The 257,944-nt window shown below is 45.0% G+C and overlaps 1 protein-coding gene across 3 annotated transcripts; it reads right to left on the bottom strand.

Annotated features, from left to right (window-relative positions):
- Nucleotides 1–25,316: 25,316 nt before the first annotated feature.
- LOC146799200 (uncharacterized) lies at nt 25,317–178,257 on the bottom strand. Of its 3 annotated transcripts, XM_085628058.1 has the most exons (4): nt 177,824–178,257; nt 128,542–128,634; nt 32,518–32,625; nt 25,317–26,966 (listed from the first exon to the last, which is right to left on the bottom strand). In XM_085628058.1, the coding sequence occupies exons 1-4, from the start codon at nt 177,987–177,989 to the stop codon at nt 26,914–26,916; spliced, it is 420 nt and encodes a 139-aa protein (XP_085484184.1). In that variant the 5' UTR covers nt 177,990–178,257; the 3' UTR covers nt 25,317–26,913. The 3 variants fall into 3 exon arrangements, 2 of the variants coding, with proteins under 2 accessions (XP_085484184.1, XP_085484185.1); XM_085628059.1 differs by lacking the exon at nt 32,518–32,625; XR_014969245.1 differs by lacking the exons at nt 32,518–32,625; nt 128,542–128,634.
- Nucleotides 178,258–257,944: the final 79,687 nt, after the last annotated feature.

The raw sequence follows: 257,944 nt of genomic DNA, 5'->3' as shown, positions 1-257,944 counted from the left end.
TATTAGTGTATATGCGCCCCCACGACTGCAGCACTGTACACTGGATAGATTAACAGAGCTCCTACTACACTCTGGCCCTGCCATAAACATATTAGGGGGAGAATTTAACGATATAAATGATCCCACCCTCGATCGCACCCAACTGCGACCTGGGTTCCACGGACCCACAATGTTGGCTCGATTCCAAGAGACTCTGGGACTGACTGATCTGTGGCGAAGGCACCATCCACATCTACGTGCATATTCCTATTTCTCGGGGGCTCACAGGGTATTTTCGAGGCGGGACTACCTCCTCGCCCTCGTAGGAGAGGTCAGACAGGTCGAAAACATAGACTACTTAGCTAGGGGTATCTCCGATCCTTCACCCCTCCTACTAATGGTGGGTGGAAGGGGTGGCCACCAAGTAGCGCAGTGGAGATTGAACCCATGGGCATTGCAAGACAAGAGAGTTGCTAAAGAGCTTATGGTGGACTCTAAACTTTACTTTCGAGAAAACAAAGGTTCGGTACAATCGGCAGTCACCTTGTGGAAGGCATTTAAGACGGTGCTCCGCAATAGAGCACAAAATATAATTGCCCACATAAAGAAATGAGAAACCCAGGAGATGGAGGCATTAGAACGCACATTATTAAGTTTAGAGGAACGTGACCCCACCATTTTGACTGACCATACCCTTCGCCAAATCTAAATAACTAAAAGAGACTATCTGGCGACCAACGAGGTGAGAGCTCAACAATTGGCAAAACAACATTGGCTCTATGAGACAGGGGATAGGGCAGGAAAATTGCTTGCGTGGCTAGGAAGGAAACAACTGGAGATGAGATGGGTAATGTCCATTAAAGACCGCAATACCACTCATACCACACCCGAAGCTATAGCAGGGGCCTTTGCAAGATACTATACTGAACTATACGCAGCTAAACCTCAGACAGAGGAGACACAAATACTCCAGTACTTAGATACAATTGAGCTACCCTCACTTTCACAGGAGGAGAGAGAAGGACTAGAGGGGGATTTCACTTTGGAAGAATTGACCAAGGCCATTGGCCGCCAAAAAGCAGTTAAAACCCCGGGTCCTAACAGTCTTCCGGGTGAATTTTTTAAACTAAACAGCAAACTGTTGGCACCACACTTGCTTAATCTGTTCAAGGCCTCAAAGGACCAAGGGATTCTGTCACAGGATCTGTGAATGGCCACTGTGGTGGTCATCCACAAGACATGGAAGCCCCCGGAAGACTGTGGGTCTTATCGCCCCATATCCCTGCTTAATATTGAGATGAAGATTCTGGCTACGGTACTTGCAATGCGTCTCCTGACAGTTATCACCCCCCCTGATACATAGAGAGCAGTCAGATTTCATGCCGAAGCGTGCCACACATTTTAACCTATGCCGTCTGGCTAACTGGATGGACACGGTACAGAGCTGAGATAATCCCCATCTGCTCCTTTCACTTGAAGCGTTCGATATGATTCATTGGCCCTTTATGAGATGCACCCTGGAAAAGTTGGGCTTTGGCCCAGTATTCCGAGACTGGTTGGCACTGTTATACCACGCCCCGAGGCTAAAGTCCGGGTCAATGGGGTCGTTTCTGTGAATTGGTCGATCCAACGAGGCACTAGACAGGCCTGTCCCCTATCTTCCCTATTGTTTGCCCTTATTTTGGAACCTTTGACCTGTGTGGTTAGAACCTGCCAAGAACTAGGTGGCTTCGTGAACGAGTCCCGATTCTTGGAGGAGGAACGCATATCGTCATATGCGGATGACATTTTGCTCTACGTCACACACCCGGTTGAGACACTCCCCCAAATTCTGCAGATCTTTGAAGAGTATGGCAGTCACGGTAGATATAAGATTAACTGCAGTAAATCCACCCTATATCCACTGAGCGGGATGGCCGAGCCCCAAACCTACCTGAGCTGTTTACGACTTTCTATGGAGGGGTTTACCTACTTGGGAGTTTATATCACCACCGACCCAGTAGCTATAATAGAACATAATATCAGACAAGTTCATTTGAACTTTCAAGAGGATGTCAAGAGGTGGAGGAAACTCCCTCTGACCATTATGGGGAGGGCCGCTATGTATAAGATGATAACTCTCCCCCAGCTCCTCTATATTTTACAAAATACCTATTACAAAATACCAGAAACTGTATTCACCACCATTAACAGTGAACTACGTTTACGCCTGTGGGATGGAGCCTATCCATGAATAGCGCTGCAAACATTACTGCGAAATCCATACAATGGGGGTTTGGCCTTACCGGATATTAGAGCCTACTATAGAGCAGCCCATCTCATAGTAATCAACTAATGGAACCATGCACCGGGAGACCATCCTACTTATAGACTGAAAATATTACAATTCCGGAACTGCACTCAACTGCACTACATATATAGAGGAGCAGGTAGTGCGCATCTCCTACCGGCTACCCAACGAGTGCTGGACGCATGGAAAAGTGCTGAAAAGCAAATGAAATGGGATATGAAGCCTACCCGGGAAACCCCTTTGTGGGCAGGTTCTAGATTGCCCGAGATTAGAAAACTGAGGGGCTTTAAGCAGTGGGATTCAATAGGGATTTCCAAGATAGGAGATGTACTGGAGGCAGGCTCCTTGGCACAGTTTGCCTCGCTTCAGGCTACATACCAGCTTCGGGACTCCCAAGCTAATGCCTTCCTCAGACTCAAACATTCCTGGCATGCGGAGGGGTTTGACACAGGGACACTGCCGGAGTATGCCCTGTTAGAAGGTAGGCTTCTACAAGAGGAGATTCTGACCCAAGTCATATCATTGACATATAAAACGCAAATAAATAATATGCCTGACAAACTCGGTCCGCTTCGAGCCAAATGGGAACTTACGACCGGCACACTGGATGACATTGATTGAGATGCAGCCCTCATGCACCCGCGTGAAGTAGCGATTAGACTGAGGCTATTGCTCATACAGTACAAGATCCTACACAGAACCTATTTTGATAGGGCACGCTTACACTCTATGGGGAGGGCAGATAACCCAGATTGCCTTAGATACCACACAGAACGCGGTACATACATACACACCCTGTGGGAGTGCAGACGGATTCAAATCTATTGGGGCAAGTTAGTGAATGAACTAAACTACGTACTTGGAGACCAACTTGGGTTGGACGCAAAGTTCCTCATATTAGGTATCCCTACGGATGTCGATCTGCCGCGACACAAGCTCTTGCTGGCCAACTTAGGACTAGTGGAAGCTAAGAGAGACATAGCCAAATGTTGGGGGGCTCATCAACTCCCTACGCTCACAGAATGGAGGTCATGTATGGATCTTTATATGGTTGCAGAGAAGGTGACCTACAAGGCAAGAGGGTGCCCCTGGAAATTACGAAACATTTGGGAGCCATGGATAGAGTATTACAGCTTAGACCTAAAGATGGAAGAGGAAGGAATGGACATATCCCAGGGCAGGTCGGGGACCAGACCTTGACGATTGAAATGTATGACCTACTGTTGACAGATGTACCTGTATTAGAAGTGAACCCATATATATGCATGTATATAATGTTTGTCTCTGGTCATGTGTTCTCTTTCAGAGGAACTGTTGCTACACCTACTGCCTTGCATCATATACTACTGCCCACTAATCAGCCCACATTGTGTATTAAGGATCTCTTTGATTGTAAGATTCAATTGTCAAAAATCAATAAAAACTTTTTTTTTTTTTTTAAATGAACGCAGCACCGCACACAGCTGGCGCGTGGAATGCGCGTCCTAAGGTAAGACAAAGGAAAACAATAGGAAGGAGGGGGGAGGTAGTTTTTATTGGTGATAGAGACCAAGTTGTATGGGTGTCTGGTGAGGCAGGAATGCCTCGTTGTAATGGAGGGAAGCGAGGGAGGGGACAATGAGGTAATGATAATGGTGAGGTGTAGGGATCTCCATTTTTTCATATAGTGAAAGCTACTCCTTTTCATTGAAACCCTTCTTCAGCTACTGCCTAACATAAGGATTCAAATGGGCTACACAACTTAAACACCTCCACCAGAGTGCTCCAGTTTGTTCCATTGACCATACACTAAAGTCATATTAGCTGTATCACAAAAGAATGTCTCCTTGGGGCTTGTGGTCTCATTGCAAATCCAATACATAATGACACTGCTCTAGTTTAGAGAGCCAGGGCCCAAAACACTTTTACTATCTGGCTAATAGTCATGAGGTCCATTAGTTGATGTCAACAAATACGAAAGTCAACATATTATTTTTTGAAATATAGATTGCATCCTTAACCAGGGCCATTGTCTACAATCAATTTTGGAAGCTACAAGCAAACTCAAAAGCTGTTTACAAGTAAACATATCTTTGCAGTCACCCCTTAGCCTATACCTGTTGTAGACGTTTCTCTATAAAAGCTAAGAAAAAGAAAGGGCTACACAGAAAATAGAAAAAATTAAAAAGAAGAGGTGAAGAAAAAAGAGAAACAAATGATGGAAAACAAAGAAGGTAACACAAAGAAATGGAAAAAGATAAAAGAAAAGAAAGAAAGCGATGGGTAAAGGAAGAAAAGGGAGCGAGGAAGGTAATGGAAAGGAAGAGAAAGGAAAGAGAAGGAAAGGAAAGAAAGGAAGAGGGAGGAGGGAAGAACTGAAGGGAAAGTAAGTAAGAAAGTAAGGGTGAAAGAAAGGAAGGGGAAAGGACAGTGAATACAGAAAGGAAAAGAAGGAAGAAAGGAACATGAACAAGAGTAAGTAAGTAAAACTTTATTCGATTTTTCACATTAATTTCAAAGTATTTATGGTAAAATATACAGAAGAAAAACTCTAGATCGCATCCACTAGAAATTACAAATTACTAATAGAAATATAAAAGAAGCAAATAGTGGACAGTGAAAATGTAAAAACCATGATAAGATCACAGCATAAAAACAAGCTAAAAGGGACAAAACCCACTTAAAAGACACATACTCAAATGCAGCGCCTCTGCATAACCTCAGATAAAAACAAGCATTTGCAATGCAATAGGTCTTGCATTTGCTAGAGTTTAAGCTACTGGCATTGTAAATGACAATGCCTTTTTATTTATGTTTTAAAAACAAACATATATATAAAAGGCATTGTCATATACAATACCAATAGCTCATACTCTCGCAAATGAGAGACCTATTGCATTGCATATGCGTGTTATATTAGATGTCAACCGAAGCGTCACACACTGAGCAGCAAGCCTGCTACAATCTTTCCCTTGCCTAGCCCATCATGGTAGAGAAAGTGTGAAACTGTCTGTCTACTGACATTTCTTATAGTATTCATAGATTAGCTCGAGCACAGCCACACGACAGGGGGGGGGAGCAGTGGGGGGGGTGGCTGAAGCCCTTTGAGCCCAATGGGCATTGTGTGCCTGGTTCTAATCATAAAGGATTCGTCTCTGTTGGGGGGGGCATAACTCGCTGATTTAGCTCAGGAGTCACTCAGTTGCATGCAACTGACTTACACAACCAGCAAACCCAACGAAGAGCGGCATTTATAAACAAGCCGAGGTTGCGTTAAAGAATGTTTGTTACTCGCAGTAGTACTATTTACAGACCCGTACTGGACCAGTCACAGAGGGTACATATATTTCGAGGCCCCCCGACACGGATGATGAATGGCCCTTTTAGCTACAGGCAGTGCTTTAAATGGGAAAAAATAAGTGCAGGTATTCTTAAAATGAGCTATGAGTGTAGCAAGTGGGCGGAGCTAGGGGCGGGGCTAAGGACAAGACATATAAGACACTTCTACTATGTGGCTGATTACTTATATATTCTTGAGTGCGCACTCACAGAAACAAGCAGAAATGCTCACACAAAGCATTCCAAGAATGTCCTTAAAATACCTCCCTAGTGTCCGGATTCTCTCCCTCTTTCACTCGCTTTTCTCACACACACAAACATGTGCACACAAGCAGGCAAACACCCAGACACAAGCAGGCAGACACTCACACAAAAGACTCAGGTGGGATAATGGCCATTTTACACTCCTTATCTCCCGCGGCTTTCTTAATTGCTGCTATTGCCGCTGTCAGCGGGATGCCTGGATTGGAGTGTGTGCACAAATACGCCATGGTGTGAATGTGATTGACAGCATAGGGCCTGAATGGACCCTGCTCTGTCAAACACAGCTGGTGGTGAACACCAGACATTATGCAAATGAGCCTTGCTGAATTGTTTAGAGGTGGCTCAGCTTGGGCTAGAGGTGCTTTGGCTGTCAGAAAGCCTTGTTCGTGCTCGTGAGCACTAGCAACAATGAACCTACCTTTGATGAGTACCGGTACTCTCCTTGGCAGCAGAGAAGTGCCGGTACTCAGAGCGATAAAAATGAGACGTGTCGGTACTCAGTACCGGTGAGCACCGGCTGAGAAAATTCGATTTTCGATCGTGATCGAATCGACCCGCCATTTTGTGCTCCGCCGTCATTTTGTGTTGCCCTCACTCAGGCAACACGGCGAACAAAGTCTATTCTGCTTTTTCTGCAGCTTCGTGTCAAAACAAGCCTTCTGCCTCTATTTGCAAAGCTGGTGTTAGGACTGGCCGAGTACACTAATCCCTGGCTGGTTTTCCTAATCCTCGTCTCAACTATCTGTTGGTTCACACTATTCTCTTCTGACTTTATCTTATCGTCTGGCCTTCACTGTCCTCTGCTAGCATTCTCTCGTTTCACAACTGTCCTCCAACACACACAAACGTATCTCGCCACCTGCAAGTTAGTTGCAGACCTGTTAATGAATTAGTTCGAGGGAGGGGTGACAAACACAGTTGGAGGAGAGGTTTCTTCGAGTCATCCGATACTTTGTTTTCAAACCTTTCCTATTGGTTCTGTCCTGTTTTCCAACTTTTCTTATTGGCTCTTTCTTATATGTTCTGGGTGTGTATTTGGTTAATGTATATTTCACATATGTGGTATATAAGATTGTGCGCCACGGAGTGAAGTGGCAGTCTCCTGAGAACCTACCTTGTGTACTTCTGGGATAACTGTACTAGCTGCAGCTAATAAATCCGATCTTCTAACGCCTAACAGAGTGTCCCGTGTCTCTGTGTAGCTGAGCAGGAGAACCCCGGAGATTAAAGCGTACCCTGCGCCGCCAGGCCCAAAAGGTACTGGTTCTTCAACTGGCACCCAACGTGGGGCGGCTTCAGTGGTACCGGTTCTGCCTGAAGGTCGTGAGGAACCCCGCAAGAAAATTCCGGAGGATTCGCGAGCCACGTCAAGCGACCCCTGTATGTCGAAAGTGGTCCGAAGGTCTTTTGCAGCGTGGTTACTCCTTCCTGACGGCAACTGACGACTTCTGCCCTGACTGCCGCCCTGCTTGGCCCTTCCTTTGGTGATGTATGGTAAGGCGAGACGATAGATGGGCCTCTGTTGGCGTGAGAAGACGTCCTTAGTTAAGTATTTGGTGGGTCGCTCCCACAATTTTGTTTCTTAGTACCTTTGATCCTTTGGTTCTTAGATTCGACTATTGCAATAGCCGAAGCCGAGGGGTAAGTGCATTTGTGCTGCGTAAACTGAGTTTTACCCCCTTGAAGTTTGTGAACAGTCCGGTGAAATCACGAGATGCCTGGTCTGACTAAGTTTGGAAAACTTTGTTGCTTTGGTTGTAATAGGGATTCCCGGCTTGAGGACTCTTGTCCGATTCCTTCGGTTGGAACTCCCACATATGAGCTCTATTCAAAACATGGTATTGGCCCCATTGCCTTTAACGAGGCATGGACCCGATACACGAAGAAAGATGGTGTTCTAAAATGGCCAGAAAATGGTAGCTTTGAGCCTGATGTGCTAGATAATTTAGAAGCAGTCTTATTCAAAAGAAAAGCCCGGCCGGCAATGTTTGACTCTTTCCGCCTTTGGCGTAAGGAAGCCAAACAGAAAGAAATTAAGCAAACAAAACGAGATAGAAAAGCACAGGGTATGACAATTATACAGGCTGCCCAACGATTTAAAGACGATGAAATTGATAATGCGACGGAAATCTCAGAGAGACAGCATCATATGGAGATAGATAAATGCTATCCGGTGTTGCCTGTTTCCCCTTCCGAAAACAAGAGAGATTTAGAAGAAGATCCCCTAATGTCTCACTTATTGAGATTGCCTCCGCCCTATGCACAAGGTGCCAATGCACCCCAGTTGTTACAGCCTGTCCAGCCGCCAGCAGTACCTCTGCCTGTTCCGGCTCTTCCGCATTTGCCTCCTCCAGTATTACCGCCTCTGCCAGTTTTACCATTAACTTCGACTTCTTTGCCCTCATCTCCTGATCTTCGATCTCCTTTGCCTTCTGCACCTCCTGCAATTATTGGTTCTCCTTCTGTTAGCTCGCCTAATACCTTGTCTCCTATTCTCATGTCCAATTCTCCGTCTATGCGTAAGCGACTCACGGACACTGTCACTGGTATTCTATCTCCTTTCTTTGAAGCTTTAGATGTTTCTACGGCTTTTGCTTGAAGACAATCTCGTAGTCAGTTCCCAGATTCTGAAGAACGAGAAAGGTTGGAATCTCTCGCACGAAAATGGATCAAAAAGGGTCCCCAATACAGTGTGCTCGATATTATGCCTACCTTCTCACAATGGAATGCACCCACGCAAAGATCTGTTTTCGATGTAATGTGTGATACTCTCATTAAAGAATGGGAGGATGTGAATTTGAATTCGATTCCACAGGGCCTGTTAGATCTTCAGGCTGACTTTGATAAAGGACTTATAGTGGGTTCCAAAGTTGAAAATGCTGTAAGGACACTTATTTCCTTTAGAAACTTATTATCCTCTCAGACTTTCCTTGATTCCGACCCGTCGGTTAGACTGACACTGAAAAATTATCCCATGAGAGAGGTTCCTCCAGTATGGAAGGAAAAGGTCGCAGCAGTAGGTGCTAATCCAGCTATTCCCGCTCATTTTCAACGTATATGGGTACATGTCCCCTGGAAGAGATCTGAAGTTTTGGCCCTTAAACAGACTCTACCGGATCCTCGTAAAAACCCTGCGGGTTATTATAAAGAATTATCACAGACAGTTGACGCTTGCATCATGAACCTAGCTGATATCGATATGTTAATGGGAAATGTAGTCCCACAGACAATATGGGCTAGGATTCGTAAAGAGAATCACGCACAAGAATTAGGTGCTGATTGGGATGTTATAACTGCCGCAGATAGAGACCAAGTGGGTGGTGCAAAGCCTGACGCTTTGATTTCAGAACTCCCTGGTAGGATTATTACATTAATGAAAACGATGATGCCTGCATTGAGAGTTAATTGGGATAAATTAGCGGCATGCAAACAAAAGAAAGATGAAAGAGTCTCTGATTTCTTTACTCGTTTCGAGGAGTTATTTATTGATCACAGTGGTCAAGATATGGCTACAGAGGGTGGACAGCGATTATTTGTGGACAAATTTGTATTTAATTTGCTTCCTGAGCTGTCACACAAATTGAAAGATTCAGAAAGTTCATGGGCTGTTTCTTCCTCTGCCCAGATATTGGCTACTGCACAGTATTATGAAAACAGAGATAAAGAAGAAAAAGAAAAGCAAGAGAAAAAGACGAAAGAATTAAAAACGAAGGTTCTCTTGCAACAAGCTTAACCTCCTCGTTATGCTCAGCCTCAGTTTCAACAGCCTCCGCAGTTTCAGAGGTTGTATCAAAAACCTGAGCCATACATTCCGCGACCTTTGTTAGGACCTAATCAATGTGCCTATTGTAGAGAAGAAGGTCATTTTAAGAATAGTTGTCCGGTTTTATTGCAGCGCAGTGGAGCATTATCTGCTCCACGAGGTCGTGCTGGCCTCCAGTCAGCAAACAGAGGTAGAGGTCGAGGTGTGTTGACTCCAGAACAGCGTGCCCTTCCTCCTCCCAATTCCATGAATTACTTTGATCAGCAAAATGTTAGGTCTACACAGTACTACAATGAAGACCATTATATTGAAAGCAGAAATGAAAGTCTTCATGCTAACTAGGACAGCCATGGACAAAGTAAGGGAGTTGTGTCGGTTCCAGTAGATCAGAATGGACCTTATGTTAATGTCACTACAATGGGTGTTTTAGAGCCACTTCTTCTAGATACTGGGGCAATGAGAAGTTCTATCATTCATTCTAAACTCCCTGGGGCACCTTTGTCTGGCTTAACGAATGTATCTGTAGGATTTTCTGGCGCCCCTGTTCGTAACCCGGTTTCTTGCCCTTTGCCTATCTCAATTGGCCCTTATGATTTGGAAGCTCCACTTCTTTTGACGAATGGTTGCGGTGAGAATCTGTTGGGTTTGGACTTATTGAAAAGAATGCATGCTACGATATATTGTTTTCCTTCTGTTGTACATCTTACTTTAGGACAGAAACTGATTTCTCCAATGTATTTGTCCAAAGATCAGTTTCCACCTGAATAGCTTTCTCTTCCGGCAGCGCTTTGGGCCATGGGTCCGAACGATGTGGGCTGTCTTGAGATTCCACCTTATGTTGTCACTCTCAAGCCTAATGTTGAATTGCCGCGTATTCCGCAGTATAGAATTTCCACTGAAGGTGAAAAAGCTCTTTTGGAAATCATTCATGATTTGATTCAGAAGGGTGTGGTTGAGGAAACGAGAGGAAACATATGCAATAGTCCTATTCTTCCTGTTCTTAAACGCACTGATCCTTCTCAGCCACCTGTATATCGTTTCGTAATTGATCTTCGGGAGGTAAACAAAATTGTTGTACCACAATTTCCTGTCGTTCCAGATATCACTGCTCTGTTGACAATGATACCTTCCACAGCGACTTGGTTTTCTGTTATCGATCTAAAGAATGCCTTCTTTAGTATTCCCATTGCAGAAGAGAGTAGGGACATTTTTGGCTTCTCTCTTGGAGGCCGAAGCATCCGGTTTAAGCGCGCACCTCAGGGCTATTTGAAAGTCCCTCCATTTACAGCCAAGCTTTAAAATGTCATCTTGATACTTTTCATTTACCGTCTGGTGCTGCCCTTATACAATACATGGATGACTTGTTAATCGCAGCTGATTCAGAAGATATCTGCAAAAATGTCACTGTTGCATTGTTACGCCATTTGTTTAATCTAAATCACAAGGTTTCACCTTCCAAACTACAATATGTCCGTCGAGAGGTTACCTATTTGGGTCATCTCCTATCAAAGGAGGGACGACGATTAACACCAGAACAAATTCAGGCGATTACGCAAATGTCTGTGCCATCCACACAAAGGGAGGTACGTGCCTGTGTACTGTAGGCAGTGGATCCCTAACTTCTCTCTGTTGGCCAAGTCCTTATTGGCACTCACTTTGAAAGATACGCCTCAGCCTCTTCCTTGGACTGACGAATGCAACATGATTGTTTCTTCCGTACTGAGGAAGAGACAAAAGGTAGAATTGACTTGAAAGATACGCCGCTAGAGAATCCGGATGGAACTCTATGGGTAGATGGTTCTTGTTTTAAGATGCCTAATGGAGATACAGTTTCAGCCTATGCTGTTACTACTTTACATACAGTTGTGGAAACAGCACGCATCCGACACAACTCAGCTCAAGGAGCAGAACTGATAGCATTAACGAGAGCATGTGTGTTGTCAAAAGGGAAAAGAGTGAACGTGTACACCGACAGTCAATACGCCTTCGGTGTAGCATTCAATTTTGGGCGTCTTTGGAAAGAGAGGGGATTCCTTACTTCACATGGCACTAAAATACAACATGGTCAGATGGTGACTGATCTTCTTGAGTCACTTGCCTTGCCCACCCAAATAGCAATTGTGAAGTGTAGTGCGCACAAAAAGATTACAGATGATGTTGGCCGAGGAAATGCATTTGCAGATGAAGTAGCAAAAAAGACAGCGAGAGACGCTACAAGTCGAATGTATGTGGCGGGTCCTGCGAATTGGGTCAGAGAAAGAGGAATGTATGAGAATACAGTAGAAAGTGTAAAATCAATTCAGAAAGAGGCTACAGAGAAGGAATTGAGTAAGTGGAAAGAAAGTACGGGAATGTTAGATGAGATGGGTTGTTGGGTGGAATTATCTGAACACCAACGTTGGCTGTTACCAGATGCCTATGTACTCCCAGTGGTTACTATGGCACATGGTCCAGCCCACTTAAGTACGAAAGGTATATACAAGCTTCTGGCTCCAGTGTGGCAAAATGAAGGAATCCCAAAATGCGCAGACAATGTAGGGAAACACTGTATTGTTTGTTTAATGTACAATCCGAGAAAGGGAACCCCAACTCCAGCGGGTCACTTTGCTCCTCTGACATATCCATTTGAGGTGTTGCAGATCGATTACATTCACATGGAACGATGCAACCATCTCAAATATGTTCTGGTGGTAGTATGCGCCTTCTCTAGGTGGATAGAAGCATACCCTCTAAAAGACAATACAACCTTATCCGCAGCCAAAATTTTACTGAAAGAATTTTTCCCTAGGTTTGGTTTGCCGCGCATTGTCTGGAGTGACAATGGGAGCGAATTTGTTGGCCAAGTCAGGCAAAAAGTTTGTGCAGGTCTTGGTATCAAGCAAAAGTTCCATGCGGCAAACCATCCACAATCAGCAGGTTTAGTGGAATGTTATAACGGAACTTTGAAGCTTAAACTAGCAAAAGTCCAAGCTAGTACAGGCCTTAATTGGCCCGATGCTTTGCCACTGGCTCTCCTGTCTACCAGAACTGCTGTGCACTCTCGTTTGGGACTTAGTCCTTATGAAGTGGTCTTTGGGCGCCCAGCTAATGTATGGGGAGTCCCTCGCCCTAAGAAATACTCAGACTTGCCATATCCAATGTTGATTGACTACTTGCATGAACTTACAACTAAATTGCGTGTTCTCCATCAACAGGTTCAGAGTGCTTTACCGGAGGCTTCCACAGACCCAGGTCATTCCATCCGACCAGGTGACTGGGTCTGTACAAAGAATTTCCGAAGGACGAAAAATTTGGAGCCCAGGTGGAGGGAGCCTCGTTTAGTACTTCTAGTAACGAGAACAGCAGTCAAAGTCGAAGGAAAGAAGAATTGGATTCACGGCGTGCATTGTAAGAAAGTGCCTTTGCCTCTACCCTTCGATCAATGGGTGCGTAGGGGCATTGGTGACTCTGAGAGTGAGAAGGTTCCACGATTCGTACCTTTTAGCGATGCACGCCTGAATGGAACACTGTCTGAGAAAGAGGACGACGACATTCTGCAGGAAGCAATAACACCACATCGTCGTTTGGATACGACAAATCCGCGAACATTGTTCCGAGACCAAACCGTACCTGATAAAGAACATTATAATCTGAGACCTAGACCAAAGAACACTTAAGATTTTTCTCTCTCCTGTGTAGTATTCTCTCCCGGTTGCAGGGTTACGGTAGGAGTCTTGATTGTGACCTGAGTAGTGGCAATAGGCTTGCAGGACTTGCAGTGTCATAGGACGGCAGATAATCATAATTCAGTGATCGAGGAAGATTGCTGTGAGCATCCATTTAGAAAGATGGAAACTACACTAGGCAAAAGAGAGAGAAAGGATGAAAAGAAAAAAGAATCCTGTAGATTAATGTACAGTCGTTTCAGTATAACCTTATGTATTATTATATTATTGTGTATCCTTTTGGCGTTTATAAGTTGGATTATTTATGCTCTGCAGCAAAAAGTTGTCTCTCCTTCTTCCTCTTCGTCTTCTTCTACTGTCTCCCTACATCTATTTCATACCCTTCCTCATCATGAACTCATTAGAAGAACTGAATATTATAACAATTCCTTTGTCCAGTTATTACATCAACACCAATTAGTGATCAATACAACTGACTGTTGGGTGTGTGGACTTATGCCACATACCACAGAAAAAGGAATGCCATATTTAGTTCTCCCATTTTCTGGGTTCTGCTTGGGCTTATTTTGTCATCTTCTCCAATGCCTACCAAAGCAAATTCAAACGATCCGTTAGTTCATATATTGGTGGTCCAGATTTTAGTCATAGCTCATTGATAAAGGGAATGGTAGCTATGGCTAAAATCATGGAAAATAGTAAGATTTCCATTGACGAAAGGAAAGCGTACACAAACTGGAACGTCACCCATTATGTCACTAGCCTTAGTGATAAAGTTAAACAAAGAAAATCTCCTCCAATTTGGACTATTCCTCATCAGGGAAATTTCTCTCTGCAAATAAATGATCTGTCTTCTGACACCATACAAAGAAACAACTGTTCCCACACATACGTCTACTCCTCTCAGAACTCGCCTCCTCTAGTGCCATCTCAAGGCACGTATTTTATCTGCCACAATAGGGCTTACACGTGGTTGCCAACGGGTTTTTCTGGTACCTGCTATATAGCTTTCCTTCTTCCCCCTACATACACCGCTTCTGCAAACTATAATCGAAACAGATATGGCAGAGGTATTAGCGATTCAAAAGACACAGCAGGACAAGAGGGAGGAGATTTCCTCAAAGTATTTCTTCCTTTTTGGGGTCCAATGGCCAACAGCAGAAATATAAGGCAACTGGTTCGTGTCGTAGAAACCACAATATACATCACTGTAGGAGCCTTAAGTAATATCACGGCAGAACTACAGGCGGATCGTCTTATGACCTTACAAAACCGAGTTGCCTTAGATTTTGTTCTTGCGGATCGTGGTGGAGTGTGCAAATTGATCGGGTCAAGTTGCTGTATTTTCATACCTAATGACGCTCCAAAAGTATACCAAGCTATCTCTAAGTTGCATATAATCTCTGAGTCGATTCATCAGGACGAAGGAGATTGGTCATTTTCGGAGTGGTTTTGGGGACTACTGTCCAAATGGGGTTGGAAAGCGTTGACATTCCTTGGAATAGTTTTGACCATTATTTTCTCTTGTTGCCTTTGTATGCACTGTGGTCCCGCCATCTGCGACCTTTGTGCTACTATGTGCATCCCTAAACCCAAAACACAAAGAGCAGAGAACATAAGAATGATGTTACCGCAACAGCTCGATGACCTCATGGCCATCGACATTGACTCAGATTAACATGAGTCTATCTTGCCTGAGTTCTGGCAAAAGGAGGGTCTAAGAAAATTCGATTTTCGATCGTGATCGAATCGACCCGCCCTTTTGTGCCCCGCCGCCATTTTGTGTTGCCCTCACTCAGGCAACACGGCGAACAAAGTCTATTCTGCTTTTTCTGCAGCTTCGTGTCAAAACAAGCCTTCTGCCTCTATTTGCAAAGCTGGTGTTAGGACTGGCCGAGTACACTAATCCCTGTCTGGTTTTCCTAATCCCCGTCTCAACTATCTGTTGGTTCACACTATTCTCTTCTGACTTTATCTTATCGTCTGGCCTTCACTGTCCTCTGCTAGCATTCTCTCGTTTCACAACTGTTCTCCAACACACACAAACGTATCTCGCCACCTGCAAGTTAGTTGCAGACCTGTTAATGAATTAGTTCGAGGGAGGGGTGACAAACACAGTTGGAGGAGAGGTTTCTTCGAGTCATCTGATACTTTGTTTTCAAACCTTTCCTATTGGTTCTGTCCTGTTTTCCAACTTTTCTTATTGGCTCTTTCTTATATGTTCTGGGTGTATATTTGGTTAATGTATATTTCACATATGTGGTATATAAGATTGTGCGCCACGGAGTGAAGTGGCAGTCTCCTGAGAACCTACCTTGTGTACTTCTGGGATAACTGTACTAGCTGCAGCTAATAAATCCGATCTTCTAACGCCTAACAGAGTGTCCCGTGTCTCTGTGTAGCTGAGCAGGAGAACCCCGGAGATGAAGGCGTACCCTGCGCCGCCAGGCCCAAAAGGTTCTGGTTCTTCACGGCCCATTTAAAGCACTGGCTACAGGTCCTTTGAGTGCTGCCACTTTGATCTGATGGAGAGAAGCCTCTCTCCCTGCCATGTCTCCTGACAGCCTCAAATAGGCCCCCCATGCAGAGCACCTCATAAAAGCCCCCATGTCATTTATATTTAATTCTAGCATCTCCACAGAGGTATCCATGGTACCTTTCAGCAAAGCACATTGAATTTCTGCGTGCGTTTGCCGCTGAGGTTCTGATCTGATTGCATAGTAATTAATAAACATATAGTTCCCAGGCATAAAAACACATATTCAAATGCATTACAGAGGTTTGAACACTGCACAAACTTTCCAGGTCGATAAAAAGACGCTGTGTAGAGGAGAACACTGTCAATGTGTGTTATAATTTTCCTCAGTGGTTAATAGCAGCTGTTCCGGGTGACAGGTATTTCCAAGACCACTTGAAAGATTTTTGGCGCAAAGGCAAAATGTGCAAGATACAAATGTTATAACAAAATGCTGCAACCAATCCCACTTGGGTTTTGTGGCCTGAAACCAATTGATCCATTCCATGAATGTGGGTTTGGCAGTCTGCCTTTCATCCATCTAAGGTAGATAAAGTGAGTACCACCGAGTTGGGTCCATCAGTTATTCGGCGCCAAGATACGCAGTGACTGAACATGTGCTTTACAATTGTACATTATACAAGGTACAAATATATACGTGGTCACAAAACGCACAGAAATACGTTGGGGCTAACAGTCTGCTTCTCATCTGTCCTTCTCCAATCATCGTTGTTTGGCGTTAGCAGACTTTCAATAAATCCTTGTTCTGTTGGCCCTGCTGCTGACCTGTGCGGAAGAGAACAAGGCGATCAGATACGCCAATGAGTTAATCACCCGTGAATCACGAGACTGTTGCAAAATGGACCCGGCCTTGTCACATTTCCGGCCCGTGAGACCGTGAAGGAAGTGAAACAAACAACCACTGTGTTCTTGGCTGTGTTTAATAAGTAGCATTTCAAATATAAATGGTGCCAAAAATAAAGGGTGTGCTGAGCATAAAATGTATGTGGCTCAATTTATTCTAGTCAATTCATTTGCTGATTGCAGGCGTTACTAAATGTAACTTCTAAACACTCGCCCGCCCCCTAAGTAAGGCCGCTAATTAAGGCATATCACTGGGCGCCAGGCTGGCTAAGTGACCCGTGTGGTGAGGATGCCAGCTCCTGTGAGCTCACAGGTTCTGTCAGATGCTTTAGAGAGGTGAAACTGACTGCCGTGTACCCCCTCTGGTGCTGCTTCAGCCTGAGTGCCCCTCGCGAACAAACAAACTGAAGGATGTTTCCTCTGTAACACTGCATGCATTTGTTTACGAGTCCGGGGACACTGAGAAAGTGAAGTAGTCCCAGAAAGAAAGAGATACCGACCTACAGCGTAACTATGTTGTAGTTGGTCGGTGCTGCTTCCTTCAAAAACGGAAGTGACATATAGGATTGCCAGCCAACAATAAGCGAGATAAGAAGAGCAATGCCAGAGTTAACCAATGGCAAGCGGCAGGAGAAATTACCCTCAATATTGTATTTACTATAGGTCTTGCGACAGCGCATGTGCTGTCTAGGCTTGACCTAACAAGTCAGGAAAAAACAGATGGTGGGCGATTTTAACAGTTGGGAGAAGAGAAAAGCAGGCCTTGCCTGACGGAAATTCATAGGCAGAAGGAGCAGACGGATAAACTTGTAAGGAAGGTTGTTAAATCTTGGTCATGTCATGACAATGTTAAGAGTGTCAGGGAGAGAAACATAATCACAAGAACATGCAGGAAGGTCCCATACTTTTTACCAAGACCTGTTAGGCAGCAAAAGTTGATGAAACATGTTAAATCTGAAATAAGTTAACAACCTACGATAAAACTTAGACTTCTGGAGTGACAAATAGGGCTCCATCCCAGGGACAGTTTTCACCATGATAAAATGGCGCATGATGTGCTTGTGAAGGACCATTGGCTCTCGGTCCGCAGCTGTCTTTGCAAAAATGGCCTGCTTTATCCATGAAATATCCCTCCTTACTATACATTCTGGTTCAATAAAACGCTTAGGACGACCTAGAGTGTTTAGGGTGTGTCCGATGTATGAAAGCCAGGGGATACTTGATATAACGTCCAAGGCAGACAGTCATGTAGGAAGAGATTTATCTATAAGAGCTAAAGAAAGGGGGGCGTGGCCAAGATGGCAGCTCGATAAGACGTGCAGTTTGTTCTCTTCCGCTGGCTGCCCGATCATAGCACCGGCATCTCACCGTAAAACGCAACCGGCGGTTCCTCCGCAGCGCCTCATCAATGGTGCAGCGGTAGGGGCTTGGTGAAACACCAGCATTTTGGCGGCGGGCAGCTGGACGGTGCCTGGCCTGCCGCACCACAACACTGCACGGCTGGTTCCCGCTCCCTGGCGGAGGCTGCATGGAGCTGCGCCTGGAGTCGGGGGATCTCATGGTGGCTGGGGCCAAAACTTGCCCCCCAGACTGGCGGTCGGAGGTCCGTAAGCCCATGGAGGATGCCATCGGAGGGGCCTGGCGGGCTCAGGGGCATGAGAGCACCCCCACACCAGAGCAGGGGGCCGCCATCTTGATTGATCGGCTCCGGCAGCGACGGGGGCCGAGCGGAGAGCTGTGACCTGCCCGCATTCCCCTGCCGTCACTCGGAGCCTGGCGGACGCTCCGCAAAGGACCCTCCTGGTGGCAGCGGTGGCCCAATAGCCTGAGGTCTACTGGGGGGCACCCTTAGTGGCGTGGCAGCTGGCGGTGGCGCAAACGCCCTGCCATTTTGAGTGAAGGCCTGGCAATCCTGACAGAAAGGACAGCAGCACCCAGATGGCTCTAGCACCAGAGGAGGACTCGGCGGATGCCCCATCGCCGAAGAGCTAGCGGACACCCAGGCAAGTGCCAGCACAAAAGTCGCAGTGCTCTGTCGGCACTGGGAGACCGAGTGGTGGGGCTGAGCCGGCGGCAGCGAGGGGAGTGTTGGGCCGTGTCGGGCCTCGATTGGGAGGAGCTGTGCGGGGCCTGAGACCCAGCGGGTTCTCCGGAGGCGGGTGCAGAGTGGCGGTGGGTCCCTACCACAGAGTGCCTACCCTTGGGGACCTGTCTGGCTCCCGCGGTGGGCTATATCACCCAAGACCCCATGAAGAGAGAGTCCATTGGCGGTGACCCCGGGACGGGTCTTGTAGTACTCCCCGGCGGTCACCACAGACGTTTATGCCGGGGCTGGGACCCCCACCAGTGGGAAGCATTCTGCTTAGGCGGACACAGTCGCTGAGTGGACCCTGCTAGGCGAGCCAGACAAACCTGCACCTGCTTGCCTCCCCCACCAACTTTGCTTGCAGCTACCTGGCCAGCAGCGGCTTTTGCCCCGAATCTGCGATGGCCTCCTCCCAGTGGCAGAGGGACAAGACCCTCAAGGACCTTTTCGCGAAGGCCCAGCACAGCCACTAGCCGGGTGAGATCCTAGCAGACACAGAGGAGGCCAGCTCTATGGGCGCTACGGGGGGGGGAGGTGATCACCAATGCATTTCTGGAGTCCCTGTTTGTGGCCCTCCGGGAAGACATTCAAACACTTAAGCGCGACCTCACTGCAGAACCCAAAGAATTTTGCAGAGACGTTGATAGTATTGGCGAACGAGTCGCGGAGCTGGAGGACAAGACTGACAAGTGGGATGTGGAGATGGCCACCTTGCAACAAGAAGTCATCCGCATCCACGATCAACAAGTGGATCTCCAGGCCCAACTCGAAGATTTGGAGAATAGATCGCGACGCCATAACATTCGGATCCCGGGGGTCAAGACTAATAAAGAAGCGGGTGACATCTTTGAATGTACTAAGGAACTCTTCAATCATATCCTGGGCAACCCGACAGGTACGGACATTAAATTGGACCGAGCGCACAGAGTGGGGCCGCCGCGCTCTAACGCAGCTCCGCCTTCCGACATCTTGGTCTGTGTGCAAGATTTCCGCACCAAGGAGGAGATCTTGCGGAAAGCGCGGCAGATGCACCCCTTGTCATTCCGCGGACAATCCCCGGTCTGATACCAGGACCTTGCTGCTCTGACCCTCCACAAATGCAGGATCTTCAGGCCGGTCACCGCCTACCTCCGTCAACGCGACATCCCGTACAGCTGGGGTCATCCGTTTCGACTGATCTTTCACATGGACGGAAAGCAGTATCAACTCCGATCCCTGGCAAAGGCCTGCCGTCTGCTGGGAGTAACTTCTCCGACAGAAGACAGCGGTGATGACAGCCCCGCGCCCAACGCGGATGGGGCTAAGCCACGCTGGAGGCAGCAGGGAAGGTGGCGCCGCGGCAACAGACCGAACCCTTCGGAAATATCCAAAGGCCAGAGAGAAGTGCTGGAGTCCCTCCAGGCAGAAATCGCAAAGACACAGCCAGGTTGATGCCTCCATAGCGCACTGATGTCTTGGAATCTGCCCACGTGCGCTAGGCCTGGCCGGCGGGAGAGGGGAGAATTGGCCCTGGCTATGGACAGTCCCCCATGGATTTTTTTCCACGATCATCGGACGATGACAGACTAAGACTTACTTCACATGATTTTCCCATTTTCCCTCTCCCGGTTTTTACAGGTGTTACCTTGGGCAGTATTTGGGATTTGTTTGGGGGGGTTTTAGGGTTCTGTGTCCACTTCCTCTTGAGAAATAGCATAGGCCCCCGTCATCATGATATTCTAGATTGCCTGGCGGCTCCACGGCTCTGTACTGCCAGAGCTTCTGCCTCATGTATGCTTCCAGGTTCCTTATCACCGTGAATGACTGTTACCACGCTTAAAATACTTACTTTAAATGTGAGAGGCCTTAATAACCCGGTGAAACGCCAGGCGGTTCTGTCCTCTTTAGAAAATTCCCAGGCGGACATATGCCTTCTGCAGGAAACGCACCTCCTCCCTAGGGACTGCCACCGCCTTAAGTCACGAAAGTTCCCAATCCAACTCTTTTCCTCAGGGCCCACTAAATCAGCTGGGGTGGCCATCCTAGTTGCCCAGCAGTTTAAAGGGAAGGTCCTACATAAGGAAGCTGAACTTAAGGGTAGACTCTTGACTTATAGATGTGCCTTAGGTAATTTCACATTCACCATTGGTTCCTTGTACTCTCCGAACGAGGGCCAGGAACAATTCTTACACTCTGCCCTCACTGAAGCCACCACCACAACGGACCACAATATCATCTTGGGGGGAGATTTGAACCTAGTTTTCAATAACACCAAGGACAGATCAGGTCAACGCATGCACCAAACGGGTGTGCTCCCCACAGAGGGGTTGGCCCGTTTGCACGACCTAGGCCTCCAGGACTTATGACGCTGCTTCTACCACCACAGCCGTGAGTATTCTTATTATTCCAAGGCACACAAACCTACGCTAGGTTAGATTACCTATTAGCATCCACACCAGTACAAGCGCTCACGACGGAGGTAGTGATCGGGATTGCCTCCCTGTCGGACCACGCACCGGTCACTGTTACCCTCACCCTCCCACCCATACAACAACCCTCTAGGTTGTGGCGGCTCCAGGACACTCTTCTGCACCGCCCGGCAGTGGTAGAACAGATACGGCACTCCATCACCGATTACCTTTCCCACAACGCTAACGTGGACACCTCTCTTGCAACACAGTGGGCAGCACTAAAAGCAGTGGTACGGGGGGAATTGACCGCCATCTCGGCAGCGGAAAATGCAGAGCACAGGCGTAAACGTGACGAACTCACAACCAAAAACTAAAGAATTGGAGCAAATGCACCAGGGGACGGGTGCCCACCGGGTGTGGCGCTACCTTAAAACCATGCGCCAGCAACTTGCGGCGCTTGACCAAGATAGGGCTGAGTTTGCTGCTTTGCGACTGCGACATGCTTACTACACGGGGGGACAGGTGTGGGCACCTTCTCGCCCGCAAGTTGAGTGAGACTTGGCAAAAACAGGGGTTCCAGGAGATGCGCAGAGGGGATAGGGGACGTATCTCCGAGGATGGAGCAATCGCCGAGGCATTCCGCGACTTTTATGCTGGTCACTATGCCAGCTTCCCACTAGATAGCGCAGACGAAACTGCCTTCCTCGACTCCGTCGACTCACCAGCACTGACTAAGGCTCAAGCCGACCACCTGGATAGAGACATCCGAATCGAGGAGGTCATTGCCGCTATAGATCACCTCAAACTAACGAAAGCCCCCGGGCCAGACGGCTTCTCTGCTATTTTTTATAAGACTTTTTGTGCTTTGCTAGCCCCACTCCTCACTCGACTTTTTAATTCCTTCTCTGACTCCGGTGCAATCCCTGGGGACCTCCTAGAGGCCTCCATAGTGGTGATACCCAAACCAGGGAAAGACAGGACCACATGCGGGGCATATAGCCCCATCTCCCTTCTTAACATAGACCTCAAATTGTACACAGGGCTCCTAGCCGCCCGTCTCGCTCCCCTTATGCCTGGCCTTATAGACCCGGATCAAGCGGGCTTTATTCCGGAGCGCCAAACTGCTGATAACACGAAACGAGCCCTCCATCTCATCGAGAAGGCCACGCGAACACAAGGAGAATACATGATGCTCCCTATCGATGCCGAGAAGGCATTTGATAGGGTCCACTGGCCCTATTTGGAGCAGGTGGTGGCATGAGCGGGGATTGGGGAGAAGTTCCGCACCTATGTTTTGAACTGCTACAAGTTCCCTACAGCCGCAGGCTGGGTGAATGTACACACGTCCTCCCGGTTTCCCATAGATAGAGGCACTAGACAGGGGTGCCCCTTGTCGCCCCTTCTTTTTGCATTTTATATGGAGCCCTTGGCTCAGAAGTTCCGCCATAATCCATTGATCACCGGGATGAAATTCAGCGGCTACACTCATACGATCAGTCTTTACGCCGATGACGTTTTGATCTCGCTGTCCAACCCCTGTCTTGCGCTGCCAGCATGCCTGACCAATTTAGAATTCTTTGCACAGGCGGCGGGGTTTAAGGTGAATATGGCTAGGTCGGTAGCCCTAGATCTCTCTCTGTCGCGCCCCACTCATGAACATCTTCAGGGCCTTCACCCCATTCAATGGGCGGCGGACTCGATCCCGTATCTAGGGATTCAGTTGGCATCCTCTCTACCGAGCACTATCACCACCAACTACGCGCACTTGCGTCAGAAGATTCGCTGAGAACTTGGTCAATGGAAACATTATCCTCTCTCCTGGCTAGGCAAAATAGCTGCGGTCAAAATGACCATCCTGCCCCAGATCCTTTATCTGTTTTGTACTCTCCCTCTTCAACCGCCTCCAGGTTGGATACAGCAAACCCAGTCGGAACTTGCACAATTCATCTGGAACGGCAGGAAGCTGCGCATGAAACAGATGCTGGCGACGCTCCCACCGGAGAAGGGCGGACTCAGCATCCCCGACCTCCGACTCTACTTCCAGGCGGCCCAATTACCATACCTGGTAGAGTGAAGCAAATGGGTGTCGGAAAAACACTGGTTGTTTCAGGTAGCCGCTAGACCTTTGCAAGAAATCCCATTTCTTCGTAAGTGCCATAGGCCCCTTAATGTATATGCCTCACATATCACACGAGTCACCCTAGACGCATGGGATCATACTAATATCAGGCACGATCTCACCACTTTCCCGTCTCCGCTCACCCCGCTCTTAGACAACCCTGATTTTCGCCCGGGTACAGATACGTTTGCCTTCGCTAGATGGAAAACCTCTGGATGCTGCTTCTTATACCACATGTTTGATGCGGACGGGGTTATCTCGTTTCACCAATTTAAGCAGGAATACAGGTTGCCTGAAACCGAAAGGCTCTGCTACCTCCAGGCACAGCATTGGGCACTTCACGCTCAGGTCCAGCCCGAGGCCGACAGACGCCTGTCCGTATACGAGCGCTGGCTAATCACACGCACGTCAGATAAAAAGCTAATTTCAGATTTATACAAAATGTTGCAGGCCAGGAATGCTCACACCTACAACTCCGGCCGGGCGCGCTGGGAAAGGGAACTAGGCAGGACACTTAGTCACAAGGAGTGGGAGGGAGCATATTATAGGGCCCGCCATTCCGCATACCATATGGGGCTAACAGAGACCCTTACAAAAGTGGCGACTTATTGGTACTATACCCCGGAGCGTCTTTATTCAATAGATCCCACTCAAGGAGCGACATGTTGGCGGGGCTGTGATGTAAGAGTTTTTCCCCTTCCTTTTTTATTCTTCTTCACTGAGGGTTTCCTGCTTTGTTACAAGCCTGGCGTTATGTTTTCGCTGACCTTGTTGGGCCAGATGGGCCATATGCTGCGTACAGCCGCTGGCGTAATAGCTAACCCTGCATTGTTATATTTTTGTATGTTGGAACTTCAATAAAGAGATTTAAACCATAAAAGCTAAAGAAAGAAGGACTACACAGAAAGTAGAAAAAGTCAAAAAAACAGGTGAAGAAAAAGAGAAAGGAAGAGAATAAGAGAGGAAAGGGAGGAAAAACAAAGAAGGACAAACAAAGAAATAGAAAAAGAATAATGAATAAAGAAAAGAAAGAAAGCAATGGATAAAGGAAGAAAAGGGAGCGAGGAAGGTAAAGGAAAGGAAGAGAAAGGGAGAGGAAGTAAGAAAGGAAGGGTGAAAGAAAGGAAGGGAGAAAGAACAGTAAAAAGACGGAAGGAGAAGAAGGATGAAAGGAACCTAAAGGAGAGAGAGAAAGAAAGAAAGAAAGAAAGAAAGAAAGAAAGAAAGAAAGAAAGAAAGAAAGAAAGAAAGAAAGAAAGGGAAAAAAGGAACAAGAAAAAAGAAAATGTAAGCAATAGGAAAGATGATTGGAGAAAGGAGAAAAAGTAGTACAAACGAAAGATATATTTGAAAAATTAAGAAATGGGAATGAGAGGAAAATTAGGGCAGAAGCAGAAAAAAGGAGGTACAGAAGAAAGAAAGAATCAGAAAAAAAGAAGGTAGTAGATGTGTGAAAAAAGAAGAATACAAATAAAATGGAACCAATAAAAGGTGAGTAAGAAAAACAGCGAGGGAATGAGCAAGAGAAATGAAAAAAGTAAAAAAGAAAAAAACAAGGAAATAGAAAGAAACCGAAGTGAAAGAATAAAGAAAGCAAAACAAGAGAAGTAGAGGATGAAAGGGGAAGAACAAAGAAAAAGGAGAGAAAGATAAATAGCAAAAAAGAGAATGAAATGAAGAAAGAAAAATGAGGCATGACAAACAAGGAAACAGGTTGACATAGGAAGAAAGAGAAAGAAGGGAAGGCAAAAGAGCAGGAAATGTGAGGATAAAATTAATCAAGATGGAAAAAAGCAAGAGCACAAAAATGCTTGAAAGGAAAAAGAAGGAGAGAAGCAGGCCAATAGAGGAAGAAATAAGAAATATCATTTTCAGCTTAGAGTGCCCAGCACTGTGATCTCCCCAGGCATCACAGAACAAACCAGCTGACAGGCAATTCATTATGTGCGAGCTACTGATAGGCAGGCTGTGAGCTACTGGTAGCTAGTGATTAACCTGATGGAGACCCCTTAACAGCTTTAGAAATAGCCAGCCAGAAAATAACACAATAACAACAAAGCACAATAGAGAGTACAAACCATTACATTGCACTTTACAGGGTTCACAAATCAGAATTGTACATTATTTGCCACAAAGATCCTGGCCAGGTTTTACCTGTCCTAAAGGTGTGGGCAAATAGCACCAGGTATGCAAATTGTGCATGGACAAATATCTTGTGCTAATAGTGCATAGAAAAATAGCGCCGTCATGAAACCCTGTTTCAAGTTCAAACAAGGGCTTGCACGCGAGTTAGTGCCATAGTTGCAATCTGGGCCCAAAGACATAATTAGCCCATGTGTGATATGCACTATCGATAAACTTGATCAGCTACCTTATTCCTGGCTTTCCCCTTCAGCTCTAATTAATGGTTATGACAAAAGGCTATCCAGCACACAACCATAGCAGGCAAGACAAGCTGTAGAAAATACACACAGAATGTGATGTTTAGAGTGTCCACATTCAGAGACATCAGGATATTGAGTTCCATGTTTAAGCCAAGTGTTATGTGCAGTATTCAGTAGGATGCTGAACACTAGCTGGTTAGCTCTTAAAGCTTTCAGTGTTGATTCAAAATATGTAGCCGGTGGGTTGTGAATGCTGTCAAGCTTCTCACAGGCTTCAAGTTTCAAACAAATTCTTTAATTAATTAATATAAGCTTCATCTAGAAGCGACTGAGGGTTCGGGGGCCAGAAACCCAATCAAGTTGAGGCAACAGGGATGAGGTAATAGAGAAAGTAACAGTCCAAAACTGAGCTCCTCTCAATGGCTAATACAGTTTGCTTCAAAGATACCTGAGCTAGAAAAGAATGTATCCAATGCTAGATGTTTAATCTCCTCGGGAACAGAGGATATTACAGTTCCAGTATGGAAAACACAAATAAAGTTCATTCCATGATGACGGTGGAAGGGAAGCCTGCCCTTGATTCCCATTGGTGGGAGCCCTGGTTTATCTGAAGTCTGAAACCCGTCAGAAAATTATAAAGCTCATCTTCTAGAAATGCATAATTCATTTTTTGGCATTAACAAAGGTCTCCCTCCCCCCGCTCAGTGACAGGGCATCATTCCACCATGAACCCATGATTTGAACAGGCTTATTCTTTTTATGCAATCCTACCTGAGCAGTCCAGTCCAGATCTGCCATTTATAAAGTACCCAAACTGGAAAGTATGCAGGTGCTTAACAGAGCTTTCTCGGAGACACATAGAACCCACTAAATTGTAGTGTTTTCAGTTTTACTTTTTGCTTGGAAATTCCAAGTTTGTGAGACTCTAATATTTAGCGAGCGGTGGTTCTAGAAGTAGAAGTGAGCTCCCTGTGTGTGCATTTGAACTCGAGGCATAGACAAGACCTTTAAATAGCTCACCCTATGTTCTCAACTCGGTGACTACTTCGAGCGTTGAGGACAGTCTTGCTCTATCATTCTATAGAACATTGTCAATGCTCAAAATTCAGTTTGTAATGAAATATCCAGAAGAGGTTTTCAAGAACAGGAAAAGCACATGAGTAGCATGGATGTTCCCAAATAAAGCTAATTGCAATCATTTAAATGTGAGCCCATGTCAGACCGTTCAATAGCTGAACTGGGAGGCAGGGAGCATCTCAAAACTAACAGATGCTCACACCTAGTCATCAATGAGGCTTGAATTTTCAGCAAAGATCCACTGAGGTAGCACGCCTGAAAGAGAAAAAGAACAGGATGTCAACATAGGGCTTTTATGACACTCATCAGTTCAAAGTGTGAATTCACATTGCAAACATAATAGTTTAAAATATTTGTTACACTAACATTTCGAATGTATGTAACTTCCCTTATTATTATATTCTCTACTTTGTGTGGGTAGAAGAATGGAGTCGTCTAGACAAGAGGGAAGGGTGCTGTCATCCCTTACTTGGAGGGCTGGTTGACCTGAGAACTTCATCATGCCAGAGTTCTCTTAGATAAATGTACCTGTGAGGTTATAAACTCACATACACTAACAATGTGTCCAATGTATTTCAGTTGTCAGTGCCTCCACCTGCTTCAGACCATGTTGTACTCCGATAAGTGTTGTACTGAGATCATATGGAAGGAATTCTAGATGGATATTTTGGGGAAGCTCAAATATATCAGCCCTGATGCACAATCAAAATGTCAATACTTAAGTCTTATGCTACAGTTACTTCTTTTCTGCTTATTTTTTCAATGATATCCTCACATTAGGAAGCATACGTTTGCTTTCCTGTGCACACAGTGATACCTAAAGGCTAATCAGCATCATTTCGTCTTTATTTGGGTCACAAAAGCCCATAAAAGATACAGTACTGTAAAACATATCACACATATTACTATAGGAATATAAAATATTATATAAAATGAGAATATTTAAAACACTGCGAATAATCCACATCTCTGGATTCTTGACAATTCCTTAACAATTCTATTCCTGGCTGCAAAAATGCAGTCTGATGCAGATTAATATATTACACATCAGACGTAAAATGTATCCAAAGGAGTAGTAAAGTGCCATATAGTATTGTAGTATTAGAACAGCTGACAGAAATTAATAAGAATATTATTTAGCCACCGGGAAGGCCATGGGGCCTAATGGCATCCCGGTGGAACTATATGAAACAATGGCGACCCAGCTCACGCCACACCTTCTAAATATATGCAAGGCCAGTTTAGAGGTGGGAGAACTCCCCAGGGATCAACGCGTAGTGACCATAGTAGCAATTCATACAGCGGGCAAGCCTCCGCAAGACTGTGCGTCATACAGACCAATATCGCTTATTAACGCTGAAGCGAATATTTTGGCCAAGGCACTAGCAACACGACTTCAGCCGTAACTAACTACATTGGTCCATCCGGACCAATCGGGCTTCATGCCCCATCGTAACACGGCCCTGAACCTCTGGAGACTCCACGGAGTAGTAGCGCGGGAACATACCATCTCAGAGGACGCAGTAATACTATCATTGAACGCACGCATGGCGTTTGACATGGTGGAATGATCCTTCCTCTTTGCAGTTCTCCGAAGTTTGGGATTCTGTGCCTGGATACACTTATTATATAACAAGCCCATGGCGCATGTTGTAGCAAATGGCCACACTTCGTAAGACTTCCCTCTTGGCAAGGGAATGAGGCAGGGTTGTCCACTTTCCACACTTTTGTTTGCAATAGTGCTGGAGCCACTTGCGGCCTGGATCCGCCAGGATCCAGTTATCAAGGGGCTAAAGTGGATGATGGGATGGGAGGATCACATATCACTATATGCAGACGACGTGTTACTTTACATGACCTCCCCATCTCGATCCATTAACTGTCTATTAGATATCTGTACGGCTTATGGCAAAGCTTCAAGTTACACCATTAATTGGTCAAAATCGTTGCTGTACGTCCTTCACGGTCCCCCGCCCAGACTACCGAGAAACTGCGAGATTCAAATCGCTGAACGAGGTTTTAAATACCTCGGCATTTATATCACCCCTCAAGTCACTCTCTTTATTGAAGAAAACCTTATGAAGCCCCTGGGTCGGTTTTGCGAGATGTGAAGCACTGGCGCTCACTACCACTTACCCTGTTAGGAAGAGCAGCCCTTTTCAAAATGATGGCGCTACCCAGATTCTTATATGTCTTGCAGAACACCCCCTTCCTGATCCCCCCTCCTTTTTCAAGTTGCATAATACTGAAGTGACTAAACTTCTATGGGATGGGGATCAGCCCGTATCTCTATGAAAAAGCTAGTAAAGGGATGGTATGATAGGGGTATCGCCCTCCCGAACATACATACATATTATTGGGCATCGCAATTTACTGTAATAAACCAGTGGCTCCACACACCGCACGACGATCCGGCGTATTGTATGTACCTGCATCTCCTCTATTCCGAGGGGATAATGGGAGCAGTGTACAATAGAATTAAAAAGCTGCAATATACAGGCCCCACGGCTCACACACTACAAATTTGGCATGCGGCACAACGAGCAATGGGCTGGGAGGGGACTCTCACGCAGGCGACGCCGTTTTGGGATACCCGAAAGTTAGGGAGACTCGGAAACACAAAGGGCTTCCAACAGTGGGATCTAATCGGTATCTCCAAGGTGGGGACATGTGGGTAAAAGGCAATGTAGTACCCTTAATCCAACTCCAAGTCACCTACATGTTGGCACAGACTGAAACCTATAGATACATGCAGGTCCGACCTGCACTTCTAGCAGTGATTACGACACAATTGCCTGAGGCCTCTCCATTGGAGGACAGACTTCTCACAGAACACCTTCAGACGAAAGCCATCTCTCTCACATACCGTAAGATAATAAACAATCAACAGGATCCCACAACCACCCTTAAGGAGAGATGGGAGACAGACTTAGGTGACCTAGATGAGGATGACTGGCAGGCAGCCCTGGCATCCCAGAGGGAGGTGGCAATACCATCTACATTAAAGTTATTACAATTATAAAATGTACATTGCATATATTACACACGAACCCTGCTGCACAAGCTAGGCAAATCAGATACTCCTTTCTGTTTCGGACAATGCGGCGCTGAGGGTACCTTCTGGCATACAATCTGGGACTGCCCAATAATCGCTCGATACTGGGAGGCCGCCTTACGTACGATGTCACAGGTTACCGGAGTAGAAGTCCCACCCGAACCAAAACGCTGCTTTCTTAATATTTGGGAGCCCACAGATCTGAATCATGCAGACCAGGACTGGGTGACATTGGGAACGACATTAGCCAAGTGAAATATAGCACAACATTGGGGTTCAGGGCTGTCCCCGACGCATCAGCAATGGTGCCGTGACATGGACCATACGATGGTGATGGAAAGATCAGTGTAATGCAGATCTGTATGGCGCTATCTTCTTGACAGTCCATATTCTTAACCAGTAGGTCAGGGTTTTTAAGTGAGCAATTTGATCGACCCTCTTTATGCTTAAATCCCATCTCAAGGGTATAAGTGGGGTGCTGGAAGAGACATCCAGAAGTGATCTTTTAAATGTATTTTCTGCTGCAATTAAATGTGAAGTGTTCTCTAACCCAAAAAACTCTGCCCCATACAAAGTGCTTTCCATGGCTGCAGCTCTATATACCTCAAGAGCTTTATATCTCATGATGATAGCAGCTGTTCTGTGTGTTAATATGGCACTACTTTTAGCTAGCTGAAGGCCCCATGAACATTTATCAGTGAGCCTGACTCCCAATTAGTCAAAGCTCCTGACCTGAGCAAATGCAAGAGCCCTCCAGCACCATCTTGTTTCTGAAGGTGCGATGGGGACTGATAGCCATTAATTTAGATTTACTTGTGTTAATCTCAATCTCTGATCCCTGTTAAACCACACAAAGTAGTTCAGCAGTTGCTGCAGCTCCATACAGGTGCAGGATACTAGCAGGTGTCATCTGCAAAAAGCAGAACGGGGATGTGAGGTGTTATGCTGGCATTTGTTCAGGGCTTCCACTACATCATTCATAAATAGGATAAACAGGATTGTGCGGTAGATCACGTCCCTGTCCCTCCCCCCGATTGACAGGGATCCTGGGTCGGAGAACACCCTGTATATTCCACCTGACCTGAGCAAATGTAGTTGTATGTAGTCTAACAAGGAGATTAAGCAGATCTTGTGGAATCCCCATTTGAGCCAATACCTCCCAGAGAATACACCTTGGTACCAAATCAAATACTGCCCTCATATCCATAAATGTTACATACAGGTGGTCCTTCTTAATGGTATTGTGCTTCAAACAGATCGTCATAAACCAGAAAATGTGGTCTATGGACCCTTCCTTATTAGCTTTAATTAACCCCCCTTTAGCCTCTCTGCACTCTTTGTTGAATGAACCCAAGACAACTTGGGGGACAGCAGAACCCTTCTTGCTCTGTTTCGCGAAGTAATCTTTCAGGGTGCTAAATAACTCGTTATGCTTGCTGGTGAACATGACAGCATCCCAGTTTGAAAGTGTGGAAGTCCCAAAATAATCTTCCAACGATTGATACATTTTTGTTTTGACTTGGACGTCCATACTAATGTTAACCCACTTTACATTCCTACGGTTATTTGTGAGGACTAGAGGTATTATAGAGGTATAACTAACATGCTCAACAGGTTTGCACAACAAATCTAACTTGAAAACAGCAACAAGAGCATTGTGGTCACTATCCCCATGAGTGACAACTTCCATGTCTACCATGTGGTACCATAACTTCAGGTCTAGCAGAATGTAATCTGTATAACTTGTGTGTGCGCCTCTCTTAAAGGTGGATCAGGGATGACTATCGGACTTGGTGCACCCGTTGGCAGCTCTCAGTCCATGGTCTAAGCGAAGATAGACCATTTTTCTTGCTTCTTTTGGCCATTTTGTCGTTGGTTTACTTTTAAGCTCAGGCATTACCCACTCCTCATCCTCAGTAGCCATTAGAGCTGACAGTGGAACGAGTGGTTCGAATTTGGTGTTACAGTCACCTGCTATTGACAAAGCCCAGGAGTGAACTATTTTGCCCTCTATTACAGCTTGAAGTGCATGTATAGTGGGTAAATTCAAGCTATCCTGAACTGAGTGTATATATATATGTTGATCACGGCTAGATGGTTTACCTCAGCAGTTCTACAGAATGACAAATGTTTAGCGAAAATATCCCTTGACCCTAAATCTATCGGTTTCACCTTATAGTTACTGGATTTTTTTTGTCACATTATTAAGCCTTCCGAGGGTGTTCCGCAAATAGCTCGGGTAGCATTTACAAAACAAGTAAGATAACTTGGTCTGTAAATTGGCTCGATAGCTCAGGTAGTAGGATAATTTAATGTCTGCCCATAAATTCCCCCATTCTAAGTCACTTTGTTTAGCCTGCTTTCCCGCAACGTTCCATGACACACTTTAAATTCAGTGTCTTTCATGGCTTCTTTTTGTTCAAAATAATGTATTAAATGTTATATTAAACAACTGACAGTACAAAATATGGCACTATGAAAATACCCAATAAGAACATATGGAAATGATCACTAGAAATTAAAAATTCAACAGGTACAATATAATATAATATAGTCTTACTGAAAATTAAAAGGGAACGAGAGGAAACAGGTATACATATGTTATTAATAATCATTAAAATAGAGCTACTAGCAATTAGAAACTAAGCTATAATATCAATAAATAATTAGAGAAAAATACATTTTAAGAAGATAATTAATTATCAGTAGGTTTCCAAAATAAATGATAAGAATTACAATTATGATGAATACCATTCAAAGATAAATGGGCTCCTCTTCTAGTAAAAATAACCCATGACCACCAAACAGGAACAGATAATAACGAAACATCTTTCCAACATGTGGTAATGGATTTTAAAGCTGCAGATAACAGGAAATTAAAATGTTTACCTTCTAAGTCAAGTAATTTTTAAGAAAAAATGACAGATTTATAAATTAACAAATTAAATGATCAATCGTCATGAATATTAAGTATTTTTTTTATAACATCCGAAACTTCAGACCAAAATTTAAAAACAGAGGGACATTCAAAAAGCATATGTTTTAACAAACCAGTATATAAATAATAGTGCCAACAATTTGAAGTCGTAAGAAGTTTAGCTTGAAACAATCTCAATGGAGACCATAAACAATTTTATCAAATATATGAATTTGTTTGATAAAGTGAAACAAGTAACCATCCTGAAATATTATTAAGCCAAATGCAATCATCTTTTTATACAATATTGAAACACCATGAGATAAAGTGGATACAGTTTGATTATAAATTGATAAATCTGATTTAGCATTAGAAGGTATATTATGAGGAAATGAATCTAATATAGAAGTACAAGGAATTTCATAATTGAGGAAATCAGAGGAAGGTAAATTACATTTTTCTGTAAAACATCAAAAGAAATAAAAGCATTATTATAGTAAACATCTTTGAGGTAAAAAATACCAGCTTTAATCCATGAGTACCAAAATCTAACATTTTTAGTACATTTTATGCTTGGATTGTACCATAATGACATATCTTCAGTAATGGACATGGGTGATTGAAAAATTGAATCAAAATCATGTAGTATTAACTTAGTGGATTTTAAATTAACAGAGCTGTTAAAAAATATTGATTTATTGGACAGAGTTAACAAAGTAGGTAAAGGGAACGGTTCTATTAAACTCTTTTCTATAGAAAGCCATGTGGGGGGATTAAACAAATGAGAATGATTAAACCAAAGAGAACTTTGTTTTAATATAAAAGCTTTATGATAACAAAAAAAGTCTGGTACACCAAAACCTCCATTTCATTTAGGTAATTTTAGTTTTTTATAACAATTTAGAAAGGCGTTGATCTCCAATTTTGTAAAACTTCATAGGAAATAGAGTAGGAATCATGGCTAGGGAATACAAATGTTTTGGTGCTATAGTCATTTTTATGGAGTCCATTTTTCCCCACCATGAAAGATGAAGAGAAGACCATTTGGATATTTTATCCTTGATGTAACTTAAAATAGAATCACAATTTAATGATATTGTAGTTTTTCTAGAAGAGGATTATTTAAATGTATCTCTTTGCCAAATGATATCCTTCATGTGTAACATATCTGAAGTGCAGTGAATTTTTATAGGAAAAAAATATGTTTTATTAGTATTTAACTTATAATCAGAAATCTTGGAATAAGATGAAATAATCTCAAATAAAGGAGGGGATGAGGATAAAGAATTGTTAATAAATAAAAGTACATCATCTGCATATGCTAACGTTTTAATAGAAACCTCCTTAATATTAATTCCTGTAATATTATTACATTTCCTGATGGAAACAAGCAAAGGTTCAATAACAAGAAGAAATAGGAGCGGGGAGAGAGGACATCCCTGTCTGGTACCTTTGAAAAGAGAAAATTGGTTTGAGGTTTGGCCATTAATAAATAAACGAGCTGTAGGAGTATAATAAATAGCAGATATCATACGGATAAATAAATCACAAAAATTAAATGCTAGTAAAGTACGAAATAGAAATTGCCAATGAACTTTATCAAAAGCTTTTACAGCATCTAATGTTAGTACTCCTGATGGTAAATCTTAATTGGACCCTTGTTCTATAACATGTAGTAATGTTCTTGTATTATTTGCAGAATATCAATTTCTCATAAACCCAGACTGATCTGAATGAATAATAGAATCTAAAACAGAGGATAACCTAGTTGCAAGTATTTTGGCATAAAGTTTACAATCTTGATTTATTAATGAAATAGGACGATAATTTGATACAAGTGTAGGGTCTTTATTAGGTTTAGGTAGTACAACAACTAAAGCTTCAGTAAAAGAACCTGTAGCAGCCCCTGTTGAACTAAAAAAGGTAAATAGCTTAAATAAATGAGTAATAAGCTGTAGTTGAAATTCTTTATATAAAACTCCGCTGGTATGCCATCTGGTCCTGGGGTTTTATTTTTGTTTAAGAGATTTAATAGCTAATAGAATTTCATCTTCAGTAATGGGCAAATCTAATTAATTTTTTGTTAATTGGGAAATCATGGGTAGACCACATTTAGATAAAAAGGAGTCAATTAAAGAAGAATCATCAAAGTTAGGTTTATTATATAGAGTAGCATAATAATTTAGAAATTCATTAACAATATCATTTTGCGATAGGGCGATTTTCCCATTGGGGCCATGGATTGAATTTATTTGCGTTTTATCTTTTTTAATACATAGATAGTTGGCTAAAAGCCGCCCAGATCTGTTAGCATTAAAACAGAATTTGGCTTTAGAATTGGAGAGTTGAATACCAGCTGTTTTACTAAGGATTGAATTAAATTCATATGTAAGTTTTTGCAATTTCAACTTATATTGGGGGTCATTGGACATAAGAAAAAGTCTTTCAAATTTTGCAATTTGCTCATCCAATTCCTTAATTCTTGCATTAAATGATTTTTTTTCATGTGCCATGAGAGAAATGGAAGCACCCCTAATGTAATCCCATCTATTCACCATGGATGTAGAACCTTCTGGGTTGAGCTGAAAGTATTCTTAAAGAGCATACTAGTATTCATTCGCCATCTGGATTGTGTTTTAATATTTGAGTTAAATTGTAGAACAAAGGATATTAAAGCATGATCTGAAATATCAATATTACCAATAGTAGTAGTAACCACAAAATTAATTAGTTGTCTGGAAATTAATAAATAATCAAGTCTAGAGTGGGAGTTATGTGGATTAGAGAAAAAGGTTAAAAAAAAATCCGTAGGAAAATGTAATCGCCAAATATCTACTAATTTTGTAGTTTTAAGAAAAGATTTAAAAGTAAATAAAGCTTTAGGAGGATGATATTTAGTAAGAGAAGATCTATCTAATAAAGGATCAGATATAAGGTTAAAATCTCCTCCAACTATAAGAGAAACGTTACCTACCTTTAGTACTTCAGTAGTTAGATTAGACCAAAACATAGGATCATCAGCAGTTGGACCATATATATTAAGTAAAAACATCACTGAATCATGTATTTTAATTTTAGCTATGAAATATCTACCTTCTGAATTTGATTTACCTCAAAATTTGACAATGTAGTCCTTTTGCATAAAAGAATAGCAACACCATTGTTTCTACCTTTCACAGGAGAAGAGATAATAGTATCAACCCACATTATTTCCATATAATCTAAGACTTTGTCTTCACTATGCGTTTCCTGTATGAAGCAAATATCAGCTTTAAAACTTCCTAAATAATCCAAAATCTTTGTACGTTTTACAGGATGTCTCAGACCCTTGACTTTTAAAGAGATTATTTTAACATTATGAACATTAGCCATAGTAAAATAGAGAGGAAAAAAGAATTAGGAAGAGGAGAAAAAGACAACAACAAATAAACATTAATAACAGATTTGAAACACACACACGCTTTACAAGCATGACCAAACCGTTGGAGCCCAGTGTGGAGAAAACATTGGATTTAGTCAGAAATACATATTAAAGCAATATTCAAGTAGCAGAATCATGCATATCCAGAGAATGCTGTGAATGTTGATTCAGGAATAATTTTAAATCTTCCGGACGTTGGAAGGACTTTGAAAAATTATCTTTCCAAATTTGCATTGTTGAAGGATCAAATAGACCATATTTAAATCCAAGACTTCTCAATTGAGGACGAATGTCAGTGAATTCTTTACGAATCTTAACAGTATCTTTAGCGAAGTCTTGGTGTATTAAATTTCTATTACCATTGACCATTAAGGAAGGAATTTCCCTTGCTGCTTTCCTTATCAAGACCAAATGATGATGACATAAAACCTTAAAAATAATTTGTCTTGGCTTAGTGTGAGGAGGATTGCGATGAGATGGAATTCTATGAGCTTTATCGATTTAAAATTTCTCTGGAAATTTGATGTTTAAAAGACCAGGTATCAAATTCTCCAAGTATAGTCTGCAATTGGAACCTTCAACATCTTCTGGTAAATTATAAATACGCAAATTGTATTGCCTACTACAATTTTCCATATCCAGAAGGAGAGCAGATATAGGAGAAATTTTTGCCACAAGTGGTGTAAAGGCATCAATTTTAACTTTGTTGTCTTGTATTTTGATTGAATTATCTGAAACTTTAATTGACATACTAGCCATATCTTTACGCAGGCTTTTAATCTCTGTCTGTTAGACCTGTCAGCCCTTTGGGTGGTCCCTCCTCATCATTATTTATTTTGTCCCACTTTTGCCTCAAACCCTGTTAGTATTTTTCCTTTTTGGGAACCACCAGACTTTTTAGTATTGATGCAGATTCAGGGAGCCATTTTATCTACCCCTGGAACTTCTGTCTGAGGGCCTGGAGCACAAAATGGTGGCCACTCATTGTCACCTGTGACATCACTGGAACCTACTAGAACCTTCTGCAACATTCTGGAACCCTGTGACAGTTGGAGGCGGTTGAGAATGTTGGGAAGCTAAGTCAGAGTTGGCAGTTGGAGTTGGCAGTTGGCACCTGACTGGTGAAGAGAGAGCAGCAGAAACCTGAAGGAGGAAGGAGTGAGGCAGCAGGGGTGGAAACTTGTGCCTGGAGTGGGGTCCATAAACCCACCCTTGATACTAGTCCCTACTGACTGAGCCCAGCCTGGAGCCGTGTGTGGGAGAAAGCAGGAAAAACCATCTTAAGGACCTGGACAGCAGGAACAGGCCTTAAAAGTAAAGAACAGCAAGTTCCTGACCTGGTTACTGGTAACTACCTGAAGTCCGACGTCGAGAAGCCTAGAGACCTGGAGCCCGAGGTGGAGAAGCGGCGCTGACTGGAAAGCAGACGTCGTACCCGGAGCCGCCAGAGGTCGAGAGAGGGCGCCGACGGAGGTCGTGGAGAGTACCAGAGGTCGAGGAGGAAGTCACCCGAGGTCGAGTGTGCGGCGTCGACGGGGGAGTGAAGTCCGCCCTCCGGAGTCGCCGGAGACCGAGGTGAAGCGTGCCGGAGGTCGGGAGTGGAGATCGCACTCCGGAGTCGCCGGAACCTGAAGAGAATCGTGCTGGAGGTCGGGAGTGGAGGTCGCACTCCGGAGTCGCCGGAACCCGAGGAGAGGAGCACCGGAGGTCGGGAGTGGAGATCGCACTCCGGAGCCGACGGAAGTCGACATCGAGCCAAGGCCGGCCGACGTCATCGAACCGGAACCGCCCGAAGTCGACATCGAGCCAAGACTGCCCGACGTCATCGGACCGGAGGTCGACATCGAGCCGAGGCCGCCGTCATCGAACCGGAACCGCCTACCGGCGTCGTCAAGAACTGTCATCGAGCCGAGGCCGCCGACATCGATCCGGAACCGCCTCACGGCGTCGACACGACTCCAGCGGCGTCGGAGCTTCATAAAAAGGGCAGTAAGTGGAATAGAGGGCGCCTAAGGCCCTGTGGAGCCCTAAGAGACCATCCTAGGGGATAAAGAGGTGTTAGGACCAGCCTGGGAGTGCCAGGGGTGGACTGAGACTGATACAGTGGCCTGTGTGAGGGGTTGTGTAGTTTGGGAGAGCCAGATTCCTAGATTACCCTTGAACTACCTCAGTTTAGGCCTCAGCCTTACCCAAGCTAGGTGAGACACCCTCAGGCCATCCACATAACCACAAGCTGTGACTGGGCCAAATCAGCCCATAGTATTTTAAATGTGATCTGATTTTACAAATGTCATTGTTGGCTGATATTATTTATTGAGGGTACTGTATTTATTGTATTTATCTAAGTTATTCCTGTAATGTATTTATTGTCCTGAGCTAACTTATTCCTGTACAGTATTTATTCCCTCACAGTATTTATTTGACCTGATCCTATTTATTGCACCTGTAAAGTGTTATTATTTATTTGACCTGCACTTTTTAAGGAGAAGCTTGTGTACTGTGATTGTATTATTATTTATTTAATCAGCAACTAAGAGAAAAGAAGATAAACACAGAGATATTTTCATAAATTTTTAAGGTGTAGTGTCGTTTTTGGAACGGATGCACGCATGGTTATTGTGTGGGTATGTCGTATGCTTAACACGGTGCCTTCCTTACCGCTCGAGCCAAGCTACCACAGCGTGTCTGGGAGAACACCACCACCACCCTTCCGGTGTGGGAGTGGGTTTTTCTAACACTGTCGCTATGGTATCTGTGTTGGCACGAAGTGCTTGAAGTTCGTCGAGAATGAATGCCAAAGAAGGTTCACTAGATTCCATCACTTTAGATTGGGTTGGAGGAGGAGAAATCTGTTGTTTCCTCTTATTATTAGTTTTCGCATTTTTATTCTCCATTTTCTTATTATAAAAATTAATGCTGTATATAGATATTAAGTGCAGGAAAAGGAGATAATTGCAGAAAAAAATGCTTCAAAGAAAGGCTGGTGCAGCAGCTAAATCAGACTGTGGGAGTGGTTAGGCCAAAGCCAGGCCCTTTCCTGAGTATTTACTTCGCCCCCCTGACAGGAAATCAGGGCAGTACCTTACAGCAGAGCTGGAGGATAAAGCAGGAGGTAGAAAACACCACCTCTGATGTCCAGAACACCAGGAGAAACCTTCACAGCAGCAGGTATGACTTCAGAGAGCTGCTATTCAATTTTTAGCAAAATTCTGACAAGAAATAAATAAATATGTCAAAAACGGGCTGTTCTGACATGGAGCTCACCAGGAGGTGGCCATCTTGTTTTCGCACGATCGCGCGTCTCAGTCTTGCATGGCTTCTAACATGACTAGTATCGAAGCTGTACATTGGGCTGAAGGAGCAGGTCGGAGTCGGATGGTAGAAGACTCCAGTGTGATCGCGGGCATGGACATCGTCTCCCCTTCCTGTTTAGGTGGCTTAGTAGTTGCTAGCTTAAGCTTTCCCTCACTGTCAGGTAGCTGGCTATGTGATGTAGTGCTAGACTGAACAGCAGCCCGGGGGAGTCAGTCCACATCGTTTGTGGCCAGAGAACTTACACTGCCCATTCTCATTTCAGTGTGCTCTTTGAATCAAGGTCATACCTCTGCCACCTTCAGGAACCGATGTTAATGGTGGATTTATTTTAACACATATGTTTGAGGCGTTATGGAGTGAAATTCCAGCTCTAGGGCAATCAGACCTTCATCGATCTTACTAGTGATGAACCTTATAGTCAGAGTCTCCCCACTTGCGGCTGTATCGCCTGTCACGATATCTTCCCTGATTATGGACCAACAGTTATGTACTTTGCGTAGCCAATCAGTTGTCTTGTTTACTAGTGCTTCCGTACTTTCATAGGTCCCAGGGATTTATTTGGTTACATTTGTTAGAAAAGGTTCATCCCCCACACGAGCGCTAACACAACTCTCTAACAGCACATCGTGCCTTGAGGTCGATTCTTGCAAGTCAAGGGTGAGGGACCATGCTTCTTCCCAGCAGAATTCATTAGGTCACGTAGGGGAGAACGTGTTATAAATGAATCCATAGCCTCCCCACTTTGTTGAATACCCTTGCCCTTCTGACTAAGCACCCCTTCCGCATAATGAGTAGTTGCTCTGTGGCTAGAATGAATGTGAGAGTCCCTGGGTGCAGTAGAAACCGTAAACTGTGATGGATTTGTAGCATGAATATTCGAGGGGACTAATAGAGGGGCTATCACATGCAATTTGGGATCAACCAATTTAGTGTTTCTAGGCAAATCAAGCCATTTACCCTCCTTCAAGCGCCACATTACAGACAATTTCTCCATTTTCGCTGGAAGAGTCTGTATGAAAGGAGTAACAGATTTTCTTAACTCGCTGATCTCTTCCCTTAGCGGTCTCAACTTGTCGTCAGTAATAACATCTATTATACGGTCACTCAAGCTTGGTTTTGGGCTACCTGGGGTGCTTGAGGTGGGGTGATCCTCATGCTGTGAAAGAGCTGTAAATCTGTTGGCACATGCAACATTGACATGAAAGGGCAGCAGATTGAGCCTCACTTATTATTATATCAGGTGCTATGTCAGGCCGCAGTGCATTCAGTGCTGCACTGGTGATGTTTACACAAGCTGGTAACCTTGCTTATTTGCTTCCTGTGGTTTCCTCGGTTTAGTGCTTGATCGAGCAAGGTAAGATTTTATATCCAAGCGCTTTGATTTCAATGGTCGTGATTGATCCCCTTTATCTTTCTGTATGAGCAAACCCTCGACTGTTTCATTAAAGCCCTCAATGTCTTCCCGGGTGCCATTTTCTGTGGTATGATTCGCATGTTTCTTTGATTTCCCCGGTTCCCCAACATTATCTGCAGCATCATAACATGCAACATGCAAAAAGAGATTTGTCAACCAGAAACTTTTCCAAGATCCCAAATACACTTCTAGGGAATTGAAAGGTCTTAGAACGTATGGTCCCTTCCTCTCTACACACAGTGCCATAATCGTGGTATTTTAGAAAGTTTAGCAATGCCATTCGCTGTATTTATTGATCGTAGCAGCCGATCTTAGAACAATTCCTAAATGCCTAGCAACCTCACAGCATGCCTTCATTGCTCTGTGTGATTGCTGCCCATGCTGGCCTGGCAACGTCATTTTAGCACTTAGCAATGAGAAAGTGTTTGACCAGGGTCAGCTCGTATTGTATGTAAGGCACGGTAGTGAATACCTTCATATCAAAAGTTTTTTCCTCAACTGATTAATATTAGGACTGACAGAATTTCAGGCATAATTTCTCTCAAGTTCTTCAATATCATGTTATATTAGTTGTTACATAAAATTCCTGAAATTACACTATTACCCATGTGGCTTAATTATGCTGCATTTAATGCGAAACATTTGTATGGACGCCTGGGAACAATGTGAATGACCAGAAAGCGAGGAGCTGTTGTTCCTGGCACTTGTGTTTTTGGTGCTATTTTTCTAGCTCGAAACGTGTCCCCTCATTCAAAGAGGACACATTTCATGCTAAAATATGGAGCTAAATGCTGATCTTGCATTTCACAGAATTACATTTCATTTTGTGTATTTTTTGGCTGAATTTTGTATCATTACCCATAATCAAATTCCCATTCCCACTCCTATTTATTATGTACAGAAGTGAAACAAAACATGAGGGGCCCCCCTGCAAAGTACTTGGAGGCCCCCCCACCCTCCTGACCCAGTCAGGAACTCTTAGCCGCCATCCATGCACAGTGCTTGAGGGGGCTCCCTAGTGCTTGGGGCCCCCGTACTGCAGGGACTTTTGTTACATCACTGATTATGTAAAGTATCAACTCTGCCTGCACTCATTAATGGTTTCCTCTCTCCGGGTGCAACCTCTTTTCTAGGATGATGATACAAAGATACTCTTTGGTCTACCTGTTACTAGCAGTGGCCATTAAACCTCTTGCAACTGCAATTATACAGCAAGAAGATATCAAGGCAATGGATGCTAGGAAAAGGAACACCAGACTTAGGGAATGATTTATGAATTGGTGGGCGGCCCGTTTCTCCTTCAGGGAGAAGGAGTACATTTCTCCCAGTGGGTGGTCATTTCCAAATCATTGTCAGGAACCGTCGTCACAGGGGTTCCTGTCAATGCTTTTTGAAGTTTGCTGCATGGCTTCGTTAAAGTGATGGAGCCGTGCACCAAACTTAGTTTTTTCAACCTTAAAGAAAATCCCAAAGCTGGATTTACTTTTTGAAAATAAAAAAGACAATACTAATGTCACTCCCCGTGAGACTCAACAGGCACCCTATGATGTGATTCTCGCTGTGGCACTGGTACAGACTGCAGTGCAGATCGGGAATTATTCCAAATAAATTCTCCTTCGTCATATCTATTGTTTATAACATGATGTTGCAACAGCTTTTCTCTAGAACCTGAGCAAACATTTGGGTGGAAAGTGGCACAGAACCGATCAGCATCTCTTAAATCTAGTGAGCTCATATTCACATGACGCTTGTGCTACAAGACAAAAATCCAGAAAACTCATAGATGGTCTACAAATAACTCTGTCCACATGCATTGGGACCCCATACCAGCCAGCTTTAAAAAAATTGACGTGTGGGAATTAACGCATATCACTGGCTCCTCTCCAGATAATTTAATGCACCTCAGACAGCCTGACCCCAGGACCTGCGGATAGCCATAAAACTCAGCAAGATGTGTAGAGGCTGGTACATAGTTTAATAAAATCTTCTTCGGTATTCAAAAAATAGAGAATTTTAGTTTAAAATCCTACACTAAACATGATTTATTTCACTTGAAACTCTCAAATCCATTCAATCAATTAATCAATCAATCAGGATTTATGAAGCGTGGCTAATCACCTGATAGGGTGTTCAGGAGCATGCAGGTCCCGGAACCTTATTCGAACAGCCAGGTTATGAGCGCCATTCGGAATTCCAGATGTGAGGTGATGGTCCGGAGTTGCATGGGGAGGCTGTTCCAGGTCTTTTCTGCGATGTGGGAGAAGAAGCGTCCTTCGCTGGGAATGGGAGCAGGGGATTGGCCGGTAGTTTTTCAGCTCACTGGGGTTGGACGAGGGTTTTTTGAGTAGTGATCTGACTTTAGCGTGTTTTCAGGCTTCGGGAAATGTTGCTTTGGTTATAGAGGTGTTGAGTAGAATGATGAGTTCCTGGTCGATTCTTTGGTTTCCGAGGTTGAAGATATGGTGCATTCATGGGTCTGTGGGTACTTCCAAGTGGATGGATTACATGGTGGAGGGGGTGTCCTGGGTTGAGAGGAGGTTTTAGTTGGTCAGTCTGTCATTCACGTTGGTTGCAGTGGTGGCATATCTGTTGAGGAATTCCAAAGGTGTGATTTGGGGTTCAAAGTTTCTGTATATGGTTGCGATCATGTTGTGGAAGAAGTCAGCGAGGTGAGGGTGTGACGTTGCTTTCGTGGAAAGCCAGGTTGTAGAATTTCTTAACTTTGTTGAAAAAATCCTTGGTGTTGGCGCTGGTTTTAATGTGTGCGGCTAGGGCTGTCTTCTTCATTGCCCTCAGTAGGCAGTAGTAGAGGTTGGAGGAGGCCTTGAGGGCTCCCCTGTTGTAGGTGTCCTTTCTGGCACGCCATCTCCACTCCAGCTGCTTGATGTCTCGCTTCGCTGTTCGAAGTTCTTGGGTGTACCAGCTGGCCTTTTTGAAGGATTTTTTCTGAATGTTGCTCTTGATTGGGACGATGCAGTCGGTGCAATTGGTGATCCAGGCATTGAAGTTCTTCACTCCCTGTTCGTGGTTCATGGCGGTAGAGGGGTTGAAGGTGTTGTGGGCATCTTTCCAGCTGGTCTCTGAGATTTTATTTCACCTCCGGTAGGTGACACTGGCCGTCTTGGGGTGGTGGTGCAGGGTCTGGAGATGCTGAAGTGGACAATGGAGTGATCGGACTATATGAGTTCTGTGTCTGAATTTGACGTGGTTGCTGGAGGTGAAAATGAGATCCAAAGTGTGTCCTGCAGTGTGTGTAGGGTCGTGGATGATCTGTGTTAATCCAAGGCTGCTCATACTGTCAAGGAGGTGTGCGGTGTTTTTGTCATCGAGGTCGATGTGGAAATTTAGGTCAATGAGGAACATGCAGTCCTTGGAGACTACTGCTAGGGGTGCGATAAAGTTTGTAAATTTGTTGCAGAAGCTGGAGTGCTGGCTTGGGGGTCGGTATAAGAGGGTGCCTCTGATGGTTGTCTTGTCATCCATGTGAAGCTTGAAGTTGAGATCTTCCATAGGGGTGGTGGTGTGGTCGGGGTGGTGCTCCGTGTGGTCTCTTTGTGGCTGAAGGCTGTTGCTCCTCCTGGTTTGTTGGTATGGTCCTAGTGAGGGATTTTATATCCATTGGGGATTGCAGTGACAATGTCTGGGGCTGATGTGGGGTTGAGCCACACATCAGTGAGGAAGACGATGTCATGTGCCAGGGTGGCGATGAGGTCCCTTAATTTGGTGGAATGCTTGCATAGCGAGTGTGTGTTGAGAAGGGTGTATGCTACTTGATGTTTTTGTTCAGGTGATGTCTGTGGTGTGCTTGGGGTGGGGCTGGTCTGTGGTAGGTGAGGTGGGAGTGATTGCAGGTGAAAGGTCCTACCGAGGAGGGTGAGTCGGTGCCATGGCAGTCTTGTTGCGGAGTCCGGGGTCGAAGGTGTAGAGCTGGCCGATGGTGTATCTTCAGTGAGCAGGAGGGCTAGGGGTCGTGGCGCTGAGCATGGTCCAGGCGTGGACAGGTGCAGACGGGTTTGCCTTTGGCCACCAGCGGCGTGCCAGCAGTACACGTCTGCTGCGTGGTCGCATTAAGTAGGTCCTGGGGTGGGAAGGCTTGTGCTGGCAGGAAGAACAGTGATTGGGAAAACCCAGGTGGGAAAACCCGGGCAGTGGCAGTGTCACTGAATCATTCTGGAACAAGTAGAAACTGGAGGCCACAGGCAAGTGGTAGGCTAGGTGCCAAGGTGCTTATTGATGCGGTTGCATTGCACCCTGCATTAACTAGACCTTGGGGTGGGTGGGACTTCTGTTGGTGGGAAGAGTGGTGAGTGAGAAAACCTGGGTGGGTACCCCTTGATTGGAATAGGGGCTGTTGGCATATTGGCACATTTATATAATGAATGAAGTACATTTTTATAAAGCGCACTGTTACCTCCATGAGATTTCCTAGTGACAGCCTCAACCTAACTGAAGTTGAAAAGGAACATGTAGGTCAGAAAGTTCAGAACAGGACAAAAGCCAGGATTTTTACTTTTGTCCTGGGATTTAGATAGATCTGATCTTAACAAGAAGTGTGTTCCATAATTTTGGCACCAGTAAGGAAAAAGCCCTGCCACCTCTTCTGCAGCTTCCACCAAAAGGGAAGATTATCAGAAGTATAAAAAAGCAAAGGCTTACTACATCCTCCAGGTGATGATACAGGTGATATCTTATTCATCTTTCTGGTGACCTAAAGAGGAAGTCCTCTGTCATGGTTCCAGACACACTTGCACTCTGCTGAACACACTGGTGCTGTCTGGCAATGGCTCAATTGTGGCCTTTCATTTTAGACGGTATCCAAATTATGGCACTCAAAATCAACAGAGGAAAGGGAGAGCAAGACATTTTAACGAGGTCCTACACCCAAGCTCATCCCAGGGAACAGATCAGTGAATTACAAAAATAGGGGTAGTTCCTACTTCACCACAGTGGTCACCAAAGGTTGACCCAAGTGGTCAGTAGTCCTGTTGCAGGAAGACCTGAAAGTCAGATCTTGATGCCCTCACACAACTGTTAGGGTGTCATGCTTCATCATTGGGCGATCCTCGTCAGGCCGGTGCTGCAATGCCCGACAGGTTCTCGAAATGTTCCGCAAAATGTAAACAATTACTTATGTATAAAATTTAAATAATTACTCTGATTTAAAATAAAAACAATTACTCTTGTGTAAAATGTAAACCATTATTCTTGAATAAAATGTAAACAATTACTCATATAAAATGTAAACAATTACTCTTATATAAAATGTAATAAAATGTAAATAATCACTTTTTTATAAAATGTAGAAACACTTACTCTTAGCTAAATTGTAAACAATTACTCATATAAAATGTAAACAACTACTCTTATATAAAATGAAAACAATTACTCTTGAATAAAATTTAAACGATTACTCGTATATATAAAAAGTAAACAATTACTGTTATATAACCAGCATTGACATAGCCAATAGGTCTCGCTTTTGGGACCTTATAAGTATTTAGTTAAATAAAAATAATAACACAATACTAAGGTTTTTGAGAAACGAGCACCATACCTAAACTTGATATTAGTGATTCAGATCGCATGGTAAGGCTGGCGCTGCTGCTCCTAGGGCTCGGGCTGCACTGGTTGCTATGCCTGGGCAGTGGTAACGGGGCAGGGTGGGGCATGGTTGGGGTCTCGGCATCGGCTGCCCTGCGTATTTATTCTTAGCCCAAGCAATGCTGCGTGTGTGTGTTTGGAAAAAATAATGCCGTCAGCGCTGCACATTTGTTTTTGAGCAAGGACAATGAAAGCAACCACTTTGTTTCTCTTTAAAAAAACGCGTGGTTGAAAACAATGGCTGCACCCATAGCTGAACTTGTAGTCACAGATCGCTGAAGGTTGCGCTTTTAAGCATTCCACTGCCTGCGGAGGTCACAGGAGGGGCTTAGAAGAAGGTCTGTGCTACAATAAATGTGGGACAAATATCATGAGAAAACCAGGGGAGCCCGAGAGCGGGGGAGGAGAGCGAGCAGGCCAGGAAACAGCAGAGGAAGCGCGGTCGCAGTGAATCCGGCCCGTGCTGTCTGGAGAGCTGTTCATACCTCCCGAGCAGAAAGTGAAACAAGCTCAAATAAAATAATGCGTCAGGGGCTAAGATCGGGCACAGCACACTCTCCGTGTCGGATATAAAGGAAGGCGCCTGCCGCCTTTATAAAAGTTAAAGCGCGGTATAGTGCACTGGGAACATTTTAATTACATGCAATGAGAAATGCATGTATATTTCCTCATATTTTGTAACAGTATGTTGCATGTTCCTTCAAAACAAATAAACACCAATCATTGTAACAAACAAACAAAAACATTTATACGTGTACCTTTTTCCAATTCGTAAGAGCAAAATATCAGACTGAATGCTATGTGTAGAAGCTTCTAATTTATGGAAGGAGTCCTCGAAGGAACAGTAAACAAGCATGAGTGCTTGAAAAGTGCAGATGCGCGCGTGGCCATGCTAATTGGAAACAAATGGCCCCTGCGCACAGCTGCTCGCTCCCGCAAGGTGGATGCCGCCACAAGCACGAGTGCTTGAAAAGGGCAGACCGATTCCTAAAGGTTGTCTCCTAGTGCAGCGCATGTGCGCTGCGCTAGGCTCGACCTAAAAAGTAAACTATGTCTTCAAAACAATCACTCATATAATATGTAAATAATTACTCATATGAAATGTAAACAATTACTCTTATATAAATGAAAACAATTACTCTTATATAAAATGTAAACACATAAAATGTAAAAAAATACTCTTGTATGAAATGTAAACAATTATTCTTATATAACATGTAAACAATCACTCATATAATATGTAAAAATGTACTCATATACAATGTAAAGAATTTCTCTTATAGAAAATGAAAACAATTGCTCATATGAAATGTAAATCACTTTTATAACTGTTATATAAACCATCAACAATTACTGATATAGAGTCTTTTTGGAACGTGATCAAGACGTGGCTTTGTCCTGTGTTGAGTATCCCATTCTCGCTGACCCCACAACTGATGCTGTTTAGGGCAGGCATATTGTGTCTGAAAAGTACTCATACAGAAAGCTGGACAATAGATACTGTCTTCCTCATTCCTAGAAAAACGAGTGAAATGTACTGGAAAGATGCTTGAGTGGTGGACATTTCGGAGATAATATTGACATAATTGAGCTGTCTTAAGAGGAATGAGTTTAGAACTGGGTGTCTAATCAATATGGGCAAGAAGCTGTGACAGCTGCTCAGTGCTTTTGTTGTCAGTGAGGATCCCTTTTTACGGACGCCTTTTGTCCGTAATTATGGCCATTACAGGGAGCAGCACTGCTCCACTGTGAGAAGCCTCAGCCCCGTGATGGGGCCACCTCGCACTCCTCCTAGAGCACAAGAGCAGCCCCACCCCGCCCCATTGTCATTCTATATGCCGGATAATTGCCACATACAGAATGACAATGAGGCAGTCTGGGCTGTTAAAGCATGTGGTGGCCTCCTCCTGCCTCAGTGTACAGCAGGGTATTCTGTTAGATGGATAAAAGGTAAAATGCCCATGCTGCAACCTGAGAAAACAGTTTATATAAAGAAGCCTGTGAAACAAGTTAAAAAGAACAGGTTATAGTTCTTTCACTGCCTCATCATTTTAGAACTGACACATTTTCAATATTATATTCAACAAAGCCATGGTTGCTGCTTTTATATTTTAAGCAACTAACAACCATTGACAAAGTCAATAGTCCTGGCTTGTCGTTGGTGTAATGATACTTGCTGTATTATACATCTGGATGCAATGACAGAAACAACATAATACCAGTAGGGCAAAATACTATGCTAAGCACAGATTTTTAGCCTAGGTGTTTTAAGCCACGCCCTTAATTACATCGAACACCCCCTTTGAAGAAACCCCCAGTTTTTTACCCCACTTAAAGCCCTGGAAACAACACCATGTCACAGTCACCTCATGTCCTGGGACTGTGCATCATGCATGACTCATGACTTCTAAGTTTTAAGATTGCCTATGTGCAGGGCATAGTGAACTCTCCCCCCACCCCTTGCTTTAGGAACTACTGCAATGTGAAGTTCTTGATGGGCCTCTTCTGTCTGCAACTCTGCAGACAAAGGCTCAGTTCCTAATGTGAAAAGGTGGGTGAGTAAATAAGTGAAGGAATGTGTGAATGGTTGGATGAATTAGTGAAAGGATGAATGAAAGGGTGAATGAATAGATAATGGAAGAAAGGATGGATGGATGAGTGAGCGAGTGGAAGGATGAATGAGAGAAAAGGTAAAGAGATGGATGTATGGGTGGAAGGGTAGATGGATGAGTAAAAGGGTGGATGGGTGAGTGAAAGGATGGATGGATTGATGAATTGATAAGTGAAAGGATGACTGGATGGATGGATGAGTGAAAGGGTGGATGTAAGGATTGATGAGTGAGTGAAAGTGGGGTAGATGGACAAAAGGATGGATAGATGAGTGAAGAAGTGAAAGGGTGGATGGATGAGAGAACGGATGGATGGATGAGTGAAAGGATGGATGAGTAATAGGGTCAATGGATGGATTCATGAATGGATGGGTAGGTGGGTGGGTGGAAGAATGGATGGATAAGTGAAAGGGGGATGGAGAGAGAAAGGAAGGATGAATGACTGAAAGGGTGAATGGGTGGAAGGATAAGTGACTGGGTGGATGGATGAGTAAGTGAAAGGGTGGCTGGATGGGTGAAAGAGTAAATGGCTGGATGGATGAGTGAATAGATGGATGGGTGGAAGAGTGGATGAGTGTACGAATGGATGGGGTGAAAGGGTGGATGGATGAATAATGAATGGATGAGTGAAAGGGTGGATGGAGGGATGGATGAGTGAAATGATGGATGGAAGGATACATGATGGATAGGTTTGCAAATGGTTGAATATGTTTGGATATAGATGGGCACACAGATGGAAGGACAGAATGAATGGTGAAAGACTGAATGATTGATAAAAGTATGATTACACCATTTAGCACCCATTATCTTAAGTAACATTTCCTGTACATTGACTTTCATGTTTATATGAGTCATTGTCTCTATATAATGTGTGTGTGATATAACACCCTCCGACACCCTGCCATACATACTTGGGATGAGTAACACTATAAACGAAATTAAATGCACATGAGAGACGGTCTATGTGAAGATGAGGGGCACCATTGAAGGGTGTTAGCAAGGCTGGACTGGCCGGACAGGTCATCGGGTGTTTCCCTGGGAGGCTGGAAATGTGGGGGGCGGTTTTGTTACTGGGGGCTGGCACTGCAAAGTTCCTTGTATATCCAGTGGTTTTCAATCAACAATAAAAGCAGCCTCACTTATATTCGGGTGTGGTTCACCATTGTCTGGTGACTAAAGTACCTGCTGGAGCGAGATGCGAGCTTTGAATTGTCTAAGGTAGCAAGCTGCTGGCATACTGAAAAACTGTGAAGTGCACAATTGTCTCAACCTAATATAAACTTATTTTGACTGGCACTTAAGTGGTTGTCTATTTACTTACTTATATATTTTTGCGTGACCTCCTCTAACGTGTCTGTAAAACTTACCCTTTGTCCCGAAGTTTTGTCCTGAACTTTGACCTCCTATCCTGAATTTGTGTCCTGAAATTTGACCCTTTGTCCTGAATTTTTACACGCAACGTCCTGAATTTGCACCCATGCCAGTTGGTCACCCTAATTAAATCTGGTGATAACAAATAACACCTGTTATGTATATCACCAAGAAAGTAAAGAAGTGTGGTTTGAACCACTATAAAAAATGCCATGGCAGATCTATTGGCTTTGTCAATGGCTGTTTTGTTTTGCCAAACCAAATCCCTGGTGGCACTGAAGGGAACTACTTTGTTTGCGGATGTGCTCCTAGTGAAATGGTAGAATGCTCCCCTCACAGTGAAGTTAGCCACTTGCTGAAGTGAGTTGACATATTGCCCCACAGTGTATGCTGCAGTGGTCAGAAGGAAAATGTGATTGACAACTGCAGACCAAAGGAAGAAGATGCCAATTGAAAGGCCCTAAAAGTGCATCAGGCATTTACATTTTGTAAAATCAGTATTTAATTTGAGCCTGTGCTTCTGGTGGGGCCAGCGTAACTCATTTTTGGGGATCAGCACTTATTTTTCATCATCATACATTTCCTGAGAGCAAGCGAGCGAAAAACACCCAAAGACGAAAGAAGGAGAACGATGGAAACACCGTCACCAAGGGATAAAGCAGGAACCTGCAAGAGAGAGGGAAAGGGGCAGGCAGTGTCTGGAGGTGAATTAAAAAGACATGAAATGGATTCAGGACTGTGCAGCCTTGATAGTAGGGGCACTGACATTTAGTAGTTCCGGCCTGGTGTTTGAGCAGCGCTTTGAGCCCTGGCACTCACTATTTTATGAAAACAAGCACGGAGTAATATCAAAAGGTCTTGTCTAACTCCAGACTAAAAAGTTACTGTATGCTGAAGCAGGGGCATAGCCAACAATGGTGCCGTGGCAGCGGGCCCACAGCCTTGAGGGTCCCACCGCTTCCCAAGTGTGGCTGTGTTTTACTGCTAGGGTGGAGTGGAATTTTCCTCGCTGCACTAGGACTCTTGCCACCTTTGCTACACCACTGTGCTGAAGTCTCAATGAGTTGTCGGGCACTGAGCATGACCATTGACATCCTCTCATTATTGAACACTCTAGTCTGTTATGTGTGCATTGATCACATGGAAAACATTGCTGATTCATTCTTCACAATACCAAATTGTTTAATAAAAGTCGATAATCCAAACACTCAATAGTAAAATGAACGCTGCAAAGGGCATTAGAGAATGTCACTTACTTGATGCTCTTGTCTACATCAATTTCGAACACATTGAAACATGTAGTTTTACTGCTTCTCTTCGAGTTTGTTGGTAGGGCCAGAGACTCCTCCCGCCATCGTCCGTCCTCAGTCTTTACATCCATTCCCTCTTGCGATCATTGGCAGTCAAGACTACCTCAACAAATTCTTCACTGTTAACAGGGGCGTGGCTATCAATAAGGCAGCAGGTGCAGTGGTACCAAGGTGCAGCAGTGGTCTGAGGGGCCAACTGCCCTCCTAGTGTTACTGTATTTTAATGCCCAGAAAGGGGAAGGGTGCATTAACCTAGCTCGCATTAGGGCCCATGGCATCCTTGTTACGTCACTGCCTGAACAAACGAAACAAACAGCCGACTCAAGACTCCTGGCTGTCCACCATCACATCACTGATGGGCAAATGCTTTCAGAAATAAACTGACTACAAAAGAGGTCTACTAATAAATGAGGCCAGTTCTGCTGACAGAACCAGTGATTTCTCTGACGTACGGAGTTTACTAAATACTTGTTACCAGCTCGGGGCCTTGCACCTACTCCCATTAGCAGATCTAAGGGAAAGAGTCGAGGAAAGTGAACACCAGATATTAACTGCATCAAGACATGATCGACTGCCATTCCTTCTATCACAACATGGATCTCTGGTAAACCAGCCGAGGAATGCATCGACCCTGGAGGGAGGGCAGTATTAGTTGTCTGATTCACGACTGGTTTTGGTAAACACTGTAAAGGAATGCTTACTGGTCAAAAGATTGAATTGTTAATAGCCCACAGGATAGGCGTTGATGTCACCGCGGACCGGCAGCTGCCAACTCCGGGGTATCCTCCAGGTCTACCGGCGTTCGTCCTCCATGAAATGACAGTGTATGAGCGACGGGCAGTTATCAGCCTACAGTATTCACAGAGTGCACCCAAGCTTCATGTAGGAGCCATTGGTAAGGTCGGGTCCTTACAGTGGTGCCTTTGAGAGTGACCAGAGAAGGAGATTGGTTGGTTGTGGTGCCTTTACTTGGAGTTGGGATGCTCGGTTCAAACCTTGGCTTGTCCTGTTGCGCCTGGGGGGCGCTCTGGGGGTGTGCGCTGTGAGCAATCTGTTTGTTGCTGCTGGGCCAACAAGGTCCTGGTGCCGCCAGGAGTTATGGAACATGTGTACATCGCTCAAGCGGCTCCAGCCCAGAAATGCGCAAAAAAAAGAAAAGAAAAAGGGCAGCTTTAAACCTCGGTGGTCTTAGAGCTTCGTGTTGGTACAATGGGTGTAATTACTGATATCAATATGTCTCCCCCAGTGTTCCTTGCCCTTGATTGTGCCCGGTTGATTTTGCATTGTGTTTGTATGGATGGCTGGCGGATGTCCATCTGTGGGGCAGGAAGGTGTGACCAGGGCTGCATCGGCTAACAGAGTACCGGAGCCGGGGAACGAGCACGACAACACAGGAGGCTCACGTATGGAATACTCCTACTGTTAGTCCATGTATCCATGTATATTTCAGTGCCCTAGGAGGTCTTTTTGCCACCGGGTGGCACTGTCCCGCGGTTTGTGTTATTTCTCCTTTCACGCTAGTGTCATTTCGGTGCCGTAGGAAGGGGCCGTGGGCCTGCCCCTGTGCCCGCGGGGTGGTGGCATTGGTCAGATTGGTGGTATGCCGTCTATCCGAGCGGATAACGGGCACCGGTGGCATAGAGTTACTGTAGCCTGCAGGGTTCTTGACATGCTATATGCTACTTTTGTTGAGGCATATGCGAGCATTGTTTCATGGGTATCCCCTGGAAGGGTTGTAGGCGATATAGTCACCTTCCCCCTTCGCGTAGGCCTACGTTACCCCTGGTTTACTGCTTTCTCGGATTGAAACTCACGACTGGAGCACCCTACTGGGACCTGCACGCTTGACTAAGTGACAGTTCACCTTTGCTAAATCGGACAGGGTGGTCCCTGGTTTGTGGCACTTTCACTTAATTGTCAACACCGGCGCTGGTGACAGCTTTCCACCAGTCAGCGCTGTTTGTCGATTTAGAGATGACCACAGCAGCAGGCAATAATTTATTGGATATACACGATATTCTGTTGCGCTGCCCAAGCCATTCTTATAACCTTGAGGGCATGGAATAATCTGAATTGCCACTCTTGCCCAAGTGTCGGGGTTAGTGGGTGATGTTACTTGGTTTTGCGGCTTGGCGGGAGCATTGTGCAGTGTAATTATGGATCGGTATGTCTCCCCGCCTCCAGTGTTTGATTTTGCTAGCAATAAAGGTAATTTCATATTCATTTAAATGTCTCCCATAGTTGTACTCGGACGATGGAAATGCACCTGCCTGGAGCAGCTTTAAGTGAGACAGTGCAGTTCTTACATGCAGTTCTTACATGCCCACTGTGAGGAAGGTTACTGACAGTGTAAGTTAATGGCACGAAGACTTGAGACCTCTCTTGCGCAGGGGGTTGGGTCTGGGGTGCCTTTCCTTTGGAGTCAGGATGTTCGGTGTTAACCTCGGTGTCCTGTTTGGCGCCTAGGTGGCGTGCGCCGTGAGAAGTCTGTTTCGATTGCATTGTGCGAAGATTTCGCTGCTTGGACAACCAGGTCCTTTGGCCACCAGGAGTTAAGCACGTGGCCCTTATCAATGTCTTATTGATGCATGTTCTACTGAGGACAAATGGTAAAATGGTTGTCGGCTTTGGCCGGGGCTCGGCAAGTATGGTTTCATCTTTCTCACCTAACACTTGTGCATTATCGGCCTAGAAGCCAAGTATACTTCACTGGGCTCTGCTCACACCAAAGTGGGCCAAGATCACACAAAGCACAGGAGGAGTGATTGGTGTCAGTCAGATATGGCGAATCATGAGATATATGCCAGAGGTAGCGTATATGACATCTCAGACTAGATCAGTGATATTATCATGGTTCATCCTTTGTCTCAATATAGACAAAAGTTACGGACAGGCCCTGTTTTGCAAAGAATAGTTAATTTGTCTCCGCAAGTGCCTCTCTCGCAGTACAACGAGTTCAATTTTGTCTCCTACGTGGGGATTGTGCGCCACTATTCCGTTTACAAAGGGCTCCCGCTTTCCGGTTTCGGCACCTGGCGTACGTGCAGGTGACCTGTCTGGCTGTTGCAGAAGTTTATTTATTTATTTATTTATGGTATTTGTAAAGCGCAACACTCATCCCAGGGGATATCACGGCGCTAGGACCAGATGAAAACAGCCGATAACTAAACAGAGGGGGTTTAGTGATGAGAGGGAAAAAGGTGAGTCTTAAGCTTTTTTCGGAACAGCAGATAATTGGTGGTGTGTCTGAGATCATTAGGAAGCTCGTTCCATCTCTTGGCCGCTAGGTAAGAGAAAGAGCGGACGCCAGTTCTGGCTTTATATATGCGTTTTGTCCTCGCTAATGCTAAATGAGTGGAGCGTAGGTTCCTGGTGGGAACATAGAAATCTATTTTATCCTGAAGCATGGTAGGGCCCGTCCTGTGCAGGGCTCTATGGGCATGACAGAGAAGCTTGAATACGGCCCTCTGGCGCACAGGGAGCCAGTGCAGGGTCCTCAGGCATTCCGATGCCGAGTCTAACTTGCCCTTGTCGCAAATCAATTTGGCAGCTGCATTTTGCAGTACCTGCAGGCGAGAAAAGAGATGTTCGTTCATCCCTACAAATAATGCATTCCCGTAGTCGAGACGACTGACTAATAAGGCTTGGGTAACTGAGCGTCTGCAATTCAGCGGAATCCATGGGAATAACCTCGCTAGGAGTTTCAGGATGGCGAAACCCTTGCCGCAAAGGGATCGCACATGGTCTTTCATGGATAGCTCATCATCCATAATAATTCCCAGATTCCTGGCGTGTTGTTTAGGGGTGGGGGCCAAACCCAACGTTGGGGGCCACCACGTAGCATCCCAGATTCGTTTGGCTCCCCCAAATAAGAGGATCTCCGACTTCCCGGCATTAAGCTTAAGGCAGTGTGAGTGCATCCATTGAGCCATTTCCGCAAGACAGCCTTGTAGTTTAGTTTTAATGATTGCAGGTTTTTCGTTTAGGGCCACCACTAGCTGCGTGTCATCCGCATATGAGCACATGCCGATGCCCCATTTCCTTCCAATGTCAGCCAAAGATGACATATAGACATTGAAAAGGGTGGGGCTCAGCGATGCGCCCTGGGGGACTCCGCAGTCGATGGATGTAGGGCTAGACTGAAATTGGCCCATGTGTACAGTCTGGGTGCGAGTACTCAGGAAGGAGTGCAACCAGTTCAGGGCATTGGATTGTACTCCCTTGTGTTGAAGTATATTCAGCAGACATTGATGGGAGACCGTATCAAATGCCGCTGACAGGTCGAGCAGTATTAGTGCCACCGATCCTCCTTGATCAGTGTAGGACCTAACACTGTCCGAGACTGCCAGCAACGTGGCCTCAGTGCTGTTATTGGCTCTGAAACCTGTCTGGGTGGAGTCCAGAAGGAAGTTAGTTTCTAAGTATTTGGTCAGTTGGACATTGACCAGTTTTTCTAAAACTTTAGAAAGATATGGAAGCTGCGAGATAGGTCTATAATTCTCAGGGTTGCCAATATCAGAGCCCATTTTCTTCAGGAGGGGAGTGACGACTGTGTGTTTCCAGGCATTAGGGAATGTGGCAGTTTTAAGAGATTTGTTAAAAATTTCAGTAACCAAAGGGCAGAGTGTAGGTGCAATCTTGGAGAAAACAAAGTGAGGGCAGGGATCCAGAGGGGAGCCTGATTTGACTGATTGCATTGCTGTTAAAACATCCTCTGCTGAGAGTGGTTCGAAGTCCGTTAGACAGGGGATGGTTCCTATATCTGGGGTGTGTAAATCTGGTGAGGTGTTAGTGAATTTTTCTATATTGGTATCATCAGTTCGGGGAGAGAAGTTTGAGTATATTTTCTTAATTTTTTCTGAGAAAAAGGTACTGATACGATTACAGGCCTCAGCCGAGGGAGTAAGTGTTTGAGAGGTACTAACAGGTTTACTCAATTCTTTCACTATCTTGTATAGTTCTTTCGTGGAGTTACTATTCTCCTCTATACGCTGAGTAAAGTGGTCTTTCTTAGCCTTCTTGATGGCTAGAGTATACTTTTTACGATTGTAGGTATAATTAAGTTTAAGTTTGAGTTTAGCTATCTTGTCCTTGGATTGCCTCCAAAGATGTTCAAGCTTTTGGCATTCTCTTTTAAGACTTTTAAGGTAGGGGGTGTACCATTTTTCTGTCGGGGCCTTTTTCTTAGTTGTCCGTATGGGGGCTATTTTATCTAGGGTTTGTAGAATACCGGCATCGAGGAAAGCAACGTCCTTACATACGGAAGCGTTGGTAGAGAATTCGAAGTCAGCCTCCTGGAAATGTGTGTCGAAATTTGAATCCTCGACTAATCTCCATGCTCGTTTGGAGATTTTTTGAGCATTTTGAGGTTTCTGGGGTTTGCAAGGGACGTCAAGTAAAAAAGATATAAGAAAATGATCTGACCAAGATAGGGGCTGAATTTCGTTTACATGAGTAGATTCGATATTGGTAAACAATAGGTCCAATGTGTGGCCAGCAATATGAGTGGGGCCTACGATCCATTGCTTCAAATTAAGTATCTCCATATCCTGTTTTAGTTGTGAAGTTCCCAATGCCCTCCGCTATTTCATAGTGAGTGTTGAAATCACCAACAATGAGGTAATTCTTAGATTTTAGGCAGAGTGGCAGGAGTTGATTGAGTAATTTAGCTCCAAGATTGGTTTGTTGTCCTGGGGGATTGTATATTACAGCTCCAGCCAGTATGTTAATGCCCTCGTGGATGATTCTGAAAGATAGGGTCTGATGTTCACAGTGGGGGATTATTGGTTCCACTAGACATGTTAGCTGCTCTTTAATTATCACTGCCACTCCTCCTCCTCTCTTCCCGGGTCTGTCTTGTGTTATAATTTTATAATTGACGGGGAGAGCATTGGCTAAGTCTGGTGCATTATGGTCGGACAGCCAGGTTTCAGTAATGAAGAGTAGGTCTGGGGTTTTGGAAATAAGCAGGTCCCAAATATCTAAAGCGTGTTTGGGTAAAGATCTGGCGTTAAGATATAGGCAGCTTAGGGTCATGCTACTAGTGGCGTGGGTTGAGTAGTTACTCAGTTGAGAGATACCCATGCTAGACCAATGGCAAGCGAGGCAAGAGAAGGGCCCGTGGAATAGACCTGGTTCCGCTCTGCAACAAGGCCCTCCAGTATTGCCCACTTTGCCTGCATATGCCAGTAGGTCCTGGCTTGAATAATGAATAAGTGGGGAAAGGATTTGCTTATCTCCGGTAAGAGATATAGCCCTAGCCCCGGCCGGTCGCGGACGGGCGCAGACGGGCTTGCCTTTAGCGCCGCCGGCGCGCCCACTGCACGCGTCCGCTGCGCGTTCGCCCAGACATTGAATTTAACCCCAAGTTGATTAGTGTAATGGTCCCATTTGCGTTTGAGCTTGCTATTCATCGAAGGGAGGCATTTAATGAATGTTCAACACGTTAGGGTGACAGTCCCACCAGTTCAGAATGGAAGCATTTACAATATACTACGCAGGGAAGCCAGAAGGGTGGGTTCAGTTATCTTATACAACTAACAAACAGTGTTAAAGCCAAGGGTACTGGCGTGTAGTAGGTACTGTGGTTTTGTAGTATATATCTGGAGGCAATGTCATAAGCCGCAAAATAACAGTCTGCCTTTGCCACCGGTTAACAGCCCAATGGTGGAAAAGTATAATTTTACACACCATATAGAATCAGGGACCATGTACATTGGGTGGGCATTCCCCTGCAGCCAAGGGCCGGTATCAGGTAGCTTCAGTAAGACATCCTCCCACGCTTTAACCAGGGCAGCTGGCAGGTGGTGGTAGTAGTTGTCAGCTAACAAGTGTGCGGTGGCGCGGAAAAGTGTGGCAAACACTGCGTCAGTGCCAAATGGGGACAGGGTAATTTCGACCTTTTGGCATCCCAAAATTCAGGAAAGGGCAGGTATTTGCAGACACTTTCCCCTCGGGTTACACAGACTTGTCTGCCCCCCCCCCCCCCGGTTATCCAGCTGCGGGCTAGAACCATACAATAGAAGGGGCATCTTTCGGGACCGGGGTCCCTAGCACATTGATAGCCAAGCGCTGGGGTAGATGTACCATGTAAGGCATGGTCACCACTGGGGTTGCCCCCAAGTTCTGGGGTCTAATGGGGAAGAGAGATGTTATCACTTGATCGCTTACAAAATAGCACATTCAAGCGGGCGTTGTTTCATTGCAAGTTGCAATGGGAGATTCCCTTATTACGCCAGCAGCTGCACACATGGCCAGCAGTATGCAGCTGGGAAGTCTGGGGGCGAATACCACAGATTAAACTGTAAAGGCAAAATTACTGTACGACAGGAGGGATAATGGCAAGTACACGAAGGCTCCCTTGCTTATGTCACATATTCCATGGCGGGATAGTCATCAATTGACACTGGGAACCTTAGATTCTATTAGTATCATTGGTAATATACACACGACTCCGTGGTCTCGTGGGGTATGTAGTCCCACCCTGAAGTGTAGAATGCAAAAGAACTGCACATTGCCACTATTTCGAGTATGACAGAGGCAACAATTTGATCCCTGCCAAAGCAAACCAAGGCTCTTATGGTCATGTGCCCAACATACAACCGTTCACCCCTGCCTCACTGAAGGTAGTCTGTTAGCAGAGGTATAGAACGGGACGTCTTGCGCCAGGGTGCGGACAATGCACGGGCAACACAGCAGAAAGTCTGCTGTCAGACAAGGGTGCTTGAGGGCTAGGAGGCCAGGCAATGTAGCAGAACCAATGCTAAGGACCCCTCTCCCCCCACCGGACTGCCTGAGTATGTGAGTGCAGTGGGATTTGCAATGTTGCAGGTATTTTCCCACCCATACAGGGGCAGAAGGGTACATTGCAGGAAACTGCATAAATGTAGTGGGGGCAAGACCTACAGAGCATCAAGGGTCATAGCTGGTTCGCAGGTACGTGGGCATCTGTGATACAGCGTTTAGTTAAGCAAGTCTGGTAGTAGGCGTAACCTCTCTCCAAATTGTTGTTGTGACTACAATAGTGTGCGCTAGCCGAAAAACAGTTTTGTTCGTCAAGGTTTATTAATAGAGAAGGCCGTTCACATGTCTGGTCAACCTCAACAAAGTAGGTGCACTCTGCCCCCAGGTGAGGTTACGGGTCGCTTCAGTGATGCACAAAATGCCCCATCCGCATAGCCAAGTATACAGGCTGGTTGTGGAAGCAGTCCTGTAAACAAGTGTGCTGCTGTTCCATGAATTGGGGAAGCAGGTGTTAAGGTGCACGAAAGGCTAGAAGAACTGCAACTACAGGTTGCAGGAGATGGGAGCCACTTCAGCTTGAAGGAAGATAGCTATGTTTCAGATTAGAGCTCCCTCCTGGGAGGCCATCACACTCTTGCAGGTCATGCGACGTTTTGGTACATTCCCAGAGAAGAGTAAACCGCTCCATGCGCAAGCTCGCAGAGCAAGGGGCTTTGGCTTCATCAGGCAGGGGCTATGCCAGGCGAACACCAAAGGTTATTTTGACAAAGTTCGTGTGCACTTGCCACAGGTGGGCCTGGATCAGTTCCGACATGAATGAGGCCCGGGAAATTACAGCTTGCAGCGAGGAAGGAACTGTTTTGGTGGGGGGGCTCTTTAGGCGACGGTGGCCGCCTCCAGAGCAGTGGCGGAGTTACAGGGTGATCTGGAAGCATATGGGTACAGAACGGTACCTCTGCAAGAGCACAATTGGGGTGCCAGAGCCAAATCCCAGGAACCTCAGCAGAGAGGCCTGGAATAATTACGTCGGCGCCCCGTTAGTCCTTCGGGCGGTTGGGGGCCTGAACAACCGGGGGCTTGCCTTGCTACGCTCCGCGCTGAAAGGGGCGTGAGTAATAAGGGACCAATGTGTCACATGATCCAGTAAGGGGATCACCCCCAAAAGGGTAGCGCTGATTGGATTCTCCACAGTGCTTGGCTCATCAGGCGGGCAGGGCAGCATAGGTTAGTACAGCTGCCTGCCCTTGGATCGCCCGTAAGATAACCCACCATATTGCATACTTTTGTATGGAATAAACCTGCAGCAATATTTTTCCCAAACAAAAGTTGTGTTGTGTATTAATTTATGCATGCATATTCTGTTGTGGTGTGGGTGGGGTGTGTTGCCAATAATGGGACTATGTTACCAGCTCGGGGCCTTGCACCTACTCCCATTAGCAGATCTAAGGGAAAGAGTCGAGGAAAGTGAACACCAGATATTAACTGCATCAAGACATGATCGACTGCCATTCCTTCTATCACAACGTGGATCTCTGGTAAACCAGCCGAGGAATGCATCGACCCTGGAGGGAGGGCAGTATTAGTTGTCTGATTCACGACTGGTTTTGGTAAACACTGTAAGGGAATGCTATTTACTTAATCTTCACAGGCTACGGAAAATGCAAGCCTGCTTATTAACTGTGTTGTACTACAGGTCCAAGCACCTCGAACAAGCAGATTTGTGAAACTCTTAAAGATCTGATTTAGAGGTTTGTGGTCATGTAAATTCCTGTTGTCTGGAAGGTGTGAGAAATCAACCATCAGCTGGATTTTTGCGTGTGGATTCCCCTTCAGTGTTACAATAATGTGCCAGTAATTCCACAAGTGGAAATCCCTCCTCTGCCGGAGTTCAGAGTACATTGCTCTACTGCAATTCCCTAAATGAGTCTACGAGTCCTGTTCAAGATTAGACCTATTATTTAGCACCAACATAGTTCAAAGTGAGTGCCAGCTCAAAGGTATTTGGATAAACTCTTTAATATCGCTTTAGAAAGCATTTCGGGTCTGTTAGAATGTTTTAGACATTCTGTCCAAGGTTTTCTTGATACGCTGTCAGAGCCTCTGAACCTTCGGCACAGGCAACAATATGTACTTTACTCTAGGTCTACACAGAGCTATCACGGTTCAACTACTCTACATGGTATCCTCTCACTAGATCATGTCCACTACATCCTGGGGCAGTATATCAAGGGGCAGTTGTTCAATACCGCAGTGGGAAGGGTCCTTCGACATGTCAAAAAGGAAAAGCTTACCATATCCTCCTTTCTCTGATATGAGTGACGCAGGTAGTACCAGATCAGCTTCAGGGGGAGCTAATAGTAAAGTTCTCTGTGTTGGCTCCATGCACACCTGCACTCTGCAGAACAGGCTGGACCAGCTCAAACCGGACTCTGCCTTTTATTTTAGGGAGCACATGGATGCCAAATATCATTAGAGCCAAAATTTCAAACATAATATCCATAGATTAACCACAAGAGATCTGGGTATCTTGACTGTTAGAATATTGCCCTTTTTACAGGATCACACGTTAGTGTTGATGGCTCTGTACACTTTACCCATGCGAACAAGCGGTATAGCGCTTGTGCTCTTCCTTTCAACATAGCAAAAGTGGTATTCTCCTGAATGGCATACTTAACTTATCTGTAAGTCCCTACTAAATGAGAGCAATGTGTACCCAGGGCCTGTAAGTTAAATGCCACAAGTGGACTGCACCACCAATTGTGCCATCCACTATAGTGACAATGTAAACATGAACACAGGCCTGCCATGGGTATCCTGGCTGTGCAGGTTTTACCAGCAACTTCGACTTGTCAGAAAATAAGCCCTGTTGACAGGCCTAAAACCTTCCTTTTTAATACTACTAAGTCACCCCTTATGGTAGGCTTTAGTGCCGATAAAGGCAGGATGCATGGTATTTAAAGGAAGACATGTAAAGGTTTAAAGTTCCACATGTACTTATAGTGACTAGTCCCTCAATGCTATTTTAATTGTAGCAGGATTGGCTGTCTTATAGGAAAGCACTGATATCAGCAATAATACTAGCTAGAAGAAGAATGAAACAACCATTTATTAGTTATTAAAAATCCAATTTAAGGGTGAAGTCAGATGTTTTTCTAGCTAATACTGAAAAGTAACTTTTATAAAGTTACCTTTGACCTGCCTGAAGTCCCTGGCAGTGCTTAATTTGTAAAATAATAAGTGCCAGGGCTAAAAAAAAAATCTCAAATCTCGTTACCGGCACTGCCGAACGTAGGGTTGACATTTATGTCAGCTTCCAGCAAAAGCTCCCTGCCCCTTAATTTTACTTTTGCAGATTCTGTTTCATACCTGCTTTCTTCACTCATCCCTGTTTTCCAGCCTTTTTCTTCCTCCTTCTTTACACCTTTTCTGCCTTTCTCTGACATTCTGTTCCAGTCCCCAAAGATTAGTGCTGGTGGCCACCACCTGCAACCACCAGCTCAAATTAAGCACTGGAATTGGGAGTCCTGGTGAAAATCAATCAATCAATCAGTCATTTGTAAAGTGCACTACATACCCGCGAGGGTCTCAAGGTGCTGGGAGGGGGGCCTGCTACTGATCAAACAGCCAGGTCTTGAGCATCCTCCTGAAGATCAGCAGGTCTTGGGTCTGTCGTAGGCTCAGTGGGAGAGTGTTCCATGTCTTGGCGGCGAGGTGGGAGAAGGATCTCCCGCCGGTGGTTGTTCTTCGGATGCGCGGGATGGTGGCGAGTGAGAGGTCGGCGGAGCGCAGCTGGCGGTTGGGGATGTAGAAGGAGAGCCGTCTGTTGCGGTAGGCTGGGCCGGTCTTGTGGCGTGCCTTGTGTGCGTGGATGAGGAGATTGAAGGATATCCTCTTGCTGACGGGGAGCCAGTGCAGGTCCCTCAGGTGGGGGGTGATGTGGCCATGGCATGGTACATCGAGGATCAGTCGTGCCGAGGCGTTTTGGATGCGTTGTAGTCGTTTGATGAGCTTGGTCGGGGCTCCCGCATAGAGAGCATTTCCGTAGTCGAGTCTGCTGCTGACGAGGGCCTGGGTGACTGTCTTTCTTGTATCTGTCGGGATCCATCTGTAGATCTTGCGGAGCATGCGGAGGGTGTTGAAGCAGAAGGAGGAGACGGCTTTGACCTGCTTGGTCATTGAGAGCATTGAGTCGAGGATGATTCGCAGGTTGCGTGCGTGGTCGGTGGGTGTAGGGGCTGCTCCCAGTGCCATCGGCCACCAGGAGTCGTCCCAGGCTGAAGGGTTGGAGCCGAGGATGAGGACCTCCATCTTGTCCGAGTTCAGCTTCAGATGGCTGGTCTTCATCCAGTCGGCGACGGCCTTCATTCCTTTGTGGAGGTTGGCTTTGGCGGTGATGGGGTCCTGGGTGAGGGAGAGGATCAGTTGAGTGTCGTCGGCGTAGGAGATTATCTTGAGGTCGTGCTGTCGGGCGACGTGTGCGAGCGGGGCCATGTAAATGTTAAACAGTGTCGGGCTGAGGGAGGATTTCTGGGGTAGACCGCAGATGATCTCGGAGGCTTTGGACCGGAATGGGGGGAGGCGGACGCTCTGGGTTCTGCCGGAGAGGAAGGAGGTGGTCCATTCTAGAGCCTTGTCTCGGATCCCTGCAGCGTGAAGGCGTGTGCATAGTATGCGGTGGCAGACGATGTCGAAGGTGACGTAGAGGTCTAGGAGGATGAGTGCTGCGGTCTCACCGTTGTCCAGCAGGGTCCTGATGTCGTCGGTGGCAGCGATGAGGGCAGTCTCGGTGCTGTGGTTGCTGTGGAACCCTGACTGGGAAGGGTCCAGGATTCTGTTTTCTTCGAGGTACTGGGTTAGCTGTCTGATAACGATTTTCTCAATGACTTTGGCCGGGAAGGGGAGCAGAGAAATGGGCCGGAAGTTCTTGAGGTCTCTTGGGTCTGCCTTGGGTTTTTTCAGTAGGGCGTTGATCTCGGTGTGTTTCCAGCTCGCTGGGAAGTTTGCAGTCTCGAGGGAAAGATTGATGACATTGCGCAGGTGGGGTGCGATGGAGCTGCTTGTTTTGTTGAAGACGTGGTGCGGGAATGGGTCTGACGGAGAGCCGGAGTGGATTGTGCTCATGGTCTTGATGGTGTCATCGATGCTCACACTGGCCCAGGCTAGCAGGGGGTCGTGGTTGATGGTGTGCGGAGGGTCTGTTGTGTTGCTGTCTGTTGGGGCTGTCTGGGTGTTGAAGCTGTCGTGGATGTCTGCTATTTTGTGGTGGAAGAAGGTGGTGAGGGAGTTGCACAGGGCTTGCGACGGCGGGATGTCGTTGGTGTTGGAGCTGGGGTTGGAGAGTTCCTTCATGATGTTGAAGAGCTCCTTGCTATTGTGTGCATTGTTGTCGAGGCGGTCTTTGAACGAGGTTCTCTTGGCAGCCCTGATGAGGTGGTGGTGGTTGTGGATGGCGTCCTTGTGTGCTGCGTGGTTGTCTGGAGTTTGTTCGCTGTGCCATTTCTTCTCTAGTTTCCGGCAGGCTTGCTTGAAGGCTAGGAGTTCTGAGGTGAACTCTTGCTGGTGTCTCTGTGGGGGGGTTTCTTCAGCGGGGCGAGGGTGTTGGCGCAGTCCTCGATACAGTGTCTGAGGCTGTGGGCAGCGTCGTCGGTGTTGGAGGGTTCGGTGGGTGGGCTGAGAGCGAGGTTTGCATGTAGTTGGTGTTCGGTGATTTTGCTCCAGCAGCGGCGGGGCCGGCCGAGTGGGTGGACGTTGTGACGAGTTGCTTCAGTCCGAGGTTGGCGAGGTTATCGATCAGGGTTGTGGAGTTGTTGTCGTTGTTGTTCTCAAGGTGAAAGTTCAGGTCTCCGAGGAGGATGTAGTCGGTGGAGGTCAGGGCGTGCGTGCTGATGAAGTCGGCGATGGAGGGGCAGGGTCCGGGGGGTCGGTAGACGAGGGTGCCTTTGAGGGTGGAGCTGGGGTCTGGGTGGATCTGGAAGTGCATGTGCATGTGTTCGGCGGTGTTGAGCGCATCGTCGGTGCTAGTCGAGACCCTGATGCTGTTCTTGGGGACGATGGCGATTCCTCCTCCGACTCCTTTGGTGCGGTCTCTGCGGGTGATCTTGTAGCCGTCTGGGATGGCTATGGTGATATCGGGCGCAGAGGAGTCGTTCAACCAGGTCTCTGTCAGGAAGGCGATGTCCGGGGATGTTGTGTCGAGCAAGTCCCAGAGCTCGACAGCGTGTTTGCGCGTGGAGCGGGTGTTCAGTAGTATGCATCGCAGGTGGTTGCGGTCTTTCTTGGCGGGTGGTTCGTCGGCTCTGAGGCAGGTGTAGATGCAGTTCTGGCAGGTGATGGGACCGTGTGTGCGTTTTTGGGCCTTTACTTGGGCTCTTCCTGCCTTGCTGCTTTTTCAAAAGCAAACAGCCCTTGGTATAACTACAAGCAGCAATTATGCACTGAAAGCACCCACATATTGTTATTTTGATGCTAGAGGAAAACTGGGGATTACTTAGAGAAAGACAGTGCTGTTTAAATCATGACTGGGTGATGTTTTTGGTTATAGCTGTTAGTGCCACTATTTTCAAATCAGTGCATTTTTTTCCATATTGACCGCATCACTTAAAGAATGTTAGTTGCAAAACTAAGCCACTGCTTCTAGCAGCAAAGAACTGAATTAAACTTGATTGTGGTACCTCCAGGTGAAAAGAGCATAAAATCAGGCAATATGTTAATAGGGCAGATAGAGTGTAGCATTCTTTTATTTTGTCATGATCAGGTGCCTCAGTGAAGTAGAACTTTATCTATTTGTTCCACTTTGTTAACTGAAGTACCGCAAAGTTACATGTGTAGACCACCTCAGACTCTCTCATGGTTGCTGTTGCAGCACAGACTATTACTTAGCTGTAGTCTACCATGTCCTGTCGGGAGGAGGTGCAGATCTCCAGTAACTGGTAAGGAGAAAGAATGGAGGACAGGACACAAGGAAAGCTATGTACTATCTGTATACTGTTAGGGTAACTAAGCGTGTCTCATTTTATCCGACAGGACAAAGCATCATGGGTATTGTAGTTTCACTTTTGCCATTTTACTTATGCGTCTACAAGACACAGTGTAATTAGAGATCAGTGATAAACTATTACTGGCTGAAATCCACCTTCATAATATCATGCTAGTAATGCGACTCTTACAATGAACTGAGGTATGGAATGCATCAAAAGTCAGAAGGAAGTGTATTTTCCAGGAACGTGTATAGCACAACAGCATCATAGAAGGCGTGGAGAACTGTAAAAGCCTGTAAGAAGGGAGAGCCACAGTATTCTAAGGAAATGGGCAAAGCATTTCAAGGACCTAAAACGAGGGAGAAAGTGTTACAAGAGACTGAAATGGTGGAGAAATTACAGGAGGAGCATGGTAGAATGCTGATGCATGTGCCCAGACAGAGGGATCATACAGATATCTGAAAGGAGAAAGTGCTACAAGTGCGCAAAAGATTGGTGCAGGAGTTCGAAGAGAGAGACATTTCTGAAGATCTCTTTATTTAAGTAAATAACAATGAGAGATGTGAATGTGCTTGCATCAGGAGAGTTGAAGGAGTGAGCGCTCTGTATTTCTAAGGAGGGATGGAAGTGATGTTACTAAATAAAAAACATAGTGCTTTAGGTGCCTGTAGACAAGGATAATAACAGATTTAGAGTGACCTGATGGCTTGTTGTCACAGTGATGCTACTTTTCCATTCATGGATTTTGCTTTGACTTTTCAGTGCGTTTTGAGAGTTTAACTGAGCCAATTGGACAAACACACATAAAAAGCAAAGTGTATGAATGGAAAAGTGCTGTCCTGGTAGCATGGGACCTGGTGATCTTACACAGGATCTTAAAGATAGGGGGGAGCTCAACTGGCATGTTTTAGAAGTTTGTATAGCTACACAAGCCTTTAGAAACTTTAAGTCCTGTTGCTGAGCTTGGAAATAGGAAGCCTGCAGGTAAGAAACAGAGTAAGAGAAGCAAGAATTTGGAGACAGTGAATTAGGGTACAGAGCTTGTACAACAAAGCTGTATTTTAGTGTTTTACACGATGGTGAGCTAAGGTGTAGGCCTCAGCCTTGCAGAGGTCAGATTACCAACCCCAATGCATATGCTTCTGATTGAGGATCTCTAATCCATGGACGTCAATTCCCCAAAATGTAAGGGGTTGCGGAAGTGATGTCACATCGCCTATGACCCACCCACAATGATATCACAAGAAATTACATTACAGAACATCAGGCCTGGTGCACTACAGGAATTGATGTCATATATCATTTTACTCTGATGACATCCAGAAAGCAACACCACTGAAGAAAATAAAAAGCTACATAAAGGGCAAACTTAAATGTGATAAGCATAATAAAAGAATTGCTAAACTAAACGTGCGTATTTCAATCACCAAGCATGTACTAATTAGGTTGCTGCCATTGTATGTCAGAGATGCATCAGTCACAGATCCAAGGGGGGAAATCAACCATGTGGCAGTCATGCTAAGCCCAAAAACAGCTTTAAATGCCCAGCTGCATGCCCAAGCCCAAATGCAATTGGAAGAGTCCTCAGGCACATATTAGTAACAATATAGGCGGCATCGTCGTGCACCTTTCAGAGAGTCAAATAGAGCATAGTAATAGCAGCAGCAATGAAAGCTTCCCTCAGCACACAAAACACCTAGGCCTTTGAACAGGACTGTCTTGCTTTACACCTGCAGTATAAAATACTTCATCCTGCAAGTTCCTGCCATCAATCTATAGGTCTGGAAATAATAGCAGTAACATGCCTCAAACGTATACTTTCAGTAATTCTCGGATTACAAAAAGTGTGTAAGCTTTTTGTCCATGTTGCCGTTGTGAATCTGTGTATCTGGAAGATGAAAGCTCACACAGTTGCATCATGAGCAAATATAAGGAATTAGTCTGCTTGCAGGGTCTTTTGAAATGTGCTTGGGTAAGACTGAAAATTAAACGTATCAGTCCACCAGCACAAGCAACGTTGTTCCACAGACACTGTGAAGACAGGCGCTCTGCCTGTGGAATATTCAGTCGGGGTGCATGTGCAATAAAGAAAACCCCGTCAGGATGCCGTTCCTGTGCAGAGAAAAGAGTTGTGGGGAGTCTTTTCAAGCAGAACTCACAGCACCCGTGTGTTTTATCTGCCTATACATATGACCCATGGCTTGCCATTCAGACTATCTTGTGGTGTGCTTTTCCTTAGCAAAATATCCAGCTCTTGCATCCTTTGGTGTGCAGAAAATCTGGAGAATGCTGAAATAATTCTTCCTTCCCTCCCTTATACAGGTTCCAGCACACTCTACCGCAAAAGTCGTATTATTTAGAGCCTGCAGAAAGCTCCCTTTTATTTTTTTTTAATGAAGGGTTTTTAATTTTAACCATGCACTTCGTCTACTGCACGGCCCAGGGCATTTAACTCCAGCTGCCCAGCCTTACTGACGACTCTTGAGTAATATAGGTACATCTCCTACAGTAGCCCTAAAAGTACTTACAGATAGGTGCAGGGTTTCAATGCTGACTCGATGCAAATCTGATTTCCACTTAAAATCGACACGCTCGGGGCTTTAGATGTGAAGCACGTTTCATTTGTAGAATTTGCCTCCGTCTGCATCCGATGACATACAAAAAGATCAAATACAAACATCGTCCCCGTCAGTCCCCTAGGCCTTTAGTAACCAATAGGGAGCGGCTGAGGGCCTACGTGATACGTAACGGACATGAGGTTTGCCACTGCCAGCCTTGTTTCTATTTCTTACTCCCTTAAAGGCCCGAGGGAGGCGGAAGGCGAGTTAACTGTAGAAATGAAGGTAGCTCTTGACGAGCCTGTTTGCATTTTTTTTTTGTGAAAGTTTGAAATCCAGTCACTGGTGTGCCATCTATGGAGCCTGCATTGATGAATGGGTAAGTGTGAGAGAAGCACAGATGACATGGGGAAAGTACAGCTGAGCTGCCTAGGCTTCTGCATGCATTTTTCAAAAATGTAGTTCACCGCCGCTGCTGCGTGAAACAAAATGTATAGCACCGGCCCTGTCAAAAAAGGGCTGGTGCTAAGCACTGGAAAGCACCGGCACAAATTAAGCACTGGTCCCTGGAAGCTAAGCCTCAATTTTGCTCTCCAGCTTCTGCCAGCCAGTAGTTAGCATTTTAATAGGAATGAATAAAGTGTGAACTTACTCCCAGGACAGGGATAAAAGGCCTTGGGTGTGGGGAGATGTTTGTTGTTCCCTTGACAGGATGACCTGTTGGAGGGGACCAAGGACTTGATTAACCTCAAAGAGGTCTACCCTGTCACAAGCAGATGTAGCTAACACCCAGGCACGCACCATTTGTTTGCCTCCAGCCAGACTGGCCTCTATCACAGTGGGCCTCTTGTTGACATCACAGTGTTTAGATCCTGCTGACAGGTCTGCAGGGGTTTTTCGAATGACTTTTGGGATGCACTTCAAAGGAGTGAATCAGAATGGCAAAATAATTTGTGTGTATCACTGTGTGGTTGCTGTAAACTTAGGTTAGCCCTACCAAACTTCAGTCTCTTGGTTTGTTGTGGTACAGAGAGTGTCCAAAATTGGCTTTTAGTGTTAGATGTCAAAGGACACTTAGATTATCATAGTATGCTCCCCACACTCCCCACCCCCCAGCCGTCAGACCTCAAGTTTAGTGTAATCGAAGACTTTGACAATCTTGAAAAGGGCCAAAGTGGGTAGGGTTAGTTCCAGGAACCTTAATCCCATAGTTTAGGCCATTTCCTGGGTTATTTCCCCCTTACTAACTTGTGTCAGGCATAAATATGGCATCTCTAGATACCCACTTCAGAACACTCCTGAAGCTATAGAAGATCAGAAGAGCACCAACACTGCTGTCTGGGACCTGAGAAGAGCCTAGAAGACTGGATCTGCTTTCCCTTTTGTACATAGGACAAAGAAGTGGTCTCCAAGGGTCATAAGACTGACCTCCTGTTAAAGCTACAGGTACACAACAAGCTACAAGAGGCTTTTTTTTGCAACTGCTCAGCTGACCAGTGGCTACTCCTGTGGTTTGAAACTTAAAGGACTAAAGTCAGAAGGTAAAATCTTTGACCAGGACGAACCTGGTTAGAGCATCCTACCCCCACCCGATTGCAGTCAGCGTCAAATTGTGCCTATGTTCTGTTCTACTTGGACCAATGTCTATCATTGGCAGTTTGTACCTCTTGGAGCTATTTCTGCTTAAAACTTTAATAATTCATATCTACGGTTCCCTTATTAGATGTTTGTCATTTTGGAGTCATTTTGCTTGTAAAGCTTTTACTCTATTCTTCTAAAGTTATTTGGGATTTGTATTGTTTTGCATTTCAACTTTAGTACTGCAATAAAGTATGGTCTGGGGCTTACACAGGTGATAGGACACAACTTGTGTGGCTCAGATGCAATGTGTATCCTCACAGAGCCTACACTCAGATAGATTTGGACTTCAGAACTCCTTGGGAACTACACTGTCTATTCAACTGCAATAGCGAGGGTATAATGTATATGATCACTTGCCCTTACCAAGTACACTATATAGTCCGAACAATATTTACAGAACACAGAAGAAATATGCAGGGCACCTCATGACAAAACTGACTGACCATTTTATTTAACAGGGGCACTCAGAAGATTACCTTAGATCAACAGTGATTGACAAACTGTACTTTAATGATCGCCTGAATGATAAATCTAATTTCCATGGTGCTTTATGCCTAGATGCTGCATGACATGGCAAGCATGCAGGGCCACGCTTACCACTTCCTCCTTACAGTCATTGTTTCATTGCCGGCTTCTCCTCTATTGGCTAGACAGCATGAATGGAGGCGATACAGGGACTGAAGGGGTGAGGCAAACTGAGGCTGTATACCATTTCACCTTTATGGTAGGACCAGATTTTGATAACTATTCCCTAACTATAACTTTTTAGTTTAATATAGCACTAACTTTAAAAGTGAGACTTGAATTACGGCATCATGATGAAACCATTACTCTATATGCACTGCAACAACCAATTTAAATACATACAGGGTCCTGTCTAGAATATCTTGATCACAGATTTTACTTGACAATCCATCATCCCTCGAGGTGTTTCTGCTCTCAAATTACATATATAGTAATCACCACCACATATAGTGAATCTGTTCCCAGTCTATTGACAAAGATGAGACGGTAGATCCAACTACAAGGAGTAGAATTATTTTATTGACAAATGTGTGATGAACACATCCTCACTGTCACTGACTGATTATCACAGGAGTGTTCACACCATATGAATTGTACTTTCACACTTATGATTGTCAAATGTTGACCTATAATAAATAATACTGCTCTGTTTCCTACTACATGTCCAAAACCATGTGAATCTACCAACCTGATTCTTGACCACTGGGTGAAAATTAATTTCTTGGTTAACTTCTTTAATGAACTTTGATAGCATAGAGGGCAATATGGTCCTGGGGAGCTCTCATACACCTCATTTGAGGGTGCTCCTATTCCTCGGAAGAAACATGGTAATCTATCTGTATAGGTTGAATTAATCCCTGTGTTCTTTTAAGGTACCATTGGGGATTTCACACAATTTTTTCTTTTCCACCAATAGGTAGTTTTAACCTAGACTCTGCTCTAAGACCCCCTCACAGAAGGATCATTACTACTCTTAATCAAGCCCCTTAATACATCCCTACGAGCTCCCCTGCATAATAGTAGTAGGTAGCACCAGAATGTTTGAGATAGGTGCCAGTAGGGGCCCAATGATGAAGCATATCACCTAAGGGTGGGTGAGGGCTTTTCGTCCTGCTAATAGCAGTACAGGTGCCTGTATCTCAGGATTACAGTAGCATCTTTACCCCTGCTATTGCCCCAAATACATTCACCCCAGTACAGAGATCTGTGCCTAAATCCATCGTTTTTTTGCTCACCATGCCATTCCAGTTTGAACCCAGCCATATGCAAATCAGTATTGACCCTGTGGCTCATGGGTTCAGTTCAGCCTGAACTGCCAAGCCAAGTCCTCCCTGGACTGGAAACAAGCATCCAGGACCGGTTTCGGGGTTCCCCCCCTCTTCAGCCAGGATGGCTTGATTCCAGTGGCATGGAGAGCACGGGATCCTCTGGAAATCACTTTAGTTCAGGGTGCCTCATTTTAGGTCAGGTCAGGTTGTATGCCATATAAATACTTAATTTCCGTATACTGTAATAGCAAATAATATTGCTCCACATACAAAACCAAAACTGGCTGCACATACAGTATAGATGACAATCTCCAGGTCTGCTAACGGAAATGTTGAGATAGTGATTAAGCTATTACTTTCAACAGGTGTTAGTGCAATGATTTAATCTAATGTACTATAATGAAAAATAGGTGTTCAATAAATAACCTATTTTAATCTGAAAGAGGTTTTTTATTGTGTTTTATCATCAAGTGTTTTTTTTTTTTTTACGGAGTTTTATATAGCACAAACTTGACCCGAACTTATTGGGTATAAAAGCGCTTTACACGAGCACCAGTTGCGTTACATGAGGACACATTTATTTTTGTTAGGCATGGGGAGATTAAGTGATTTGCCGAGAATCACAGGATGTTGAGCGTGTTTGCCAAGACTCGAACCTGGTTCCCCAGATTTGAGGTCGACCGCCCTTGCTGTTAGGGCAACTCCTCTCCAATTCCTTTTTATTTTCCCTCCATCCTTGTGAAAAATATACATGATACATACATGTTCACCCAGTTCCAGTTTGTTTTCCCCACTGTTATGTTATGCTATGCTATGTTATACATCCAGTAAGGTAGTTGTTGATACCACCGAGAGTAGAGATAGAACATTTTGGGGAGGTGTATTGACATCCGGGATGGATGCGATGTCCCTTCCTGAGAATGATTGATATAAGAGATGTTACATCACTGGTGGTTCAGTAAAACCAATTAGGTTTTTCAGATGATGCATAGCACACTAAAAATTAATCACATTGAGACATTTAAAGACAAATATTTTTGTCAAACTTTATGATACCAATTTTATCACCCACGAAATGTTAAAAAGCTGAGTTGATCCCTCTGATATTATAAGATGTGAGCCTGCATGTTAAGCAATTCTCTGTAGTAGACATGTAACCAAGAAACTTTCTTACCAGAAAAAAGGCAAGCTTTAACCTGGTAATGAAACACATTGAGCCAATTTCATTTTTAGGAGCGCTCTGACTGACTCCAAACGTCGGTGAAATCAGAGAAGAGTTGCTTTGAGGGAGGACTGTGGACGTGTCGGTCAGAGCACAGCAGAGCATTCTGCAAATCGGGATAGAGGTGCCTGTGTGAGCTTTGTGGATGTCTTAGTAACGGGATGGTGCATGTTGGCAGAAAGGTGGATGATAGCATCCCTATAAATTAATAAGTACCCGCATTTCTGTTCCTGAAATATGTCAGGATTGAGACGAATTATGGGTGCTTACCAGTGGTCGAAGTGGGCGGGATCGGAAGGGCACAGCGTGCTACTACTTCTTCAATTCCAAGGATTCCGTTCCCTACTTTTTTATTTTGAAAATGCGTCCCAGGACGCAAGAAATCACCATCGCCTTTAAATATAGCTCGGTGTTTCCTGGCGTTCTAGGACGGGCGGCAGAGAAGTAACAGGACTCTGTCTTTCCCTTCTTGCTCAGAGAAGAAAAATACAGTGTCCGCTTCTGCTATGCCGCTTCAGCTGCCCCCCCCACTCTTTCCTTCTTCCCTCTCTTTCTGTCAAGTAGTGCTTCTCTTACTGAAAACCGTGACTTCAAGATGGGGTCCTCACTCTCTTTCCTCTCCTTTCTTTTATTTGCTCCCCTGTGAAATGGATCCAAAAAAGAAAATCATTTTTGCTGGAAATGTCCTATTTTAATTCCAAAGTGCAGCATCTGGAATAAAAGGTTAAAAATATGAAAAATAACTAAATGAAGTAAGACAGTGGTAGCAAACTGACCAGATTGATTTTATTCACAGCCAAACACATTAGCGCCACTTTTACAGAGTTTGCCAGTGAAGCGCTATTTTTGTTTTCTTGTCTTTGTTTTCCCTGGGCTTGCAACTAGTGCAACAATCCTGGAGGTACTGCAAAGTGTGGATTGGAAAACAAAATGTGTACTCTGTGTACTCGGCTCTGTGTCCAGGGATGTGGTCTTTTTACCATACTGCTAACGTTTTGTAAGGATATCAGCAATGGGCATTGAAATGGGTCCATTCAAGGCCCTGTAGTCATGTCCTTAACTTTTCAGGCAAAAGCACTCACTGATTTCTGAATAGTTAGTGTAAAAGCGTTAAGGTAACCATGTTGTTCCTGCTTACATTTCACATGGTTTGCTAAATTTTGCATTCCCTATAAGTGTTTGCTTTTTCCAGGATGTTGTTCCTTTTTTTGTAGGCCACATATTGCTCTTGTCTTTTGCATCATTTAAATTGAGCCTCATCCAGGTGTTTATAGCTGGCAGAAATTGGGTTGTAGTTGAAGGCAGTGTGAGTTTTTCTCAGTGGGGGCAGTACAGTGTTCAGTGGGGGGGGAGGATGTGGCACTATGGCTAGAGCTGCTGAATTTGGAACTGGGGAACAAGGTTCAGCCTTAATAACCAGTCCACCAGACAACTCTCCTGAGAGAGCACAATCCCATGCTAGACCTTAGAATGCTTCACAAGACCTTAGAAGCGCTGGTGTCTTAGCACCAGCAGGTGGACCCTAGCACTGGCAAGTCTGGGTTAACCTTCAAGGTTTGTTTACCACAATCCATACTGAATTTCACCTCCAGTCTTGCGGGCAGGCCTATGAAGCAGCTCAGCCAAGAACAACAGTGACTCTGTCACTGAGGTCACAGGACCCTTGAGAAGGACCAGCTCTAGGGCAGTGCAACCGGTGTGACCGGGCGCTGACTTTGGGTGGAGGCATTATATTTGCAAGTATATTAAGGTTTTAAAAGTGCTTGCTGCCTCCCTCCTGGCCTCCAGCAATTTTCGGCAACAATAAAAATGTCATGATGACTCTGATGTTTAATGTTCTTCCTAGAGAGAGATCACAGTTTTGTCTAGTGGAAGTTTTGACTCATAGATAGGTAGCACAGAGGGTTAATGTGCCTGCTGCAAAGAACATGTACCATGCAGATCACAAAGTGCACATAATGTAAATAGGTCAGTGGGCTACTACTTTTGTCAGAGAAATCGTTTTGTTGCTTGCAGTTTATAAGTTAAAATCCTAACATAGAACAGTACGCTATTAACTGTCTTCTAAGAGCTGCATACAAACTGCAAGATATAAATTAGAGCATTGTGTTTTTTCCACCAGTCTTTGGTTATCCTAATGTTGCAAAAAGTGTCCTTTTGGATGGAAATCAATTCTGATTATTAAAGAGAACCCCCAACCACGGTATTACGTTTTAAATTCTGAGTTTGTGTTTCTCCAGACCAATCACAATTAACCTATATGGCCTACTAGTATGGTTGTCATGTGACTCCTACACCTTGTAGTCCTTAGTCTTATGTAACATTGTCTATACAGTGATTTACACACATATTGATTGTCTCTGAGTAATGTGTGCGATTTAAAGTGCTCTGACACCTTACACTAGTATGAGCGGCACTGTAAATCAAATTAAATGCATCAGAGAGAGTGTGGTTATGGAGACTTGAGGGGCACTGTTAGAGGGTGGTAGTGAGGGAATCCATGGCAGAGGTGGTCATTGGGGGACAATAACAAACATTAATGCACAAGGCACCACCAGTGCTAAGGCTGCCCTGCCCTTGAGGCCAGTCTGCCTCACCCATAGGTACCTCCATTGGCCTTGTTTCAGAAGTAGAAGCTGCAACTCACCAGGGATTGGCAATGCAGAATTTGCACGCGCACCAAATTAAGTTTGCAAACTTCAGTCTCTCTGCTTCATTCACAAGCACTTTTACCATGTGCTGCTAGCTGTGGGGCCACTGGAATTAATTATGCAGCAAGCAAAGGAGGACAAAATTATGCAGCAGTGTTGACTAAATTATGCATTATAAAAAAAGGCTGCAGAGCAATGCAGTATATTTTCTGATATTTTATTATTTTTACATGTGTACACATGCTAACAGTCTCTGGAAAGATTTTTCTTTATTAGTACCAGTGTAACATACAAATGCAACAGTGAGAAAGGTGATCAGTCAACCTTTGCAATAAGCCATCTACTCCGCAGCAAAACAAGTCACATTTTTAATTAACTTTTGATACGTTTGAGCTGTAAACAATGTATTAGTTTAAATGGTCAGATCATGCAGCAGATCTTGCAATTTGAGGTAAATATGGCAGAGCCATAATTATATAGAAAACATTTGCAAACTAGGATATTTTGCCATTCATGTTTGAACTGCTGTTGTGGAAAAAGGGAGAAGTGCTGATGATAGAAACTCCATGGCTCGGCGACAAATGGCTTGTGCTTCCACATTTTCTCGTATTTGGGACATTCTGTGATTAGAAGCATATCCCTCTTTGCGAATGTGATTCAATGTCAATAACTTATTATAACCTTAAATAATCATGTGTATCCATTGGTTGATTAAACTGGGCAGTGAAATACCAAACAAATACTAAAAATTGGGATGTTTGCGCATTCTGGCCACACCTCCGGCTCCGCCCACTGATCCAATCCTTGGGTTATTCCCGCCCTCTGATTCTCCGCCCACAGTTCCCCTACTTTTTTCCGCCAACTTCGACCACTGGTGCTCACTACTCAATGATTGTCTCGTCAACGGGAAATCAGTGCATGATGTTTGCCAGAGAGTAGATGCTCTGTGGATGTCTCAGCATTGAGACCGCTGCGCATTTTGCAGGTCAGAAGTGATATGCTCTGGACAAGATGGATATTAGCACATTCATTAGAATATTTGAAAGGACAACCGACCTGATTCTATAGAATGCAGGTGTTAATTAACAATACAGGCTTTCAGCTGTCACCGTCGCATCATGGCGTAGCAGGCTAGCGCTTCAGCGCCCCACAGAGGGGTAATAAGCGCTATAGCAATGGTGCAATACAATACAATCAGTCCATTGACTACTGTGACTTGAGAACAAGCCAGGGTGGAGCCAGGTCTGACACATTCATCTGCTCAAAACATTTGTGGAAAAAACATCACTTATTGACCCTCCGCCTCTTGAAGCTCTCGCAAATGAGTGGAGTGAGGATGGTTAACTAGTGGTATTGACTGTCATAGTAGTCAATAATGTTGCAATTTGACGGAATCCTCTATTCACTTAGTTGTAATGACATGGGGTTAAATCACATCAATAGTATTGTTTACTTTTCATATTACCTCTTGCCTCTTATTTTCACCCGTTACAAATATAATCTTCTATCCCCCAATACTAAACCTCGCTCAATGCAGGGCTGCCCCGGGCCCACGCAGGGGACCCTCCTAAGAGGGCGGCCCCCCTTAGTGCCACAGGATGGCACACGACGAGTCAGCCTCCCAGTGTTTGGGACCCTCAAGGGTCCCCCATGCCCACGTCACTTCCAGGCAGGAGGGGGTGGGGGGAGAGGTACATATACCTCTCCCGGCCACTGATCGCCCTCTTTTTATTCTGCCTGGACGCCGTTTGGTTCGTCCTGCTCTTGCGTCGGATTTTGGTGACCCCGGGTATCCCGGTGAGTGTTTGTTGTTGGCAGATGGGAGCGAGAGTTTTGTGGAGCAGCGGGGTAATGTGCAAAGGGCGCCGGGTGTTGGTGCGAGGCCGGAAGGGCTCTGTGCGGTGCTGGGCATTCATGCCTACGTAGTGGGGAGCACGGTTGTGCATTTGGTCAAAGAGAGGAGACACCCATATCTTGGGTCCCACCACGCAGGCCATGCCCGGGTGGGACCTTCGCCTAGTTATAAGTCTTGGCCCGGCCCACCGCTGGAGGTCCACAGGGGTCGGTGCTGGCAGGTGAAGTGTGGCAAGGGTTTGGAACGGGGGGTCTGAGCAGAGGGTGCAACTTCCGCCGCGTAGGCCGGCACAGTCAGCCGTAGTATGAGGAACGGTCCCGCTCCTCTCCCTAGCACCCAGCACACCCCCCCGTCCCACAGTTGCGCCTGTGGGGCCTCGGGGGAGATGCTGCAGGGGATAGAAGCCTCGCTGGCCAGCACCATTGCCGCCGTTGGGGGCTGGTTCAAGAGGTACAGCGATCAGGGGTTTTCATTTGGCCGGTGAGAGGTCTGGCGGGTGTTGGACAAGGCGATACCATAGGGGATAGATGCCTCACCGGGCCAGCTGAGAGCGAGCACCCCCGCCCTCCGTTCACCCGTCCAGGGTGGGGGCATTGGAGGTGCTCACCCCCCTTGCACGGGGAGGGGGAGGTAGGGCCACCTAGCTGGGTCAGCTGCGGGGGCTTCGGCCCGCTTGGGTATTCGGGGTCTAGGTCCGAGTGGGCAGTCGATGAGGGGGTCCAACTCGGGCGGCTGCTCGGGCCCCCGGGCAGCGTGGGCTGTAACCGGCTTCACAGCGGTGTTTGCGGCACGCTGGGTGGCCGTTGCATTTGTGTGGCTTCGACGTGCCGGGTGGGGGTGCCAGACTGTGCGGGTTGCGGAAGTTTCGACCCCCGGGCCTCCACAGGGGGAAAGACGTTGCTCTGCCGGACCCCAACTTGCGTGTGGAGCAGGGGAGGTGGCAGGTCTGGTTCGGCGAGCATTAGAAAAAATGGAAGCAGGATTATAAACGTTAAAGTAGTATAAACGTTAAAGTAGTATAATTTCCGGTGAATACTTTTATTTCCGGAAGACGAACAGACAACGTATGCCTGTAAGCAGAGGGCGCTTCTAAACTGAGTGGGACATCTCATCGGTTTCTGTTCTCCACATAGAGAAAACGAATTCGGCTGGGCAAAATTTTGTCTGCTTGTCCGCTGATAGGGCTCATGGTGTAAACTCACCGCTATTAGCAGACTATAAAGGGCTGGAGGAAGGTGAACTGCAGGCAGCAATTCTGCAGTGATCGTAGGAATACTGTAATTTTATCTCCGGCTCTCTAGTCACTTGAAGTAAACAAAGTTCACATAGGGAACTTCTGATTGGCTCCCAGTAGAACCTAATAAATGATCTATTCTCATTGGCTGAATTGGTGATGAGTAAACCTTTTGAAAAAACAGGAATTTGATTGATCAGTATTTCAACCAATCCGAATAGGTCCCTGTGTTTTGGCCAATCAGAATTGCTCCAGGCAGCCCACACCTACTTCAACCTTGGTTTGTCTGTGCTGGGGCATGAAGTCCACCCTTTTCCTTAGGAAGACTGCCAAAAGAAGCTTCTCAGGCACACTATCTTGATCTTGCTCTACAGTCGAAATGAAACATTAAGGTGCCGATTCCGATCCGGGAAAAAATTTCCCCGTACGACTCGTATCCGGTCTTTTTACCGTACGAATCGTACAAGTAGCGTACAAACTGCCAAGTACGATTCGCATGGGAAAAAGTCCATACGAATCGCATTGGGAAAATTTCCCCACACGTCCTCGGGTCGGAAAAAGTGTCCGACACATCCCCGGACGATTTTACGTACAAATGTGAAAAGTGAAGTCCGCCCGCGCAAGTACGATCCGTCCCGTGCGTCCGATGTTACAACTGTATGGAAAATGCACCGTACGGACCGAACTCCCATAGCAACCATGGAGACATGTGCCCGCATACGCGCCGAACCCCCCCCAGCCCCCGTGAGTACGCGCCGAACCCCCCCCAGCCCCCGTAAGTACGCGCCGAACCCCCACCCGTGTATGGACACCAGTGTACGTACGCACCGTACCCCCACCCGTGTATGGACACCAGTGTACGTACGCACCGTACCCCCACCCGTGTATGGACACCAGTGTACGTACGCACCGTATTCCCGTTCGTGCCGTACATACACGGGTGGGGGTACGGTGCGTACGTACACTAGTGTACATACACGGGTGGGGGTACGGTGCGTACGTACACTGGTGTACATACATGGGTGGGGGTACGGTGCGTACGTACACTGGTGTCCATACACGGGTGGGGGTACGGTGCGTACGTACACTGGTGTCCATACACGGGTGGGGGTTCGGCGCGTACGTACACTGGTGTACATAAACGGGTGGGGGTTCGGTGCGTATTCACGGGGGCTGGGGGGGTTCGGTGCATACTCACGGGGGCTGGGTGGGAGTTCGGCGCGTACTTACGGGGGCTGGGGGGGGTACGGCGCGTACCGGGCCCCCTAATCTGGTCGTTTCGCGGCGTACTTCGCTTTCCCGGCACTTTTTGGGAAAAATATTGCCGTCCGGACTGCTGTGGGTGCGATTTGTACTTCCTGGTTCGTGAAACGCAGGCTGCATGCGTCCCGACGTCACGTCAGCGCTTTCCCGGATCACATTTGTATGGATATTTTCATCGGTCGGTGTTTTTTACGGTTCGTACGGAAATGGTGTTTCCGTGCGAATCGTACTTGCATGTTTGTAATGTTTTTTTCCCGGGTACGAGTCGGACGGAGAAAACACTCCGACCGACGGTTCGTACCCGGTTTTTCCAGGATCGGAATCGGCACCTAAGTGGTTTGTACTGAAAACTGAGCCAGGCAGACACCAAGGCTGAGATTTACTAGGGGCTGTGCAAGCACTCATGTGGTACTTACTGCACATGGGTGTGCTGCATATGAGGGATTTTACAATGGTGATTAAGTCACGACAGGGTTTTGCGACACACGAGTGAGTGCACAAACATATCAGTTTATTGGTTAACTCCTGCCCCAGGGAAATTTTAAGATCAGCTCACGTTAGAGGAGTTTATTATGTGTGGAGCGGTGGCGACGGGCCCAATGCGGGTTTTGGTGCACGCGGACGCTGTTTGGCCCGGGCGGGCGCAAACTGCTGGAAAAGCGGGGCCTACAATGGGCGGAAACAGGGTACTGCGACGTACTGTCGGTGGTGAGCAGTTGCAGGGTAACTCGGGTACAGCCTCTTCCCACGTTACTGAAGCCCGGCTTCGCACTCGGTAACCAGTTGGCTGCCATTTTGTGCTCCCGTTTAGGTGGCAAAGCCCCCATGGTCTATCTTTCAGGCATTGCACGGGAGTCTTGTAGGCCCGCATGGGAAGACCACTGCTGGGGAGACTAGCTGTTCATTCCTTGCAGGCGGTGGGTATGCTCTCTGGCCATATGCTGCATAGTTTATAACGAAAGAGCGTGGCGGGGTGAACAGTCAGATCACCATCACTGTAGGTCAACAGGTTCTAATTCACGTCGCGTTGGAAGTTTCAGAAGGAGGGAAAGCGGATGACCTAACTTGTGCTTGCACCTTCTATGGTGCCATAGGTGTTTAGGCCACCATATGGCCTGCTCTTAGTTATTCTTTACCCGTTAGAGTTTGAGGAGGGAGCGATTTGGGCCGGTTATTCGTGCCCCTGGCATTTTGACATGCCTGGCTGGGCGCCATGGGAACAAGGAGAGCGTCGCAGCCTCGGAACGGCGCCCAGAGCTAGGTTTTACGCTTCTGAGGCTGTAATTTCGGGTTTTGGAGGCTAGTGGAGCTAATGCAGCAAACAAGATTGTTTAGCCTGCAGCTCTAGCGCTAGTGGAAGATTTACAAATGTTCACGTGTAACATTTAAAATTGCATCCTCATTTTAACACTTGTGGTTGTGATCACAGCCATCTTACTCCTTAAAGAACCAGAACACAGATTATCATATGGATTGCAATGGGAGTGCATTGTCATCATACGCCATTGTTATAACGACTGAACTCTGACTTGTGTGCAACCTTGTTACTTGAGATCTTAGCATGTCAGGAGGGGAAATTTGGGCCCCACTTGATGCCAGTGTATCCGATTCTGCACCTTTTGCATGCAATGAATTGTTGTAAGGACAAGGTCGGTCATCAAGCAATGAAGGGAAATTAACATGGCGGGGGTCTATGCTGGCCCGGCGTGCCGTCTAAGTGTCACGCAGGGAAGGTATGCTGTTTGTGTTATGCCCTAGCCAGTGTTTGAAGAGAAATTAAGTATCACAGGCAGTTTGACATGTACAGAGGTAGAACATTTATGTCACTGCAGTAGCACAAATAAGGATATTAGGAACAATACAAGTATCCCGAAAATTAAATCAGGCTGTTCCGACATATCATCATCAACTTGCATCGCTCAAACCAGTATACATTGAATTTCTTTGCCTGCTGCCCTAGCCATTCTTAAAGCAGGTGGCCTGTTATAGTCCGTATTGTCACACTTGCACTAGCTTAGGGTTAGTAGTTGTGATGTTAGGGTTAGTAGATGTGATGTTACTATGATTAGCAACACGGCAGGAGTTAGGGGGGGGGGCAAACTTAAGTGGCCGCCTGAGGTGAATCCTGGCATATGTTGCACAACTGTCCTGCAGCAGGGTGCAGCGAGTGAGGCAGGCGGCCCTACTGGGGGCTTGGGGGGTTCCCTGGAGGGTCTCTGTCATTGAAGGCCAAGGTGATGCACTAAGGAGGTGATGGGATAGGAGACATACAGGGTTTGGGGCTAAAATCCCAGCACACAATTTGTAATTGTCATTGGCCTACCAATTGGGTTGTGTAGGCAGGGATGCAGCGACTTCACAGAAGAGCCTTATTGGGTGAGAAGGAGCACAATGAGGGAAGGCCAGGGACAGAGATTTACATTGTTTGGGGCCACAATCTCAGCGAACAGCTTCTTATCTATCTAAACTGCCGCTTCACCTGGTCTGGGGCCAATAGGTCAGCGGACAATTTGGCTCATTGTAAGTTTCTGGGGCGGAGGGGTGCTGCCACGTTGAACCACAAGTGGTTGTTCCAGTTCAGGACCAGTGGGAAGCAGGGTTAGGGGTCAACTGGGTTTACCTCCTAGGTGCTGTTTTCAGATCTGCTGGTTCTGTCTAACCTCGATGGCTGTCACACGATCCGAAGTCTGGTGAATTGGCCTGTCTAGCGGCCTCCGCAGGGGCGGGCGTTTTCTTTGGGGGCCTAGCCTTGCAGGCTATCCTGCGCCGTGGTTTTTACAGACTAGGATATGCATGTGCAGGAGGATACAGTGCCAGGAGCAGTGTTTCTTCTGCTCGCGATGGAATATCAGGGTGTGTTGCGTCTCCAAGGAGGCCTGGCCCTCGCGCTCCAAGAGAGGGTGTTTTGTCAGTTGCATGCTGACAGATCGCCTCTTACCTTGGTTCAGGTAGAGCAGATATTGAGGCATCTTTACATTGTCAGGCATTGCGGGTCATGGCAAGCTTTCTGTAGTCAATGACCCTTTAGTAGGGGGCAGATTGATGTTCTTGGGGGCAACCTTTTTCTAAGGTTGGATTAGCCCAGGTCAACCTCAGTTGGCAAGCTTTATTCACAACGCGGTAAGGACAGGGAACATACTCATGGAGAGCCTATGGCTCCTTCGAGAGAGTAGGCATTTCTTAAAGGATGTAGCAGGCATCATACTAGTCTTCAAGGGAACATACACACAGGCTAGCCTCAACAGTGCAAACACACCTACACCTGGAACAAGGAGAAGCAGAGTCTGGGGCTGGCTTACATACTTCTTAATGTAGCTGGGGATTTAATGCATGATTTCTGCTGTGCTGTGTTTTTTCTAATTACGAGGTTACTTGCAGTGGAGGGCTAGCATGTTCGGGGATAACTTAGAGAACCAGGGCTATTGCTGGTTTACGCACCAAGGGCCACAGTTGGTCTGCAGGTAGGTTTACCTGGACCAGGAGGACTACAGTAGTAAGCCTTGGGGTGGTGTACTTGTCACCACTAATAAAGGCTGCTATAGTGGACACTACTCGAACATGCCCTCAAACCTGAGTTGACACCACCTGGTGTGCGCCAGGGCTGAGCATTCAAAAAGGGTTGGTCAAAGGTCTGGTCCACCTCGGTAAAGCTGTTGCTCACTGGACCCGGGGGTAGGTAACAGGTTGCTTCAGGTACAACATTCCTTGCTTTAGCCTTTGAGACAGGCCGGTTGAGGTAGTGACAGCTAACAGGGTTGCGCTGTCCCTCAGTGGGAGGAAACAAGGTAGTTAAGCACTGTAGTGTACAATGGCTTAAGAATGTTTGCATGTCCATTCCTCAAGCGAAGGCAGGTAGCTGTACTTAGGGTGCTCTTTGGCGTACACAAGTGGAAGGGTTTAGTGCCAGGAGCGGCATGAGATACAGGTTGCTGCAGTTAAGCAAAAAACTCCTAGGTAGTGGTCAGCCAACAAGGGGACTAATGTCCCAATTTTGGCTTAGGAAGACGGGCAGGTGTGGTGCTCCTTTCAAGGGGTAGGGACAAGGGCACATTCAGACCAGGTTTGGCTGAAGGGTACTCTGTTACACACAGCTGGGAGATAGAGGTATGACCCAGTGGACCTGGCATGATCTTCATGGAGGTAATGCAGGTCCTGACAGGTACTTTTGCAGTCTTTCCATTTGCTGGGGTAGCAAACGCAGCAAAGGCACCCTGTGAGGCACCAGAGGTGACTGGGTGCAGTGTTATTTTGCAACGAGGTGCAAGCTGGAATATTTGTATAAGCTGGGTGCAGGGTATTTAGAATGCTAGTAACCGAGCATTTATTTATTTTGCCAGGATCCAATTTCTGGGCTCGGGCCGTCCATGCGTCCTGTGTGTGGCGCGACGGGTGGAATCCAATATTGGAGGCATGGGTTTTTTCCCCACGGACGTACTGGGGGGGGGGGGGCGGTGGATGTTCTCCCCTCCCATCATTTTGGTCATACACTGGGGAGGCATGAGTTTTCATTTTCCCTTTGTAGGCAGGCACTGCTGTAAGAATTGAAGGCCTCCATGCGTAAAAGGAGCAGCTAATTGGGGAGGATATGAGTTATAGGGGTCAGGGATAACCCCTCGTTAGGATGGCGAGGAGCACGGCCAGGGGAGGCCAGGAATCCTTGTGTAGGATAGTTAACAGTGCCATGCGTACAATTCACTGAACAGAGGTGGTTTAGCGTTATCAGGCATGGGTTTTAGCATACCAAGTACACAGGGTGTTTTATTGAGAGGGGTTCACCTGCCCAGAGTAAACAGGGACCTTGTACTGGGGAGAGGCCTGGGAATCAGGAGGATATAGATAAAGATGCCGATCTTGGTGGGGGGCCCTGGGGTGACGGTGGCCACACCCAGTGCTGTGGCGGAGTTACAGGGCGATCCAGAGGAAGTAAGGTACAGAAGGGTACCCTCTGCAGGAGCACAGTAAGGGTGCTAAAGCCAAATATCCCCAGGGAGGTCCTCGCGTTGGACCCTGGAGGAGCCACGGTGCCCCGTTAGTCCTACGGGCGGTTGTGGACCTGAGCAGCCAGGGGTTGCCTGCAACGCTCCATCCCCCCTTAGCTGGGGGGGTGTGAGTAAGGGGGTGGACTGGTGGTCCGCCGGTGCGAGGGGCTATCCCCTCCCCCAAATCTAACAAACACCGGTTGGCTAGGGCCAAGGTGTATTTTGGCTCATCAGGTGGGCAGGTGGCGAGGGGCTGCCTGGCATGGGATCGCCCGTAAGATTACCCACCATGTTAGCATATTTGTTCTGCAAATAAACCTGCAGCAATTTTCTCCACTAAGAATGTGTCTTGTCTGATTATTTCTCTAAGTAATTGCTGTGGGAGGGATGGGGAGTGTTGCCGATATTGGCACTATGCTCCATCTTATTAATGTAATGCACTGCTGTGACTGAAGCACTCCCAGACTCAAACGCCCATCTCTCTTCCCATGACACAACGCTGCATGCTTCTATGTGCAAATTCATAGTCTTTTTCTTCTTGCCTTCGATTTATTAGTTTAGCAATGAAAGCTACATCAACATTTTAGTGAAGCTCAGTGGACTATGCACTCACTCACTGCTCAGATCCACGTGTGAGTTGCAGTTCACAGGTTCAAATGTATGCATGGCCTAGACAGCTTTTCACACTTGCAGCAAACTTGATATTGGTATCAGTTCAGAGTAGGTAATAATAATTCCATACACGACGTTCTGCGTAAAGAGCATGAATAAACATGTGATTCAGTATAAAATAATTAGCCTTTCCCTTCACTTGGAAAGAATGATTCCTACTAATATCCATTTAACCAAATCAAAAGCATATCCTCCACTTAATATTTACCATCTAAGTAACTACACACGTCTCAAAAGTGGATCTCTGGAGCTCTTTGGACACTTGCAGAACATGAATGAAGCAATCAAAGGTTTAAATGGACAGACAATTACGAGCAACATTAGTAGGCAGCTAATAATCACACATGTACTGAGCGACTCTATCCTCATATGACCTGCCCTCTCCCAATCTATTTTCCCGGAGGCTGTTTATTAAAAAAAATGTCTTTGAGAAAAGGGGCCCCTAAGGCTACAGAAAGAGGCACGTCAGTTTTTCCCCAGCAGCACAGGATCTCCCATCATCCACCTGCACAGGAAGTGGCATCACTGAATTTCACATCATCCATCTGGGGAAAAGGTGATATTCCTGGTTTTCCTGCAAGCCAAGCAAGAGAACTTAATTTCCCATCACCCATCAGTACAGGAAGTGGCATCACTGGACCTCCCATCATCCACCTGCAGAGGAAATTACATCACTGAATTTCCCATCATCCATCTGGGTTTCACTTATACCCACTACTGGCTCTCCAGCAGCCACCCACCCACACCCCATGCAAATACTAACAAAGTCCTCAACACCCCCTCCCAAAACACACCCCACATAAGCGCTAACAACGCTTACACCCCAACCCTACACCGCATGCCACAGCAAACCTGAATGTCAAAATCTACTTGCATGAATAATCAAAACAAGTTCACCCAGCAAACACACAACCGAAATATAGGACTTCTGAACAGTGAGGCACCCGACATCCACTTCATGACAAAGACCTGTCTCAACCCCTCATTGGCACCCGACATTGCTACAGCAATGTCAGCGGGCTAAAAGGTCCGTCAACAGGACCACCTTCACAAGATAGGAGGAGGACTCGCTAACCTCTACAAGGAATCCAAAAAATGCACAACATCTACAGAGAACACCACCCCATTCATGGAACACCGGCACAGTAAAATGCAAATCTTTGAAAACTTGGAACCTTAGCTTACGGACCAGCCGGACCACCAGCCACCTGCACCAACCTCATCACCATCATCGGCATTCTGCTCACCATCAACTCAAGAGCCTACATTCACCACTATGACCTCCAGCTTTTACCTGGAAGACTGAAATACCCCTGCTCTTCAGCACGCCTCGAAAGCTTTAGCAACATAGGACTCACCTAGCTCATCACAGAACCAACATACACCGCAGGGCACACACTGGACTCCTTCTTCACCAAAAGCAACAGAATCAAATACAACTCCACCACTCAGCGCACATGGACCCACTGCTCCATCATTCACTTCCAAATCAACACACCTCAAGTCAATACCCCTACCAGGTTCAGCATTTCAAGTCACAGCTGAGGCTAAATCACAGATGCAAACTGGCTCAGGGCCCTCAGCACGGATCAACCTACCCCCACTGACAAACTCAACAATGACATCAACAACTTCAACTGGATCAAGAACTGTGCGGACTTCCACGCACCTATCAAATCTAAAAAGCATAGTAGATCAAACAAGCAGGCCAGCTGGTACACAGAAAACCTATGAAACACCAAACAACACTGCAAACAGCCAGAAAGGAAATGGAAAACCAACAGAAGTACCTACAAGGCTGCACTCAGAAGCTATCACCAGCAAAATAGAGACACCAAGAACAAAGCAATAGTGGACAGCATCGAAGGAAGTTCCAACAGTTCCAAGGAGATTCTCTCAATTGTCAAGGATTTCACCATGCCCTCAGCCACTCTCAACATTGCTGCCTCCCAACAACTATGCAACAACCTGTCCAACGTCTTCTACAGCAAAATCGCAAACATCTACAGCAACTCATCACAACCTACCCACCACCAACGAAGATGGCCACCTGACTGAATAGCCAACCCTCACCAGAAATGACATGGTGGCACTCATGTGGACCATCCACTTGGGTGTCCCAGTGGACACATGCCCCAATCACATCTACATCCTGGTAACATCACTAATCAGCACTACCCTGACCCACATCATGAACACCTCCATAACATATGCCACTTTCCCGGATGAATGGAAACTTGCAAAAATCAGTGCTCTTCTGAAGAAGCCTACAGCCAACCTAAATCAACTTCAGACCCATGGCCCTTCTCCCCTATCCAGCTGAAGTGATTGAGAAGAGTTATATGAATGGGATGACCCGTAAGACCACTGGACCCAGGTATTCATATGGTACATCAAAAGAATGGCCTCAGTGGAGTTCAATTACAAACCAACTTAGAAGAAATACATTCTAACATACATAGAAACGATTTAGACATCAACAACGAAAGTCAATAAGTACTTGTGATTTTAATTAGCATCATGCAAAATTATGAATAAATCAAACAATTAGTAGTCGTATGAATCAAAAGATCATAAAATTTGGTGCTCATAAGAAAGGAAGGGGGTGAGTGTTCAGGAGGGTTGCGGGATGGTGTAGAGGAAGGGGAAAGTAATGTGTTTTATATACATTCAGGGATTGTAGAACCTATCCCGCCTATTATTTGGCAACTGCATATAAGGCAAAACATAACACAATAGGTACAGATACACAAATCTCTGCCACCTATGTTTGATACATGATAAAATTTGTCGACGTTTCGACCCCTGTAATCATAAAGGTGATTCCAGCCTTATCGGGGGGTTCTTCATCAGGACCTTTAGGACACAAGATAGATGGGGGGACGAAAGCACCTGTAATTAATTTTTGGTAAGCATTAATGGGTGATGTGGACGAAAAGAACAATATAAACAAAAATAAGAGGGGTAATTACCCATGTAAATCAGCTCTATTAATCCAGCTGTGTATAAGATGATGGGCCAATGGGCTCCTAAAGGGTCAGAGGTGAAAATCATGGAATAAAATCAAAAGAACAGAGGTCCAAATTAAAACCAAAATTACTAAACACTGCAACCACGCAGAACAACTCACTGTAAATATTAGAAGTAACCAACAGTCCGTTATTGGATGTGGTTGGCGCCTGGAGTGCACCTGGGAATCCGTGCAAGGTTGAATTAGTAACCTGCAACAAAGTTTGTGAGGATTAAAGTTACAGAGAGGCCACATGCATACTTGATCATTTGCAATACAGCACAATTACCATCTTGAGCCGCAAAAAGTGGTCTGCGTATGTTAACCCTACTCCACTAAGGGGCTGGTGTGGGCCAGTGGCGGTGAATAAACACTTGAGAATGACACATAACTTAACTATGAGCCTGTCCCCAAAGTGATGTGTACCATGCGTACTTTATGGAAGCAGAGAGGACTCATGGTGCAGTGGCAACCGAGGGAGTCCAGGTAGCACTGAATCCGAACACATATATATATGGTCATGGGCAAAAAGTCAGCATTAAGCAAACGTGAGTAGAGGCTCTGAGGGACTGCTGTGTACCCACGTATGGTCATGGGCAAGCGGTAAACACTATGCAAAAGTGAATAGAAAAACGGCTCCGAAGGTCTGCAGCGTGTCCATATGTTTAATATAGTCAGGGTCAAGCGGTGAGTATTACACACAAATTGATATTCCAAAGGACATATACGGTCCTGTGCAAGTGCAAAAGTGAATATAAAAATGACTCAGAGGAACTATGGCGTATCCCATCGTTTATACAAACTCATGGGCATCTGGTGAGAATTATGCAAGAGTTAATGGCAAAACGGCTAAGTTGGACTATAGTGTGTCCACTCGTATAGGACCGCAAGGATCCTATGGCACTTACCTGATGGTGGCTCTGTGATGAATACCGGAAGCAGCCAACCGTGGTAACGGTGCCCTTAAGTAGCTAATGCAAGGCGTGCATGTAATGTCATAACTGAGCAGACACTAGGTGCTGACTGTGAACGTTGAACTTTAACGAATGTGCTTGTCCCCCTTTGAGTTTGCTCGCGTACAATCCCTAACTGTCCAAGTAAACTGTGCACATTCTGGATTAGTTAAATACAGTGTTAGGTATGGTAATGGACATATAATATTACCCCTAATTGGCACATTCTGTATAAATACACATATTTACTGATAATAAGCCTTGGAGGTACATAACAAAAGTGGTCACAAATACAGTAATGGTACAGCACAAGATATTAGCATTTATGGGGCATGCATTAATCACGGACATAGTAAAAAAAAAATTGGACATTTAGGAGCAAATGAATGAGAGATAGAAATACAACCATCAATAAAAACATACTGTGATTCGAGGCAGCCAAAATGGTGCACTATCCTTATCTAGTAATGGATTGTAGGTATAATGTAATGTAAAATAAAGGTATAGGGAACAGTCAGGTGGGAATAAAAACCTAACCTGGTCATGAGCTATTCAGGAGATGTTTCACATGTGTGTTCTAATCCCTGTATAGGCAAGAAAGTTGTGCATATGTTGCATCCAGTTCATTGAGCCCATTGTGGACAGAGTCCAACAGGTCCATCCACTTGCATTCACGTGTATTCAAAATGCAGTCCAGATCGCCACCCCCGGACCCCAGTGTAATCTTTTCAAGTACGACCCATCGTAATAATTCAGGTTGATGGTCTTTGGCCTGGAAATGTTCCACCAATGGAGCCCCAATGGTGCCGCATCTGATCCTGCTGCAATGTTGCAGTATTCGTGCTTTAACCTTCTGTTTAGTTTGACCAACATAAATGTTCTCGCAGGGACATAAAATGGCATATATTATGTCTGACGTGTTGCAGTTCATGTGAGTCTTAAGGTCAATCTTATGCTGCTTGTAACTGAACAGTTTGGTTTCAAGGGTCAGTTAGCAGGACTTGCATTTGCCACACTTGTAGTGGCCTGTAACCTCCGGAAGTCCCCACAGAGTTTGGATGGTGGGTTTGGGTGGTGTTTCAAGAAGGGATCTAACCACATAATCTCTGATGTTTTTGCCTTTTTTGATTGAGTGCATAGGGGGATTCGTCATTTCCAGGACATCTGCAACAACCTTCCAATGTTTATTCACAATTTTTTTAATATCGTTGCTACTCGTGTTGTAAGTCGTGATGCAGATCATCCTATTCAGTGTGTCTGTGGTGTGATCTTTTGGCGTCAAAAGTGTCTCTCTATGGTTAAACCACGCCCACTTCCTTACTCGCTTGACCAGTCTTCTGGGGTAACCACGTCCTATCAAACAATTTTTAAGGTCTTTAGACTCCTTTAAAAAATCTTCCTTCAAGAAACAGTTCCTCCTGATTCTCAAGAACTGCCTAAAGGGCAAGTTGTCACGTAGTCCCCTTGGATGATGGTTCCCATATCTCAACAGGGTGTTTCTTTCCGCCGGCTTTCTAAACAAAGTGGTGTATAGTTGTTGGTCCTTGGCTTTGATGGATATGTCAAGGAAGTCAATGGACTGTTGATCCCGATGAATTGTAAATTTAATATCATCCGATCTATCATTGATCCAGTTATGGAATTCTTGGAGATCTGCCATGGTGCCAGTCCATATTAGCAGCACATCATCGATGCATCTTTTCCAGTGCGTCACTTCATTGATGAATGGATTATTCTCACTATAGATTAATTCTTCCTCGAAGTTGTCGATGAACAGGATTGCCAGGTCTGGGGCGAAGCTGGCGCCCATTGAGACTCCTTAAGTCTGCAAGTGGTATTCCCCTTGGAAAATGAAACATAGCTATTTATAGCAACTAGAGAATGAACTCAGTTGGGATCATTGATGGCTGTTCTCTTCTGTTCAATGCCTTCCGTTTTACCTCAAGGGCGGGACGTTGAGGAATGCTTCTGTACAGGGACACGATGTCCAAAGTGACTAGGATCTGTGTAGTTGATTCAAAGGACATCCCATCCACCAAGCTGATTACTTGCATAGTGTCGCGGAGGTAAGACCTGATGTTTTCGGTTAAAGGTTTCAGGAAGTAGTCAACGAATTTGCAGATTGGTTCTAATATAGAGCCACATCCAGATACAATCAGTCTCCCCCGCGGCTTCTCCAGATATTTATGTACCTTAGGTAAGGTATAAATGGTGGGGAGACGTGGCTGTCTTTGATTTAGGTAATTAAACTCCAAATCTGATAGAAAACCAGATTCTCTCCCAGATTCCGTGATTCTGGAAACCAACTTACTGATGTTCTTGGTTGGATCAGCATTGAGGTTTGTGTAGCTGACCCCATCCCTGATTTGGGAGTAAATTTCCAACTTGTAGTCTTCAGTGTCTTGCACCACAATACTTCCACCTTTGTAGGCAGGCTTGATGACAATTGACCGGTTGTTCTTCAGAGAGTTGAGTGCTTCCCGTTCACCGGTGGTGATGTTGTGTCTAACATAGTTTCTGGAGGAACATGCCTTAAGAACATCATTGAGTACCATATTCTCGTAAGTCAGAATTCTGTGGGACATCATGTGACTCAGTGGCATAAAAGTTGATGGGACCCTGAGTCCAGTGTGTCCCTGTGCACGAGCATTCCTCAACGCCCCGCCCTTGAGGTAAAACGGAAGGCATTGAACAGATGACAATGCGCCGGGACACTGCTGGGAGTAGCTGTGCGCTATACAAATATAGATTAACATAACATAACATAACAGCCATCAATGATCCGAACTGTGCTCATTCTCCATTTGCAGACTAAAGGAGTCGCGATGGGCGCCAGCTTCCACCCGGACCTGGCAATACATGAATGCAAGTTGCTGCGGTTGGCTGCTTCTGGTATTCATCACAGAGCCACCATCAGGTAAGTGCCATAGAATACTTGCGGTCCTATACGAGTGGACACGCTATTGTCCATCTTAGCCATTTTGCCATTAACTCTTGTGTAATTCTCACCGTATGCCCATGAGTTTGTATAAACGATGGGATACGCTATTGTTCCTCTGAGTCATTTTGATATTCACTTTTGCACTTGCACATGACCGTATATGTCCTTTGGAATATTTATTCTTGAGTAATACTCACCGCTTGACCCTGACTATATTAAACATATGGACATGGTGCAGCCCTTGTTCTATTCACTTTTGCGTAGTGTTTACCGCCTGCCCATGACCATGCGTGGACACACGGCAGTCCCTCAGAGCCTCTACTCACGTTTGCTCAATGCAGACTTTTTGCCTATGACCATATATATGTGTTTGGATTCAGTGCTACCTGGACTCCCTCGGTTGCCCCTGCACCACGAGTCATCTGTGCTTCTATAAAGTACGCATGGTACACATCGCTTTGGGGACAGGCTCACAGTTAAGTTATGTGTCATTCTCGAGTGTTTATTCAACGCCACTGGCCCACATCAGCCCCTTAGTGGAGTAGAGTTAACACACGCAGACCAATTTTTGCGGCTCAAGATGGTAATTGTGCAGTATTTCAAATGATCAAGTATGCACGCGGCCTCTCTGTTACTTTAATCCTCCAAAACTTTGTTGCAGGTTTCTAATTCAACCTTGCACGGATTCCCAGGTGCACTCCAGGTGCCAACCACATCCAATAACGGACTCTTGGTTACTTCCATTATTTACAGTGAGTTTTTCTGCGTGGTGGCAGGGTTTAGTAATTTTGGTTTTAATTTGGATCCTTTGTTCTTTGATTTTATTCCTGATTTTCACCTCTGACCCTTTAGGAGCCCATGGGCCCATCATCTTATACACAGCCGGATTAATTGAGCTGATTTACATTGGTAATTACCCCTCTTATGTTTTTTTATATTGTTCTTTTCGTCCACATCACCCATAAATGCTTACCTAAAATTAATTCCAGGTGCTTTTGTCCCCCCACCCATCTCGTGTCCCAAAGGTCCTGATGAAGACTCCCGATAAGGCTGAAATTCACTTTATGATTACAGGGGTCGAAACGTCGACATATTGTATCATGTATCAAACATAGGTGACAGAGATGTGTGTATCTGCACCTATTGTGTTATGTTTTGCATTATATTCAGTTGCCAAATAATAGGCAGGATAGTTTCTACAATCCCTGAATGTATATAAAACACATTACCTTCCCCTTCCTCTACACCATCACGCAACCCTCCTGAACACTCACCCCCTTCCTTTCTTCTGAGCACCAAATTTTATGATCTTTTGATTCATACGACTACTAATTGTTTGATTTATTCATAAATTCGTGTGATGCTATTTAAAATCACAAGTACTTATTGACTTTAGTTGGTGATGTCTATATCGTTTCTATGTATGTTAGAATTTATTTCTTCTAAGTTGGTCTGTAATTGAAGTGATTGAGAAGGCCATCAACAAGCAACTCACAACCCATTTTGAACTTCACCATCTTCTAGACAAAACTCATTCAGGATTCAGAAAGAACAGCACCGAAACAGCACTCATTGAGGCCACCAATGACATTTGAAACATCCTGGACCGAGGAGAAACAACTGCCCTTATCCTGTTCGACCTCTCTGCGGCTTTCAACACTTTCTCCCACAACATCCTCATCAGAAGACTCCATGAGATTGGCATACAAGGATCCTCTCTCAAATGGATCTGTTCCTTTATCATGGGAAGAAACCAAAGGGTCAGGCTGCCACCCTGTACATCAGGGACCAAGAAAATTATATGCGGTGTCCCGCAGGGATTGTCCCTAGAGTCCCACCGTTTTCAACATATACATGACACCGCTCGCCAACATCATCAAATCACAGGACATCATTGTCATCTCCTATACCGATGACACCCAACTCAACTCATCCTCTTCCTGATGGACAAAACAAACACCACCAGAACCAACTTCACAAACTGCAAGACCATGGTAGCCGACTGCATGCAAACTACCTGCCTGAAACTCAGCTCCGACAAGACTGAAGTACTGGTCTTCTGTAACAAGACCTCCCCAGGGGTTTTCACCTGGTGGCCGTAGGAGCTAGGACCCACACCCACACCCACAGACCATGCAAGAAATCTAGGGATCATCCTAGATGACCAGCTCAACATGGCGACTGTGCTTGCTGTGAAAGATCTTCAAATGGTTGCCTCAGAACACCAGCCGGTCCATCACACAAGCACCCCTCACCAGCTGGCTGGACTACGGCAACACTATCTATGCCCGAATTTCCAAACAACCCCTAAACAGATTCCAGATCAACCAGGACACTGCAGCAAACTCATACTCGACCTCCCAAGCTGCACCCACATCACATCATACCTCAGGAAGCTTCAAAGGCTCCCCATTCAAAAGTGCAGCCAATTTACACTTCTCACACACTCATACAAAGCCCTATATAACACAGGACCAGAACACCTAAAAAGCCTCATATACTTTCACCAACCCACCAGACACCTATGCTCTGCCTCACTCCTACACACTTGCTCAAGGGCCTGAATACCCTCTCAGCTGATTAGAGCACTATACAAATCTACATAAATAACATACCGGTTTATAATCTTTTCAGGGCTTGACCCTGTATGCCCGAGGCCCCATGGCCATCACCCACAACCACTTCTGCTCCTCAGACTACCACCACGACGATCAGCCTGCTTCCTGGCCTCAGCCTTCATAGAGATATAGAAATTGCAAGGTAGATACTGCAGTCTGAGGGCCACCTCACATCGACATGCGATAATCCTATTTCCTGACACATTGCTTTCCATTTACATTTGGCTAAAAGACCTTACACTTGTATAGGGTTAGAAAGCAGCATCCATTAAAATTTTTACCACAATAAATATTACATTAAACAGTATCAATGTCATCAGTAATTTGATATTAATAGACAGGAGGAGCATGGATATCAGTAGCCATGACAGTAGTTGATGCTGAGATATGGTGACAGTATTTGATACTGACATATGGCTTTTCTGAGGCTGTTAACAACTGAAGAATTTGTGGGGTGCAGGTAAGATATATTTTGGGGCCCTCTGTTCAGAGCAACTTTGAATATATAACTCCTCAAACATTTGCAATGCCAAACAATGTTGAATTACATATTAAACCTTCACATATGGCGGCACACAAAAACAGCCAAAATCTTAAGCAGCCTGGTGTCCGCCAGCCCAATGCTACTGAAACAAAGCTTCAACAAGCATTGATAAAGCAGTTTCTTTATGCGTTTAGATTTGTTTTACTTTAATTCAAAGTCTAACTAGCTTGTTATTCCATTTTAGGAAAAATATGCTGTGGGTGATTTGTTAGAAGTTTAGTGGACTGCTGCATAAAATTTAAGTTTAACAGCTGCACATATAGTTTGAAATTGTATTTTTAGTTTCCAAATATTTGTAATCACAAATATACCCCCCTTCAATAGTGGTGTTCTTGCTGTAATAGTAAAAATCAAGCCTCTACTTTGAGGATGTTCACCATTCCATTAGATAAAATCTAATGTTTTCTCTTAATTTCTCTTCACTCTGTATTGTTCCCCTTCTCCTCTTTATATGTGAGCACCTCTCTGGCTAGGTAGTTCTCTATGCCTTTGCTAAGTAAGAGAAAAGGGACAGACAAGAGATGGACAGACACATAAAGAGAACAGTTTAGTGAGAGACATGAAATTGGGGTCTACAGAGGTGAAGAAGTGAGGGAGATGTGAGGTAGAGAAACAAATGAGATAGAGAGTGAAGGGCAGTGTTGGGGGAATGGAAGGGCTGACAAAGCGATAGAGAGAGGTAAGGTTGTAGAGACAATGAGAGAGAGCTGGAAATGTGAGGTAAAGATAGAGATGAGATTGTGTGAGAATGGAAGTAGATGGGGGAAAGTTACAAGGAGACCAGATGGATAAAATACAGTGCACTGAGGTACAAAGATAGGGGTGAGGTACAGAGAGAGATGTAGACACAGAGAGTGATAGAATAAATGGAAAGGTCATGAAAGAGGTAGAGAGGGGTGGAGTTAAGTGAGGTATATTGGGTATATTGAGAGAGAGGTGAGGTAGACAAAGGTGAGGTAGACAAAGTTAAAATAGAGTATAAAGGTCTGTTAGACCTGACAGCCTTAGGGTGGTCTTCCCCCTAACTTTTTGCCCAACTCTTCCATTTTCTGATCTCTATTTTGCTGGCTTTAGGACCTTGAGCACTTTACCACTGCTAACCAGTGCTAAAGTGCATGCGCTCTCTCCCTAACACATGGTAACATTGGTGCATAACCAATTGGCATATTAAATTTAATCATAAGTCCCTAGTAAAGTGCACTACATGTACCCAGGGCCTGTAACTTAAATGCTGCTAGTGGGCCTGCAGCACTGATCGTGCCACCCACATAAGTAGCCCCATTCACCATGTCTCAGGCCTGCCCTGTCAGAGCCTGTGTGTGCAGTGTCACACTGCCATGTCGACCTGCCACATAAACCCTTTTGCTAAGCCTAAACCTTCCCTTTTTATACATATAAGCCACCCCTAGGGTAGGCCCTACATAACCCATTGGGCAGAGTGTGGTGGATTTAAAAGGCAGCAAGTAGAATTGTAAGCTTTACATGTATTGGTAGTGAAAAACTCCCAATTTCAGTTTTCACTACTGCAAGTCCTATCTTTCCCATAGGTTAACATTGGAATTACCTTATTACATTTTATAAGTGTAATTTCCAATTGAGACAGGATGGATATTTTAGGTTTAGTATCCCTGGACTCACAATATAAAATCACAACTTATGGTGAAGTTGGATTTTAATTTTGCAAGTCTAAAAATGCCACTTTTAGAAAGTGGGCCTTTTTCTTAAATCATTCTGTGCCTTCTGCCTGTCTTCAATACACATCTGGGTTGGGTAACTGCTGAGCTTTATGCACTCCCTCTAGAAAGCCACACACAAAGGGAGTTTAGTTATGAGTAATGGGCCAGTCACTTCCTGGTGGCCCATCACAGGTAGAGAGATTTGTAAAGGTTTCAATCAATCAATCAACCAGGCGTTTGTTAAGCGCAACTACTTACCTGTAAGGGTCTGAAGGTGCTTGGGTGGGGGGGGGGGTTAGCAGGCTCCAATCCATCAAGGGTGGGGTCTGTGGAAGAGCCAGGTTTTGAGGTTTCTTGCGAGGATGGGGAGCGATGTTGTCTGTCTGAGGTGGAGCGGCAGGGCGTTTCAAAGGTTCTATTGAAAGATTTGGATAGACGAGGAATCTGATGACGCAGTCGATGCAGTCGTGGTACCGGCTCCCCTGCCAGTCACACACGCTTAGTGATTAATGGACCTCTCCTGCTAACCACCACACATACCAACTCTTCCTGGCTAGGCGCTATGGGGGGGACACTGGGAGGGGGGAGGACCGAGGGAGGGATTGCAAGACCAAACTTAATGGAAGAAGAATGCGAGGTCCATGAGAATCTTGGGGGAGAGGGGGGTTAACTTTAAAAGCGGGCAGCGGATTTCCCCACTAGACGACCGTACTTGTAAGAAATGTAAAGATTTAACATATGGTTAAGTGGCGCCGCCCGGCCTCCGGGATGTGGGCAGTACGGCTGTGTATACCGCACGGATATATGACTAAGGGGGGCGAGAAATCTGCGTTAATGACATTTATCCTGAGTGTTATACAGTATATTTGGACCTGCAATAAAAATGGTTTGACAAAAAAAAAAAATTGAAAGATTTGGATGGCTTGTTTGCCATAGTGGTACCAGCTGATTTGTGGACAGAATGTACAATTACAGTTGATTGGCCAACTGAAGAATATCCCAGAGACGCAAAAACAGGTGTGCCTTCAGTGGATGTGATGAAGAAATATAATCAGGTGATTATTTTTCTGAAAGGGAAAATTCCCCCTAAAGAAACCGATTGGGTTAAAATGGATAGAACAACTCAGAACCAAAAGAGTCAGTGTAGCATACTATGAAAGGTTACTGCAAGTGTTTAAGCAGTATTGTGGATTTGAAAATATTGGTGATAAAGAGATAGGACATTTTGTATATATGTTTGTGTAAGGATTAAGGTCAGAAATTAGTCAGATGATTCAACAGCATATGTATGCTTTGCTGGCAGGTCGCTCCCCACAGCTCCACCAGTTGTGCTCGTGCCTTCCCCCCTGCTGCCTCCTGCCTCGTGAGTTCGCCGCTGCTGTGCTGCGCTGAGCAGCTCTGCTGGTTCGTTGTCTCTGCCATACTCGTGGTTTTTGTGGTATTTGTATTTGTACTGTAACTGTATCATTGCCCTTTGACTGTTCCTTTTGTGCCCCCTGTATTTCCAGTATCCTCCTTGCCTACTGTACCCCTCGCCGTTATCCCCGCTCCCGCCGCTGCTCCCCTTTTTGCCTTCTGTATCCCACTCGCCGCCCCGCTCCTGCCTCCCAGCTGCTCCTCCCTCCCACCTCACCTTAAATGGCGGCCACTGTGCGGCCGTGCCGCTGGCATGTCAGAGGCAAGCCCGTCTGCGCCCGTCCGTGCCTGGGCCGCACCCAGCGCCAGAACCCCTGAACCCCGCAACTGCCACGCCACCAGACTCCGCTACAATGCCAGCACCCTCCACGCTCTCAACGCCGGCCGAGACCACCGCTGCTTCCAGGCTGCCCCGAAACCCACCCACGGACCTTTCTCCTGCCACACCTGCAGCTTCACCTGTGACAGAGCCACCAATCCTCCCAGGACCGGACCCAACCACCTTCACTGCATACTCCTCAACACCCGCTCTGCACACAAACACGCCGTCGAGCTCTGGGACCTGCTCGACACCTCCACCCCAGACATCGCCTTCCTGACCGAGACCTGGTGGAACGACTCCTCAGTGCCCGACATCGCCATAGCCATCCCGGATGGCTACAAGATCACCCGCAGGGATTGCGCCAACGGAATCGGAGGAGGAATAGCCATTGTCCACAAGTCCACCCTCAAGGTCTCCACCCACGCGGACGACACCCTCAACACCACCGAACACCTGCACTTCCGGATCCACACCGACCCCAACACCACCCTCAGAGGAACACTCATCTACAGACCCCCCGGACCCCGGGCACAGTTCAGCGACTCCATCGCTGACCTAGCCAGCACCCATGCACTGGCCTCCACGGACTACATCCTCCTCGGGGACCTGAACTTCCACCTCGAGAACAACAACGACGCCAACTCCGCCACCCTGATCGACAACCTCACCAACCTCGGCCTCAGACAACTCGTCACTGCACCCACCCACACTGCCGGACACACACTGGACCCCATCTTCTCCACTAGCACCCATGTCGCCTACCACCACACCACCGAGCTCCACTGGACCGACCAGCGCTGCATCCATTTCACCTTCAAGAGACCAACCATGCACCACCGCACCCAACTGCTGCCCCGCCGCTGCTGGAGCAAAGTCACCAAAGATCAGCTGACCAAAATCCCTCGCCCAGAACCCACCCACCGACCCCACCGACCCAGATGCCGCCGCCCGCAACCTCAGACAGTGGATCAACGACTGCGCAAACTCCCTCGCACCGCTCAAGAAACCCTGCAACAGTCACACCAGCAAGAAAGCCACCTGGTTCACCGACGAGCTGCAGACCTCCAAACGCGCATGCCGGAACCTGGAGAAGAAATGGCTCCACGAACGCACACCGGACAGCCACGCAGCCCACAAGGACGCCACCCGCAGACATCACCACCTCATCAGATTAGTCAAGAGATCTTCCTTCAAAGACCGCCTGGAGAACAACGTACACAACAGCAAAGAGCTCTACAGCATCGTGAAGGAACTCTCCAACCCCAGCGCCAACACCAATGACATCCCACCCTCACAAGAACTGTGCGACTCACTGGCCACCTTCTTCCACCGCAAGATCGCTGACATCCATGACAGCTTCAACACCACGACCACCCGACTATGCCAGAACCCACCCCCCCTGCGAACACCACCCACACCATCCGCCTGACCTCCTGGGCCAACGTCAACGACGACGAGACATGCAAGGTCATGAACTCCATCCACTCAGGATCACCATCAGACCCATGCCCACACCACGTATTCAACAAAGCAGACGCAGCCATCGCACCCCAACTATGAAAGGTCATCAACACCTCCTTCAAAACAGCGAGATTCCTGGAAATCTGGAAGCATGCTGAAATCAGCGCCCTCCTCAAGAAGCCCAAGGCGGACCCCAAGGACCTCAAGAACTTCCGGCCCATCTCCCTACTCCCGTTCCCGGCGAAGGTCATCGAAAAAATATTCAACATACAACTGGCCCGCCACCTCGAAGACAACAACATCTTAGACCCCTCCCAGTCCGGATTCAGACGAAACCACAGCACCGAGACAGCCCTCATCGCCGCCACAGACGACATCAGGCGTCAAGTAGACAACGGCGAAACATCAGCCCTCATCCTCCTGGACCTGTCAGCTGCCTTTGGCACGCCTCCAAGAAGCCGGAATCCAAGAGAAGGCCCTCGACTGGACCACATCCTTTCTCTCTGGCAGAACCCAGAGCGTCCGCCTCCCACCCTTCCAATCCGAAGCCACCGACACCATCTGCAGCGTCCCACAGGGCTCATCCCTCAGCTGACGCTGTTCAACGTCTACATGGCCCCCCTCGCACAAATGGCCCGCCAACACGACCTCAACATCATCTCCTACGCCGACGACACCCAGCTCATCCTCTCCCTCACCAAGGACCCGCACACCACCAAAACCAACCTCCACGAGGGAATGAAGGCCGTCGCCGACTGGATGAGGAGCAGTAGCGCCCCCCCCCCCCAGCGCCTTGGGACCCTCACGGGTAAGTAGTGCGCTTTACAAGTACTTTGATTGATTGAAAGTAAGTCGATCGATGACATTCTAAAGTATGCAAAGTACTGCAGTGATGACATTGATGCAAAGTATAAGAGGTTAAAAGAGAAAATGATGTGGGCATAAGTGAAAATAGCAGAACGCCAAGAAGCAACTTCTGGTTCTCAAAATGATAATCAGATGAATGGACAGAATCCGAATAGTCAAGCGTTGAATGGAAGCAAAGGAAAAGGACGAATGAGTAGAGAAGAAGCGAAAAAGAAATATCCTTGCCATGGGTGTGGAAAGCTTGGACATTGGAAGAACGAGTGTAGACATATTCAACAGAATAATGGGGTAAATCAAATTTTAAATTCACAGATGCAGAATTAGGTGGTTGTGAATCAACAACAGCAACAGCAGGTAGTTACTCCTCAGTTGCAGGTGCCACAAGTCCCTATACCCAACAATGTGAGCACTGAGGTGCAGATGTATAGTGTGAACACCAGATTTTGTGGAGAAGGTGGTAAGAATACACAGACAGTTCAACAATATTGGATGCAGAGTGATGGAAGTGAGTCGGAAATGTCCCAATGACGGTGCCTGAGGGGGGAGGAAGAGTGCGTGCTCGGCGCATCCTTGGCGGTAGATCAGTCAGGTCCATTTGTTGATGGAAAGGTTGAAGGAAACAACATCACTTTTCTAGTGGATACTGGCGATACCCATTTTACTATGAGAGCAGCAGAAATTCCAAACCTACCCCTCTCAGGAGAAACTATCCAAGTTGTAGGAGTCTCAAATAAACAAATAAGGACTCCAGTCACAAAACCAATAGAAGTAAATATTGGTAATTTCAGAGACATGCATTGATTTGTAGTATGTGATTCAAGCACAGTAAATCTGTTGGGAAGGGACTTGTTATGCAAAATGGATTGCACCTTCTACTGTATGCCTGATGGTGTTGCTTTCCAAACACCTGATGAAGACGTTGCATTTAAGATGATGCTAGCAGAACAGGGAACAGTAGTGGATGAGATGTTTTCACTTCTTACTGAAAATGACTTACCTGATGAATTGAGAACCACAGTGAGGTCAGATGTGTGGGATTTTACATGGAAAGAAATAGGTCTAATAGCAAAGGTAGACCCAATCAAAATTGTGGTGAAAGACAGTGCGGTATATCCAAACACACTCCAATACAGAATGATTCCTGAAGTGAAAGCAGGAGTTGCCCCAGTGATTGATCAAATAATTAAACAAGGTATTCTAAAATAAATATTGAGCAGTCCTTATAATTCGCCAATCATGGGACTTAAAAAGCCTAGTGGAAAATATAGAATAGTGCAAGATTTGAGGGAAATTAATAAAATAGTAGTACCTTGTTGTTCGGCCGTACCGAATCCAGCAGTGATTCTTTATCAGATAACATGGGAGGCCCACTGGTATACTGAGATTGATTTGTGCCAAGCATTCTTTTCAATCCCACTGCATCCTGATAGCCAATATTTATTCGCCTTCCGATTTGGAGATCGTGTTTTGGCATGGTGCCGAGTTCCTCAAGGGTACACAGAGAGTCCCTCGATTTTTTATCAGATTCTGAAAAAATGTTTGGAGATTTTGGTTATGCCAGGAAATTTGGTCCTGGTTCAGTACACTGATGAACTATTGGTGGTATCAAAGACACGCGAAGCTCGTTTCATGGACACAATAGCTTTACTGAACCATTTAGCAGAAGGAGGACACAATATCTGGGCCGAGGAGGACAGCGTGAGGTTGCCCCGTGGGAGTGTGTGAGCATAGAAATACTAGCAGCACATTGATCCCCCCCTCCCGGACCCATGTATTAAAAACGTATACCGTTTCCTAAGTCCAGTGGCCTAGGAAATACCAGGAGGCCACATTAGTAGAACCGTAAGTTTTACCACCAACACGTTTTAACAGGTTAGGGTGCGCCTTAGCGTGCGCATACCGCCGTGGGATCTCTATCGGTCCTGATGAACGCTTAGCGAATCCGCAATGATAAGCTGAAACATGTCGACCATTTCTCTTCACTCATTTTAAATTGGACAACTCTTGTTATCCTAACCAGCCAGTTTACGTTCGTTTCAATCGTTTTTAACGGTCGTTGGTTTGCCTGGAATAAATGGATTTTTTTTTAAAACCAGCCACCTTTTAATACTTGCACCACTTTTCACATTCACTTCCCCCCAAAAGAACCTGCTTAGCTGTAACTCGGGCGTTGTAGCACACCAGAGAGGCACTCGGCCTCTCTGGTGGGAACCCTATGATGAAGCATGTCACCAACCAGGTTGGTGAGTGAGGGTCCTTTTATAAAATAATTTTTGCTTTTCCTGTGCTGTTGTATTGTCTAGGTTTCCCTAGTAATTTCACAGTCACTCTTCCATTGTTTCTATAGGACACAAGGTGTCCCCAGAAACATTACAGTTTTGTCGACAAGAAGTCCAGTATTTAGGGCACAAGATAGAAAGAGGATTCAGAGAAGTAACTTCAGAAAGAATAAAAGTGATTTGACAAATGAGCCTGCCTAAGACAAAGAAAGAAGTGTGAATGTTTTTAGGAGTGGTTGGATATTGTCGTCAATGGATCAGTGGATTTTCGCTGCTGCAAAGCCTTTGATAAGGTTGACACAAAAAGATGTGATGGATCCGATTGAATGGGATGATGAAAGTGAGGAAGCATTTATAAAACTGAAAAGTTGTTTGTGTCAAGCGCCAGCATTGGGAATGCCAGATTATACTAAAGAGTTTGTTTGTTCTGCTGTGAAAGAGAAGGTTGTGCACTTTCAGTGTTAACACAAAGACACAGATTGTCCCGACGTCCAGTTGCATACTTCTCTGCTACTCTGGATCCAGTGGCTGTGGTATTACCTGGCTGCTTAAAAGCAGTAACTGCTACTTGTGTGAGTCTGGAACAGAGTGAATCTATTGTGATGGGACATCCTGTCAAAGTGTATGTGCCACATTCAGTCGAGATCCTTTTAACACGGACTTGCACTCAGCATTTGACTCCTATTCAGCTGATTAAGTTTGAAAGAGTAATATTGGGTGCTGAAAATGTAAGTGTGACAAGATGCGCCATGATGAATCCCGCAACTTTGTTACCTGATTCATACTGTGAAGAAGTGAGAGAGGAAGTTGATCATGATTGTCTGGATGTGACAGAATTGTGTACAAAGCCCAGGCCTGACATCCTTGACGTTCCCCTAGATGAGTCAGACTATATAATGTTTTTTGATGGGTCATGCTTGAGAAAGGAGAATGGAGAATCGAGTTCTGCCTATGCTGTGTGTACTGTGTCAGGTACTCTAAAAGCTTCATGATTAAGAGGAGTCAAGTCTATACAAATAGCTGAATTGTTCGCTCTAACCAAAGCCTGCAAAATTGGGAAGAAATTGAGAGTAACCATATTTACGGATAGTCAATGTGGTTTTGGTTTTGTGCATGATTTGGGCCAATTGTGCCTACAGAGGGGATTTCTGACTTCTTCAGGATCTCCAATCAGACATGGGAATAATGTCAAAGAACTATTGGAAGCATTTCAATTGCCAAAATAAATTGCTGTGGTCAAATGTGCAGCACATAAGTCAGGAGATGATTATGTGACACTGGGTAATCGGTATGCTGACCAAATTGCATAATTTTGTGCTCGACATACAATGTCCTTGAACAGAGGGCTGGAAAAAGAAGTTACCAATTGCCAACTAATGTTTTTCTCTGCTTTTTAAACATGGGATGAAGTAAGGCAGTTACAGGATGAGGCAGACACAAAAGAAAAAGGAACACTGGATCAAAACAGGTTGCACAAGAAGAACAGATGATGAAGTGTGGGTGTGTCCAGATGGTAGACCAATAATACCGGATAGCTTGTTGTCACAAATGGCTAGGGTATATCACGGAACTACACATATTCGGAGGGACGCCATGATTAGACATTTCAGACAGACATGGTATAATCCAAAGTTTAGGGTAGTTGCAGAAAGTCTCTGTCAGAGGTGTTTGGCCTGCCAACAGCAAAACCCAGGAAGGAAGTCATTGTCAGTTGGGAAAAAATTGGGAAAGCAGAGGGACCATTCACCAGATTACAACTTGACTTCATTGAGTTGCCACCATGCAACGGTTTGAAGTATGTCCTTGTCATTGTAGGTCTATTTTCTTGATGGGTAGAAGCTTGTCCCACGAGAAGGAATGACAGTCTTACAGTTGCCAAACTACTGTTGAGAGAGCACATACCAAGATTTGGATTTCCGGTCACTTTGGAATCAGATAGAGGACCTCATTTTAATAATGAGGTAATCAAACTAATTTGCACAGCTTTCAAAATTGAGCAAAAATTACATTGCGCCTATTGACCAGAAGCCTCTGGAGTGGTTGAGCAACTAAATGGCACAAAAATATCCAGGTTAGAGAAAGTGTGTGCATCCACTTCACTGAAATGGCCTGATGCTTTGCTCCTTGTATTGATGAGCCTTAGGAGCATTTCTGACCGAAGAACAGGATTAAGTCCACACGAAATTCTCATGGGAAGAACAATGATACAAGCATTTGCACCTGGAAACAAATTGATGAATTTAACTGATGATCTAGTGTTGGACTATTGTAAGGGACTAGCTGATCTGGTACATTCTGTGTCTCACCAGGTTGGAGAAGATGCAATCCCAGCACAGCCAAACCAAGCTCATGATTTGTGTCCTGGAGATTGGGTCGTGGTGAAAAAGCACACAAGGAAATTGTGTTTGGAGCCCAGGTGGAAAGGACCACATCAAATCATATTGGTTATGACAACAGCAGTAAAGTGTGCTGGCTTGCCAAACTTGATCCATGCCAGTCATACCTAAAGAGTCACAAGTCCACCTGAACGACAAAAGCAGCAACTGGTAGAACAAAGAAAAGAGCCAGAAGCTGAAAGTTGTGAAGTCAAAGAAATCAGAGAAACAGACTCTGAAGAACGCATTGACGATGAACAACCAAGTACAAGTCAAGTAGAGTGGGCACCAGTTACTGGAACTGAAGAGGCTGCTGTAAAGACCAAAGGAGAGCTTGAACTTGAAAGACCATAATGAAGTAAGCAAAATCTAGAAGAATCCGTTGCGGAAAGCCCAGATTCAGCTCAGCCAGAAATAGAAGTAGAACTCATTGCAGAAAACTTAGATCAAATTCAGTTACAAGAAGAAAAGGAAAAGAAATCCACTGCAGAAAATTCAGATCCAGTTCATTTAGGAAAAGGGAAAGAACCAATTGCAGAAAATTTAGATCAAAGCCAGTCAGAAGAATTAAAGAGAAGAGCAGAGAGTCCAGAACAAAAACAAACAACAGAAGTAGAAAAAATAGGGAATTCAGAACAAAACCAACCTAAAGAAAGAGAAAATAAAAGGACACTTGCAATAGGTGAAGAAGGTGAAAAGGCAGTACAGACAAAAAGAGTTAGAAAGGGAGATCACTGGCCGAGTGGAGTAAAAAGACTGAGATACTTTCTAAGAAGAAAAACAGGGAAAGAACTAGAGCAAGTAAATGAGGTGTCAAGTCAGGATGAGCAAGAATAATCAAGAAGAAGATCATTAAGGTTCTCAAAAAGAGTGAGGGTACCAAACAGAAAATATAAGGCCCCAGATTGGACTTACATAATCCTCAAAGATTTTGAAAATCTTGATTTAAATGAAGAACCAAAAAGTGACACTGTTGGAGGGTCTGATGAAAGGGAATTGAGACCACCTTAAAGAAAGACTTTTGCATAAAGATCGGATTTATTGAAAAGATTATCAAGTAGAAGAGGAAAGGACCTGAAGAAAAGACTAACTGAAGCTGAAAGCTTTTGAAGTGTGGGATCACACTAGGATTTTACATGTTCTTTTTTAGAAAGAAAATAAATTTAGAACAATTAAGATACTAAAATGGCAGAAGTAAAAGTGACTGAAAATCCGAAATCTAGTTTAAAACAAAGATGTGTTAAGTGTTGTTTATGTAGCATTACAATACTAATGTTAAAATGGTTGTTATTAACAGTTGTAATACCTGTTCTAATGGGGACTAATAATCGTAATAACACAAATACTACTGAAAGAATGAATGCAGTTACTAAAAAAACTACTACCACAAATGTAGAACAAATGGATAAAAGCATGTATTATCATGACAAATCAGATAGTGATTCATCATTAAATGTATTTACTAAACTCCTTTATCAATACGTAGACACAATGGATGTGAGTGACTATTAGGTCTGCATGAAATTACCTTCTTCTGTCTCAGAAGGCGTGACATATCACCATCTTCCATTAACTTATGGTGTGTCTTGTAGTGTTGTAATTAGTCTGTTCTATGTTACTGGTAAGTTGCAATATTTGTATTCTAATATGGATTTAGTATTTTCAGAAAATCCTATAAGAAGAAATAGGAATCCGGTACTTAGTGGTAAAATTGCGGAATTGATGGGAGAATTTTTCCTAACAACGAATCCCATAGATATAACGCATGCTCATAGAAATGATTTAGCGTGTCTTTTGCGTGATGAAGAAAAAGATTTTCTAAATTTAGTAGAAGAAAGAAGGCAGGATTTCCAAAAGAAAGCTGTTGAGCAAAAGTAACATGTACCGCCATGGGCTACATTGGAAGGAAGCTATAAGAAAGGCGAGACTCATGCTGCAATGTCCTTAGGCTTGTCAAAATTGGGGAAATTCTGTCTACATAGATTAAAAACAGAGTATAATAGCATTTTCATTGGTACTAGCGAATGTGAACATACCTTCCTAATCATGGGGGGATGGGGACTGAAAGGGGGAACTGATCCTGATTTCCCAGGTATATATTATGTGTGCGGTAAAAATGCCTATTATAGATTGCCTGCACGATGGTACGGAAGTTGCTACCTTGGCATTGTCTTCCCGAAGGTATATCTCATAGCTAAGAAAAATGAAATAGATGTAATAAGTAAAGGACTAACAAGAAGCAAGAGAGCAACTTTTCAGAAATAGTAGGTGATATTTTTGGTGCACTGATACCGTCAGTTGGAGTCGTATTGAATTTACATAAGATACGTCAATTATCCACAGTAGTTGATCATTCATCAACAGATACTGCTGGAGGATTCTTAATGATCAATACTGTAATGGTCGCAATCAGATCTATGGTTTTGCAAAATGGACTTGCCCATGATATTTTATTGGCAAAAGAGGGTGGAGTCTGTGGCATGTCGAAAGTTCAACACTGCTGTACATATATCCCAGACAAAAGTAAAGGTATTGAGGGATATATCAAGAATATTACAAAAATTCATAAAGACTTGACCCAACTGGAGGTTGATGGTGTTTGGGAAAGATTTAGTAAAAGTATTTCCACCATAGATAGCTGTTTTTCCACGTTTGGGAGTAGCTTTTTAGGGAAAATATTAATACCTGTAATATCAATAGCATTAGTCCTCTTGATGATAATAATGACATATAAGTGTTGCAAATGAAGATTGAGAATGAAACAAAGAATAAATGGATGGGAACAAAGAGAAAAAGGGAGGAAATTGAATTAGAAGAAATGAAAGAAAGTCTATATGGAAAAATGAAAGAAGTGAATATAAAAGAGAAAAATGAAGGATGTATTGGATCTAATGTAGATATCAAAAATAGATAAAATTGGCATTTGGTAATGATGGGTATTTTATGATGGCTCTAAAATGCCATCAGAGGGGGAATTGATGGAGCAAGGATTCAAGAAAATGAAAATTGCTCGAAGCATTCCCTCATTAACAGTACTAATCGGTAAAATAATAAAGAAAACTAAATTAATATACACTCACAACATTTACATAGGGAAATAAGAGCTTTACACATGCTTAATTAATGAAAATAAAACGCAACGCGACTAACACCCGCTTTAACCGGGAAAACATTCCTGCGCATGTGCGAATTATAATTACGTAGATAGTAACGTGACTAACCGGTTTTGAGAGGGAAAACTTTCACGCATGCGCAGAAATTACTAACTGGGTCTTTAGGTATGACGTGCCTAGAATATGCTTGCCTGAACTTAAAGAAAGCTGTTGCTGCTAATGCTTTTGCTTAACTAAGAAAAAATTAACATGGGATAGAGTAGAAGTGGGTGGTGAACAGTGAAAATCATGCTTTTGAGAAATTAACATTTGTTTATGATTCCTTTTTAATAGTGTACGTTTGGGCCTAATGTGGTAGGTAAATGAAAAAGATGGCGGCAAAGATGGACGTGAGCTAGAACATACGCGATGGGATAATAATGTGACCCACTGACCGTGGTACTGACAGGCTGCCAAGAGCCAAGGACAAGCCACCGTGTGAACCATCCTCTAGACTGTAGAACTGTATTCAAATGCATTTCGAATCAAAACATCACATGGATGTGAAAAGGAAATACAACAAAATAATGAATGAGCTAAAGGGGAAGGGTTTGTTAGGCAATAAGGTTTATTAAAGAAGTAAATATGTCAGCATGAGTTGATGACAACTCCTCTGCTCCTGCCCAATCACAGTCCGTGATCCACTGATATTTGCAATTTTTGAGGGTGGGACATGCAGAAATAAAGAGTATAACTGGAGTGACTTGGATTTAGTTAGAGACGTCGATACTGAGTGAGGTGTGGGCAAGAGCTGCTGCCGAACAAAAGAGAACAGACTGGGAAGATCCATTACCTGAATGACAACCTGGTTAGATTGAAGATTCCAGAAGAACATCGAGGAGGGAGAGAGTGTAATTGAAGGATATACCCTGGTGCGTCGGGTTTATAGAGAAGTTTAGTAAGTATTACCCTGTCCTGATCCTATCCTCCAGTCTTTGTCTCCTGAGTCTTAATCAGGAGACCACCACCAGCCCTTTGGCCAGAGAGTTGGGTTTCCATAATCACCTTTGGGTAATTATTTTTCTGTCTCAAATTTGCATACCTTTTGCAAATGTATTTATAGGCCTTCTGTCTCTTCATCTATCCACTCTTAATGCATTGATTGTTGAATGAGTCTGTGAATTGAATGTACATTGTTAAATGAATTTTCTCTCCAATGAAAAATGTGAGTTTGTACTAATGAGTGTTCATTTATGACTGCGTTTTTAGATAAAATTCTTTGAATCTTACCCAGAGTCTGTGGTTATTTCATTAAGATATGTAAGTTAGTTAATTTGTTCATATCACCATCAGCTACTCAACTAATGGTCCATCGACCAAAGGAAGAGAGTTGATCTGTGAAGATTAGTTAGACAAAAAATAAAGATTAATCAAAAGAATATTACATTTCCAGTGAGTTATCTAATCAAGATCAAAGTGAATTACAAAACTTGTCCCCCAGCAAACAGCCAGGAAATCTGATTGTTGTATATGGGCCCATTGAAATTTTCAGTTGTTATGTGAAGTGTCTTGTCCCTGGCTTTCCGCTGGATCAAGAGCCTTACACATCTACTTGATTGCATAGAAAAACGTTAAATTAATTAGGTAGGGATCTTCCTAGCCCAGACGAAAGCTCAGTCCAGTCTGTGCAGAAGAAACCTTTCGTCCATAAGCAGAACTTTCAAGGAGTTCTCTCCTCTTCTCAGCCCGTTCGTGGACAGGCCCGTGGTCGGGGACTGCAGTCACCAACAAGCTCTGACCCCAGAATCAGGAATCCCAAGGGGCTGGTCAAAAGTGACTATGCAGGGGTAGAAGCCCGACTTCGTTTGCTCCAAGATCAATGGTCCAACTTGATATCTGACTAGTGTGTTCTGTCAGTCATCAGCCAGGGGTATTGGATTTTGTTCCGGGGTCTTTCTCCTTATACTCATTTTTGGGTTACCCCATTGTCAGGAGGCACCATGAAGAGGGCTGCTATGATGTCTGGGGTGGAAACGTTGCTTACAAAGGGTGCTATTTTCAAGGTGACAGTGGCAGACAGGGGTCTGGGCTTCTTCTTGACTCTCTTCTTATTCCCAAAGCCAGATGGTTCTTACCACCCAATTCTGAATCTCAATGCTCTGAACAGAACTGTGAAGCTGGATCCTTTTTGGATGACCACATTGCAGTCTGTCATTCCGCTCAAGTGCCTGTCCATCAAGAAAGCCAGCAGTTCCTGTGGTTTGCTGTAGAAGGGTCTCATTACTAGTTTCAGGTGTTGCCTTTCTGACTCTCCACCCCTCCTCGGACTTTTACCAACATATTGGCTCTGGCACTGGGGATTTTGCAGCTTCAGGGTTTCTCCCACCTGCTCGCTTTGCTACCCTGCAGTGTCTTTTTTGGATCTCCTGGCTCAGCAGTCAGCTCCGGCTTGGACTTGGTTGAGGGTCTAGAGGTTGATGGCTGCCACCACAGCTGTGGGTCCCTGGTTTGCCTGCACCTCAAGCCTCTAGTGAATCAACTGGTGTCCCACTGGGACCCCTCCCCTACAAATTACGATTCTCTGGTTCCGCTCACTTTTGTTCTGATTCAGGACTTGGGTTGGTGGCTCCACACTTCCAACCTGGACAAGGGGATCAGTTTCCAGCTTCCTTCTTCTCTATTGATAACGAACGACGCTAGTCTTTGGGGTTGGGGAGCCACGTTGGGGACCTTGGAAGCCAAGGGTCAGTGGACTCAGGCAGACAGCTAACAACTTTTGGTCTTGGTGCCACTGCACCTGCTGCACCATTCAAATAATGTACCTAGTGCCTGCAAGATACTTGCATGTGTGACTGCCTGTTTAGTAGTAAATGATAGCAATATTTGCTGTTAAGAAGAGTTATGACAACTTTTGGCCCGGGTGTCACTGCACCTGTTGCACCATTCAAATCATGACCCTGTGGCCTGTAAGGTACCTGCACTTGTAACTGCCTGTTTAGTAGTAAAACATTTGGTGTTAAGAGGTGTTCCTAAAGCTTTGGGCCCCAGTGTCACCGCTCCTTCTGTACCATTGAAATCATGACCCTAGTGCCAGCAAGGTAACTGCACTTGTGACTGCTTATTTAGTTGTTAAATATAACAATATTTGGTGTTTAGAGGCGTTCTGACAACTTTTGGCTCCGGTGGCACTGCACCTGCAGCACCATTAACATCATGGCCCTAATGCCTGCTAGATAACTGTACTTGTCACTGCCTGTTTAGTAGTCAAATTTAGCTCTGCATGACTCCTCTGTCTGAGCACAATCTACTCTGACATATGCACCTTTAACTTTTCTGTATTTCAGGAAATTTCCCTCAACTCATTTACAAGATCACAATCTCTCTTCCTTCTAATGAAAGTCATACCTATGCAACCTAACAATACCTAATCTTCTCTATCTCCTTTATTAACCCCACCAACAATGTGCTTGAGCTCACTTTCCCTTCCCCGTACTAATAATTGCAACCACCCTTTATTAATTTAGTCCACATTATATAACTGAAATGACTGCAGGAAATGGTTTGTTTTGAGTGCCAAAGACTAATCCTAATAGCAAAGAGTAACCGATAACACTGAACTAACCATTAACGTTGTGTTCCAGAGCGCTGCCCTGGATAATGTGCTTCGATGCCTCGTCAAGGATAGTAAGCGCTTTATAAATACAATTACAATTACTGATTCGGGGAAATACAGCGGCTGAAACATGTAGACAGAAATAGATAGATGCATGAAACAAGGGGTTCAGGAGATATCCATAACTATCTCTTTTTTAGCCATGCCCAGGGTACCCTACAAATAAAGAAGACATTTCTGGGTATAGCCAGAGACATTTTTATATAACCAACTGGATTCCTGCTTCTATCCAGGTAAAAAAAAAAGGTATTGAGAACTCCTGACTACGGTTGAGTCCATCTTGGCAGTGTCCACCTACTAGGATGAGGAGAAGGCAACGATGATGAAGCATGCCGCTAAGAATTATGGGTGAAGTGTCTTCTTATATATCTTCTAATAGCCGCGACGTCACAGGAGACTAACCTATAATTAGGTCCCTGGTATTAAGCCCAAGCACTTGCTACATGTGAAAGTGTTTATGTTAGGGAGGTTGTGCATATGGGAATTGCTCTCTCTCTCTTTCCCTCTCTCTTTGTGTGAAAATGTTGTAAGCTGCTGCATATTACCTGTATCTGAGGTAGATTTGTTTAACTATCCTCTCAAGCCCCTGTCACAATTTACCTTCTTCTCCCAGGGTGGCTGGCATGAATGGCAGATTAAAAGCTGGAAGAGGGTCACAAACACATTGGCATCTGCAGGAAAAAGTAGTGCACATACATAGGCTGGAGAATGTCAGCAGTACACAGGAGCCAGAGATGCAAGGCGCTCAGCCATGCAGCAGCCCTCAGAGTACTGACAAGCACACCAGTGTGCAGCAGAGGGGCCCACTCTCTCAGCCCACCCAGGAGCCCAAGACACTGGCAGCTGATCAGCACCAGCATCGAAACTGAGATGAGCTGCCTCCAAATTAGAGCTACAATGACATTAAAATCGTGGTGTGGGGGAGGGGGGGGGGGGGTGACTGAGCTCGTATCCCGCTGTTGGTGTGCAAAACAGGTGTGCACATAAAGAAATGTTTCGGCTGGGTCGCTGGTCCGTTCATTTTTTGCTAACCACCGAACAACCTTACAGCACCGACACTGCACTTCCTAACACTCAAACCACTCCCTTCAGCCTTATTTGTTTATAAAAGCCTGGTAAATGGAAAGGGTCATTCGGACAGAGACACACCTATGTGTTGCTGCATCCTTGATCGCGTGCTACCTGCAATTTCCTTTATTTGATTTTTTTAGTTATTTATTTGTATAGCTTTCAAAAAAGTGCAAAATAATGTAGATCATCCGCATATTACATGTATACACATTACTCTCATTCTTTCTGCATCCGTTTCACAAATTGAACATCCATTGATAATTTTAATACGTTGATTTTTTTTTTTTTAAATGCAACAATGTAAGTACATGTTTAAAATGAAAAGCTTCTGGTAATGCATCCCTGTAATTTTCCATTGTTTTGGAATATTTTCCTAACTATTTACGTTTTTTTGGTCAGTGATTACAAAACCTCCAGTGTTACAGATACTGCCAGTATGGTTATATCAGTGGCGGTGGGGTTGAGGGATTAAGAGATAAAGGGAAATGCTCAATTATCCTGGATTGGTAATTCCAGTCTCCATTACCCTGTATGTCCTTATTTCACCTGGAGGGTCCCCTACCTTGAGAAAGCAGAGTCTCTGGGTGTAAAACCACATATCCATATAGCGGCTGTGATCTTAAAAACTCCGATGTGGCCCTCACCATTGGAGCTACCAGAGACCTTGCAATGGGCCCCTTATGTGTGCAGCAACCTCTTAAACACACAGAACAGCTTGGAGGGCATTACAGTTAAAGGCATGAGGTCCTGCTTACTGTGGGTCGACCGAATGGCCACCTCCATATTTTCCCTCCATTTTGTTAGCCCTTCTATTTATGCCATTTTTTTTGTTTTGTTACAAGCATTTATGTGTGCACATGTATCACATACATGTAATGCAAACACTAATATCAAACACAAACTCATCGATAGATGTAGACACTGATTCACTGACTTCGAATTACACATCATAATCATGTGACCACATCACCACATGCATACACACAGTCAAGATGTGAGGCACACTCCTTGCATAGGCATACAGTGTGAGATCTACTCCTGGCAGAGTAAGGGTGGCACCAATACTCACAGCCAGAAGCACTCTTCATGTGACGTACAGATGCGACAGAGACACAGCTCAAGAGTCATATGCTTGTGGTGTAGACCATTTTAGCCGTCTTCTCTGCTTGGCCTCATCGCCTCCCCATCCTCGAAGCATTGTCTTAGCATGGGTGGCTGTCCTCTAATTCTGTTGTTGGCAGAACTCTTGAATAGTGACCAGATCCCCAGTTTGATCTCACTGTTCCTCAGCCCGTAAATGACAGGGTGGATGCAGGGTGGTATCATCATGACAACAGTCTGGTTCACCATGTCCACAAGTGCAAATACCTGCCTGCTAATCAAGCCGCTCATCAGGAAAGCATCTAAGGAGAGCTTGAAAGCCAGAGGTATGGCTTGCAGGGCATACATCAGACCATAGAAGAAGACCGTCTTCTGAGCTTGGTGGTTGCTGTGCTGAAAGGGTTCTACTGTGTCCTTGGCCAGTTTGTACATCCGATAATACGAGTACACAAAGACCAGCAAGCAGGAGAAGAACCACAACATCATCGAGAACTTTCGACACAAGATGGCCTCATGGGGAAAGCCCAAATTTCTTTCCAGGCGATCAGCTTCGCAGAAAAATCCCCCAAGCTCGTCGCTGGTGGACTGTCCCCTGGTGAGAAGGCCTATGTACATGGATGCCATGGTGAGGGCAAGGAGCCACATGGCGCAGAGGCCTGCCTTCGTCCGGCTGATGGTGAACTTGGGGATGTAGTGGATGGAGTGACAGATGTAGTAGTAGCGCTCGAAGGCCATGAAGGCCAGGTTCATGAAGGAGCAGATGACTGCGGCGCACATGGTGAAGATGAGCAGGTAGCACTTGACTCCGTACCGCACCACCTCTCTGTTCATCAGGTTGTAGAGGGTTGGTGGAATGGTGGTCAGGACAAGGAGCAAGTCGCAGAGAAGTTGGTTCCTGAGGATCAGAATGCGCGGCTTCCAGGAGAAGTCTTCTGATTTCATGCTGGAGATGAAGACCGCCAGGCTGAGGGACACCATCAGCAGGAAGGTGGTGGAAGAGACACCAATGAGGCAGTTCACCAAGATCGGCGAGAGCATTAGCGTGTCAGTCTCAAACTGCAACTCTTCTGTTGGGGAGGTCACCCTGGTAGAGGTGTTGGGGGTAGTGGTGAAGCCACCCAGGTTGCAGCAATCACTCATTTTGCTCTTCTCACCTTGTTTCCTGAAAATCAACTACAGGCCAGTGTTGTGCTGCCGAGCCCGCCTTCCATCATGTTCCTTCGTTATCTTCGCCAAAAGCTGTCATTCTGAAGCAAAATGCATGTGCCAAAGATTTCCCCCTTCACCTTACAGTATTGTCCGCAGCGCCTGTCGTGTATCGTGTGGTCCTTCTTCAGTGTAAACATGCTGCTGAATGATGGGGTCCTAGCGATGAAAGATGCTTCCTCCAGACACGCACGGAGCAGGCTCTTCGGTGGAAACACCCCCGGTCTTTCCTTTCCCGTTAGTCTACAGGAAACGTTGTCCATTTAACCAAGCTCTTCCATCAGCCGGAGCTGGCAGTATCGGGCAGGAGGGCGTGATGGTCGCCTGGCATCAAAGTGTTAGAGCAAGTTTTGAACGGGCAAGAGGTCGTGTCAGTGTCTGTGCATTTGACGGGTGAGAGGGCGCTGCCCCGCAGCAGGATGCGTGCGCGACTGAGCTTCAAGAGGTATGCGCGAGCTGTTCCAGCAGCAGGACATGCGGGCGCCAGTACGTGTAGGGGTAGGGGTAGGCTAGCTGGAACCGGGCAGTGGTGCGTTTCGGTGTCTCTGAAATGTACATCAAGAGGTGTGACCTGGCCGTGCTCACTCGCGGGGTGCGTGAGCGCCCGTACATCCACAGGTGTGTTCGAGCTGTGCACCAACAGGCGTGAGCAATGAGTGCTTCAAGAGGTGTGAGCGAGCTGTGCCCGGCATCAAGGGCTGTAAACTGGTTGTGCTCACTAGCCGGATGTGTGAGCGCCTGTGCATCAAGAGGTGTGTTCAAGCTGTGCACGAAGAGGCATAATCGATGAGTGGTTCAAGAGGTGTGACCAGGCTGGCTGTGCCCACTAGCAGGATGTGGGAGCGTCCGTGCGTCCACAGGTGTGAGCGAGCGGTGTCCGATGTGCGAGCGTCCGTGTATCCACAGGGGTGAGCGAGCGGTGTCCGATGTGTGAGCTCCCGTGTATCCACAGGTGGGAGCGAGCAGCGTCGCCGCGTCGGGCAGCAAGAAGTGTGAGCGTTCGTGCATGAAGACGTATGAGCTGGCAGTGTGGACGCCAGGGCATTCAAGTGCAGGTGCAAACTGTGACCGGACTGGGGGAGTGTCAGTGCAATGTGCATCCCAAGGTGTGAACTGGCTTTGCCCGCTCGCGGGATGCGGGAGTGCCCGTACATCCACAGGTGTGTTCGAACTGTGCACCAAGAGGCGTGAGCTATGAGTGCTTCAAGAGGTGTGAGCTGGCTGTGCTCACTAGCGGGATGCGTGAACGCCCATGCATCAAGAGGTCCGAGCGAGCGGTGCCCTGCTGTAGCAGGATGTGAGTCAAGAGGTATGAGCGAGCTGTTTCCTACAGCAGGATGTGAGCCGTTGTGTCAAGAGGTGTGAGCTGGCTGTGCTCACTAGCGAGATGCGTGAGCGCCCGTGCATCATCAAGAGGTGTGAGCCAGCTGTTTCCGACAGCAGGATGTGTGTCAAGAGGTGTGAGCTGGCTGTGCTCACTAGCGGAGCAGCAGGAGGTCCGCTTGAGGGTACTAGTGTAGCAGGAGTACTGAGAGTACCAGTGCACCACGAGGACGGAGAGTGCCAGAGTACCAGGAGGAGTGAGAGACTGAGAGTACCAGTGCAGCAGGAAGCGTGCTTGACTGTACCTGTGCAGCAGTATATGTGCGCTGGAAGCGTCGGCGCCGCACGCAGGCGCTGTGCTCTGACTGTGCTTCGGGGAAACAGTCCACGAACTGCATCCTTTTACATTTCAGGTCCCTCCCCACCCACAGGCGCGCGCAAGCGCACGTTATTTACATATCCGCTGTCGAATTGTCTGGACCCTGCTTTCCTCCACCTGCCTCTCTTGGCACCCCACTCCTCTCTCCTCCCCGGCCCCCATCCCACACGCGGATGATGCCACAGATTGAGGCAACTCATTAGCTGGCCCTTTTAAAACAGATAATAATCCACATTTGTAAAGCACGAACAATCACCCATAAGGGTCTCTAGGCGCCGGGGGCCGTCGGGAAGATTAGGCAAGCTATTGCCCAGAGTCACATAGTGCAGGGCTAATCTGCCTCCGGCGCCGGATCGAACCGTGATCCCCAGATTCCGAGTCAGTCGCCCTGGCCGGGGCGCCACACCTCTTCCCACCTGAGAGGATTAAGGTACAAGGAACGTACATTTAAATTTCGTGGTATGATACTGGTAGGATAGGTAAGGTGGCTAATGCACTAGGGATCTTTCATCTGGTAATCACACAGGTTAATGCTTACAATAGTTTTGAGTGTTAATAGGCAGCCCGCAGGTCACGGACTCCTAGGTTTACAAGGCAATGAATGAGTTTATTGGGTCTGGGTGGTTATTGCAAAGGAACCTTGTGTGACTTGAAGAGCTCAACTTTCAATCTACTAAAACACCTCAGTGGGTTATGCAGCTGCATGCAATCTGTAAGTGCACACGTTTGGAATCTTGCATGTTACAACTCTATTTTATACGTTTCTAAAATTGATATAATGTAGGGTTACTAGATAACTCCACGTCACCAGAGCACAAAAGGCCTGCAATTTGATTCTAAAAATCAAGGGTCAGATTTATCAGAGTCTTACATTGGGATTTAATTTCATGAGCAAATGTTGATTTGTGCTGGAAAGTAGTCTTACATAATGCACAGAAGCATTATGCATCCATGAGTTTGACACAAAACTCTATCTATGACAGGGGCGTACGTGTGACAAACATTTTCTTTTCTCAAAACTTTTTTAACTGTGCGTTTGTGTTGTAATGTACAGCACGCATACAAAATTAGTTTTTTTTTCTAACTATATTTTGCACTGGAAGGTTATTTACCCAATACAAAATCTATGCTTGATATCATGCACACACCATTGTACAATGGCGCAAGGATGAGTGCTTAGTCTAAGGCTGCCTCCTCTGTCAAACCCTAAAAGACGCCCTGTGACATATCTCTATTGTTGGTTGCCTGTGCTAAAAATACAATCTAATAATAATGTTACTGTATATATAAGGATTCGTATTTCCTCCGAGTTTAGAATCCAAGTGCAAAACGTGCAGTAAAGCTGGTGTAAATTCCTCACATACTGTACTGTATCTTTACTGCATTATTGTATTGTGTTGTATTGTGTTTGTTGAGTGCAAAATAGTCACCCCCAAAGGTATCCAGGTGCCAATAAATCATGATGTAGGCCAGGTAGATGTGCAAACAAGAGTGAAAAGGTAAGAAAAAAACAAGAACCTTGTCGCAATTTCAATGGCATGCCCTCTTACAGTCTGGCCACTACGACAAAAGTCCCCCCCCCCCCAGTAAAACTTTAAAACATTGGTACTCTGAGGAGGAATGCTACCTCTGACCTTAAACTGTAATCAGGTTTGCAAAAGGTAAATCCTTTGGATAGAGGAATTGGGCGTGGGTCGGGCAGAGATTTGTGAACCAAAAATAGCGTCTTCAACATTGCTTTTGGTTCACAGGGAGCCATGGCGGCTTAGCCAGCATGGGTGATAGGAACTTGTATTTCTTCATATCAAAGATCAGTCTGGCTACTACTTTCTACACCAGCTGAAGATTACTAATAGATTTGGCTAGGAGGTCCAGGTACAAGGCTTTACAATAATTTAAAAATCTCAAAAACAAATCAAAGAGCAACCCTTCAGACAAAAGAAACAGGGTTAGAACACCTCACAACAAGAAAAAAGTCTCGCTTGTGACATATGTATATATTATTGCCATCAATTCTTTCCCATATACACCAGTACTTCTCAATACTCTCCCACGCTACCAGTCACATGATGAGACCTGTTGATTGCAAAGATATCTATCCTTTTATTTAAAAATACTATTTTTATTCTCCAATAAAATCTCATAATAACTATACCATCAGAATATAGGGGTACTTTGAAGTATTCCTTATGTGGATATACATATAATCACCACTCTATATCTTATCAAATCATTTAATGATTAGGAGCAAAGTGTCTCCCATGGGTGTTTTTCTTAGACGGCTCCACAGGATATTACACCATTCTCGCCTTGTTAGCAAGCCATTTTATGTTACCTCTTTGGTCATAATCTATCATCTTCTTAACTACAGGAAAGTAAGTATTGCATGGAGTCAAAGTCATGCTGGATTTACTCCATACTTTCACAAGTCCTCAACTCGGGTTAAGTCAAAACATTCTTAAACCCGGGATGAGAACAGCTACGATTTAAAAACAGGCTTTGTTTACGGTATACTGGCCAGGAATAAATCAGAGGTAAGCAGTTAAATTGCTAGCTGAGGACTTGTCAAAGCATAGAGTAAATCCAGCATGAATGGAACACCATGCAATACTTACTTTCCTGTGGTTAAGAAGTCCCCCTTGAATCTCCATGAGAGGAAGCATGAATGACTCCACAAGGTTGATCCATTTATAATTATCCTGATTGACGCCTTATAAATTGGAGAAGATATTAAAGTAAATTGAGAGAAATAAATAGAGAATGATAGATTATGACCAAATAGGTAATATAAAATGTCCCACTAACAATGTGAGAATGGTGTAATATCCTGTGGGGCCATCTAAGTAAAACACCCTTGGGAGACAATGGAATAAATGTTGGAGTGATATGCAGAAAATGGTGAATATGGAAAATAGTTGTATGTTTTGTAAAAGGTTTTTAGAAATCAGTGTGAATGACATTGAGCTTATTTTTTGTATACATAACTGACCTTACTTTAATTCTCATGGTTGCAATATCATTTATTTGTTTTTATTTTTATAGAGAACATCTTTGGTTTTAAAGTTTGTCCTGAAGAAGGTGGAGTCGACCAACTGTGATCCACCGAAACACCGTGTCAACAACTTGTTTATTTGATCAATTGTTTTTTTTTAAAGTTGATAATTGTGTGTAAGTAAGTCTTCAGGGGGTAGACCTAGTTGCATTGTTTCGGTAGAAATATACCTTTCTTTGAGAATATGTAGGAAAATTGTGATACTCTATCTAAATAATGCAGTGAAACTGTGATGAAAGGACAGCATTGATGCATTATCAGTGATTTGTGCGATTTGTGCATATGACATAGTGGTTTACAATAATCTAACGTCACTGAGATTAAAGCGCTCATAACCAATGTTCTTTGTTTATGTGTAAGTAAATCAATTATGTGATTCAAAACCCTCAGCTCGTAAAGACAAATCTTCAGAACTGAGCTCACCTGATCCTCCATTGAAAGGTCAAAGTCAAACTTAACACCCAAAATGTAGACACACCGGATGGGACTTGGATTTTGGCCCAATCATTCAGGCTAGAATGGGATTAATCACCAGCCTTGGCATGGAGGTGACATTTCTGTTTTCCCTCATTTACTTTCAGCTGATTTTGTGTCATCCATTGCTGCACATAAGTTAAACATCAACGTACGTTTTCCGCCCTGCAGCCTGCGCAAAAACCTGTCCATTGGATGGAGTGTCTCCTGAGAATCTACAAAACGACTCTAACACGGACACTAATTATTGTGAATTTTTATTAAAATGGGGTTTGCTGATCTTGCTTAATTGTATACAAAATTGGCAACCTTTATTACATGTGTGTATCACATATAAGAGATCACCAAGTAGGTTTATCGCAGGCACCCCGCTGTGTTGTTATCTTTTGTAGTGTATTTTATCTTCTTTGTAATAAAATTGGGTGAGCGGTGGGATGGGTGAAGCATAAACTAAGGTTACTACACCTATTATTCCTACATCCGGAGATGGCATAGGAGCACAATCTGGGTTTCGAAATAACCTTTGGTTAATTGGACAGTTGGTCATTGCTATTCTGACCTAGAGTGTGGGAGTTGGGGAAAGTTTTACCATGCAACCCCGGCCCCGCGGTTTGCCCTTGATAAACTCTGCAACTATTGATGCGATGGAAATGTGATCAGACACAAACCCAATGACAGTAGACAAGGGCAATTCCCCCATACTAGGAGATATAAGCTTCCCACAAAAATGTTATGTTCTGTTATCAGTGTTTTTATAGCACGCTAATCACCCATGAGGGTATCCAGGCACTTATCTTCTGGGATCCCTCCACTGCAGCAAACGTCCACCAGTCATCAGATCTGCTCCTCACTGCACCTTTTATCAGTTGAGAATACTAGAAGCGCCTGTGCTGTCTGTTGCAAAGCACCCTGTTTCTTATTAAGAATATAGAGGGGCGTGGAGCCTGCCCATTGCTTGCGGAGCATTGTCTTTTGACAATCTTCTTGATTGGCTTACAGTGCTGCTTCCACCACTTGCCTTTCAGGCACTCTTTTTTTGTGTGAAGCACTCCATTAGAGTGCATGTGTTTTCAAGCTGTCTATCGCATGTACGTCTCTCCCCCTGCACCCTGTGTTGCTCTCTGTTGCCCGTTTGCTTCTCCCCACCCTCCTTGCTTCCCCATGTGCTTCTCCCCACTGCTTCTCTCATCCGCGACCTCAGTGTTGCTTTCCTCTAATGCCTGTGTTGCTTTAGTTCCCACCCCCCTATTTTTGCATTTCCTCCAGCTCTTCCAACTTGTTGCTTTCTTGTCCCCTCCCATGTAGCTTCTGCAGTAGCCCCCACCCTCTACCGTGTTGCTTCACCGTTGGCATCCACCCTACTGCGTGTTGTTTCTCTGTTCCCCCACACTCTCCTATTTTGCTTCCACTTTCCTTTCTCTCCGCTTCAAAAAAGAAAAAGAACACTTTTGCGCGCATTCATTTCTTTTCAGTTTCCAAACCAACTTGGATCAGTAAAATGTCCCCGCTTTATTTTGTAAGCATGTGCAAACATGGCACATGTGCCTACAAAGCTATTTTTTAACATTAGCCATGCTGAACTGCATTGCGGATGCTTTGCAGCATGGATAAAATACATTGGATAAGCCAATAGGTCACAAATTAAAGACCCATTGGCTTTGCTAATGCTTGTTAGTACAGCTGTTAAGCAAAGGGTGATAGCTGCCATATACTCGCCTCTAACGTATGTATCATATTAGGTTTAGCTCTGGATGTCTCTCTCTAATACCTTTCACATGACGGAACTGCGATCTTTCTCTGTTGGTTTAATGTTAACCCAACTGCCCATTCAACTCTTTACTATTCATTTGTAGATTTGTATGGAATATTTCTGCTGCTAATAAATACATTAAATAAATGCTTATCAGTTGTTTGTAAATTCATTCCTAATAGCCTATCCTACTCAACGAAGAGCATCTCAGGCACAGATTACACCCCCGCAGTGAGCAGCAACTTCCATACCTTTCCTGTTCATCCCCCTCTAGAGAACAGCCTCCCATGCAGTTATATCCCCACCCATTCAGTGAGCAACCTCCCAAACTCTTATTCTTCTATACCCCTCAGTGATCACAGTATTATCATTTCTTTTGTCGCTGATCCCAGAGTGGCAAGACTACGGAGCACTGCCTTAAGCACTGTGACATAACATATAGCTAAATATTCCTTCCTCACTTGCAATGTGCGGGGACTGGGGACACTAACTGAAAGATACAAGGTTTTAGCATATTTCAAGAAGAGGAAAGTAGACACAGCATTCATTCAAGAGACACATTTGATGAGTTGAGAAGTGAAGAAGCTGAAGGGGTGATGGAGAGGACATGCATATGCTACAAGTTATTTGTTAGATGTCAGGGGCTTCCTTGTTTGGGTGAAGCCAGTAGTCCTGTTTGAAGTCAGTGCTTCACAAGAGTTTTTACAGGGGAGGCTCGATGGGATCCAAGTGATGTTTGGGCAACACAGGACAAATGCAATTTTGAACCCCACTACTGCCTATTTAATCCAGGGGATGCAGATGCCTTAGAGCCTTAGAGGGGACTATACCTGTGTGCCAGATTTGGGTCTAGGTTGATCCACCCCACCACTAGCAGACTCACCAGTATTTAAATTGGCAACATAATTCACAAAATTGGGGAAGAACCAGGGCCTGGGAGACAATTGGAGGCTCCGAAATGACAGAGGTAGAGAATAATCCTTTTACTCACCTGTATGTGATCTGCACATCAGATTAGACAAAATGGTGTGTGCCTTTACACTTAATGAGAAAGTCCTTAATGCAGAACATCTTTGCCAGACAATTTTGGATCACAATCCTGTGTTAATATCAATGGGATGGGGGCAGAGGCTGACCCCCAATTCCAAAGTGGAGGCTGTCAATCCCTGAAACTGAGCTACTTTCCCATGATCTATAGAAGACATTAAATACTGTTCAATGGGGATTCTTGAGTGAAGTTATGAGGTGCATGGGCCGCGGGAGTTGGTGGGATGCATGGGTCTCGTTACCATACATAGACATTCATACGAGAGTCGGGACAGGTCAATGCCTTTTGGATGCCTTTCCAGGTTCGGGGTGGACAAATCAGGGCTAGCTCTCCATTGCCCATACTATTCTCGTTGGCGGTAAAGCCATTTGCTAGTGTAGTGAGGACAGAGGAGCATGCAGGAGTTTCACCTTACAGGACAGACACTTTAACATCTCACTCTATGTGAATGACATGCCTTTGTATCTGTGCAGTGCTGAGGGAAGTGTTCCTTGGAGTTTGCAGATGGTGGGTGGAGTTCCTGGCCTCTGTACTAACTGGTCAAAGACATGTGCAAATCCTGGTTTCCCCTGGCCTGCAGCCCGCCCCCTCCTCCCCATCAGTGACCAGGCACAGGAATCAAATGGGAACCTCAGCCATTTAGATATTTGGGCGTGAATATTTACCATGAGGACAGGGATTCTAGGGAGTATAACCTGGGAAAGACAATGCAGGCAATGAATGGTAGCTCTGAATTCTGGTGCTTCTTTATACTGCCCATACTGGCGAGGATCATCCTTTTCAAGATGGTGATGCTGTCAAATATGCTATACTACTTCACCAATATTCCCATCTGTATTACCCAATCCAGGTTCAAATCTATGATTGTGATGCTCAGGGAACTGATCTGGGATTGTGATAGGCACAGGGCATTGTTGAACACTCTGCACTTATCGGTAAGAGATGGTGGCCCGGGAGCTCAAGACTAAGAGCTTAATCTAGCAGCCCAGCTGCAATGGATAGCCAGATGCCCTGCAGAGAAAGATCTAGCTGAACTAGGATCTATTGGAGGGATGCACTAAGAGGGAGCCCTGACTGAACTCTTGCTGGGCACTAAGTTCCAGATGAACACACCTTCCAAACTTCTTGCAATAGCTATACAGTTGGAAGAGAGTAGTTTCAGGAAAACAGCACAACACAGCACAACACTCGTTATGTGGAGAAGTGCGGCTCAGGGGTTAGAGGCGGCAGACCCGGAAGCTGAGATTAGTCCTGGACCAGGGTTCAATTCCCCGCCTCGGCGGGTCTTGGGCTAAAAAATTCCACGGACTCGATAATTCTTGCCCCGGTGTCTCCTCGACTCACGGGTTCACACTCTGCGACTCTGGGCAATAGCTTGCTTAATCTCCACAACGGCCCCTTGCGGCGGGATGCCTGACTTTCACCTTGTGGATACCCTGCTATCTCACAGGGGAATACCAGGACGGGTTCCCTAAGCAAGCGCCGGGAAACCCACTGCGGGTAGCTGTGCGCTATATAAGCTCAACTACATTTACATTTTACATTTATGCGCCTCAGCTCTCCCACTGATTGGCCTGCCCACTGCACGAGGAGGGTTCCTTATGGCCAGACGAATGGAGAAATAGACAACTGCTGGGGTGTGCACCATACGGGCTTGTTATGAGAATGGGCAGTTTCGAGACTTTGATTCTGTGATTATTGAGGATAGACTGCCTGAATCCCAATTCCTGGTGTATGTGGCTCTGCTAAGGGCAATGGAAGCTTTGTGGGAAAACTGCTGTGGTGAGCATTGATCACATGAGGTTCAACAGCTTTCATTCATGTTTGGAGATGTTTGCGAGCTTATATTATGGCTATGTAAGTCTATCCTATGTAAGTCTATCCTACCAAATTGACCAAAGGCAATTTATCAACCCTGAGAACCTACTCAGAGGGAGAAAAGGCAGAGAGTTAAGGTATACAGAATGGAAGGTGGTCCCTGAACACCCACAGTGTGTTTCTAGACATGCTAGTTCTAAATAAACACAATTCAGCTTCCATGCAACATACCTCACACTGCACAGATTGAATGTGACTACAGGGATAGAAGACAAACTGTCACAGATGTGCTTTACTGGATGCAGACTTTATGCACATGACTTGGAACTGACAGGTGATTGGATGATTAGGTCAGGCAGCCACTGCTGAATTAGAAACAACATTCAATAGAACCAACTGGAATAATAATAGAGATAATAATTTCTTACTTATCATGTATCCCCACCCTGAAAGCTAAAAGAGTGGGTTCCAGATTCCTAGACATGGCTTTGGGCTTTGGTACTTCCCAGGTGGACTATGGCGATGCACTGGAAAGCTCCAGACAGGTCTCCCCACAGTAGATGGAAGGAGGAGGTTAAGAAATGGACAGCAGCTGATGGGGCAACCTTGCAGTGCATGGAACAAAGGGGACTATGCAAGTATCCCAATGCGGAGGAGTGAAGGGAGATTGTGGACTCATTGCTGAAACAACTAACTAAGATAGTCTCTTAGATGTGATGTCCCCTGTAGGCACGGGAGGGGGAAATACAGAGGAATTATAAGAAAGCTGTTCTGTGCAGTATGCCTTTCCAGTCCTAAACCATTTAATACACTGGGAGCGAGCAAATGTTAATTCTAGATTTAATGAAATGCTGACAGAAAAAAAGGCTTGGAGGCAAAGGTATTTTTTTGAAGGTCTTTGTTGCCTGGGTTACTAAACTGATTTCTACCATGTATTATTACATGTACCGCCAAACAACTGTTTAAAAGTAACACATGAATATGATTTAATATTACCAACTTGACTTGCTACAGACCAACTGAATGAACATATGCAACACACTAGTGTCAGGATTCCTGCCACAGCTCATCTCTCTTGACTATCACAATATACCGGCATGACTCATATCATTCCCCCCAACACTTAGGAGTGAACAAACATATTGTACCCTGAATTTTGACCATATTACATGCTGTTGGTAATAGCTAGCTGCAGCTGTTGTTCCCCGGTTTGTTTGAAAAGGCTTAATAGCTTTTGAAAATGTTTTACCATGCGTATGCAAGGTCAGGTTTCAGGCTGCATGGAAACATCCAGAAAATCTACCAGAATAAGCATCAAGCAATTGGCATAGATGACCTCAACGTGAACCTTCCGGAAAACAGCCCTCATCAAATGAATCCCCTGCACCTGTTCCTTGCTATAAGCAATTGGAACGTGACCTTTATGAACATTCTAAAACACGTAGAAGACAGAGTCATCAAATTGATCCAATGCACCTGTTCCTTGTTAATAGTAATTAGAACGCAACCTTTATGAACACTCTAAAACGCCTTGTAGAAGACAGCCTCATTAAATTAATCATCTACACCTGTTCCTTGCTATAAGCGATTAGAACGCAACCATTCTGAACGTGAACATTCTAAAGCACCTTCTAGAAGACAGCCTCATCAAGTTAATTATGTGCACCTGTTCCTTGTTACAAACAATTAGAACGTGACCTTTATGAATGTTCTAAAGCAGTCTTATTTAAAGACCGTCAACACTCCTCCCCTTCGCATAGCCTCTTCTCCTGCCACTTACCTGTTTCTCGACTTCCAGGTCTCTGTCTTGCCGGCTCCCTTGATCCTCTCGCTTCGACCTCACCACAAAGAATGTCCCGCATTAGTCCCATATCTGGATGGAAAAAAGAACAAGAAAAAGAAAGATGCATTAACAGTCCTGATTTTACTACGCGCTGAGCTCAGTCGCAACATAGTGCTGCAAACAAAGGTGGCCAGTACTTTTGTTCAACTTGTACATACTTTTGGCAGGGCTCTACCAGAGAGGACTAGGGTGGAGCTAACCCCGCCTAAATTTGCATGTGGGTTTGATGCTGAAATCGTACTCACTACATTTTCGTGAACTTTGATGAAGGGGCCTCTACGAACAATTTAAATGAAAACAAAACTAAAGACTGGTTGAGATTTGAAAAGTTTTTGTGAGGTGATACCCTAAGAGACAGATTTAATACTAGACTGAAGCCTTATTATTTGTTTGTTTATAGGTACAATATCTGCCGGTACCATTCATCAGACTGGTGTGAATGCCTGCTGCAGTGTTGCTGTTGAGTAGATGAGTCACAGCATCTTTGATTCTACCCGCTCTCTACATCACAACCCCCTTCTCTGTGGGATATGCCACCGGAGCAGTGTCTCCTCCTGTAAACCGAGGGCAAGTCTCGGTAGGATTCGGGAACTAGCATCTACGCCCCAATGGAATCATCTGGGATCCAGGTCGGTGGCAGGCTAAGCCACTCAGCTAACATTACTTTCGGCCGCGCCATGACCAATCAAGACCAAATATCCACATATGATCTAGCACATGCCTTATCAGGGGACTTCAATGACGCTAACAATCTGTCTGAGGTAATGCAGCAGTTGCAGCTAGATCCGTATAGGTTAAAAGCAGAAAATGCAACACTTAAGGAAGAGCTGCAACTAGAAAGGAAAACTTTCACACAATGGAGGGATACTAAACCCAACGACAGTAGCCAGTTTTGACCCAGCCTGACACTCCATGAAGTTATACCTCTCCGGGGGCGTAGCTTCAAGGGGGGGATTTGAGGGTGTGACACCTCCCGAATAAATGCATCCTTAGCTTGAGACTACGGTGTGGGGAGTCTGACTCCTTTGCCTTTGTTGGTTTTTCTCTTTGTCCTCATTTGACTAAAAGGTTTGAACTGTTTTTTTTAAATTTTAATTCGGAGTTTAGACAGAGGCCCACCTAATGCAAACAGTTCCTCAAGGGAACAATGTATCACAAATCTTGGTCATCTCTCTACCCTCTACCCTCTGTTTTTAGTTGGATAAATTTGCGATTCACCCCCGAATCTCACTGACTAATCTGCACCCCTGTACCTCTCTTGCTATTCCCTGCCCATTCATGCTTATTAAGAGCACTCTTGAATTATTGTTAGAAGTTTAAAAGTTAACTGCACAGGGAGATACCAGTGCTGGAAGTAATACCAGCTGCATTTCTCAGTGAATAAATGGGGTTATGAGTTCAACTCATTGGGATGGGCAATAATTTGTTGGCCTGAAATTACCAGGTCCTTTGTTGCAGTTTTTCTCTAATTCTGTGGAGTTAATTGCAAATATTTAGCACCAAATTTGAGAAGGTGGTTATTATGTGCAGAGGGGTCAGTGGTGATTGGGTGGGGGTTCCAGAGAGCATCTTGAGAGGGGGAGTCTATGCACTCTGTAGGGGAGCATTGCCTGCTTCTCCCATAGCGCTAGAAGGGGAAGTTGGGACAAGGTCGTCCCATATGTGAATACGCACCCAGAAAAACGGGTCCGGTGTTTCTGGACTGAACATTTCAGAATGCCTATCACAAGATCTAAAAAGAGATACCTTTTCTAGCCAGGGAACAGCCTAATTGTATTTTTCAGTTATGACAGTAGAAATGTACTGGTGGTGAAAGCAGGAAAGGAGACATGTTTTTCATTTCTAACTGCTGCTTTCCACCACCTGCTGAAAGGATGGAGAATGTAAACACATCTTATACCAGACCCAAGGTGATTATCAAGGAGGGGGATGTGCCATGTGCAGAACTTTACAGGTGTGAAGACAGGCTTCTCACGCATCATATGAACGAGTGTAGCAATGGGTTAGCTGATTATCTGGTGAGTGGCTGAGTGCGGCTGAAAGAGAAGGATATAATGAGACTTCAGTACTTCATCTCTCTTTAAATCAAGGGCCTCATTTACAAAGAATTGGCATAGGGCAGCACCACAAGTCTTTTTGCTGCTCTGCCCTATGCCAATTCAAAGGCTCATGAATGCACCATATTTACAAGATACGGTGCATTCCTGTTCTTTCTGCCAGCGCAGGAGTACAATTTGCAGTCAAAGCAGGCACCGTGCAAGGGTGTCGGTGTTGTTGGCATGATTGTTTTTGTGCAGGAAGGGGCCCCTTCCTACACAAAAACAATCACAGGAGGCTTTTTCCCCGTTCTATGTGTGCTACAGAATGCAGCACACGTTGAAAGTGGAAAAAAACAAGCAAAAATAAAAGCATTCCTCCTCATTACGCCTGCTCTGGGAAGTCATAAGGTTTTGGCGCTGCCCCAGGTTTACGTGATTTTGTAAATCTGCGACAGAATCAAAATCCATGGCTGTTGCATGGGAACACCCACAGCAACACCCATAGAATGCCTCCTTGACAAAGTGCTTTGTGCTGTCTTCCCTTACTCCATATCTATGAGGCCGTACACAGCCACGCAGGGTGGCTTTGCGTTGCCTCATAGAAATGACTGAGAGTCCTGCGCCACCGGAGTGTCATAAAAAGTGAAGCTCTGCAGGCCTCTTGTATATGAAATATTTTCTAACTTTGTGATTTGAAGTTATCTTGAAGGGTCCTTCGTACAGGGTACCTGAAAATGAACACATTAACACTGTTGAAAAACAATAGAGAACAAACAGGAAGAAGTAAGCTGAACAACACCACCGGAAACCTATTCTAACTTGACCTGCATGTAGTAAGCTTTATACAGAGAGCAATATCCAGCATACTTCATCAAATCACCACACCAAAAGTGCAAACGACAACACAATAAAAAGGATGAGCTAAGTCATTACCGCAGAACATTCAGGGGAATATTCATCAAAAAGTAATTCAGTGCAGCAAGTCACAATACTGCGCTGCATTACAGGGAAGGGGCAGGAATGTGCTGTATTTATCAAAGTAGGGCACATTGCAGCCTTTTCACAGCACTGGCGTGCAATGGACTGCCTAGAGCCAACACAGGCACCCTTGCACCATGGTGCAAGGGTGCCTGCATTTCATGCAGCATTGTTTTTGTGAAGGGAGGGGCACCTTCCTGCACAGAAACAATCCCCTGAGGCATTTCCCTCTATCTATGTGTGCTGCTGAATGCAGAACACATAGAAATGTTTATGTTTATGTTTATACGTTTCTAAAGTGCTCGAATGCCGAGGCATCTTGGCGCTGAGGTGTAGTAGCAGGGAACGTAAAGAGAATCACTCATATGGTTTCAAAAAGGCGAGTTTTTAATCCTTTCCTAAAGGCCTGGAGGTCGGGTTGCAGTCTCATGGCCTGAGGCAAGTTATTCCACAATCTGGCCGCACAATATGTGATCATCCGACCCCCCCAGCGTGACCTTCTGATTTTTGGGACTCTAGCAAGACCCTGCATAGCTGATCTAAGGGGGCGTTCAGGGACATAGGGTACAAAAAAGTTCTCTAGATCTTCTGTGGCGCCACCATACATTGCCTTGTGCACATAAGTAAGCGCCTTAAATTCTACACGTTGTTTTATGGGTAGCCAATGCAGAGATCGTAGTCCTGCTGAAGTTGGTTGTCCTCTATTAAGACCCAGCAGCAGCCTAGCCGCTGCGTTCTGTAATGATTGCAGCTTCAGCAGCTGACACTTATCGATCCCCAAAAATAGGGCATTGGAATAGTCCAACTTAGAAAGAAATATGGCCACCATCACTGTTTTTTGGAGTTCTGATGGTATGAAAGGAAAAACCTTTCTCAAAGTTTTCAAGAGAAAAAAACAGGAAGACACAAGACTGTTTACCTGGGCCCCCAGATTAAGTTTGTTATCAAAGAGGACGCCCAGATTTCCAACCTTCTCTACTGGAGTCGGACATATTCCTGCCTCCGATGGCCACCATGATTTATTCCACAGGGGCGAACCTGGCCCGAACTCCAGAAAGAGGAAGTAACAAGGAGAAATTAAGATATTTCTCCTTATTACGCCTCACTGGGAAAGCGTAACATTTTGGACCCTTTACAGGTTTACCAGTAATGGTAAACCTGTGAATGCGTCAAAATCCATGGGTGTTGCATGGGAACACCCATTCAACTAAACAACAATGATATCCATGGGTCTAGAATATAATCAGGCTTTCTGATTCACACAACACAAACTATAGAATGACCAGCATATTAGTCTGGGCATACCTATTGGTAGGACGGATTCCCATCACTCACCGAAGTGACATGCTTCATCATCTGGGTCTCCTCCTAGCGCCACACTACTGGCGCTAAGAGCTACAAGCTCTCAGTTATGAGGGGGAGCTCACGGTTGTTTTATGGAGTAATCAGATCCACTAGATGTGAAGAGATGTGAGACGCAGTGTGTGGATAATGTGAAAGTGAAAATGTAAAATGACCCCTGTGGGAAGAACTATTTTATTTGATATCCCTATAGGGTCAGGTTAAAAACAAAGTAGTGACAGTTTTAACAGAATAACTGCCTGTGTCTACTAGGCCGACATGTTTCTGCCTTCAGGACTAACTGCGTCCACGGCTTTCTTCAGGACCAAAACACTAAATGGAATACTACTGCGTGAAAAAAGTGCCCAAAACAAGTGCAAAAAGTGAAAAAAGATAATGAGTGTTTTATACAGTGCATGTAGTCACCGTCTGAAACATAGTTGGAGCATACTCAACCATGTCACCTGGAATCGTAGGTATTCGAATCCCCAATTATATCACGAATACTGTTGGTATCTGTAAGACATGAATTAATATAGAGACATAATCTCCTGTTGTGTGGGAAAGAAAAAGCCTTAAAGTAGATTACAATTTCTAGTGAAAAATACATTATCATCTAGATGCTATAATAGCGAAAAAGGGCTTACCCGTATAATTGGGGAAAGCACCTCACCTCGCCTGGCAACGGCTCAGGAAATTAAGGCCCGCACTGTATGGAATGCAAAGAGCAGAAAAGGCTCTGAGTATTATACAATCAACTTTTAAATGAAATGTGGTCATTAAGTATCTACAAAGGTAAAGGAAGTACTTTCAAGGGCCAAATTCAGACTGGTATTAAGTCAGGTCGACCATATTCTATATCTACACATTAACATGATCATCAAGGTTAGAAGGTAAACACCAAAAACACCACATGATCTAAATGTGTAGAGAAATAGTTCGGCACGTAATGTGCAGCTGTCTAAGGCTAGAGAGAGCATCAATATCCGCAAATTATATTTAGCTACACAGAAATAGTGCAATGCCCGGTGTTCCTTAAAATTCAGACCAAATCACTCCGTGTCAATTAATCATCGATCTGTAATCGTCTCTATTTGTTTGTTACCTCTGTAACAAATCATAGTGGGTCCATACAGCTTTAAACTGAATAGACGCGAAGAAGCGTGAAGATACCCTGCACCATCAAGGTCCGCTCAAAATCAATGCTTGCTCTGTAAGGTCACATATCCTAGAGTCGTTGTAACACAATTTACACTGTCTTGTTTAGATGTTAAAGAACCATACAGTATTAGTACCCAGATGTATGGTTGAAGACCAGAAAACTAAAGCGATCTTATCTGCACCCGGTCAAAATTGTAAATCTAAGTTCCCGAACTCTGACTCCGGATGAGCAATTAGTACTCAATAGAGGTTTGGGATTTGTTCGCACTAATGCAGGCGACCCCTTTATGATACATTGCGAACTGGCCAAATTGTTGTGCAAAATACGCCTTCACTTTATGTTCAAAGACAAAAACTCATAGAACAATGCAGAAGGTGAAGATAACAATACGGGCTTGAAGAAAAGATCTACCTTCAATCCACCAACCCACTTGGCCCCAGTCCAGGTGCAAACCTTTGAGAAAACTGTCCAGGCTGATGTTGAAGCCTTGCTCTTGATGGATAAGAACATTTTTGGCAATCTCCCTAAAAACTAACAACAAGCTTTGAAGAGTCTTATGGCGGATGATCAAGTGATCATCAAACCAGCAGACAAGGGTGGTGCCATTGTCATACTTGACACCGAGACATACCGTGCGGAATGTCTTCAGCAATTAGGGGACAGAAGATCATATCGTCCTCTTAAGACAGATCCTACAGAGAAACTAAAAACACAGATCGCTATCATGGTTGAAGAAGCCAACAATGAGGGCTGGATTACCAATCAGGAGGCGGCATTCTTACAGACTGAACATCCCACTATGCCATATTTTTATGTACTCCCCAAGGTACATAAACCGCAACGACCACCTTTGGGCTGGCCCATTATTTCAGGAATAGGTTTGATTTTAGAACCTCTATCTACATTTGTAGATTTCTTCCTGCGACCACTGGTCAAAGACATGCCGACATATCTGCAAGATACTAAAGACGTTTTACGTCTTTTACCGGATGTTGAATTTGACCCACATACTGATTTTCTTGTGTCATTTGACGTGGAGTCCCTTTATACTTCTATGCCACAAGATGAAACACTTGACGCCATCCATGTCCTACTTGACAATTGTGATTTGGATTCCATAACACCAGTCCCTTTTATAATGTCATGTGCCCAATTAGCAATGAAAGAAAATTTATTTTGCTACGAAGATACGATCTACTTGCAAACTTCCGGTACCAGTATGGGAAGTATTTTTGCTCCCAGTTTGGCCAATCTGTATGTCCACGGATTTGAACAACTACATGTGCTAACAGAGACCAAACCCCTTCCGCCAGTCCATACGCTTAAGGAAGCGTTACATAGATGACATCTTAGTTATCTGGTGGGGGGATCAAGAATCAATTTTGATCTTTCTTAACTGGTTAAACTCAAGGAATGATCACTTGAGATTCACAGTTAAGATCAACAAAACACGATTAGCCTTTCTAGACCTCCTGATTTGTTCAACCTCCACGGGTCTTGAGAGTGAGCTATATAAGAAACCAATGGCCAGGAACTCTCTATTAAGTTATGAGAGTCATCACCCTAGGTCGCTTCGCGACAACCTTCCTTATGGCCAGTTCCTCCGGGTACGCAGGAATTGTTCTGAACGAAATAAATTTGAGGAACATGCTGCATCTCTTTCAGCACAATACAGATCAGAAAATACCCGAAAAAACTGATACGGCGTGCTCTTAAACGGGCAGCTAATAACAACAGAGAAGCCCTGATAGAGCCTCTCGTGTTCAAACCACCTTTGAATCGGATCACTTTTGTGAATACTTTCAGTACTCTTTCCAATAAAATCCAAAAGAGCGTTCACAAACATTGGCACATATTGAATGTAGAGAATGGCCAAATTCCTTTGCCTCTCTTTGCATTCAAAAGAGGTACTAGTTTAAAAGATCAACTAGTACATACGAGACCAAAAAATAAATCTTGCATAGTTGACAACACTCTGTGGAATTTACCTGCTATCCAGGGTCATTTCCCATGTGGTAACTGTGCGGCTTGCCCTCAGACTAAACCCTCTAAATCCATTGATATAGGCACATCTAGGGCATGGATTCAAAACAAATTCACGAATTGTAACAGTGAGAGATTGATATACCTTAATACATGCTCTTGTAATTACCAATATGTCGGTATGACTACTCGCAAAATCAAAGTGAGGATTTCTGAACACAAGAGCACCATTAGGTGCAAAAAGCAGACTACTAAACTTACGAGATATTTCTTTGAAAAGAACTACAGACATGATGACTTTCATTGGACAGTATTGGAGAAACCACTCATACCATCACATGTCACAGACGTCGCTAGATACTTATTCATTAGAGAACAAAAATGGGTATTTAAAATACAGAGCGACAAGAAAGGGTTAAATGATGATATACCCTGGGTCTCCTTATGAATGCAGGTTTACACTATTACATTATATGGCTATTGATTATTCTGGCCTTTTCTGTCAATGTACTAAGTAGCCATCTAATAGGTTTTGACCAGACTAGAGGTATAGATTACTGTATATTAAGAGACTTTCTATAACTCTGTGTGATACATCATAATGGTATTATCAAGGCTGACCTTGCAGCTCTGACTGCCCCTTAATGTGAGCTCTGAATATATGTGCTGATCACTATAGTTCACAAAGAATTTATACATTTCTGTGTATTAACAAATGAGTAACCCTTTTTCTGTACTTTTGACATTTTTTTATGCTCATACGTGATTTTTTCCAACTAGGGCGCTTTAGAAGCCTCTTTTACATTATATATTAGATATGGTGACTTTAGGACCCAGTGTGACGTTTTGTCAAGTGGTTTTACTTAGATTCCGTGAGTGGTTCTCATCGCGTGATCAAGTTGCATTTAGAGGAACTACAACTCCCAACATTCCTCTTCTCTTGAACACGTTGTATCATACTTCTTATATTTAGTCGGTTTTTTGAATGATTTTGTCCACTATTTTATAGAGGTTGCCAAATGTTGACCGATTTACTGTGTACTGTCTGTATTGCCATGATTTTGCTAGCGTTTCGCCGTACACGCGACCCACTTACGTCATGATCGCGCTAATACGGAAGTAGTTTGATCTTCCGGTTTAAAACTCGCTAGAGCACCAGAATCGCTACCTTTCCTTCGGCTCATTGAGCTACCCGGGGTACCAACGGAAAGGTAGGCAGTTACGCTGGCACACGAATGTTGAGCTTTGTCTGATTTCTGAACCTTTGAACATGTCCTTGCTGTGCCTGCTTATTTGTTTTTCTTGCTACATGTCCGTTAGTGGGCTGCCCCGCTGTATTTTGACCGGGTGCAGATAAGATCGCTTTAGTTTTCTGGTCTTCAACCATACATCTGGGTACTAATACTGTATGGTTCTTTAACATCTAAACAAGACAGTGTAAATTGTGTTACAACGACTCTAGGATATGTGACCTTACAGAGCAAGCACTGATTTTGAGCGTACCTTGATGGTGCAGGGTATCTTCACGCTTCCTCGCGTCTATTCATTATAAAGCTGTCTGGACCCGCTATGATTTGTTACAGAGGTAACAAACAAATAGAGCCGACTACAGATCGATGATTAATTGACACAGAGTGATTTGGTCTGAATTTTAAGGAACACAGGGCATTGCACTATTTCTGTGTCGCTAAATATAATTAGCGGATATTGATGCTCTCTCTAGCCTTTGACAGCTGCACATTACGTGCCAAACTATTTCTCTACACATCTAGATCATGTGGTGTTTTTGGTGTTTACCTTCTAACCTTGATGATCATGTTAAAATGTAGATATAGAATATGGTCGACCTGACTTAATACCAGTCTGAGGTCGGCCCTTGAAAGTACTTCCTTTACCTTTGAAGATACTTAATGACCACATTTTTTTTTTTTTAAGTTTAGAAAGCTTTATTGAATATAATAGACAATGTAGAACATCAATACATTGGAAAATGTTAAAAAAAGAGGTTTCCAGTTAAATTATAAGAAATTAAATCCCAAAAAGGAATTTAAAAGCTATACCAATTACAAAAAGCTTTTATGGATTTTTCTTTTTAAGAAGGAAAAGGAAAAAGAGAAAGGAAGAAAAAAGAGGAAAGAGGAGAGAGAGAAGAGAAAGAGCAACATATCATATACATTCAATATATAGTATTCAAATAACATGTCTGGAAAGAAAATCAGTAAGTGGTAACCATAGCAAATCCTTTTTGATTAATAAAGGTAAAGAGGTGGCATAAGCACGATCAAGTCTATGATGGTGGCATAACAGATTCCACCAAGCATTATATGAGATTTTTGACGTGTCCTTCCAATTAGTTGTGATGATCTGAAAGGAAATAGCTATAAACAAATCAATAAACTTTCGTACATTACAAGAAACATTCCAAAGAGGTGAAGAGCCACCTAAAAAATATGTACAATGTCAAAAGGTATATCTGTATTTAAAATATCATTAAGCTTAGACCATATATGAGACCAAAGGGATTTAACCAAGGGGCAGTTAAAGAACATATGGAGGAAGTCACTATTAGCATGTGGACAGGACCAACAGTTCTTGGAGTCAATTAATCTAAATTTATGAAGGTCGGAAGGGGTGAAAAAGAGTCTATTATAGAAGAAATATAAGGTCTGTGTAGTGCTTGCGGAGCGAGAAGCTGTGTGTATTTTTGACCAGATAGAATCCCAGATTTGATAGGAAAATTCCTGAGCTAAATCTTGTTCCCATATGAGTTCTAGCTTTGATTTTACCCTAACGACTTGTGAAAGGGAAAGCATTTTGTATATAGCAGCAGCTCTGAGAGGAGTAGAAAAATCTGGTGAAGGGGAGCGGGTCGGATCATTAATGGACTGAAGGATGTTTTGAGAAAGTGCTGAGGCTAAGGCATTTTTTAACAAGGGGTATTGGGAGGAATATGTATTAGAGACTTGAAAAGATTTGCGAATGTCTGAGAAATCCCTCGGTGAGTTATAAGCGATGATGCCTTTATCAATGCACTCCTTCCAAAATAATGCCCTATTATTGATTTTTAAGAATTTATTATACCAAATCGGGGTCTGGGAATGAGAATCGATATGAAAAGTAAAGAAGCGAGACAGCAAAAGAGCGAGAGTTTTAGAATGTTTAAATATGGGGGTGATAAAGCGTTTTGGAGGCTGAGATAGTCGAGTTGCTGTAAGAAATGAAAAAGGTGAGATTTGTGCGAGTTCGATAGAACTCCAGGCAGTTGAGGTAGAGCATGAGGAGTCTGAAAGAAAAGGCCAAATCCGTTTTAACGTGAAAGCCGAATGGTATCTGCTAATATTGGGAAAGTTAATTCCTCCTAGGGCTTTAGGTTGTTGAAGCCGGGACAAAGAAATCCTAGCTTTACGATTGTTCCATAAAATTTTTATAAAGATTCGATTGATGGTTCTGAAGAAGAGGAGCGGGAGAGAGATGGGAAGCATGGAAAGATAAAAATTGACAATGGGAAGGAGCATCATTTTAATGGTGGAAAGTCTTCCCCACCAGGATAGGAAGAGAGGGGACCAACCTTCAATGATATTAGATAACTTTTTCAGTATGTCTGCATGATTAATATTAATGGTTTCTCTGATAGTATTCGCATATAGGACACCTAAACATTTGATGTTCCGAGGATTCCATTCGAAGCCAGAACCTTGAAACGGATCACTGACATAATATCGACTACCAAAATATAGACATACAAAAATATCGATGCCAAAATATAGAATGCCAAAATATCGAATCCCTATCTCCAAACAGGTAAGTACAAAAATATAGAATCCAAAATATCGTTGTTAAAAATATAGTTAGTCAAAATATCGAATTTTTTAAATGTCTTAAAAGTAATGTAAAATGAATGAAATAATACATATAATTAACTGACGCATACTTAAAAATACTTAAATAACATTAAAATTAATAAATAATTAATGTAAGTAAAAAAAATAATTATACATATATATTAACGTAATATTAATTAAAAATATTCAATATTTTCTGCGTAGGATAGCGGGCGGGTAAAATTTACTATTACCACTCCAGTAAGTGCAATAGTAGGGAAAGCGTTGGATAGCGGGAGGGTCAAAATTACTATTCCCACTCCAGAGAATGCAACAGTAGGGAAAGCGTTGGATAGCGGGAGGGTAAAAATTACTATTCCCACTCCAGAGAGTGCAACAGTAGGGAAAGCGTTGGATAGCGGGAGGGTAAAATTTACTATTCCCACTCCAGTGAGTGCAACAGTAGGGAAAGCGTTGGATAGCGTAGGGGTAAAAATTACTATTCCCACGCCAAAGAGTGCAACAGTAGGGAAAGCATTGGATAGAGTAGGGCTAAAAATTACTAATCCCACTCCAGAGAGTACAACAGTAGGGAAAGCGTTGGATAGCGTAGGGGTAAAAATTACTATTCCCACTCCAGAGAGTGCAACAGTAGGGAAAGCGTTGGATAGCGGGAGGGCAAAATTTACTATTCCCACTCCAGTGATTTCAACAGTAGAGAAAACGTTAGATGGCGTAGGGGTAAAAATTACTATTCCCACTCCAAAGAGTGCAACAGTAGGGAAAGCGTTGGATAGCGTAGGGATAAAAATTACTATTCCCACTCCAGAGAGTGCAACGGTAGGGAAAGCGTTGGATAGTGGGAGGGTAAAAATTACTATTCCCACTCCAGAGAATGCAACAGTAGGGAAAGCGTTGGATAGCGGGTGGGTAAAATTTACTATTCCCACTCCAGAGAGTGCAATAATAGGGAAAGCATTGGATAGCGTAGGGGTAAAAATTACTATTCCCACTCCAGAGAGTGTAACAGTAGGGAAAGCGTTGGATAGCGGGAGGGTAAAATTTACTATTCCCACTCCAGTGAGTGCAACAGTAGGGAAAGCGTTGGATAGCGTAGGGGTAACAATTACTATTCCCACTCCAGTGAGTGCAACAGTAGGGAAAGCATTGGATAGCGGGAGGGTAAAAATTACTATTCCCAGTCCAGAGAGTGCAACAGTAGGGAAAGCGTTGGATAGCGGGAGGGTAAAATTTACTATTCCCACTCCAGTGAGTGCAACAGTAGGGAAAGCGTTGGATAGCGTAGGGGTAAAAATTACTATTCCCACTCCAAAGAGTGCAACAGTAGGGAAAGCATTGGATAGAGTAGGGCTAAAAATTACTAATCCCACTCCAGAGAGTGCAACAGTAGGGAAAGCGTTGGATAGCGTAGGGGTAAAAATTACTATTCCCACTCCAGAGAGTGCAACAGTAGGGAAAGCATTGGATAGCGGGAGGGCAAAATGTAATATTCCCACTCCTGTGATTACAACAGTAGAGAAAACGTCAGATGGCGTAGGGGTAAACATTACTATTCCCACTCCAAAGAGTGCAACAGTAGGGAAAGCGTTGGATAGCGTAGGGATAAAAATTACTATTCCCACTCCCGAGAGTGCAACAGTAGGGAAAGCGTTGGATAGCGTAGGGGTAAAAATTATTATTCCCACTCCAGTGAGTGCAATAGTCGGGAATACGTTGGATAGCGTAGGGGTAAAAATTACTATTCCCACTCCAGTGAGTGCAATAGTAGGGAAAATAATAAATTAATATTTTATTAAAAATAAATGAATTATTAATACCAAAAAAAGTATTAAAATTAATTAGCAATCACACAATATTTAATAATTAATTAATTATAAATACCAATAAATGTTTGATTAATTAATTACCTATTAATAATTAATTAACAACCAATAATTTTTCTATAACAAACATTAATAAATGCAAATAATAACAATTAATAATTATTTAATAATATATTGATTATCAATATACACAAATTATTTAAATAATTACTTTTTTAGAATTATATTACTTCCCACCATATTCCCCTATAAACCCACTACCCGCTACAAATATTAAATGAATACAATTAACATAATTATCAATTAAACAATAATACAAATTAATTACCAATTAATACAAATTATTTACCAATTAATAATTAATCAACAACCAATTAATTTTCAATACCAATTAATAATTAACTAATAACAATTAAATTACTTCCCACCCTATTCCCCTATAAACCCACAACCCGCTACAGAAGTAAAACGCAAAATTAAATTAAAAATAATGAATAATTCCTATAAATTATTATTTAATGTACTATAATTAAATTACTTCCCACCCTACTCCCCTATAAACCCACAACCCGCTACGGAATTAAATTACACAAAAATGAAATAACATAAAATTCATTACTTTAAAAATATTCTAACATACATTCCAATATTAATACATACTTTTAACACATATACTAACACTTAAAACAGTATAAAAAAATTCGATATTTTTAACTACTATATTATGACTGTCGATATTACTTACTTCTATATTATTTAAATCGATACTTCTTACCTGATTTTCGATATTCTTCACCACTATATTTTGGCAATTCGATATTCTGTCCATTCTATATTAAAAACTCGATATTCTGTCCAGTCGATATTTTTTTTCGATATTATGTCTATTTACCCCTTGAAACATGTGAGGGAGGCAGAATTTATTTAAGGGCAGAACCTCAGACTCGATATTTAACTTGTAACCAGAAACTAAAGAGTATTCAGTTAATAAGGAGAAAAGAGAAGGCAAGGAAGTAGATGGGTTAGAAATGTAAAGAAGAATATCATCAGCGTAAGCAGTGTATTTAATATCGATATTCTGACATTTGAAACCCGTATAGGACGATGAGCGCCTAATTTTTTCCAGAAAAGGTTCTAAAGCAAGAATGAAAAGAAGAGGGGAGAAGGAGCAACCCTGCCTGGTACCTCTGTGGAGAGAAAAGTAATTAGATCGAGAGCCGTTGACCCAAATGGAAGTGGAGGGAGCAGAATATAGCAATTGAATATGCTGAATGATATGGGGACTAAAACCGTGCCATCTCAATGCTCCAAACATAAAGTTCCAGCTCACCCTATCAAACGCTTTCTCAGCATCTAATGTGATAGCTGCAACAGGAGAATCCATATTTGAAGCAAGGTGAATGATATTGAGAAAGGTTCTTGAATTGTCAGTAATTGATCTACCCTTAACAAACCCCGATTGATAAATATTAATAAGATCAGGGATAACTTTATCAATGCGAATAGCTGGAATTGTAGCATACATTTCACAGTCGGTGTTGATTAAGGAGATAGGCCTATAATTTTTGCACATGGAAGGATCTTTGTCCTTTTTAGGAATCAAACATAACATAGCCTGAGTGAAAGAGCCAGCAGATTCACCTGTAGTAAGTGTTGGAAGGGTGTTCTCCGGGCGGCTTCGGAATACGTTCCTGACCACCCTTTGACCCACCTTTCCTAAGTTAGGCCGAGCGTTGGTGAAGAGGCCCTTCCTAGAAGGGTCTCGTTCCTAGGATCGTACCCGCTGAGCTCACACTATTCGACAGAGGGACACCACACAGTAGTTCTCAGGGAGATATTATTCTTTATCGATAAGTTTCGGGGATCTTTATGATCCGTGATACAGCCGCTGAATCAATGCCACCAGCAGTGGTGGTGTCGTGATGGGGGTAGTGGTGTAGCGGGACAGCCTATGGGTCAGTGTCTCTTGTGGAGTATCCGTCGCGCAGCTCTCAATCCTCGAGCCGGGGGATTCGGGTGCACTCGGCAATCTCTGCCGTTCCTTCTGGATAGAAACGCCGCGAGTCTCTCAGCAGGCACAGGTGGTATCCGAATCTCGGGAGCCGCGACAGCGTCAGTAGGGCTCAGATGGTTTCAGAGTTCGGGGAGCCGCGACAGCGTCAGCAGGGCTCAGATGGTTTCAGGGTTCGAGGAGCCGCGACAGCGTCAGCAGGGCTCAGATGGTTTCAGAGTTCGAGGAGCCGCGACAGCGTCAGCAGGGCTCCGGTAGTGTCCTTGGGTTCAGATGTCGGTCGAGCCGCGACCAGGTCAGCAGGGCTCTCGGAGGTCCAGGTCTTCTCTGCCGCCTGTCCCTCCAGCACCCCTTGTTATACTCCCCCTCCTCTTTGAAGTCCGGAGTCCTCGCAGAGAGGGGTCTGGGTGCCCGGGGGCGGTGTATTGGGATTTCCTGCCGCTCGGCCCTTTGATCTGTTCAGGTGGGTCTGGGAGGGAGGTCTGTAGGCTCGGTGTCTGACCGGCGGGCTGTCTCCGGTGTCCACGTCGTGGACGCACCAGTCGGTGACCATAGGGGTGAGGGAGAAGAGGTCTGTGAATTGTCTCAATAGCTGGCGGCAGTCGTCGGACTGTTGGGGGGTGAGGCTGGACGACAGCCTCACCCCCTCCACGGAGCCATCTTTCTCCTTGGAACACAGGGGGTCCGGAAGGGGCTCTGTGTCTTCTTCAGTTCCATCGTCGGTGGCCAGGAGCAAACTCAACTCCGTCCTCACGAAGTGGGGTTTGAGGCGGTTCACGTGGAGGACCCGGAGGGGGTTCCGGGGAGACTGAACGTCCACTAGATACGTGACTTGGCTCTTCCGCTCGACCACTTTGAAGGGTCCAGTTCATCTGTCTTGGAGGGCGCAGGGTCTCACCGGGGCCATTACCCAGACTTGTTGGCCCGGCTGAAACTCGATCAGCGTGGCATTTTGGTCATACCCACGCTTCATCTCTTCCTGGCTAGCCTCGAGGTTTGCCTCGGCGAGCTCCCGGAACTTCCGGGTCTGGTTGCGGAGCGCCAGGATATAGCGGAATACATCGGGAGGGGTTCCCCGGGGAAATCGTTCGACTAGGCCATTGCCTTGGGGGTGGTATGGGGTGGTGAATTTGTATGACACCCCGCATTGTTGCCACAAGGACCTCATGTACTTGGAGATAAAGTTCATGCCACGATAACTCACAACTTCGCGAGGGAACCCCACGCGGGAGAAGATCCCCATCAAGGCCCCGCCCACCACGGGGGCCGTCACAGTGCGGAGGGGAATGGCCTCAGGGTAGCGGGTGGCATGGTCCACCAGGACGAGGATGAAACGGTGGCCGTGGGCGGTTCTGGGGTCCAGGGGTCCCACGATGTCGATTCCCACCCGCTCAAAGGGGGTACTAACCACGGGGAAGGGTTGTAGCGGAGCCTTGTGCTTCCCACCACTTTTTCCGCTGGCTTGGCACGTGAGACATGACTTGCAGTGGGCCTCTATATCTGCCCGCATTTTGGGCCAATAGAAGTGGGTAACCAGGCGATGATAGGTCTTGTCTTGGCCTAAGTGTCCTGCCAGGGGTACATCATGGGCTAGGCCTAGGAGGAAACTTCGGAAGCGTAGGGGTACCACCAGTACCCGGGCCGATCCCAGCTCGGCCGACTTCTGTTTGCTGTACAGGAGGCCGCTTTCCCAATATACCCAGTGGGTTCCGGTCTGGTCGCCTGCTGCCTGGGCTTCGGCCTGCTGTCAGGGTCCAATGAGGGATGGGCAGGTGGCTTGCTCCCTGCAGAATTCTTCTCGGGAGGGACCTCCCTCGCAGTTCCAATGGGCCATCTCGGGTAGGTCCACGAGCTCGGTCAGTGGCTCGGGGTCTGGATACGCTGGCCCGTCATTGGGAACGGGTTCTTCTTCCGGGAGCAGGTCATCGGGCTCGGGTAACGCGTCCCGGTCCTCGGGGACGGCGACTGGGTTCAGGGGTAAGGCCTCAACTCCCCCGGGGGAAGGCGATCGGGCAGACATGGAGCGCGTGGTGGCGCATACCCATTCGGGTAGGCCCATCATCTCCAGATGGGCTCTTCGTTCCACTTGCCCCCACCGGGAGCTCTCGAGGTCGTTGCCCAGGAGGCAGTCTACTGGTTGGGAGGTTCGGACGGCCACTCTCAATTTTCCGGTGACCCCCGCCATTCGAAGGGTACCAGGGCCATCCGGCAGAGGCTCTCGGAATTGTCAGAAGATATGACTGGACAGAAGGCGCGGGCAGGATCTGGTCTTCGGAGACCAGGTGGCAGTGGACCGCTGTGACACTTGCCCCGGTGTCGTGGAGGGCCTCGACTTGGTGACCGTTGACCGTCACTTGTTGCCGGTATTTTTCCGTGTTGGCGGGTAGGGGGGTTCCGGGAACCATCTCTCGGTCTCCTAGGGAGACCAGGGCCATGGCGGCCGGTTCCCACTCCTCGGAGTCTTCCATCTCTTCCCCTAGGGCTACGGAAGCCATTTGTCGGGCTGGAGGGGCTGTCGCTGCGGGTCGTTGGTATATGGGACACTGGGGGTCACTGGCATAGTCGGTTGGCAGCGGAAACAGGTGATCTTGACTCGGGGTCCTGGCCTCCCCAGGGGCCCTGTGCTGGCTGGCGGTGGGGCTGGAAAATGCGGGGGTTGGCCTCTGGGGGGGCTATGCTGGGGGCCCACCTGGGACTCCCTTGGTCTGCCTTGGTTCCCTCCGCCCCTCTGGCGGGGGGGTCCCTGACTGTGGCGACCGTAGTCTCCCACGGAGCCCCGGGAGGCCCGGGTGTTCACCCATCGGTCAGCTTCGACCGCCAGTTTCCGAGGGTCAGTGAGCTTGCTGTCCAGGAGGTGCTGGCGTAACTCCACAAAGCAATTTGCGGCCAAGTGTTCCCATGCTATCAGGTCAAATAGTTCCTCAAAGGTGGAGACCTTGCTGCCCTTGATCCACCCGTCCAGGGCCCTGCTGTAAAAGTTCAAGTATTCCACCCACGTAGTACCGGGTATCTTTTTACAGTCTCGAAACCGCTGCCAGTACATTTCGGGGGTGAGTCCATACCTCGCTAATAGGGCCTCTTTCATGTGGCTGTAGGAATTCAGCACGGTGGAGGGCAGGTCCAGCAGGGTGTCTCTCCCCTCGCTCAGGAACCGGCCCCACAGGCCAGCCCCCCAATCCTTCTGTGGAACTCGGTGGGAGGTCATGGCGACTTCGTAGGCCTTGAACCACTGCTGGATGTTGTCGTTCTTGTAGTATTCCTTCACCACATCCTTGGGGATGTGGACTTTTGGTTCCCCCGCCGGGGAGGTCGGTTGGTTTCCCGTGTTTCTGGACTCCTCACTCTTGGCCTTGAGTTTGATCTCCTTTAGGCTGCGTTCGTGTTCTAGTTGAAGTTTTTTTTCTTCGTGTTCTCGCTGGCGTTTCTTTTCCTCGAGTTCCCCTTGTAGGCGTAATTGTTCTACGGCTAACTTTTTTTCGGCCAACTTTAGCTCTCCCTCTATTTTTAGTTTGGCTAGTTCTAGTTCATGGTTGCGGCCCCTCTCTCGGTCCGCTAGCTCTTCCGGGGATAGGCCCCCCTCTGTGGCGTTGCTTCTTACCGGAACGCTTTGTGGTTCGTTTGGCGGTCCTCTTTCTCGGGCGTCTCCTTCGGTTTGGGGCAGGGAAGCCCCTGCCTTGATCCAGGTCTTCAATGCCTCCTGGAAATCTTCTTTCGTGCTTAATCCGGTGGTAGCGATTCCAAGGTCTTTGCAGAACTGTTTTAGTTCTCGATGCGTATAATATTCCAACCGGTCCTCTCGGAACGTCGGGCTTGTGTTGGTTGCTGCGGTACTCATGGCGGGTTCTTCTTCCATCTCTGTTCTGCAGTGCGTCAGCCGTTTACTGTACGATCTCTCGGTGTTGGCTCGGATCCCACCGCTGCCACCAAATGTTGGAAGGGTGTTCTCCGGGCTTCGGAATACGTTCCTGACCACCCTTTGACCCACCTTTCCTAAGTTAGGCCGAGCGTTGGTGAAGAGGCCCTTCCTAGAAGGGTCTCGTTCCTAGGATCATACCCGCTGAGCTCAGAGTATTCGACAGAGGGACACCACACAGTAGTTCTCAGGGAGATATTATTCTTTATCGATAAGTTTCGGGGATCTTTTTGATCCGTGATACAGCCGCTGAATCAATGCCACCAGCAGTGGTGGTGTCGTGATGGGGGTAGTGGGGTAGCGGGACAGTCTATGGGTCAGTGTCTCTTGTGGAGTATCCATCGCGCAGCTCTCAATCCTCGAGCCGGGGGATTCGGGTGCCCTCGGCAATCTCTGCCATTCCTTCTGGATAGAAATGCCGCGAGTCTCTCAGCAGGCACAGGTGGTATCCGAATCTCGGGAGCCGCGACGGCGTCAGCAGGGCTCCGATGGTTTCAGAGTTCGGGGAGCCGCGACAACGTCAGCAGGGCTCAGATGGTTTCAGAGTTCGAGGAGCCGCGACAGCGTCAGCAGGGCTCAGATGGTTTCAGAGTTCGAGGAGCCACGACAGCGTCAGCAGGGCTCAGATGGTTTCAGAGTTCGAGGAGCCGCGACAGCGTCAGCAGGGCTCCGGTAGTGTCCTTGGGTTCAGATGTCGGTCGAGCCGCGACCAGGTCAGCAGGGCTCTCGGAGGTCCAGGTCTTCTCTGCCGCCTGTCCCTCCAGCACCCCTTGTTATACTCCCCCTCCTCTTTGAAGTCCGGAGTCCTCGCAGAGAGGGGTCTGGGTGCCCGGGGGCGGGGTGTTGGGATTTCCTGCCGCTCGGCCCTTTGATCTGTTCAGGTGGGTCTGGGAGGGACTCCAGACGCCCAGCATGCAAGGCGCCCGCTCACCGGGGGCCTAGTGGTCGATCGAAACCCTCCTTGGGAAGGAGGTCAGAGGTGTGACAGAGACGGCGCCTCCCAGTCTCGCTTTTGGGGGTTTCTCTCTCCCTTGGCCGGCATGCGGGGTAGTGTCTTGGGTTTTGCTGGGGCCCGGGCCGGTCATCGGGTTTATTGGGCCATGGTGGCCGGAAGTCTGTGGTACCGGGGTGGATCAGGGGTGGTTGCAGGGTTGCTTACTCACAGTAAGAAAATAATTAATCAGGGAGAGTAAGTGGGGTATTAAGAATAATTTAAAGTGTAGAAAAAAGCGAACAGTAAAGCCATCCGGACCAGGGGATTTGTCTTTGGGCAACAGAGTAATAGCATTGACTATTTCTTTATCTGATATAGGAGTATCTAAGGATGTGAGATTTATAGAAGTTGCGGGAGTTTTAGGGATAGCTTGAAAAAAGGAATCAATTTGCGCAGAAGACGGATTGGATTCTGGAGTGTATAGAGAGGTATAATACTGAACAAAACAATCAAGAATTGCCCCTGGAGCCACCAGCCATGATTGTAGGGCACAGGCGTTGCCTCAAGGTGCGCAAATGAATGCCCTGGTGAAATTGGCGTTCCTCTTCAAGGCTGCTGGGCACAGACCTGGGCACCTCATTTTTGAGTGTTCTCAAAGGGCTTCAGCACTCCCCCTCCCCCCACCCCACATCCCTTGTGTGTCAGCCAGGGCTGAGAGAGCTTCCCAGGCACACACAAACATGAGCTTATCGCAGCTGCACTCGAGTACTTCATGGGTCTTTAAAAGACCATTTAAGTGTTAACCAGGTGCCTGCCAGAGATTAATGGCCCAGCAGGTGTTAATGTGGGCAGGCATACACCACAATCAGGAAGAGGGGCATGGCAGCCAACCCTGGGCTGGAGCACGGATTGCCGAAGAATTCTCGGAATCCAATTTGGTTGTATTTTCCCGCTTCTATTTATAAATACAGATGGAAAAAAAAATATTTCCGTCTGTATTTATGTGTACAAATCCGTTTAAACGGAAAACTGGGAGCCTTAATTACAACATATGTATGACCTAAAAAAAAAATATATATTAAACAGAACACAATAACAAGACAATTAATGTTTGCCAAGGTCCATGTGTTCCTCTCGATGAGTATGAATAAACTTCCGGAGATCAGCTGAGTCGTCAAATGAAAATGTTCTTTCTTTGTAAGTCACTTTGAAGAAACAGGGGTGTATAAGGCCATAGCGAGCGTTCATGGATTTTAAGGCCGGTCTGAGATCTAGGAATTCTTTGCGTCTACTGGCAGTTGGTTTAGACACATCCTGACTGAAAAAAATCTTGTGGCCAGACCAGAACATCTGCTTGTGTTGTTTGGCTGAAGCGAGGATTGCCATAAGGTCAGAGTATAACAGAAAGTAGGCAATGATACCTCTTGGTTTGGTGGCAGAGGATGCATTTTGAGGCCCTAATCTATGCGCTCTTTGAATATTAAAGTCAACTGATTTTGGGAGACCAACAATCTGCAAAACCTGAGATTTCAAGAAGGAGATCATGTCAGAGCTTTCAGAACCCTCTGGGATTCCGTAAATGCGCAGGTTGTTACGCCGATTCCGATTTTCTAAATCCTCAGTAGATTTTTTAAGTTGATTAATTTCTTTGGTAAGGGCGTCAACTTTAGCAATAACATCCTGGCATCGCTCACCTTCTGTTCAACATCAGAGAGTCTCATGTCAAGACCGGACCATTTTTCCTTGATTCTTTGGAGAGTGGTGGTGGTGTCCGACATGAATGGGCGGAAGAGACGCAACTCCTCCATGATGTCCTCTAACGTGATGGGAAGAGGAGACTTGGTGGGAGAGGAGGGGTCCTTTTTAAAACATTTGCTATTGTTGCCTGTAGAGTCTTTTCGACCTCCAGAAGCGGACCCTGAAGTTCCTTGAGATTTGTTAGACTGCGAAAGATCCATAGTCGCTAGAATTAGAGTTGTTGAGGAACAATAAGCAAAGAGTTGAAAAGCAGCCAATATAATAGCAGATATGACCGTATGTACTTGTATAAAAAAGTGAGTAGCAAAAGGAAACTACCCAGGGGCAAGTAGAGTTGGTAAAACAAGCTTGTAAGAAAAAAGAAGATCCAACTGCAGTCAAGGAAAGGAATGGCAAGGAGAGTTAAAAGAAAAAAAAACAGGTTCCAAAAAGCCAAATAGAAATTAAAATAACAAATTAGTATGCGCAAAACACTGCAACGTCATCCAAACCAACCACAGGTCGGAGGGAGCACATGTAAAAGGCACAATGCTGAGGTGAATTGCAATACAGGTGGATATCAATGAGCAGCAACGCATCCATAGTGACAACAAAAGTGCTATTTGGGGTAAAGCCTTATCAATTGCACTATAGAAAACCGCATATAATAGCTGCTGTAGTGTTGATCAAGTTGCTGTACAATTGAATGCACTATTATGAATACACACACCAGCTTAGCTGCAATGACTGTAAGGCTGAGGTGAAATAAGTTGCACATTTAAAAGTGACCACATGATGGCAGCCAAGGTGCAGACACAACTAAAGCAGAATAGAGGTCTAAGACTGGAGCGAAGACAAAATTGCAGCTGTAGGATGAGAAAATATCTACAGGTAATGTTAATGGGCCTCCTATCTGTTGTTTTTAGCGGTGAGGTAAGCGCACGTTGTGGCAGCCATGAGACGAATTATGAGGAGCGGGAATTGCGCAGTGCCACTCCGAGCGCGCGCGAAATGGCGACCGCAATGCCGGGCATACCAAGCTGAATCAGAGACCAGAAGCATATTACGTTGGTCGGAAACTCGCCGCTGTCATCCTGGCGGTTTCCGACATACTCACATCGTTTTGTGAGCGGGCACAGTTCCAGGAAGAAGTCCCTTCGTGGTGAATTCTGTTCCGACGCTACGGAGCCTCCTCAGTGTGCGGCCATCTTGCCGCTGCCGCCGCACGCTCCCCCACATTTCATTTTAAAGTTGATTGTATAATACTCAGAGCCTTTTCTGCTCTTTGAGACCCCGCACTGTATGGAATGCAATTTCCTGAGCCGTTGCCAGGCAAGGTGAGGTGCTTTCCCCAATTTATACGGGTAAGCCCTTTTTCTGCTACTATAGCATCTAGATGATAATGTTTTTTTCACTAGAAATTGTAATATACTTTAAGGCTTTTTCTTTCCCACACAACAGGAGATTATGTCTCTATATTAATTCATGTCTTAAAGATACCGACAGTATTCGTGATACAATTGGGGATTCGAATACCTACGATTCCAGGTGGCATGGTTGAGTATGCTCCAACTATGTTTCAGACAGTGACTACATGCACTGTATAAAACACTCATTATCTTTTTTCACTTTTTGCACTTGTTTTGGGCACTTTTTTCACGCAGTAGTATTCCATTTAGTGTTTTGGTCCTGAAGAAAGCCGTGGACGCAGTTAGTCCTGAAGGCAGAAACATGTCGGCCTAGTAGACACAGGCAGTTATTCTGTTAAAACTGTCACTACTTTGTTTTTAACCTGACCCTTTAGGGATGTCAAATAAAATAGTTCTTCCCACAGGGGTCATTTTACATTTTCACTTTCACATTATCCACACACTGCGTCTCACATCTCTTCACATCTAGTGGATCTGATTACTCCATAAAAAAACCGTGAGCTCCCCTTCATAACTGAGAGGTTGTAGCTCTTAGCGCCACTAGCGTGGCGCTAGGAGGAGACCCAGATGATGAAGCATGTCACTTCGGAGAGTGATGGGAATCCGTCCTACCAATAGGTATGCCCAGACTAATATGCTGGTTTTCTATATTTTGTGTTGTGTGAATCAGAAAGCCTGATTATATTCTAGACCCATGGATATCATTGTTGTTTAGATTAATGTTCTTAGGGGAATATATCCATGCTTGGTCTTTAAAAGCTCCCTTAGACCTTCCTTTCTTCCTTGTTTGTGTTTTTAACACCCATTTAACGCCAATTGAACGCCTTCCTGGGGCAGAGTATTGCAACGCTTCGATTTACGCTGCGTTACTTTACATTTATACAGCCACCAAGGGCCATGCAAAGTGGTCTTGAGTGGTTTGATAAATCGCATTTTAGGGTTGTGTCGTGCATGCACCATCTTGCGTGGTGCAAAAGTGATGCACCCCCCACATAAACTTGGCCCCAGTATATAGCAATCAAACCTGCAGACAAAAGAGAAGTAGTCGTAACAAAGACTACTGCATACATGCAAGAAGCACACTAGCAACTCACAGAAACAAAAAACTAAATCAAACCACAGGAGGACCAAAACCAACAAATACACACGAGAACTGAAGGAAGCTGTCATACCCGTCGCTTAGTAGAGAACAGAACAGCTCAATGATCTGATTTCAGTGGGGTCTAATCCTGACACTTTTTAAATCCTCTCCAAAATTCATAAAACGCCACTGAAACTGCATGATGGTAGAGGCATCCAGGCTGATAACACCTCTGGTTCTGGCTGAAAACATTTTAATACTATGTGCCTGCAAAGTTGTTGGACTACACTTCTCAAAATTCCCTGGGTTTTTCTCTACATGTAGTTTAAAAAAAGTACTTCTGCTAAAAGTAGGTTTTTGCATTTACAACGAGCAAGTCACTGCATTTAGAAGGAAGGTTCCGCCATAACAACCTTTCATACATGAAACATGGCTAGCAGCCAAAGGTGAGGTCTGTGATCTTTACAAAGTTTGTAAGTTCAAAAAGTGGAAGCATTGTGAAATTCATGCAGCTATTGTTGATGGAATTCTAAATGTGCACGTCCCTATTAAAGCCCCCAGAAGGGAGCATCTAGGTACATAATGCTAACATCCTCCCAAGGCTGCTTTGAAGCCGAGACCTAGGTAAGTGTACTATGACTTGTCTTCAAAGCACTGTGACCAATTGCAGAATTAATCCAATCCACAATCCCTTTGCTGTTTCCCGCTTGCCAGAAATATGCATTATTGGTATTTTGTGGTACTTCTCTCTTGCACAATATAAAGATTACGCCCCTGGTGCAGATTCTGTTTTTTATGCACTTGGCTCACCAAATACGAGGCCTGGGCTAAAATTCCGTTCCGGTCGCGGAAATTGCGATAATTTGACATTTTCGCGTTCCGCGGAGAGCGCGAAAATGTCAAGATTTCCGCAATCCACATTTTACCGGAATTTTTTTGCTTGCTCGCGATGTAAAATAATACATTCTCGCGTGCGCGCGATCGCCTTACCTGAATCCCCGCGTTCGCCGACAAGTTTTCCCGATCTGGTCGCGTTCTCCATGAGATGTTGGATTGTTGGTGCCATTTGCGTTGTCTCGCGACAGTTCGCGCCCGCAGTGACGTCATTCGTCGCGCGATCACGTCTTTCTTTTCGCGATCATGCACCACGAGACAAGTGAAAACAAGATGGCCGCGCCCGCGAGCAACCACATGGGTAAGTTGGCGAGCCGCGACCATGCAGAAAATACCGCGAACGGGCGGGAAAAAAACTTCTGCATCTTCGCGATATTTCCGTGTGTTTGCGAAGATTTGTAACATTTTCGCGATAATTTGTGAAAGTTAATTTCGCAAATTCCGCCCACTCCTACCAAATACCTCTATGTGCCTCCTGCCCTGGAAGCTGCCTTTGTATCATGGGAGGTCAGACCTTAGTGTTCAAAGAATATCATCTACTGCTGTAAACCGTATTCAACTCAATTAGGCCTATTGCAATTCATCTTTCCTTGCTATCTTGCCGTTTGCTTTTGTAAATCCTGGGCCACTGTTTTTTCTGTTTGAGTGCAGCTGCCTTGCCTCTGGCTGCTCATGATACTTCACATTTGCTAGTGTAAAGAGTGCTTGTGGGTCTGGTGTGGCACTAAAACGTGTTCCTTGCGTTTTTCTGTTGCACTGCTATCGTGCTTGTAGTAGTTCAATACACACCAGCAACTAACTTAACATTTCTGTATGTAATAAAAGCTCTTTTCGAGCCTAGAATTGCACTCCTAGTGGTTTGTTGACCTGGTTCTTGTCTGTGCTTCATCCCCAGAGCCAGTTTATGTGTTCCTAGTATGTTTGGTTTCATTGTTTTGTCCAGCGTGAGTGATAACCTTGATGTCTTAGCATGATTAGTCTGCCTGGATTTCACTTCTGGTGTCCCCTGCCTTCCATTACCTTGTATCACTTGTCACCCACCCTGTTCCTGTCTGCCTCGTTTAAGCCCCCCAGTTGAGGCGTAGCAGTAGAATCCCTCTATGTATACTTAAGCAAATAAAAAGCAAAATTGTTAGCTGTTTATCAACGTGTCCAAGATGGACTCAAGAACAGTAGCCTCATTCCATAGGTGTGCCAGTTGGTAGCAATAGGTCAAAGGACCCATTTTGTGTGGTGGATTCTGGGTGTAATTGTCTGTGGATCAGTGCAGCACCAATGAAGGTCTGCAGGAGTTCAATTTCTGTTGCAAAAAGTCTAGTCAGAGCGGATCAGTGGACATCGCAGAGCTCCTTCCTTGCATTTGGTATGGAAAAAATAAAAAGTTATGGCTGAAATGTTAGACGTATTCTCAGACACTGGTAAGTGCTTCGGTCTAGCCCACGATCATTTTGCTCACTGTGCCATGCATCAAAAGTTAAATGAATCCTGAATGGCTATGCTACGCCCCTCTGTATGGAAAAAGAAACATTGCTGAGAGCGGATGGAGTCTCGACATCGCTGAACTATCTATTTGCTTGCTATGCCTTTGAACCAGTTCAGAGTCCTCCTCCCTATGTCGTCTTACTCCCACTGCTCAGCGGCAGGGGCCCCAGCCAACTGAGCTGTCAAGAGCGAGCCAAAATACACTATACTATTATGCCCAAAACGGTTGCCACCAAAAGCTACATTGTGTTCCTCCAACGCATCCTGAATATTTGTAATGTAAGGGCGTGATCCTTAACTCCAGCTCAGTTCAAAGTACCTGCAGTTAGAAATTACATAGACTTGCCTATATTTGGTATAGCCCCATTGATAACACTGGGCTGAGTTTGGGGTCATATCTCTATGTAAGAACTATGCATCTGGAGTTAGCAGCATTGACTGCTATGTGGTCTGTACTGTTTTCCCAAAGATCTATAACAGACTGGATTTTCTTCTTAATGATGTCTGATAACTGTGGTCTCACACACTATGGGCCTGATTATGAGTTTGGTGGTGCAGTGCTGAGTCTGCTCTGCCACCTCACTGCAAAAGCCGTGGTGGTGCCACCCACCAGATTACGAGTGATTCTCGTATCTGGCGGTCTTTTTTTCGATGTTCCCACTGTGGTGCCCTGAAAATGGGCACCGCAGTGGAAATGCTAAAAACAGTTCCTGCAGGAACTGGGTTGCATGCATACAGGGGGCACATGTTGTGCCCCCCTGCATGCACCCCATGGCACAGAGGCAATAGGGGGCGCCCCTTTGCTTCCTCTAAACCACAGTTTTCATGGAGGAGGAGGCGCCATGAAAACCATTGTGGAGAGGAAACTCTTAATATGCATGGCGTGACTCGGTGGTCCCGCCAAGCATATTGCGGCCTCCTGACTGCCACAATGATGGCAGGTAATGGTGGTTCCCTGGCACCGGGCAATGGTGGTCTGACCGCACTAATTGTGAGAGGGCGTTCAGAAGACCGCTATTGCCGCACCCACACGAGTGTGGCGTTGCATGGACTGCCAGACTCGTAATTAGAGTCAATTTTGTGTCTGGCAGTCCAGAGACCACCATACTCGGGGAGCACGGCAATGGCAGTCTTCCGAACACCCTATTACAATTAGGGTGATCGGACCACCATTGCCCCGCTGCAGCCGCCAGGGAACTGCTGTTCCCTGGTGGTGGTGCGGCGTTGTAGAGGCTGCAAAATGCTTGGCAGGACCGTCGTGTTCCGGCCAAGCATATTACAAGATTCCTCTCCACCACGGTTTTCATGGCGGTTCCTCCTTCATGAAAACCACGGTGAAGAGGAAACAAAGTGCCCCCTTGTTTGTGTGCACGCACCTGAGTTCCTGCACAGCATGGACTTTTTAGTCCATGCCGTGCAGGAACTGTTTTTGCCGTTCCCATTGCATTTTCCATTTTCAGGGCAGCACCTTGGGAACATAAAAAAAAGCTTGTCAGACACGAGAAACACGTTTAATATGGCGAGTGGTGCGATCATGGGTTTGGCGGGGCAGACCAAGCGCCGCACCTACAAACTCAAAATCAGGCCCTATATGCTTCTACATCTTAAACCCCTTCCAACCGTAAGTCTGAGCCAAGGGAATTAAGGTAGTCTTTTGCTAGCCATTGAAGGTGATATCATCCAGGACAGGGGAGAAATAGTAGTATCCAGTCATCTCTGTCTGCTGCAGTTTTTAGAAAGAAATCCTAGCAATGGGCTTTTCCTCCTCCCTGTTCTCAATTCACCAGAGGTTTCAGTTCATCCCACCCACAAATGCATTCCAGCTAATCGCTAAGCCCCGCCCACAGATATTGCCTGTCTATTCTCACTAAGGATGTGCACATTTGCTAATATGTTCCTCTGTAAACATCATGTAGGTCTAATTAAAAGTTTCTGGTAATAAAATCCTGGAAAAGTAGGTTTTGCTAGAAATATTTCCATCAAAAGCTGACCCTATGTCAGTGCAAAATCCGCTTTGCACTGGTTTGCGTTACTTTCTGTGTAGTGGGCGTTCCTGGCATGGATCAGCACAAACACACACAGATTTTGTCACAAAACAGTTTTATTAAGATAGCCAGATTGGTGTTTATGAACGAAAATGACCATCTACTTGAAGTGGGCTTAAACAAGGTGAAATGTATTCTTTTTCAAACAACAAGGCAGTGCATGTGTGCTGTAGTACACAACACACATCCAATGTTTGGGGATACTCCTGTTTTTGTCTAGACATAGGAACGTGTCCTGAAAAGGTATGCTTGCAGGACAAATTCTGTCCTAGAGAGTGCACACTCCTCTTTGCACCAGCCTCTCCAAGGCTGTGCTTTATGTAAGGCAGTGTTGTCAGATCACTAGCGCTGTGCTATACCCCTTGTGCATCGCAGTGCAGCACGTCTGGCTTCTGCTTTGGGTTGCACCCATTTAACTGAATCTGGGCCTTAGACTTTCAGGGGCTTTATATTTTCTTTGCTGGATGTCTGGTTTAGGTTTTACTTGTTGTTGAAAGTTGCCAGGTTTAAATAACACTGTTTGTGCATGTCTCGATGGGTTAACTGGAGATTAATGAGCACCACGTTTTCATTGGCCTAAAAAAGCTGTGAAGTTTCTCTATTGGCCGAAGCAGTGTTATCATTCTTCTAAGGATGCAGACAAATTCAATTGTCTGAATTATATAAATTGAACCGTTATTAAAAACAGTTATATTGTCACACTTTACAGCTTTCTTTCAAGCAGTGTATAGATAAATAGATGTGCGGCAGATACGCTAATAAACACCTCTTACTGCATGAGCTACGCAACTTTGTTTTTGCTTTTGTTAATACATGCGGTTATTTATTATTCTGTACAAACTCATCAATCTACTCTATTCTCTATAACAGTGGGTCTGAACTTTTTGACTTCTGTGGACCCCCACTAAAACACTGTTGGAAGCCAGGGAACCTCGCCTAAGCTATTTCTGTTTTGAAAAACACACAGAAGCAAATACACATCAAATACACAAATTATAGAATATTTTATTTAATCCACAAACTGAAAAATCTGAAAAATGATAATTTCATTATAATAGTTAAGATGGAGCTTTTAAGAATGCAGTATGATTCCTAAAAGATAAAGCAATCAGCTAGACTATAACATATCACTTTGTGTTTTTTACTCCTAATTCATGTCTCTTTTTGCCGGTGCATACGATGCTGCTTCCGTTGAGATCACCAATCATCCATAGTAGGCACAATTTTTTCTATTTGAGCTGTTTCCACTAATTAGGATAGGGATATCAACTTAGGGGCATATTTATCATAGGTTTTGCGTCGCCCTGCGTCACGCAAAGCAAAGCAGGGTAGCGCAAACCCTAAAATGCGATTTATCAAGCCACGCAAGGCCACCCTGCATGGCTTGGTAAATCTAGTGTACTGCAAGTTGCTGCCTTATGTTACACTGCGTCGGAAGGGCATTAGATGGCTGGAGAGTGGGTGCTCCCGTGCATTCAATGTATTCTGATGAATTCCCAGATTTACCAAGAGTGGTGGACCTGGGAATGCGTCCGAATTGTACACCTTCCCACCAGAGGAGCAACAATGAGAAATATCTTTATTTCTCCTCGTTGTTTCCCCGTTCTGCATTCTGCAGCACACATAGACAGAGGGAAATGCCTCTGAGGAGTGTTTTTGCGCAGGAAGGCGCCCCTCCTGCATAAAAATAATCCTGTCTACAACACAGGCACACTTGCACCATGTTGCATGGTGCAAGGGTGCCTGAGTTGGAGCTAGGCAACACATTGTGCACCAGCATTGACAGGAGGGCATCCATACAATGTTAAGTAGGGCGCATTCCTGCCCTTTCCTATCACGCACCGCAGCGCAGCATGGTGACTTGCTGCACTGTGCTGCATGATAATATAATAAATATGCCTATTAATTTTTAGCTTAGAGTTTCAAATCCCTTCAAATTTATGAAGCATTTTAAAGCTTTCAATGTACAATTTTGCATTTTATGTATTTTATTAAGCTGCTAATATCATTTAATTTTATAAGCTGTCATGGACCCCTTGAGCAAGTGCCCCAGCCACTCATGGGTGCGCAGGTTAAGAACCACTGCTCTATAAGTAAAAGACTGGGGCTGGACGTATTCCCTTAAACCATATTGTAGACAACAGTAATCAAATTATTACCACATTTAAAAAAAAATGTTTTCCTGATAATTCATTCCACTGAAAGAAACTCTTTGAGCACAACTATACCCACTAAGAAATAACCCCTTTTGCTTGGTACATGAATGGAGGGTACATTCATTTCCTCCACTTTGTCCCAGGGTAAATGAGGGATCATCTTCCCAGTTGCTAAATTCTTCATGTGCAATTTTTTCATCCCCCTACGAAGAGGCGCTGATGATTGTAATTTAAGATTGCTCTCAATGGGTTACATTGCTTTGTGACATTCTTTCTTGTAGGCAGCTGCTCTGGAAGTAAAAGGATTTCATCAAATTTATATTTCCTTTCTCACATCTGTCAAAGGCAGTTGAAGTGTTTTTTCCATACAGCGATTACCTATTTAATTTACACAATAACTGAATCGCCTCTTGGGAACTTTCAACAAGATGTGGGTTGTCTTGTCATCAATAGTAATCACTGCAAGACAGCATGTCGTTTTTCTTTTATATACAAAAATAAATGTTATACTTGAAGAAATAGGTGCTAACATTTAAGTCATGCGGAAATAACAACATATTTTTGCAGGAGGACTGTGCTACCATCCACAGTTAGACCCAGGCAAATGTACAGCAAATGCTCAAACACAATGCTGATGGGATATCACCCCTGAAAATATTTATAATTCCACCCATCATATTGCAACAACCGAACAAACAATCCCATTCACCTCAATGTGCAGTTGGCAGCGGAGTGGGTTTACACGCCCCTAAAGGAAGCTCTTAAACTGTAGCTTTGCTGTGCATCTTTCAGCACATTTGTGCAAGTATATTTGCTAAAATGTCATAGGTTTTCTGATGCGTAGGTTATTAACATAATTCAATATTTCAAGTACCAAGGAGCCTTATTCCACAGCAGCAGAAAAACCTTTAAAGGCACATAAGAGAATTGTGTTGCTGGTAGAGGCATTGCACGGCGAGTGGAATACTATTTCTGTCCTGGGAGAGATAATAGGAATATAATGCAGGGCATCCCAGAGGGACATAGATTTTGTCTTCAATACTGCACCAGAAGCAAAGATAGTGTTAAGTCTTGACGAAGCTCCTGCAGAGAGACAACAGGAGCCAGCCAGGGACAGTAGAGTTCCTTCTTTATTTTCCTTGGGCACATCATCTGAGTAGGTCTTCTCAGGGATTCATCCTCTCACCATCTGCCCTATCTGCAGGCTTACACCAAGCCCCATAAACATACAAACACACTATTGCTTCATCATTAAAGGAACTAGACACAACAAGCACCATTTTGAAATACAGGGTTATAATACATGGGGTTCTGTAATCCATGTATAAACTCCAGTCACTAATTTCTTTATAATTGGTGACTCGTGACCACCAAGAACTCCACTATTATAAGGTTATTATTACAGTGGAGTTCTGTGTCACAATGCCTGCTGCCAGAGGCAGCAGCCAAGGTCGCAACCAGGTCAGGTCACAGAGCATGATTGAAGCATCTCTTTAGCAACCAAAAAGGGAACATTGCTTTTTCTTCTTCCGCTCTATTTTAATAGCTTACTATGACAAGCAGAGAGAACGTTTTTTTTCTGACTTCTTAGATAGAGAAAAGCTATAATCTGTCTGCATATTTCTACAAATTCTGAGCTACTGCAGCTTTTTTTTTATTTTTAAACAGTATTGAACTATTTCAAATATCTGTTTGCAACAAATATCTAACAGGTCTTTGATGTGTTTTGTACAAGAGGTTTAATTTTTATTCTTCATGTTTGCAAACATGCTTGCACTTTCATATGAATGAGCTACATACCAAGGTTATAAGTGGTTTGTGGGACAGGTGATGGTGTGACCATGCATTATATGGGATAAAGTACCCCCTACTGTACATGAAAAGGATATTGCAAATCACCTTGTGAGTTCCATAACCTTAGAAAGGAAATCGGCCTTTGGCCTCATTTCTCTACATAGTTATGGAACTCCTCGATGGCTTGCAATATCTTTATAATGGACGGTGGGGGTACGTTATCCCTTATATAATTGTCTATTAAATATGTGTTTCTCATATATACCTATCCATATGATTTGCTAACATCATATTAGCCCCAAATATGTTTTCTTCTCTCGAGTCCCTATTTTTCCAGATAATTCTTTCTTTGTATCAAATGTGTATGTTTAACACAAATATAAGTAAAGCGAATAACATTGTGATGGTCTTTGTAATTATATTAGACATATGTGCATGCTTCAGAACAATTTTAATATTTTGTTTTCTGCCCCTGCTCAATTTTCAGTGAGAAGACCACAACGACAGAGGGCTTGTCTCTTTCTAACTGTAAAGAATATCCCGATGGCTCGCTGGAATACGCTGTACAGATAAGGAAATGCATCTAATGGTGGTACTTTTCGATTTGCTCTTTCTGCTCGAGAGATTTACTGACTTGAGAACAGTGGTCAAGGCAAATGAAAAAGGAGAAGAATGGGGGTAGGGTCAGTGAGCGTGGGGATAGGGGTAGACACCTTGCAAAAAACAAAATATTCTGTAACTATTTTATTGGCCTTTCACCCACAGGTAACAGAATATAACATGTAATGCACATACCCTAAATGAAAATTCAATGACAATTAAACTTTTCTGTGGGAAATGCATTGTTCTCCAAGAAAAACTCAGTTGGTTAATGCGATTATTTTAGTTGTCTAAGTATGTACCTGGAGGGGCTGGTTTAGTGCACTGGGTAAGAGGGCGTTTATAGTGCTATGAGGGCCCAGCCTGCACCAGAAAGCACTGTGAATATGTATGTCATTACATTAAACAATATATGAGACACAAGGGACATGGACAATACAGGCTGAAGTCGACTTTCTCCTGAACGAAGCCTACCCACAAGTAATAGCCAGCATGATGACATTTCTGGACAGAGTGGACAAATTATTAAGGAATTCAGCCACACGCCTAACCCCTTTAGGGCCCTAAGGACATAACCCTGGCATGTGCCCAAAGTCTCAATAATGTTTAGCATGGCACTTTACGATTTAGCACTTTAGATTATTTTCTTGCACGATCAGCAATGAAATGTTACTATATTTATCTCCAGAATTGTTAAATCAATAACCTTTGCCCCACAATCATTGGTGGCTACTTGAGCCTGTTACCATCTTTCGTTTACCCTCTGTTGAATCGTGTTTATCCTGCCATCCCAGAAATGTATTGTCCAATTTCTGATGTTGGAAAAATGTCTAGGACAGCTACTTGCTAATGCTGCACTTTTAACAGTAGGGCACAGTACTTTATGTTTCAGCACTTTAACATAATTCTTGGCCATACACCAATTTTTGCTTTTTAGAATGTATAAACAATAATGCAAATGTGGTTATGCTTAGCTCTAGGTGTTTTAAATTAAAAAGAATTTGCAACACAATCACCGTTAGTAGACTAGACTACATTGCGATTTCTCATCCTCTAGCTACGGTTATTGGAAATTGCCATGTAGTTAGTTAGAGAGGCCCAGTCGAATACATTGCTAAATCTCCTGATACCTGCTAGATGCTTTCGCACAATTGTACACTAGGTGCCATAGGCGTCTTAACTTTTCATGAACTGACTGCGATATACATGGTGACAATGTTTTTATGTATTAATATTACTCAGTGCTTAATTTAAACTAGTGGTTTCCGGTGCTCGGCACTGGCACTTAATTGATTTCCGGTGATCAGCACCGCACTTATGACAGTCTGCCACATGGTGACGCTGCTTATCTAATTTAGAGATGAGCAGAATGGTCGTTTATGAATTAAATATATATTTTAAAAAAATATTACCTGCCTCCCCAACCATTCCTTTAGCTTTGGGGACCTGGAATAATCTGAACTGTCACACTTGCAGACGAGAGAGATGGTTAGTAGTTGTTTTGGTACTATCATTGGCAGTGATGACACGGGCAATGGGTGGTGCAAGCTGCAGTAGTCTCCTGGTCAGGGACTTGGCACTTATTATTTTACAAACTAAGCACTGGTTTTACTCTGTTCCATTATTATTCTATACTACTGTCACTTTAATTGACTTTTTCGTCTAAATAAAATATTTGAACCCCTTAATATATGAGACACAGTATTAGATAGGTTGCTGCACTGGCAAGGTCAGTGGCCTGGTTGCTTGGTACTCCCTGAGTGAAATGCTTTGATTGACACACCGGTATGATTCATTGTCTCTTTATAATGTTTCTGTGTGTGATGTAAAGCCCTTTGACAGTCTGCACTGAGATGAGCAGTACTGTAAAATAAATTAAATAAATGTGGAAAGATGAGGGACAGTGTTGTGTGAGTGGTAGTGAGGAAATCCATGGAGAAGATGGTCACTGGGGGAGGCGATAACAAAGACTGTCACACTGGGCCCTATCAACTGTAGGAAGCTGGCTCTCTATATAGTGCACAAAAAAGGTACACTGTGCAGAGAGTCCAGGCAAACCCCAAAGGAACCACAGAGGTACAAATGACACCCTTAATGCGCTCTTTTTTTTTAGTGTGGATGAGCAGTTAGACATATCAGAGGGTAGTGCTAAGCATTTATTGCATACACAAAAGCGGTAAAAGAGACACACTACTCACTAAAAAAACTCCAACACCAATTTTATAAAAACAACACATACGTTTATATCAATTTAGGTACCATGATCATTGGAATCGGGTAAGTACTTTTCAAGTTATGAATGTTTACAGTTTTCAAAAAATGGACACAGTGCAATTTCTAGATTGGTAATGTTATCCTATGGAGAAAATACATGTATTGCATTCGACCACTTAGCAGCGACTTACGGAACTATTCTTTAGGACTTATGGTGAGTAAGGGGCATGGTCCAAGGCCACACAAACACGTTACCTTGGGAGGCTCTGGGGCATCCGGGTATAGAGGTGTGTCACAGAGTTGGGTGTCCTATTCACTTCAATGGGAGAATGGTCCAGTTACAAAGAGGCTGCAAGCTGAGACTGGGGAACCAGTCCAGTGGAGCCCACAGGGAGGCTCGACTCTTGTGATCCTTGGGCACACAGAGACACCCTTGGTCCACTTCTCCTCGGGCTGTGGGGCTCAGGTGCAGTGGTGTCATTTTGGCGTCCAAGCCGGTGTTGGGAGTTTCTCGCGGCTGGATGTAGGCTGCAGAAAGAAGCTGCAGGTGGCAACTGGAATTCCAGACTGGGCAAACCCAAGGTTGAATTCAGCTCTTATGGGTCTAGAGACCCTGTTGGCACCATCGCCACCCTTGGACTTGGGCTCTGGAATGTGGTTGCATAGGTGCTTTGAGGCATCCAGTGGCTATCAGTCACAGACTCACTCTTAGTCTTTGTGTCCGCTGCAGAGGGGTAAACTGGACAGGTGGACCACTCTCGATGTGGGTCTCACTGTCCTTGAAGTCCCTCGATGTGCAGGTTGGTCTTCCATGGCGTTGGTGTCCAGTCTGGGCACAACAAGCCTTGGCTGCTACAAGGAGTCCAGTACCCCGAGATTGGTACTGTGCTGCTCTGAACGATCCTGGCACCCCGCCACTTGGAGGAAGGACCTGTAGGAGCACAGCTACCTTCTTCTAGGTGGCTGCTACGTCAGTAGTCTCCGTAGGCTACAGGTCAGTGCACCGGGTCTTGCTTTTTTGGTGCCTGTAGCTCCTCTCCTCCAAGGGAGTTCCTTTGGCAATTTGCAAAGCACTGGCAGCTCTCCAGGTTTTATGAGGTCTGCACAGCGGCAGGACAAATCAGTTTCTTCATGAGGGTTGAGTACAGCAGGCAGGCTGGCACGGTTGGCGCTAAGTCAGTCATGCTCCTTAGTTCAACAGTCTTCTTCTTCTTTGTCCACTTCTTCTTTTGGTCCACAGAAATCGGACGTCCTGGTATGGGAAGGGGCTAAATTCTCAATTTAGAGGCATTAAGTGGGGTGAGGGCTAGTAGCCAAATGGGCTACTTACTCCTAGGCTCACTACACCCCCTAGATGACCACTTCCTGTCCTAAAATTCCTAATTCCATCACACACAAGATGGTGGACCCTCTAAAATTGCATTGACTTCCAGCTGGTCACCCTAGAGGTGTGTCCAACCTGGCTGTGCAAGACGCGTCCTGCAAAGCTAATTTTCCAACCTGTCTGGTGCCAGATGGCCCAGGGCAGGGGGGTTGGCATCTATTTCTGTGAGGAAAGCCAAATTCACATACCAAAGGCGGGTCGGCTCTTTGAAGCTCCCTCCCTTGGAATGCAAATTTTACCCGCCTTCCTCGAGGAGGAGGGGATAACAACTCTCTCCAGAGCATGCACTGTTCCTGACCTCCCGAGAGTTAAGGCTGTCATCCCTAGGGGTCAGAAACTCATATGTCAGACCAGTCAGCTAGCACACTAGAGGGCTGATAGTTTTCAGGGGGTACCTCTAATGTACCCTCTGGGTGCATGTATTAATAAATCCATCACTGGAATCATTGTGGGTTTATGAATATCAGGTGTTTGATACCAAACACCATATATTTCAGTTCAGCCATTATGTAGCTGAAGAACCTGTGTTGACCAGTGCCCAGTACATACTTTAAGATGGCTTTTCTGTTCACTTCTACTGGCAGTAATGGAAGAGTCCAGCACAGGGGCATATCTGCGTCATGCAGAGATTTACTCACATGTAATATAATGCACCCTGCTTTAGGGCTATCATATTCTAGGGGTGACTTACAAATAATGCATGAGGTGTTTTAGGGACATGGCACACAAGTGTGTCATTTCGTGTTTTAACTTTTTTAGAACACCTGGCCGTGCAGCCTGCAGTGGCAGTTTGTATAAGTTTGGGGCTGGGTCCCTTAGGGTGGCACACACTATGCTGCAACTCTTAGAGACCCTCTATAGTACCTATACCTTAGATACCAGAGGTACCACTTACTAGGGACTTACAGAGGTGCTAAAGGTCTGGTCACTTGGGGATCAAGTGACCAGGGGTCTTGTTTTGAGAAAAGAACAATGCACTGAGGACCTGTTTAGCAGGAACCCAGCATACTTCAGTCAAATTTGCATCACAAATACCAGGCAAAAAGTGGGGCAACTACTGCAACAAAAACCCAGTTTCCTACATCAATGCTAAAGTCGTCCCTGCTGCTCATGTATAATAAAAAAGCTGCTAATTCGGAGTTGCTATGAATAATCATGCCTGTGATGCTGATCTGATAAAGTTCATTGCTCAATTATATCAGAGGTGGTGGTCACTGCCCCTCACACAGTAACTTCAGGGACTGCTCAGTGCCAGCACATTGCTGAGTTATAGCTGGGTATTACTAAGAGTTCTAGGATACTATTCCAATGTTCCTGGAGATGCTCAGCTCCAGTGCTGGAACTTCACTCCAAGACGTGTTCAACCTGCAAGTGGGTGCACATTCATGCTTGGTAGTGCTCAGTGCTATTGTGCTGTTCAATAACACCATGGCTTACATCTGTGCTGAGAGCGTACCAGAGATGGCACATGCTCAGGAGAAGACAGAGCACTCCTTGTGCTAGATGCCACACTCAGTGAGGGTTAAGTGTTGTTGCTGCCAAGCCCACTTGGGCGGCACTGTGCTTGTGGTCATCCGATGCATCCAGCATAAAGGAGAGTGGTGGCACTTTACAATTGAGTGCTGGACAAAGGACATCAAACTTAGCATTTTTATGTCCAACGTGACATTTAGCTACAAAATCACCCTTAGTGCGAAATCAGCAGGAGTGTTGAAACACTTTCAGGTGCAAAACACATTCGATTGCAAAATTACTCTACACAAGTTAGACAAAAACTAGCAGGAGCAATCTTCACATTTACAGTGCACAGACACGTGAAGGTGAAAATCCTCCTCCACAAAGTCACAGTTAAGTGCAAAATGAACAGCACGCCCAATCCTTGCTAGAAAAAAGTTCAAAACAAATTTAAGCAGTGCTGAAAGAAGCTCGAAATAAGCGCAACCTCTCTCCGCCAGGAATACAAACCCCATGTATTACTAAAAGAAGCACAAAACAAATGCACCTCTCTAGCAAAAGAAGTAGAAAAAGCCTGGGTCGTAGCAAAAAAGCCCAGAATAAGAAGGCATCATACTAAAACAAGCATTGACAAAATCATCAGATCTCATCTTTTGGCTTTACCAATGACTTTTTGCTAATGTTATTCAGCATCAGCAAAACAATTATTATTGTTGATGTTGAACAGCATCAGCCAAAAGTGTGATGATGAGTAGATGTTGAATGTGTCATCAGCCATGTGTATTAAAGCCTTATGATGCTACGGTCACCGAAGCATCAGCTTGCATGCTGCTGGTGTGTCTGTCACGCTGCAGCAGCCCTTTAGTTTTTTTTATTTTATTTACTGATTCAAGACGGCAGATGTCATAAAGACATTAAAAGTTCAGCAAAGTGTATTTCTTCTAGAAAGGACTAGCCTGACAGAAAATTGCAGCTGTCGGGCTCTTAAAAATAGATAAGACGTAGAGGGGTAGGAATGGTGGAGAGGAAGGGTGGGCAGATCTCGCGGATTTGCAATTCACGGATATCTACAGAGTTGCATGGACACTCAGAGGAATTCCGCGGAGCTCCGCTCCGTCAGCCCATGTAACACAGGCCACAAATGGTAAAATTGTGTTTCAGTGCAGTGTTGTTTCACTGCTGAATGTCAGTGGCGTAACAAAACTTGAGGGGGCCCCCCTGCAAAGCACAATGAGGGGCCCCCCAGCGGTCCGGCCCACCACCTACCACTTTGCCCCACTGACAAAAATAAGCAGTCACCTAAAGCCGTATTTTCAGCACTTATCTGTGCATACTTCGAACAGCAAATATAAATAGAATGCACTTTAATTGTCTTCTAGGGCTGCCTGAATGATGAGATCCATGACTGATAATCAAAGGGAACAAAGACAGAAAAGTCACATTACAAATGAATACATACTTTTTTATTTATAACCCTATTTAGTGCCAAGACGAGGTCTTTCCAGGCTCTTTAAACACATGGCTGGCATTTTTCTTTTGGCAACCCTACTTTATATTCCTTTTCATGAAATGCATTCTCACACTACAGCAGTAAATTTAAATTTCAAATGGAAGCAATAGGCAGAGTGGGGGCCCAGGGGGAACTGGAACCAGAAAAAAACGAAGCCTATGAAACCAGTTTACAAAGGTATGTAAATATGCAAATGGTCTCTGGCCTCGAGGCAGTATCCTTCAATAACCCTTGTTTCTGGGCCTGGAAGCTCGGGTCACCTGCACTCACAGCATGCGGCACGCACCATTTAATTTATGAAGTAGGACTGTTTTGAGGCAACTCACTGGTGCAACCAACGCCTGAGAGAGAGTGTAGTGCTGCCTGTGTGCGCTACAGCGCTGATGGGGCCCCTGGAGGCTGGAAAACGGGGGCTGCTGGGGTCATAGCTGCCAAGGTTTCAGATTGCCATGTGTGACATTTTCATAATTTCAGTGTAATTATGAGTGACATTTCAACGACTATGAGTGACACTTTCTTGCGAGTAAAATTAAGCAATGAAGACGATCAACACAGATAAATATCAGAAATAACACCACAAAGACCGTTCCAGTAGAAACATGTCAAACTTTTGAATACACTTTTGAATAAACCACTACGGCAACTATATCTCAGAATGCGAGCTTTCCTCTGTGTGTGACCATGACGCAGGGCTGTTTGCATTTTTATAGTGGGACATGCTTCCACTGCTGTGCACCAACCCTGACAGGTGGATGCAATCGGAAGACTGTAGTCCTTTCATATATACATATTTATAGCCTTTCTTTCATGTATCCATCAATCATTATATCCATGGATCAATCTACACATTATTTAAACTATTCATCCTTCACTCTTCCCAATCAACCTATTCTTCACCCTTCAATTCATTCACCCTTTAAACTATTGATCTTTCACTCTTCCATCCATCATTTCAACATTCCCTCTATCAATTCTTCAACTACTCTATTCATTAATTCTTTCATCATTCCTTTCACCCTTCCATCCTGCCTTTTCTCCCTTATTTCCTTTCATGTTTCTTTCCTTCCAATATTTCTTTCTGTCTTTCTTTATATACCCATCTGCTTTTTCACATCCTTAATTTTTCTTTCGCTCATAATCACTTTTTCTATTTGTCCCTTTATCAAGGTGTTTCCCCTAATTTCTCTTTCTCTATTTCCTTGCTCCATGTCAGCCTACCACCTACACCCCTCTCTCATGATGTTGCCTAACAGTATTATTCATGAGCACCTAGTATGCAGGGCTGAGAGAAGAGGCCCAGAAACACAGGAGTAGATTGTTAGTCAGAGGGGATCTAGGGCGGGGCAGGAATGCTGGCACAAAGGGATTTTAGGGTTTGAGATAGTATAACATTTTCAGAATGACAGCCATAGTGAAATTGCTAACTGGACCCCTAGTTTCTAAGATTAAGTAAAATGTACAAGTCACTTTTATTTGTCAGTTGAATATAGGCTGGAAAACAAATTGCTAGAAGCAAAGTTGTGCTGAGTTACAGCAATGGCGTAATAGTTATCTGGTGACATACCAGTGTGTGAGTTATACACACAGGCATTTTTATGCATTACTTAAAGTATTTTACGCTGTTACAAGTACGATTCCCAAACCCATAAAATATTCGAGGTTGTTGCACACTTTTGTCATTAATAAATTTGATTTAAGGGCATTTACTGGCTAAAAACACAGCATCCCGAAGTCATCCATTCATCTGAATTTTGCCACTTTTTTTTCAAATTTTAACTGTTAAAAGCTAATCCTTAAAATAATAGCAAAAAATGTTCCTATAGTTCCTCAGAGAAGAAGGAGACAGAGTAGTGTAAACGCAAGAGGCTTTAGGAGGATAAAACACACCGTACAGTCAGTGTGGAAAATCCTTATGTCGGATATAAATGCCCTCACACACCCTTGCAGGTGTCATGCTTCATCATTTGGGCTGCTCCTCGTCGGGCCGGCGGTGCAATGCCCGACGGGCTCCCTAAAAAGGGGCTCTTTGGCGGAGATCTTCAATCCGACTGCCGTATAGATGAAATGCGGGTATGGGGCCAAATGACTGTAGATATAGATAAGTGATATTAAAATAGGGTAAGGAATGCCTATTTGAGGTAAATTTTATTCAGATGGCTTCCTACCTTAGTTAAAAACGTGTATACAGAGCACTTGTGTGAGTGTAATGTCTCCTATTCAAGTGGTATGTATATTGCAATACTGGGTCAACATGTTTCTCGCAATGAGTGAGTTATACTCGCGATTCTTCAGGACCTAGGGGGATATGTTAACTATAAACTATCTACATTACACAACCTGGTTGGTTGGGGTTAATGATCAATCTATGTATTGAATACCTGTTGGTACCGGGAGCTACCTGGAAAGAAAGGAAGGTATCATCAAACAAGTTTGATCTGGTTAATATATTCACAGGTGAAACGTGAAGCCTGCATGGTGACACACTCTCTGTAACTTAGATGGTGCAGTGTCGCATCATACGCCAACATTAGTGGATTAATGTTGACTATATTAAAAACGCCGAGGTGGTAGATCCCTAGGTGAACTAGAGTGACTAATCACCGGTGTGTGACAACTGTTGAGAAAATTTAACCGCGTCTAAACAACTCACCCTAGTCAGTCAATATCCAGGTATCAACAGTACTCGGTGGGTTGTACACGAATGTGACTTCCTCTAGATTAAGAGGCTGAAAGGAACAAAATAACAAGGAGAGCACACATTCACAAGATTTCCCCGAGGAATAGTTGATAAAAAACGGGGACTAACAGTATAAAAACATCCAGTAGAGCAGAGCAAATAGGGGATGTTATCTCATTGCGTGTTATTTGCTCATGCATTGTCTCAAAAGGGGAGAGAGTCATTGTTTGCGTGGTAAGCTGTGTTCATATCGTCATGGTGTCATGAAACAAGGAGCCCTGGAGCATCGGTGGTGAGTATATACAACCCACTATATATGTATAGGAGGACGGTAACATGGTACGAAATAACCACCAGGGGCCCTGGTAAAATACGAAACACACTCAAGGGGAGCCAAGTCTGCTTGATGCAGTGTATGGGGGAGTATCGAGTTAAGCGGCAGAATTAATGAGGCTAACCACCAACGACCCTAGTGAACTCAGAAAATCACTCGTTAGAGTATATGAAGTTAAGAGCACTGAATTAGGCATCCAAGAGAAAGGGAGAGGAAAGCGGCTAGTCTATCCGATCCCTATGTTTACCCCTCTGTGTGATAGACATAGTGTCCGTAGGGGTATACGGCATCAGGACTAAATAGGACTGGTCAAGTTTAGTTAAGAAAGGAACAGTGTGAAAAGGATAAGCACAGAGCCAGGGCTTGACAAGGATCTGGTCTATGTGTACTGTGTTAGAGGTATAATGTCAACAGTGCCATTATCACGTATATAGATAGCTACAGTGCTAAGTACTGACAGCTAACGGAGGGGTGTTGAGTTAATAATAAAGCACAATCTTTACGCAAGCAATTGTCAAAGCCAAGTATTAAGACTAATTAAAAGAAAGGGAAGAAATGGCGGGGTCATTTTACTCACGCGTCTTCCTTTCGAGTACCATGTCACGACCTACCCTCTCCACCGAGTCCGGAAGGTAACGTAGTGGGGAGGGAGGAAGGACTTAAAGTGTGTCGAGTGGTCATGTGACCAAATACCCCGTCATGTGGTTGAAACGTAATGACAAAGGATCTCGATTAATGGTGGCCATTTTGGGTTGGGGTTTCATGAAAGACAGGAACACACGGAAACGGGCGGAGAAGCAACCAGGGCTCCGGGGGTTAGCCTGTGATTGGTTATGTGAGCGTTAAGCTCTGGATGCCATATTGGACAATTGCTTGCGTAAAGATTGTGCTTTATTATTAACTCAACACCCCTCCGTTAGCTGTCAGTAACTTGACCAGTCCTATTTAGTCCTGATGCCGTATACCCCTACGGACACTATGTCTATCACACAGAGGGGTAAACATAGGGATCGGATAGACTAGCCGCTTTCCTCTCCCTTTCTCTTGGATGCCTAATTCAGTGCTCTTAACTTCATATACTCTAACGAGTGATTTTCTGAGTTCACTAGGGTCGTTGGTGGTTAGCCTCATTAATTCTGCCGCTTAACTCGATACTCCCCCATACACTGCATCAAGCAGACTTGGCTCCCCTTGAGTGTGTTTCGTATTTTACCAGGGCCCCTGGTGGTTATTTCGTACCATGTTACCGTCCTCCTATACATATATAGTGGGTTGTATATACTCACCACCGATGCTCCAGGGCTCCTTGTTTCATGACACCATGACGATATGAACACAGCTTACCACGCAAACAATGACTCTCTCCCCTTTTGAGACAATGCATGAGCAAATAACACGCAATGAGATAACATCCCCTATTTGCTCTGCTCTACTGGATGTTTTTATACTGTTAGTCCCCGTTTTTTATCAACTATTCCTCGGGGAAATCTTGTGAATGTGTGCTCTCCTTGTTATTTTGTTCCTTTCAGCCTCTTAATCTAGAGGAAGTCACATTCGTGTACAACCCACCGAGTACTGTTGATACCTGGATATTGACTGACTAGGGTGAGTTGTTTAGACGCGGTTAAATTTTCTCAACAGTTGTCACACACCGGTGATTAGTCACTCTAGTTCACCTAGGGATCTACCACCTCGGCGTTTTTAATATAGTCAACATTAATCCACTAATGTTGGCGTATGATGCGACACTGCACCATCTAAGTTACAGAGAGTGTGTCACCATGCAGGCTTCACGTTTCACCTGTGAATATATTAACCAGATCAAACTTGTTTGATGATACCTTCCTTTCTTTCCAGGTAGCTCCCGGTACCAACAGGTATTCAATACATAGATTGATCATTAACCCCAACCAACCAGGTTGTGTAATGTAGATAGTTTATAGTTAACATATCCCCCTAGGTCCTGAAGAATCGCGAGTATAACTCACTCATTGCGAGAAACATGTTGACCCAGTATTGCAATATACATACCACTTGAATAGGAGACATTACACTCACACAAGTGCTCTGTATACACGTTTTTAACTAAGGTAGGAAGCCATTTGAATAAAATTTACCTCAAATAGGCATTCCTTACCCTATTTTAATATCACTTATCTATATCTACATTCATTTGGCCCCATACCCGCACTTCATCTATACGGCAGTCGGATTGAAGATCTCCGCCAAAGAGCCCCTTTTTAGGGAGCCCGTCGGGCATTGCACCGCCGGCCCGACGAGGAGCAGCCCAAATGATGAAGCATGACACCTGCAAGGGTGTGTGAGGGCATTTATATCCGACATAAGGATTTTCCACACTGACTGTACGGTGTGTTTTATCCTCCTAAAGCCTCTTGCGTTTACACTACTCTGTCTCCTTCTTCTCTGAGGAACTATAGGAACATTTTTTGCTATTATTGTATTAGGGCCCCTGTTCCTATTGGACCTCCCATTCCTTTGTGAGTGGAAAACGGCCTCTCCTGTCCCTCCATTTGTCCTGTAAAAGCTAATCCTTGACATCTGTCCTGTTGCTCCCTCCTTGCCGTACGCCATATGTTTATTCGTGTGCAGTAAGTGAGAGCCCATGGTGTTTTCAGTTATGACCCTCCCTCCCTCCAGTGATTGTTTTTGTGCAGCGAAGGAGTCTCTAGTGTGTTATGTGCAGTGTGTAAAGCCCTATTGTCTCTTGAAGGTGGTGTTTAGGGATAGCTGGCCTCTGTATGTACCATGAGCATATGAAGGAATAGACCTTCGCATTCGAACAGATATACTGCTAAAGGAAAATATCCATTCTACGCTACCTATAGCGCTATAAGCAAAGGTCTACATTTTGGCATGCACGTTACTGGTGGACAGAGCATTTAGTATCTATTTAGGGGCAGCTTTTCGTATATACAGTGTTTGCAGAGATGTTCTTTGTGTTTTCCTATATAGGTTTACTATTCTAGTGTTCATGGGCTTAAGCATCCTTAGTAAGTAGATTCTAAGTGCTTGTGTTACATTGTTAGATGGGTTTTCGTGCTTGTATATGCATTGTTGGCACAGTATCCATGGATTGTTGGTATAGAGCCTACGTGCTTGACTGTATGCAGGGTTCGTGATCATTCAATTGGGGTATGTGCATTGTTATCAAAGAGAGGGATGGACCTCGAAACTGGGGAACCGGGTTCGAGTCTCTGCAGGGACGCTCAACATCCTGATCTGGGTAAATCACTTCATTTCCCTGTGCCTAACAAAAACTGAATGTGTCCGGCTGTGACGCAACCGGTGCTTATGTAAAGTGCTCTGATACCTTTGGGTCGAGTTTGCGCTATATAAAGCCTTTTAGTGCCTTTTGGGTTATTGCAGACGTGCTTTGTTGGTGTTCATCGTGCTTACTGTCTGTGTGTATACGTGTTATTTGCGAAGCACCTCTTGATAGTGTATATACAATGTTAGTTCATTTGAGTTGCCTCAACAAAAAGACTTAAAAGATCGAAAGCTTCTGGTGCATTTATGATTCTGTGACTAGTAGAAGCAATTAGTTTGAACAGCATATCGTTCAAATCAAAAGGTTTGATTGTAAATAGTTGGGAAATGTCCTTGTGCGTCGATTTGAGCAGTAGTTTGAATCATTTGGTTCAGATTTTCTTTTTCTGCTTTTCCAAACCTGCCTGAACCTTGACCCTAATTCTATCTCTGACTCTAATATGTAAACTGATTCTGATCATAATCGAATCCTCACCTTCACACTAACGTGTATTTGACTACAGACCCAATTCTCACCTTCATGCTAATCTGTAGCCCCCGCCCTGAAGACCGCGGAGTCATCTGCGTGCCGCGCATCATTTAATTAATGAAGAGGCCTGGCTCTGCTGAGTGAGGGGTTCCCTGTAGCGCGCCCCTCCCCGCCAACACGGGGGCCTGTGTTACACCCTGGGCCTACTATATAATATTAGGTTCTACTTTTATTCCCACTCACACTGCAAAGAACTTGAACTGTTAGTATGAAGCGTAGGACACAGTCTGCACACCCCCTCCCCCTTCGATTCTGGAGATTTTCTGTTCCCCAGGAAAGTACAACAAAGGATTCTATACCTGGGCAGGCAGGAGTCGATTCTTTACACCAAGTTCATTTTCAAGGACGAGCGACTTAGCCACAGGGGACTGCGTGCAAGCGCCTAGAAGTCAAAAATCTCATTTAACTACCAGAGCAGGTTTCAACGCGCATGCAAGGTTGGACAGGGCTGGGCGATGCACGACCCGGCGCAGGTGCAGAGGATCACTGGTGCAGCATCTTTGCACTCACCACCACTGGGTCAGCTGCTGTGAGCCGGCGGGGGTATCAGCACAGTGCCAGGCCTGGGAGTCCCAGTCACTGCTGCATAGCTGCCAAGGTTTCAGATTGCTATGTGTGACATTATCATAATTTCAGTGTAATTATGAGTGGCATTTCAACAACTATGACTGACACTTTCTCCCGAGCAAAAACAATGCAGACAAGGGAAACATAGAAATCTCAATAATTGCACACATTTGAGCAACGAGAAACTCTAAGAAGATCTTAAAACATCTGCAAAGCATCAGCAGTGAAAGGGCACTACCCTAGTGCCTTGTAATGGGGGTGGGGTAAAGTGTGTTCTACTTATTCACTGTGTCTCGCCTTGGTATGTTTTTTTTCTTTCCTTTTTTGCATTTTGGTATGAATAATGACAAACATCACAATGCAAAGAAAATTCAGGGTGAAACACTCATACCCGACAATGAATATATAGCGGTCTCTTGTGCACCGTTTCTCCCACAACAGACATTTGATGAAGTAAGTATATTTTATTGGAGAGCTACACATAATTTCTGGGTACCACTGTTAGCTTTATAAACTGATGTTTTAATTAAAACAGGCATGTCAAACGCCCATTGCAAACTAAAAAGACCCCCAGGCCTGCAAATGTGCACGTATCCCTACATATGTAGCACAAACAGACCCTCATTAGTCTTCGTCTTTAGCCAAACTACCCTACCTCATATAGCTTTTTACAAGTTCCATACCTTACGAAATTCCGTTTTTCTTCACCCGTCACTTTTTACATTTGTACATTTCGAAACTCATTGCCAGCAGCGTCTGGTGTGCCATCACTATGCACTAACCCTGCCTGCACTCACACCAGCATGGATTGCCATCCTGCCTGCATGCATGGCCTAGACCTCCATACCTCGCCTGTCACACTTCCAAATCCCGGACTGGATCTCCTTCCTCCTGTACTATCCCAGTCTGGATGACCTTCATGTGCCCTCCCTAGTATGGGGATACCTCCTCCTCTTGGGCAATGCCCTGTCTGCCTCTCCTCTGCCGCCACCCTCCTTCCAGTCTGTGTAGGTGCCACCAAGGGTGGGAAGCCCCACTGCTGATCGACTAATTGTAGCTACCATCACTTCATTGTGTTCACCCCTCTCACTCTCTATTCACCCCTCCCTGGCACTCCGAGAGCCCCTCCTTCATATTTGGCCCTCCTTCACCTTGGACAGGTTTTCCGAGTCAGTGAAGAACTGTGTACAGTGCCCTATCTTTCTAGAGCCCTCTCAGAGCAGGTTCGGCTCTGTGGGGAGTTGCGGTGTACATAGAATGCACCTTTTGTAGTAGAGGTGCCCTGGCTGTAGAGAGGCGCTGTGCACAGATGGTGGGACACCTGTGAATAAGTGCTGTGAACGCAGCATGCTCAACTGCAGATGACTGCAATGTCGAAGGTTCCCATCTGGAAATACGATTTGTACTATGAATAACAAAAGGTCCCCGGGAGCTCGTTAGCAAGAGGATGCTCCCCACTTTCCCTTTACAGAGGGTGCTGCGGACAGTGTCCATCAACAGAGGAGCGTTCTCTATACACAAGGTGTCAATCTGAAAAAAAACATCTATACAGAGGCCATGTGTGCAGAGCACAGCTGCTCACCTCCAAGGGAGTGATGTGTACACACGCGCCACTTCAGATAAGAGCTTCACAAGATGCGTGCAGCTCACCCCTACCTGGAACTAAGGCTGTATACTCCATCTACAGAGAACCTCGGTAGGTGTCGGCTTGTAATCAAAAGCCACCCAGTCTGGCACGGGTAATCGCCAGAACCACTACAATGGTCACGTAACGCTCAGGTGCGACACAGACAGAGACATAATCTCAACAGTAGACATCGATGTGGGCGAAAGTGCGTGAAACCCCAATGCAGCACTGTCACATACCACTGGTTCTACCAGACACAGCCCTCACTACTGGTGAAGATGACCATTCTGCAACTGTTGCAACAAATACAGCAACAGCATTTCACCGCGTGTGGCACTGATGTGCCCTTACTGGAAAATGCACCACTTTCCTGTCACCTGATCACTTACGTATCATCTCTCCTCCCAGAATACCGTGAAGCACAATTCCAGGAAGCCACAACCACAAGCCTCTCGGTTTGTTCTGTTCTTCTTCTGCCCCAGGCTTACTGAGCCGGCGTGACTCTTCACCGGTGAGGACCGGCCCTCTCACGGGACCGCCGTCTCCTGACTGCATGATGCATTGCAGCAGGGCCCTCTCCCTCACCCAGTGCCCTCGAGTCGGCCGGCCCGGGCTGCTCCAAAATAAAATAGCCGGCGGGCCAAGCAGGCGAGCCAGTTAGCAGCAGAAGCCTGTCTCTAGCTGGGTCCTGGGATGGGATACCTCACAAGTCACGCGTGATCACAGGTCACAGGTCACAGGTCACCAGCCCCACTCTAAACCTCACCCTGAAGACCGAGCAGACGCGGCCGGAAACAATTGTGCACCCGCTGCCGTGCACCATTTAATTATGAAGAGCCTCAGAGGACCGGCCGGGGCCCGGGCGTGCGCACTAAACATTAAAAAATTAAGAGGCCGGCGGGCGTGCGCACGGCATAATTTAATTAATGAAGAGGCCGCCTGGCCGTGGAGTTTGCAGCTGCGCGCACCATTTAATTTATGGGGAGGGCGACCGGGCATTCATGAAGGCTTCGCTGAGTGAGGGGGCCCCTGGTGTGCGGGGGCCCCACCGCACCGCGGGGGCCTGTGTTACACCCCTGAGTCACATGATGCTGAGCTGAGCTGCCGCCGGGAGTCGAACCGTGAGCCCCGATGTTCCTGAGTCAGCCACCCTGGCCGCTGCATTGTCTTAATACAACTTCACTGCAGATCTGTTCCTGTTAGTGCTAACAAATAGCTTTTGCCAAGTTGGCACTGTTAAATGTGGAAATCAATAGAAGAATACAGTTTCTGCATGTTATTCTCCACTCCGTTTCAAAGTAAGTAAACTAAAGTAAAGCGCGATTGTCAAAGTGCCATAGCGCTAGCGGAAACCTCCGACACCAGCCAAAGTAATACTAAATAATTTAGAGGATGCAACAAAAAGTCATGCCTTTAGCGATCTCCTAAAGGGAGTATGACTGGATTGGGATCTTAAACATAGGGGCAGAGAATTCCAAAGTTTACTGGCTGAATAAGAAAAAGGGAAATGTGCACTAATATTACGATTACCTGTGTTTTAATGATATTACTTGAATCGCTTAATCATGAAGCAGTGACCCTACCTTCTTTAAAAAACAGGCTTGTGAGTGAAAAACAGAGGTTCTGAATCAGAGATAGGTGGAAGCAAAAATCCTGATTTCTGGAGGAGTGCTATATCTGGAGGGGATGGAATCTCCACCATGATACCCATGCAGTAAGGGATGATCTGCCAAGTTTTTTTAATCTGTAGATTTAGTTCCTCCATAAATCTGAGGACCTTCGAATATGTTGTGTTTATATTTGTCCCTGCGTGGACACCGTTGTTCATTTGCCTTGTGTCCCAACTGATACGCCGTATCAGTTGTGACGTTCCATCGGTTACGTGATCAGCTGCCCTCTGTTATGACAGTTGACAGCTGACCACGCAACACTCTGCACGTTCTGCCGGCTCCGCTGTTGGAGCCTCCGTGTTGGTTTTGATGAATAAAGAAGTTATCATCAGCCTGTGAACCTCCTTTCTTTCAACAAATTTGGCGACGAGGGCCAACACGGGAACCCACGGATGAAATTCTTGAAATTATCTTTCTGACAAATACAATTTCAAAAGGTTCAGATTTGATATCGTAAATCTCTAAGGTCAGTTATCAACGCTGTTCTGCTTAACCGTCAAGTGTGACATCTCAACGGAATTAATAACGGCGAGTGTTTGGCAACATCCTTTTTATGCGGTGATTTTTCAAGACTTGATTTTTGAGTTGTGCAGTGACTGGAAATTACAAGAACATGTTAAGTGAAGCGTGTGCCAAACGTTCCGAAAGCCGTATATACCGCCAGTAACGGTGAGCTGTTTGTAAACTTTCGTGAAATTTCAGAGTGACTGCGTTAAGCTAGATCCAACAAAAGGGGATCGTGTGGAGAATCACAGTTTCAACGGAAACAACTGCCACTTACCAACGTCTCATTTCAACTGTTATATTCCAACGTCTTCACAGCTGAGTCTGACGTTCGTCTTCGACGTGTGCACGCGTGCAGTTCTGCAACGTCACTAGTCTCAACGTCAACGTGGATTGGAAGTCAGTGTTCCAGACAACGCACGCAAACGTGGAAGCCATTTTGAATTTTTTTTTTTTTCACTTCGATTTAAGCAAACATCACTGTGCGTGCATGCGGAGCTGTGTGGACGGATCTGGTGTCGGAGGCATTTCAAAGTAAACCAGAGGTAACAGACTACCAGCGCGCGAACTTGCCTTGCACATTTTCAACTTTTCGTGTGAACTGTGGTACTTTAATGACTATCGGCGTGTTCGTTTGCACGCGCCCTGGCAGAAAGTGTAATGAATGTGCATTAATTTCCATGTCTAGCTCCTCACCCCTTTTCATCTTCTGCAGTTCTATAACTGAGATTCGCTGGATCTCGGTCTTACAAACATTATATTCTTCCTGGATTGGTGTACCTTTATAAAGTATACAGAGGATTGTATGTTGTGACATTTTTGGAGTTTATGAAATTTCCACAAGCTTCGTGATTCCTTTTGAAAAATATAGTACACATCTTCCGACTTCCTTGCTTTTGAGGTCTTAACATGGCGTCTGGCTGCATTTGGAACCTGTCTCCGCCAGAAACATTTTTACGTGGGGGTGGAGAACCTACTCTTAAGTGGGAAGAATGGAGGGAGTATTTTCTGAACTATATTTCTACTTTAGAGGAGGAGGATGAAGTCAAGCCGGAAAAAAAGTACAAAATGTTAATGCATAGTCTTGGAGCTGGTGGCATAAAGGTATACAACTCAACTAACAAAAAAATAAGAGCAGAGAATGAAGGAGATGTTTTTCAAAATGCTATAGATGATTTGAATACATATTATAAACCCACCGTATGTGTAGGTGTGGATCATTACAAGTTCTTTCACAGAAAGCAAGGCAAGGAAGAATCAATAGATGACTACGTGTCAAAGTTAAAAACTCTCGCAATTAATTGTCGCTTTGGTGCGCTGCACGATGAATTCATCCGTGACCAGATTGTCATGCAAGGATCCAATGAAAACATACAAGACAATCTGTGGGCCAAGGGCGAATACCCATTGCAAAATATTATTGACATAGCTCGCAAAGCTGAGCTGACTGGGCGTTGCGCCAAAGCGATCCTCAACGAGGAAAAAGAAAAGAAAACTAGCGAAAGTGTAAGCAAAGTGAATGACAGTAAAACCCCTATGAAACAATTTTGGAACAAGGGTGGACAAAGAACATCCAGTCAAAAGCAAGATAACAAAGTCTGGGAGCGTTGTTATAGGTGTGGAAGCACGTACCACCTGGCTAATGACTTAAGATGCCCAGCACGTGACGTAAAATGTACTAATTGTGGGCTGAAAGGACATTTTTCGAAAGCATGTAACAGACGCAAAACTAAACTTGTGAAATTAGTGGCAGAGGAAGGTGAGATTAGACAGGATGTGTCTGATGATGAAGATATGAACATGTTTGTACTTAACATAGAGGACGGAAATGTAGGTAAGAGTACACATGTGAGTGCTACCAAAACGAAAAAACCTACTTGTAAAATGACCATAGGAGGCATTGACATAAGTATAGACGCGGATTCAGGTTCACGCTACACCATTGTCAATGAAAAGGTGTGGATACAAAAATTTCAAGACTGTTTGGGAGATGAACTACGCAAACCAGACATTGTGATAAAATCCTTCACAGGTGAACCCATTGAAGTGCGAGGGTACCGGACCCTCATGTTCGCCTACAAAGGTAGGACGGCAATGTGCAAACTCTATGTTGCAAAAGTGGGGCCATCTGTTCTGGGTTGGATGGACCAGGGTGAACTCGGAACTATACTGGATCCCAGAAAACACGATCCCGTACTGATTGTGGCAGAGCATGAAGGATTGGGTGTAAATCTGTGTCAGGAGTATCCGCAAGTCTTCAGCAAGGAGATAGGTGCTCTTAAAGGATACCAGCACAAAATAAGACTAAAACCAATCACCGCTCCCATAGTTCATAAAGTAAGAAATATACCCTTTGCCATCAAAGGAGAGGTTAAAGATCAGCTCAAGAAACTGCTTGATGTAGGGATAATTGAGAAGGTGGAAGCCTCAGAATGGGTCGCACCTTTAGTGATCGCTAAACGACCTAATGGCAAATTAAGATTGTGTGTAGATTTGCGGGACCTTAATAAAAATATCGTGATTGAACAGTATCCGCTGCCCAAGATTAATGAGATGTTGGCCATGACGAAAGGTGTTCGTTGGTTCTCAACAATCGATCTGAAGTCGGCCTACCACCAAGTGCCCCTTCATAAAGACAGTAAAAAGCTCACCACTTTCATTACGCCATTTGGATGCTACCGGTTTACACGAGTACCATTTGGTTTGGCTTCTGCAGCCGCGATGTTTCAGCGGTTAATGCACAATCTGTTTGATGGTGTTGAAGACATTTTGATTTTTCAGGATGACATTTTAGTCATCGGTAAAACGAAAGATGAACATGATAAGAAAGTGCGACAGGTGCTTGAAGTATTGAACGAAAAAGGTTTGACTGCTGAATACAGTAAATGTAAATTTGGATGCAATTCAGTCAACTACCTTGGTCATCGCATAACCGGTGATGGCATCAGTCCAAAGAAAGAACTAATGGACGCCATTAAGAACTCACCAGTGCCCACCAACAAGGATGAACTAAGATCATTTTTGGGCATGGTGGAATTCTATGCAAGATTTATCAGGAATTTTTCTCACAAAACATATGACTTAAGGCAACTTCTAAAATTGAAGAACAGATTCATATGGTCGGAGGACTGTGACCGAAGTTTCAAAAACATAAAAGATGATATGTGCGCAGCACTGCCCCTCAAAGGTTTTGATACAACACTTAGGAGCTTTGTAACAACGGATGCTAGCAACAAAGGATTGGGTGCTGTACTTACACAAAAAAACTCCGAAGGCATTGAGTACACTATAGCTTTTGCCTCACGCTCTCTCACACCCTATGAAGAAAATTTTTCTGTAATAAAGCGCGAAGCATTGGCACGTGTGTGGGCATTGGAGCACTTCAGACATTTTGTGTGGGGCCGCAAAGTCACGCTATGCACTGACCACAAACCGTTAACTAAGGTCTTCACCATCAAAGGTTTGTACACAGCCTCACCACGCCTAGCTAGACTTTCAGTCCGTCTTTTTGATTACATGTACGAGATTGAATACGTACCTGGTGTCAAAAATGTTGTCGCTGACTTCCTTAGTAGAATGCCAGTGGTACGCCCAAGCGATGAGCTAACAACGGAGGTGGAAGATAATGCTATAGCAGCTGTTTTGGAGCAGGTCAGTAACATAACCAGGGATGAATGGTTCAAGGAGCAAGAAAATGATTGCACCATCGTACAAGTAATGTCATTTCTAAAGAACGGCTGGTGTACCAAAAACAGACTCAACGATCATCTAAAGGCGTATTGGGAGGTCAAACATGAACTATCCAGTGAGGATGGGTTCCTACTCAGAAGTTGGAAGTTCGTTCCTCCCCACAAGATTAGGTGCAAACTACTGAAAGTGTGTCCTGAAGGGCATTTGGGCATAAGTAAAACTAAGGAGAGGGTTAAAAACCTATACTGGTGGCCGGGAATCGGCCTGGAGATTGAACGAACAGTGAGAGGATGTGCACTGTGTATGACGGCGGACAAAACACAGGTCACATTCAGGCCGCCTCTTCATCCATTGCCAAGCCCAAACATGCCATGGGAGAGGATTGGTATAGACATTATGGGTCCTATAACGGAAGAACATGAGAAATGGTATGTCTGTGTCATGGTAGACCATTTCTCTAAATGGCCAGAAGTGATGTTCACAACAAATCCTGAGGCACTCAACATCGTGAAATTCATGGACAGTATCTTCTGTCGTGAGGGACTACCCAAAGTGATTGTAAGTGACAATGGCACCCAATTTACTTCAGAAACATTCCAAGAGTACATAAAGAAACACAATCTCTGCCACAAGACCACATCTGTCTACCACCCGGCAGGCAATGGGGCAGTTGAGCGTTTCAATAGAGTTATTAAAGGTATAATTCAAATTGCCAATAGCAACGACTTGCCATGGAAGAGTGAAACAATGAAGACAATATGGGCGTACAGGATCACCCCATGCGAAACAACGGGACACAGTCCTTTCGAATTGATGCGAGGAAGGACACCGTTGTCCAAGGACAATGTGGGTTGGATAAAGGCGGCAAGGAAGGTTGACTGGTCATCTAAATTGGTACAGGAAAAGCTTGCTGAATCACAAGCAAGAGCAAAAGTGTACTACGATAAAACCCATGGGAGTAAAGCAGTAGTGCTTAATGAAGGGGACTATGTGAAAGTGAAGAAAAGTGGACATATTGCTAAGGGTCAAGATAAGTATACCCCACCATACCAAGTCCAGAAGGTATACTGTAACTCTGCACTACTGAGTGACGGAAAGGTGTGGCATTTTTCAAAATTATCTGCAGTCAAGCATACTACGGGAGTGTCAACTGGTCCCGAGTATCCTAGCATTGAACCCGTAAACACGGACTTGCGCAAGCAAGCATTTGACTATGATTCGGAAAGTGAGATACCAGAGGACCGTACAAACAGTGCCAACCAGGCTGAGGTGATTCCACCTGGTCAGGTTGCGATGCCAAGTACCAAAGGGGACAAAGGTCGACGCAGGTTGCCCAAAACACCAGAACTGGGAAATGCCTTACCAGTGACCACAAGCAGGGCAGGCAGACTCCTGGGTCCACCTGTTAGATTGAGAGACTTTATCTGTGAGTAACCTCTACCACCCTCAGGACTTTCATTCGTGTTCTTATTCTTACTTTCCCTACAGAGGGGGATGTGTTGTGTTTATATTTGTCCCTGCGTGGACACCGTTGTTGATTTGCCTTGTGTCCCAACTGATACGCCGTATCAGTTGTGACGTTCCATCGGTTACGTGATCAGCTGCCCTCTGTTATGATTGTTGACAGCTGACCACGCAACACTCTGCACGTTCTGCCGGCTCCGCTGTTGGAGCCTCCGTGTTGGTTTTGTGAACCTCCTTTCTTTCAACAGAATAGTGTTCAACAACCACAGACATGTTTCGTTCCACTTGCTGTTACTTAGCCTGCAGGAGTTGAGCTGCGTCAAGAGTAGCAATGGATAACGTTAAAAAAATTAAACACTAATAATGGAACACTAGGATTGAAAAAAACACACTGCAAAGCGTGTTAGACTTTACCTTACCCGTAAGCGCCATTTGGAATCGTTTTTATTTACCCACCTCCAAGCTTCAGAAAGGTGGTGCAGCTTCGCGTTATTGGCACAGCGTGTGGTTGTTATTTATTTTGAATTTACCTTCACAAGCTTGCCAATAGACATTAACTTCAGGCGCAAGCAGACCCTGAATATATTCTCACTGGTGAAACGCTGACGGCCGTACTATCAACGCCGCTGCTGGGCGCTGCTGACGCCGGAACGTCACCACGCTGGGCCTGTGAGAGCCATTAACTCCTTGTGACACATCAACTGACTTTCTCGTAACAAGGCCACGTGCAGTGTCCGTAAGTGGATGGGCCCCCTCCGGACTCTGCCAGGAGCTCTCCAGCAGAAGTGCTATGCGGAGGGGGCCCCCTGGAGCTTGCCCCCCCCCGCACCGCGGAGGCTGTGGGGGCCTGTGTTACGCCCCTGCTGAATGTTTCTAATGGCAGGTAACATGTTAATGTTGGCTGCGAGTTCAAAGAAAAAAGCTCAGGAAAGCCTAGTTTAGCTTTCCTGACACTACTTTGGCGATCTCCAAGGAAAGGGGTTGCAAGGGGCCTCAAGGGGGTCACAAATGTAACCCCTGGCGATCCCTAAATGACGTCCATGTGTTTATTGATCATTGGTATTTGTAAACATTTGCCCAGGGGCCACAAAGTATGGTCTGTGGTTTGACCGAAGGCCGCACTGTGGGGGCAGGGAGTCCTGGATGGGTCAGGGATTGTGTAAGGAGGTCTGAAAACATTTTAAATGGACCAGCGTTTATTTGCAGGTTAAGGGATGCAGGACACCACAGTAGTTACTTTGTTTAACCTGCGAATAAATGCTTGCCAATATATTTAGCATTTTTTCTGAACATTAGTGCTTAGCAGGTAAACAGCAGCTTGTGCTACTGTTCTCCAGGGGTCTGCATGTGAATGTCAAGAGGGCTGCAAGCACCCCCGGGACGTACTTTGAATATCACTGTTCTAGATCTTTGATTTTTCAGTTAGGTTTTGTAAGATGGTGTTAGAATTCATATTCATTTTGGCACTCATACTTATCCGAACACTTCTGATAGTAGATTTGAGCAGTGGTGGCTGGTATTTGAAGGTGTTGAGGGACAGGGGCAGGTCGCGGGGTCGGGGGAGGGGAATTATTTTGGAAAAAATATCACACTTACCTGTCTGCCGCTGCTTCCCTCCGTTGCCTCCTCCTAGTTCTCTTTACCGCTTCCAGGGTAGGAAGCAGGATGCACCCAGCTCCTGCCTCCCAATGGCCAATCACAGCACTGCAATTCAGCATTGTGATTGGTCTGAGCGCCGTGGATCGGTGCTCATCCAGAGAATGGGAGGCTGGGCATGTTCTCCATACAGGCTATATTGCAGCCTGCATGGAGCACATGCAAAGTGCGCATGAATGTTTTACTGGCCCCAGAGGGCCGGCCAAACATTCATGTGCACTTTAGGGAGTGCAAACTACTCCTCTCCTCCCCTGATCTGTCAGCACAGCAACCCCCATCCTGCCCGCAAAGCTGCCTAGTGACACTGCTTAAAAGCAGTGGGGCGGCACTCCTCTGCCTTAGAGGAGGATCCGCCACTGGATTTGAGTGCTTCCCATTTGAGGAAGGGAGAAACCTGGTTTTGGGCTATCTTTAAGATAGTTCTCAATAGCTGTGTTAATTGTGTGGATGTTTTCTGTGGTGGAGAGGAATTAATCATTTAGTCTCCAACATTTATTTATTGGTTTGGCGATAATACCTGTTAATGATTATGAAGTGCATGAGTGATCAGAAATCGATCTAGGTTTAATTGATGTTTGGTAATATCTGAACAAAATTCAGAGGGCTCAAAATGTAATTGAATCTAAAGTATTTTGTGTGGGGTTAAAACAAATTTGTAGTCTCTTGTGTCAGGATGTTGGTTCCTCCAGGTGAAAGGGGAAGTGAAGCGCTCGGAGACTGAAGTGAACTCGTGCCGCAGACGGACGCCGGCCCAGCTGGGTTTGTGTCGACTGCTCAGAGTCCGCGAACTGACTCTCCCCTCAGAGATCCTTCCCGCCTCCGCCGCGTGACCGGACTGCGCTCCCCGAACCCAGCCGTCAGTTTTGGGAGCCGCATCGTGTATTGTGCTGTGCTGACGCCGCCAAGCTCTACGGGACTCGAAGTCCCAGGATCCTCTGTGACACGCTCATCCCCCTCACCTGTGCTGGGGGCTACTTCTGGACCTCGCCGCTCCCGCTGCGTGGGAGCCGCATTGTGTATTGTGCTGTGCTGACGCCGCCAAGCTCTACGGGACTCGAAGTCCCAGGATCCTCTGTGACACTCTCATCCCCCTCACCTGTGGCGGGGGCTACTTCAGGACCTCGCCGCTCCCGCTGCGCGGGAGCAGCATTGTGTATTGTGCTGTGCTGACGCCGCCAAGCTCTACGGGACTCGAAGTCCCAGGATCCTCTGTGACACTCTCATCCCCCTCACCTGTGCCGGGGGCTACTTCAGGACCTCGCCGCTCCCGCTGCGCGGGACGCCCACGGGCGAAGCCCGGGCCAAGGGCGGGCCCGTATGCGGCCGTCAGAGGTCAAATGAGGTCGGGTTGGGCCACCCCCCCCCTTAACGTTTCCATATTGCCTTGGTGGTGTCCTTCCCTGTGGAAAGCTACCTCTTTGTACTGTGTCATACTAGCTTAGTCGTAGCTTTTAATAATGAATAGGAGGGATAACAAAAAGACTGCTACGGTTACTGGGGGAGGAGTGGTGGGCACTCTTGATCAATTTATAATAAGAGCAGCCTCAGTGCTGGAAAATGAGATTGCCAACACGGAGCGACGGCTATCTTTAGAACCCTTGTTGAACATAAGATCTTCCCTGGGTTCTTTAGCCGTATTCCGTTCCCCTGTTCAAGCCTCTTCCTTGGTCCTGCAGACGATGGCTACGAGTCACCGGGCTCTCAACTTCTTAGCATTAGTGATGAAATTGTCAATTCCACCATTTCCTCTCCTACCGCACAAGTAGCCACTCGAAGTAAAAAGAAAAGAGCTGCTCTAGAGCCGCTGTGGTAAATAGGACCAAGCCTCCCGCAGCCACATCTGATTCTACCACCAAAAGGAAAAGGGGTGGTGAGCCGCAAAGACCATCTGCCTCCAAAGTGCCGAGACTTAACATCCAAGCTAAGGCGGCGAAATCTAACCAGGGTAATGGACTGGCCCTGCCCCCCAGCCCAACAACTGCCCCGAATTCCCAAGATACTGCTGACTTTAGCCTTCGAGGTGGTGAAGATATGTGGCGCAGATTAGAGAATCTCATGTCCACTCTATTAACTCCCATTACTTACAGATTGAATAAAATAGAGGAAAATCTAACTAAACTTCTCAAGATAGGCAATTCTGTAAACAAGGATCTTTCTGTTAATGAAGCTCAACAGGTCTCAATACAGCCTTCCACTAATCCTAGCGATATCAGGCTTGACAGCATTTCCCCATCCCAGTCCACAGTAGACCCCTTAAGACCTCTTGTTAGGGATTCAAACATAAGGGGGAAGGGTACTGTTAAGTCTCCATTTCTAGCCAGCAGGTTACCCTCACATTCTGGGAACTCGGGTGATTTGGGTAATACGCCGGGAGAATTTGCTCAAACACCTCTGTGCTCCCCTTTGGAGCGTAAAACGATCCCAGGTAGTAAGACCAATGGTCTCCCATATGTCAGTAGTAGTGGTACACACAGTAATCACCCACATAGGGTAAGAAGCCCCTCATATACTCATATGGAAGGTGATAAGGGTATGCAAAGATCCAGGCTGAACAGCGGTTCCCTCCATCTCCCGCCGGAAGCTGCACCCCTAGTGGTCATCCTGAGCGATGTGCCCCAAAGCCAGAGTAGACGCCCTGAATCCACATGGCAACTCTTGCATAAAACAAGACACTGGCTCAACGTTAAACTTAAGGGAGTAGGTTATTGGAATGAGGATATCCTTAATCATATGATTATGGCTAGACGCAGTCCATGGATCGGCCCTCGAAAGAAGGAACTGAAGGGTGACTGTGTGATAGTTAATTTTGATAACACCCAGTCCCCCAGAGTGATACTTGATATTCTGGGTGGGCCCTTAAGATCTAAGGCTGATTTAATTGTGGTTCTACCATTGGGGTTCTTCTATGAGCAAGGTATATACCTATCCTGCCCTCGGAACCCTACCAAGGGACGTGGCCCATCGAGAGCAAGCTCGAGACGCGACCCTAGACTCTTTGAGGCTCCTGTTCATAACAGGTTTGATCCATTATCCGACTTAGATGATTGCGATTGACCGTTATTAAGTACTCCGCCACGAAGGGATCCTACAGAGGAGCGTGGAAAAGGCCCAAGCCATCTGCCTTTCCCCTCACTAGCCCCAACACTAGCTCAAGGTCTCGATCTATCAAGTGTGAAACTGACTCTTCCTGCTATAGAACATCAGGCCCCTTGCGAGAATTCTTTAAGTGTAAACTCTTCTACCTTGATATCTTGGAATGTTTCTGGTCTATCCTCCAAACTCTCTTCAATTGAATGGTCGGATTTGGTGGATAGCCATGATTTTGTTGCGTTACAAGAGACCTGGTCGATGACTACAATTCACCGCCCGGGCTATCTGGCTTTTGGGAAAGCTGCTACTACCAAAGGGAAAGGACGACCCAGTGGAGGGTTATTAATATGGGCCAGGCAGCATTCATCAATTCAGATCAGAGAAATGCTCACGAATGATGGAGATATCTTGGCCTTAAAAATCTCGAGGGAAGGCATGTTGGTGTTCACTTTAATTAACATTTACTCACGAGGGCAAGTGGGGGGTAGATTATCCCCTACCATTCAGCACTTGGACTCCTTTATTGATGATCTAGAATCCCCCAAATCATTGGTGATAATGGGTGATTTCAATTGCATCTTTGAGCCCTTAGGTTTCGAAGATGGTAATTTAAGTGCAGAAGAGGATTCTATCTGCGGTGTTCCATCTCTGTCCCTAGTCCCTCTTAAAAAGTGGACCGAGACGGCCCTCCAACTTAAAGGATTTTCTTTGGGATGGGGTCTGAGAGCTGTAAATGGGAGAACCCCATCAGATCTTAATGGTAGTAATACCTTCTCCAATGGGAGGAGTGGTAGCAGGATTGATTATATCTTTGTTAGTTTGTACCTATGGTCTATTGTTCTGGATATGGCTGTGATTAACAGACCCGAAAGTGACCATGATCCCCTATCTATGAGGTTGGCTCTAAAGCCACCAGTGAGCAACAATCTCCAGTGGGAAATGTTGGCAGGAGATATCGCAGTATCAAATGATTTTCGTCGGTTGAAGTGGGTTTTTATATCCGAAAACAAAAGTATCCAAAGACAACTCTGTAAGTCCATTGAGGAAACACTCTCAACTCTTTCAGTTTTTAATTTTCTAGATGAACCTCCCCAGTGTTTAATGAGTGAACATGAGGCTCTTTTTGGTAAGGTGAAATCACTACTAACCATCAAAAGAAAGGAAAGCAGACCTACTATACTGAAGGCAGCCAAATGGTACAATAAAGAGTGCTCAGCAGCTTTTAAACTGCTTTCCCTGGCGATTAAGTCCAAAGACATCCAGGCAATTAAATCTGCTAGGGCTACGTACAAAAGGGTGCTTCACAAGGCAAAAAAACGCTTTGACGAGGACAGATGGGAGGAGTTAACGAAAGCCTCCTATGAGAAGAATTGGACGCAATTCTGGCATTTAATAAAATTGGGTAGTGGGGTGGTTGTGTCCACCCCCCACAACAACGTTCCCCCTGACAAATGGGTTTCCCATTACCAAGCCCAGTTTACTTGTCCTCTAAGTTCTGTGCCTATCTACATTGACTTAGCAACCACGGAGGTTTTAACTATTGGCTTGGCGGAAATTGAGGCAGCCATAGAAGCGGCACCTGTAGGTAGGGCACCAGGCCCGGATTGTATTCCCTCGGACCTTTATAAATCCGATAAAAATAATTGGGCAAGGTACATTCTTATTTTGCTAAATGCCTTGGTTCGTGGCGCACCTTTGCCTGTCTCTTGGCTAGGCGCGGAAATTGTCCCGATTTTTAATAAAGGAGATCGTTCTAGTCCCTGCAACTATAGACCTATTAGTCTAATTGATTCACTCCAAAAAATAGTGGCTAGGACTATATTAGCTAGGGTCCATGAATGGATAGATGAGTCTCAGGTGTTATCTATCTACCAAGCTGGCTTTCGGTCACACGTAAGCACAATTGACCAGGTATTTAGGTTTACAATGATCTACTGGCGTACGGTTATTTTATCGGGGGGGACTTTGTTTTCAGCCTTCGTTGATCTAAAATCTGCTTTCGATCTAGTCCCCCGCAATAAACTGTGGGATTCCCTCAAGGAAGCCGGCATGCCGTTGGCTCTTCTATCCTTTATTGTTAAACTCCATACCTCAAACTTTGCACAAGTTCGATGGGGCCAACAGGGCGAGAAAACTGATAAATTCCCTGTAAATAGGGGCGTTAGGCAGGGATGCGTTTTAGCTCCAACCTTGTTCTCCCTCTATATAAATAGGGTCATCTCCTATTATTAAAAAAAAAAAAAATGAAACAAAGATTCCTCCAGGTGTCTTTTAAGTAAAATTTCGATCAAAGCTTTAATAATGTTTTAGGAGATTTAGGGGGCCTCTAATTATAAGAGGAGTTTGTTGTGGTGTACGCGTGAAATAAGTACACAGCCACTCTAGCAGGTTAAGGATTTATTCAAGGTTACAGGAAGAATGGAACCACACAAATATCTTCCAAAACATCAACTGCAGTCTGACTTCATGCCAGATTCCACACCTGATGTCAATCATTCTACACACAAGGCTGACCAGTAACTAATGAAAACCCAAACCATAACAAATTTCTACTCCGGGTGCAATCTCTTGGAAGGTTAAAATCTCTTCCGAAATGACCAAAAGGAGGATTTGTCTCTATTTGGTGGATAGATATTGAGTAAAAATTGATATTGGCATCCATCTTTCTCATCTGAAGTACTATCTAATATGTTGATTTCATAATTTTGTGCTATTAGTGTTATAACATATACTACAGTTGGTTCTGTTGGGTGAAATACATTTCTTTACAATGTCATCAATAAGTTTTGCAGAAATAAAAATAAAATGTGAACACACATGGATGAAGTCAATCAAAGTAGATATATTGTAACCTTTGGATGTGGATTGTCGGGGTACGTCGATGTTTCACTTATGTGAAACACACCTCAGCTTCTGCTAATTTGTGTTTGTCCTGATAGGCTTTCCGTCTTGTGTCCTGAAGAAGACCCGCTGTGACTTTATCGCAATCACGCACTCTCTTGGGTCGAAACGTTGACGTACCTCGACAATCCATATCCTACGTTCTCCATCCCACGCCAAATAACAGAATCCATAGGAGGCTTATTGGAGATTTATATGTCTTGGTAAGGATGTCCATTGATTTCAACATTTTATATACTGTTTTGTAAAGGACTATATATATTATTTTCACTCAAAACACCTTGTCACTCTTAGATCACTTATAAGTCACTTTTTGCCTTTTTTTTATTATGAATGTTGTTTATGACAGCCTTATAATTTTGTAAAAGGAACCGTACAAACCAAAAGGTTACAATATATCTACTTTGATTGACTTCATGCATGTGTGTTTCCATTTTATTTTTATTTCTGTGAAACGTATTGATGAAATTGTAAATAAATTGATTTCACCCAACAGAACCAACTCTAGTATAATTTCTAGACGCCTAAGTTCTGAGGGATACTGGGTCACCCCATTATATTTTATGTATATTAATGTAATAACGCCATTCTTTTCATGTTAGCCGGGGGAGCATGCAACATCAAGAATCCATTTTCCATTAAAAAAGAAGGGTTCATCTAAACTCACTTCACGTTCTTGTAGGAGAATATTGTCCCCTTTCAATTTTTACATACAGTCTGATATTTTACGCCTTTTAATTGGATGGTTTAAGCCCTTCCTGTTGAGGGAGATGATATTTAAAGTATTAGATGAGGAACTCATTATGACCTATTATTCAGTAATATGTTTTGGACTTACAGTTGAGCTAACTGACATTTCTCCTGTAAAGTAACGAGAGCATGTAAAAGTTGTAAGGATATTTGTACAGCAGTAACATGTGCTTTAGGAAGTACACGAAAAAGTGTACATTGAGAATTTTTTTAATGTACTTTCTATGGCTAGAGGAATCTGTGCATTGTATAGAAGAGTGAAATAAGGAAAGAACTCCCAAGAAACCCAACAGACTCCCCTCCAAACCCAATTTAAATGCAGTGGAAGTGGAAATGGAGATAATTGTTAAGCCAGCTGAGGAGGGAACTGCACGTTTGATTAGTGCACCCGCAGATTCAGAACTTTAAAAAAACAAAAGGTAACCATAATTCTTATAATGCATACAGATCTAGAATAATTGGTTAAGTTTCAAGGATACACTTTAATATGTAGTATGTATATCATGTTGTTAGTGATACTTACATCCATAAATCCAATGACTCATGAACTCAACGGCTGTTATGAAAATTAAAGGTATGAAAAGAACCTCCTGAATCTACCCGTCATATCTATACTTCTGTAGTATAATTAGTGTATACACTTTAAAAGTGTTAGTGTGATTCCTAAATGGCAAAAGTACAGAAGAACACATCATCAAACAGAATGAAACAGTATTAAAGATATGCTATTCAATTTGTTGAACGTGTCGAATAACAACAAGAGATTGCCCCAAAAGGGTATGATAGGCTAACGGGCTACTTATAGTGGCTTAGATAAAACTGAAGTACCAGTTAGCTGACAATGAAGAACCTTCCAGTGATAGAGAAACTTGTTTTCATAATTAATATAAATATGGTGGGAAAAAAACCTTTCTGAGGTACACTTATACTGGAACTGTTTAGAGAATATTCTGTAATAATCAGGTTTAATACTAAATGGTATATAGTTGAAGTGATACATTTAGAGCTTAAGTCTCCCTGTTGTTGTTCTTATAGGTTGATGTGTCTATTTCTTTATGCATTCCCATATCAAATTTAGTCTAGGCAACCATTGATTTTACCTTGACTATGAAACCATTGAGTAAAGACTAATTTACATGAACAATTAATCACCATTTGGAAGCCACAACACCTGGCTTTTAACCTACCAAGTGTTGTCAGGCTTGATAAAGTCAAAGAGGATAAAACGTGTCAGCTGGCCTGGCTGTTCTATGTACACTTATAGCAACAGCTGTATAATCGTGACAACCCTTGAAAAACAGTAAATTGATTTTATTGGACTTAACTTCATGCCTCGAACGAATCTCTTACTGCTTTTCTATAATTGCTCTGAAACTTACTTGATCTGTGCTCCAACCTTTTTCTATAAAAATCATGCACCTCTGCCAAATTTTTGTCCATTGTTCTACTTATTTCTGATTTGACTTTAGTAGGTGAGTCTGGGAGCGAAGGATCTGCATTAGATTTCAGAGAATATTATCCCATACAGACACGCAATCAAATGTGTGTCAATTGTCAACGTTAAAGAAAAGATGTCAACTTTAAATGTGATCATGCAATCAGAGAGGCAAGATGGCGTGTGATTAGCTGCTCGCAACCCGCTATCCTCCCTGAATGGATTGATGCGATGGTCAGCGGCTGGTTGGACTTGCTAGTCTGAGGTCGGACACAGCGCACAAGACTGTGGATACCCTTCTCCTGCTGCTACTGATAGTTTTGCGGCTAACAGAGACATGCCCACGTCGCGTGAGGACCCAGTTGATTCAGTGGACACGGAGGAAAGTCTGCGGAATTATGGCAGCAAGAGGCAGCAAGGTGAACAAGGCTCGCACTGGCTCCAGCATCGGTGCTGGTAGCTCCACAGGGAGTTGCCCCACACCTGCAGCACCGGCAAATCTAAGCGAGGTAAGCGGGAGCACTGGAGAGGCTAAACAACGGGCCGCTACAGGCAGAGGATTAAAAAAAGACACTGGAACCAAGAAGGTGCTGGGGAAACTAGGTCGGCAGACGGAGGATGACCCGACGCAGCCCACTCTCACCGCTATATTCAGTAACCTGTCTGTACCAGAAGCTACAAGTAAGGGGAAAATTCTTATTCAGACACATACGACTTATATGACACCCGGGACAGAGGAAAATGTGTATTGTGGGGAGGTGGGCACTGAGGAAACAGGCCTGATGAATGTAAAAATTGAAGTTCCCACAGGAAACTTGCTCCCTGGCCCAGATGAGTGTGCAAGTGGTAAGGCAGAGAAAATAGATGACCACCGTGTTGCCTTAAAATTAACAGATAAAAAGGAAGGCAAGACAGCTACTCCAATAAGTGAAATATTGCGCCAAATGCCAGCAAACAAACAGGGGATAAATGAAAGTCTGGTAAAGAGAGACATGGTGAGAGTGGGGCAGCAGATTAGAGGGGACATTTTGCCCAATGGGATAGGGGAGACATTTTTCTCTCTAACTGACAAATCTGATCCCTCTGGAAAACATTACATCTCTTCGACTAGTAGTGAAGGGGGCCTGGAAACAGATGACTCCTCATTAGGAGATCCGCTGGAAGCAACGCAGAGGAAGAAGAGTACAGGGGGCCGTAAAAGGAAAGAAAGCCAGAGATGGCCGGTGGGGAGACAATTGAAATGGGATTTCTCGGACACGCCGTTTGTCCTGGATGACGAGGCAACGGAGGGTGAAAGCGAGATGGTAGAACCGGGAGCCCAAGTAAGAGAACCGTCACTATCAATGATACTATGTTCTATTCAGCAGATGCAGGAGGAAGTAAGGGCGGATGGTCACAGGGCCCGAATTGCTAATAAAAAAGTACAAGCCGGGATCAGTAAAATTAATAAAAAGTGCCGAGAATTTGCAGAAAGGTTGACAATGGTGGAAACACAGACTGAGGCCCTCGAAGTGGGAGTTGAGGCACTGAAGGAACAGAGCGCCAGACAGAGTGGAACCCTACCAGATGTCATGCTCAAGCTGGAAGAGCAGGAAAATAGACAGCGGAGAAATAACTTGCGCTTTTTGGGGGTACCAGAGGGGGTGGAAGGCAGTAATCCGAGGCTGAACATTGTGAACCTGCTGAAAAATACCTTTCCGGAGCAAGTAAAATTGAACTGGAACAACAAGATACAAAGAGCCCACGGGTATCCCTAATGATGAGGAAACAGCCCCAAGAATGACCAAGGGCCTTTTTAGTGTTTTTTGGGAATTTCCTACTGCGTCAGCTTGTTTATGACCAAGCCCGACCAAATTCCCCAAAATCGTATGATGGGGTCTCCTTTTTTGTCAAATCGGACTTTGCCCATGCGATGGTGAAACGACGCTGGCGATTTAGACAATTAATAACACCTTTTCAGAAAGCAGGGGCAGAGGTGTTCCTACAGAACTTGGCCAGACTGAAAGTGAAGTATAAGTGTACTACTTGTGTGTTTGTATCAGAAATTATGGCGCAGGGATACCTAAATGAGATAATAAAATCGGGAAAAGGTGTGTTGAGCCCGAAGACGGGAGGCCAGTAGCTCTTCGAGGTTATAATTGAAAGGAGAAATGAAATGTTGCTTCTATGCTTTTTTTGGGTTAGCATGGGGGTAGCGGGCAGTTCATCAGATGCACATCATTCAGGCTCCGCCTGATTGCCTAGGTTATGGGGGAGGGAGTAGGGAGGGTTGTCTTGGGGAGGGCGAGAAGGAGCGGGTTGGGGAGGGAAGGGGAGGAGGTAAAATCGATGAGGAATGGGCACATTGTTCAAACAAGTCCTTATTGTGGGGTTTTGATTCAATTTTATAGATGAGTAAGCTGAGGATCGGATCAATAAATACTTGTGGCCTGAATGATATTAAGAAAAGACAAATGTTTCTGCAAGGGCTGAGATTATTACAGGCCGACATTGTTTGTCTCCAAGAGACCCATGTGGAAGGCAGTCCGAAAGATCTTTTGAAATACCTGGGGTACAACGTAACAGGAGCAACATCGCAGGGTGTACGTATACGGGGGGGGCAATTCTGGCCCGCAACAGAGGTATCCATTTCTCGTCAGTAAAGGTAGATACAGCAGGACGGTGGGTCATTGCTAGCTGTGGCACCGCTGGTTCTTTTAAATTTACGCTATGCTCTCTTTATGGGAGTAATATTGACGATCCGGCCTTATTAGGGTGGGTATCAAATGAATTGGCGCATTGGGAATTGCCAATCGTGGTGTGTGAGGATTTTAATATCAATCTTCATAGTGATTGGAAGTTGGGGGAACCATACATCGGAAAAAAACCAAAGTCTATCAAGCTCTATATTATATGTGTCACGAGAACGAGTTGTGTGATGTTTGGGGGGAACTAAGACCGCAAGATCGAGGGTACACATATTACTCTGCGCCCCATCAGAAACATGCGCGATTTAATTATTTTTTTGTCTCACACATGATCAGACAGGGAAGTGTAATTGAAAAAGCTCCTAGATATCTTTCAGACCACAGTCCATTAGTGCTGGAGATGCAGGGAATGGGGGATCAAGAGAAGCCATGTTCATCATGGGCGTTTGAAAGAGCATTATTGGTGGGTGAGGTATTTGTGGAGCATATGAGGAAGTTGATACCAAAGTTTCTGGAAAGGAATCTTGGATTGGCCTCCTGGACATAGTGAGGGACCCACTAAATGCAGGGGTACGAGGGGAAACAATGCAATTTGCAATGAGGAAAAACAAAAATGAGAAAGTTGAACTTCAGAACCTGCAAAACGGGTTGGCTCAAGCAGAGTGCAACCTAATTAAGGCTATACAGCAGAAGGAAGACATAGAATCCGTCAGCCTAGGGGTAACAATAAGCAAAACCCTAATACGGGAGAAACTGTTGAAGAAAGCAGTGGATAAGGCAATAGTGCACCGCGAAGAGATGTATGAATGTAGCGAAAGGATGGGATATTTCCTTGCGGTAAGAACAAGGCAGGAAGCTACCCGAAATGAAATCAGGGCAATCAGGGACCCTGTGGTGGGATTGATAACTGAAGCAGGGGAAATCCAAACTGCTTTCTGTGCTTTTTATCGAGCTCTCTATACAGAAGATCGGGGGGAGCACATAGGGCAGAACAGATAGAGCAATACCTGACGCAACATGCTGAAGGCCTCTTGATGGGAGGAGAAAGGGATCAGCTAGATAGACCTTTTGAATGGGAAGAAATAGTAAATGCTTTGGCTAGTCTACCAAAGGGGAAGGCAACGGGACCAGATCTGATCCCCACCAAATTCTACAAGGTCTTCCAAGAGCAACTGCGGAATACCATTAAGGCTCTGTTTGTGCAAATCATAGAGGGGGCGGATCCACCAGCCTCCTGGGGAAAGCAAAAATTGTAATCTTTCCTAAAAAAAATAAACCTATGGATGAGTTAGGGTCTTACCGTCCAATTTCCCTCATTAATGGGGACGTGAAGAATTACTCTAAAACTCTGGCCTCTCGCTTGATACTAGTGATCCAGAAGATTGTATCCCAGAGCCAACATGGGTTTGTCCCAGGTAGAAGTACCATTGAGCACATCCGGAAAATTATTACACTCTTTGACGTGAAGCAGGTAGCAGGAGACCACATGGCCGCGATTTTTTGGGATGCCGAGAAGGCGTTTGATAGTGTCTCCTGGCAATTCCTGTGGGCCACTATGTCCTGGAAAGGGATTGGGGAACAGTTTATTCGGGCAGTGAAAGCCTTATATAAAGATCCGGAGGACCAAGCGGAGGAATAGGTTTGCGGAATGATTTACCATTAAGATATAAAGCCTGTAGAGATTTCACATATGCACTTTATCGAACTATTGTACCAGCTTGGCTGCTAGAACTTGGCGCAATGATGCACTTCCACTTTGGGAATTGGTATCAATCGAATTTAGAATAGTGGGCGATTCAAACAAGTGAATTATGGCCTAGAATGCTATAATGCAGGTTGAGATTGCATATACGCAATTTATTGAAACATTGTTCCTTAATAATGTGACTGTTATAAACCAATGTAAGGTAGCACTTGCACTTTAGGAGATGGCTTGTGTAAGAATATGGGAGGAAGAGGAGGATAATATCTTGGCTAGATAAGCATAGGTGATGAAAGTTTTCCTGTAAATGCACTTTCTTAGAACCTGGCACTCTGCACTTTGTTAGCTAAACTGGTACTTTGCAAGACAATGGATTGAATATGTACAATGAGTCTAACTTATAAGACAAAATGTATGCACTAGCACTTTATAATGAGAAAAAGGGCTGTGTATGCGGCCCAGATGATGAATATGTGTGCAGCAACACTTCTTCTTTTGATTTATTTTCTGATGTTTTTATAAAGTATGCTACGTAGGATTTTAAGCTCATCAAATATTGTGTATAAATGAATAATGAGTCTAATATAATGTATGCATGTGCACTTTACATTAAGAGTAGAGCTTCAATAGGGTGTTTTAGTGAGGAATATATATATTTATGGATATCCAGGTGAAGTTTGATCGCCCACTTATTTTAGGAATTTGACTATGGCTATTAGATAAATTACGGGTGGTTTAAAATATGTATAATTGTATGTATGAGTACAACGTGCTCCGATAAAGATCTGATAAAATGTGAAAAGGCTGCTATAAAAATGTATTAAGATCAATAGAAGTGTGAAATGAAAGAGACTTTGCTTGAAAAATACAGGACTAGATAAGGGAAAGACTTTGGATAAAGGACTTGTTAAAGTGTAGGTTTGAAAAACCCATTACGCAATCTGTCAATTTTTTTGCTGGTCTAAGGATGGGGTGGGAGGTGGTCTGGGCACGGGGGTAAAAATAGTTAAAATATGTTTGAGATCTCTAGAAGGAATTGGACCTGTTTTTGTATATTCTCTGTTTTCTCACTCAATAAAAACATTTAAAAAAAAAAAAATGTGAGCATGTAAAATGATGGTGTTCTTGCCTGAGCCTTATGTGACCACATAACACCCACTCCTTGGATGTAAGGCGACTAAAAGCTTCCTAAAACTATGCTAAAAATATAGACTTAAATCGTAAAAGCATTGCACTCTTTCATAATATTAGCATAGAGAAAGCCCAATTGTATTCAAAGCTGATATAAAAAGCGAATAAAAGGACTGCATTTACAAGCAATTCGGCAAAAATATGGGTGAATTAAAAAAACCTTTACTGCTAGAAAAAACCAGAATGTTTAAATGTTCTGAGGAGAAGACAAAACATGGGCGTTCCCAGCTACCACAGACAATGTTTCCATTGGCACCCCTGTCACCAATTCCAAGGAACAAACATGTTCAAATCTAGTGCCCTTAGCAGCTGCAGAAGGTGTGACAGCCAGTAGTGTATCCACAGGTGAGGAGCCAGGATCTAGAACACCAGGCACTGATGCATCCCAGCAATGCTCATAATATGCATTTTGAAAAAACGACACGCTCAGGGCATCTTTGCAAGTGTGTTTTTAAGGGATCCACCAGCAGTTCCATGTCCGTAGACTGGACCGGTTGCATTTCCAAGCATATATCCAGGGCACACTTAAAAAGTGCATAACTGACAGCGGAATATGGGCTGCACGCATTGTAGCCAGACAGGCTGAAAGGACAAGAACAAGTTGTCATTCAGTTCTTGAAGCAAGGTGCGCCAAAAGACTGTGTAATTCTCTCGCAACACAGTGGCACCTATGGCAGTGCCATTCCCATTTGTCCACATGATGGAACATTCACTGCGGATCAGATCAAATAAAATCAGTGACCCGAAAACCAGGAACAGGACAAGCAGTAAGCCTCCAAAAATGCTTCCAACTACGGAGTGTATGAAAGATGGAGTATCTCCAAAGACCATCTGGAAAGTACTAACCAACCCGGAGCGAAGTGTTTTAAAAAATGCGCTACTTCCACTGTATTCAAGATGTTAAAAATGCGTGCACAAGCTCCTCAAAATGGTATGGTAGATTGGTGTGAAGTTGCCACTGTATCTCAGAACAAGGCCTTGCCAGTTGAAGATCAAACATCTCTTGTGCAAACATTAAGGCCAATTCCTTTTGAAACAATAAGGCTTTTAGTCTGCCTAAAGCATCAAAGTTCACATTAAAAAAATGTATCGAAGAACAAAATGTTGCATCCCTAACTATATCAGCAGGTGGAACTAACACTTGTGCATTACAGACTACGACTACAGAAACCATCACTAGATATGGTATTCCCGGTTTCATCCTGCAGCAGTCTTGTTTCTTGAACATCAAATAGCTCCCATTAGAAAGCAATCTAATTGCTGGCCGATTTACAGCACCTGTAGAACCTTTCAAACAACATGACAAGTTTGCCTAGGACGAATTACATGCGCCGTGGAGAGTAACCTCCCTGCAAACCAGGAATGGCCTAAAGAATTCTCGCAGTCAGTACCGCTAAGAAAAATCCCAGTCACACCATTCCTACAACAATAAGTGAAAGGTAGGATCTATGCCTCATATACAACACCCTCCAATAGCGCTTCATAACTACCTACTTGATGCTGTTAATAGCATTATTTAAAGTGGAAAGTTGAAATTGGCAGAGACATAAAACTGTGTATTATCTAATCTGCTGATGGTACCTCTGCAACAGTAAATGGTAACATTTCTAACTTTTCTATGTGTAACATTGTGTATGTTGCATCTTTTCTGGCCATGGTGGTCTGTTCTTTGGTTAGATTGTATGATAAAAACAAACTAGTTCTATTATTGTGCTTCCATGGAACACGATCAGTGCGTATAGTCTATAGAGCCCAGCTCAGTAGCATGATAGACCTAAGCTGTGATTGCCCATGTTGCAGAGAGACCATGTCACTCTGTATGATGTCAATATCAGACGACACATTGTTACCCTGAGAATAAATCCTATTGGATAATTTCATCATACCATGGCCAACCACTGCTAGAGCCTTTTCGAAATTTGCTCTGTCAGTCTCATGTATTCTTTCAACAGCTTTCTGCTGTGAAACTTTCCACACTTTATTGTACATTCCATACGGAAGCACTTTTGTCATGGCTTCCTAGGACCTAACAAGAAATCCTGTAAATCAATGACATCAGAAAGGAGAGACAAGTGTTGTTTCACCTCAGCCAACATTGAATGTTTTAGCCACTCTAGGCACAACTTTCCAACGCTGTATGTTGTTATGACTCCTGTGTTGTGAAATTACAGAGAGTGTTGAGTATGTTTCTATGCCAAGAATCGGTGTAAACAAAATTGTGGCTTCAAAAATAAACTGGTCAAATCAAACATCTACATTACAATAGGACTTTAAAAATCATGAGGGGCAGAGTACGATCCTTAATGCAAACTCACCGATTATTAGAGCAAAAGAAACATTAGAATTAGCAATGAACCCGAGAACTCAAAGTCCTGGGACCATTGGCCTAGTAACAACTGAAGCCACTCAAGCCCACGAAACACAGGCTGAAACGCACATGGCAGGCAACCATGCTATTCTGTCCAGATTACATTTCAGATTACATTTCAAAAGGCCCCTTTGACATTTCAAACAGAGGCAACATTCTGAAGCTCATCCATTTGATCCCATAATTGGGGAGTGTAGCAACAAAGGATATTCTAGCAATAGAGTTCATAAACGACTCATGGGAACAGTCCAGCTGAACTGCCAAGCCAGGTCCTCCCTGGGCCAGGAACAAGCATCCTGGGACTGGTTTCGGGGCATCACCCCTCATCAGCCAGACTGCAACTTACATAGTTAACCACAAGATAATTGAATTGGTGAACACTTCCTTGCCAACTCGCTCATCCTAGGCACAAAATAACTTTTCCATACCCTGGATGATACGCATGATCCAGTAAAAGTCTGAAAACACTTCATAGCTGAATATGCGGATTTTTTTGCCACAACAGTCATCACTCGATGTTAATGATTGCCCCCACGGCACCCTGAAGAGCAATCATCAAATCAGGAAAATAACAAGGTGAGTAAACAAACTATGGAGACAACTGAGGAAAGTGCCAAGCAACCTACACCTCTGGCGGGACCTAAGGAAAGCAAAAAAAGATGTGAAAAAGCAGAAATTGGAGCTATTGAAAACTAGCAACAAAACCTGTTTTGACAAAGTTGCTCTGGGACTCAAAAATAAGTAATTAGTCAAACTTTTGGCAGACAGAAACAGCATCAGCAACTCCCTACTGCGGGCTCCACATTCATATATCTCAAAAGCTAACTGGGTGCGTTTCCTTACCTCACATTTCAACACAAGGGGTACAGGTCACTTGAATAGAATGGAGCATATACACTCAGGAATACAGGAATGAACTTTGAAACAACTGCCTCAGTTTACACCCTATGGAAATATTACTGAATGTGAAATAGGCCAATATTCGGAAAGGCAAGAGGAATCTATCATAATAACTAATACACAGAACATCCAGAAGCATATTTCTAAAGGGTGTTGAGAAAGCGGCTGGACCCTAATCGGATTGCTAAGTCAATAGTTAAAGAAGAACCAGCATACTGGGCAGAGACGTAGAGCCCCTCTTCAAGTTTGTTCTATCCAGCAGCAGCAGCAGCAGAGCCCCTGCCTCATTGCATAGCTCAGAGATTTAGCCAATATTCAAAAGGGAAGACAAAAACAAGCCTGAGAATTACCGCCTGGGGTCATTAATTGACAATTAATCGAAATACTTTGCAGGAATTATTTTGGAGGAGCTGCATATTTGGACCGGGGAACATCATATTATACCAAACAAACACGGTCTATAGCAATCATCATGGCCCTGTCCCTGTTAAGTGATTATGCAATGTCATACTAACAGCCTGCTCACCTGCGTTTTATAGACTACAAATCTGCATTTGACAAGGTGAGGCAAAACAAACTTTGACAAAAACTTGCGGGCTGGAATATGCCAGATGGTCTTCTAAAGCCATTGCAAATGTTGCATTCAGACACATGGATCAGGATAAAACTTGGAAATGGCTCTCGCCTTTCTAGGTGCATATCAACAATAGAGAGTCTAAAACAGGGATGCATACTGGCCCCAACACTTTTTAATCTATTTCTCTCAGATCTTCTGCACGCACTTATTAAGGTATACAAGGTAAATAGCCACGCATCAAAACTGGGAGGTTTTGGATTATGGAAACAAAAATGGGTTAACTATTAACATGAAAAATACCAAAATACTCACATTCCTAAGAAATAAGCTGGAAAAGCATATTTGGCACTTGGGCATTGGAAAAGTGGAACAAACAGATGTATATAAATACTTGGAAGTTCTTCTCAGCCCCAATGGGAGATTTGTAAGCCAAATGGAAGAAATCAAAGGATAGGTAAAGCACTCTGACCTGGCCAGGGACTGCTCTATAGGAAAATGAAGGGCTCTTCCTGTAGTCCAATGTTTCAGGTGGTCCAAGCCAGAGTACTTTCAACGTGAGAATATGGGATTGAGGTTCTGTGGGGTCAGGCCAGCACAATGCTTGAAGCCACTGTTCGAAGAATTTATAAAGCAGTTTTCCATCTTCCGGCGCAGTGTCCCCAGTTCAAATCAGATTGGAGTTTTGTTTGGTCAAACAAACCTTGGGCAGACAGGTGGCCTTTGTGAACTGTTGCCAAAGCCTCAAACTTGCAAAAGAGGGCTGCTTGGGTCGCCATCTCTGGCTAGGAATACAGGGAAGGGACATATCTATGAGGACTCGTCTCTTTGGACCTCTCATCTGCCTGGGCCCAGAGCCTGAGCCGAAATGAGCTGAAAAAAATAATGAAAACAAACACCAAAGCAAAGTCTGTATTGGAGGATAAGCAGGTTTTGGCAAGACATGGATGCTTGACTCTTCGTAATTATAAGCAGCTGCCCCATCAAGGCTATTTAGCATCAACTTATGGCATCCCAACAAAGGAGCAATTTCAAAAATTCAGGCCAGGGGTAATGCCAGTATTAGAGCACTACCCGCTACGGCAAAGAAAAGACTATGGGGAACAATGTAGGCTCTGCAGTGAAGCTCCTGAGAATACCATTCACATTCTGTGCTTCTGCAAAGCCTCCTTGGACAAACGCCGAAAAATACTATGGAAGGAGTTCATTAAGTGAGGGATAAGTACTTGTAGAGCAGGCGGGGTCTCGTGCTTTAATCCTGCTAACCTCACACTCACCTGCATGTTGTGAAAATTCTTCAGGAGTGTGGAGAAAAAGATCAAGGCCACAGAATCAAGGAAGTAGCAGTGAGCTCAGGAAACTTACTGTGAAGAAGGGCAATGTTATTAAAGCACTTAAGGAAACTCTTCTTTCTCAATGGGGTCACACAAAGACATAGCTTGAAAAACCCCTTTGCACACATTTTTTATACTGATTGCCTCAACCCGGTGCCTATTAATGTACCTGGACAGATCAAGAATTTTAATTATAAGAATTTTAATTTTAATGGATAAACTTGCCTGTTTTATGTTAATTTTAGAAAAATGAAAAATGAATTTTAATGTTAATGTTAATTAACGGTTCTGCAGCAGTGAATAAATTGTATTGCAATGGTTTTAATTAACTAAGCAAATAAAATATAACTTGAAACTTGTGTTATGTCTGCAAGTAACATGGGTCTGGCTTATTAATCCTAAACCCTTTCATGTTAAGAAAACATGCCTAACATCCATTAGTATCTAATGGCCACACTAATCAGCTCTCTGGACTGCAACCTGAAGAATTGTATGTCCCATTTCTAAGCATGTTGTTGAATGTTTCCTCCATATAATTTGTGAATTGCTGCCAATTATCAATGTGTGCATAGGTGGGAATCTTTTGTGTATTTACATCCTTTATCTTGGCCAGGCTGAGACAGGGTGTATTCTTCACAGTTTTATTCAGTAATGTTAGATGTTTTGGTATGAGGCATGTTTTAAATAAAACCTTGTTTACCTCAAATTGCCAATCTGTATGTCCCCATCTAGATTTTGAATCAAAATTGTCTCTTCAAAAGTTATATCCTTGTGTCTACAACTGGGAATTGAAAGATACAGAATAAATCAACAATATGTTTGTTAACATATTTTTCTTTGCTGAAGAAGGTATAAGATTATAGTATTAGGACTCTGGGACTGATGTAATGTGAGCAGAAAAATATGCAAACTTCTGTGTGGTTGTCTGTGAGCTACCTGTGGTGGTGTAGGGCAGTGTTCCCATTGGGTGTAATTAAATACTGCACGTGGAGTACTTGCTTTATGTAAATAATGGTGAACATAATGAAGAAAACAAAACATATCATCATAGTTAGAAGTACCATCATACGTTTCTTCACTATTAAATATAGTGTAATGCTTTAAATCAACAAGCATTTCATGTACTGCGTGACTGTCCCAATCAGCACAGATAGTACCACGCATGATGACATCATTTAAAGAAATTCTAAATACATATAGAACTTGTAAAGTTTCTGTCGGTCCAAATATTTCATAGGGTACCTTATCCCAAACAATTCCATCAGGAACTGGAACCGCTGAAATGTTCACAAGGGAAAGGTCTCTTCACACTTTGGTGCCGATTCCGATCCTGTAAAACCTGGGTACGAATGCTCATACGGAGCGTTTTCTCCCTACGACTCGTACCCGGGAAATCCTCCTTACAAACCAGCAAGTACGAATCGTACAGAAATACCATTTCCGTACGATTCGTACAAAAGTACGTGCGGCGAAAAAATACCCACAATTCCGATCCGGGTCATCGCGTACGTGACGTCCGGACGGAGTCAGGCAGCGTTTTACGGACCAGCAAGTACGATTCGTGCCTACGTCACTCCGCACGGAACATTTTTTACGGCAGCCAAAAAGTGCTGGGAAATTGAGGACGAAGCGAAGAACGAGCACCGGTACGCGACGGACAGCCATGGGCCCCATCCTACGTGTCATCCCGCCCCTCCTAGCCTTCGACCTGGTGCACAGAAACCCACGCAGACGCCGCAGAAGGTCAGAACAACACCCAGGGGCAAAGGGGGGGCAGGGGCAGGAAACATAACCCCCACCCAAGTTAAATTGTAAATATATCCTGTACATACATGACCTCCTGGCTCTGGTCACTTCAGGGGGCGTGTCCACCTCTTCCTACGTACCGCCACAACGGAAGTGGACGTGGACGCGTACCTGTCACCACGACAATGGTGGTACGGACCGTAGCCACGCTGTGGGGGCGTGAGTACGGTCCGTACCACCATTGGAGTGGTGATGGAGGTGTATGCGCCGTACCCACGCCCTCACAGCGTGGGTACGGCCCGTACCACCATTGGAGTGGTGATGGAGGGGTACGCGCCATACCCACGCCCTCAGAGCGTGGGTATGGCCCGTACCACCATTGGAGTGGTGATGGAGGGGTACGTGCCGTACCCACGCCCTCAGAGCGTGGGTACGGCGCGTACACCTCCATCACCACTCCAATGGTGGTACGGGCCGTACCCACGCCCCCACAGCGTGGGTACGGCGCATACACCTCCATCACCACAACAATGGTGGTACGGGCCGTACCCACGCTCTGAGGGCGTGGGTACGGCGTATGTACCTCCATCACCACACCAATGGTGGTACAGGCCGTACTAACGCTCTGAGGGCGTGGGTACGGCACGTATACCTCCATCACCACAACAATGGTGGTACGGGCCGTACCCACACTCTGAGGGCATGGGTACGGCTCGTACACCTCCATCACCACTCCAATGGTGGTACGCGCCGTACCCACGCCCTCAGAGCGTGGATACGGCCCGTACACCCTATGAATGCGGGGTTAGGGTCCGTCCCACCCATACCCCTACGGCACCAGTACAGAATGGATACAAGGCGTACACACGCCACGAATGTTGGCATAGGGCCTGGTGCAGCATATAAGCAGTATATTGGTGTGTGTGTATGCACAGGACATCAGTGTACTGCACCAAGGGGGCGGGTGGGATGGTGGGTGGGTGGGTGCAGATGCCTCCCAGCAGTGGACAGACATATGAGGGGTGGGTGCATATCACTCCCAGCAGTGCCCAGACATATGAGGGGTGGGTGCAGAGGCCTCCCAGTAGTGCCCAGACATATGAGGGGTGGGTGCAGAGGCCTCCCAGCAGTGCCCAGACATATGAGGGGTGGGTGCATATCACTCCCAGCAGTGCCCAGACATATGAGGGGTGGGTGCCAATCACTCCCAGCAGTGCCCAGACATATGAGGGGTGGGTGCAGAGGCCTCCCAGTAGTGCCCAGACATATGAGGGGTGGGTGCAGAGGCCTCCCAGCAGAGGGGTGGGTGCCAATCACTCCCAGCAGTGCCCAGACATATGAGGGGTGGGTGCCAATCACTCCCAGCAGTGCCCAGACATATGAGGGGTGGGTGCAGAGGCCTCCCAGCAGTGCCCAGACATATGAGGGGTGGGTGCATATCACTCCCAGCAGTGCCCAGACATATGAGGGGTGGGTGCCAATCACTCCCAGCAGTGCCCAGACATATGAGGGGTGGGTGGAGAGGCCTCCCAGCAGTGCCCAGACATATGAGGGGTGGGTGCATATCACTACCAGCAGTGCCCAGACATATGAGGGGTGGGTGCAGAGGCCTCTCAGTAGTGCCCAGACATACGAGGGGTGGGTGCAGAGGCCTCCCAGCAGTGCCCAGACATATGAGGGGTGGGTGCATATCACTCCCAGCAGTGCCCAGACATATGAGGGGTGGGTGCATCATCCTCAGATGACCACAACTCCATGGGTCCATGAACGCATCCCCAATGTGCAACAATGTTGAGAGTGCCATATCAACACATCACTGACAGCAGTGTCCCACTCCCATGAGGATGGATGTCATTCCCCCACTGCATGACACACCACATGTGGGTGCGATGACAAATGACACATGCATACCCACCCCTGGCGGATGCAGCACAATACACACACTGAGATCATGTCACAAGACTGTATAGTTATGTGAAACCCACTAAACTAAGAGAGCCAAAGGGAACACACACTGTCACGCACATTCCAGGACTGATAGGAATGTACAGGTGCTGGCACAGCCACTAAGTTGTTGTCTCCCATTGAAGGAATAGGTTGGACTTCCCACAGATACAATGCCCACAATTGTCAGTCAGGTGACCAAATACCCTGCAGAACAAGTACCATATGTGTGCTAGGCTGGGAGTACACACATGCATAGTGCGGAAAAGGGACCATTTCCCCATGGAGGCATGGCAACATACTCTATACACAAGTACAGTGACTACCAAGGATGGCACAGACGATGCAGCCGGACACATTGCTGAGCAGGCATGGACATAGTTGAAGGGATCCATCAGCCACCAAGGGAATGTAGACACAGGTCAGCACAACAATGGTGCAACTCCCTGCAGGGAAGATGTCAGGTGCTACAGAGGAAGGAACACTCCGTGGGACAATTTCTCAAAACACAAAGAGCATACACGACCAAAGAATCATTGCAGAGACCTTGTGATGCCACGCAGATAGCAGGGTCCACCCCATGAGCATCAGACTACTACATTTCCCAGATACCCAACACATGATCACCACCCCAACTCATGGAGCATCAGCACCAACATCAATACCTGAAAAGCAATTGTGTGCAAAGTAAAAACAAAAAGCTTTATTCAGCATGAAAACAAAAAGTAGAAAAGGACACTATTTACAAAGGCCATAGGCCAGTCCAGACACGAAGTCCTGGGGGGGGACACATGGCCACGCGTCTCCCCTAGCTTGCCTGCACATTAGATACCTCTGGTTGATCGACTGGGATGGGGGCATCATGTAAGGAAGGACCAGGCACCGCAGGGACAGGAGGGGGTAGGGCAGGTGTTGGGGGTGCAGGGACGGACGACTCCACCACAGGGGGTGGGGCAGCGCCAAAGGTGGAGGTCAGTATTGCGCTGCACACGTCCGCAAGCTCGTCCAGTGTCTCCCCTGCGCCTGAAGGAACCACAGGCCCCAAGGAGGGGGGGGGTCGGAGGGATGGGTTGCAGCGCTACTGGGGGAGGTGGTGGACAGGGGGGGGACTCAACTCCCCTACCCGTGGAGTGCCTTGCCTGTTTGCGCGCAGGTGAAACTGTGGGGCTGAGGCCCAGCACAGCCAAGTAGGTCTCCTTCTCAGACTGTGGGGCAGGGGAGCCGAGGGGAGTGACATTGGAGGGACTGGGGAGTGAGGCATGCGGACTCCCACTGTGGCTGCGTGTCTGCCTGTGTGCCCTAGACCCAGTGGGTGTGCCTTCTTCACCCCGAGTGTGCGTGACAGGAGGTGTGCGCTTGCCCTTCCCTGTTGGTGTGCTGCCTGTGTCTGGTGTGGTGCCTGCCTGGGAAGGTGTGTGTGTGCTTGGGACAGGAATGGGAGTGGGAAGTGTGGATGGTGCAGGGGTAGGTGGGGGGACGAAGCGCTGCAGGAGACTCACTGCTGCTGTCAGTGACGAGTCCATGGACCTCAGCAACATCCGTTGGTCAGACATCGCTGATGACATGCCCTCCATGTACGACACCATCTGTGTCAGCAGTTTGGTGTGGCCATGGAGGACAGTCAGGATCGATGTCTGCCCAACCTGCAACTGCCGCTAAATGTCCACAGACTCTGCAGTGAGGGCAGCAGGGGAGACAGGGGCAGGGGGTGCGGTGCCTGGCACGAAGGAGACACGTTGTTGCCCTACACGGACAGAAGGGACCCGAGCAACTGGGAGGGCGGTGATGGGAATGGAGGGGGCGGTGACAGTTGTAGTGCTGCTGCCAGCTGTTGGAGCAGTCTCCGCCCCCTCAGGGAGTTCAGCCTCGGACCCGTCTGCATCGTAGTCGGTGGTGGTACTACCCAGGTCCTCCGCCGCACTCCCCTCGCCCTCCGTGCCACGTGATGCTGCCGACTCGCCAGGAGTGGTGGCACTGGTGCTGGATCCCTCCTCCACGTTCGTGCAGGTGTCTCTCTCGATGTCCCCCGATGATGCTGTGGCCAAGGTGAAGAAACAGGAAATAATCAGTCACCTGTGTACATCTGACACATGAGTCCAAACTAAATAGGTCACAGTGCATATCATGAAAAGCATCATGAGGAACATCTAGAATACCCATCACATATGTAAGCCCTGCACTCCCCAGTTGGTTCACCCAACATGCCCCCTGAAATAATGAAAAAAAGGACACCACAGCAAATAACTGGATATCCAATTATACAGAGAAGCTAGTGTCTGTTAACAGTGGAGCACAGGCAGACCATGACGGCATGCCACCTCCTGGTCACTGTGAACGAAATAGTATTGGTGCACCCAATTGCAAATAACAGACGCCAATGCTGAAGGGGTCCCCACACTCATAGACCTGTCAGTACTGTAGAAAACCACAAGTAATACTATCTGATCCATTGGGAAGCACAAAACTTTACACAATTGACATATTTGGAATGTGTGAATGTCCCACCTGTGGAACAGAACACACATGTGCATGAATATCAGAAGTCACACAAGGAGGTGCACACAAAACTACATTTACACAGTCATTGTATGAGCTGGCCGCCTAATGCCAAGAAGCCAAAGTTCAGAAGAAATGTGGTATCAGGAAGTACATATACATGGCAGCACGGTGGTCGGAATGACTTGACACCGGTAAGTTGGCATCAGCAACAACCAAGGACTAACCCAAATGCTAACACACTGTGGGAACATGGATATGTATAATTCCCCCAAAAATGTGCCCATGTTCTAATTGTATTAATTATAAACAAGGGAGAACCCGTTAGGTGAGAAGGACCTAGGGTGCTTACTATTTCACTTTAGTGTATGAACAATAAATATAGACCAGAATCGGCGCTATATTGATTGGAAATGTCCAGTCGGACATATAGATTTAATAATATACATGATGAATAGAATATACAAACAACAAAATAGAGTGGGACACAGTCCTGTGTCCTTCAACAAACAAAGCACTTAAAGACAATCACAATTTTGAAGACATTTTTCAGGCTAAACAAACAAGCCTAACGCCGATAGAGAATATAGGGGCAAGCTTTTTAGACGGTAAACAGTCATGCACAATTTTTAACTCATGTGTTTAACATGCATGCTGTTCAGCAGGTCGACGACGTTTCGATCTATAAAGGATATATAGATCATCATCAGGACTAATTAATGACAAGCCTGAGAGCGCACTGCCTGTAAAAAATGGAAAAAGCGGGAGAGGAGGCAGGAAGGAGAACATTAAAATCTCAACACAGATAGGGAAACAGTGTTCTAATTGTGCCAGCGTGTTCCACAAAAGTGTAAAAGTGGTACTTGTGCACTCCCTTGGGAGACATCTGCCATGCAGGCACATCATTGTCCTTCACAAAAATCAAAGTGAAGCATATAAACTATTGGGACATGTTGACAAGTGTAGTGAGTGCCAGAGCACATGACTTCTTGAATAACAACTTAAAACATGCCACCTGTCACATGGCCATCCGTACCATGATGACACAGTTGGCAACACATCTGACACACTACCTGTCATGTGGAGTGGCACACATGTCCAGACACAGGACAATGCATTACGGTCCGTACACACACGCGTACTCCTACACAAACCCCATATAGTGCTACGGGCCGTACTCACGCGGGTACGGCCCTTATCTCTATGGCGTACGCCTACGCCAACACTGCCATAGGGATACGACCCCTACACACGAGTGTACGGCCCGTATCTCTATGGCGTACGCCTACGCCAACACTACCATAGTGCTACGGGCCGTACACATGCGGGTACGGCTCGTATCTCTATGGCGTACGCCTACAGCAACACTACCATAGGAATACGACCCCTACACACGTGTGTACGGCCCGTATCTCTATGGCGTACGCCTACGCCAACACTACCATAGAGCTACGGGCCGTACCCGCGTGTGTACAGCCCGTAGCACTATGGCCTACGCCAACACTACAATAGTGCTACGGGCCGTACACACGCGGGTACGCCCCGTATCTCTATGGCGTACGCCTACGGCAACACTACCATAGGGATAGGACCAGTGTGTACACGTACGTGTGTACGGTCCGTACACACAAGGGTACTCCTACCCAAACCCCATATAGTGATACGACCGTACACACGCCCTCAGAGCATGTGTATGGTGTGTTTCACAGCTTACACTGGTGATAGGAGGCGCACAGGAAAGGAATGGAGGTGTCTGACTCGCACACGGATGGACATCAAGTCATTGTCAGTGCAGTGCTTCATGTGTAGGGCCTAGGTGTGTCAGGCAGTGAGCTGGCACATGTCTCCTCATGTTTTAACCCAATAGTTGTGTGATGACCTATGTACACATGTCATGTGTGATGGAGCACTATGTGGCGCACTTCCCCTTCACACCTTTTACATGTGTGCATGTAGTTCAAACTTGTCAAGCACTGCATCACTGGCATGGCACAGTCACCAACACCCGCAACTGTCCCCTGATGCCAGGTACACGGATGATGACACCTGACATCTCAATACCAGTGTGCCACGATGTGACTATGTCATGTGTATGTCATGTGTTCCCATGATCTTGCTGTTGGTGTTCCGTCAACGGCATCTGCTGTAGCTGCATCCAACATGTGGTTGTGTGTAGATGCCCATGTCACACTATTACGCACACCAGGACACATGTGGAATAACACGTAACGTGTGTCTGTATGCATCGAACAGGGACTTGCGAGCTTAGGACATATCTGCGTAGTCTCAATGTCAGTGTGATCATTTTTGACATGTACCCCTTCATGGCAAGGTGTGTGGTCTGTCCTTTTTCCATGACATGTGACCTGTGCGTCTAGCTTGCCGGCAGCTGTCTGTATGAGATAACATCCTTCAAATGCACATATGTGGATGTATGTCACTCCTGTAATGTGTCTGGCTGTTCACTCACACTGGCCCACAGCTACTTTCATGGCATGTCATGTAGACCTTGACAATCCACATTTGTAGCTGGCTCTTGGTAGGAGTATCACCTGCCTGGCATACGTGTGCAGGATGTATTGCACAGACCAGACTCTGTATGTAGCATATGTGTATTAGCTGTTGAACATGTGCTCAGTTCATTGACATTGCTGTAGTAATGTACTTAATCTTCGTTATTCCTTCCAAATTTCTGCAGGGCACCGCCTCTCCCCCGACCAATGCCAGACTTGGCTGCCATGAGGGAACGTGACTGCATACGCCGCTACAGATTCCCCCAACAGTTAATTGTGGACCTGACAAACAGGCTGGCACCACACCTCCAACCGCGACACAGTTATCCGACTGCGCTGACCCCCAAGATGAAGGTGATGTCAGCCCTACATTTCTTTGCCACCGGTACGTTTCAATTGACCATAGCTGATGTGGGTGGCATGTCCCAGACCATGTTCAGCCGTGTCCTGCATGATGTTTTAGAAGCCATGTTGGAGCACCTGGATGAATTCATCCATTTTCCAACTCCTGAGCAGTTGACAGGTATCAAGGGTGAGTTCTATGCCCTGGGAGGGATGCCCCATGTAATTGGGTCCATTGATGGGACACATGTGGCTTTGGTACCACCACAGGCACAGGAGGTAGCCTTTCGTAACCGTAAACATTACCACTCCATTAATGCCCTTGTGGTGTGTCTTGCTAACATGGTGATTTCCCATGTCTGTGCACGTTTTCCAGGGTCAGCACACGATGCCTACATCATGAGGTGTAGCAGGGTGCCAGAAATGATGCTGCAGCTGCACAACGAACGAGCATGTCTTGTTGGTGGGTGGACTCTGTTTGTCCAGTATTCAGTGGTATCTTAGTATGTGACGGCATCTCCTGACCCACTTCTTTACATGATGTTTCCATGCATGTAGGGGACTCTGGCTATCCCAACATGCCATGGCTGGTGACGCCTCTCCGCAACCCGAGAACAGCTGCAGATCACCGTTACAACAACGCCCATGGGCAGACCAGGCGAGTGATTGAGAGGACGTTTGGCCTCCTGAAGAGCCGATTCCGTTGCCTCGACAAGACCGACGGGTCCCTCCCATATGCACCGGTGAAGGTCTGCAAAATCTTCCTCGTGTGCTGCATGTTGCACAACATGGCAGTGGAGAAAGCTGTGCCACTCATCCTGGATCCTGATGAGCAGGAACATCCACCCGTGGAGGATGACGGCCTTGGTCACGAGGCAAGTGAGGAGGAGGAGGAGGAGTACATCTGGAGTCAGCTCATACGCAACTTCTTCTCATAATGGTGAGTCCCTGGGTCTGGTTGTGCACGCTTGGAGCCTTGTGTGGCATGTGTTGCAATGTGTGTGTCCAGCTGACTGTATGCTAAGTGACTTTGAGGTGTGTGCTGATGTGTCACTCGAGTGCTGATGTCATTCCACACATTTTAGCTGACACACTCAATTGACAACTAGCATGGTGTCAACCTTATTCATGTAGAGTACATGACCATGCATGCGGATGACTATGTTTTTCCTGACTTCTTGTGTGTCTCTCATCCCCAGGTAGTTGTGCATGCTGTCTGCTCGTGGCATCGTTGTGCTCCTGCTATTCCTCATGAGTAATGCAACGTGTGCTGAATCAGCGTTACATGCACGGACATGGTGAAAATTCTCCTTTGGGTAAGGATTGCAGCAAGGCATTTTGGGTGTGGTAGTTGTTTGAAATGTGTGGTCACTGCTCCTGTGCAGGTTTTGTTACTATGCATACATGTCGACTCACCATGGGGCACATGACATGTAGCATGACTCACATGAATTGATAGTCATACTTTGTGACAGTCATCTGTTATGGGATTGTAGTTTTTGATGAAGTCATCAATGTGTGTACAACTTCCCTCGGAAACATACGGGAGGCTACGGGTGGACATATTGCGGGACATCCCCATAAGAGGCTCAATGGGGAATTGCAGCCTCTCCGTGTGCAGCAGGGGATGTTTGGCTCACCCCCTTCACTTGTGTGCCACTCCCATGGATTTACAGCATCTGTGGTGCGAAGGGGGTGTCCAGTGTAGGTCCCACATGTTAATCCAAAAGACCTGTGAGTCTGTTAATATTGATGCATTTCCATAGGTGTGAGCCTGAGTAATAAAGGTGTTCCTCAGCCTCCAAGGTGCCTCATCTCTGTCAATGCAGGTCTCTTGCCACTGTGCATGCGCCATCTCTGGCATGGTTGTCAAGGATTGTGCATATGAGTCTATGTGTAGATTAGCAACCTGCATGCTGTTCTACATGTATTTGATTCTCTATTGTGCATGAAGTCCATGGCTGTGTATGTGTTTTGGTATGTTGGTCCCCACAACGGGCCGTCAAGACCTTCTGGGGTGTGTTTCCTGTGCGCAGCTTGGCCTTCAGTTTCATGATCCGGTGTCAGTCATCTTTGGGGATTGTGCATCCTTTGTCTCTGGGTGTGCCATTGAAAACCGGTCACTCCTTCCTTGACATACACCTGTTGCAGTAGTCCTTTCTGACATCCTAGTCTTTGTGTGGAAATTGTGGCATAGTTCCAAGGACATGCCGCCTGCTGTTGCAGCCACTGCAGCAAGGGCACACGAAGTTTCCTGATTTGGCAACACACACACATCAAAGATGCTCCTCCCTTCCTCCATCAACCCATTAATTTGGCTATCATCAGCTTGTCTGTGCCATAGTTGCGGCCACGCGGTGCCAAAGGCTGGACCGTCTGCACATGCAACGTGCACATTGCACGAGCCTCATGTCCTTGCATGACCCACATCACACTACAGTCTGATGTTGCAGCCACCCTCCAAGCAATGTCCATCCACACAACTGCCGCCAGCTCTCAGGCATACACTAAGCGCACACACAACACCTTTGCATGATGAGTGTGCAACTATAACTGCCTACACAGCGCTGCCACGCCTTCCAGGCCCTGTCACACCCACCAGGTCATGTCCCTCCTACTCCCCACCGGCTCTGTACCCCGGCAAGGCCATGGGAGTGGGACTCAAGGCTTCTGCATGTAGTATGCTGTCGTTGTGAGGCACATGGCACAGGTATCATCTCTCAGCGTGTCAATCTACAATGTGTCCAGGACCCCTCTCCACCATCACATGCGCACACAACCTCATCATCAACTCGTATGCCATTGACAGCCAGGTGCTCCTCACCAAGGACGCAGACATTGCCAGTTCCAATATTCTAGATTGCATGAGATCCATTGATGAATGGCAGAACAGCAGCCACCTGAGGCTGGACTTGTACAGGACTGAGGTCAACATCTGAGGATTGTCCCCTTACAGCTGGGTCAACTGCTTGTGTCCCACCCGCAGAAGCCCCGCACAAGCACCCAGTGTCCATGCACACAAGATGGTGTGCATCATGGATTGCTTGCTCACATTTGCCATGGTAATCACCAGCATCTGTGCCTCAGACTGCAACACCCTCTGCATTATGCACATGATCTCCAGATAGATCCACTCCAAGGAAAGACAGACCATCCCCCAGGTCCACGACAACATCCGTGTCAAATACTGCCCTGCCCTCTATGAGGCAGCCACATCCAAACTCCCAGGACACTTGTCCACATCCAGGCTGCATCTGCACACCTCAGCTGCAACATCCCACGCCCCAGCCACATCACCGTCCAGCAGAGATAGCTGCAATGGATCACTGTGTGCTGCAGGATGACCTTCAGACTCCCCACCCACACTCAGGAGGCAGGCCACAACCCGACCCAACACCAACCTTGTACCACTGTCATCCGAGAACCCGTAGTGCCATCTCCGTGCATCCAACCTTGACCTGGCCACCATTCTTCAGATCCACCGTACTCCAGCATTCAGGACATAGTTCTCCCACCTGGGAACACATACCTGGGACTCACTCCCCTGGAACCTCCGAATGAGGCATGACCTCTACGCCTTAATGATACTCTTCCAAATAGGTCTGTCGGCACAGTATTGCATGCACCCCCTCAGCAGCTTGAGGCCATCACAGGTGAGTATTGTGCTCCATGTCTGCATTGAATGATACATGTGTGTCCTGTACCAGACTCCGATCCCAGGGTATGGATGTGTGGTATTAGTTCAACACTCAGGCATAGTTTGACATTTACACACACATATGTTGGGGAATAATGCCAAATGACAGCAACATCTCATGACAAAATAAAGTATTTATTTTTGGTGGGGTAAGTCTTTTGGTAGATGAAGTAAGGTGCTCTACCGGGTGCATAGAATCCAAAGTTCACAGGGGGAGATGGCATCCTTGTCAGTTGGAGTCATCAGAGTCCAGGCCACAGTGTTGGTCATCATTGCTCAGACTGTGGCCAGCAAGTCCATGTAGCAGAGAATGTCATTGGGTGAGGTGGTGCTGTTGCACCACAGGGCCAAGTGCCAGGCCAGGTGACCTGGGAGATGTGGATGGTCCGCTGACTCTCACGGTCTTTTCCGTGGACGACCCACCTTCCTGGGGGGACCCTCAGATGCAGGCCTTGACGATGTCTGTGATGCTCCGTTGGACGAATCCTCCTCCTCCCTCCCTGTGGCTGGTGGTGGTCTTCGCCTGGTGGCACAGGGAGGGTTGCCCATGTTGTCGGCGATCCGACGGAGTGAACGGCTCATGTCCGTTTGAACCGCCAGGAGCTCAGCCAGTCTTGCCTCCATCCGTCCTTGGTGTTGTTGTTGACTGGCATGTTGCTCGGCCTGCAGGTTCTTCATCTTGTTGAGGGTCCCCTTCATCTCTGTGAGGCTCGACACTACCTGGCTGATGCCTCTGGTGTCACGCCGGTATGTGTCCAGGATGTGGCGTATGTGTGACATACCGGTTCCCTCAGCTACCTGGTCAGGTTCTCGCCTCTGCCTGCCTCCACTCCGACCACCCCTGCCCACACGAGCCTGGCCTGCCGTTGTGGGAACATCGGGTCTACGAGACCCCTGAGGGATGGCATTAGCTGGGTTGTCTGCCTCCTCCTGGGTGCCCGGAGAACCTTGTCCCTCCTGGTCAGACTGGCTGTGTTGTTCAGTGCGAGCAGGGCTCGTGGGTGTCTCCTGGGATGTGGCAGGAATGGGGGTGGGGGTTGGCACAGATGTACCTGACGCAGGTGCTGCAGGGGCTTGGGCACCAGAGGGGCCAGGTTGGTCGGGGTCATCCACGGAGTGGTGAGAGTCGTCGCTGCCGGTGGGATCATCTTCACGCTGAACCTGGGACTGTGATTGTTCCCCCCCATTGTTGGGGGGAGGTCGATGACGTTGCCCTGTGTGTGAGAGAGAGACAATGTTAATGCTGTTTCATGCCACATCCATGTGCAATACATATTCAAGTTGTCACAGATCCTCCAGGTAGTTGGATGTGCCTAGCATTCCTCTCAATGTACACTTGGGGATGGGTATGTTGCGGGGGACAGATTGATATGTTCTCCTGAGTGTTTGACCAGTCGATTTTTTGGCTCGGATGCTTATTTGGCGATGGATTGGTCTTGTTGTGTCACATGTCCATTGTGAGAGTGGGTAAATCCGTTGCCTGCCCCGGGGGTGTGTGCTTGTGTGAGGGGGGTGTGTGACCGGGCCTGCTTTTGGGTGTAGTGTGATTTGTCATTGGGTCTCCCAGGTGATGTGTCTGTCCCCTCATGGTGCATGTTGGCATGACAGTGAGTTTGAGTGCCTGTGCTAGATATCTGAGCTTGTGTAGTTGGTGTTTGAGTGTACAGTGGTCACAGGAGGGCCTTGTGCTGCATACAGCAGGGCCAAGTGTCAGCTACCTTGTCAGTACTTTGCCAGTCCCTGTGCATTGGGCATGGTGCATGGGTATGTACCTAGGCCATATGGGCTGAGGGCATTGGTGTCTGCTTCTGAGTTGCACAATGTGTCGTGTGAGCCCCACCCTCCCAGCATCCCGGACATCCAGTCTTGGGTTTGTGGTTGGTGTGGCCTGGGACATGGCATTGCCTTTATTTGTGAATGGGGCATGGAGACGTTCGTGGCATGACCGTGGTTTTTGAGTGTGGTTGTGTACGGTGAGGGCTTGGGGGAAGTTGCGTGCATTTTGTGTATTTGTGGTGTGGATGGCATTCCCCCCATGTTACGTCAGTTGTTTGTGTACTCACCAGGCTCTGCGACTCCTTCGACTCCGTGTACTCCCACCGGCGGAAGCATGGCCATCACCTTCTCCTCCCAGGGATGGTAATGTACGGGTCTGCTGGACAGCCCGCCTCCAGTGATGTTACTCTGGGCGTATTCCTCGTTCATTTTCCTCTTGACTGCCCTGCGCAGATCATACCACCTGGCTTGGCATTCATGCCTGGTCCTTCGGATGGGCGCAACAGCATTCACCTTATTGGCAATCCTCTGCCACAGGCTTGTTTTTTGGGCTATGCTGGTCTTTCTGACCAATGTTCCAAACAGCTGTGGCTCGACTCTGATGACTTCGTTGACGAGGAGGTCCAGCTACGCCCTTGTGAACTTTGGATTCTTGTCTGTGGGCATGGTGTGGGGTGTGGGTGTGGATGGTTGTGGGTGTGTGGGTGTGAATGTGACGGTGTGTGTGAGAATGTGAAGAGGGGGTGTTTGTGAATGAGGTCGTGTGAAGGTGTGTAAGTGAAGGTGTAGTTAAGGTGTAAGTAAGGTGCAGTTGTTTGTCTGTGGGGTCTGTCAGCAGTGGGTCTGTTGCAAAGGCTCATGGGTTGTGTGTGTGGGCCCTTTTTATTGGTCCATTTGTGGGTGTGGCTGGGTTTGAATTTGTGGTGGGTGTGTTATAAGAGGTGGTTGTGATTTAGGGCCTCTGTTTGCCTGTTTGGATGTGCCAGGTCAGTCATGGAGATGTATTTTGTCATGTTGACGTGTTTTGTGGTGTTGTGCGAGTCGAATTGACCCTCCTTGTGCTGTTTTACAGTGTCCTGGTTCTGTACGAGTATTTTTCGCGTAGGTAAGGTCCGTACATACGCGATGCTGGGTGAGGGTGCTGGGGTACGGTGTTGGGGTACGGTGCATACAGGTACGTGGCTTGGGTACGAGCCTGGGGTGCATCGCGTACAGGTGGGGGGCTGTGCTACGGTGTTGGGGTGCAGTGCGTACAGGTGCGGGGCTGTGCTATGGTGTTGGGGTACGGTGCGCACAGGTGCGGGGATGTGCTAGGATGTTGGGGTACGGTGCGTACTGGTGCGGGGATGTGCTACGGTGTTGGGGTACGGTGCGTACAGGTGCCGGGATGTGCTAGGGTGTTGGGGTACGGAGCGTACAGGTGCGGGGCTGTGCTACGGTGTTGGGGTACGGTGCGTACAGGAGCGGGGATGTGCTAGGATGTTGGGGTACGGTGCGTACAGGTACAGGGCAGGGCTACGGTGTTGGGGTACGGTGCGTACAGGTACGGGGCTGGGCTACGGTGTTGGGGTACGGTGCATACAGGTACGGGGCTGGGAGACGGGCCTGGGGTGCGGCGCGTACAGGTGGGGGGCTGGGGTATGGTACTGGGGTATGGGGCATACAGGTGAGGGGCTGGGAGACAGGCCTGGGGTGTGGCGCGTACAGGTGTGGGGCTGTGCTACGGTTTTGGGGTACGGTGCGGAGGGGGGGTACGGTGCTGACATACGGGGGTACGGTGCTGACATGTGCGGGGTGAGGGGGGTCTGTACTACTCATATCCGGGCACAAGTTTAGCCATGTACATGTGTGCTACAGCGTTCGCTCCGTACGGTGCCCTTTACATGCGGCTGTGTATTCGGACGGGCGGTACGGATCCTTCTTGCGCGCTCTGACTTCTGTTTTACGATTTGCATGTAAAAATGTCCGGCTCCCTATTGGACACTTTTCCCGACGCTATTCGGACGTAAAAATTTACGGCTCCCTCTCGGACCATTTTCCCGACGCAATTCGTATGTATTTTTCATGTACGAATCGTACTTCGCAGTTTGTACGGTACTTGTACGATTCGTACGTGAAAATATACGGATACGAGTCGTACGCAAATTTTTTTACCCGGATCGGAATCGGCACCCAAGTGTCTGAACCTGTGGTTCCTCTCGTACTGAGCAGGATTGCTATTGCAACAGCACATCATCAGTAGGGTAAAACTAACCTGTCCCACAAAGGTCTAAACCCAGCTCACTTTCCCTATTAGTAGGTGCACAATCCAACGCTTGGTGAATTCTGCTTCGCAATGATAGGAAGAGCCGACATTGAAGGATCAAAAAGCGGCGTCGCTATGAACCTTGGCCGCCACAAGACAGTTATCCCTGTGGTAACTTTTCTGACACCTCCTGTGTGAAACCCAAAAAAGTCAGTAGAATCATGAAGCCCCACTTTCATGGTCTGTATTCATACTGAAAATCCAGATCATGCAAGCTTTTGCTCTTCTGCTCCGTGGGAGGTTTATGTCCTCCCAGAGCATTACTGAAATGAGATTTATGAGTATTGAGGCACACTCACTGAGAGATTAAGAATGAACTATGCATGTCAAAATGGCGGACTGAGTAAATAGATAACATTGAGCATATTGCAGTCTGTTTTTTCTTACAGCACTTTTTCCTGTCCAAATAAGAGGTGACAGGAGTGTTTTAAATGTGGTGATGTGGTTAATGGGAACACTATAGCATAGAGAAAGGCATAATTGCTGAAACTTGTCTGCCAAATTAAAGTGAAGACTGTGAACCGCAGAGTGCCCCATGATTTCCTTTAATGGGAATTTGGTGGTTAATGTTTTCGTGATGGCCACAGTCACGACGGAGGCACCCGCTCACATGTTGTTCGGCAGCGTTTGTGGCATTTGATCAAAACATCTCTCTTATATATATAAATATATAATTGTATATAACTATTCATATATATATATATATGAATAGTTATATATAATTATATATATTTATATATAATTATATAAAACTATTCATATATATATATATATATATATATATATATATATATATGAATAGTTATATATAATTATATATATTTATATATATAAGAGAGGAAAAGGTTGCCTTGCTTGGAGACGCACGCGTTTTTCAACTAACTTTATTGTCAGCGGCAGGAACACAACCGGTGCAATCACTTAATAACTTTAACCCTTAAAGTCCTGACACGTTTCGTGCTATTGATCGCCCTTGTTCACAGGTAGGTTAAAAGCACTTTTGTACAGAGTATGTTCAAACAACACACCTCCTTTCCCAGTGGTGCATTATGGTTGTCATAGTTCTGCATACAGATTATATCGTCTCTGTAACAAATCTGCCAGTTTCTTTTTGGCCCGATTGTGGGCTCCAGGATTCCATCGTTTGGTCACAAATTCGCTCACTGACCAGGTTGAAAACCCCTGTGTGTGGCAATTCCATGTCCTTGGCCCACACAGACTCCGCATGATAACGCTGGTGCCTCTCCGCGACTGGGGTTCGCCGCTATTAGTGAGAAGAAAAGGTTGCCTTGGTTGGAGACGCACACGTTTTTCAACTCACTTTATTGTCAGCGGCAGGAACACAACCGGTGCAATCACTTAGTGACTTTAACCCTTAAAGTCCTGACGCGTTTCGGGCTATTGATCGCTCTTGTTTACAGGTAGGTTAAAAGCACTTTTGTACAGAGTATGTTCAAACAACACACCTCCTTTTCCAGTGGTGCATTATCGCTGTCATAATTCTGCATACAGATTGTATCGTCTCTGTAAAAAATGTGCCAGTTTCTTTTTTGCCCAATTGCGGGCTTCAGGATTCCATTGTTTGGTCACAATTTGCTCACTGACCAGGTTGAAAACCCCTGTGTGTGGCAATTCCATGTCCTTGGCCCACACAGACTCCTCATGATAACGCTGGTGCCCCTCCGAGACGGGGCTCACCGCTATTAATGAGAAGAAAAGGTTGCCTTGCTTGGAGATGTTTTTTCAACTCACTTTATTGTCAGTCGCAGGAACACAACCGGTGCAATCACTTAATGACTTTAACCCTTAAAGTCCTGACGCGTTTCGGGCTATTGATCGCCCTTGTTCAAAGGTAGATTAAAAGTACTTTTGTACAGAGTATGTTCAAACAACACACCTCCTTTCCCAGTGGTGCATTATCGCTGTCATAATTCTGCATACAGATTGTATTGTCTCTGTAACGAATATGCCAGTTTCTTTGTCGCCCGATTGCGGGCTTCAGGATTCCATCGTTTGGTCACAATTTACTCACTGACCAGGTTGAAAACCCATGTGTGTGGCAATTCCATGTCCTTGGCCCACACGGACTCCGCATGGTAACGCTGGTGCCTCTCCGCGACGGGGCTCACCGCTACTAATGAGAAGAATAGGTTGCCTTGCTTGGAGATACACTCGTTTTTCAACTCACTTTATTGTCAGTCACAGGAACACAACCGGTGCAATCGCTTAATGACTTTAACCCTTAAAGTCCTGTCGCGTTTCGGGCTTTTGATCTCCCTTGTCCACAGGTAGGTTAAAAGCACTTTTGTACAGAGTATGTTCAAACAACACACTTCCTTTCCCAGTGGTGCATTATGGGTGTCATAGTTCTGCATACAGATTGTATCGTCTCTGTAAAAAATGTGCCAGTTTCTTTTTCGCCCGATTGCGGGCTTCAGGATTCCATCTATGGTCACAATTAGCTCACTGACCAGGTTGAAAACCCCTTTGTGTGGCAATTCCATGTCCTTGGCCCACACAGACTCCGCATGATAACGCTGGTGCCTCTCAGCGACGGGGCTCGCCGCTATTAATGAAAAGAAAAGGTTGCCTTGCTTGGAGACGCACTCGTTTTTCAACTCACTATATTGTCAGCGGCAGGAACACAAACGGTGCAATCACTTAATGACTTTAGCCCTTAAAGCCCTGACGCATTTCGGGCTATCGATCGCCCTTGTTCACAGGTAGGTTAAAAGCACTTTGTACAGAGTATGTTCAAACAGTACACCTCCTTTCCCAGTGGTGCATTATGGGTGTCATAGTTCTGCATACAGATTGTATCGTCTCTGTAACAAATGTGCCAGTTTCTTTTTCGACCGATTGCAGGCTTCAGGATTCCATTGTTTGGTCACAATTCGCTCACTGACCAGGTTGAAAACAACTGTGTGTGGCAATTCCATGTCCTTGGCCCACACAGACTCCACATGAGAACGCTGGTGCCTCTCCGCGATGGGGCTCGCCGCTATTAATGAGAAGAAAAGGTTGCCTTGCTTGGAGACACACTCGTTTTTCAACTCACTTTATTGTCAGCGGGAGGAACACAACCGGTGCAATCACTTAATGACTTTAACCCTGAAAGTCCTGACGCGTTTTGAGCTAATGATCGCCCTTGTTCACAGGTAGGTTAAAAGCACTTTTGTACAGAGTATGTTCAAACAACACACCTCCTTTCCCAGCGGTGCATTATGGGTGTTATAGTTCTGCATACAGATTGTATCGTCTCTGTAACAAATCTGCCAGTTTCTTTTTCGCCAATTTCGGGCTTCAGGATTCCATCGTTTGGTTGCTCTATATATATATATATATATAGAGGTATAATATGATATCGACACTGTTCGTTGCAAGTTGAATTAGTAGGTGCACACTTGTGCAAAATTAGACCTATTCAGTTTCAACCGCATTAGGCTAAATCAGTATGGTACCATAAAAGGTTGACACTACTGTGAAAATATGATGCAAACGAAGTATACAGTTTGGGCATTGAGTTTTAAATGATTAACGATTTATTCTACATATATACACTCGTATTTAGACGCTTTAAGAATGTCACCAAAAGAGGCGATGGGAGCAATAAAGCTTTCATGTTCATTATCACGAAAAACGAAAATAACGAAACAAACGAAATATAAATACCCAAGATCTTTTGGTCTAATAATACTGATACAGATGTATATGTTTTTAACAATACATTGTGTCTGATAGGGGAGGCAATATGTGTTGTCAATATGTTTGGTCAGATTATACTTAATGCTTGTTACGTTTGGAAAAGTCTGCTTTCACTTTTTGTTGCACGGAAGCCACAGGTCATGTGACTGGTGGTATTTAATTGTTTGTTTCACTAAGCCTCAGCACTCGTGAACAAGGAAACAAGTTTTTCCGAAACGCGTAGAGTTGTTTGCCTAAAATAAACTCTGCCTTAAAGCACTTGGGAGCCGTGAAGCGTTGTTGTTTTTCTTTGACAAAGAACTGCAATGGAGTGTTTGGATGTTGGGGTTTCGCTAACCCGTCACGGCCCGGTGTCAACAAGTGGCTCGAGTTGAAGCGATCTTGTGTTGGGTGGATACTTTGTATTAGCTCTTGCCCGCCCTGCTGTTTTTGAAATTTTCACCGCGTCCCTAAGGAAGAAGCCTACATAGAAGCTCTCATAAAGCTGAGATGGATTGCTTCGGAGTGTGGCTTGAATAACCGGGTAAGCGCAACGTTTTTTCAAACCCCTTTTTGTTCTCAATATATTCTCAGCTAGAGGGCAGACGGAGTCTTGAATTATAGACTTTCCAGAAGACCGCTTTTTGGCAGACGCGTTACCAGCGTTTAAATTTAAAAGTAACATTATGGCAACACAGAGGAACACGAAACGCAGTGAGGCTGCCACATTAATGTTTGAAAGTAACATTGTAAATGATGAGATAGAAATCGTCGAAGATGCATCAGGAAGAACTGGCACCCAAAGTAAAAGACAATTGTGGGATTACCTATGGAAGGCTTTAATATCCGAGCAAACAAAGTGGTGGGAGGCAACCACCATTCAAAAATATATTGATGTGGGTAGGATCCCACGTGGACTCAGGATTTTTACAACACCAACCTTTAACAATCCTGACCCAGAGTTGGTAGATGAGTGGGCAGGGAATAGCCACAATTGTTCAACGATAATGTTGGGTTTACTTGTCAAATATGCCCGCAGAGACTGTGATAGACTGACTATTGAAATTGATGAAATTATGAGTAAATTAAAAATAGCTTGTACATCGGAAGAGTTTCAATCTGACATGACTAAAATGCAAACCAAACTTGATAGAATTGAAGAGGATATCAAAGCCAAAAAACAACGTAAATATCATCGAGATCAAGTCGACTATGAGAAAGGACAAAAACTGACTTTTGCTAAAAAATACGATCATTTACGCGCTCAAACACAAGTTCCCATCTTAAAATCTAAGAAAAAAGTACGTATTGTCACCCCAACATCAGAAGATTTAGACAAACCAGGAGAACAAAACGATACAGGAGAAAGTGACAACTATGAGAGTGATGCATCGGTTATTTCAGAACATCAGGGAGCAAAAAACTAAATTTTAAACGCTAATGGCACAGGGAAGAAATACAGCCCATTACAAACAGGGTGCCGGCAGGTACAGAGGACGTGGGCACGGCGTGAGAGGAGAATGAAGCAATACAAGAACATCAGTAAGAGATGTCGACAGCCCAGTGGGAAAAAGAACAAGGGGACAGCAAAAATCAAAATGAATAATAAAAGAACAGTGGTGAACCTTTCAGGTCAGATTTTAAGTCAAGCTGAAATAGATGTACTTTCTCTTGGCCTGTCTTTCTGTCCCACCTCTATTTTCAACTACACACAAAGTCGGATTGATCTATTTCATTTTACTAGTAAATTGAAGTTTAAAAAAATGGTTTGCAACTAAAGTAACAAATTTTAATGAAATACCTGTGTGTACACCTAGCATTTTGAATATTGGTGATATTGAACTGTTACATGATATGCATGAGTTACAGGATGATGAACATGTGATTGATGACCCTTACCTCAATCTAATTAACGATAATATTGAGTTAGATCTTTGTGATACCAGTGGTTTCAAACCCAAATCCATCTTTCTCCCTCAGATATCGAACGAGGCGATTGATGTTTTTGAGAAGGGAGTGATACACGAATTTGATAAAGTTCGTAAAAAAGAGCGGTATAAAAACAACTCTAAAAAGTATAATCTGAGTAAGGATCAGTATAACGCAATTGAAGCATTAAAAAATGATGACAACATTATAATCAAAAAATCTGACAAAGGTGGTAACGTGGTGGTCTTATCTAAGGAGATGTATCTCCAAGAGGGGCATCGCCAACTCAATGATAGAGATAACTATGAGATAACCACCAAAACTAAATATGTACAAGCCATTAATGATTATAAAGAACTGTTGGGTGAATGGAAGGAAAGAGGATTGCTTGAGCAAGAGGAGTATGACTTCCTGAACTGTAGGCATCCCAAACTTCCAGCTTTTTATCTACTCCCAAAATTGCACTAGGATGAGGTCAATCCCCCTGGAAGACCAATTGTATCTTCTAGGGGTAGCTGTTTAGAGAACACCTCACGTTATGTAGATTTCTATTTACAACCACTCGTTCAGAAACTCCCGTCTTTTATAAAAGACTCGAGTGACTTTCTAAGATTGATTAATCAGATCAAATGGGAAGATAATTTCCTTCTATTAACTCTAGACGTGACAAGCCTTTACACCTGTATTCCTCATGAAGCAGGAATAAGGGCTTGTCGTCATATTTTGAAATACAGGTCAATTTCACATTTATTCCATACAGAAATGATTATTGACATGATGTATAAATGCCTCACACAAAACTTTTTCATTTTTGATAAGATCATATATCGTCAGATACTCGGGGCGGCGATGGGGACCTGCTTCGCTCCCAGCTTTGCGGGATTGTACTTCGGTTGGTGGGAGGAGCAGGTCGCCACCACGTTACCTTTGTACAAAAAATGTGTTGTGGCATGGGCCAGATACATAGATTACATTTTTGTGGTTTGGAATGGCAGCATTGAGCAGGCTAATCAGTTTGGTAAAACCATTAATGAAAATAATTTTAATCTTCAGTTTAGTAACAGAATTGACAAAGAAACGATTCAATTTCTGGATCTTAAAGTAGTGGTGTCAGGACAGCGATTAGAAAGTCATTTATTTCGAAAAGAAACTGCTGGAAATAGCCTGCTACATGCAGAAAGCTGCCACCCTAGTAACCTCATACGAAGCATCCCGTTGGGAGAATTACTACGGGCTAACAGAAATTGTAGTAATGAACAAGGATTTGAAATTGAAAAGGAAATAATGATTAAGCGTTTCCTTGAAAAGGGCTACTCATTAAAAGACATCCTCAAAGCTTGTGAGGAAGTCAGTAAGAGAACAAGAAACGAGCTCCTTCAAGCAAAACTGGCAGAATCAGATACCAATACACCTGAGAGTAAGATTAGATTTATCACCACATATTCTAATCAGGCACATGAAGTCAGAGAATGTCTTTTAAATTTTGGAAAGTCCTCAAAACTGACAAAGACATTGCGCCAGCAATTGAACATTATCGCCAGGTGACATACCGTAAGGCTGAATCTTTAAAAGATACGCTATGTCAAAGTTTGGTGAGGTCCATGCCCAAGAACATCAATCCGATTCAGGGATTCTACACCTGTCAAAAATGTAAGGCATGTAAGTATAGTAAAAACTGCAAAGTGGTCACTCTATCCAAAAATGCAAAACCCTTTTTAATAAAAAAACATGTTTCATGTAACACTGATCATGCCATTTATGCCTTGAAATGCCCATGCAACAAATACTACATAGGCAGTACAATTCATCCTGCCAAAAAGAGAGTCCTTGAACATCTGAGGGCCATAATTAAAGAAGACAAACAATATCCAATAGCCAGACATTTTAAAGCAGAACACCATCAAAACACGAGTCTACTCTCATTCTGTGTCTTAGACACTGTTCCTTTGAGAGAGAGAGGTGGTAATAGAGTCCTCGAATTGAGACGTTTAGAGTCGAGGATGATAATAGAATATCAGACAGTACAACCTCTGGGACATAACATTGATGAAGAACTCGCTGTACATTTGGGTTAATCCGTAGTACGGATAATGCTTCGACTCTTCTCTACTTTTTAGATGGAATAGTTTCCTCATCTGCTGTTTCTGTTTTTGTGATTTTTAAGATGTATTGCCAAAGTCAATCTGTGACAATGTTTTTATTATGTGTATCTTTGCAGATCGTTACCATCTTGTGAGTAATGACCAATAAGTTGGAAGAACCTACATATGAAAAAGGACCAGCATCGGTGTTTGACTTTTGATATGGACATTATTGGTGATTGTGATCAAGCAGGCTTATTGACATGATTATGTAGAATGTTGTAAATGAAACTCTTTATGACTACCGGCCCACTGGGGCTAGAGGTATAATAAGATATCGACACTGTTCGTTGCAAGTTGAATTGATAGGTGCACACTTGTGCAAAATTAGACCTATTCAGTTTCAACCGCATTAGGCTAAATCAGTATGGTACCATAAAAGGTTGACACTACTGTGAAAATACGATGCAAACGAAGTATACAGTTTGGGCATTGAGTTTTAAATGATTAACGATTTATTCTACATATATACACTCGTCTTTAGACGCTTTAAGAATGTCACCAAAAGAGGCGATGGGAGCAATAAAGCTTTCATGTTCAGTATCACGAAAAACAAAATTAACGAAACAAACGAAATATAAATACCCGAGATCTTTTGGTCCAATAATACTGAGACAGATGTGTATGTTTTTAACAATACATTGTGTCTGATACGGGAGGCAATATGTGTTGTCAATATGTTTGGTCAGATTATACTTAATGCTTGTTACGTTTGGAAAAGTCTGCTTTCACTTTTTGTTGCACGGAAGCCACAGGTCATGTGACTGGTGGTATTTAATTGTTTGTTTCACTAAGCCTTAGCACTCGTGAACAAGGAAACAAGTTTTTCCGAAACGGGTAGAGTTGTTTGCCTAAAATAAACTCTGCCTTAACCCCTTCAGTGCCCATGACGAGCTGGACTCGTCATGGGCTGCGGTGGCGCTGTGCCCATGACGAGTCCAGCTCGTCATGAACTCCGCCCGCTAATGCAAAGCGCGGCACTGGGCGGGGAAAGGGGCGGGCATGCAAGGGGTTAAAGCACTTGGGAGCCGTGAAGCGTTGTTGTTTTCCTTTGACAAAGAACTGCAATGGAGTGTTTGGATATATATATGTATATATTATATATATATATATATATATATATATATATATATATATATATATATATATATATATATATATATTACCTACTGGCGGTCGCCAGTAGGTAGTTATAGTTAGGACCCTGTTTCCATAGGAAAACCGCAACATTCTATTTGGAATAACTTTGGCGCCGGTCGACGAATCCTCGCGAAATTTTCAAAACTAATGGGGCGCTACGCTCCGCTCCTACCCTGAAAGTCTTGGGGGGATTCGTCAAGCGGGGGCTGAGAAAAAAGGGGGGTCCCAAAACGCGTTTTTCCCATGCATTTTTCCATAGGACCTTTAGACACAGCTACAGCCCGAACGGCTGAACAGAGTTACTTGAAATTTGGCAGAGAGGTAGTCTACAGATCAAGGAAGTGCCTTTTGTAGGTCTGGTGTAAATCTGTTCAGTAGTTCCTGAGAAAATAGCATTTAAATCAATATATATATCTGTGGCAGCTTACGGTGCGCTTACCGTGCGCTTACGGTAAGCTTACCGTATGCGTACGGTGACGTGCGCGAGCGCGATTCTGATTGGCTGTTAGATCTTAGTAAACATTCGAATCGGTCGAAACCAGGAAGCGGCGGCCGCCATTTTCTCTCTCGCACTCTGAGGGGGGGAGGAAAAACAAAGCTTGAAAACATGTAAAGGGGCAGGTTAGACTGCTCCTAACCACCTAGCTTTGATTAAGGTGTCCCAAAAGATCCCCCAAGGCAAACATTTTTTTTTTTTTTTTTTTTAAAAACGCGATTACGCTTACCGTACACGTACGGTAAAAAATAATAAAAAAAAAAAAATTTCCACACTTTCCCCACCCCGTGTGCAAACAGTGCCCGTAGGGAACCTTTTGTGCATGACATATATAACAGTATGGAAAAATTAATACATTTCCTTTCACAACGAAGCGCATAATATGTCCTCCGTGTGCGGACGGTGCGCGAAGCGCATCGTGCGTACATGGCCCATCCAGCGTAACGTGGGCACGCGGTGTGCGTAGCGCACCGCGTGCCCACCGTGCGTGCACGGCACTAACTGCGTAAAGTGGGCGCGCGGTGCGCGAAGCGCACCGCGTGCTCACTGTGCGCGCACGGTGCACGTAGCGCACCGTGCGCGCACGGAACGAACTGCGTTAAGTGGGCGCGCACGCCACGAATGGCGTAAAGTAACTTAGCATTTAAAAAACCGTACAAATTCACTGAAAAAACCATAGGTTTCACACACGTTATAGTTAGGAATTAGCATTTAAAAAACCTTGCAAATTCACTGAAAAAACCATAGGTTTCACACATCTTATAGTTAGCTGGACATTTTACTCATAAAAAACCAATGAAATTCCCTCGTTATAGTTAGTGCAGGCAACTATAACTCACGCGACCGCAATCCTCTGCTGATGACATATGTGTCTTTATGAAAAAAAAATATTTGTAATATATGTATAGCTAAAATTTAATGGAAGAAGACATGGGCAAATAAGTGTCTAAATACAGTTTTAGCATCAGCAGAGGATTGCGGTCGCGTGAGTTATAGTTGCCTGCACTAACTATAACGGGGGAATTTCATTGGTTTTTTATGAGTAAAATGTCCAGCTAACTATAAGATGTGTGAAACCTATGGTTTTTTCAGTGAATATATATATATATATTATCTACTGGCGGTCGCCAGTATAGATAGTTATAGTTAGGACCGTGTTTCCATAGGAAATCCGCAACATTCTATTTGGAATAACTTTGGCGCCGGTTGACGAATCCTCGCGAAATTTTCAAAATACGTGGGGCGCTCCGCTCCGCTCCTACCCTGAAAGTCTCGGGGGATTCGTCAAGCGGGGGCTGAGAAAAAAGGGGGGTCCCAAAACGCGTTTTCCCCATGCAATTTTCCATAGGGACCTTTAGTCCAAGGTACAGCCCGAACGGCTGAACAGAATAACTTGGCAAAGAGGTAGTCCTCAGGTCAGGGATGTGCATTTTGCAGGTCTGGTGTCAATCTGTTAAGTAATTCCTGAGAAAATCAAAAGTAAAATCATATATATATGTGGGCGGAGCCTAACCACACATCTCATCCTGAGATCTGATTGGCTGTCAGCACTTCATCCAAGAAGTGTTGGCAGCCATCTTGGGACCAATATACATGATAGCACCTCATTAAAAAGCATTGCAGTTAATAGAAGGTTTTAAGACTTTAGTTACATTATAAATCATTTGTTGATGGTACCATACTCATTTTAGGAATTGTGGTATGTTCTAAGGTGATTTCACCATGTGAAAAAGCCTTCTGCTGGGATATCATGATTGAGAGAAACATATTTTCTCATGCTTTTCCCACAGAGGTTTGGAAGGTGATCTATAAGCTAAACTGAGAGCTTATTTTCTGTAAATTCACATTATCATTCTCAGTCATGTGAGAATGAAGTCTGACATTCTCAGTAAAACATGTACATCCAACAAGGGCAGAGACTGTCAGTTGATTCCTTTGTGTTCTACTGCAGCTTCCCAGAGTGTTCCAAAGAACAACTAGAGCGCTAACAGTCCTACTTATGATAAACGTATGGCACACCTGAAGCCATCTTGCTTGGATTAAAGTGGTAACTCTTAAAACATTTAATTTAAAAAGGAACACAATGAGGGGGTTCATTTTTCCATAAAAAGTATGATTAGTGCTGCAGAAAGAAAAATTAGGGCACATTTTGAGTGACTTCTCAAATCCTCTTCTATTTCATTAAAAAATTCTGACATGCAGACTGAAACATGCACTTTCAATACCAGCAGCAGTTTTCCCTGGTGAGCAGTAGCTTTACTACAGTGATCTAATGAGCAAAAAGAGTGCTAACATTCTGAATTTATGGCAAATGTGTGACACATCTGAATGCCTTCTTGATGGAATCAAAGTAAAAAACTGAAAGTATTTCCTACTGAGGAGACTGCAGTAAATGAGGAAATTAGGAAACTTCATAACAAATAAGTCTCCCAAGATGGCCACCAGAGACAAAAGAGCCCAAATGTAGCCCAAATATCACCCAGATGTAGCCCAAGTATAGCCCAATGACAGAATGTCCCAGAGTGTTCTTAAAAACAACTAGAGCGCTTACTGTCTTCATTATGACAAAAGTATGGCACACCTGAAGCCATCTTGATTGGAATAAACTGGTAACACTTAAAACATTTAATTTAAAAAGGAACACAATGAGGGGGTTCATTTTGCCATAGAAATTATGATTAATGCTGAAGAAAGAAAATGAGGGCACATTTTGAGTGACTTCTCAAATCCTCTTCTATTTCATTAAAAAATTCTGACATGCAGACTGAAACATGCACTTTTAATACCAGGAGCAGACTTCCATGGTGAACAGTAGTTTTACTACAGTGATCTAATGAGCAACTAGAGTGCTAACTTTCAGAATTTATGGCAAATGTGTGACATATCTGAATACCTTCATGATGGAATCAAAGTAAAAAACTGAAAGCATTTCCTACTGAGGAGACTGCAGTACATGAGGAAATTAGGAAACTTCATAACAAATAAATCTCCCAAGATGGCCACCGGAGACAAAAGAGCCCAAATGTAGCCCAAAATCACCCAGATGTAGCCCAAATATAGCCCAATGACAGAAGTGTGCAAAACACTTATTATTTTGTGTTTTTGCAGTGTTATGTAGTACAGACTTGTCAGGTATTGGAGTGCTTTACATGAGCATTGGTTACATCACACAAGAACAAATTCATTTTGGTTGTAGACATGGGGAGACTAAGTGATTTGACCAGAATCACAGAATGTCGAGCTGAAGCAGAAACTCCAAACTGGTTCCCCAGTTGCAAAGTCTGCAGTTCTGGAAGTAACACCACATCCTCTCCCCTAAGTGCAACATTTAATCAAGTGGTCAACTGGATAAAAAAACATAAAGATAACAAATAATTTAAAAGTGCTTTGTCGCTATTTGAAAACTCAGAAAATATGTCCTTATTTTAGTCTTTTAGAGCACTAACCATAATTTTGATGCCAATAAGACCCTCTCATATAATTAATTTCTAAAGGAAATGCTCTAGGTATTACAGTTTTGATTACATCAAGATGACGTCAGGCGTTCCACACTTTTGTAATAAATATAGAATGTTAGCAATCTAGTTGTTCATTAGGATACTGTTGAGAGGCAGAGGCCAGGGGGCACGGACTCTGAAAATTGAAGGCAGGTAGGAGGGTGCAAAGGTAACAATTTAACCACACTGAGCAAGCAGGAAGGGCCGTGGCAGCACAACAGACTATGGAGGGCAGTGGAAAGGGGGGCAGGGGCAACAAACCAACAATACAGGACTTGCAAGAGAGGCTGTGGCAATGTAATAGACCATTGTGGGCAGAAGGAAGAGGCAATGGTAGTACAACCATACATGCCAACAGACCCGATTCAGCCAGGAAACGTCCAATGTTTTTAAGCTCCAATGGGCTTTATTTGATCTGTCTCCTGTCTACAATCTCCTCTTTTTCAATGTAACTCAAAGGGGAAAATCAATACCCCAGTTGTTTTTCAAAATCTCCCTCTTACCAAGCTCAAAATGTCCGCAAGTATGGTACATTGGATCATGGAAGGAAATGGGGTAGGGACATGGACTTGGATAACAGAGGACAGGAGGGACATGGAGAGGTGCACCAAACTGACCCTGCAGGGCAGGCATCAGGGTTTGCAGCAGCACAATACACCACACAGGGCATGCGGGACGGGAGTGCAGCACAACAATTCATAGAAAGCAAGAGGGAGGGGACAGGACCATGCACATGGACAACAGAGAACAGAGGGGCAAGAGGCAATGGTAGCTAGCTGACCATAATGGACAGACAGGAGAGAAAGCTGCAGCATAACAGACCATAAAGGGCAGGAGGCACGGATCAGGGGAATTACAATGGAACAGACAAGCCAGGAGGGAGGGAGTAGGGGTCTTCACATGTAAACAGAGGGCTGGGGGCAAGATAGCCATGGAGGTCAGGCAGGATGGGCACTAGAAGCAAGACACACCATGAAGAGCAACAGTGAGACTGTGATGGCATACACACAGACCATGGATGGAAGGTGGGAGGGGGTCAGGGGCAGCTAACTGACCACACAGGGAAGGTGGGAGGGGCCATGGCAGCACAGAAGACCATGCATGGCAAGTGGGAGGGTTAGTGGCAGCACAATGGCTATGATGGGCAAGAAGGAGGGTGCAGGGGCATGCACAAAGGACGATGGAGGATAGAAGGGAGGGTCAGGACCTGTGCACAGACAAGAAAGTTCAGGGGAAGGGGCCTCACAACAGACCGCACGGGGCAGGCAGGAGGAGCAGTTGCAGCACAACAGACCAGGGAGGGCAGAAGGGTGTGGCAGTACAATGGACCATGTAGGACAGGAGGAAGAGGATAGGGGCATGGCATGTGGACAGGCAGGGTGGAGGTGGCAGGGACAGGTTACAGTCATCTGACAATGCTAGGCAGGTGGGAGGGGAGTGGCAGCTCAACAGAACACTCAGAGTAGATAGGAGTGGCAGGTCCATGGAACATGGTGGGCAAAAAGGATGGAGCAGGGGCATGTACAAAGACATCGGAGGGCAGGGGGAAGGAGAATAGGGGCAGCAAGCTAAGCACAGAGTTTAAGCAGGAGGTCAATGATGGGGCATAGAATTGGGCAATGGAGGGCAGAAGGAGTGGACTGGTACATCATACTAAATTGAGGGCAGTGGCAGCACATCAGACCATGCATGGCAGGAGGGAGGAGGCTAGTCCATGGATTCACACAACAGAGGATAGGGAGGAGGGGGATGGGGCAGCAAGCTAACTGTTCAGAGAAGGCGGATATTAGGAACTTTATTGTTTTTAAAACGTGTGTCTGTGCGAACTACTTAAAATATGAACAAGTATGCAGCATAATCTCACTTTTATTCAGGAAGAAGAGGGCGTTTGTGACTGTGACTCCGGGCTCACTTGGCAGAAACACCCCCTGACCCTCCACCCCCTATCGCAAAATGTAATGCCTGTGAAAAGGGTAGGTGAACACAGTGTTATATAGAACATACTCCTGAGAGCACGACTGAAAATTAAAACTAGATATAGTGTATGGTATAAACTATGCACCAAAAAGTGTGATATAAGATGAACCGGGCGTGAAATATAATATGCAATACATTGTGCGCAATGACAGATTCATTGGAGAGCGCGAGATAGCACAGGCACTAGCGCGTGCTATGCGATATGCGCCTTGAAGTGTAATATGCACAGGGCAGTGTTGTGTAACCTAACTAGTCTCTAAAGTTGTAAAATATGTGCTGGGGAGTGTAACGTTGCATATGCACTGTGACAAAGATATGGATCCCAGATTGTAATATGTATGGCATAGCACTGTGCGTTATAACATAGGCATCGAGGAAGGCACGTTAGATGGGGCAATATAACCCGTGCGAAGACAAGTGTGGCATGACATATTCACGGGGTGGTGTTACAGTGCACATGGGCTAGAGAGTGTCATAGCATATGCACTAGCTGGTGGAATACAACACAGAGTTGTGTGGCACTTGGCAGGCAATGGTGGGTGTAACACAGCATTGGGCTCTGCCAGGAGCGCGCTGTGACTCTCAAGTGATGTTCGTCCCCTTTCCAGAGAGTAAAATAAAAAGTATTACACATCCGGCAGTGGATGTGTGTTTTATTAACCGTAAGGGGGGTTTCTTGCATAGTTTTGGTCGAATTCTTGTCGAATCCCCTTTGAATGGCTTGGTGTGCATGTGTATTAAATGTGCCCGTCAATAGCTACCCATGTTTGTATAAATAAACAACAAGGGTGTCTACCGGGATTAGGCACGGTAGGGCATCAGACATGTCAGAGCTTCACTAGTGGTGTAAATACATTCCACGTGGATTCATTGTATGCATAGTCGCCTTTTAATGAATATCACGCAAATCGTCATGGTGATAGGTACGTACGGTTTGTCCAGCATGTCCTAGGTGTGTCTATAAATATATATTTTTTAAAAATAATAAAAAACAGTGGCCGGCCCTGGGGATTGGGGTCAAAAAAATATAATTAGGAGACAGGCCCTGGGGGATGGGGTCATCAGGGCCAATAAATTAGAATAAGAAGGGGAACCACACGGCCCCCCTTCTTAAAAAATTAAAATAAATAAAAGACTGGCATCGTGCCAGAGGCCACGCCCCCTCCTTGCAGCACTCTGCAAACGCGCCCCCTGGCGAGTTGTAAGTTGGGGAATTAATTCCTCTTCAATACTGAGGGTCCCTGAGGGCCAACTAGCCCAACAGGCATCTCCAGTATGCGCCAGGGAGCTGCGCTGCAGAGAGGTGTTCTGAGGGCAAGCCCCTTTTTACACCTCTCTGCAACGCAGCTCTGTGGCGCTTACTGGAGGTACCTAGTGGTCTAGTTTGACCCTAGGGACCCTTAGGATTCAAGGGGACTTCATCTCTCAACTCAGAACAGCCACAGGGCGCGTTTACACAGTGGTGAAGGGAGGGGACGGGGCCTGAGGTGACGTGTGCAAACACGCACTATGGCACGTTTTAAATTGGGGATATAATTTCCCTTCAATACTGAGGGCCCCTGGGGGCTAACTAGCCCACCAAGTGCTTCCAGTAAGCGCCACTGAGCTGCATTGCAGAGAGGTGGTCCAGGCCGTGCCACTTTTTACACCTCTCTGCAACGCAGCTCTGTGGCACTTACTGGAGGTACCTAGTGGGCTAGTTGGACCCTAGGGACCCTCAGGATTCAAATGAACTTAATCTCCCAACTAAAAACGGACACAGGGCGTGTTTACACAGTGGTGAAGGGAGGGGACGGGGCCTGAGTTAACGTGTGCAAAAATGCCCTGTGGCCTGTTTTAAGAGGTAGTTTTAACCCCCCTGCCCTATTATATACTAGGGGCTTACAGAGGAGGTCATGCTAATCACAGGGGGACCCCAACGCATAATGTTCCCTAGTGTATGTAGGTGTTTTCACTGTATTCTAAGTGTCTTTTAACATAGCACTGGCTCTAGGACTGGTTAGTCAGACTCAGTTACCACCAGTATCCGTCTGAAAAAGTTGAGGGTACAGGATGATTTTGCAACAAGGATTCTTTCTTTTTGTTCTTTCTGCACGTTATCCTTCTTCCTGCACTTTTCTTCGTCTTTGAGGACTTCTGTTGCTTCTTTCTGCACTTCTTTTTTTTCTTTCTGTGCATTTTTTCTTCTTTCTTCACATGTCCTATCTCTGTAGGCATAGTTAGAAATTAGCATTTAAAAAACCTTTGAAATTCACAGAAAAAACCATAGGTTTCAGGCACGTTATAGTTAAGAATTAGCATTTAAAAAACCTCAGAAATTCACTGAAAAAACCATAGGTTTCAGGGGTGTTATAGTTAGCTGGACTTTTCACTTGTACAAAACCATTGAAATTCCCCCGTTATAGTTAGTTCAGCTAACTATAACTCGCGCACCCGCAATGCACTGCTTATGACGTCACATATTACATCACTCATGACATGGTCAGTGACATCACTCATGACATCACTGATGACATCTCAAATGACATCACTGATGACATCACTGATGACATCATCCTTGTGATAGAGTGGCAGACCTCCTCTCACCCTAATATAACCTTTGATACACACATTCAAAAATAGAGACTAAAATGTTCAAAACAATGGACATACCAATACCAGTTACAACAACCTCTTCAGTAATTCTAAGATCCACATACATATCCACTCATTCACCAACAGTCCTATACAGTCACTCATACATGTACTCACTCATCATATGTACTCATACACCTATACATCCTGTTACACAATGCCACTCATCCATAGAGTTAATCACACACATAGTCACTCATGCTAATAAAGAATCAAACATACATTTACTTACATATACAATTATACACACACCACCGCACTTACTTCTACGGAAACTTACACATACTTAGTCTTTTAAACAATCACTTACAGAAACACATACTTATTCATACAGGAAGTCTTTCAATCTCTCACTCTCACATATACTCACTTATATACACCAATAGTCACATATACTAGTTTAAAACATATGTAGTTACTCATAAAGACACTATTGAGACAGTCATTCACTCACTAACACACCCATACACACACTCATCCACCCATACAGTCCTGCACACATGCTGTCTTCAACACATACAAACAGTGAGTCACTCATTCATGCACCTATGCACTACGTAATACCCCCACCGAACCATGCAGACACTCAGACTGATACTCAAAAAACCAACTAATAACCTATATAGACACCAATGTAGCTACTCACCAACCCATGCAGCCACTTATACACAAAGTGAGAGACTGATACAGATATTTACATATTTAAACATTACTCACTAAGCCATGTATTCACTATGATACACTTAATCAGTCAGTTACACAATCAATTTTTCAAAAACAAATCATCCATTTAGACACTTATATACCCATTTATTCTTCCATCATTGTTTAGATATACATATATAAAACATATTTAATTTTCTGAAAAACAGACATTCACTGGATGATGTCATCAGTGATGTCATCAGTGATCTCATGAGTGATGTCACTGACCATGTCATGAGTGATGTAATATGTGACGTCATCAGCAGTGCATTGCGGGCGCGTGAGTTATAGTTAGCTGAACTAACTATAACGGGGGAATTTCAATGGTTTTGTACAAGTGAAAAGTCCAGCTAACTATAACACCCCCGAAACCTATGGTTTTTTCAGTGAATATATATATATATATTTACACACACACACATATGTATATATATATATATATATATATATATATATATATATATATATATTCACTGAAAAAACCATAGGTTTCACACACGTTATAGTTAGGAATTAGCATTTAAAAAACCTTGCAAATTCACTTAAACTATAACTCACGCGACCGCAATCCTCTGCTGATGACATCAGATATTACATCACTGTATTTAGACACTTATTTACCCATGTCTTCTTCCATTAATTTTTAGCTATACATATATTACAAATATTTTTTTTTCAGAAAGACACATATGTCATCAGTGATGTAATATCTGACGTCATCAGCAGAGGATTGCGGTCGCGTGAGTTATAGTTGCCTGCACTAACTATAACGGGGGAATTTCAATGATTTTTCACGAGTGAAAAGTCCAGCTAACTATAACATGTGTGAAACCTATGGTTTTTTAAGTGAATTTGCAAGGTTTTTTTAAATGCTAATTCCTAACTATAACGTGTGTGAAACCTATGGTTTTTTCAGTAAATTTGTACGGTTTTTTAAATGCTAAGTTATGTATTTTTTTTATTTTTTTCACCGTGCGCGTACCGTACGCGCACGGTGCGCTTCGCGCACCGTACGCGCGCTGTGGGCGCTTGGTGCACTTCGCGTACCAAGCGCCCACGATGCGTTGTTCGTGCCGTGCGCGTACGGTGCGCGCACCCCGCGATTTTTCGCGAAAAAAATATTAATTTTTTTACCCTTGGGGGTCCTTCAGTGACCCCCTGACAAAGGCTAGGGGGTCAGGACCTGTCCATCCTGCCCCCTTCTCACGTTTTCCCCCTTTGTTTTTCATTGCCTCAGACTGCGAGAGACAAAATGGCGGCCGACACTTCCTGATTTCGACCGATTCGAATGTTTACTGACATCTAACAACCAATCAGAATTGCGCTCGCGCACGTCACCGTGCGCGTACGGTATGCTTACCGTATGCGCACGGTGCGTGCTTATAGATATATATATGTTTTTAACTGCAATTTTCTCCGGAACTAATGAACAGATTTACACAAGACCTGCAAAAGGCACATCCCTGAACTGAGGACTACCTCTCTGCCAAATTTCAAGTAATTCTGTTCAGCCGTTCGGGCTGTAGCTTGGACTAAAGGTCCTATGGAAAAATGCATGGGGAAAACGCGTTTTGGGACCCCCCCTTTTTCTCAGCCCCCGCTTGACGAATCCCCCCAAGACTTTCAGGGAAGGAGCGGAGCAGAGCGCCCCACCTATTTTGAAAATTTCACGAGGATTCGTCAATCGACGCCAAAGTTATTCCAAATAGAATGTTGCGGATTTCCTATGGAAACACGGTCCTAACTATAACTATCTACTGGCGACCGCCAGTAGATAATATATATTCACTCGAACTTCGAAGGCTTGCGCAAACTTTTTCCATCAACGAAGCACAGACCACAAGGTATACCAGCAACAGTTTTATTCTTTCTTCCCCACGACCTCTACAGCCATGACGCGTTTCAGCCCGGAAGGGCCTTGATCACATGACACGCTCTGTCAGGTGATAGGTTTTTTTTATACCATTTTTTTCTTTTTTTTCTAGGCTTAGCTTTGAACAATACTTTATCAAGTGCTTAAAAGTGAAAGTGCTTATATATACATATGTAAAAAGTCAATGCTTGCAGGAAAAACATTTTGTGTCTAAAACAAATGTTAAAACACATCATAAATAGCTAAAATGTTTACAATTTGAGCAAATTGAATAAATATTCCAACTTTGTTAAAAAGACATGTTAGTCAAATAACATCGTTGTAAATTGCAATCGAAGTATCATGTGCATGAGTGCAACAAAAGTGACTCAACGTTAGATTGTTGTTGGCGAAGTAAAATCGCAATATAAATACTGACTTTTTAAAAAAAAAACTTCAAACCAACAACTAAATAGTCCTTTCTATAGGATTGCAGAATACAATTATTCAGAAACAAGATGTTACATTTTGATTTGCTAAAAAGATTTCCTGTCATATTGTGCTTAAATAAACTGCAAGTGCCTGTTACTCAGTAAAATCCCCGAGTCTAATAAAAAGTGATATTTGTAAAGACTTATAAAATACCTATAAAAAGACCTGTAAAATCACCTCTATGTGCAAAATAGTACCTTCATAAAAATTAGCGCTATTGGCGGCGGATATGTCTGATAGCTGTATATCCTGTAATAGCTATCTTATAGAAGTACCATCCTTCTGGTACTCTATAAAAATGTATCTAGTAAAGTAACATGACAAAGTATGTGCTAGTTAAAGGCATGTATAGAGCTCTTCAGTTGCATTGAGGCCTCTGGGATGTTTCGTGTCTAAATTCAAAATGTATTTGGTTTCCATGAGTCTCAATGCTTTTTGTCTGTCTCCCCCTCTCTTATTGAACGGAATTGAATCAATTAAAAAGTAGGTAAGGCCAGTTGGATCTGTATTGTGCACCTCATTGAAATGTCTGGCTACTGGATATACCTGGTCCCTGTTCTTAATTGCTCTTATGTGTTGTAGTATCCGCTTGTGGGCTTGTAGGATGGTACTGCCTATATATTTGAGACCACAAGGACATTCCAACACATATATCACATATTCTGATTTGCAATTCAGGGCTTTGGTGATTAATTTTTCTTCATCATTGAAAGGTGATGTGTAAGATGTCTGGTTTGAGCCATGTTTGCACGCTTTGCACACCTTACATTTGAAAAAACCATTTCTTTGGGCTAGCCAAGTATTTTTGTTATTGCTAGCTGGATCATTTTGGACTAAAATGTCCTTCATAGATGAAGCCCTACTGTATATGATAGCTGGTTTTTTTGCCAAAGTTTGGCCTATAATAGGGTCACTTAAGACCAGCGGCCAGTTTTTAGTAATCAATTTTTTGATTTCTTTTTCATGTTTGCTGAATTGGATAATAAATCTGAACGTGTCTTCTTGTTCGTTCATCCTGTATTTAGCGTTTGGTTTAAGCAACGCTTCTCTAGACTTACTTCTACTCTTGAGAATGGCTGTTTCTAAACATTTAGTAGTGTAGCCCCTTTCCTGGAATCTTTTTTTGCTAATGTCTTGTTCCTTAGTGAGGTCATTGTCATTGCTGCAGATAGGTCTCAACCTAAGCATCTCACCATAAGGAATACTGTTGATCAGATGCCTAGGATGGGAACTGCTCGCATGTAACGTGGGGTTACCTGCCGTCGGCTTCCTGTGTATCCTATATATATATAGCCTACTGGCGCTTGCCGCTAGGTATTATAGTTAGGACCTTGTTTCTATTCAAAAAGTTTTTTATCTTTTCCCAATAACTTTGGCGCCGGTTGACAAATCTTCGCGAAATTTTCAAAACGTTGGTCCCGCTCCGGTCAGCTCCTATCCTGAAAGTTTCGGGGTGATTCGCCAAGCGGGGGCCGAGAAAAAAGGGGGGTCCCAAAACGCGTTTTCTCCATGGTGCTTCCCATAGGAAACTTTAGACAAGACTACAGCCTGAACTCCTGAACGGAATTACACCAAATTTGGCAAAAAGGTAGCCCTTGGTTCAGCAAGAGACCTTTTTTTTAAATGGTGTGAATCCGTTCAGTAGTTGCTGAGAAATTAAAAAAATAAGAGTCACAAAATCCATTTCCCATAGGAAACTTTATGCAAGGATGCAGCCGAAACTACTGAACGGATTTACGCAAATTTGGCAAAAAGGTACTGCTCGGCTCAGAAAGCGACCTTTTCAAAGATGGTGTTAATCCGTTCAGTAGTTGCTGAGAAAATCAAAAATAAATGTTTCGATATTTAGAGGCACGGAGGATTCGTGCACCCTCCCGATCACAAGCTTCATGCTAATTGGCTGTCAACACTGCAAACCAGGAAGTGTTGGCAGTCATCTTGTGCCTTGGTAGAACCGAGGCACAAGAAAACAGAAAAACGTAGGCGCAAAACAAGAAAAGAAGGCAGGCAAGAAACACCCTGACCCCCTAGGCCTGCTCAGGGGGTCCCACAAGGACCCCCAGGGCCAAAAGAAGCATTATTTTTTTATCGCAAGAAGCGCGGACGATCCGTGGATCCAGACGCGAAAATGAAAAAAACAAAGCGCGGGCTCCCGCGCTCCGTTATTAATTAGCCCCCGGGTGGGCCAAGGCCCGGGGGCATGTAAAAAAATTTGTGGGGGAGCCCCAATCCCCCCCACACTGCCCCGGGGACCGCCACCCCCAGGCTTCTTCTTTAATCTGTGGGGGGGCCTCTAAGGCTTTCATTATTTTATTAGCGGGGGCACATGGCCCCCGCTGCCCCAGGGACCGCCACCCCCCAGGGCTTATTAAAAAAAACAAAAAAACTCCTGTGTGGGGGGGCTGTGTATTGGTTGTGAGGGGGGCCGCGCGGCCCCCCTCATGGAGCCAGTAATGGCCCTGGGGACTGCCACCCCCGAGGGCTGGCTCCTGCAGTGTCCTGGGTGCCCACCCCGGGACACTGCTGTTTGCAATGACAGGGCGGGAACCTCGCGGCTCCCGCCCTGTCATTGCAAACTGCTTTGCTTCATTGAAGCGAGAACAGGGAAACCTACTCTCGCTTCAATGAAGCAAAGCAGATTGCTTTTCCACATGGAGAGCTGCATGTTAGCAGCACCCCATGTGGAAAAGCAATGCCGACTCCTGTAGTATGTGGGGAGCCGGCGGGACCATGGGGGCATTGGGGCTCCCCCCACAGTCCCCAACAGAGAGGGCCAGCCCCGGGGGGATGGGGTCCCCGGGGCTAATAGTGGCCCAGAAGGGGGGCCAGGTGGCCCCCCTCCCCTGTGTATTTTTTTATTTAAAAAAAATAAGGAGATGCCAGGCCCCAGTGGATGGGGTCCCCGGGCAATATTTGGCCTGATGAGGGGGGCCACGCGTCCCCCTCACAAAAAAAATAAAAAAGGATGGCCAGGCCCCGGGGTATAGGGTCCCCGGGGCCAGAAGTGGCCAGGGAGGGGGGCCCCCCGGCCCCCCGGCCCCCCCTTCCCCCAAAAGAAATAGTAAACAAAGGCAGGCCCCAGGGGATGGGGTCCCCAGGGCCAATCGAGGTCTCAGGAGGGGGCCATGCAGCCCTCCTTTCTATAAAAGAACAATGTGTGTGGCCATGCCCGGGGGATGGGGTCCCCGGGGCGAGAATTGGCCACGGGAGGGGGGCCCATGCGGCCCCCCTCCCATTTACTTTTTGATTTTTTTTATTAAAAAAGGGGCCAGGCCTTGTGTGATGGGGCCCCCAGGGCACAAAAAAAGCCGAGAGAAGGGGGGGTCACTTAGCCCCCCTTCTTAAATTAGTATTTTTTTTAAAAGCCGGCATGGTGGCCCCTCCCTGCAACACTCAGCAAACGCGCACCCTGGCGCGTTTAAAGTTGGGGATTAATTCTCCTTGAATACTGAGGGTCCCTGGGGGCCACCTATCCCACCAGGTACCTCCAGTATGTGCCAGGGAGTTGCGTTGCAGAGAGGTGTTCAGAGGCCACACCCCTTTTTACACGTCTCTGCAATGCAGCTCTATGGCGCTTTCTGGAGGTACCTGGTGGGCTAGTTGGACCCCAGGGACCCTCAGGATTCAAGGGGACTTAATCCCCCAACTTCAAACAAGCCATGGGGTGTGTTTGCACAGTGGTGAAGGGAGGGGGCGGGCCTGAGGTGACATGTGTGCAAACATGCTCTGTGGGGCGTTTTAAGATGGGGACTTAATTCCCCTTCAATACTGGGGGTATCTGGTGGCCAACTAGCCACCAGGTACGTCCAGTAAGCGCCACAGAGTTGCATTGCAGAGAGGTGTAAAAAGGGGCGTGGCCTCGGACCACCTTTCTGCAACGCAGCTCTGTGGCACTTACTGGAGGTACCTGGTGGGCTAGTTGGGCCCCAGGGACCCTCAGGATTTAAGGGGAATTAATTTGCCAACTTAAAACCCGCCAGGGGGTGTGTTTGCATAGTGGTGAAGGGAGGGGCCGGGCCTGATGTGACATGTGTTTACTTATACAATCACTCCGCCAAAACCCAAGCACTTATAAATTCAACATGCACTCTCATCCAGTCACTACCCATGCACTCATGCAATGACCCATGTACTAACTCATGCACTGCTACAATACCCTGAGCAGTACCCATGCAGTCCAGTCATCACCCTGTCACTACCCATGCGCTCCTCCAATCACCCAGCGAGCACCATGTACTTATCCAATCACTCAGCCAAAACCCAAGCAGTTATAAAACCACAATGCACTATCCTTGCAGCACTGTAATCATCCAGTTACTACCCATGTACTTATGCAATGACCCAGGCAGTAACACATGCACTGCTACAATCCCATGAGGACTAGTGATGCAGTTCAGCCATCTCCTTGTCACTACCTATGCACTCCTCCAATCACCCAGCCAGCACCATGTACTTATCCAATCACTCCGCCAAAATCGAAGCACTTATAAATTCACCATGCACTCTCCTTGCAGTACTCTAATCATCCACTCAGTACCCATGTACTCATGCAATAACCCAGGCACTAACTCATGGCAAATACAGAGGAGGTCATGCTATTCACAGGGGCACCCCAATGCAGTTCTCCCTAGTGTATATAGGTGTTTTCACTGTATTCTAAGTGTCTTTTACCATAGCATTGGCTCCGGTCCTGGTTAGTCAGAGTCAGTTACCACCAGTACCCGTCAGTAAAAAGTTGGGGGCACGGAAGGACTTTCTGCTCCTCTGTTGGTTGTTTTTGCACCTCTCTTGCATTCTTCCTGCACTTTTGTTCATCTTTATGGACTTCTGTTGAGCCTTTCAGCATTTGTCTTGCTTCTATCTGTGCTGTTCTTCCTCTTTCTTAACATGTCCTACCTTTGTAGGCATAGTTAGAAATTAGCATTTAAAAAACCATTGAAATTCACTGAAAAAACCATAGGTTTCAGGCATGTTATAGTTAGAAATTAGCATTTAAAAAACCATTGAAATTCACTGGAAAAAATAGGTTTCTGGCACGTTATAGTTAGAAATTAGCATTTAAAAAAACCTTAGAAATTCACTGAAAAAACCATAGGTTTCAGGGACGTTATAGTTAGTTGGACATTTCACTCGTACAAAACCATAGAAATTCCCCTGTTATAGTTAGTTCAGTTAACTATAACTCGCGCCCCCGCAATGCACTTCTGATGATGTCACATATTACATTATTCATGACATGGTCAGTGACATCACTGATGACATCACTGATGACATCTCAAATGACATCACTGATGACATCACTGATGACATCATCCATGTGATAATATGATGCACATCCTCACAGCCTAATATAACCTTTGATACACCCACTCCAAAACACAGAATACTATTTTTGAAACCATAGACACACCAATACCACTTACTACATATCTACTCACTGGTTCTTAGGACTACACACACATCTACTCATTCACCCATACAATCACTCATACATGCAGTCACTCATCAATACAACACTATCATGTACACTCATACACCTACACAGACACTCACACATCAGCACTCATCCAGAGTTACTCACACACCTAGTCAGTCATGCAAAGAATCAATCACACTTCCATTTACTGAACTACAGAGTTATACACACAACAGATCACTTATTCAAACAGAAACAAACACATAAATACTCTCTTATACAATCACTGATACAAGTACACACTCATCTATACAGCCACTCTCATAATCACTGACTCTCACATATAGTCATTTATATACTCTAACTCTCACGTACACTGCCTTTTACATATGTAGTTACTTGGACATGTACCACTGAGACATCCATTCACTCAGTAACACACCCATACACACACTCACCCACCCATACAGTCCATCACAGATGCACTCTTGAAACCATGCACCAAGTGAATCACCCACTCACGCATCTATGTACAGAGTCACACACACCCCACCTACACAAACACTCAGGCACCCATACAGATACTCAGACAACCAATCAATAACCCATATAGACACTCATGTAGCTATTCGCAAACCCATGCAGCCGCTTACACACCAGCAGACGGACGGATACAGACATTCACACAGTTTACTCACTAACTCATGCATTCAGTGAGATAAGTTTAATCACTCACTTATAGAGTCAGTGACGCACCTACTAACTCATCCATTCAGACACTTATACACCCACTCATTCTTCAATACGCCTTTCCCTATATATATTAAACATATTCAAACTTTACAGAAACACACAGTCACTGGATGATGTCATCAGTGATGTTATCAGTGATGTCGTCAGTGATGTCATTTGAGATGTCATCAGTGATGTCATTTGAGATGTCATCAGTGATGTCATTGACCATGTCATGAATGATGTAATATGTGACATCATCAGCAGTGCATTGCGGGGGCGCGAGATATAGTTAGCTGAACTAACTATAACAGGGGAATTTCTATGGTTTTGTACGAGTGAAATATCCAACTAACTATAACGTCCCTGAAACCAATGTTTTTTCAGTGAATATATATATATTTATATATATTGCCAAACAAGAGAAAGTTCCTTCCGGGATCGAGCTCGTTGTCAGGTGGTGCGCAAAGCCGGCGGAACCATAGCCGGACATGTAAATCCAAAACGAAAGTCCAATAAGGCGCACACTCGGAATAAAGATTTGCTCGTGCAGAGTTTAATTACTCAATTGCAACTCGTATCGACAGTAACACTGTCTTGATTACACAACGAGTGGTTACTAGGAAGTGCATTACATAGACGTGAGGTAACACAGAAAAAGGACTTCTAGCACATAGTACATCAGATCACTGGTTAAGGTGGAGGCCATTTCTGAACATGTCAGTGTAACATTAGTAAACCACAAAGTGCACGGATAGAGAAAATAACACAATGCCTGGATCTTGTAAAGTAAGTCATTGCAACTGAACATGGCCTACTAAAGCAGTGCAACACCTTAGAAACATGCATATGATGGCAATGGCATTAAGTATATTCACTAATTATATACAAATATATACAATTTAAAAAAAGAATTGAGAGAATATGTAATTACTTTATCCACCCATGTCAAAGACACAAAATATTTGTTGTGTAAATTGGAAGGTACAATTTGGGATGATCCATATATTCTGATCACTCTTGACGTAAACTCTCTTTACACGACCATTGAACATAATCAGGGTCTCAAAACATGCTCCCATTTTCTGAGTATCAAACATACAGGCTACTTAGAACACACGAGTATGCTTATTGAAATTATGAATCTGTGTTTGAAAAATAACATCTTTATGTTCAATGGGGATCTGTACAAACAAACACTAGGCACAGCAATGGGCATATGCTTTGCCCCTAGTTTTGCAAATCTCTTCCTGGGCATGTGGGGGGGAGGAAATACGCAAAGAGGCATTACTTCGACAGGACTTTGAGAAAGTGGTATTGTGGCTGCGATACATCCATGATTTGTTCATTATTTGGAAAGGGAGTGAACAGGAAGCCACCAACTTTATTAACCCTTATAACTTAAAACTCAGCCACAATATTAGTAGGAAATGCATTGAGTTCCTCGATGTGAGGATTGAAGTACGACAGGGCAGTCTAGTGACTAGTCTGTATCGCAAGGATACAGCAGGTAACATCTTCTTCTTGCCTCCAGCAGCCACCCGGAGGATCTCAAATGGAGCATTCCATATGGGAAACTACTGAGGGCATGAAGAAACTGTAGCACTGTTGAGGCCTACCAAATTGAAGAGAAAATCATGATCTCTAGATTTAGAGAGCGAGGTTATCCGGAATGGGTACTTAATCAAGCTGTCCAAAAGAGGACTAATTTCACCAGACAGCTAACCCTTGAAACTCAAACCAAGGAAACAAATACCACTGACACAAGGGTAATTTTGACCTTCAATGGGACGTCACGTCAAATACATAAAATCCTGGCTGACAACTGGAATATCTTTAAGAGTGACCCCATAGTAGGCCACACCATCAGTGACAGACCCATGATCACTTACAGAAAAGGCAGAGGTTTCCGTGACACTCTTGTGCATGGTGACATAACTGAATCCTGCCCTGTGAATTCACATAACCTCACCGGCTTTTACCCGTCCGGGCATTGCAAGGCCTGCCGGCATAGCCACATGGTCAAGGAATTTAATATACCAGGCTTAGCGAAAAGAGAAGAATCACACAATTTTTGACGTGCAGCTCCAGCTTCGTCACACACGTTCTGGAATGCCCGTGCAAGATGAGATATGTGGGGAGTACCACCTTGATGGTCAAAAAAAGGATACTAGAACATCTCAGGGCCATAACCTTTCTGTACACCCACTACCCAATAGCCAAGCATTTCCAGGAGTACCATCAGTCCAATAACTTCCTATTGCGTTTCTTTGCCATTGAACAGATACGCATTGGCCTCAAAGGCGGCAACAGGGTACTAGCATTATGCAAAACAGAATCCATATGCATACTTGAGCTTGAGACCAAATTACCAGGGGGACACAATTTAGACGAGGAACTAGCAACTTACTTACATGAGGACTAGTGTTTATACTCATTGGTCGAGATTGTATATTCGTACTTCCTCTGTGTATCTGTGACTTGAATTGAACTTACATATCTTGAATGTTTTTATTGTCACTTGTATATTTTTCAGCCCCAAATTCCTCCTTTCACTGGCGACGCTGGATGCAATGTCGATATGGCACATTTTTTGCTAATTGACTACATCCATCTCTTTTTGGATGTTGACTTCTTGATGAAATTGTGCAGCAAACAAATTCGCGTTACGAACAATTTCTGAGGGAGCATGGAGGCACGCTTGGGCCTCATTCTAGGACACACAAGTTGACTCCTACCTCATTAGAGGGGTTGAAGATATTTTAGGACCACACACTTAAAATGGGGGTAGTGCATAACCAACCTTGCTGTCCTACTGGTCCACTCGCACGGTTCGGTTAACCCCTTCGCTGCCAGGCCTTTTCCCCCTCCTGTGCCAAGCCTTTTTTTGGCTATTTGGGGTAGTGCGCGATGAGGTCCCTGTAACTTTTAGACCACATAAGGTATCCACGCCAAATTTGCGTCCTTTTTGTCCAACATCATGGGGATTCTAAAGGTACTCAGGGTTTGTGGATTCCCCTGGAGGGGTCACAGAAATGAGCCAAAATACAGCAAAAGTTTTTTTTTTTCCGGAAAAATGGGAAAAACGGGCTGCAAATGAAAGCATCTGGGTTTTTCCCTGCAAATGTTATCAAAAAAGGGTTTGTGGGGTTGAAATCACCATTTTACCAGCTTTTAGGGGATACCAGACTTTTGTCAGAAACCCAACATTTTTTACACAGTTTTGGCATTTTTCTGGGACATAGCCTATTTTTGCTATTTTTTGTGCTTTCGACCTCCTTCCAGTTAATGGTAGAAATGGGTATAAAAGCAATAATGGATCCTGGAAAGCTATACATTTTAGAGAAGTAGACACAATTCTGAATTCAGCAAGGGGTCATTTGTGTAGATCCATCAAGGTTTCTTTATAGAAACTAATAGTTAAATATAGGATAAATTGAAAATTAGTTGAAAAAAACTGCCTTTTGTGTCAACGTTTTCACCTGTAACTTCTTCTAATTATGACAGCTCTTTGAAAGCAATATACCGTTACATCCGCTGGACATTACTGGTTGTGGGGATATGTAGGACTTGTAGGCCAAGAACCCGACGAACCCAGAGCCAAAAACTGAGCCGCAACTTGCAATGTTTTTTTATTATGTACCGGGTATATAGTAATTATTCTGTAAAAATGTGTACATGGAAAAATCGGTATGAAAGACACCTATGTATTTCAGAAATGGGAACAAAATATCGAGTTTAGAAACAGTAGATATTTGCACATTTCCGAAGTTGGGAATACTCACACTAGCATACGAATTATCTGTCATTTTTTAGAATGACTTCTTTTTTACACAATGTCTTTCATTTGGAAGGCAGAAATGCATCGAAAGTCAATAGGTAATAACAGTTCCTTTACAAATCTGAATTACCCTAAGTCTCCCGATAAAAATGGTACCTCACTTGTGTGGGTAGGCATAGTGCCCACGACAGGAAATGGCTCAAAACCCAACGTGAACACACCACATTTTCACAATGAAAATGTACCCTTTTTTTGCGAAGTGTCTAGCTGTAGTTTTTTAACACTAGCTCTGCTGGCACCTAGTGAAATGTTGCAAACCTATACATTTTTTAAACCTAGACAACCAGGGGAATCCAGGATGGGGTGACTTGACTGCCTCCCACCAGGTTCTGTTACCCAAAATCCCTTGCAAACCTAAAAAATTGTCAAATAAAACACATTTTCCCCATATTTCTGTGTTGGAAAGTTCTGGAACCTGTGTGGATCTACAATTTTTCACCCACCCCGCGTTCCCCAAAGTCTTACAAAAAAAATGGTACCTCACTTGTGGGGGTCGGCCTAGTGCCTGTGACAGGAAAAGGCGCAAAACGCAACGTGGTCATACCTCAATTCGCAGTGAAAAATGACCCTTTTTTGGCAAAGTGCCTAGCTCTAGTTTTTGAACCCTAGCTCTGCGGGCACCGTGGGAAACCTAGCAAACCTATACATTTTTGAAAACTAGACACCCAGGGGAATGCAGGATGGGGTGACTTGACTGCCTCCCACCAGGGTCTGTTACCCAGAATCCCTTGCAAACCTAAAAAATTGTAAAAAAAACAACATTTTCCCCACATTTCTGTGGTGGAAAGGTTCGGAATCTGCGTGGATCCACAAATTTCCACCCACCCCGCGTTCCCCAAAGTCTTACGAGAAAAACGGTACCTCACTTGTGGGGGTCGGCCTAGTGCCCGCGGCAGGAAACGGCACAAAACGCAACGTGGTCACACCTCAATTTCGCAGTGAAAAATGACCCTTTTTTGGCAAAGTGCCTAGCTCTAGTTTTTGAACCCTAGCTCTGCGGGCACCTTGGGAAACCTAGCAAACCTATACATTTTTGAAAACTAGACACCCAGGGGAATCCAGGATGGGGTGACTTGACTGCCTCCCACCAAGGTCTGTTACCCAGAATCCCTTGCAAACCTAAAAAATTGTCCAAAAAAACATATTTTCTCCACATTTCTGTGATGAAAAGTTCCGGAATCTGCGTGGAGCCACAAATTTCCATCCACCCCGCGTTCCCCAAAGTCTTACGAGAAAAATGGTACCTCACTTGTGCGGTTCGGCCTAGTGCCCGCGACAGGAAACGGCGCAAAACACAACGTGGTCACACCTCAATATCGCAGTGAAAAATGACCCTTTTTTGGCAAAGTGACAAGCTCTAGTTTTTGAACCCTAGCTCTGCGGACAGCTTGGGAAACCTAGCAAACCTATACATTTTTAAAAACTGGACACCCAGGGGAATCCAGGATGGGGTGACTTGACTGCCTCCCACCAGGGTCTGTTACCCAGAATCCCTTGTAAACCTAAAAGAATTTTTAAAAAAACATCTTTTCTCCATATTTCTGTGGTGGAAAGTTCCGGAATCTGCATGGATCCACAAATTTCCACCCACCCCGCGTTTCCCAAAGTCTTACGAGAAAAATGGTACCTCATTTGTGTGGGTCGGCCTAGCGCCTGCTACAGGAAATGGCGCAAAACGCAACGTGGTCACACCTCAATTTCGCAGTGAAAAATGACCCTTTTTTGGCAAAGTGCCTAGCTGTAGTTTTTGAACCCTAGCTCTGCGGGCACCTTGGGAAACCTAGCAAACCTATACATTTTTGAAAACTAGACACCCAGGGGAATCCAGGATGGGGTGACTTGACTGCCTCCCACCAGGGTCTGTTACCCAGAATCCCTTGCAAACCTAAAAAATTGTCAAAAAAAACACATTTTCCCCACATTTCTGTGGTGGAAAGTTCCGGAATCTGCGTGGGTCCACAAATTTCCACCCACCCCGCATACCCAAAGTCTTTCAAAATGACCCTTTTTTGGCAAAATGTCTAGCTGTAGTTTTTGAACCCTAGCTCTGCGGGCACCTTGGGAAACCTAGCAAACCTATACATTTTTGAAAACTAGACACCCAGGGGAATCCAGGATGGGGTGACTTGACTGCCTCCCACCAGGGTCTGTTACCCAGAATCCCTTGCAAACCTAAAAAATTGTCAAAAAAAACACATTTTCCCCACATTTCTGTGGTGGAAAGTTCCGGAATCTGCGTGGGTCCACAAATTTCCACCCACCCCGCATACCCAAAGTCTTTCAAAATGACCCTTTTTTGGCAAAATGTCTAGCTGTAGTTTTTTAACCCTAGCTCTGCGGGCACTGTGGGAAACCTAGCAGATCGATACATTTCTGAAAACTAGACACCCGGGGGCTTCCAGGAAGGTATGGCTTGCGTGGATCCCCCAACGTTTCCTTACCCAGAATCCCCTGCAAACCTCAATTTTAGCTGAAAAAATCAAATTTTTCACACATTTTTGTGTGGGAAAGTTGTGGCATCACCAGGCTCACTCAAATTTCCCACCACCCAGCGTTCCCCCGGGTCTCCCTGTAAAAATGGTGCCTCACTTGTGTGGGTGGCCCAAGTACCCGCGACAGGCAAGGGCCCAAAACGTAGTGAGGCGACATCAAAATTGCCTATCTCAAAACCACCTGGTTTTGCAAGGTGGGTCACTTGGGTTTTTGGCCCGGTGCTCGGCGGCCATCTAGGGAAACCTACCAAACCCATACATTTCTGAAGAGTAGACACCCGGGGGCTTCCAGGGAGGTATGGCTTGTGTGGAGCACCTTTATCAAAAACACATATATACTCCAAAACAATACCACTCACTTGCCAGAGGCAGCTAAACTACTCACCACCACCTACTCTGCACAGACACAGTGTGGATCAACAATATCCCACTAAAAAAGAAAGAGAAAAGAAATTACACATAAGACTATGCAGAACACATCGCAAAGAATTTCATGCTCAAACCACTAACTAAATATGCTGCCATTATTACATCACTTACAAAAAAATTCATTCAAACATTACAATATTACTCAAAGAAATGCAACTACACAAAACTGCAGAACAACCACTGTCGAAACCGGAAACAGGAATCAAAAGCTTTAGACTAGAATAAAAAGGAGAAAAAAACATTAATGTCACATATGCATATAATGCTCTAGACCATCACGTACTGCGCAAAATTTATTGCTTGATCCTCCCACTTTCAAGAAGGAAAGATCGATGGCCCAATCCTTTACAGGCAACGCGGCGAGAATCTGGAACTCAGCCTCAGCTCTCGACCACCCCCTCTTCCCAGTTCTTCAAAACTGACCTCAAAGTTCTCCTCCTGCAAAGACACTTCCAAACTTAATTCACGCCCTCTCTATTGTCTGAAGGAAGTCTTTACATTATAGGAAATTCTGTTTTCCATGCCTATAGAAGTGCCTTCCCAGTTTGTTCCTGTGTTTTGAGTGTCTGCCATTTATTGCCCTTTTATACCTCTACTTGTACTTTGGACTCTTTTGTAACTTGCACACATGTCACTTTTCCTCTTGTAACGTATTGTTTGCTACCTCTTGTATTTTGTTTGCTTTTGATACATGCACAATTACCACCATTGCCTCATGTAACGTAACGTTTGCTCTTGTTTTCTGAGTGTCTGCCATTTATTGCAGTATTTTACCTCTACTTGTATTTTGTACTCTTTTGTAACATGCACACATCACTTTTTCCTCTTGTAACGTATCGTCTGATATCTCTTTGATTTTGTTTGCACTTTAAAATATTTAAAAAATAATGTGGTCATAAGGGGAGCTACCCGTGCCTAAGGGGCCGCTCCCACAAACAACCACAAACCTAAAAAATGAAAAAAAAAACTTGCGCTAGTGGCCATTCCTGCTGCATGATCGAACGATAGTGCAGCAGGAATGCATAAAAGAGACATCGGGGGCAGAGGCGTAGCTAGAGCTTGTGGCGCCTGGGGCTATCTCTCAGATTGCCGCCCCTGGGGAGAGGGGGGGTTGCTGGAGAAAAAGGACGGCGACCACTTGAAAGAGGTCCGAGAGACACTTAGTATCGCCGCTAATAGTTACCTCGATCATGCAAGTTACATGCACATACATGACACGGTCCAAGGCAACACAGTTGAATACACCGGTGACTGGCAGTACAAAAGAGAACACACAGACTGCATGACCTATCTGGGGACTCAGAAAAACCGCATGTGACATCCATCAGAGAGCTGCGTGAATAATTACCTGGTAATCCCCTCCGCACAATGCAAACATGCACATACATGACACTGTTCAGGGATCCATCATCTACAGCTGACATTAAATGACCATTCATCATGGTCCCCCCATTAAAGCAGTGCACTTTGGGATCTGCATGGTACATGTTCTTTGCAGCAGGCACATTAACCCTCTGTGCTACATTTCCAGGAGTCAACCCTTCCACTAGACAAAACTCCATCTCTCTCTAGGAAGAACATTAATCACCAAAGTTATCATGACATTTTTATTGTTTCTGAAAATTGCTGGAGGCCAGGAAGGAGGCAGCAAGTTTTTTTCAAACCATAATATACTTGCAAACACTACGCACCCACCCGAAATAGGTACCCAGTGAGGTCACACCGTTCGCATCGCCCTAACCTGTTGCTCTAGGGTGTGCTGCTTCGTAGGCCTGCCCGCAAGACTGGAGATGAACTTCAGTATGGATTGTGGTGGACAGGCCTTCAAGGTCAACCCACAATTGACACCACTAGGGTTCACCTGCTTGTGCTAAGACATCAAGCCTTCTAAGGTCTATTGGGGCCTTCTACGGTCTAGCATGGGAATGTGCTCCCTCAGTAGAGTGGTCTGGTGGACTGGTCATGAAGGCTGAACCCAGTTCCCCAGTTCCAAATTCGACAGCTCTGGCAATAGTGCCACATCCTCTCCCCCACTGAACACCATACTTCCCCACTGAGAGAAACTCGCACTGCCTTCAGCTATAACCTAATTGTGCCCGCTATAAACACTTGGATGTGGCTCAATACAAATTATGCACTTGATAAGAGTAATATGCTGCCAAAAAAAAAGTAAAAGCAACCACTCAGAGGGAATACAAGATTAAGTAAAGCATGTGAAATGTAAGCAGAAACAACATGGTTACCTTAACGATCTCTCACTCACTATTCAGAAATCAGCGAGTGGTTTTACCTGAAAAGTTATGGACATGACTAGAGGG

Source organism: Triturus cristatus, chromosome 9 (assembly GCF_964204655.1).
Source record: "Triturus cristatus chromosome 9, aTriCri1.1, whole genome shotgun sequence".
NCBI classification, from domain to species: Eukaryota; Metazoa; Chordata; class Amphibia; order Caudata; family Salamandridae; genus Triturus; species Triturus cristatus.
The sequence above is the reverse complement of the archived record's forward strand: the minus strand, read 5'-3'. Positions and strand labels throughout refer to the sequence as shown.

Bases quoted from the DNA above. Each gene is read 5' to 3' on its own strand.
- LOC146799200 (XM_085628058.1), bottom strand. From the start codon at position 177,989: ATGCAGTCAGGAGACGGCGGTCCCGTGAGAGGGCCGGTCCTCACCGGT. The intron at 128,635-177,823 runs GTAAGTGATCAG...TTTTCCATCCAG, and splicing joins TCTGGGAGGAGAGATGATAC to ATATGGGACTAATGCGGGAC. The intron at 32,626-128,541 runs GTAAGTGGCAGG...TGTTATCTGCAG, and splicing joins ACCTGGAAGTCGAGAAACAG to CTTTAAAATCCATTACCACA.